The sequence below is a fragment of the Zootoca vivipara genome, chromosome 13 (genome assembly GCF_965207765.1).
Source record: "Zootoca vivipara chromosome 13, rZooViv2.hap1.1, whole genome shotgun sequence".
NCBI classification, from domain to species: domain Eukaryota; kingdom Metazoa; phylum Chordata; class Lepidosauria; order Squamata; family Lacertidae; genus Zootoca; species Zootoca vivipara.
In genome coordinates, this window is record NC_142596.1 from 11,674,678 (window position 1) to 11,963,035 (window position 288,358).

Genomic DNA, 288,358 nt, shown 5'->3' on the forward strand with positions numbered 1-288,358 from the left:
CTTGTAGATTGTACATGCTCTTCCTCAGTAGCATGTTGGACGCCTTCCGACCTGAGGGGCTCATCTTCCAGCGTCATAACTTTTATATGCCTGTTGTCTTTGTCCATGGAGTTTTCTTGGCAGGGATACTGGAGTGGCTTGCCAGTTCCTTCTCCAGGTGGATCACGTTTAGTCAAAACTCTCCACTATGACCTGTCCATCTTGGGTGGCCCTGCATGGCATAGCTCATAGCTTCTCTGAGTTATTCAAGCCCCTTCGCCACGACAAGGCATTGATCCATGAAGGGGGGAAAAGTCCTTACCACCTGCTTTTTCTTCAATATTTCCAGAGAGAGGTTTGAGAATGCACCCTCTTGGAATAGTGGTGTTGTCCGGAAGAAATCTCCACGCCCCTTCTCTCCCACTTCCTCACTCATCAACAGCACAACCCCCTCTATGGTTGCTGCTTAGGACCCTCTGTCTCCGAGCTCTTTGCTCTCTTACTTTTAAGGTTCACCGGGTTCTGGGAGATGGTGGGTCTGGAATGCTTTCTAGTGATAACATGTCAGCCAGCTGCTGCTCCGGCTCTGCCTCCTCCTCTCCCATTATTTCCCAACTTTCCCCCTCATCTTTCTCTGAGCTGTGACCTCCCTCCAACCCCTGTTGTAATTTGGAACTGTCTCCTTCTTCTCTGGGAGGGTTAGGCTGGGGAGGCAGTCTCCACCATTCCTCCTCTGCCCAGTCCCTGACACTCAATAGCTATGTTCTACCCTCACTGTCGGAGGTAGCATGCCTTTGAATAACAGTTGCCGGATATCACAAGTGGGGTAAGAGATGCTGCAATCAAGCTCTGCTTTTGGGCCTCCGATAGGCTTCAGGTTGGCTACTGTGAGTACAGGAAGCCGGACCAGGCAGGCCACTGGCCGAATCCAGCAGTCATGCTGCTTTCATACGCGCCAACACTCCTTGGATGAAAATAGGGACATGCACATCATGCTCTCACTACCTGATTCCAACTCTCTGACAATGCCCGAGTACAATGGCTGATGGGATTGCCAACTGCTGTTTCCCGCTCTCCCAACCCTTCTGGCATTTTTTTTCTGCTGTGCATTTTGATTCCCCCCAGGTTTCCCCAACATATTGATTTGTTTATCGCTCGCTCACATAAGGTTGCAATCGCGAAAGAGCAGTTCGGAGGATTCTTTCCCCAAAGAATCATGTGAATTGTAGTTTGTTAAGGGTGCTGGGGATGTAGCTCTTTGAGGGGATGGGAGTCTCCTCACAACTGTCGCCAACTCTTAACAAACTACAGTTCCCAGGAGTTTCTGGGAGAAGCCTCTATGTGGGGCTAGCTTTGAAGGTGACCCGGAAACTACAGCTAATCCAGAATGTGGCAGCTAGACTGGTGACTGGGAGTGGCCGCCGAGACCACATAACACTGGTCCTAAAAGACCTACATTGGCTCCCAGTATGTTTCCGAGCACAATTCAAAGTGTTGGTGCTGACCTTTAAAGCTCTAAATGGCCTCGGCCCAGTATACCTGAAGGAGCGTCTCCACCCCCATCGTTCAGCCCGGACACTGAGGTCCAGCGCCGAGGGCCTTCTGGCGGTTCCCTTGCTGCGAGAAGTGAGGTTACAGGGAACCAGGCAGAGGGCCTTCTCGGTAGTGGCACCCACCCTGTGGAACGCCCTCCCACCAGATGTCAAGGAAATAAACAACTATCTGACTTTTAGAAGACATCTGAAGGCAGCCCTGTTTAGGGAAGTTTTTAATGTTTGATGTTTTATCGTGTTTTTAATATTCTGTTGGGAGCTGCCCAGAGTGGCTGGGGAGGCCTGGCCAAATGAGCGAGGTATAAGTAATAAATAATAATAATAATAATAATAATAATTCCATGGCTGTTGACATGGTATAAGACTTTTTAAAATGTATGGTGTAGATATGCCCTAAATCATAGAGGAACCACCCCTGTGTCATGGAGGGTAATGTACCATGGGGGGTGGGAGAGCCAACACACTTGCTTCTTCCTCTCCCCACTCCTGTGATCTGTTACGGAATGTGCTCTCTGCTGCAATATGAGAGTTTGTATTGAAATTCCATCAGCTTCCAAAGATGCACCTGTTTGCACTAGCATTTCCTTGATCTCTCAACCTGCACCTCCTCTTCCGATTGCTGGGTTGCTTTCAACGGGATCATTTTCTTGCATATGTTAATTATGGATGCCTCTATTTTAACGTTTAATGGGTTCGCGATATTGCATATTTTAATCACGGAGGCTTAATGTCGTGCAATTGACAAATTAATGTTAAATAACCCATTTTCATAGGTTGGTAAACTTTAGAAGCCTATTTTGGCACGAAGCGTGATAATGATAGGTGCATGTATGTGTGTTTTAAATGTGGGGAAGCGGGTGGAAAAGGGGTCGTCCCTTAAGTGGTAGAGTCCAGAATTTCTTCCACCTCGTTCTGTGCAAAGTGTAGACAAGTGCTTGGATTCCATCTGTCACCCTCGCTTGGAAACAACGAGAAAGTATTGCATTTTCACGGGGCAGGTGACACCAGCATTCATTACGGTGACAACAATATTTCTTCAGAAATGCAGGTCTCACCAAATAAAGCAAAATAAGCCTTGCGTGGCAAGTACTACATTAATATGCCTGGAGAAAATTGAGTGTCGGTGCTGAAAATATTGTCACTTCTCTTGATTCTGAAAAAAAAAAAACACGAGGGAGAAAAGGAGAGAAGAGCGGAGAGTGATACAATGGTTTAATGATCTTATGTGGAGGTTGAGTGGCGCCTATTTCCAGATGTCTTAAACGTTCTATGGGAATATATTTACATGGTTTCGTAGCCCACCACATCCCAAAGCCTTGTGGTGGGCACCAATGGCAAAAAAACGTACAATGATTCCATGCAAGGGGTGAATGAATATCTATGCCAGGAATAATAATAATAATAATAATAATAATAATAATAATAATAATTTATTTGTACCCTGCCCATCTGGCTGGGTTTCCCCAGCCACTCTGGGCGGCTTCCAACAAAGATTAAAAATACATTAAAATGTCACACATTAAAAACTTCCCTAAACAGGGCTGCCTTCCGATGTCTTCTAAATGTCAGATAGTTCTTTATCTCTTTGACATCTGATGGGAGTGCGTTCCACAGGGCGGGTGCCACTACCGAGAAGGCCCTCTGACTGGTTCCCTGTAACCTCAATTTTCACAGTGAGGGAACTGCCAGAAGGCCCTCAGTGCTGGACCTCAGTATCCGGGCAGAATGATGGGGGTGGTGACACTCCTTCAGGTATACTGGGCCGAGGCCATTTAGGGCTTTAAAGGTCAGCACCAACACTTTGAATTGTGCTTGGAAACGTACTGGGAGCCAATGTAGGTCTTTCAAGACCAGTGTTATATGATCTTGGCGACCTTCCCCCGAACAAGGGGAGGAAGAAAGATCTAGATTGGGAACAAAGTGGGACAGGTGGGGAAGAAACCAGCAGTGCCTCCTAGTCATCGAGAGACTGCTGTAGAAGTGGCAGGGGGGGGGATTGCCAAGGAGGGGACATTTCCTGTCTCCAAGGAACGCACTGCAGCCGTCACTGCCACCATGGCAGCCGCAGTGGGCGATGCATCCCTAAGAGGCCAGATCTGCTGCCCCTGTGGATCCTGCTGTCTGAGGCAGTCACCTCACCTTGCCCCATGGGTTGTCCATATCTGGCCATCGCAGCTAGTAGCCATGGATAGCCTTTAGCTTCCATGCATTTGCTTAATCCTCTTTTAAAGCCATCCAAGTTGGCGGCCATTGCTGCTTTAAGGGTTGAACCCCATATAGTTTAACTCCCTTCCAACTCTCCTGCTCACGCATGCCGCCTTGCCCCCGCGATTGAGGGAGCCTCGGGCTGTGCGATGTCAGTGCGCCATGCACACACGCCCCATGGCGTGTACACATAACATCAGTGCACCCTGTGGCATGCACACATGACGCCAGCATGCTCCGTGGTGTGCTCGCACCATGTGGACACACTGTGGGGTGTTGTCAGGCTTCAGGGATTCAGATCCCTCCCCCGGTGGCAGTAAATAAGCAGAACCAAATGAAAGGAGCATTCTTACCAGTTAGTTCTTTAATAATCACAGTGAGAGACAAAGGAATGCATATCTCTGTAGAAATGGTGTTGCTCCCAGTAAAGGTTCACCCCCTCTGTTCCCATTAATCTACGTCATTCCTACATTGGGTAATCTGAGTTTGTTGCCTCTGCGCTTTCTGTTTTATCACTCTCAGAGCCTGTCTAGTCCTAGGCAAGGGGGGGAGGGTCAGGGATGCTGTCCGAGGACACTGAATCTGCCAGCTGTCTCTCTCCTGGTGTTCCCTCTTCTAGCTGTTCCTCACCCAGTATTTCCCAGCTTTTCCCCTCTGGACTATGCCCTTCTGCAAACCACTCTTCTAAATCAATACTGTCCTCCTGCTTTTGGGAAGGTTCAGCAGAAGGGGCGGCGGCTCCCACCATTCCTCTTCAGTCCAGCCTCTGACATGTGTCTGGATGTGACGCGCGGATGCCCCATGGCATGCATGCATGGCTGTCACAGAACTTTGGGGGGCTGACTCTTAGATTTGAAATTTTGGCACCCAGTACGATGTGGAGGCCCCATCCAATCAGTGTAGCTGAAGTCAGAGACCCTTCCAGATCTGATGAATATCACCAAGTAGATACTTGTCTACCTTCTCTCCATGGCTAGCAGAAAGTGTAAACTCACCGCAACTCATGTCAAAAAAGGCCTTGCTGTGCAGGATGCCTCCACGGTGCCACTGGGGTGTTCAGGTGTTTGGAATTACCTGAACACCTGACTGCTAGCACCAGCCACCTGTTGCTTGACGCAATCCGCACCATTGTGTGCATGTGTTAAAATAAAATATGGGTTGCCATTGGAAACCAAGGTCGGCACCTGGTCTCTGAGGGTATGTGTGTTCTCTGTGCAAGCTTTGCAGCCCATGCTAAGCTGGCGTGGGCTGCAAAACAAAGCACTCGGCTTGAGGGAGCTGAGATGTGGGGATCCCGTCGTCTGATGCCAGGCCTGTGTTTTCAGTGGAAACAAGCTTATATCCAAACAGCCAGAATGTAAGGGGATCCCGCCCACATCAGTGGCCACCCAAAGTTAATCGCAGTCTAGGACAAGCTGACCTGCTTCAGAACATAAGAAAAACCCTACAGGGTGAGGCCAGTGACTCATCTGGTCCAGCATCTTCCATCATGCAAAGCTCGCGAGCAGGTTATGAGTGTGACAGCACTCTGCTCACCTGTGATTCCCATCAAGTAGGTATTCTGAGGGATGCTGCCTTCTACAGAGATGGTAGAATGTAGAGATCATGGCTGGTAGCCATTGATAGTCTTATACTCCTTGAATTTGTCTAATCCTCTTTGAAAGCCATCTGTGTTGGTCACCACCACTGCTTGAGTTGCCACCTGTCCTGTACAATACAGGATTGTCCCGTATTTCAGTGTAAAATACTACATCCTGTATTGATACAGTTCTGTCCCATATTTCAGGTCTTCCCCCACTCTCTCTCTGCCAAGTTAAGGATCTGGCGGTCCCCTTACTGAGAGAAGTGAAGTTACAGGGAACCAGGCAGAGGGCCTTCTCAGTGGGGGCACCTTCCCTGTGGAATACCCTCCCTTCAGATGTCAAGGAGATCTACAACTTTTAGAAGACATCTGAAGGCAGATGTACCAGGAAGTTTTTAATGTTGGACATTTTATTATGTTTTTATATTTTGCTGGAGTGAGTGGGTATAAATAATAAAATTATGATTTATTATGATTTTTATTATTATTATTATTATTATTATTATTATTATTATTATTATTAGAGCCAGTGTGGTGTAGTTGTTAAGAGTGGTAGACTCGTAATCTGGGGAACCGGGTTCGCATCTCCGCTCTTCCACATGCAGCTGCTGGGTGACCTTGGGCTAGTCACACTTCTCTGAAGTCTCTCAGCCCCACTCACCGCACAGAGTGTTTGTTGTGGGGGAGGAAGGGAAAGGAGATTGTTAGCCGCTTTGAGACTCCTCGGGTAGTGATAAAGAGGGATATGAAATCCAAACTCTTCTTCTTCTCTCCAGATGCATGTGTTTGAAAGGGTGTGTGAAAGGTCATGTATTTAAGTTCTGGGTAGCCAAGCACAGACGGGTTTACAAATCCATGTGTGTGTTTGTGCATCTGTGACAAATTCCACAGGGGCCATCCTGTTAGGCTGCAATAGATTGTAATGGATTGAAGTCACTTCAGCAACAAGATGGCGGGGGGAATCGCCTCCCAATTGCCCCACCCCACCCCGTCCTGTATTTTGCCAGAAAAAAGGTGGAAACCCTAATCACTGCCTCCTATGGGAGTAAAAATAAAAAAATTCCTTCAGTAACACCTTAAAGACCAACTAAGTTTTTATTTTGGTATGAGCTTTCGTGTGCATGCACACTTCCTCAGATACACTTGAAACAGAAGCGTCAGACCCTTATGTATATACAGAGGGTGGGGGTGGGTGGGTGGGGAATGGGTGATGGGCTGATGGGAGTGGTAAACCTGTAGATGGCTGTTAACGACTGCTGCTAAAGAAAGCTTGATCATGCATAATGAGATAAGAATCCAATGTCTTTATTCATGCCAGGTAGCTCCATGGTTCCACACTGAGGAAGTGTGCATGCACACGAAAGCTCATACCAAAATAAAAACTTAGTTGGTCTTTAAGGTGCTACTGAAGGATTTTTTTTTTATTTTTGCTTCGACTCAGACCAACACGGCTACCTACCTGTAACTAGTCCTATGGGAGTGAATGACTAGCCCCAAAGGAAGCTTCCTTCATGGGTCTTATAGCAGGTTTGGGTGGGGATAAGGTTACCAGATTTTTTTTCAAAGAATCCGGGGACACTTTTTTTTTTTTGAAAAGAGGGAAAAAAGTTACCAAAAAAGGTTTTGTTTTTTAAAAAGAAGTAATATCTTCTCTTCTATGGTCTCCTCTGTTGCGCGGCCTTCCTCTGGGCCCCGGCCTGCTCTCTCAGAGTGCTAGCCACCATGGAGTAGGCATGGTTTGGGCCTGGGCTCTCCTTGGTCTCCTACCTTTTCTCAGTGGTGGAATCAAGGTCAGGGCTTTTTCTCCTTTCTCTTTCTCTCTCTTCCTTCTCCTTCTCCTCTCTTCCTTCTCCCTGCGTCGGCTCCAGGGTTTACCTGGCCCCGGAGCGCCGCTGGGCGGTTGTCCGGGTGGTCCCCATAGCTGCCAAGTACCCCGTTTTCCCTGGGAAACCCCCGTTTTTACTTACCTTTTCCCGGTGGTCCCCCGTATCACTTCGTCTCCTGTTTTTCTCCGTTATTTTCTCCTTCCGGCAGCCTTTTTTTTTCTGATTTGCCCTTCTATGGGCACAAAAAATGGCCGCCGCCGGCTTCAAAAGTTGCATCTACGCATGACCGGAAGTGTGTAGACTCGACTTCCAGTGTCGGCGGCGCCCATAGATAGGCGGGGCGACACCGGAAGTTGCGTCGACACACTTCCGGTCATGCGTAGAAGCTACTTTTGAAAGCGACACCGGAAGTTACGTCGACGCAACTTAGGGTGTCACATGGCTGCCGGTCCCGGATTCTGCAGTCCGGGACTTGGAAGGTAAGGTGGTCCCCATATGATGTGTCGTTGAACCAATCACGCAACATTCATTCCCTACTAATAAATCTATAACACTTAAAATATAAATCCGGGGACTGTCCCCAGGAAACGGGGACATCTGGTAACCATAGGTGAGAAACAGTTTTTATTAGGACCCCCCTCATCACATAGCCCCTTGATCATTACTGCCCAGGGACACAGATGCTATTTATATGAGAAAAATCAGAAACATGAAGTATACATGCTCAAAATTATCAACCAGTTTGGTTCTTAGGAAACTTTGGAAGGCTTCGCAAACCAAAAGAAAAGGGGGTGGGGGGACAACTCTTGTGGCCTCTTAATAGTTTTACTGGATGAAATCACCCTAAGGGAACGAAGAAGGACATTTTGTTTTATTTCTAATTTAGGCGCAAGCAAGTCTTTGTTAATGGGTCCAAGACTTAAGCATCCCTCATGCATGTGATTGCCTTTGTTTCGGACCGTTTAGGAAAGCTGTTTTCAATTAAAGATCAGAATAGGAAAACTGTCATCGAGTGTGGTGTCCATGCCAGTGTGGAGTTGCACCAGGAATAGCAAAACACGGGAAGGGAGCAGAATATTCAAGAATAAAAATGTGGCAAGCAGGATCCGCAACAAAAAGTTGCAGTGTGGAGCGCTCCAGTTTGTAATTTAAGTCCTTCTATTCCTGTTCCCCCACGCTTTTCTGTTTCTCCCTTTCCTCCAGAGAGTGTGTATTCTGCAGCAGCTGAGCATGCTCAGTGCTCATTAGACTTTGCTTTAGTGCAGGCATCCCCAAACTGCGGCCCTCCAGATGTTTTGGCCTACAACTCCCATGATTCCTAGCTAACAGGACCAGTGGCCAGGGATGATGGGAATTGTAGTCCAAAACATCTGGAGGGCCGAAGTTTGGGGATGCCTGCTTTTGTGTGTGTGTGTGTGTGTGTGTGTGTGTGTGTGTGTGTGTGTGTGTGTGTAGCTCCCCAATGGTCCACCTGCCCCAAATATTTTTTGTACTTCTGCAAACTTCAGGACCCCCGCAAAATCTCCTGATCGACAGCAGGTAAGTACTGCAGACCCCGTTTCTCAAAAACCAAGCCACCGACCCCTTACTTTTGAAAATTTGGATAGTTTTGTTGTGTGAAAGGTGCCACAGACTCCCTGGGTAGGTGACACAGCCGCCTGTAGTCCACAGACCACCAAATGGGAACCACTGGTCTAGAGAAATGACTATTCCTGGCGTTCTGAATTAAATGATGGGTGGGCCTGTTCAACCATTGACCTGGTGTTCAGGGGACCATGATCCAGGCCATGCACCTGTTTCCCATCCCATTGGCAGTTGGTGTGCCAATTCCAGTGGACGCTGGTCCACGAGGGAAAATGGGGCACTGCCTCACCAATTTTATTCTGACCGCTGCTATCCCTCTCTCCCTTCCTCCTGCCTGCCTACTTACAGCCAGTCCAGGGTGAGTCCCTAGCTTTCAACTGCCTTCTCCTTAGTCCCAGTGTTGCCCTTGTAGAACTCATTAGGAAGGAGGATGGGAACCAAACTAGAACTAGCTGGCTCTTCTTCTCATTGGTTTTGGCTCCACCTAAAATTTGCCTCCTTGTCTTTCGTCCTCCTGGTCCCAATAGACACAAGCCACCACTGGCCAGTCCCATGCACCATGGTTTATTACTACTGTATCACCATTAGGGGAGCGGGTGGCACTGTGGTCTAAACCACTGAGTCTCTTGGGCTTGCTATTCAGAAGGTCAGTGGTTTGAATCCCCGCGACGGAGTGAGCTCCCGTTGCTCTGTCCCAGCTCTTGCCAACCTAGCAGTTTGAAAGCACACCAGTTCAAGTAGATAAATAGGTAGCGCCGCGGCGGGAAGGTAAACAGCATTTCCATGCACTCTGACTTATGACATGGTGTTCCATTGCTCCAGAAGTGGTTTAGTCCTGCTGGCCACATGACCCAGAAATCTGTCTGTAGTCAAATGCCGGCACCCTCGCCCTGAAAGCGAGAGGAGCGCCACAACCCCATAGTCGCCTTTGACGGGAATTAACTGTCCAGGGGTCCTTTACCTTTACCTTTACCTTTTACCGTACTATCACCATGCTCTTGGGTCAGAATGAAGCTGAGCTACATGCATATGGCTTCAGAGCAAGTGCAGAGTTCCAGTTTCTTGGTAGCATTCCTTTGGGAGGGAGTTGCATGAGGTTAGGGTCAGGGTTGAGAAGGCATAGGGTTGTTGCCAACGTAGGTCTAAGTTAAAGTCACTTAGCAGCACATTTGTTCAGTGGGCAACATGCTTGGTGCCAGTGAGATGTTCTTGTGCAAGAGAATGCATAAGCAGGTTGCCGATAGCTTTGTTGTGAAATAGATTGCACAATCCATTGCACAAGAAGTATCTGCTAGCGCAAATGTTGCATTGTATTCCTCCAATGGATTCCTCCTCACAGGAGTCCTGGAGCTAGCAGATAGAGAGCACAGGATACAGCCTCCTATCCCTAGTACCTGGCAGTCTAATAATAATAATAATAATAATAATAATAATAATAATAATAATAATAATTCTTTAAAAATGTCTAGGGGTACTCTCATTTTGACTCAAGAAAATTATCATTTTATAGTTCGAACTGGGAAAAATAAATACTGTAAATGGACAAAAGTACAAAGATTCACAAAATGTTTAGGGGTATGCGTATCCCTGCGCCCCCTCAGATAAAAAGCACTGATAATAATAATAGACTGATCTTCAAGGTGGGAAACAAGCAGGTTCTCTGATGCTGATCTTAAAACACAGGCAGGTTCATATGGACACAGGTGGTCTTTTAAATGTGTAGGATTTTGTTTGCTTTACTCTGTTAGGATACTGTTCATCAGCTTTGAATCGAGGTGAAATAGGGAAGGTTTCTATGATTTCATTTTCATATAATGTAGAATGCATCATAAATTCCCTCTGTGCCCCCAGGTAATGCACTTATTTCCCTTGTCGTTTATTGCATTTGTTGATTGTGGAATACAATTTAAGAAGGATGAAATCAAATTTCCGTACAAACTACAAGTTAAAGGTAAACTTTATAAAGCACGGCATGAGGGGTGGGCAGTTGCCTCCCATTACAATTGGAGGCATTCATGCTGCTAAAACTCTGAGGTCTCGTTTCTCAGAGCCTGGCTGTGGAAGTGGACCCTGCAGACCTCATTTATCCTCTCTGCTGCCTTCCTGGCTAGGACGTCTTGATTCCCTGGCATGTTAGAATGATTGCCTTAAAGACTGCATATTGAATTTCAAATCTCTCTCTCTCTCTCTCTCTCTCTCTCTCTCTCTCTCTCTCTCTCTCTCTCTCTCTCTCTCACACACACACACACACACACACACACAGAGAGAGTTTTCAAAGACCTGAAAGCTCACCCACCCCTGTATTGACCTGTAAGTTCACACTTAGATCATCTGGGAAGAGATTTTATTCTTGCCACTGCACTGCTCAGAATATGATAGGTTTGTGTCTCCAAAATGGGAATTTCTCTCCATGGTCACCTGCACTCTGAAGCATTATCTATCTAAAGCTTCAGGCATCTAGTAAAGTCCTTTCTTTCTGCCCATCCTTTCTGTGATGCTACTCCTGATTTCTGTTTTTATAATATTGCTTTACTGTTCAGGGCCGTCTTAAGCGCCCCTGGCGCCATGGTGTGACAGATCCTTCCGGCGCCCTCCCGCCCCGTTTCCCAGTGCGGTGGGCGGGCGGGCGGGCGCAGCGCGGCTGCCACAGGCGCTGCTGCACGGCGGGCAGGCACAGCGCGGTTGCCGTGGGCGCTGCTGCGCGGCAGACCGGCCGGCCAGCGGGTGGGCGCAGCTCGCGGCGCCCTCCTGGCGGGCCGGCGCCGTGGTACCCTGCGCCACCCAGCCTGCACGTAGGGGCGGCCCTGTTACTGGTTTTTTTTTAATGTTGTACAGTTTTGTTTTTATCACATTGTTTATTTTCCTACACCACTTTAGAGATTTTTGAAATATTAAGTGGTTCGGATTTTTTTAATAAAAAAATTAAAAAGAGGTAATTCCTTCTTCCTGCCTTCCCTCCATTTACCTCCCACCCACAACCGTAACTCTAATGTTCTGTACTTAATCGATAAGCTCACACAATCTGGCTCATTTCTGCTTCCTTTAGACCAGATGTTTTCAGGGTGCAAGCTCTATCACTCCTCAGGGGCGTACCCAGGATCAAAACTAGGGGGGGGGGCAAGGGGGGCCCAAGGCACTGGAGAGGAGGGGCAAGGGGAGGGGCCAAGGCATGGGAGGGGAGGTGCCACAAAGTGGGGACATGGGCAGGGCTACAGAGCCCAGGTGAAACTGACTCCGGTCTAATGACACCAAAAGGGGGGGAAATCCAGGTAAATAATAAGGCGGATCAGAGAAAGGTCAGGACAAGCAGCTATAAAAAGGGACATTCTCAATGAGCCTGCTGAGGACCAGCTGTGGTTATGCAAGAGCAAGGACAAGGCATATCCCATACTACGCACATGGGCACTCATATTATGAATGAACAGCATCCTTCGCCAGCCTGGCACCTTCCACGTGCTTTGGACCACAATTGCGCTGCCAGAGGCATATGGGAGTTGTAGTCCAAAGCACACGGAGGGGAATCAGCTTAACAAAGCCTGCTGTACAGAAATAAAGTTTGCCTGCTTTTGCCTTATCCCATCTTTTGCCTTATCCCATTCTGGGCTGCATCAATAGGAGTATAGTATCTAGATCAAGGGAAGTAATAGTACCACTGTATTCTGCTCTGGTCAGACCTCACCTGGAGTACTGTGATTCTATGATTCTATAAAAAGTATTGAGGGAATGGGGGGGGGCAAACTGCAAGTTTTAATATTGTTCCATGCCACCCCAATATCCACAACAGTGAGATTCCATGGGCCCAGGCACTTACCCAGGGTTCATATTTCCACAGTGGAGACAGTGGTGTCTTTATGATGTATTGCTTATTTACACATATTTATAAGCTGAGCCTACAATACAGGCGCTACATAATTATACTTTGTCCACAATAATTTTCACACACCCATCTTAAATCAATCTATGCCTAGGTAAGCCTGTATAGGATACCAGCCTGAAGCACAGAAACTATCTACAGCCGCTCCTTTCACTTGAACCCCTCACAGAAATCCTGTAGAGCTGGCCTGAAAGGGACCCCCGGGATCATCTAGTCCAACCCACCCCGGCAATGCAGGAATCCTGCCCACAGCGAGACCAACCCCTTTCATACGTCTGGATTCCTATAAGCCTAGCAAGCCGAATACACCAAGGTCCGGACTCTTCTGCCCTGCAAAACACAACCCAATCGTCTGAATAGCGGACAATGTCAGCAAAACAAAAAGGCAAGTTTGAAGACATGGCAAACAGTGACAAAGTTCGTTATGAGAGGGAGATGGAAAGTTATATTCCTCCTAAAGGGGAGAAGAAGAAGTAAAAGGACACCAATTCCCCAAAAGCATTGCCCGAAGATAAAAAGCGACCACCCAGGTTTTTCTATTGGTGAGACAGCAAAGAAACTAAATACCGTAATACATAACAACATAAAAAATATCTGTTGCCAATGCCAACATACAATTGCTTCCAATGAAGCTACATGCAGACTCTTTATAGCAGGGGTGGCCAACTTCCAAGAGACTGCGATCTACTCACAGAGTTAAAAACTGGCAGTGATCTACCCCCTTTTCGGGGGTTCAGGTCGAGGTTGATGAGCTTTTTTTTTAAGGAAGGAAAGCCATCCATGTTTTAGGGGGTTCAGGTCAAAGTTGACCTTTTTTTTTAGGAAGGAAAGCCCTTTTTGGGGGGCTTCAGGGCAAAGATGTAGAGCTTTTTTTAGGGGAGCCAAAGTTGCTGAGCTTCTTTGGGGGGAGCCAGTGATCTACCACAGACGTCCAGTGATCTATTAGTAGAGCATGATCTACCTGTTGGACATGCCTGCTTTATAGCAATGAAGGGGTGCTGGCCCTTTAAGGCTGAAAGAGAAAACGGAGACATCCACCCTTCCTAACACACATCTATTAAGAGCACATCACACAGTGGCTGCCCAAACAGCTTGGATGATAAAAGACACAAAGGAGGGAGGACAATTGGGGAATATAACACCAGTGCCTTCCAAGCCTCCTTATGCAAAACACCCAGTTAAAACGGAACTGCTTTCACACCTCATTATCTCTGGAGGTTTCATTAAACTGATGAAGATCCCCACTCCCCAAGGACAAGAGTAAAAGCTGTGGTGCTGACCATTTGCTACCTGAAACAAGGAAACAAAGCACAGGAGCTTTGGAAGGCTCGCCCTGTCCAGCCTCCTCTGAGAGAGAGAGAGAGAGAGAGAGAGAGAGAGAGAGAGAGAGAGAGAGAGAGAGAGAGAGAGAGTGTCTCTGGGAAGGAGGGGAGGATGGGAAAAGAGGGAAAATGGAAAGGGGGCTTGGGAGAGAAATGGGATAGGCGGGGGTGGGGCAGAAAAGCAATTCTCTTCAATCCTTCAGCAGCCTCACGTTCTCTCTCTCTCTCTTGCCCCCTCCCACCGCGATCCCTGAGGGGAACATGAGAGTGGGTGTGGTGTTTTACAGTACTTTAATCCACACCCCAGCTCTTCCAATTCTGGTTCTCCATTGCCCCTTCCGTGTTTGCTCTAGGAAGAGCAGCAGCAGAATGAGCTGAACGAGCGAAGGCTGTGGGGAGGCAGCCCGGGCGGGTGTTGCGCTCTCTCCCCTCCTCTCCCTCGCAGCGTCCTTTTTTTTGCTTCTAGGGAGGGGCAGCTGCCCGCCCTGCCCCGTGCTGGGTACGCCCTAGTCACTCCTCACTGCTGACCATACCGGCTGTGGCTGATGAGTGTTGTTGTTCAAAGCACTCCAAAGGGAACAAGTTGGGGAAGTCTGTTTTAGAGCTCTTATCTCTTTTCCCGCAATAGAAGTGAGTGTTGCATATAAACAACAACAACTAAGAAATCTGTAGTTTCAGCAAAGCTGTGATTGGGCAACCGCACCCGTTCCTCACTCAAAAGAGATGTTGCTCTCTTTGGCATTCATTGTGAGCCTGGAAACTCCATCTGCAACCGATGGGGCGAGTTATTAAATAATTTCTTGCCTCTAGGGCACGGGTCAGCAAACTTTTTCAGCAGGGGGCCGGTCCACTGTCCCTTAGACCTTGTGGGGGGCTGGACTATATTTTGAAAAAAAAAATATATGAACGAATTCCTCTGCCCCACAAATAACCCAGAGATGCATTTAAAATAAAAGGACACATTCTACTCATGTAAAAACATGCTGATTCCCGGACCGTCCGCGGGCTGGATTTAGAAGGTGATTGGGCCGCATCCGGCCCCCGGGCCTTAGTTTGGGGACCACTGCTCTAGGGACTCAACTACCATTCACATCCCATAATTCCTTGAAGCTCACCAGTCCCTGCTTTTGAACAAATGCACATGTTTGTGTGTGTATACAACAGGCACACATAAACACACCTTTTCTTTGACTGCACAAATTTCCATATCTAGGGAAACCCCAAGTGTGTAGAAACACACCCACCAGTATTTATGGCCCGAGTTTCCATCCAAACATGGAAAAATAGCAAAAGCTCAGCTGAATTAGACCAAAAGCCTATGTCAGGGGTGACCAAACTTTTTTCAAAGAGGGCAAGATTTGATGAAGTGAACATGTGTGAGGGCCGACCAAAGTTGTTGGCCTTTTTATAGGATTGAGATTGTTCAGCTTTTTTTTACGATTGGAATTGTTAAGCTTTTAAAAGAATTTTACTCTAGGAATGGGATGCGGGTGGTGCTGTGGTCTAAACCACAGTCTAGGGCTTGCCGCTCAGAAGGTCGGCGGTTCGAATCCCCACGACAGGGTGAGCTCCCGTTGCTCGGTCCCAGCTCCTGCCAACCTAGCAGTTCGAAAGCACATCATAATGCAAGTAGATAAATAGGTACCGCTCCGGCGGGAGGGTAAACGGCGTTTCCGTGTGCTGCTCTGGTTCGCCAGAAGTGGCTTAGTCATGTTGGCCACATGACCTGGAAGCTGTACGCCGGCTCCCTCGGCCTGTAAAGCGAGATGAGCACCGCAACCCCAGAGTCGTCCGCAACTGGACCTAATGGTTAGGGGTCCCTTTACCTTTACCCTAGGAAATAAACTACCACAGCATTAAACCAACAGACTTTGGACCTTCCTGGCCTATGTAGTCCAGTATCCTCTCAGTAGCCAGTCAGTGGCTAGTCAACGTGGCAGCCTCCAGCCAGTGGTCAGGGCTGATGGGAACTGAAGTTCAGCATAACCTGGAGGGGATAAACTCTTTTGGATGGGAGGGATTGTGAATTCAGAAACAGCAGAGGGGGGACCTCCTAGCTGCTTCCTTCACCTCTCTGTAGAGTTCCAGATACAGCATTAACCCTGTCAAACATGGTGAGCAGAAGCAGGCAGGGCGGTGGATTCAGAGAGGCAAATCAAGTCGGGGGGTGGGTGGGTGGGTGGTGGGGAAGAATCAATCTAGAACTGGGCTAGAATTCTGAGAAAGAGAAGGTCCCAACCAGAGTGGAATGGCAAACTAAGTTGTTGGAGTAGGCAGAGATGGCGAAAATGACCGGGAAGATCAGAAATCAGGAAGACCAAGACTTCAATAAAGATTGGGGAAAATTTATATTATACTTGGGAGACTACTATAAACAATTGAACTCTTTAGCAGGATTCAAATAACACTTGTGATGTAACAAAGACTTTGGATGCAATGGATAATTAAACAATTAATAATATGTAGCAAAAAAGGTTAGCAAAGAACCCATGGGGGTGGGGTGGGGTGTGGAAGGAAGTCTAAAGATTTGGAAGAATCTTGGTTATTTGTTCTTATATGCAATTTTGAATGTAATTATCAATTTGTAAAACCAGATTATATATAATTCTGAGAAAGAATGCCCCTGAACATCAATGAACAGGTTTCTTTCTTCTTCCTCCCTCCTCCCCTTTCTTTCCTCTACTCACCTGACACCACAACATTCCATAAATCCAGGAAGCTCAGAAGTCCTTATCAAGTGGTGCCTTTAAAACAACAACAACAACCAACAACATCTTTCTTTACAGACATATATACTTCTGCATATGCAGGGAGTCCCACGAGCAAACAGAAACTGAGAGGTGCTCAAGCGCTCTTGTTTTGTTTGGCATTTGTTATTTTATTTGATTTTTTTATATTAAAGGGAATTAGGATGATGACATTTTCTGTGAGCGCCCTCTGCTGCCTGACATTCAGCACAGCACGTAAGCTGAGGACTCATCCTCACAGATAAACAACAGGTGACCCATAGATTTTGGTTTGCTTCTCTTCGCAAAGGAACACAATGAACTGTCTTGTACTGAGTCAAAACACTGGTACGTCCAGTTCAGTATTGCCTAAACTCGCTGGCAGCTGCTTTCCAGGATTCCTTCCAATCAAGAGATCTTCCTAGTCCTACCTAGAGATACCAAGGATCAAGTCTAGGACCTTCTGCATGCAAAGCAGATTCCTACCCCTGAATTGTCCTTCTGCCGTAAGGCAGCATATTAAAACCTCTGTACAAAAATTTTACAATACAATTTTACCTAAAAAATGCTAGCAGTTGACACGTTACAAAAGATAGCCCTCACATTGCTTACTTTCACCCTTTAAAATCAGTTTTTTTGGGGGGGGGGAGTCTTGGAAATTTTGCATTTCACCGAAACGAAAGAAAGAAAGAAAAATATTTGTCATGGCTTTAGGTGACTGAATTAGTGGGCGTTTCCCCCTTCTTAAAATTTTAAAGCAAGCTTTATATGAAAGCTTCCCCCAACTTTATGTTATGTTATGTTATTATTTATTAATTGTGCAACCCACCTCCCCGCCAAATGATGCTCAAGGTGGCTAACAGCAGTGGAATGCAAAGTATAGTACAAAATAGCAGTCAAAAACGTACAAACATCAATAAAAATCAATAAAGCCGATCGAAACAACAGCCAGTTGAACAAATTGCAACATATTAATTGTACCCATAACAAGTCAGAGCGTGACATTGAAGGCTTGTCTGAATAAACACATCTTTACATGCTGGTGGGAGGCCATTGGAGAAGGGGCTTAGATGGTCCTCCCTTGGCAAGGAATTGCCAAGCCTGGGTAGCAACACTGAGAAGTGCCTCTCCTGAGTTTTTACCAAATGCGCTTCAGATGTTGGCCAGACCAGAAGAAGGGTCTTTCCTGGAGATCTTAAAACCCAGGCAGGCTCATGTGGAAGAGTACAGCCATTCAGATAATCTCGGCTTGTATCCAGCTAAGTTCTCCTTAGAGAAGACCCACTGAAGTGAAGAGACCTAAGCTAGGCTGCTATCCTAATCATAAGCCCATCTGCCCTATACATTTAAAGTACAGTGGTGCCTCGCTAGACAAATTTAATTCGTTCCACGGGTCTATTCTTATAACGAAAAATTCGTCTAGCGAATCCCATAGGAATGCATTGAATTTTTTTTTTGCCCATAGGAACGCATTAATTGAATTTCAATGCATTCCTATGGGAAACCATGATTCGCTAGACGAATTTTTCGTAAAATGAATTCGTCTAGTGAGGCAACCTTCGCTAGAAAAATCCTTTCTTTAAGCGAAAATTTCGTCTTACAGGGCGTTCGTTAAGCGAGGCACCACTGTAGTTTCATTCCACTTTAAACAGTCATGGCACCCCACAAAGAATCCTGAAAACTGTACAGTCGTACCTTGGAAGTCGAATGGAATCCGTTCCGGAAGTCTGTTTGACTTCCAAAACGTTCGGAGACCAAAGTGCGGCTTCTGATTAGCTGCAGGAAGCTCCTACAGCCAATCGGAAGCCCCAGAAGCCCTATTGGACATTTGGCTTTAAAAAAAAGTTCGAAAACTGGAACACTCACTTCTGGGTTTTGATCATTTGGGAGCCGAAACATACGAGTACCAAGGCGTTCAACAACGAAGGTATGACTGTGGTTTGTTAAGAGCCCTGAGAGTTGCTAGGAGACCTCCTATTCCCCTCACAGAGCTACAAATCCCATAGTTCCTTGGGAAGAGGAGTTGATTATTAATCTGCTCTGGAAATGGTAGTTCTATGAGGGGAAGGGGGGGTCTTAGCAACTCTTGGCACCCTTAACAAACTACAGTTCCCAGGAGCCTTTGGGGGGATCCATGACTGCTTAAAGTGGAAGGATATAGCATTAAATATATTGGGCATGTGGGGCCCCTGTCTACTCAGATTAGTCCCATTGAATTAACAGTCAAGGCACACCTGCAATCCTAACCGAATTGACTTCCAGTTAAATCAGACTAGGATTGTAGTTTAGTCATATCCATTAATTTCAGTGGCTCTACTCTGAGTATGACAAGTATTTGATACCACCCCAATGTAACTAGTACCTTGAATGGTGCCCGCAAATGGACCAATAACCAGTGAAATTATTGTCACAGGGAAATCACATTCTCCTTATAACGAGCCCCAGATTGTATTAGAGTACCAATGAACAGCAACTGACTTTGAGCAGCCCTTTAGATCAGGCATCCCCAAACTGCAGCCCTCCAGATGTTTTGGCCTACAACTCCCATGATCCCTAGCTAAGAGGACCAGTGGTCAGGGATGATGGGAATTGTAGTCCAAAACATCTGGAGGGCCGAAGTTTGGGGGATGCCTGCTTTAGATACATTTCCCAAGCAACTTAACCACATCAAACCATAGCTGCCAAGTCTCCCGTATTCCCCAGGAAACCCCTGCTTTTCCAGCTGTTTATTCCTGCGCGGTGGCCATTTTGGAACTGGGCAGAGCATGCTCAGAAGTGACTTTGATGCTGCTCTGCCCAGTTCCAAAATGGCGGCAGCGCTACTTCCAGTCTGCTACTTCTGGTCCGATCCCTTATTTTTCAGGCAGGAACTTGGCAGGTATGCATCAAACGTGTCTATGTTTAGAAAATGCCCCCCCCCCCGCTTTGATCTGTGCAACAGCCACTGCACAACGAGATCATCCCCAAAATCAGCAAAACCTTTCACAGGAACTGATCACAACAAAGCAGTGCTTGAATCCAGGGCAAGAGCGTGAAATCATACGAACAGTCAGTTTAGGCATATATGTTTGCATGCAGAGTCAGGGGAAAAAACACACCACAATAATAAATCACAAGAACCAGAAATTAGTCCTGCAGAGCTTAGCAATAACTCTTTGAAATCAGTGTACTATCTGGTGTGGGTGTGTTTGGTCCAGTTCATCAACACAGAGCAAAAACTGCAGGGACCCACAGAAGTCAGTGCCAGTGATTGGCCAGGTGGGGTCACTAAAGGAATGATCAGGCAAAAACCAGCAAGTTCCGTTGCTGTCAAGGCTGATGGATAAAGCAGAGGGAGAGGTTCAACTCTTGAACCGAGCAACTTGTTGTTCCTTGAGCTTAGTCCTGGAAGAAGGAGGTAAGCTGAGTTAAGAATCAATGTGTGGAGAGAAAAGGGGAGACAGAGTTGAAGCCAAGAGTGAAGAGGCTGAGGCTTGAAGAGGGAACTCCTAGTTCTTCTCCCATTCTAAGGTATTCATGAACAGTGTCTTCTCAGTAGCGTGGAGATCCCTTTTGAATTTCATTTTAAATTTAAGACTGGAATGCCTTCAGCCCCCACCTTCCAGGAGCCCTGAATGGCTGCTGCTGGGAACGCAGCCCACGGGGGCACCATGTTGGCTAAGCTTGTCCGAAGGCAGTCATCACGAAAAGGTGGAAACTCTGAGCCAGGAATCAGACGTAGCGAATGCTTCTGTGAATGCCCAGAGAAGTCCCACCACAATCCAGAAACCTTCATAGTCCTTCCAGATGTGAGAGAGCCAATGGACAGCTGACCCAGAAATTGGAGTCCTGGGGAAATTTGCTGCCCAGGGAATTTTCCAGCTTGTCATTTCAGTGGTGGACCAGAACGGGCTGGAGAACATAGATCTGTGGCCTGCCAGTTAGCCCAGGAATTTGCTGAATGCCTATGCTGCAGAATGGGGCAGCATTTAGATTTTTGTGTCCCCCTCCCCCCCATTAGTCATGCCGCTTTTAAAAGAGCAGTGGCAAATAAAAGATGGCAGCCATATGCTTCGCTGCAAGCAGACACCCAGCTCGTATTCACCCAACTCATACTCTCAGCCTGGAAAAATAGTTGTGTGAAATTGACCCGAACCCCCACCCCGCACACATGCACCCCACAACATACAAAACAAATGGGAGAAAAGTCACCCATCAAGTCCGGAGAGAATATGTGTGCCCCTCTCTTTCAAATCAAACAGATGAAGAAAACCAGTGCTTTGCTGTACCCCAAAGTGAATCAGGATGACTTGCCATGATAAGACAGCAAGCACAGCCGTCAATGAAATCTTCATGACTCCGCAGTAGAGTTACATTGTTCTGTTGCTTTCAAAGAAGTCTTATCTGTGCATGGTGCAGCTCAAAATTTGACTCCTCCTTCTTAATCAACCGTGGTGCGAGAATCCAGCTGCTGCCTCTTGCATGATTCTTATCTCATCTCATCTCATCTCCATGGACCTACGTAAATGGGTTCTTCAGTGCTTCTTGCAGAACAGAATTTCCATCACATCACAGCTGCACAGAATAATTCGCAAAGATACTTGTAGGTCCTCCTTGCATGAATGTTTTTTATTTTTTTTTGTATACCCAAAAAATGGTGCTCCGTCCTGAACGGCAGCCAGAACCTGAGTTCTATCAAATGGCCACTTGCACCAGCAATCTATTCATTGGATGAGTGAATGGATGCTCCCCAGATGGATGAGAATTCTTCATTTGAGCAGAGTAGTCCAACCAATCAGTTTTCATTAGGGTAGCCCAAACAATCAGTGTTTGGAGACTTCGTGGGCTGTTTTATTCATCACGATGGTTGTTGCTGACGTTATTTCTTGGCACAAAAAGCATCTGCAGCAATGGCTGCCTTTCATCTGGATGCAAAGACAAGTCATTGTTTTTTGGAATGTGGTTAAGACCTTGGTCTTTTAGAGTCCGGATACTGCACCTTCTCAGGAGAGTCACCAGGATAGCCTTCATCATCACCATGGCAATAAACTTCCCAACACAACCACGGGGACCAAATCCAAAGGGTTGAAAGTAACGATGGGGGACCTACAAAAAAAATATTTCAAAGAAAACTCAGAATTTAAAAATTTCATAAACAGCACCCCAAAACACTACACACACACACACACACACACACACACACCAAGGGAGATCTGTTCATCCCTATTCCACAACTTTATTTTCCTTCCAGTTCACTCTTCCCTGAGTTCCACTCCAAAATTCTGGAGAAATTACCAAAAGCAATTCTGGAGCACAGTTTGCTGCAGTTTTTGTGTGACTCCCTCCTCATTACGAATCAGTTTCTATACACTGATAAAACACTACAGAAAAAGAAATCTTGTGTCAAAATTCTTTTTGGACAGTGTTTTACTGGTGGGGACACGTGCTCTTGTGGCAAGGTTGGATTTGAACTCATATCTAAGTCTGCCTTTACCTATTAGACTTAATTTTATCACCAAGAACTTCCCTGTCCTATATAAGACAGGATCCAGATCATATGTCAGTGGGGGGTCTTGGGGCCCTAGCAATTACTTGAAGAGACCAGATACTGATGCTAGTGAAGCAACAGCCTCAAACAATTAAAAACAAACAAACCCCAAACTTACGTTTTTCTCAAAATTGTCAAGTGAGAATTCATTTGGCTTTGGGAAGAACTCAAGCTTATGTATGCGCCCGATGTTCAGAATGATGTTGGTTCCTTTCTTGACAGGGTAGCCATCAATCACATCGTCTTGCAAGGCTTTGCGCATGACCAAGTCCACGACTGGCTGGTATCTCATGCTCTCGAGAATAAAATTTTCCACCACTTTTAGCTTTGGCATGTCCTCACTTTGGATATCTCTGTCACCTTTAGGAAGCATGTAAGATAAAGCAGCTGGTCTCTGATATCACCATTGAGAAAGAGCTGAAATGACGTTTCTGCACAGATTTGGAATATGGCAGAATTCATTTGTAAACTTCTAAAGCCAGCTTTTAAAGTTTGCTTCAGTATAAAAACCTAAAACGTGAGTCTTGCTGATCACTTCTGAGAAACAAGACTATCAAGACTACATCCTCGCTTGATGTCTCTGTTGTGGGACTGAATCACTTCAGATAGCAGGTGGGAGAATCATGTGAAAACAAAACAAAACCAACTCCCTGCACAGCCCAAACTAACAGAGCCATGCGTGGTGTGCTGAAGCCCTGAAGATAAGCTGGCTGTTGGGGTTTCAAAGACCCATACATATTTCTCTGCAAACAAACAATCAGCGATCCTGTAGAGAGACCCTTGAAATGATGATCAACTGGTGGTGGTTGCAGAGAGCAGCACAGAGCACTTTGAAGTTCCATCCGTCAGCTTACCGTATTGTCAGGGCTCCAAAGTGCTGTGCACCTCATGTGGCAAGAACTGATCACATGGGCGTACCCAGCACGGGGCAGGGGGAGCAGCTGCCCCCCCTAGAAGCAAAAAAGGGAGAGCACAGCACAACAGGCAGGGATGCTGCCAGCTGTGCTCCACCTCAGCCTGCTTGGCTGAAGCGAAACGGCAGCAGCGGCAGCGAAGCTGCCTCCGTCGAGGGGAACTTGGACCTGGGCTAACTTCAGCCCACACTACTTCAAGTTACAGCGAATGAAGTGCTGCAGAGCATTGTGGGGCAGCACTTTCTGTGCTGTGCTCACTGTGACTTGAAGGAGTGTGGGTTGAAGTTAGCCAAGGTCCAGGTCCAGGTTTCTCTCGACGGAGGCAACTTCGCTGCTGCTGCCTCGTTTTAGTCACCGCTGCCGGTAAAGGAGCGGGCAAGGCAGAAGCACAAGCGTGCCACTTCGGCAATGGCTGGAAAACGGCCCCTTTCCCTCTGGGGTGTGTGGACATTGACCACACCTCCTGGGGGGATCCTGGCCATGTCATTGCCAGCTAGCCAATCAGGTGGCTGGGGGTGGTGGCATGGCTGGTGTGCCCCCCTAGTTTTGATCCTGGGTACGCCCATGACTGATCACCCAATGTCGTGGTGATGTGAGGCCATCTACAGCTGTGTAGGAGACCATTCCCAGTTCCCCACTCCTGCTTTTGTTGGTTAGCAATAGGGCAGCAACATTTCACCCCAATGGAAGTTTCCCGAGTGCTTTGAATGCCACAGAGAGAGTATCACAATAAGTAATCCAGTCTAATTTTTGAACATCCAGCAGTTATCAAAGGCACAAGAGCCATTCTATTCCCTGCTGCCCAATTAAATCGGCAAGCCTAGTGTTCAGTGGGGCTTTACATAAAACTTTTGGATCATTTACTTCGGACCCTTCCTAGCTCAAAGTACATATTTGTTCATTAGAGAAATCACCCTTCTCTTCCATTGTCACTGAGTGCTTACCCATCACAGACTGTATTTCCTTCACCATCTCCTTTTCCACCTGAGGGTGTTCTGCAATCAGCACTAGCATGAAAAACAGAGTCACCGAGAGAGTATCCGGGGCAGCTATCAGCATCTCCAAGACACACTGGTTGACCATCTCACCAGTAAGGTCCCCACGGCTCTGAAAGATTGAATGGGCAGATGATGGCTGCTAGACTTGGTTGCCAACAACAGTGTTAAATTCTACTCAGACCAGTGAGCAGTGAGAGAATAAACTCAATAGGGTAGTGTGTCTAGGGCAGGCATCCCCAAACTGCGGCCCTCCAGATGTTTTGGCCTACAACTCCCATGATCCCTAGCTAACAGGACCATTGGTCGGGGAAGATGGGAATTGTAGTCCAAATCATCTGGAGGGCTGAAGTTTGAGGATGCCTGGTCTAGGGCAATGCATCAGAGGACCAACAGCTGGTTGTGTTTTGAAAATGTGCAAATCACTCAATTTTGGTTTCTCTCAGGTTCTCATTTCCCCCTCAATCTTCACTCTAGTTCCCTACATTTCCACAGCATGCATGTGGACGTTTTTTAAAAAACTCTGGTGGCAATTTACCTGTAATTATGTGCAAAGTTCTCCTAATATACATGTGGTGTGATGGTTAGAGTATCGGGAGAGTATGGTTAGAGTACCTGGGAGACCAGAGTTCGAATCCCCACTCAGCTATGAAGCTCACTGGGTGACCATGGACCAGTCACTGCCTCTCAGCCTAACCCTCAGCACAGGGTTGGTGTGAGGATGAAGAAACCAGAGGCCTTTTGGGGGGGAATAATAGGGGAAGAGATCCCCAAGAAGGATAGGACTACATTTCTGTATGCCACGACAGCAGCAAGAATATTGATAGCAAAGAACTGGAAGAACCAGGAGATACTGACAACAGAAGAATGGCAAATGAAAATGATAGACTTTATGGAACTTGCCGAGCTGACAGCGAGACTGCGAGATCAAAGGGAAGAAACAGTTCAGGAAGATTGGAAGAAATTTAAAAATTATTTTAAAAAATATTGTAAGATATAAGCTTTAGAAATCCTAGGGGAACATTTGTAGGTTTGGGGGGGTAAAGAGGGATCATATAAGTTAATAAGTTAGTTATATGTTTTATAGAAACAAAAGTTGATAATGTAGTAATAAGATTGGAATGGATAATACTGTACATGAAACCGTTAAAAGAATTGAAGAAATGAACCCAGAAGGGAGAGATTGGAGGAAGAAGTCACCCTAAAATGCAATTGAGACAATGTGAAAGATGAAAGATTTTTTTGTGTGTGTGTATGTTTGTATTTGTTTTGTATGTTTTCTATATCTTATAAAATGGATAAAAATATTTATATATATAAAAAATGGTTGGTGTGAGGATGAAATGGTGAGGTGGAGAACCATGTACACCACCTGAAGGTCCTTGGAAGAAAAAAGGTGGCATGTAAATGCCATAAAACAAACAAATAAACATTTCTAATATGCACACTCTTCCAAACCAACTTCCCCAAATATAATGCATTTTTGCATGCAATTTCTATGCACACTTTACCCTAGTATATGCATTTTTGTACACATTACTTGGCAGGAAAAAAGTGCAAATTTCGAAGGACGGCCGCGTTTCAGTTTGCATACTGTTTCAGAAAGTGTGGATTGGGCAGGTTCGCCGATTTCGCCGATGGAATCCCATCTCTCTCCCATCCCTACTGGGCTTGTGGTGGGAAAATCCAGGACTAAATGAAGCAATTTGCTCATCTGGGGGGGGGGAGAGGGGGGAGTCATAGGTCCATGGCAGAACACATCCTTTGCATGCAGAAAGTCCCAGGTTCCATTCTCTGGTGCTTCCAGGCATGGGCATAGCCAAGGGAGCAGGCCCCCCTAGATCCACAGAAATTACTGAAAAGCATGCCCCCCCCATGATCCCCACCCAAAGCTCACAACTTTGATGGATCTCCTAAAAAAAGCTCAACAACTACCACCCCCAACAAAAACCTTGGCTACGCCCATGTCTCCAGGTAGCAGATGAGGGGAAAGCTCAGTACTTTGAGTGCTGCTGTATGTCAGAAGACTTAATACAGAGCCACAGTCACACAAGATGACTGTGGAGGACCTGGCTATCATTGGCTACCAGCCATGGTGAGGAGCGGGACTCTTCATGGTCTCATCTAGCAGGACTCTCCTAAAGTTCTTAAGATACATGAGCTATCTGTTCTATTACAGTCATACCTCAACATCCGAATGCCTCGACTTTTAAGTCGACAACGCCCGGAAGTCTTTTCGCCCCGCGCGCCCGGCGTGCGTGTTCTGCGCCTGCGCAGAGCGGCGTGCGCGGTCGGTGCATGCGCCGAAGTGGCACTTCGGCATCCGAAAACCTCGACTTACGAAGACGGCCGCGGAACGGATCGTCTTCGTAAGTCGAGGTACCACTGTATTTAAAAAGGAACTTTCTATAAAAGCAGCATTTTTGGGTGCCCCAATGTGAGGTGATAAATTACAGTTCATGCATTATTGATTTTTTTAAAATAATCACCTGAGCAAAAATCAGCTGTGATGCAAAATCCATGTGGTCCTCCAGTTTCTCAAGTGTGAAGAGCTTTTGTCGTTTCTTCTCTATTAAGATTTCGATGACTTCTTTCAAATCCTTCCTAAAACAGAAGGAATCCAGTGTATCGCTTAGTACCTGCAATGCCTTGGTGCAAAAATCAGACAGCCCTGCATGTTTCAACCTACACTGCAGTTGAACAGGAAGTGACACTTGTGTACTGCAGACACAGACATGCACACCCAAACAGACACCCCACCCTCAACCTTTCACAACCTGTGGAGACCATACCCTCCAATTGCCCTGATTTTCCAGGGACAGTCCCGGAATTACAGAAGCCATCCTGGTTTCTGATTTGATCCCAGAATGTCCCACTTTCCCGGTGTGTGTGTGTAGATGCAAAAACAGAGTCCTGTTTCTGCTGGAAATAAAATACCTGCACTAAAGGAAAGAAATGATGACGCTGGCATTCGAAGCCTTTCCTATAATTTTGAAGGAAAAGGTCACCAATCCACTTTAAATTATTTAATTGCAATGCTTTCTTAGGAAACACGTGGAGTGTTTAGTCCTTGATTGTAAGTGGAGCCTTACACCGTCTACTCAGAAGTAAGTCCCGCTGTATTCAATTGAGCTTACTCCCAGGTAACTGTGTAAAGACTCTGCAGAATTACACTGCAATCCAAGCACTTTTTACTCCTCCCACAAACGAAGAGTCCAGAGCAGTTGTGTAGGCAAGGCAAGCAATCCTGGCCCACTCTCAGTAAAATTGCTACGGTTGCTGGTACTTACGCAGACTTTTCATATTTTTTATACAGCCAAGAAATCTTAAAGAAGATGTCAGGCTTCAGGAGCAGCGCTTGCCAAGCATCAAAGTAGTTTTGGATTTTAAGCACAACATCGTTTTCTGAAATTGAACACAAATGACAAGGGAGGAGACAGAAACATAAATGGAAAGAAACTCCAATACCGTGAACAGCAACCCCTTGATGGGGCCAACTAGAGCTATCTGGGCTAAGCATTGGAATAGGGGTTGCCTTATATACAAACCCTTCTGGAAAATTGTAAGGCTATGTTCTGATTCATGTACTGTATATTCCTGCATATAAGACTACTTTTTAACCCAGGAAAATCTTCTCAAAAGTCGGGGGTCGTCTTATATGCCAAGTCATCTTATTAATACAGTGAGTATATCCCAAACTCTATATTTTAACTGGAAAAGTTGGGGGTCGTCTTATACGCCTAGTTGTCTTATACGCTGGAATATACGGGTATTCTTTTTTCCAGAAAGTGTGGATTAGGGAAGTTCGGTGAGAACTGAATCTTAATTTCTAGACCATTCCAAGCAGGGAATTACATCCGGGTGACCGGGGGGGGGGGGGGGTCTCCTGTAACTATTGATTCAGTCACTTATTTAGGAAAATTACATTGCTTCCTATCAGTGGAGAAGGGGGAGGGGGGGCAGAAGTGGCAGCAATGAATAAAGCAAATGAAGGAAAAAGACTTCAACAGGCAACTGAAATGGTTAATTAGGAAGAAAAACTGAGACCCAACTCTTTTTGGTGGGTTCAGCCAGTCTAATACCAACCAGGTGATACGCTAAACCAGCTTTCCCCAACCTAGTTCCCTCCAAATATTTTGGACTACAATTCCCATCATCCTTAGCCAGCATGGCCCATTGCCAGGGATGATGTGAATTGGAACTCAAGACATCTACAGATTCCCAGGCTGTGGAAGTCTGTAGTAAACCCACAAGGACTAACTGACAATCTCACACATTAAGTGGGAAGCAAGACTGTGCCCACCCACCCCAAAGGAGACTATGGGTTGTAGTGAACAGTCCTACTCAGAGTACACCCATTGAAACCAATTAACCTAAGTCATGTCTATTAAGTTTAATGGGTCTACTCTGAGTACTACTTCCATTGTATTGGAAGGAGCAAAGATCACCAGTGTCAAAGCAATGATTCTTCAATCCTCAGCTTCCTTGGGATTGGTCATGTTGTTTAGATGCCTGATTATCATCTTCCAAAGCAACTACTCTATTCCAAACTGAAAAATGGAAAGCGTAAAGCTGGTGGTCAAAAAAGAGGTTTAAAGACCCTCTCAAGACAAATCTAAAAAACCAACAACTGGAAAACACTGGCCTGCGAATGCTCCAATTGGAGAACAACCTTTACCAAAGGTGTCATGAGTTTTGAAGATGCTCACGTTTGGCAAATCCACACCGTGATCAGCTCCCACCCAGAAACCTATGTCCCCACTGTGGAAGGACGTGTGGATCCAGAATTGGCCTCCACAGTCTCTTACGGACTCACCGTCAAAACCGTATTCATGGAAGACAATCTTACTCGGCCACAAGTGATCGCCAGAGAAGAAGAGACTTTGAGTAGGGCTTGCAGTGAATGGCTTAACTGGATACATTCATACACTATGTACATAGCTAGGCATCCCCTCCTCCCCCAAAAAGAGATTTTGTACTTCTGCCTGCCTTCCTTGGGGTTCCACCAAACCTCCCCAAATTTCCCTCTTATGTGCAGATAGTGATGATTTGGCTAAATAAGTATCCACACTCATCAGTGGACTTTGTAAATTGAGGGGATGATTATGGAATCATGGAGAAACCTAAGAAAGATAATTTCAGTACCGTCAAGAGGAATCCCAAGAAAAAGTCTGTTTGATGTGTCCAGCATGATACGTCTCATGAGATTCAGGCTGTTGATGTATTCAGGCTTGGGAGCCGCTTCCTTTAGCTGGTTCAAATGTTCAGCCGTTGAGTTAACACAAATAGATACCATCCGCACGAGACCCGGGCCAGAGAGAGCTGCAATTTCACAAATTTCCTTATTGTCTAGATAGTTTGGTACTGAACTATATAGCCCAAGGGGAAGTGCCCAAACGAGGAAGCGAGATGGAAGTCTCTAGGGCTAGCACTTGGCTTCAGTCAGCCTTTAATTAATATCACACACAATTTTATACCCCCTCATGTAATTTCTAAGCAGTCTCCAAGCAACCATATGAATGCAACTGTGGCCTTCAATTCACTTTCCTAAAAACTAGACAAAAACAAAGCACAACTGTCTATATTGAACTAAGCAACATGGGCAACAGGGGATTAAAAGTGAAGAGGCAAAGCCCAGGAAAAGTTTGGAATATATATACAATTTTTAATTACTATCTCCGCCTCATGAATTACCTAAGGGAGGGCAGGCCAGAGGGAGGATGCTAGTGCCAAGAAGGATGTCTTCTGGATCCTCACCGAGTGACACTAAACAAGTCTTGGACTGACCAGAAGGGTTTCATCAGAAGATCCTTAAAGATCAGCTTGGTCTGCACTAGGGGAGGCAGTCTGCTGGCTATGATGGTCCCAAGTTGTTTAGGGTGTCTAGTGTCAGACGAAAACCCCTCTGAATTTGGCTCAGTAGCTAGGAGGCAGCCAGAGCAGATCCTTCTGCACTGGTGTAGCATTTGTAAAGATGGGTGGCCCAATAAGCACCCTGGCAGCTGCATATGGAAGTCGCTGCATCTCCAGAACTTGGTGCAAAGGTGGACCCACACAGAGGACGTTGCAGTAGTCTAGCAGTGAGGTTATCAACACATGGGCCTCCATGGCAAGGCTATCCTGTGCACGAATGGGCATAGTTGGCACACAAACTAGAACGGGTAAAGGGTGCTCTGAGTCACTGAGGCACAGTGGCAGCAGGGGCATCTAGGACTTCCAGTTAGCCCCAGTGGTTTGACTGGGTTGGGCCAGTCAGTGACCTGGGCAGGTCGTCATTCATGTTGAACCCTGAGACCAGGCCTGGAAGTATCTTGCCGTTGCTTGAGTTTGAGCTATTCTTGCTTATTTGGCATGGCAGCCATCTTATCCCACTTATTTACAGTGGTACCTCACTAGACGAATGCCCTGCTAGACAATTCTTTCGCTAGACAAATGGGTTTTGCGATCGGAGGTTGCCTCGCAAGACGAATTCATTTTGTGAAAAATTCATCTAGCGAATCGTGGTTTCGCATAGGAATGCATTGACATTCAATTTATGCGTTCCTATGGGCAAAAAAATAAAAATAAAAATTCAATGCATTCCTATGGGATTCACAAGACGAATTTTTCGCAAAACAAATTGACTCAGAGAACGAATTAAATTTGTCTTGCGAGGCACCACTGCATTTAAATGACATAGACTGGCCGCACTTTCAAAACAGGAATAGATGCTGTGTCGCTGCAGGGAGAAGCGGAACTCCAGAGCTTACCTTTGGTGAAGAAGGGTCGTATTTCTTTCCAGAGTTCTGGGTTATTGTTAAATATGATCCCGTTCTCATGCATGCCGATGCACTTTAAGCCCAGCTTGCTCCCAAATCGAGAGGTGTAATGCCCATATTTCATTACGTGAAACATACCTGAAGATCTAGCAAGCAGAAGAAAGACTATTAAGACCACAAACACATGACACTTCATTCTGTTTTCTTGATGTTTCCCTAACTGTTAACTTTGGCATTGTGTTCAAGATTCCATACCATGTAAAATCCACTTCCGGAAAACAAATGGAATGTCACACACGTTTAGCACTCATTTCCGTGTTATTTGAATCCTGGAGAAAAACCACATTTGCAGCCCCCTTAACCCAGAAAATCACGGGAAGAAAATGACAAAATTTTAAACAGTATCCCAGCATGTTATTTCCTGCAGTTTTCATGGGGGAATCGTGGGGGAACAGAAGTGCATGTGTGCAGAAATGGTGGGGGAACAGCAACGTCGCTGAATCAGTCTAAAGGCACAACAGGTACTGCAGTGTGAAAGGAAGAGGAGCCCTAGGGTTATATTCTGGAAAACGAATGCAATATTCCCCATGTCAACAAACGCCCCCAATGTCAGCAAATTGCTTTCAGTCGGATCATCGCCACTGGCCAATCTCTTCCTCTGATGGAACAAAATAAAACCCACAGATTTTTTTATTTTATTTCTTAGCTCAGCACAGAAGAAGACATAACAAGTTGATTGGTGGAGTGTTTGACATTGTCTTTTATTATGATAGCTGTACACAACTCCTTCTGTGAGATTTTGGGTCGCTCTGCAGCACAGACACTATCTGCAAAGCTTTGCAGACCATCGCAGTCTTGCGAGATCCAAAACCAGAACAGATGCTGAAAGCTAGGCAGGCATGTTGAGGCTGAAGACATGGGTGGGTTTGAACCTCAGCAGTTGGCATCACCAGAGGCAATGGCCTGGTTTGTTCCCACCCCTCAAGGATATCCCAGAGGGTACCACTTGGCTTTCTCAAAGAAATGGCGAGCTGCTATTGGGACTACCTTCACCAGACATCTGCTGAGGCCTCTGCCCTGCAAGGGGCAGTTTCTGATTTTTCCAATCTGATGTTCAGTTTTACACACTTCCACATCCGTTTGCAATTTTTATTTTTTCAAGAGAAGACGTCAGGAAAATTCTTCAGCATTTTAGCACAAGTTTCTCCATGCACATTTCTGTAAAGCATTTTTCTTCAATACAATGCATTTCTGCACGTTCTTTTCACAAACATATGCACTTACATGCACACATTTCCCATAGTGTATACATGTTCTTTTTTTAAAAAAATTGAATTTAATTGTGACTACCAGGTTACAGAAAAAAGAAACGAAAGAAAAGTTAGTTTCAAAAAAGATAAGTTGCTGCAATTGCTAATAAAGAAAGAGCCCACATTTGAGAACATTTGTTGAAAGATGGTTCACAAATAAATCATGCTAATACCAGAAATAAATTAAAATGTATGATTCAGGTTTTCATCATTTTTCTGTTTGTGAGCTGCTGTGGTTTATCCTAAGACCAGCAACTGATGCTGAATGTCCTCAAGAGGGAGCTAAAAGCTAAAAAATATCAGAGTGGTGTCAACAGCAAAGCTCCACAGTGCAAGGAGTCACATGGGGAGGAAAATGCAACCAAGACAACACTCAACTTCTCGCCTGGCCTTCTCCCATCTCTTTACAGAGATGTGCTTTGCAGAAATTAGCGGGTGACTTTTTAATGGCACAAAACTACATAGGACATGAGTCAAGGCATTTGCTTCCGAAGGCTGGGTTTTTCTGATAGCCTTGATAGCTCAGTGGGCTAGAGCCTGGTGCTGATAATGCCAAGGTCGCAGGTTCAATCCCCGTTTGGGACAGCTGTATTTTCCTGCATTGCAGGGGGTTGGACTAGATGATCCTCAGGGTCCCTTTCAGCTCTACAATTCTATGATCTATGATGTGTTCTCTGACCTCTACAGACTAGCCAGCATCGGGGCTCCTAATCGTGATTCGTATCCTGGCATGTGGCGGGGGGGGGGGGCTTCAGTCCCCCCCCCCACTGAAGCCCTGATTCAGACTGGGCCCCTTACAACAAAAGCAGGCAGTGTTTTCTACTGCTCTTTCTGAGCCTGGTATTCTTTACACAGAGAAAGATTCCATTTCAAATTTTCCTCTTTAGATTCTCCTCTCACTGCCATGGAAAGCCAGCAGTAAAAAGAGTGCAGTCAGCTCCATAAAACTAGTGAAGAAGGATCGTGCCAGGGTTGTGCCAGAATTGGATTTAGGGTGGTGTAGGTGGTTCCCCCACGAAGGGCACTGAGCCAAGTGAGTGCAAGATTGAGAAGTGAGAAGATCCATAACTGAGAAGATCCATTTGGGGGTGCCAGATTTTGACCTCACCCAGGGCACCATATTAGAAAAATTGCCCAAGTCCACCCCTGGTTGTGCGCTAGCAATCAGACCTTGCTTAGAACATCATTGTAATTAATCAGTATATACGTTCTCTCAAAATACATAATAAATAAATTAGAGTAACCAGATGCGAACACTAAAAAGTCTCAAATGTCACGCCCTTTCCTCGTAGAAAACACTACATTATGTCAACCAGATCACCTCACGCTCTACAGTGGAACCTTGGTTTATGAACACCTCAGTTTATGAATTTTCGGTTTACGAATGCCGCGGACCCATCTGGAATGGATTAATTCACTTTCCATTACTTTCAATGGGAAAGTTTGCTTCAGTTTATGAACCCTTCAGTTTATGAACAGACTTCCGGAACCAATTACACCCATGCTTCGGGTTAAGTACGCTTCAGGTTGAGTACTCCACGGACCCGTCTGGAACGGATTAATCCACTTTCCATTACAGTGGTGCCTCGCTTAATGAATGCCCTGTAAGACGAAATTTTCGCTTAAAGAAAGGATTTTTCTAGCGGAGGTTGCCTCGCTAGACAAATTCGTTTTACGAAAAACTCGTCCAGCGAATCACGGTTTCCCATAGGAATGCGTTGAAATTCAATTAATGCGTTCCTATGGGCAATTTTAAAAAAAAAATCAATGCATTCCTATGGGATTCGCTAGGTGAATTTTTCATTATAAGAATAGACCCGTGGAACGAATTAAATTCGTCTAGCGAGCCACCACTGTACTTTCAATGGGAAAGTTCGCTTCAGTTTATGAACGCTTCAGTTTATGAACAGACCTCCGGAACCAATTGTGTTCATAAACCGAGGTACCACTGCACGCTGTTGACACTCTCAACAGACTCTGAAAAGTTCATGAGACAGGACTTGCAGAAGCCACACTGCCTGGCTCTGCTTCAGCAAGGCTTCTTCTTCTTCTACCTGCTTGGTTATTTTATCTTTAATGGTACTTCCCACCTGTTTTTTCAGGACAGATATCAAGAAATTTCCTCTTACATCTGGACACTCTAATAGCAATAGGTACTCTCCATCCAGATTTTCAGAAATCAAAGATTTACTTGCTAATAATGAGGGTCTCTTCTCCGTTGATCCAGACTCTCATAAATTCACCATACATCTTGTTGTAGTAGTTACAGGCACTGCCAACACCCATCCAGAGGAATCTCCAATGAGAAATAAGGGGACCAATCCCCATACAGTAGCCAGGGCCTAAAAGAAGAGGGCGGGGGAGAGATGGATTTTATCAGTAGCATCCATTCATATATAACAGGCACGTCCAACAGGTAGATTCTGATCTACCGGTAGATCACTGGACGTCTGTGGTAGATCACTGGTAAGCTACTGGCTCTCCCCAAAGAAGCTCAACAACTCTGGCTCCCCTAAAAAAAGCTCAGCATTTTTGCCCTGCTTTCCTCCCCCCCCAAGAAAGCTCAACAACTTTGACCTGAACCCCTAAAAAATGGGGCTTTCCTTCTCCTGAAAACCCCCCTGAAAGGGGGTAGATCACTGCCAGTTTTTAACTCTGAGAGTAGATCGCAGTCTCTTGGGAGTTGGCCACCCCTGATATATAATATTTTGTTTGTTACTATGTTGTGTATGTTTGTGACGTTATATTGTAAACCACCCTGTGATCCCTGGAATAATAAATAAATAGATAATTTGAACAATGCGGTGCTTCAAATATTCCCTTATTGTGAGGATAAAAATGGGGAAGGGAGAACCTTTTATGTTACACTGAGCTCTGGGGAGGGCGGGTGTAAAAGTGGCATACACAGGGCTTCCCCCCCGCTCCAAGCCAAAACTTGCTGGAACTCAGAACTCAGCTGGAACTCACAAGGCAGCTTGTCATGTACAATAGGAGTTGTAGTCCTGCAACATAGGTTCCCCAATCCTGATACTATCTGAAAGGCTGTTACAGTAATTGAAAGGATATGAGAGAGCTAGTTTAATCTAGCCTGGCATTTGCTTTACTACGTTGTTTATTTTGAGAGCATGCGGCAACCTTTTACGCCGAATGATCTCTCAAGGCTGCCCCAGTCATGTGCTCCAAAGGCGGTTTAAAACATCCAGGAAAATGCAGACAATGTTTTGAAAACAGAGCAAGGCAAATGTGTGGAGAAATTAAGATGTTGGCTCTTCTCCAGGATGTGGAGAATGGAAAGACCAAATGCATTTTAGCATGAAATTGCTCCACTGAGATCAATGAAGTGATGCTCTCACAAGAAATTCTACAGTGTCAAGGTTCCTGATTCCTCTTACTTTACATTTTTACAAGGCAGATTTAAAATAGCTTCTTGGCAAATACGTATGTTCTGAGTTCTTGATATATCCTGTGCTTCTTGTAGGTAGTTTTAATAAAGGATAACATCCCATCCTAAACATCCCATCCTAAACTTGCTTGCTTAGAAACAAGTGTTGGGATCACAACACTGGACTGGTATCTTAAGTCTTGTTTCCCTGAGAAATAAAAAGGTAAAGGGACCCCTGACCATTGGGTCCAGTCGTGGCCGACTCTGGGGTTGCACGCTCATCTCGCATTATTGGCCGAGGGAGCCGGCATATAGCTTCCAGGTCATGTGGCCAGCATGACAAAGCCGCTTCTGGCAAACCAGAGCAGCACATGGGAACGCCGTTTACCTTCCCGCTGTAGTGGTTCCTATTTATCTACTTGCATTTTGACGTGCTTTCGAACTGCTAGGTTGGCAGGAGCTGGGACCAAGCAACGGGAGCTCACCCCGTCACAGGGATTTGAACCGCCGACCTTCTGATCAGCAAGCCCTAGGCTCAGTGGTTTAACCCACCGCACCACCTGGGTCCCTAAATGCAGCTAATTTAGTCTGGCTCCCACCCAGAGTTTCCAGTAGGCAGAATCATCTTGCTGGATGGGACAGAGCTGGGAGCAATGCTATTTTTCTAGAAAAAGAGGTGCTGGAACTCACCATGAACACCTCCCTCGTTCTCTTCAAATGGCAATGGCACCCACCTGAGAGTTCTGGCTGAAAAAAAAGCCCTGGCTTGGAGGCAGTGACAGAGCCAAGGTCACCCAGTGATTTTCACTGGCTGAATAGGGCACCCATCCCTGGAATGACCAAGGTGTGTGTCGAGAACACAAGGGGCTAGCATAGTCCCCCTAGTCCACTGACTGCATGCCACTGGTGTTTAGCATTTCAAACTTGAAGGACCAGGCACTTTGAGAAAGGGGATTTTCCCCGTTGATGGGCTTACGGGAGATGAGAATCCAGCAACCCTGATTCATGGAATCCTCTGCTGCGAGGTCCCACTCACTTGTATGGCTTTCAGGGGGAGTTAAGCATCAAGTCAGAAGGGACCTCACAGGAACAAAGGATATGTGTTATGCAGTCACACCGTTAGGTCAATCTAGCTCAGGCATCCCCAAACTTTGGCCCTCCAGATGTTTTGGACTACAATTCCCATCATCCCTGACCACTGATCTTGTTAGCTAGGGATCATGGGAGTTGTAGGCCAAAACATCTGGAGGGCCGCAGTTTGGGGATGCCTGATGTAGTTCATGGCTGCCTATATCATGGGTAGGCAAACTAAGGCCTGGGGGCTGGATCCGGCCCAATCGCCTTCTCAATCCGGCCCGCGGACGGTCCGGGAATCAGCGTGTTTTTACATGAGTAGAATGTGTCCTTTTATTTAAAATGCATCTCTGGGTTATTTGTGGGGCTTGCCTGGTGTTTTTACATGAGTAGAATGTGTCCTTTTATTTAAAATGCATCTCTGGGTTATTTGTGGGGCCTGCCTGGTGTTTTTACATGAGTAGAATGTGTCCTTTTATTTAAAATGCACCTCTGGGTTATCTGTGGGGCATAGGAATTCGTTCTTTTTCTCTTCTTCAAAATATAGTCCGGCCCCCCACAACGTCTGAGGGGCAGTGGACGGGCCCCCTGGTGAAAAAGTTTGCTGACCCCTGGTCTATATTGACTGACAACACCTCATCAGGATTTCAGACAGGGGTCTGCCCAAGCTGTGTTTGGAGATGCTGAGGATTGAACCTGGCACCTTCTGAAAACAAAGAAGATATCGGAACTGACTTCCAGTGAGTTCCAACTGGGGAAAAAAATAAACCCTGGCTGGGGACAGTGACCGAGCCAAGGTCACCCAATGATTTTCATTGGCTGAATAGGGCATCGAACCATGCCGCTGACTGACTTTCTATGACCAGTTTATTCCGGTAGCTCTTAACCAGAAGGTTGGTGGTTCGAGCCCACTCAGGGGCAGCTTTGGGCAGGAACCCTGCATTTCAGGGTGTTGGACTAAATGACCCTCTGGATCCCTTCCAGCTCTACAATTCTGTGATTCTGTAATATGCAAAATCCTGTCTGAACATGGGAAACAAGCAAATAAGCAATTGAAGCAACACCAATGCCAATAGATATGTATTAGGAGCAAGGCACTAACAGCAGCATCCTACAGAGGTCTACTCGGAAATGAGACTGAGTTCATTGAGAGTTCAGGCTGCAGTCCTAACACTGAATGCAAGAGGAGACAAAGTTAGGATAGCACTCTGTTCATGCCTCAGATGAATGAATGGCAGGGACAAGTCACATGAGAAAGAGATTAGTTCTAATGGGATGAAGTGCGAAGGGGAAGATTCAAATTGCAATGAGCTTTCAGCTCCTGAGAGGGGCCATGCACTTTTTAAAATTGCAAATAAAATAAAAGGTAAAGGTAAAGGTAAATGCGGGTGGCGCTGCGGTCTAAGCCACAGAGCCTAGGGCTTGCCAATCAGAAGGTTGGCAGTTCGAATCCCCGCGACGGGGTGAGCTCCCGTTGCTCGGTCCCAGCTCCTGCCAACCTAGTAGTTTGAAAGCACGTCAAAGTGCAAGTAGATAAATAGGTACCACTCCAGCGGGAAGGTAAACGCCGTTTCCATGCGCTGCTCTGGGTCGTCAGAAGCTGCTTAGTCATGCTGGCCACATGACCTGAAAGCTGTACGCCAGTTCCCTCGGCCAGTAAAGCGAGATGAGCGCTGCAACCCCAGAGTCATCCGCGACTGGACCTAATGGTCAGGGGTCCCTTTACCTTTACCTTTAAAGGACCCCTGACAGTTAAGTCCAGTCGCGAACAACTCTGGGGTTATGGTGCTCGGTTATAATTTGATTGCTTTCATTTGCCATTTCTAATTCTCTTTGAAGCAGATGTTTTTCCCCCTGTCTTCTGCTTATATTTAAAAGTGGAAATTGTAGGCCATCTCATGCACAATGGGTTGTATTCAATGTTAGTCAGAGTAGTGTGACACAGCATGTTGGACTAAGACCTGGGAGACCTGGGCTCAAATCCCTACTTTATGCCCTTCACTAGGCTAGCCTACCTGCCAGGGTTGTTGTGAAGCTCATATGAAGAAAGGGAAGATCCATGGATAGAATATTGAGATCCTTAGAGGAAAGCCAGGGTATAAATGCAGTAACCAGTGAACGAATTGAAATTCATGGACATGACTAGGAACATAGGAGTCAGACCATGGTTCCATCTAGTTCAGTATTGTCTACACTGACTGCCAGCAACCCCCCCAGCATTTCAGGCTGTGGTCTCTCCCAACCCTACCTGGGGAAGATGAACCTGGGTTCTTTTGCATGCAAAGGAAATGGTCTGCCACTGAGCTTCAGCCCCTTCCCCAATTATCTCAGATCCTTTACTTGCAATGGGTCTTCTCTGAGTAAAAGTTTTGGATGCAACCCTCTGCTTTGAAAGAACTTACCTGGTATGGTGGTTGCTTCTTCACAAGTCCACATCAGGAACAGGAAGCCTATGAGGAGCAAGACAGGGACAGTGGCAACTGGCATCGTCTCTGAGACCACTCTGGTGATATTGTACTGCATTGGGTTGAAGGCTTCCATGATCATCTCTAGCCAATCGATAGTCCTACAAGAGCAAAATGAAAACCCAGCGTATTGGGAGAGCACTGACGAAACACTCTGGCACTTTGGGGTGTTGTCGTTCCTGCAACTGATGCCTTGCAACGCCCCCCTTCTCGATCCCGTAAAGTGAGAGAGCCTGTCCCACTATTAGCTTTGCTTTATAACAAGGCCGGTGGTTGAGATTAGACAACGGCAGCAGCAAGTCAAAACAAGAGAAGATACACTCTTTCTTTCGCCCCACCAAACAAAAGCGCCTCTGACCTTGGAATTGGAGCTCAGGTTTGCTGGCGACATGTTAAAGCCAAGAAAGTTACTATCTCCCAAGCTTCCCTCAAGTAAGCTGGTCGGTTGGTCAGGATGCAGACCCTGGGACCCTGTGCCAAATTTCTAATCAAAGGAAAAGGAAATTAAAAAACCCTCCGCTGTGAGCAGAGCACTGGAAAGCCTTTCATCCTCATCACCTTCCGACAACTGTTGCAAGGGGGTGACAGGAGCGACCTTGGGTTTCAAAGATGATTGAACATTTCCCCTGGCCATGCCGGGAAGGCTGGGCCATGCTCGTGAATGAAGAATTGGCAGGGTTTGCGGCTAGAATATCTTTGCGTGGATTGTGCAAAGCTTTCATTTGCAATGGTCATCCGTTCGGCTTCTCAAGGCTGGCCCAAGGAATTTTGCTGCCCGGGGCAAAGAACAAAATGGCGCCACACAAACACTCCTTCTGCGTAGAGTAGCCGACAGGACTGGCTGCTGAATCCTACTTCAGTACTGGCAACAGGGCACTGCCCAGCCACTGAGGGAGATTGTCAAGGCAGTTATAAAAATGGAGGGTAACACACAACACACAGCTCTCTTGTCCAACAGAAGGGCCTGCTTCAGGGAGACCAGGAGGAAGGGCTGAGGGTCAGTAAGACCTACATCAGCAGTTGATACTTCCAGGAGGCTGGGGAATATATGCTCCAAGTGTCCCGGTTTTCCATGGCCGCCGCTGCCAGCCTCTTCCCTTGGGCAGCTCATAGCAGCTGTTGGATAGTGGATGAGGAAGAGGGAGAGGGGGTCACCTCTGATGCCTAGCCCTGCATGGCACACCGGCTCTGGGGCCAGCCAGAGGGCAGGGCTGCCCTGAGAAGGAAGAAAGGAGGAGCAGAATGGAGCGCAAGGAGTCTTGGTTTATTTATTTATTTGAAAATGCTTTGTGCGTCTAATCTTGCCCCTTTCAAAAATGTATTTATTGGTGTGTGCTTTTCTTTTTGCAAACCTACCAGGGACCCAGGTGGCGCTGTGGGTTAAACCACAGAGCCTAGGGCTTGCTGACCAGAAGGTCGGCGGTTCGAATCCCTGCAACAGGGTGAGCTCCCGTTGCTCAGTCCCAGCTCCTGCCCACCTAGCAGTTCGAAAGCACATCAAAGTGCAAGTAGATAAATAGGGACCGCTCTGGCGGGAAGGTAAACGGCGTTTCCGTGCGCTGCTCTGGTTCGCCAGAAGCAGCTTTGTCATGCTGGCCACATGACCTGGAAGCTGTCTGCGGACAAACGCCGGCTCCCTCGGCCTATAGAGCGAGATGAGCGCCGCAACCCCAGAGTCGGACACGACTGGACCTGATGGTCAGGGGCCCCTTTACCTTTTTACCCGAGAAAAAAATAAAATGAAACCGGGATTGAAATATACTCGGAGTCGAGAGTGAATTTCATGCTCTTTATTCAGCTCATATTCATCAAGAAGAAGAAGAGAAGACGAATGGCTCTTTTCCCAAAACCATCTGCTTATATACATTATTTACACAATGGGCCTTGCGTGTTTGGCTACTTCAGGGCTACACCTGTGGGCCAATTATATTGTGGATTGACTTCTGCCTGCAGCCTGATTGGCTGCTCCTACAGGCCAATCAGGTAGCAGATTCACTTCTGCCAGCCGCCTGATTGGCTGCTCCAGCAGGCCAATCAGGTTGCGGATTCACTTCCACCTGGAGTTGGATTGGGTAGCTCCCGCTGATTCTGAATCCTATTGTTCTAGGATTCAGCTCAGTACATAACAGGGATCAAGGAGTTTTCTCAGGACGTTATAGGGCATGGCATGTGTACTGTGTCCTGTTGGGGGGTGGCGGGGGTGGCGGCAGGCACTCGCCCTTCCTCTCATAGGAAATGCTCTGCATGGGGGGGGGTTGAGGACAAAAAATAGGGGGGGGGTCAATCCAGTAGCAGGGAACTGAGAAATGTCCCTATTTTCTTCTGTGGAATGTTGGAGGGTATGTGGGAAGAGACTGACCATCACTGCCACTCCCACCATTTGCCTTTTGCTGTGGACAGCCTCCTCTGGAGCAAGGATATGAGTCCCTGCTATATTCCACCAAGCTTGGCAAGTGGACCCCTGCCCTCTGAGCTGTATTTCAGCCAGGATCCTTGCAAAGCAAGAAGACCAGTACCAGAAACTTTGGCTTTGCATTTATGTACTTAAACCGAGATCAGACATTTGTTTTTCGTTAGGTAATCATTGAAATTACCCTGTGATTGACATGCTCTATATTTCATATATTCTGATGTTTTGAATTTTTTGCTGTAAGATAAAGCACTTCAAACAAAAGAGTAGATAAGGACGGACGATTTTACTATTTTGTTGAGATACATCTGGCATGAAACCAGTGACAGAGTTTTGGTTAATGAGAATTGTTCCTGGGACAGAAAAAAAACACAGCACAATTTTTCCCGCGTTGCTGCAAGAACAGGGAAGAAGCAAGTTTCATCCTCTCCTGGGATAGATTGATCATTATCTGATTAAGTTTGGACAGACAGGAGCAAATGCTGGCTCCCTTGGTCTTTGAGGTGAGCACCGCAACCCCATAGTCGCCTTTGACTGGACCTAACCATCCAGGGGTCCTTTACCTTTACCTTTACCTTACCTGGGTGGGTTACTCTACGAACTACATACTGGGAACCAATGCCCTATAACATCCTTCCTGTGTGTTAATGCACATTTTTCTTAATCTCTGTCTTCCTTTGCTGTCTAAGATCAGGCAGCAATTCCGAGATGTTCCCTGTCCTTGAATCCGGGCCAGATGAGATTTTGCTGAGAAAGAATTGCGGAAAGTTTTCAGATATAGGGAGAATCCATTTATCCCTTAAGTGTCTGCGCAAATCACATTCCAGGACATAGTGTCCTACATTTCCAATGATAGAATACGAAGACTGACAAGCTCTGTATCTGTGGTCTATTAATTTACTTAAATGTGAACGGTGACAGGTAAATAACTATCAACTGAAACCCCCCTGCTCCTATTAGATACTGAAACCGACCTCTTATTGCTTCCAGGAATTGACTGAATGAAAGAACCATTCAGTTGCTACCTGTAAGCTATGTATTTGGGCTGGCCATGGATCTCGTGTTGAGACGGGGGAGAATTTTGACTCGGTTCACATTTAAAGGTGTACCTACCCAATTCACACTTCCTGAAGCAACTCAAGAACTGATCCACAGCCATCCTTTGAAATTTGCAAGGATCAGACTTTTGCGATGTAGTTCCCCAACTGAAACACATTTACAAAAAAATGGTATCTGTTCTTCTTGTTCGTAAATAGTGGGCAAGGTACCATACTCTATATCCCAGGTCTCTCAGGCTCCAATGTCAAAAGGGCACCACGGGGACTCACTGAAAGTGGGCCAATGCATGAGGCACAGGATCCACGCAATAATATGAATCTCTAAATGCATAGGAGCAGAGTGATCACAATTTTATGTTGGCAGATACTTTCCTTGATTTGCCTTGTACAAGCTTGATGGGAGGGCGTTCCACAGGGCGGGCGCCACTACCAAGAAGGCCCTCTGCCTGGTTCCCTGTAGCTTTGCTTCTCACAGTGAGGGAACCGCCAGAAGGCCCTCGGCGCTGGATCTCAGTATCTGGGCTGAACGATGGGGGTGGAGACACTCCTTCAGGTATACAGGACCGAGGCCGTTTAGGGCTTTAAAGGTCAGCACCAACACTTTGAATTGTGCTTGGAAACGTATTATTACCGGTATTATTATTATTCCTCCCCTCTTTCCTCCCTCCCGTTTTTTCTCTTTGACTTATTTTCTTGCAGCCATCACTTTTCCTTCCTGCCTCAGCAGAGGATTCAAAAGGTGCAGTTTGCAGACACTGCCTTACGTAGTAATTCTGCAGCAGCAGCAGCAACAGCAGCAACCCGGAGAGTAAGGTCAACGACTGGAGTCCCTTTCGCTCTCTTAGGTACCATTGTCCTCCCCCCCGTATTTCATTCAGCACACTGGACAAAATATTGGGCTGAGTCATACATTCAATTAGAATTTTAAAAAAGTGTGGCTTTTTACTATGTTTACCTTCAAAACACTCTCAGCAAAGTTCAAGCAACAAGTCTAACTGTACCTTGGACAGAGCTGCCCTGTGTCCCGATGGGGATTAATTTTTCCCTGCTGATATTTTTGAGGTTATGCGGAATAACCTGAAGTCACAAGGGTGAAGTCGTTCCCCACCCCACCCCCCACCCCGGGGGCTTGGCCCGTTTGAATGGGAGTTAAAATAGTTCAGACCGAACCTAATCTAGCTAACCCAAGGAGCGGCCAAAAAAAACGAAGGGGAAAGTTTGACATTATGAAGACAGAGAGGGAAAACAGGAAAAAATGTGGGTCTAAGTCCGCTGAATCAAACTTCTCCCCTTTCTCTAGCCCCGCTGCTCTGACCGCTACGGTTTCCAAACTTTTATGTATTATTTATTTATTCCATACAATTTATAGCCTGCTTGATTGTAAAAAGAAAAGGGGGGGGGGCTGGAAGCCCTCAAAACGGTTTCAAAAAAGAAAAAGGAGAAAGCAAGAAAATTATCAATAAGAAAAATTACCAACAACAATGTAAGACTTTCGAAAAGGTTAAATGGAACCATAGAACTGTGAAGGGACCCTGAGGATCGTCTACCCCCCTGCAATGAAGGGATATACATGCAGCTGCCCCCAAATGGGGATCGAACCTGCATCCTTGGCATTATCAGAACCACACTCTAACCAACTGAGCTATCCTAACATTACTCTAAAAACAGATTAAAACTCGTGTCAACTTTCTTAACATCTGGACAGGCTTGACTAAACAAACAAACAAACATTTTGCAGGTGCTAAAAAGTGTACAGTGATATCAATACAAAAATTTAAAAAATCCTTCAGTAGCACCTTAAAGACCAACTAAGTTTTTATTTTGGTATGAGCTTTCGTGTGCATGCACACTTCTTCAGACACGAAAGCTCATACCAAAATAAAAACTTAGTTGGTCTTTAAGGTGCTACTGAAGGATTTTTTTTATTTTTGCTTCGACTCAAACCAACACGGCTACCTACCTGTAACTAGTGATATCAATAGGCAGGGAGTTCCAAAGATACTGCCACACAAAACGATCAAGTTATTACAAATGTGGAACAACTATTTCAGTGGCACTTGTAGCAATGCCAGTTCTGCCAACCAAAGTTTTCCCTTTTCTCGCGAGGAAGCCTATTCAGCATAAGGGAATTTCCCTTTAAAAAGGGAGAACTTGACAGCTATGTTGAATGAGTGTATATCGACTAAGGCAGTCTCCATTCATACTTCTGTATATTGGCCTAGAATCTTTTGCTGAAAGTCTAGTTGAGAAGCATTTTAAAAAATAAAATAATAGGACTGCGTCCTAAGGACATATAGCTGGGCTACAGACAGGAAGGGATAGGGGTGGAGTATAAATTTTCAAGTAGCACCCAACAAGAATAGCTTAAGTGGCTATTATTTACAGAACACAGAGCTGTTAAGTGAGGGACACAACATGCCGCTCAGATACCTAGGATATAATAAAGGGGTAATTGCTTCCCCTTTAAAGGAGAATGGGGCAAAATGAGGATTTGCAGGATGTTCTGTCTTGAGTCTTTAATTCCGCTGTGATATATTTCTCCCTCTCCTCTCCAAAGCACATGCTATAATGCCAGCTTTGTTACTTTTCAGGGGGGAAAAGACCAAAAACAGCAATCATCAAAAGTAGCTTCCAGAATAGATGGTAATTTCACATTGCACCTTTCGCCCTCCATTCAACAGCTTTTTGAAGGAGAACAGTGGGGACATCAGCTCATAATAGCCATCAAAAGGAGAATCAGAGGAGCAATTGGTTCCCTGCATCTCTGTTTATTGTGGGGTGTTTTTTTTTTTTTTGGAGAGGGAGAAAATCTGTCCTTTGTGACCCTCCCTTTGCAAACTGTATCATTATTTTGCAAAATCCCATTCATCTCTGTTGCTTCCAAGGGCTGCCTTAAAAGTTAGAAAAGCAAAATAAAAATACACTTAAGTTTTCAAAGGTGCTTGGTGGGGTGGGGGTGGGGGTGGGGGTGAGGGAGAGAATGAAATATTTCATTAAATTTCGCTGAGGCTCAAGCTACACTTTCCATAGCATTGAATGGTCCTTTCCTTTGTTGGAATGCTGCGTGGAGGAAAAGGCTGGCTAACTCTCTGCTTTCTCTGCTCTAAGTCACCCTCCCAAATATCCTCTATCTCACGGTCCCAAATGACTGGTTAATCATGGGATCAGAGAGCTGGGAGGAACTTCAGAGGTCTTTTAGTCTAACCTTCGGTGCATGGAGGAAATCTACATGGAATCATAAAATTACAGAGTTGGAAAGGGTACCAAGGAAACCATTAATGGCTATGGGAAATCCTTGCCGCAGAAGGGTTTCCTGGCACGTGATGGCTGATGGAATATGAGAGCCATATGGAGAAAGTGAGGTCCCTCAAGCATGAGAGAGGGCAAGCCAGGTGTGTGTGTGTGTGTGTGTGTGTGTGTGTGTGTGAGAGAGAGAGAGAGAGAGAGAGAGAGAGAGAGAGAGAGAGAGAGAAGGAACTAAAGAAAAAGCAGGTTTTGAGACAGTGAGACAGAAAAACTAGTTTTGAGAGTAGGGGTGCTTGCAAACCGCTGCAATTTTCAGTGGGGGCGGGGGGGGGGATTTCATCCCATACTGCAAATCAAGGCTGTGCTGTTATAGCTGATTGTGCAACAAACTCACTCCACCCCCCTCCACCCAAAGGAATCAGAGTTTTTGCCTTAAGGATGGACACTGAAGTGTGTAGGATAACTGTTGGTTGTTGCAATGTCTCGCCTCCCTACAAAGAAATCAGAATGAATGTTCCATCACTAACCAATGCCATCTATTCTCCCAGCGAACAGACCTAGAGGAATGAACAACAAACAGTTCAACTGGAAGCAACTACAGAATCACCGAACTGTAGAGTTGGAAGGGGATCCAATGGCCATCTAGTCCAACCCCCTGCAATGCAGGAATCACAGCTATAAGAAAGAAAAAAACCCTTACAGGGATTTCAACCATTCAACCCATTAAAAAACCTTCAAAGAAGGAGAGTCCACTTCATTGAGAGTCTGCTTCCCAGGTTGACTCTCGAACAGCTCTAACAGAATGTCCTTTCTTGCAAACACAAGGAAGTTTGAGAGAGTGAGAGGATGCTGGGATTGAAAAACTATTTATATGCAAATCTCTCTCTCTCTCTCTCTCTCTCTCTTTCTGTCTGCCTGGGGTAGGGGTGGGCAACCTTCAGAGCTTGCCTGTTGAGGGCTGCATGATGCTGGTGTGCAGGGCAAGAGCTAATGATGGGCAGAAACAACAGAGTCCTGGATGAACTACTAGTCTGTTATAATGGCCAACTGCTAGTCCCTGTTCTCTGTGACTATCTGAAATTAGAATTCAAAATCCTATGCAGAAATGAGCCTTGTTGGGATTGCTGGGAGTAATCTCAAAATAAAAATTAAATGGACTTTTTTAAAAAAAACTACAGCAGACCCATGCAGCTGCTGTCCTGGAAACCGAGGGAAAGTAACTCCTTTCTGACTTTAGTGTGCTATACAGACACACTTGGTATAGAAGCCTACCAGTTTGTCCTCATGCAGCTGAGCAGTCTATTCCCCAAGCCATGCAACCAGAAAAGAAGGTTTTGTTTATGAAATGAATTAATCTTTGAAAGTACACAAGAAGATAAACACTTTTGAAAGCCAGGGAAAATAAGGAGGGAAGGAACTAGGGTGGAAGGGGAAAATGCGGCAACTTTGCGTAGTTCAGGGGTCACAAAAAATGAAGCGTTTCTTCTTCTTTTTTCTTTTGGCAAACCAAGGTTTCCTAATAAAATGCATTTTTAAATGTTACTTTCACAAATATATGCATTTTTGTGCACACAGACCCCAGTATACACATTCTTGTATACCGTACATTCCTTGGCTGGAGAACTGCATTGCAAAATTAGGAGAAGTGTGAGTTTTGAAGAGCGGCAGCATTTCGATTTGTGTACTGTTTTCGAAAATGAGAATGATGTACAGTAGGTTTGCCGTTAAATGCCACCTGAATTGAATTCGCCCCCCCGTCCCTCCCTGCACTCTAGGAAGTTATTGTGGGTCTGTTGATTTGCTGCTTCATAGGAAGTGTCACCCTCCACTTAGGCTCACCTTTATGCCTGTAAATAAAACTCACAGATTACAGAGATGCCTTAAGTCCACCTTAGAAGAAATCCTGGGAAGTGCTACCTCTCTAGACCATATCACTGGTCGGAGAAGTGGAGAAGAACACATTAACAATGCGGCATAGTTTATATCTCATGTACATGACTGGTTTTCCAAATAGCAAAAAATATTGCCAAGGCATTTAGTAATCCACAATGTGCACTCTCTCTCTCTCTCTCATATCCATCTGAATCTGGGTTCTGCTACTATATCCGAAAACTTCTTTTTCTTTCTCCAAAACAGATGATCATCACCATCCCTCCTTCCTTTCCCAAATAAACATAGAACAGTATCAACAGAATGCAAAGCAACTCAGGGATTGAATGCATTTTTTATTTTTATTTTTGCAACATTCTACGGAGCTGTTAGGCATTGTAGCCATTGACAGAATTACTTCTTTTAAAGGAATAACCTTTGGGAATGCCCCTTGATATTTAAATGAATATCTAGGGTGTGAAACCCATGGAAACATATGAAAACAAGGAGAGAGAACATACATTTCAGAACAAACTTATTTTTAAAACAATGGAAAGAGAAGAGCAAATTTAATTTTGGGGGCTGACTGGGGAATTTCTCTTTTCCAGTAAGCTGACTCAAATTGTTCAAAAAGAATATCAGATAAAAATAGGCTTGTAGGTCTTGCCAATGTCGTCAGTGGGGAATCACCAGATCATTCATTCCTCCAGTTCAGCTACAGGTAATTATTTTGCATGAAGGTCTTTTAAATTTATCAGTTTGGTCAATTAAGTTCTCCCCCCCCTCGGTCTAATTTGGGGTAACAAAATGCAACCCAAATTTCAACACTGTCAACAAAGAAAAGCTTCTTCCTTTTGGGTGATGGAAATAATGCAAAAAGTAATGGAGTAGAGAAGCAACTTTGCATTGTGTTGCTCTAGCATGCAACACCATTAAAAGTTACAGAAATAGCCTTCTTTTGCTGCTTCTTTCAGCTCAAGAAGATTTAAGCCCAAAGTAAGTTTGGAGGAAAATTCTGATCTTCCCTGAGTTACAATAACCACAGTTGTTCAGGCAGGGGGGAAAGGTATCCCCCCCCCAAAAAAACCCACCCCAGGATACATTGAGATGAAGGCAACTCAATAAATAACCCACAATCAAAACTCCAATACTTTTTCATATTAGTTTTTCATCCCACTATAACACATGTTAAAATAGAAAAGTTTAATAAAGTTACCTGGTTGTTTTCTCACTTCCGTTTTCTAGGTTCTGCTCTGGAAGTCAGTTAAATGGTTCTGCTCTGGAAGTCAGTTAAATGATGTGTGTGGTCTTTCTAAAGATCAGAAAAGATTTCCTGGTGATCACTCTTTATGTAGCATCTTTTCCTGTCTTTTCTTTTTAAACTAAAGGTACTCCTTGTTGCTAAGAGATTGGTTGCTAAGAGATTTTTGTGTATGAGGAGGTGGCAGGTCAGGGGGCTTTGCAACCCCAAAGAGAATTTTGTAAATTAACCTCTTTAGCAGAATGTACTTAAGCCCCCGTCCCAAAACCCACTGACGGTGGATTAAAAAAGGAATCAAATTGAAAAGAAATTAACCTGTTTGAATGCTCAGTGGCTTGACGAATGGGTGAGACAATTTGACGAAGAGCAATGATACGCTGTTAGTTAGGCAAAAACTTTGCTGTTAGGCATCACAATGTGAAGATGAAGGTGAAATGAGACGTTACGATGCACGTAGCAATTGCAAACTTGAATGTGGCAATCCTGGCCATCGCTCCCTGTCTGGTTATATAGCATGGAAGATGTGCTATCATTACTTAGGGCATTTCCTTGCCCTGTGAAGGAGAAATGGAATGGAGAGTAGCAGCCCAACACAATGGTGCTTTTGTTGTGTGCTCCATTTACCTAGACATTGCCCAGGGAGAGATGAAAAAGAGGACACACCTAAATTTTGGGGGGATTTTGGTGGCAGCTGCAATATCTAGTTTTATTTACCTGTTTGTCTGTCTGTTTTCTGAAAAGCATTTCCACCCTTCATCTCCATGGATAATAGGGCAGTATAGAAAGGCGTGAAAGAAGCCATTTAAGAAGGATGTTGACAAGCTGGAACATGTGCAGAGGAGGGCAACCAAGGCGATCAAGGGTCTGGAAACTGAGCCTTATGAGGAACGGTTGAGGGAGCTGGGCATGTTTAGCCTGGAAAAGAGGAGACCGGGAGGAGATTTGGTAGCCATCTTCGAATTCCTAAAGGGCTGTCACATGGAAGATGGAGCAAGCTTGTTTTCTCCTGCACTGGAGGGCAGGACTCAATCCAATGGCTTGAAGTTACAAGAAAGAAATTCCAAGTAACATCAGGAAGAACTTTCAGGAGGTTGTGAACTCTCCTTCCTTGGAGGTTTTAAGCAGAGTTTGGATGGTCATCTGTCATGGGTGCTTTAAATGAGACTTCTATGATTCTATGCAAAAAGGACAATGCAACAACAAAAATATAATCATTATGAATGTCAGGGAATTCTGATGGAAATGGGAGTGGATAGTATTTGCTCATTTGTCCCATGTTCATTGTTGCTTTCAGGATGCAGTAGATACATAGCTGATTATGCCCTCGCCCACTGCTCCCCCCCAAAATAATAATGTTTAGGGGTACTCTCATTTTGACTCAAGAAAATCACCATTTTATAGTTCAAATCGGGGGAAATAAATACAGTAAATGGACAAAAATACAAATATTCCGAAATGTTTAGGGGGCTGCGTACCCCTCTGACCCCCCCCCCGAAAAAACCACTGCCCCGCGCCAATTTAGATCTTCCTTTATGAATGGATTGGAATAAGGTGATGAGAATATAATTAAGTAAATTATGCAATTTTGTCACAGTGGGCAGTGAGTCTAATTGTGTAGGTTTTGTCTGAAGCCTAACAGTGGAAGGGAAAATGAAGCCTTCTCACTTCCCTAGTCATCATAAACATATTGAGGCAGATAAAACGAGAAGGGAAAACCATAACCCAGCTTCCAATAGTCCAAATCGGGCACTGAAATGATTGTAGGATTGAATCCAGTATTCAACGAGCATTTGACAACAAACCACAGAGCAATGGAAGCTTTAAACTCTTTAAGCTAGCTCATATTCTGTCTAGAAGAGCACCCCTATCTTTTGCATGTGTCAGGCAGACAAAACATAACTGCCGGCCCTAATGTGCATAATGCCAGGGCTGCTGTTTGTGTGGCCTGGGGGGGGGGGTCACAAGGGCCAGATGGAAAAGTACAAAGGGCCTGCACTAGACTCTCAATTGTTGTTGTTGTTTACAGGGCTGGCCCTATGGCAAGGCTGGGGGGTGCCAGGGCCCCGGGCTGCCAGGGGGGCGCCACGCTGTGCCCGCCAGACAGCCACGCTGGGAAACGCGGGGGGGGGGGAAGGATCTTTGCACCACGGCGCCAGGGCGCCAGATATGCTTAATATGGCCCTGGTTGTTTATACACTACTGGGAAGCAGGTGATGCTGTGGTCTAACCACTGAGCCTCTTGGGCTTGCTGATCGGAAGGTCACCGGTTTGAATCCTTGTGACAGGATGAGCTCCCGTTGCTCTGTCCCAGCTCCTGCCAACCTAGCAGTTCAAAAGCACGCCAGTGCAAGTAGATAAATAGGTACCGCTGCGGCCGGAAGGTAAGCAGCATTTCCGTGCACTCTGGCACTCATCACAATGTTCCATTATGCCAGAAGCGGTTTAGTCGTGCTGGCCCTATGACCCGGAAAGCTGTCTGTGGACAAACGCCGGCTCCCTCGGCCTGAAAGCGAAATGAGCGCCGCAACCCCATAGTCGCCTTTGACTGGACATAACCATCCAGGGGTCCTTTACCTTATACATTAGCACTCTGCATGCACAGTATACACACACCTGATGTGATCCAGGGCACGATCCTGCACTTTGGGATCGACCCCAACCCAGGCCAATCTGGGACCGACCTGACCTGCACCAGGGCCCTGAATAGATTTGGGGTCTGACCCTAATGCTAAATTAGGATTTAACCAAACATGCAGTCAGGAGATGGGAGGAGGGAGAGGGAGACGCTATGTTTCCTCTCCCCACCCATGGCTGCACTGCAGGGAACAGGATTGAATCTTCTGCTCACCAGCTGGTGAACGGAGAATTCAGTCCTGCCGAATTCCACTCTGCCAGGGAGTTCTCTGCTGGAAGTGAGCACTGCCTGCCTCTCCTTCTCCACCCCCTCCCTCCCTGACCACCCCACTTATCTGCCCCGAATCACTCTGAGTGGGCATTCTATCTCAATCTGATTTGGGTGAAGCCCGGTTCAGCCCAAACTGGTTTGGGATTCAGGCTTCGGATGATCTCCATGTACAGCCTACTATTATTTAACTGCGATTGCACAAATATTTGCAGAAGCACCTTCAGCAATCATTCCCGGGATCCACACAGCGGTAGCAGCCGAGACAAACTTTTTCTAAAAATAGGCAGCACGGCAGCTGTAGAAAAATTGTTTGGTGGCCCAGGGCAATTGTTGGTCTTGCATTCTCTTTGTAGAAGTTCTGCATTTACTTATCAATACAAATTCTTTTGCATTCGAACCGCTTGTGCCAAAATGAAAATGCAAATGTGTCTCGTAAGGTCAGCATCAAAGCGGTTAAATAATGCGAAACATTTTATTTCTTTATTTTTTGTAATGAAACTCGATTCAGTGAAGACTTCTTTCATGCCCAAAGAATTCCTGGAACTTCGTATAATGAAATTGGAATAACTGGCACTGTTGTTTGTGACAATGATCTCTAGGTTGGACGCTAAACATTCTTCGCCCTGTGTAGGCTTTTGAGTGAATTAACAAAGTTCTTTTTTATGCCATTTGAAATGAGGTAAGTCTTGTCGAAATTGACAATGGACCTTTGTGGAGGGAGGATGCAAAATGCTTTCTAGAACAGCAAGCAGAGTATTTTCCTTTTCCATGACACCCCACAGTTCTTTATAACAGCACCTAAAAATAAAACCTCTTTTTCTGCATGACTACTGCGGGGTGTATTGGTGTTAGGGGAGAGGTAGTACCTCTGGTGGGGGAGACGCCATACTCCTTTTGGGGTAGTTTATCCACCTTTGGTCCCCACCCTGCACTCAGCTCTCACCTGTGACTCCTAGAAGCTGTAGGCATGTGACAGAGGCCACAACCTGGGAAATGGCTTTGGCTGACTGGCTAAACCAGGTGAGGGTAGCCAATGTATCGCAAAACCTTTCAGTTAGGGACTTCGCTTGCATGTGAAGGCAGGCTCTGGTGAATTGAGTGGACAAGACCAATAGTGGACCCAACAGTCAAGAAGACGGTTTCTGCACATGCTGTAGAGGGAAGTGAGGGGCAGGTGGGGCTCGCCAACCTGGGAAGGTACCCCATCTAGGCGAAGGAAAACTCTTATCCTAAACCTCCACTGCCTTGAGGGTTATCTTCAGGGGACGAAACCCTACACAAATCCAGAACGGAGTCCCTAAGATGGTTGGGTGGCACCTTCCATGCCTAATTCCAGCAACTGCTGTAGCTAAACTGCTGCCAAACATATTGCTCTGCTTTCCTTTAGACCAGACCCCCCCCCCAGACTCCAGCCCTCCAGATGTTTTGGACTACAATTCCCATCATCCCTGACCACTGGTCCTCTTAGCTAGGAATCATGGGAGTTGTAGGCCAAAACATCTGGAGGGCCGCAGTTTGGGGATGCCTGCTTTAGACCATATCAGTGAGGCCGAGAGAGGGGTCTTGTCATCTGGGCAGCCCAGGATCTCCATGCACACTGCCCAGGTTTGCATCCTGGGGAGGTCACTTTGGTGCTGCTAACAGAAGCAGAGCGGGCTGGGAACGTGGCGTATTTTGCTTGTTTATCTACAAATCTACAAATAAAGCATGGAATCTCCACCTGCCCATCAGATGACATCACTGGGTACCATCCATCAGCCGATGGGCAGGATGGTGATATTCAACCCTGCTGGGTCCTGCTTTGCCAGTGTGTTTCCTGAGGGTGTTACTCTCATGTTGGCAGTTCCACTGTACTTAGAAGTTCTGATTGTGGTGATCTGGAAGAGGGCATTCTCTGTGACAGCCCCTGCCCCGTGACATTCCCTTCCCACTTTTATTATGGAGCTTCCATTACACGCTGAAGAGCCACCTCTTTACCCTGGCCTTTCACCCCTGAGATAGATGCTTTTAAGACCCGCTCTATGCTCTTGGGTGTAATTGAGTTTTAAACTTATTTTTTAATATCTTTAAGTTGTAGCTCACCTTGGGACCTCAGGGTAAATAGTGAGTAAGGAACTGAATCAATCACAACAGCAGCAACTTCAGCGGGATGCAATTGGCACCCATCAAAGTGGCCTGGCAAAGCTGGAGAGACGATTAATTTGTTTGGGACCCCCAAACTCCACCAAGGTAAGCCATACAAAAGTCCAGTGGGTTGATTTGAGTTCTCAAGCATGCATTTGCAATCCTGCTGCATGCCCTTCTCACACAGCTATGATTCTCATGCAACCAGAGCTAGGCTGAAGCCAAGGAGCTCACTCACTGTCACATTTTCATATCTCCTAGTAGGTTAAGCCAAGTGCAAAAGATTCCTTGAAAGATTCCATCAACGGTGTCTCCAAAAATGTTTACACATCACTTGGGAAGACAGGCGAACTAATACCAGTGTACTGGAAGAAGCAAAGATCACCAGTGTTGAAGCAATGATTCTTCAACATCAACTTTGCTGGACTGGTCATGTTGTGCGGATGTCTGATGATCGTCTTTCAAAGCAACTACTCTATTCCGAACTTAAAAATGGAAAGCGTAATGCTGGTGGTCAACAAAAGAGGTTCAAAGACTGTCTCATGGCAAATCTAAAAAAAATGTAGTATAAACACTGAAAACTGGGAAACACTGGCCTGCGAGCGCTCCAATTGGAGAACAGCCTTTACCAAAGGTGTCATGGGCATTGAAGATGCTCGAACTCAGGACACAAGGAAGAAACGTGCTAAGAGGAAGGCGCGCTTGGCAAATCCACACCATGATCAACTCCCGCCTGGAAACCAATGTCCCCACTGTGGAAGGATGTGTGGATCCAGAATTGGCCTCCACAGTCACTTACGGACCCATTGTTAAAACCGTGTTTATGGAAGACAATCTTACTCGGCTACGAGTGATCGCCAAAGAAGAAGAGGAAGAAAGAAGGGTTTGCAGCAGGAAAGCTGAAGATGGAACAGATGGAGTGAGAGTTCAAAGGCAATGCAGCCGAAACATCTGCTTTGGAAGCCTGCAAAAGAGCAGCTTAGGGCAAGGATGTGCAGAAGGAAACAGATGTGGTTTTCTAAAGCCAGGGACCAAGCAGGAGAAATCACAAACCAGGAATGTCTCAGGGCATACCTGCTCTACAATGTCTCCCAAAGAATATTGGAAAATGCAGCTTGGTGAAGGTGCTGAGATTTCTATTTGAGATGAGTTTCTCCACCTCCCATTTTTCAGAGCTACAGTTCCAAGATTTGATGGGGAAAAGAAAGTGTTATTAATCCTAGTCTAGGGATGGGAAGATCTGTCCGCCTGGGCTCTTCCTTACTTTCCCACTCATAAATTCAGTTCTCCACATTTCCACATTAGTGATCCCCTGCCCCCACTTTTTAAAAAGTAATCATGAAAATTCACCAGCATTTTAGTGTGAATTTCTCCAAACTTTCTCCTGATACTATTTTGTGCATGATTTTGCCTAATGTACACATATTTGCAAAGCAATTTATCCTAACGAAATGCATTCTTGTATGTCATTTTCACTAACATATGCATTTCGATGTGTGTTCTACTCTAGTAAATGTCTTTTTGTAAGCGTTGCTTGGCTGGAGAACCATATTGCAAAATTCAGAGGAGCAATTAATTTTGAAGAGGCAGCTGTGTTTCAGTTCACGTATTCTTTCAGTAAGTGTGAATTAGGCAAGTTCATCTTTAAATGCCAACTGAATCAAATTCCTCCCCCATCCCTGTCCTAATCTGATGAACAGATATACTTTGAGAATATATTTTGATTTCTTGGTTGAGGTTTTATAACTGCAGTTCCTGCTCTTGGCCATAGCTGTCAAGTTCTCCCTTTTTTAAAGGGAAATTCCCTTATACTGAATAGGCTTCCTCGCGAGAAAAGGGAAAACTTGACAGCTATGCTCTTGACTGAAGATCATGCCAAAAGGATGAGCTGAGAAACCAGCTGGTAACCTTTCCCTTCAACCCAGTAGTTTCACTGTGTAAGGGATGGAATTAAAATTGGCATTATTGCTTTCTCTTAAAAAGAGAGAGAGAAAAGAAACATGTTGTTCGGTTCAAGAGGCGTTCTCCAATGCCTTCAAGGCATAATAGGACCCCATCAGTGCTAGGAAAAGCGAATTGGGTTAAATTGGCCTCTTTTATGGCTTTCTTCCCTGTATCACAGTTAAATGCTTCCTTTCAGCAGAGAAGTTAATCTCTCACATCATTATGACATATTGTATTATTATGTACTCCCTGCACTCTCTGATGGACACCCAGGCCAACCTCATACTGAGTTAAAAAGTCTGTGCTTTCCGACCACAGGATCAAATGCTCCATACAATTTTTCCCTGCACCTAGAAAAGTAGGATATCAGGACCCAGACATGTGACACCCCCACACACTTGCAGATTAAATGTCAAATTAAATGTGACACAGAAAATATCTGTGACTTGATCCATGGTTGGATCTTCTGGGATCTTCCTTTTATAAGCTTAAAAGCTGCCATCTTTACATGCACTCGGAATGGGCTCAGTGCAGCAGCACAAGGGTTGGGGTGGGGTGGGGTGTTGTGGGGTGGGTGGAGAGTTTTTTAACCCTCTTCTCTTTCATTTTCCTGATAGGCAGCAGGTGCCTCCAGGTTGTCAGTATTTTGCAGGAGGGATTCAGGCACATTCCAGGAAGTTTAGGTCTGGGCAATTAAAATGGAAAAAGGCGCTCTGAGTGAAGCCACTTTAAAATAAGAAACAGACTGTCTGCAGTTAGGAAAGTGACAACTGAATGCATTGAAATACGAGTGTGGGATGAATCGAAAGTTCAACTGTATAAAAACCCCACAAGCAAATGCTCATTTGTCATCTAGCTTCCCTGCAAACAAAACAGAATAAATGCTCAATAAAAAACAGGAAAATTAATTATGAATATTTTTGGGTACAAGGGTAGGGAATATTGGGCAATAAAGGTAAAGAGAAGTATGAAGGGTAAACGGTTAAAAAGAAGTTGTAAATTGGAAGAAAGAAGGTAATCTTAGATTTGGAAACTGCAATAATTAGTGATTAATAAGGAACTCAAGAAGGGGAAATGAGGAAGTCCGAAATGTTTAGTTAGAAATTGGAAAATATGATTATGTCTTATGTCTTTTTATTTTTATTTTTTTCTATTTTTCCTCCACTCTTCTATACAAAATGAATAAGAATTATTTAAGAATAAGGTTATGAAATGGGAGATAAGACGTAATTTTATGATGTCTAGCTAAGATTTGGAAATGGTAAGAGTTAATTATCAATAAGGACTGTAAGAAGGGGAAGTGAAGAAGTTTGAAGAAATAAGATGTGATAATATTGTCATTTTTGTTTTTTGTATTTCTTTTTTAAATTTTTCTTTTTTCTTTTTCTTTTTTCTCTCTACATAAAATTAAAAAAAAATTATTCAAAACAACAACAACAACAAAACCAGGATCCTACCTGACTTGGGTAAGCAAATCAAGATGAATGCTCTTTAAAAACTTGATGTAATTTAGGCTCCACATAAGGTTTATGCAAATAAATCAGGACAAATGCTCAATAAATAGATTCTCTGGGGGAGCCTGTTATCTGTCCTCCATGAAACTGCTAATAGAAACTGCTTTAGACCACCAAGCTTCAGGTCCATCAAGATGAGACTGGCCGCAGCTCTCTAGGGTTTCAGATGAGAAGCAGCCACACTTCAAGATGCCTGCAGACCAAACCATTATGCTACTGCACGTCCCCTTTCATTAGAGACAGGACGGATAAAGTGATGGCCCTTCCTCCAGGATTTGCTGTTAGACTCCAGTTACCTTCAGTCTTAGTCCTCAAGCTCCCCGTCCCAGACTTGAAATTTCAAGCGGGGGTCTTTTACGCACCAGACCAGAGAGTCCAAGGATTGAGCCTGGAACCTTAAGCATATGCCTAGCAATAAGCAACCGCCTCTTTCCAATGTCAACTTCAAACAGCCACCAAGCCTTGTTAAGATTAACAGACAATGTGAGAGCCAGTGTGGTGTAGTGGTTAAGAGCGGTAGACTCCTAATCTTGGGAACCGGGTTCGCGTCTCCGCTGCTCCACATGCAGCTGCTGGGTGATCTTGGGCTAGTCACACTTCTTTGAAGTCTCTCAGCCCCACTCACCTCACAGAGGGTTTGTTGTGGGGGAGGAAGGGAAAGGAGAATGTTAGCCGCTTTGAGACTCCTTCGGGTAGTGATAAAGCGGGATATCAAATCCAAACTCTTCTTCTTCTTCTTCTTCTTCTTCTTCTTCTTCTTCTTCTTCTTCTTCTTCTTCTTCTTCTTCTTCTTCTTCTTCTTCTTCTTCTTCTTCTTCTTCTTCTTCTTTCCTCTCAGTTGGGCTAATAGCAGCTTTGGTGAGCATGTCTTTTGGTGTGTGATTTTGATGCAGAAAATACCGCTGCCCTGAACCAGTTAAGCTTTGAAAAACACAACACACATCCTTTGGTCAAATCTTAGACATGATGTACTCCATCAATGAGAACTCAGCCCTTGTCAAAAGAGAGAAGCAGATGGTCTGGACGACAGGTAATTGACATATAAGCAGCAGCCCTGCATCAGCTTCCCCCTGTGGTAGCCAACAGGGTGCCCTCCTGAGGTTATCAGACTACAATTCCCATCATTCCTGACCATTGCCCATGCTGGCTGGGGCTGATGGGAGTTGCAGTCCAATAACCTTGGGAGGGCACCACATTGGCAAACCCTGGTTTAGAAATAATAATAACAAGGGACGCAGGTGGCGCTGTGGTCTAAACCATTGGGCCTCTTGGGCTTGCCAATCAGAAGGTTGGCGGTTCGAATCTCCGCAATGGAGTGAGCTCCAGGTTGCTCTGTCCCAGCTCCTGCCAACCTAGCAATTCGAAAGCACACCAGTGCAAGCAGATAAATAGGTACCGCTGCAGCGGGAAGGTAAATGGAGTTTATGTGCGCTCTGGTTTGTGTCACGGTGTTCTGTTGCTCCAGAAGCGGTTTAGTCCTGCTGGCCACATGACCCGGAAAGCTGTCTGTGGACCAACGCCGGCTCCCTTGGCCTGAAAAGCAAGATGAGCGCCACAGTCCCATAGTCGCCTTTGACTGGACTTAACTGTCCAGGGGTCCTTCACCATTACCAATAAAACAAACAAACAAACAAACAAACTTCGTGTTGAGTTCCCCCACTTTTTTCTCTCCAGAAAGTAAGCACTGGTGATAAGCAATAATAATCATTCCTAGTCCTTACTGAGAGAGGGGATTCGGGGCTGTAGCTTTTGACAACAGCCACATATTATCTCTTTGAGTTGGTTCAGCCACAAAATATTTCTAGAATACTATTAATTCCTGTACACTTGAATATTTTGTGCACTTAAGAAAAAAAATCTGCATTAGGCTTGTTCCCTAATAAGAAGCCTAGAACTAGATTGGATATTTCTTGGGATTATTTATTAAAGAGGTCAAATATTTCTCAGGCAGAAGCAATTTTCTTCCTAGTATTGTGTGAACACCACTTGGAGAACAAGAAGGACCCTCTTTGAGATCTCAGCCAAATGCAGTTAGATCTAATGCACTCGCAGAGACTCCACTTGTACCAATCTGCCCCCTCTCCAATCAACAGTTGTAAGATTCAGACATACTTCATGTGACTTTTATGGTACCAAAATTCAGGAGTTCACACTCCTGAATATTTGGGCCTTAAGTGATTTTGTTCTTCTTGTTGTAAAAAAAGAACAACAGAAAACAAAACAGAACCAAACCACCGTCACCTCTCCTGTTCAATGTGCGTTTGAAGTTTCCACTGTTCAGCAATTGTTGTTTTCTCACTTTGCCCCCTTCTTGTTGCAAATTACTTCCAAGCTTTGTTGGCACAATGGAGGTCAAAATGACCCATGCCAAAACTTCATACTGAAGCACCAGGTGCATCTTATCCATTCTATTCCTCTCTTTATTATATGCATGGCTTCTTCTTTTTAATCCATTTCAAGCTCTGGTTTACTTCTATGGCCAATAGGTGGACTCAAGATTGGATCTCCTCCCTCTGGACTAATTGTACGTAATTTCTCCTGAAATTAACTCATACCAGGATCATTATTAGGCACTCAGTGGGATGAAATGAATTATCTAGACCAGGGAGGAGGAACCTTTGGCCCTCCAGGTGTAGCTGGACTCCAGCTCCCATCAGTCTCAGCCAGCATGGCCAATGTCCCATATTTGGAGAGCCAACAATATTAGCCACCCATGATCTCGACCACCGATGAACAGACTTGGAGGGTTCCATGGAGGTTGGCATCCGGTGGGACAGGCAGGGACCTTCGTGGTGTAATCATGTTAGTAGCCCTAGAGGTCCCATGATTCCAGAGGGTCCTCGTTGATGCTGTGGAGCATTCAGGAAGGTCTGCAGGAAGGTCACAAGCGGTGAAAATCTCTTGGCCAAATGCAGGTAAGAGATCATTTCTGCACCTATGATGTGGCAATGATAATGGCAGATGCCTCAATGGATCAACCTTAACTGATCATGTATACAATGTACTCTCACTGAGGGGTGTATGCCAACCTTGTAATGGTCATCAGAATGGTAAAATCTGGATTCTGAAAGGATAGAACTGCAAGATTTGCCATATATATCAGAGAGAGAGAGAGAGAGAGAGAGAGAGAGAGAGAGAGAGAGAGAGAGAGAGAGAGAGAGTGAGTGTTGAGAGAGAGAGAGTTAACTGGCAGCCTAGGAGATGAGGTTTTAGTAGTCAGCATTGATGAAAACGCACAAGGATGGATTACACTTCCTTGATTTTACATCCACTCCATTCTCGATCTCAGACACTCTGGCACAGAAAGACTCTGAGCGGTTCACAACATGAAATCACAAAATTTCACAGCAAAGAGATAGAGCCCTTTAGACAGGTGGGTTATCAGCTGGGTATATAAGAGGTGAGACCATATTTCATTCAGGTGTCCTGGTCGCAAGCAGTGTGGAGCTTTATGCACCAGAACCAGCAAGTTCAACTTGGCCCAGCAGCTAATTGGCAGCTAGTGCAATTCTTTCAGCAAGGATGTAATCTGACAGCAATACCAGGCCCTCCAAGTGTCCCTATTTTCCAGGGACAGTCCCGGATTTACAAAAGCCATTCCGATTTCTGATTTGATCCCAGAATGCCCCACTCTTCCTTACGACATCCCTATTTTCATTGAAGAAATGTTGGAAGGTATGGAGTTCTATAACCCCTGAGCCATCTGATGGCAGTCCTGTATAGGGAATTTTTTTTTAAAAAAAGATGTTAAATGTTTTATTATGTTTTTATATAAGTTGGAAGCCACACAGAGTGGCTGGGGCAACCCCGTTAGATGGGCAGGGTAAAGGTAAAGGTAAAGGTACCCCTGACCATTAGGTGCACTCGCGGACGACTCTGGGGTTGCATACTCATCTCGCTCTATAGGCTGAGGGAGCTGGCATTTGTCCGCAGACAGCTTCCAGGTCATGTGACCAGCATGACTAAGCCGCTTCTGGCAAACCAGAGGAGCGCACAGAAATGCCATTTACCTTCCCACTGGAGCGGTACCTATTTATTTACTCGCACTTGGATGTGCTTTCGAACTGCTAGGTTGGCAGGAGCAGGGACCGAACAATGGGAGCTCAGCCCGTCGCGGGGATTCGAACTGCCAACCTTCTGATCGACAAGCCCTAGGCTCTGTGGCTTATATATCCCTATATAAATAATTATAAAGATGATGATGATGATGATGATGGAATAGTAGGACTTCATCCCTATTTTCATCTGAGAAATGTTGGAGGGTATGCAGTATCTTGCCCCAGTGAGCAGTTGAGCTGCAACTTTCAGACCAACCTCAAAGGCAGTCCCACATCATGAATGCACATTAAAGAGGACAAGGGGCAGGGGAAGGCCCTCACAGTAAAAACTGTTGTGGCATCGACATCAAACAAAATTCTGATTTTTTTTGGGAGAATCCTGTCCCTGGGGTTGCGCTGCATCTTGCTTAACTGGATCGTGACCAATAGAAACCCCGTGCCTTTGATTTTGTGCCAGCTGAGGCACCTGCCTATTTGAAGCTCTGCTAAAATGCCTGGCTCCTTTCCCACAACTTGCCAAACAGTTGCATACCAGCAAGGCTATCTTGGTTCGAGCCCAAACTCACTATCTCATTGTCATCCCTTGGACATTCCCCACCATTGGTCTTCGCATGCAGGAATGTTGACATTTTGATTTCCGTCTCCTACTCCTGCCTCTTCCTTGCAGAACTGGCACACAAGAGGAAAATGCAATTTACAAGCTCCCTTTATCACCCTTTGCCTGCAGAGAAGGGGCTGCTGCTGTTAACTTTGCAGCTGCAAAGAATATCCTGGTTTGAGCCAAACAGCTGCAGAACCATCTGCAGAGCAAATAAGCGGTCCTTTCACAAGCTTCCTCTCTTCGGTACTCCCTCGCTGAACATTTCTTCGAAACATGTTCCAGTGGCATGGAAGAGGAAAGACAAGTGTCAGGCTTATCTCCTTGGGTACTGAGCAAACAACAAACGCGACCCGTCTCCATCTTCCCTGAATCCTTAATCTTGAGATGCAAACAAGACTTGAGTTTGTGTCATCCAGAGGAAGACGTTTGAACCACTTACAGAAAGATTTCTTAGAAAGTTTCTTTGAATGTCTACATTTCCAACCCCAAATGGGTGGACAGGAAGCAGGTGGGGGAAGGGACGGGGGGTGCCGTTTCAGGATCAACATGGCTACATCTGCGAAGGTGGTCCATGGAAAGGGTTTTCTAGCAGCACTTCAGAACTTTCCTGTCATTTCTCAAGGCAGACAGAAAAACACTTGGCTTTGCTTGTTTTTGTTTCCCGATGACTCTTCAAGCCGGCTAGCCAGGGCATTGCTGCGCAGATGGGAAAACTTCGCTCGATGCCGTCTCTTGCTCAAAAAGTTGGTGGTTGGCACATCAACCACAAATATAAGGGGAAGGAAGGAAGGAAGCAATTTCTACCCAACAGGTTGCTTCTGCCTTTTAGTGCTAAGGCACTGAGATATATCTACAAGCACTTGACTCTTATTTTCAAAGAGTATACAATTTTTAAAATAACATTTAATAAAATATAACTGCTATTTAACTGCTTGTGTTTAGGTTCTGGTGGTTCTACATTGATTCTTCTCCCACCTGGTGTATATTTCCTTTTTCCGTCCCCTCTCTGATTCTCTGATTGGCTGGGGCCAGGCCTGGACCTACATCTCCCCTGAAGCTTCTAGATCAGTTGTCCAAGGTCGCAAGTGAAATAAGTCAATTTCTCCCCTTTTACCCCTGAAAAGCAAACTTAAGGACACAATTATTTCTTCCTTGCCCCATGCAACTTGAAGCTGTTCACATGTAAGTACAAACTGATCTGATTTACACTTTCCAAAGTACTACTGCCCTTCAAAAACCCAATCTCCTTCAAATTTTGCAGTGCACTTCTCCAGCCAAGTAAAATACACGCACTAGGATATGCATTTGTATAATGTGTACATAAAGATGCATGCATGAGTGAAAATAACTGTAAGGGGGAGGGCTTATAGAGAACAGTCCCCCCCCCCAATCAGGTCGAGCTCTTCGCAGAGCAGCAAGTCCAGTAGCAGATCGGATTACAGGAATCAGGAAGTATAGAGGGAGGTGAGAGGCTCTGACAGCATGCGAAAGCCTCAGCACCGCGTCAAGAGGGAAGCAGCTGAGAAGGAAATGAGGGGATCGGCCAGTGGAGAACAGTCAGAAGGACGGCCCTTCTCCCCCGACGCCTGATTTGAGGCGCACAGCACCCCGTAGGGCAAGAGGGAGGCGCTTTGGGGTTCCCAAGCTGTTATGTTGGGCGCGAAACAGGAAGAAGCCATTGCGAGGTTTTGACTCAGACTAAGCAGACATGTTTTCCAGAATCTTTGCACTGTAAATAATATGCACAATAAAAACACCTTAAAGACAAGGCGGTGTGGAGCATCGTTACTCAAGAGTAGCCACAAAACCCTCTGACAATAACATACAAAAATCATTTTAATAGGGGATATTGCATTGAAGAATGGAAACATTGGGCAAAACTGCAAAGAGACATGTATATCTTAACAGGAATTGGCATGTTCCCCCATATGAACCCCCAACTAACTTCACAATATCCTGTTGGCAAAGATGGAGAAAGACGACACTCCTTGAGGAGATGGTGAGGGGAAACAATGCAAGTTGACAAAAAGTCCTCTGCTGAGAAGTGGTTTCCGCACTTCTGCCCATGGTTTCCCTGCTTCCTCCTGGCTTCTCATGGAGCAAGCAGGCTCTTGTCCGAAGACAGGGAAGCTTCTTCCTCTAATGCTTAGCAGTGACTCCAGGTTTTTCATGGCATCCTCATCCCCCTGTTTATTTTTTCCTTCTTCACACATAACAAGAGGCCACCCCATTTCATCTGCAAAGCAACCCTGTGGAGTGCATTCAAATGAATGGCTACCAACCAAAGACTGGAGCGAACTACATGGCTGAGGACTTGGAAACTAGAGCTCCCAACTCCAATAATTATTGTTGTTTAGTTGTTTGGTTGTGTTCGACTCTTCGTGACCCCATGGACCAGAGCACGCCAGGCACTCCTGTCTTCCACTGCCTCCCGCAGTTTGGTCAAACTCATGTTAGTAGCTTCGAGAACACTGTCCAACCATCTCGTCCTCTGTTGTCCCCTTCTCCTTGTGCCCTCCATCTTTCCCAACATCAGGGTCTTTTCCAGGGAGTCTTCTCTTCTCATGAGGTGGCCAAAGTATTGGAGCCTCAGCTTCAGGATCTGTCCTTCCAGTGAGCACTCAGGGCTGATTTCCTTCAGAATGGATAGGTTTGATATTCTTGCAGTCTTATGGGACTCTCAAGAGTCTCCTCCAGCACCATAATTCAAAAGCATCAATTCTTCAGCGATCAGGCCTATTTATGGTCCAGCTCTCACTTCCATACATCACTACTGGGAAAATAATAGCTTTAACTCTATGGACCTTTGTTGGCAAATGTGATGTCTCTGCTTTTTAAGATGCTGTTCAATAACTCCAATAATATAACACTCAAATTTCTACCTGTCATTGGCTGGCAAGTGGCTCTCTTCTTAGATTCCTTCCCTACTTGACAGATTGAGTGAACCATTCCACCTCACACCTCTGTTTCCACATGTGGGTTACAACCTTCATCACCTGAAGGGATATGACCATTTTGCCATGTATTCTGCCTCCCATCCTACCATACGTATGTTATGGAGGTTTCGCCACAATTTTTACCACATAATGTCGTCAACTTCTCCCTACAACAGAACTGGATCCGGTCAAAGAGCCAGATGCAGAATTGGCCCATCCTCTGTGGGGTATTTTGGCAGGTGATTCAAATGTCAAGTTGTGGGAGAATCTGGCAACCTAAAAGCAACACGACAGGCTAATAATTTGATTACAACACTTTATATAGCTACTAAATTGTATCTTCTGTGGGAAAAGGCAGAGTCCTCTAGTCTCTGATTTTAGTGCTGTGCTCCCACAGCTCTAAATTTGGAGATATTGTTGTTGTTTAGTCGTTTAGTCGTGTCCGACTCTTCGTGACCCCATGGACCATAGCACGCCAGGCACTCCTGTCTTCCATTGCCTCCCGCAGTTTGGTCAAACTCATGTTGGTAGCTTCGAGAACACTGTCCAACCATCTCGTCCTCTGTCGTCCCCTTCTCCTAGTGCCCTCAATCTTTCCCAACATCAGGGTCTTTTCCAGGGAGTCTTCTCTTCTCATGAGGTGGCCAAAGTATTGGAGCCTCAGCTTCACGATCTGTCCTTCCAGTGAGCACTCAGGGCTGATTTCCTTCAGGTTGGAGATATGCCTGACTCCAATCTTAGCCCTGTGGTGATTAGCATTACAGTTGAAGCATAGCTGCCAAGTTATCCCCCTTTTTTAAGGGATTTTCCCTTATGCTGAATAGGCTTCCTCGCGAGAAAAGGGAAAACTTGGCAGCTATGGTTGAAGAGAAGAGATACCTTATCTTTGATCCTGGATGGTGATAACAGTTCTTCATGCCTGACATCATATAACACCAGGTGACTGAAAGGTGGGTGTGGTTTGCCCCAAACAGGCCAAATTCAGAGGCCTAGCAGACTGGACATGCCCCACCACTACCCTGCAATTTCTCAGAATGGCCAAGTTACCCTCAATGAGATGAGATAATTTACCCCAGGCTAATTTGGTTATCTTTACGGACTCAAGACAAGAAGCTTACCAAGCGGCTGCATGCACACTACAGCGAGTCTCTCTTTGATAGCTGGTCATCTGTGCAAATCTAGCAGGGGAAACTTTTCCCCTCTGGATGCTGCTGAACTACATTTCTCATAATTCCTGGCCATTGGCCATGCTCACTAGAGCTGATGGGAGTTGTAGATAAAGAACATCTTGGTGTCAAAGGTGTCCCAGGCCTTATCCAGCCAGCAACCGAGAACTTTGTATGCAGTCCTCAGTTCAGTGGCCGACCACTGGATTTAATGGCGCTACTCTGGGGTAAGAGATTTCAGAATTGCAGTGCTAGTAATCATTCAGCAACGTACAGTTCAGCTTCTTAGGCTTATTTTCAGCGAGTACAGTATTGGAAGAGCTGTTGGCTTCCATTGCTCTTCATTTCAACAGCAATTTCGTCTCTTAGAGCTGTCAGCATTTGCTACTTGAGCACATTAGCGTCTGCTCAGGAAACATGAATGGGGCATGATGGACTTGCATGCATGAGAACCCGGGGCACAATTAGAAGCCATTGGACTTAATTCAAAGCCCATCCAAAATGATTGCAGACATTATCTCTCTCTGGAACGACTTTGCAGAATTGCTACTCGGGGAACTTTAGATTAGGGAGGCTTTTTCGTCTCCTTGAGAATTAGAAAGTGGAGTGTGAGCGTTGTGAAATGTAGCCCAGCCTCAGCAAACGGCGAGAAAGGATGGATGGAGTACCGAAAAGTGAAGCCTCCCAGATATTGAACAGCTCCTGAACTCTGTATGGGACTCACCCCCCATGCCATGACTATACCACTGCATGAGTACAGGGGAATCAGTCTCACAGTGGTCTTGGTGGCTGTTCCTGATTCTGTATTAGGGGCTTAAGTCAGATTCCAATATTTGTACCATCTGCCCTCGGTACAGATGCCAAGAGTCTAAGCCACTTCATCAGCACATCAGCCTGCAATATTGGATTGTACATTTGGAGGGGGGATCCTAGCATCTCAGAGGGTTGTTGGTGGGGAGCCTCCTCTGGTCTGAGGGCCTCATCATCATCATCATCATCATTTATACATACATACATACATACATACATACATACATACATACATACATACATTCCCCAGCCACTCTGGGCAGATCCCAACAGAATATTAAGGTAAAGATAAAGGGACCCCCGACTAGTAAGTCCAGTCGTGCACGACTTTGGGGTTGTGGTGCTCATCTTGCTTTACTGGCCGAGGGAGCCGGCGTACAGCTTCCGGGTCATGTGGCCATCATGACTAAGCCGCTTCCGGCGAACGAGAGCAGCGTACGGAAACGCCATTTACCTTCCTGCTGGAGAGGTACCTATCTAGCTACTTGCACTTTGACGTGCTTTCAAACTGCGAGGTTGGCAGGAGCTGGGACCGAACAACGGGAACTCACCCTGTCGCGGGGATTCGAACCGCTGACCTTCTGATTGGCAAACCCTAGGCTCTGTGGATTAGACCACAGCACCACCCACATCCCCTTAACAGAATATTAAAAACACAATAAAACATCAAACATTTAAAACTGTCCCGGTTTCTTATTTGATTCCAGAATGTCCCACTGTTCCTTAGGATGTATCTATTTTCACTGGAAATTTTTTGGAGGGTATGGAGTTATGTGACCCCTGAGCCAAGCAGATAAGTAACTATACAATCTTTAGAAGACATCTGAAGACCGCCCTGCATAGGGAAGTTTTTTAATGTTTAATGTTTTATTGTGTTTTTATATATGTTGGAAGCTGCCCAGAGTGACTGGGGCAACCCTGTCAGATGGGCGGGGTATTATTATTATTATTATTATTATTATTATTATTATTATTGAGTAGGGCACTCCTATTTTCATTGGAGAAATGTTGGAGGGTATGTTCTTATGCTTTTATTTTTGGAGGCTGAAATAATATTTACTGATATAGGAAAGCATCACATTAACAAGGGTGCATAGAACTGTTTTCTCATACAACCTAGCACACATTTCCTATTTTCCTAATTTATTTGTTTTAAAATTATACCCTACCCTCACCCTTCAGAAAAAAAAGCTCTTAGAGCAGGTGGCAACCAGTAACAACAAGGCAAAACCAATGAAAACACTAAAACAACCTCACATAATAAAAACAGCCACATTGATTAAAAACAGCAGGGGTTAAAGCATTGTCTCCCACACAGAAGGAGGAGGAGAAAATCAAGTGCAACAGATATTTTAAAGAAAAAGCATGGGAAACAAAAACATACCATTTTTTCCCGTGGTAAAAACTCTGGTGTGTGGTAAAATTGTCTATATTTGGCCAGATGATATTACCATTTTGTCACACATTCTGCGTGGCAAGACATTTTCTCCTGAAGGAGTGATAAAATTTGCAGGTGGCAGGGTACGTTGACCAGTTCACCTTGCATTTTACCACACAACTTCCCCTAACATGTGATAAAAGTCTCCTTAGACATTGACCGGATGAGGCGACCATTTCACTGCATGTTCTGCCTCATTTTATCACTCATCCTTCCTTCCTGACGAGATTAATATCTGAGCTGCGATGGTGGTGGTGGAATCCTTCCAGCATGGGCAAAAACTATTCATGAAGTCTGCCCAGCAAAACATTATTGCAAGTGGGGCTTAGCTGTCAGCATAATTCAAACAGAAATAACCTTCTTACCTGCTGTCTTCCAGTGTGAAAAAGAGAGAGTTATTTCAGCCAGAGATCAAGTGAAGAACTAGTATCCATCCAGCAAATTTCTGATGGATTAGTCAAACTGTGTTGTTGTCTTCCTGCCTTCCCCCCCTTTGCGTTAAATCTTCCTACTTGGCAGCCAGGGGATTAATGTCACTTAGGGACCAATATTCCCCAGCCACGGTTTATATATTACAAATATTAGTCCATTGCAAGTTGGAGGAAGCGGCTGAGAATTAACGGCCATCTCTGCACAGCCCTGTGGCTTCTTGGCTCCAGATCCAGAATTCACAACTTGGAGAAACCACTTTGCCGGCTGCTTGTCAAGTTTACCAATCCTTGCATAGTAGGTTGCTTGTCCGTGAATGCATTTGGATTGGATTGGGTTCAGCTAGCCTTACCCATTTAGCAACTTCATCTGCAAGGAATCTCACTGCAATCCAATGGAAGAAGGTGCCGTTCCAACGTAAGCAGAACCAGGCGGCTGCCTGCTGGAGTTCGAAGAGAATCTGGTAGTCGCTGGTAGGATCAGATTTGGTGGCACCGTTTGCCAATCTTCCTTTGGAAACAAAAACCCACACAAGTTTCCAGTTGTCTTGTTTGTCAATATTTAGTCAAAAACATGCAGTCACATTAGGGCAATTCAGCTGAAGTTGTCTTTCTGGTGTAACCCAGACATATTCCATTAAAACCAATGAGTCAGTCCATCTGAACGCCAGTTGCTGGAAATTGCATTTCGGGAGAGAGCACTTGAGTCTTGCTTGTAGGTTTCCCATAGGAATCTGGTTGGCCACTGGGAACAGGATACTAGACTATATGGATCTTTGGCAGGACTCATCTTATGTATTGTTACAAAAGTTGGGTGCCTGGCCTTCTATCTGCATCGACTGGCCGAGGAATTCCTCTCTGCAGCGTCTATTCTCTCTTCATATCCCAAATAATTAAAATCCTAGCAATTTTTAATTTCTAGGGTTTAGGAGTCCCCTCAATCTATAATGATATGTTCTTCTCTTTCCTTTCCTTTCCTCTTTTTGTAAAGGTTTCCTTCCTTAGTATGAAAAAAGTTTGAAAATAATGTAACAAATGAATACAATGAACACAGAAATGGATGCATTGAAATATGATCACAGAACCATAGAATTGTAGAGCTGGAAGGGACCACAATTCTACGCAGTGGTACCTCTACTTACGAATATAATGCGTTCCGAACGCACATTTGTAAGTCGAAAAAATTTGTAAGTCTAATCCCATAGGAATGCATTGGGAGAAAAAAATTCGTAAATAGAAGCAACCCTATCTAAACCGCATCCAAGATGGCGGACGGAGCTCTATTCATAAGTAGAAACATTCGTAAGTAGAGTTATTCGTAAGTAGAGGTACCACTGTGGTTCTGTGATCCCATCTTAGCAGATGGGAGCAGACCTAACCACCCGGATGGAGCAGACACTTGCAATATTGTGCAGCAAATCCACTAAAAAGAGAGAGAGACTTTTGTGATGTGGGAAAACATTGAAAACTATGGTGTGAACAAGCAAATTGTCAATGGGAAGATGTATAAACACCCCACGAGCAAATGAAGATCAATGCAGCCCCAGTGTTCATTACTGTATCACCTGGGGGACGCGGGTGGCGCTGTGACCTAAAACCACTGAGACTTATAGGATTGCCGATTGGAAGCTCAGCGGTTCGAATCCCCGCAACAGGATGAGCTCCCATTGCTCTGTCCCAGCTCCTGCCAACCTAGCACTTCAAAATCATGCAAGTGCAAGTAAATAAATACGTACTGCTGTGGTGGGAAGGTAAACAGTGTTTCTGTGCTCTCTGGTTTTCGTCACGGTGTTCCGTTGCACCAGAAGTGGTTTATTCCTGCTGACCACATGACCCAGAAAACTGTCTGTGGACAAACGCCGGCTTCCTTGGCCTGAAAGTGAGATGAGCGGCGCAACCCCATAGTTGCCTTTGACTGGACTTAACTGTCCAGGGGTCCTTTACCTTACTGTATCTCCTACCTGCAAACGAATCAGAACGAATGCACAGTAGAGAGGTAAGCTTTGTGCAAGTGAATCAGGAAGAATGCTCAATAAACAGATCATCTGGTAGAGCCCATAGTGTCTGTCCTTAACTAATACGGCCAACTAATACGGCCATTATTCTTGGGCAGGCTAATGATTCCCTCCTTTCGAGTCAGTACTTTGGAGAAGCAACTATGGAGGAAAAGAGGACTAGATTGCCTCTGCAAAATCAATTACCGTGGCCGCTGCACAGACTGTTCCGGCAGACAAATAACCTCCTCCCAAACCATGTCCCAAGTGAACTTAATATAAAAATTAGGCATAAGAATGCAAGAAGAATTATTGGGAATTATAGGGTCAGAACTACTGTTTAGAAATGTATTCATGTACTACAGCAGCAAGAATGTTACTTGCCCCAAAATGGAAAGAAGCAGAAATCCCAGCAAAGGAAGAATGGATACAGAAACTTATGGAATACGCAGAAATGGTGAAATTTACCAGAAGAATAAGAAATTAAGATAACAAACTTTTTATAATTGAATGGAAATGGTTTATTGAATATCTACTGATAAATTGTAAACAGATAAGATCATTGGCAGGATTATTGTAATAAACTAGTTTTATAAGAGTATACATTTAAAGTAGATGAACAAATGAGCAAATTACCGTACTTTTTTGTGTATAAGATTTGGTGTTTTGTTTTTTACTAAAAATAATGTTAAAGGGGGGGTAGTCTTATACATGGGGACAATCTCCCCTCCCCCCATTTTCTTAATTTTGAGTCCCCAAATAATCTTATACACTGGGGCATGTTATACATGGAAAAATACGGTAAGTTAATTTGGATTTGCAGAGGATATTAAAAATAAATTTAAGGAACCACAGAAAGAGATGGAAAGAAGTCAAATGTTGAAATGTTAAAATGATTGTAAAATTAGTGAAATGCATAAAACTAGTGAAATGTATAAACTTGAAAAGTATAAATAAAATTTGAAAAACTGAAAACAAAACAAAACGAAGACAAGAAGAGCCTGGCTGCAGGATCAGGCCAAAGTGCCTTTCTAGCCCAGCATCCTGTTCTCAGAGCAGGTTGGCCAGATGCATGTGGGAAGCTCAGAAGCAGAACCTGAGCACAACCGCTCTCTTCCCGCTTGCAATTCCCAATTTATCACAAAAGAAGGTCAGCATGCCAAACTATCATGGGATTCCTGAGATGGATTCCTGAGGTGGGAAGCCGAAAGCACGACACCCCACCCACATGGGATGCATACACTGCAAATGAGCTCATATAAGAATGGCTTAGGGAGCTGGGTATGTTTAGCCTGGAGAAGAGAAGGTTAAGGGGAGATATGATAGCCATGTTCAAATATATAAAAGGATGTCATATAGGGGAGGGAGAAAGGTTGTTTTCTGCTGCTCCAGAGAAGCAGACACGGAGCAATGGATTCAAACGACAAGAAAGAAGATTCTACCTAAACATTAGGAAGAACTTCCTGACAGTAAGAGCTGTTCGGCAGTGGAATTTGCTGCCAAGGAGTGTGGTGGAGCCTCCTTCTTTGGAGGTCTTTAAGCAGAGGCTTGACAGTGATATGTCAAGAATGCTTTGATGGTGTTTCCTGCTTGGCAGGGGGTTGGACTGGATGGCCCTTGTGGTCTCTTCCAACTCTATGATTCTATGAATATGTGAGGTTTTTGTGTCAGCGTCTCCTGGGTAGGTTCTCTTTCTATTCATTTATTCGTTTGCGTGTGGAGACCTTTTAACCAGCCCTAGAAATAAATTCAGACATGACTCAAATTTTGGTTTGGTTTTTGGAAGAATTTAGGCCAACTGAAGGCAACCAAACATGCCCTGGGCTCCCCACCCCACCCACAACCTCTCTCACTGCCAAGGAAAATTGGGTCCTCCCTAACAAGAGGGCACGTGTTGCGGTGGGACCTGGCATTCAGGCCTTGAGTTGTGGGTGGGAACATTGGAGCACCCACAACACCCTATTGGTGGCCCCTCGATCTTGGGAGCAATTGGGCGAGAGGGATGCCAATCAAAGCGATCGAGGGACCACTATATATCCAGATGCACATGTCCCTGAGCTTCCTCTTTCGGGCTCAGTGCATCGGAACACCCGCCCACCTCTCCCTATTTTTAGGGCTTGCGCTTGACCTTGCTATGCCATCATGTGTTGCCTGTTGTTGGGACAGGGGCACGGCAGGAATTTCCCCCACTTGGCTGATTGGCTGGTGCCATTTGGGTTTCGCCTGCCGCATAGCAAACCGTCACATCTTGTAAGGTTGTGGATAAGCTCTGGTTCAGGTGGATAGGGGTAGCAGGATGCTTAGCCATCCCTATGCGTTGGGTATTCCTTTAAGAAGGAATCCACGGACTCATGGTTGGTCTTCCCCGTGCAGGATTATGCTCTGAGCCTGAGTCCAGGGCTCATCAGGGTGGAGGTCTGGCGAACCCCCGCTTGCCTCTGTCCCAGGTGTTTACCCGAGGCTGACTTATGGTTGGTGCCCAGAGTCAGCGCTACCTGCAGGGCTGGAGGTAGCTAGTCGAACCAGAGCCTATGTGACCACTCACTTGATTTGTACATATGTATGAATATGTGCCTGTTGTCTTTGTCCATGGAGTTTTCTTGGCAGGGATACTGGAGTGGCTTGCCAGTTCCTTCTCCAGGTGGAAGGACAGATCGTGAAGCTGAGGCTCCAATACTTTGGCCACCTCATGAGAAGAGAAGAATCCTTGGAAAAGACCCTGATGTTGGGAAAGATTGAGGGCACTAGGAGAAGGGGACGTCAGAGGACGAGATGGTTGGACAGTGTTCTCGAAGCTACGAACATGAGTTTGACCAAACTGCGGGAGGCAGTGCAAGACAGGAGTGCCTGGCGTGCTCTGGTCCATGGGGTCACGAAGAGTCGGACACGACTAAACGACTAAACAACAACAATGAATATGTGAGGTTTTTGTGTCAGCCTCTCTTGGGTAGGTTCTCTTTCTATTCATTTCTTAGTTTGCGTGTGGAGACCTTTTAACCAGCCCTAGGAATAAATTCAGACATGACTCAAATTTTGGTTTGGTTTTTGGAAGAATTTAGGCCACAACTTTATTGATTACAAATCAAGCGAGCAGGAGCTGAGACAGAGCAATGGGAGCTCACCGCGTCGCCAGGGGCGTCACAATGGGGGCGGCGGTCCGCCCCAGGTTCCACTCTGGGGGGGTCCACTTGGTGCACCAGTTCAAAAGCACACCAGTGCAAGTAGATAAATAGGTACCGCTGCGGCAGGAAGGTAAATGGCATTTCCATGTGCTCTGGTTTCCGTCACGATGTCCTGTTGCGCCAGAAGTGGTTTAGTCCTGCTAGCCCCATGACCCGGAAAGCTGTCTGTGGACAAATGCTAGGCTCCTTCGGCCTGAAAGCAAGATGAGTGTCGCAACCCCATAGTTGCCTTTGACTGAACCATCCAGGGGTCATTTACCTTTTACCTTTACCTTATATTGTAAATATAAGTACTTTACCTGCATAGTTTTTACTGCTATGTTGCTGAGAACTAACACAAGACTATGAGTAAGTAAATAGTATTTTAAACTTACTTCTCAGTCTGTTGTCTGATTCTTTGTTAAGCAGGATAGAAAAGGGGGAATCAGCTTGTTTTACAGCTGGACTTAATTAAAATAAGGTGTCACAGGCTATTCCAATTCCTATATGCTCTCCATTTTTCTGCCAAGGATGAGACTTCAAACTCATCCAACCCCTTAAATTCAGAGTCTCCACATTTCAACACCTTGGGCATTTTTAGAACTTTTAGTGTCTGCCAAGCTGCTTGTAGTGACTTTTTCACCAAGCATGCCAGAAATGTTTTTGCAGGGCAGGGCGGGGAGATAACTTACATTTCACCCTTATAAAGCAGAAGTTAACTTACGCAAAAAGTAATCTCCAAGAAAAACCAACAGGGACAAACCTCCCAGAAATGTGGCATTTTAAGAAAAGTTTCTTCCAGCCGTTTGGCAAGCCATGTTGAACAGCAGGAGTTATTCCTGCCTCTTGCCATCTTTAGGTACCATCTCAGTGCCAAACTCCTTGAGACAGCTTTTTAAACAGTGGGTATTTCTGTTGGGGATCCAAATCAACAGACTTGGAAATGTGCTGTTAAAAGGCGAAAATTGTACCTTTTTAGAAATGAGGATAAGGAGATACTTCGTGCTGACTCCAAACCCAACGATCAACAGTAAGATGGTGCCTTGGGCATAGCTGTCAAGTTTTCCCTTTTCTCGCGAGGAAGCCTATTCAGCATAAGGGAAATTCCCTTTTAAAAAGGGGAGAACTTGACAGCTATGGCCTTGGGTAGAATTCGGGTGCAAGCTCCAAGCCACAAAGGCTATGGTTCTAAGGCAAGGGTGGCCAACGAGGTGCCCTTCAGATATTTCTGGACTCCAAGTTCCATCAGCCCCAGCCAGCATGGCTAATGGTCAGAGATGATGGGAATTCAATGAGCTCCATTGAAAATGACATCTCAGGAAAACCAGGCTTCTCAGGAAAACCAGGAAGTGACCTCTCCAGGCAATGGGATGGTTCCTCTTATCTCTGTGGTTTCAATCTCCTGGGTGATGTTAGGCAGTTGGATGTGCACGAGTACTCCATCCATTTCCCTCCTTCCCACCCATCCATTCATACAGCCCCTGCTGCTGGTAACCCATGCTATGCCACTGCTTCCTACACAGAGTAGGCTCACTAAAATGGATGCATTTAAGTTCCTGTATTTTTCCATGTATTAGACAAGGTTTTTTGACACTGCGGTCATCCAATACATGGATAGTGGCATAGGGAGGGGGGAGGTGCCGCTGCACGTGGGGAGCGATCTGAGGGCGCTGGCTTCTCCTGATGCCGCTGCGCGAGGAAAGCACTCCCTGGATTGTTTCCCATGAGCAGTGGCATGGGGGAAGGTGCCCTCCAGCCAACTGGCTGGCTGGCTGGAGCGCAACTTTCCTCTATGCTGTTGCACGTGGGAAACATCCTAGGGAGTGTTTCCTGCCCACAGCTGTGGGGGGGGGGAGAGGCTCAACAACTTTGGGGCATCTCCCCTAATTTTCTTAAACTTGAGTCTCCCCAAATAAGGGGTTGTCTTATATATGGGAGCGTCTAATAGATGGAAAAGTACAATAGTCCTTTCCAATAACTTCAGTGGGTGTGCTCTGCATAGAACTCGCCTTGGTGTCAAGGACTGGCCAGAGGAGGAATGGTGGAGACCGCCTCCCCATCCTGACCCTTCCATGGAGGAGGAAGAGGAAGACACTACAGATTTACAACAGGGGTTTGGGGAAGGACAAAGCTCAGAGGAAGATGAGGGGGAAAGCTTGGAAATCATGGGAGAGCCAGAACAACACCCAGCTGACATGTTGTCATTAGAAAGCATTCCAGACTCTCCATCTCCCAGAACACGGTGAGCCTTAAAAGTAGGAGAGCAAAGAGTTTAAAGACAGAGGGCACATAGCAGCAGCTGTAGAAGTGAAGAATGAGGAAGTGGGAGAGACGGGGGTGGAGATTCACTCGGGAAAACGCCATTATCCAAGAGGCTGGGTTGGGTTCTATAGCTTCTCTCTGTAAAGATTGAAATAAAAAAAGGACGGCAAGAAACTTTTCCTTGTCTTTATACAGTGGTACCTCAGATTACAAACACAATTGGTTCCAGAGGTCTGTACTTAACCTGAAGCGTACTTAACCTGAAGCAAACTTCCCCGTTGAAAGTAATGGAAAGTGGATTAATCCGTTCCAGACGGTCTGTGGAGTACTTAAGCTGAAGCGAACCTTCCCATTGAAAGTAATGGAAAGTGGATTAATCCGTTCCAGACAGGTCCGTGGAGTACTTAAACTGAAAATACTCAAACCGGGGCGTACTTAAACCGAGGTATGACTGTACTTTCCTGGGCAACCAGCCGGGAGCCACTGAAAGCATCCTGACAATTGGATACAACCCTAAAGCGGGAATTGTAAACACATTGAGTAGGGAATAAATCCTGTTGAACACTTTGGGACGTTTGTCTGAGAAAACATGCCTAGGAACGCACTCTGAATACACCTAATTATGCACCACAGCTGTGGCCAGCCCCGCCACTAGTGTCCGAGAGGAGTTGCAGATTCTGCCAAGAGTTCTCCCCCACCACCCTCCTTCTCCCCAGAAGTATGTAACAGCTGACTCCTACTTGCCATTTCCAAGCCTGCCCAGAAGTGAATACTTCCATATATTAAACGCACAGACAACTCTACCAGGAAGGCAAAGGAGGGACAGATCACTCTTACTGGAACAGCATGAGAAAGAAAAAGCAGCGACAGTGTGTGATTCAGCCCCAAAACTTTGTGTTAGCTAATCTCCCACTCACCATCTCTTTCTGTATTCATCTGTATATACAGATACGTCAAAGAATATTCACCAGGAAATAGCATCGATATTTTAACATCTTTTTATTGAAACTTTAGCAGAAATAAAAGAAATGCCAGCTCACATTGGCATCCGAATAATCCATCAATCCTATTTTAAACAGATATATTAATAGAGGCAGTCTATCTAGCCAAGTAGATGTCCAAGTGAAATGGATGGTTATGAGATATACCTTCGGACAGAGAAGGGGTGGCAAGATCTTCAGACCACTGAGGGATAGATGGATGATCTTTTATCCTCCCTACCTTGAAGTACAAGTCTCCTGGCAACCACAAGGATCCACATTTGTTGACTGTCTGCTAACCTCCACATCACATGACTATCATTTAAAAGCATGTGGAAATGTGCAAATATAGAGAATTTTTTCCAAAATAAAGTTATTATGAGCAGCAATTCCTGACCGCAAGGGAGAAACTCTTTTTTGAAATGCCAAAGACTATGTCTCAATAATTTCTTCATGAAGGCCAGTGCTTCAGTCTAAGCTTTTCCCAAGTCCAGCCCTACCATGAGACACACTGAGCCATTGGGTCCAGACAAAAGATTGGGACAGGTGGGAGAAAGCCAATTGGCCTATCCTTGCCTGTTGCTGTCTCTAACCATCTGGGAGAATTGGTGGCAGTGCTGGGCCCAGGCTCAGGCATTCCCTTCTGCTGCTGCTGCTGCTGCTGCTGCTGTCTCTCCCACACACCAAATTTGATTTTTATTAGGCAATTGTCTGGAGACAGTGATGGACTACTGGTTGGTTGATTTATTTAAAATACAATAATTGTTACTGGCTAGATCTGAGTGCTTGCATTGTTCTTATGCATTTGCAGCAGCAATAGTCCCAGCAAAGGAAGAATTGATACAAAAACTTCCGGAATATGCAGCAATGGCGAAACTTACCAGAAGAACAAGAAATCCAGACAACAAACTTTTTATAAAAAAACGGAAATTTATTTACAGATAAATTGCAAACAGATAAGAACGCTGGCAGGGTTATTGCAATCACCTGCAGTTTTATAAGAGTATACATTTAAAGTAGATGAATAAATGAGCAAATTAAGTTAATTTGGATATGAAGAAGATAGTAAAAATAAATTTAAGGAACCTCAGAAAGAGGGGGAAGGAAGTCAAGTTTTGAAATGTTAAAATGATTGTAAAATTAGTGAAATGTTTAAACCTGAAAAGCATAAATATTTTTTTTAAAAAAGCATTTGCAGCAACATATCTCATAACACCATTTTATAATGTTATATATTTCATCCCAGGGTTGCTATCCCCATTGATACACCCATCCCTAAATTCTGATATACAGTGGCACCTCGGTTTATGAACACCTCGGTTTACGAATTTTCGGTTTACGAACGCCGCGGACCCATCTGGAACGGATTAATTCACTTTCCATTACTTTCAATGGGAAAGTTCGCTTCAGTTTATGAACAGACTTCCGGAACCAATTGTGTTCATAAACCGAGGTACCACTGTACTGATTTTATGATGTGTTCAGAAGGGCTGCAGGTCAGGCTACAACCTACAAGTCATGCAGTATGCAAATAGTTAGCAGGTCACAGCCAGTATGAAGTAATGAGATACTAGTGGATGTAGCAACCTCGTATCAATTGCGTTCATTCAGGGTTGTTGTTGTTTAACAATCACTTTGATCTGTTGGTTTGGGTCATGAATGGGCTGTTATAACCACCCTCTTTCGGTTCCATTTGATTCATTCATTTGAATCATGTTCTTTGGTTTGGTTTGGTTTGGTTTGATTGCTCCCTCTGGACCGCTTTTCCTGTCTGATTCATCTTTCCCTTTGCAAACAAATATTTGATTGTACGAAGGAATTCCGGGGAAGTTTCTGGGAAAAGTGCCTCTTCGCTGCCAGTGAGTTTTTTAACCATCTCCTCATCGTGTCCACATTCCTGGTGTTTTCCCGGCATTTGTGTTGCTGAATAACTAGTCTACTTAGTGCTGGAGACAGATCCAAATAATTGCTGGCTTTTATTTTTCCAAAATAAAAAAGGATTGAAGGACAGCCGCTGTTGTTTCTTTTATTTGCCTTAGCGGGTGTTGATATGGCCTGAAATCTGTTTTGCACCAAGCATGATTTAATCAACAGAGGGGTCCTAACTATAGGAAGCCAACAGATCTTTCAGCAACTTCAGTGAAGCCACTGTAAGTGACCACTATCTCCAGCTTCATTCAGACATGGGACTACTTTCGGTTGAGCTGGCCCAAGCCAGGCAGAGGGAAAGCAAACATTTACAGTCATACCTTGGTTTAAGTACGCCTCGGTTTGAGTATTTTCAGTTTAAGTACTCCGCGGACCCATCTGGAATGGATTAATCCACTTTCCATTACTTTCAATGGGAAAGTTCGCTTCAGGTTAAGTACGGACTTCCGGAACCAATTACACTCATATTTCGGGTTAAGTACGCTTCAGGTTGAGAACTCCGCGTACCCGTCTGGAACAGATTAATCCGCTTTCCATTACTTTCAATGGGAAAGTTCGCTTCAGGTTAAGTACGCTACAGGTTAAGTACAGACTTCCGGAACCAAATGTGTTTGTAAACCAAGGTACCACTGTATATTAAACTCTGTATTATTGTTTTAAAGGTAAAGGGACCCCTGACCATTAGGTCCAGTCACAGACGACTCTGGGGTTGCGGTGCCCATCTCGCTTTACTGGCCAAGGGAGCAGTACAGCTTCCGGGTCATGTGGCCAGCATGACTAAGCCGCTTCTGGCAAACCAGAGCAGTGCACGGAAACGCCGTTTACCTTCCCACTGGAGCTGTACCTACTGGGTATTTATCTACTTGCACTTTGACGTGCTTTCGAACTGCTGGGTTGGCAGAAGCAGGGACCGAGCAACGGGAGCTCACCCCGTCGTGGGGATTCGAACCGCCAACCTTCTGATCGACAAGCCCTAGGCTCAGTGTAAACCCACAGCGCCACCCGCGTCCCTAGTGCCCCCTGCACCCCTCTATTATTGTCTTACTCTGCCCATTTGGCCAGGGCAAGTTCCACTGACATGCTAGGTCATGCAACCAAACTGAAAGGGGTTTACAATGGGTTACATCTGCCCTGCCCTGCCCTGCCCCTACGCCATAGCTGCCAAGTTATCCCTTTTTAAAAGGGATTTTCCCTTATGCTGAATAGGCTTCCTCGCGAGAAAAGGGAAAACTTGGCAGCTATGCCCTACGCCTGCCACAGCCCCAGAATGCCTCCTTTTCAGGACTTACCCTGGCCTCAGTCCAGCTGGATTTGGCTAATCAGGGATGAGGGACTTAATAATAATAATTAATAATAATAATAATTGTACTATTTATACCCCACCCATCTGGCTAGGCTGCCCCAGCCACTTTGGGTGGCTTCCAACACATATCACAATAGAACATCAAACATCATCATCATCACCTGGAAGTATGACATGTGAAAAGCATGGCACACAAATGAATACTTGCATAACCCGATACTTAGCAAGAGAAACAGCTGGAGCAAAACAGAGAAGAAAAAGGAGCTTAAGAGAGCTTAGAGCAGGGGTGTGGAATTGGATCTGGCTGGCAGGCTCCCCACAAGCCAGCTTTGACTGGTGGGTGAGGAGCACCCCTCACCCAACAACTCTTATGGCATCAGATGTTGGGCTGGTGGGCATGGCTTCAGGGAAATGGCATCCTGTGCCTCATTAGCCCTGCATGTCAGAGGTTCCCCACTGCTGGCTTAGATCAGGGGTGCCAACCTAAATAAAATATGGAGGGAACAGGTAATCCCCACCCTGTATAATCAATCACAAGACGTCCCACACAGAGACCATTTGAATAGCAATGCCCATCAACTTTGGGGCGGCGCGGCCCCCCTCATATATTTTATTGGAGGGGCAAAGGGATTGTGGCCCCCCAGGAGTTGGCTCCTATGGCTTAGAGCAGTGTTGGCCCTCCAGCTGTTTTGGGACTACAATTCCCATCATCCCTGACCACTGGTCCTGTTAGCTAGGGATGATGGGAGTTGTAGTCCCAAAACAGCTGGAGGGCCAAGTTTGGCGGAGGGCTTAGAGGAACCACCAGGATATTTCTTGACACCTGCTGACGCTGTTCTCAAAGTGCCAGGAGATACAGAGGCAGAACCTGCTTCCTCCCTGCCTTGTGAAAGCAAAGTTATTTCAATAAATAAAGTGCTTTTGCTGTGTCCAGCACTCATGGGTTGGGGGAGGGTTTTTTTTAAATTCATTCCCTCGTGTGGAACTTCTGGAGGCTCTGTGCCAATGATGATACACAGTAGGCTATATCCCAGCCTTGCAGAAACAACCCCACCTTCATCCTGGCCAGACAAGGAGGACTGGAGGAGCATATTTGGCCCCTGAGCCTGAGGTTCCCCAACATTTTTACCAAAACGTAGTTTGAAGATACAGTCATACCTCGGTTTAAGTACGCTTTGGTTTGAGTACTTTCAGTTTAAGTAGTCCGCGGACCCATCTGGAACGGATTAATCCACTTTCCATTACTTTCAATGGGAAATTTCGCTTCACGTTAAGTACGCTTCAGGTTAAGTACGGACTTCTGGAACCAATTGTGTATTTAAACCGAGGTACTACTATAATGGGGGACCCAGGTGGCGCTGTGGTTAAACCACTGAGCCTAGGGCTTGCTGATCAGAAGGTTGGCGGTTCGAATCCCTGTGACGGGGTGAGCTCCCGTTGCTTGGTCCCAGCTCCTGCCAATCTAGCAGTTCGAAAGCACGTCAAAATGGAAGTAGATAAATAGGAACCGCTACAGCGGGAAGGTAAACGGCGTTTCCATGTGCTGCTCTGGTTTGCCAGAAGCGGCTTTGTCATGCTGGCCACATGACCTGGATGCTATACACTGGCTCCCTCGGCCAATAATGCGAGATAAGCGCGCAACCCCAGAGTCGGTCACGACTGGACCTAATGGTCAGGGGTCCCTTTACCTTTACCTTTTTACCACTATAATGAAGAAGAGGTTGAGCTGGTGTCTTAGAATGTCTGTGCATAAAGGGTTCTAAAGCAATACTCTATTCTTATTATACTTCTAGTAAATAATGAAATAAGAACGACACATTTGAGAGAAGCCCAGATCTCCCACAAGGTTGCACAGATGGGGAGCTGAGCGCTAATATTCCCCTCCTGCTATGCTCCAAATGGTGGTTCAGAGTGATGATGATTCCTTTAATCTATCAATTTGTTTTGTAATGGATAATAAAAGACGGGGGTGGGGTGGGGATAATGATCAACCACACTTTTTTTATTCAAATGAATAACTCTATTTAAGACTAGCTCATGAACTGCTGTGATCTTAGTTGCCGCGACGTGTATTTTTATTATTATTATCATAGCTATGTTCTCTCTTTCTATGTATATGTGTGTATTAGTTTAGTAAACTGTCTTACGCATTATTTGGGGGTCTTGTTTGTTTGTTTTGCAAGGTTATGACCGTAAGTTGGGCTCAGGGTGACATTTTCAAATCAAGGGGTGATCTGTTGTGCAAATTAGATACATTTTAGCCGATCCTGCCATAATTCCCCCAAAATTCATGTATAGGTGAAGGTCACAACCGCACTAAACATAAGCTGTTTCCTAGTTCTGCTGGATCTCTCAGCGGCTTTTGACACCATCGACCATAACATCCTTCTGGACCGTCTAGAGGGGTTGGGAGCTGGGGGCACTGTTATACAGTGGTTCCGCTCCTTCCTCCTGGGCCGTGTCCAGAAAGTGGGGGGGGGGAATGAGTATTCAGACCCCTGGGCTTGTGGGGTGCCTCAGGGTTCTTTCCTCTCCCCCATGCTTTTCAACATCTACATGCAGCCACTGGGAGAGATCATCAGGGGGTTTGGGCTGGGTGTTCATCAGTATGCGGATGATACCCAGCTCTACTACCGGGGTATTCTTTTAAATCAGAACCAGTGAAGGCGGTGAAGGTCCTGTGTGAGTGTCTGGAGGCGGTTGGAGGATGGATGGCAGCTAACAGATTGAGGTTGAATCCTGACAAGACAGAAGTACTGTTTTTGGGGGACAGGAGGCGGGCAGGGGTGGAGCACTCCCTGGTCTTGAATGGGGTAACTGTGCCCCTGAAGGACCAGGTGCGCAGCCTGGGAGTCATTTTGGACTCACAGCTGTCCATGGAGGTGCAGGTTAATTCTGTGTCCAGGGCAGCTGTCTATCAGCTCCATCTGGCATGCAGGCTGAGACCCTACCTGCCCACAGACTGTCTCGCCAGAGTGGTGCATGCTCTGGTTATCTCCCGCTTAGACTACTGCAATGTGCTCTACGTGGGGCTACCTTTGAAGGTGACCCAGAAACTGCAACTAATCCAGAATGTGGCAGCTAGACTGGTGACTGGGAGAGGCCTCCGAGACCATATAACACTGATCCTGAAAGACCAACATTGGCTCCCAGTACATTTCCGAGCACAATTCAAAGTGTTGGTGCTGACCTTTAAAGCCCCAAATGACCTCCCACCCAGTATACCTGAAGAAATTGGGTATATTTAGCTTGGGAAAGAGGAGACTGAGAGGAGATATGACAGCCATCTTTGATCACTGATGCAGCAAGCTTGTTTTCCCCTGCTTTGGAGCTGATCAGAAGGTTGGCAGTTCGAATCCCGTGACGGGGTGAGCTCCCGTTGCTCTGTCCCAGCTTCTGCCAACCTAGCAATTCAAAAGTGTACCAGTGCAAGTAGATAAATAGGTACTGCTCCGGCGGGAAGTTAAATGGTGTTTCCGTGCACCCTGGTTTCCATCATTGTGTTCTGTTGTACCAGAAGCGGTTTAGTCCTGCTGGTCACATGACCCGGAAAGCTGTCTGTGGACAAAGGCAGGATTCCTCGGCCTGAAAGCGAGATGAGCGCCACAACCCCATAGTATGGATGTTAACCGTCCAGGGGTCCTTTACCTTTTACCTTTACCAATGGATTCAAGTTACAAGAAAGGAGATTCCAACTAAATATCAGGAAGAACTTTGTGGTGGTAAGAGCTGCTTAACAGTGGAACACATTTCCTTGGGAGGTGGCGGACTCTTCTTCCCTGGAGGTTTGCAAGAAGAGCTTGTATGGCTATCTGTCATGTAGAATCGAGTTGAGGTTCTTGCATTGCAGGGGTTTGGACTAGACGACCCGCAGGGTCCCTTCCAAAATCTATAGGGTTTAATAAAGCGCCCTGGGCTCGTCTGCTGGATTGGCCCGTGTCCCGGCCAGCCTCTCTCCGTCCCTCCCAGCGCCGGGGCGCCCGCCACTTGCAGCCCTTCCGCCCCCGACGGGGCGAGCGAGCCGCCCACGGGGCATAAGCGCCTCCCCGTCGCGGCCTAGCCCCCTGCCACCCCCCCTGCCGAGTTGTCCCAGCGAGGAGCGCCTCGTCCGTCGGGCATCGCGATGCAGGGCCAGGCAGCGGGCAGCCGGGCGCTGTGCTGTTCGCTGGCTGCCGTCGGGTTGCTGTCGGCGCTCAGCGCCGCGGGCACCGTCTTCTTGCTTGGCCAGTGGCGGGAGCTGAGCGCCACGCTGCAGGCGATCCAGGACGAGGTGTCGCAGCTGCGACAGTCCCAGGTTCCGCCGAGCGCGCTGCGGCACCTCCGCGACAGCGGCGCCCCGTCGGACGGCGGCCTCGCCCAAGCGCCCGGCGGCCGCGACAAGAGGAGCCAGCGGAGGCGCGCCCTCGCCAAGAGCCACATCCGCGCCGAGGACGAGGACATGCTCATGATGATGACCTACTCCATGGTGCCGGTAGGGGGCGCTCTGCCTGTCGAGGGGGACAGGGGTCGGGGTCCAGACTGGGTTCTTCCCTAGAGATCCAGGGAGAAATCTGCACTTTCCCTAGCAGATCCAAGGGCTGCTTGGAAAGCTCCAGTTACCTGCCCCCGAGGTCAGGCTTGCTACCCACCACTCCCCACTAGCAGAGCTCCAGCGGAAATCCAACAGGTGCAGCTCGCGCTATGGAGAGGGGCAGAAAGGTCCCCCCTCGTACCCTTTTAGGGTAAAAGAGTATTGGGAAATGATCAACAATGAACTGGGGGGAAAACAGACTCCTTTCTGTTGGGGATAATTCACACTGAAATTCTCAGGTGTCAGAAAAGGTTATTTATGTATCCTAGTATTGCGGTCCATGTTTTGTTAGCCCCAAAATGGAAAACGAGCGAGGTACCAACTAAAGAAGAATGGCAACTTAAGTTGACAGAATATGCACAACTCGCAGACTTAACATATAGAATAAAAGAACAAGAAGAACATACGTTTAGAGAAGATTGGAAAACGTTAATTGAATTCAATGGGAAATAACTGTACAGCTGAAAACGCTGGCCACATTAAGATAAATTCAACAGTGTAAATCAAGTTTTGATGGATGCAATAATGGAATACTGATTGGTATAGTTTTTGTAAAATTTGCAGGGATTTATGATATGTAAAATGAAGCATGGAAAGAGAAGAAGGGAAGTCACTGATATCTGGAGGATGTAAAAACCCTATTGATTTAAATAGCCAGAAATTCCCAGGTTCGATCTCTGACATCTCCAGGTCGGATAATGTACTCATGTTGAGTTGGAAGGGACCCAAGTGTCATCTAGCTCAACCCCTGCAATGCAGGACAGAGAAAGACTTCTATTCTGGAACAGCAAAGAGTCACTGCCAGTCAGTGTAGACACAATACCAAGCTAGATGGTCCAACTTAGTACAATGCAGCTTCCCATGTTCCTCTTTTTGTTATGCTGTGCCAGACCTCCAAGTGTGCTACACAGCAGGGGCTGGAGGAGAGGGCTAGGGAAGGGGGCAGGTTGCAGATGCTGAAACTCCCTCTCCCTAAGTTTAAATGGGTAGAGTCAATCTCCAGGTTGTGATCTTGGTGGCACTTTGGTATTTTGGACAGCTTGTTCTGCACGGCCAAGGTGAGCTAAAACATCAGCTGAACAGCAGTACTGTACTTAAAACAGCAACACCGCTTAATTTCTCTGTAAGGGACGTGGGTGGCGCTGTGGTCTGAACCACTGAGCCTCTTGGGCTTGCCAGTCAGATGGTCGGTGGTTCGAATCCCTGCGACGGGGTGAGCTCTGTCCCAGCTCCTGCCAACCTAGCAGTTCAAAAGCACGCTAGTGCAAGTAGATAAATAGGTACCACTGCAGCAGGAAGGTAAATGGCATTTCCATGTGCTCTAGCTTCAGTCATGGTGTTTCGTTGTGCCAGAAGTGGTATAGTCATGTTGGGCACATGACCTGGAAAGCTGTCTGTGAACAAACACCGGCTCCCTTGGGCTGAAAGCAAGATGAGTACCGCAACCTCATAGTCACCTTAGACTGGACTTAACCATCCAGGGGTCCTTTATGTTTACCTTTTTACTCAAAACGGCAACACGTCTTAACTTTTCTTTATAGCCCTGTAGCTTTAAGCACTTCCAAGCCCCCTGATTTGTTGGAGGAATCAGCAGCCTTAGAAAACTATCCGAAAGCCCACACTCTGCCTTTATACCCACTCTCATACATACTTCTGCTTGGCCTGTATTTCGATTGTATTGTGTACTGATTGATTCCAAGGGGTCCAATAACTTTTCTGGTTTTTCTGCAGCTGTGTCTTGCAAAACTCCAATCTTATCAATTGCGCAGAAAATTCAAAGAGAGATTTTGCTTTACCAAGCTTTGATTTGGTGGGTTAGATCGGATTTTCATGAGGCACAGCTGCAGATCCATGAGGAAAGCCCCGCCTGTATTGCAGGGGGTTGGAACAGTTTTGTGATTCCTTGATAACTTATGTGCATAGTCAAGGAGATGGCTCGACAGTGGTAGAATTTATGATCCGTTGGGTGTTTCCCCCATAAAATACTTTATGACTCCAGGAAATCTGTAGCATTAACAGTTATTGTGTGATATTTTGTATCCTAAGATAAAACCACAAGGTATGCAAATGCTATCAAATCCTAACCTGCACTGCAGTAAAAACAAAAACAGAACTTTCTTTCAATGCATATAACAGTTGTCTGAGCGATTATATAGTCATAACATGTCTACAGCTGACACTCAGTTTAGAGAGTTGTCAGCTGGCCCATGCTTCTGTGCCTTTAATGATCTGCAACACTTGGAAGCTTGCCATAAGAACATAGGAAGACAGTTTGGAAACTTCAGCTAGTGCAGAATTCAGCGGCCAGGTTGCTCACCGGAGCAAGACGGTTTGAGCATATGACACCGGTTGTGGTCCGACTGCACTGGCTACCAATTCGTTTCCGGGCCCAATTCAAAGTGCTGGTTTTGACCTATAAAGCCTTAAATGGCTCAGGACCACAATATCTCAAGGACCGCCTCTTTCCATATGAACTTACCCAGACCCCGAGATCACCTTCTGAGACCCTCCTTTGTGTGCCTCCTCCTCGAGAGGTCCGGAGGGTGGCAACACAAGAATGGGCCTTCTCTGTAGCGGCACCCTGTCTGTGGAATGCTCTCCCAAGGGAAGTTCACCGGGCACCTTCATTATACACCTTTTTAACCAGGCCTTTAGTTGACCAGATTGACATCCTATGCCCTTTTAAAATGTGGCTCTTTTGGGGTGGGGTAGGGTGGGGTGTGTTATTGGGTTATTGTGTTTGATTTTATATATTGTGATCTTCTCTGTTAACCGCCCTGAGACCTCCAGGTATAGGGCAGTGTATAAATTCAATAAATAATAAAAGGATAATAATAGGAGGAGCCTGAGTGCAGAATCAGGCCAAAGCCCCATCTGGTTCAGCATTCTGCTTTCACAGTGGCCAACCAGATGGCTATGGCGAGACCCAAGCAGAACAGCCGATGATGGGAAGTGTAGTCCGGCAATATCTCGGGAGCCACAGGCTTACCCCAACCCCAGTTGAAAAGGTACTGAAGTATCCGGTTCTCTTCTGCATCTAGACACACGACACATGTTTGCCTTTGGGAAACATTTTGAGTCTTTGTCTTTGGACAGGCTAGAGAAAAGAATGTGAGATAATTACCAAGCCCTATCTGGAACATGAGCAAACGCTGCTCAATGACATAATACAAATAAGGTTGATGAGCAAGGAATTTTGGACGCACATCAAAGCGCTCTTCTCACATTCCATGCAGCGCTTTTCACCGAACTGAGAATGAGTCATTTACTACAGATTTGGGCTTCATTGTTTTGCACTGTCGTCTAATCTATAGCCATGCCAAACTATCACGACTGCGTTCCAGATTCCTTGCTTATTTTGCTTTCATTTCAGTGGAGCTTCTTCACTGAAAACATTTCGTCAACTGGCATAATCATAGTGAGAGTCTATTAAGAGAGAGCGAGAGAGCGGGGTGGGGTGGGGTGGAGGAGGACGAATTTGTCCTGCAATTTGTTTTGACACAAAAGAATGAATCGAGGGGTGGAAAAATGGCCACTGATTTTTCGTTGTTGCAATACTTGTCTCTGGATCAGGAGCTACTGAAGACATAGGAATGCATCCAACCAAAAGGATGAGAGCCTCTTTCTTTTACCCATAAAATTTCCACACCACTGTTGCCAAGCAAAAGACTGTGGGATTTGGCAAAAAGGCGGAAGATTTATATGATCTGAAGAAAAACCAGAGTATGAGACAGAGGAAGGGAATAGGACAGGATAGAGGCCTGCAATGGACCCCCCCACACTCAGCCCACACCTACAGCATACATGTAAAGCACTATAATGGTACTTTTAAATAGCCATGGCTTCCCACAAAGAATTATGGGAGCTGTAGTTTGTTCAGGGGGCCAAGGGTTGTCAGGACACACACATTCCTACAATTCCTGGGAAGATGCTTTGATTGTGAAGCCACTCCAACAACTTAATATGTGTACACATAAACTGATTGAGATTTCCCACCCACTTCCAGGATCTACACCAAGTAGAACAATTCACTAGGAAAGAGCTTCAGGGGGACATAGTCGGCTGGCAGGAGAGCACTTAAAACCAAATCATCTTCTGTTTGTCCCCCCCCCCCCAATCCTTTCCATTTCTTACCTTTTGCAAGAACATCTACAGAACAGATGACGTTAGCTTTGCAATTCTGAGAGCTTGATCTGTTCTCTCGCTCTTGGTGAAAGAAGATGGAGCAAAAGCAGCGAAACGCACCGGCTCATTTGACAGCTTTCCCAAGTTACCCAAGAAATGTGCATGAGGAAACTGCCTTACATGGAACCAGGCTAGCTCATTGTTGTCTACACTGACTGACAGTGGCTTTTCCAGACTCCCTAGGACTTTCAAAACTGGGAAGGGATCACTGATGGCAGCAGGGAGGGGAAGAGGGATGCGAAAATGAACCTCAGGTGCTAGAAATGTACTTTATTGTTGGCCCAAAGTGTTTCGGGAAAATCCTTCTTCATGGGCACATTTTTAGAAGTGATCCTCATGTCCAAGGAACACTGTAATAAAGGGGTCCCCAGACTAAAGCCTGCAGGCCGCATATGGCCCGAAGGCCTCTTTTATCCGGCCTGTGACGACTGCGGCGACCCCCGCCACCTGTTCTTAGCGGCGTGGCTGCCCACTTCCAGGTTGCATGCACACCAGAAATAGCTTGCGCGCATGCGCTAGCGTCATTTCCGGTGCACCTCCGGGTCAGAGGACAATCGTGCGCATGCACACCAGCTATTCCCGGCGCTCCTCCCACCTGGAAGTGCGCCGGAAATGGTGTGCGCGCACACGTATGGGCATGCGCTCACGCGCGCTCCTCCAGCCCGAAGCCGGGTAAGTTGGGGACCCCTGCTGTAATAGCTCCTCCATGCAGTGGAGAGAGGAGATCTGAAGAGCACACTAGTGGCCAAAATTCTGGAAACCTTTTGGGAAAAGAGTATTTCTGAGGTTTGATGGCTCGTAACACCTGATTGGCTCTCTAAACACTTATGCTCATGGACTACATTCAGATGAAGGAAAGCTACTACATATCAACCTAAGCAAGTTGTGCTTCCTTTTTCTGGTTATTTGGCTATAACCTTTGATAGAATACAGATAACTGAACAAACTTCGTTGCATTACATTCTTCATTAAACTATCTTTCCAGTGATATGTAATTTTATGGTATTACTCCAAAGAAGAGTGGTGTTATGAGCCATCATACCTCAAAAATACACTTTTTCCAAAAGGATTCCACAATTTTGGCCACTAGTATAGAGCCCACCTGATAGTGTTATAAATCCTGCTTCTATGCACATAGATCAGGCTGTGGCTCAGTGGGAGAGCATCCACAGAAGGCCCCAAGTTCAATCCCCGGCATCTCCTGGTCAGGCTGGGAATGCTGTCCGCTGTCTGCAATACTGAACCTGGTGGACTCATGGTCTGGTTTGGTAGAAGGCAGCTTCCCAGGGCTCCCTACTTCAGACTCCCAGGGTACCCAACATTGGCCATGCTGGCTTGGACTGATGGGAGTTGGAGTCCAATAGCACCTACAGGACATTGTGTTGGCTTCCCCAGCTGAAGATTTCATACCCTCCAACATTTCTCTGATGAAAATAGGGATGTCCTATTCCATCATCATCACCATGAATATTATTATTATTATTTTATTTATACCCTGCCCATCTGACTGGGTTGCCCCGCCCCTCTAACGTATATAAAAATATTAAAAAACATCCCTATACAGGGCTGCCTTCAGATGTCTTCTAAAGGTTGTATAAATACTTATCTCCTTGGCTCGGAGGTTGCCTGACTCCATGCCCTCCAACATTTCTCCGAAGAAGATAGGGACGTCCTAAGGAGAAGCGGGACATTCTGGGATCAAATCAGAAATGCTGACCGCTTCTGTAAATCCGGGACTGTCCCTGGAAAACAGGGGCACTTGGAGGGTCTGAGATTTGCAGCAGCAAAGGAGGAGGGTTAGGATGAAGGGCACAGAGCCCCCTGCTCCCAGCCACAACACCACAAGTCATAACATTGGAGAGTTGCTGGGAGTTCACTCTGGTGCTTATATTTTGAATGAGAGGGAGCATGGTACCCAATTCTTCTGATGCTTGATTAAAAAACATAGACCCCCCCCCATGGCCTTAGCAGTTAAGGCCAATGTGTTCTTTCAAAAATGAGCTTAGGTTGCATTTTGACGCTTGTCCTAACTTTGCCCTCCTTTGGAACACTACATTCCCTGATTTGTCAGCAGTGATGTCTGTACAAAAAGTAACTAGCATTCTTCCCTTTAAATTATTTCCTTGGTGCAGTGGGCCACTACAACCCCCCTGCCCACACACACCAAGCTCTCTTCTGTCCTCCGTCCAGCTTACCAAAGTTCAAATACATTGGGAGTACAGCCTGGGAGGGGGTTCCAAGGGCCACATAGAAAGGACTGGAGGGCCTCGATTTGCCCGCAGTCCTGAGGTTTATCACCACCGCTGTAGAAAATAAGTCACGAATTAATAGTTAATAAAAGTTCACAGACCCACTTCAAATTGGAAACTGGATTTTTATTCCTGTTAGGTTTTCAAGTAGAGGCTGGTTTGCCACCTAAGAGGGATGCTGTTTCAGTGGATCACGGGCAGGGGTTGGGCTAGAGAGCCTTTGAGATCCCTTCCAGTGTGGTGTAGTGGTTAAGAGCGGTAGACTCGTAATCTGGGGAACTGGGTTCGCGTCTCCGCTCCTCCACATGCAGCTGCTGGGTGACCTTGGGCTAGTCACACTTCTCTGAAGTCTCTCAGCCCCACTCACCTCACAGAGTGTTTGTTGTGGGGGAGGAAGGGAAAGGAGATTGTTAGCCGCTTTGAGACTCCTTCGGGTAGTGATAAAGCGGGATATCAAATCCAAACTCTTCTTCTTCTTCCAACCCTATGTTTACTATATAATTGCAAGTGGAGGGTACTCATACACTCAAAAATGTTTGGTCTGGCACACTTTCTTTAAGACTGTATTTGGGCCTCAAGTTATAAAGGACAACTTGCCTTTGGTGGCCCCTTCACGCTTGCTGGGCTTCAGCATGAGTTGCAGATCTAGACTAGTCTCCTGATTGGCAGGCTTACCTTGAACAGTGACTCGAGCAGAGACACAACAGGGATCTTACAGCAAGGATGTAGAATTACTCTGTATCTCTTCATTAGGTGTGATTGGATTATTGTAACACTTAAGACACAGAGTTACAGCAGAACCATCTCCTCCTGCAGCAGCAGAAGCTGGTTGGAAGGTAGCAAAGTTGGGCTTTTTGACATGCAGAGAGGCAATGGGCAGCCACCTCTGAAGATCATGCTTAGTCTATGCCTTGGGAGTGGTCGAGTGACCATTCATTCCTGATGCAGAAGGATACTGAATTCTCCAACATTCTGCCCCAGGAAATAATGATCAGAAGAACTCAGAGTATTTAAGCATGCAGAGATGCAGCGGGCAACCTCTTAGGAACATAAGTCGAGTTTTGTTGGATCACACCAAAGGCCTGTCTAACCTCTGGATTCCTACGGGAACAAGCCAAGTATGTAGACATTCAGATTGCCTCTCACCCTGGAAACGTCATAAATCTATTCTGACCAGCAGCAACTGATAGAGCTGGGCTCCATGGATTTGTGCTTTGGAGTTGAGGGCAGCCTTTCTGCGTTTAATTGATTTATTTATCTCGAGTCGTGGTAGAATGGTAGGAAGCTGTCCAAATCTCACATTCTGCACCCTGCCATAAAAATACCATGTTTTGTGATTTCAGGTCCGGGTGATGATCGAGATCTGCAACAGCACAAAGGGAGTGTGCTTGACAGGTATGCTGGAGAATTTGTGATGGGGCAAACTGGGGACTTTTTTCCTGTCTGTGCCTATTTTATTGTTGCTACACCTTTGAGTGAAATTTGCCATCAGTATCGCCCAAAGCTGCTCTAAACCAGGATCTTCTAGGAGTATGTCTAAGTGTGGAAATACAGCTGTTTTATATCTATCATCTATCTATCTATCTATCTATCTATCATCTATCTATCTATCTCATGGCTTTTACATGGTCAGAGGAAGAGGAAGTGTTTTCCTGCTCCATTTCTGAATGCCTTGCTGCAGCCTGCTTGCATTGGCATGCTTAACCCAGCTTTCTGCAACCTATTCTTACTGGACTGCAAAACCCATTATCTCCAACCATTGGCTATGCTGGCTGGGGCTTATGGGAATTAGAGTCCAAAACACCTCAAGGCCAGCAAGTTGGGGAAAGGAGCTGCTAACTTAACTGAGTTTGTGATATTTCAGCTTGATCCTGATAAAGAAGTGGCACTACTGGTACTTTTGGGTTGCTTTCCTAATGGCTTCCATTAGCTTTGGCTTCCATGTTCTTCATTTATTCTTGGTCTCCCAATAGTCAAGGGTAATGGGAGCTGCAATCCAGTGTACAGTCCATCAAGTGCATTTTTGGCCTCAGGGATAAACAATGACTTGACGTCCATTTTTCTAGATCAGGTCTGGGGAACCGTTGTCCTTCCAGATGTTGCTGAACCAGCATGGTGAATAGCGAGGGATGATGGGAGTTGTAGTTCAGCAGCATCTGGAAGTTCCAATTTCTCATACCTGGACTAGATACAATGGGGACAAGTCGCTGCTATGTAATTCTACACTGATGAATTTGCACAAGGACTTAAAAAAACCAACAACCCACAAACTGATTTGGAGATGTGAAAAATTGAATTTAAGATTGGACGAAATGAGAAACAGTTAGAAACAGAAATTGATCAGTTTGCCCATTGCTAGTTTCAGGTTCCCAACAGTAAAGCGGGGATGAGGAAGCCTTGAAGCAGGATCTTCACCACCATTTAATCCAGCTCCATTGTTTTGTTTTGGCACGGCCTTCAGATTTCATGTGCCATTTTCATGTGCGCTGCAAACCGAGATGCTGAGAGCTTCTTGGGAGGCACCAAAAAATACGAAGGTGTAAAGGACTGGATTATGTTGGTTGGCAGGAGTGAAAAAGCGAGTAAACCACAGCCTGCTGCAATGAGACTACCCTGAGGAATGCATGTTTTGTCAAAAGAGCAATTGGCTGAAATTTAAGCGGGTGCTGGGCTTGGAACAGAGAAGGAGGTTTGTTTGCTTGTTTTGAAAGATTAGCCATCAGTGAACTGAATTGGGTGGTGATAGAGGGAAGGATTATGTTTCTGTATTTTTCAAAGTACTGTATTATGTTGTGCGTATTGTGAGCAGTTTCCCACAAAAATACAGCAGCAACCAATGCTTCCTTCTTGAGTAGGAGGGGCAAACATTTTTCGCAAGGTTAATCCGCCATTTTCATTTAACCTTTGAGCACATTTTTTTATATTTGCACCCTGCTCTTCGGGCTGCCAACCTCCCATCTTATGTTCAGCCAATCTACATGTGTAAACTCATGGGGCAGATGTAGCAGAATTGTGGAGGAAGGTGTGGACTGGTGGCTAAAACCTGTGACTCTCCACCAGTGGTACCTCGGTTCAAGAACAGCCGTGTTTAAGAACTAATCGGTTTACGAACTTCGCCAAACTGGAAGTAGTGTACCGGTTTGGGAACTTTACCTTGGTCTAAGAACGGAATCCGAATGGCGGAAGGGCACCAGCGGTGGGAGGCCTCATTAGGGAAAGCACGCCTCAGTTTAAGAACCGTTTCGGTTTAAGAACGGACTTCTGGAACGGATTAAGTTTGTAAACCGAGGTACCACTCTACTGGCCTATTCATTGGAGTGTTATTTCCAGTTTTGGAACTGAGTTTGGAATGCACTGACTATTCTCTCTGTGTCTCTTTCTCTGTGTGTGTCTAGGACCGCCAGGATTGCCAGGTAATATCCCTTCTCCTGTATGTTCCCATAGCACAATGCAACGGAGCCTGCCTCTAAGCTTAAGCACTAGCTGAGATAGCTGCTTTCATTGTCCTTCCCTGTTTATCTCCTGCCTCCCCTTCCCCCTGTTTGTATACTACTGTAGACTAAAAATTGTATACTAGCACATGCAGGGGCGTAGGAAGATAGGGGTGGTGGGGGCGGGCCGCCCCAAGCGGCGGGCTCCAAGGGGCGCCATCGCAGGCGCCCATTCCACCCCCAAAATGCATCCCCCGCCCCTGGAACACATGCTATGCCCCTCCGGGAGGCACGGCACGCCCCTAGAACGCGCGCCACAGCCCTCCAGGAGGCGCATCCCACCCCCGGAACGTGCACCACGCCCCTGGGAGGTGCGCCACGGTCCTCTTGGAGGCACGCCCCGTCCCCAGAATGAGCGCCAGCCCCGCCCCCCGGTGCCGGAGCATGAAGCTCCGCCACTGAGCACATGGATCTTAAACATAGCCCTGTAGGAGAACGTCAATCAGTGCAGCGCTTTCATCCGTGCTGTAATATGCTTTTGGGAGGCAGCCTGGCTGCCACATTTTGCCCTAGCTGCACCTTCTGGATCAACCCTAACGATCGCGGTGGCAACTGTATCTTCTCCTTCTCTAGCAGGTCCCAGGGCTGGCTAAAGCAACATAAAACCCAGCATTAAAAACAGTTGAAACAAATCGCCATCACAGAAATGGGCTAGGTTGTAAAAAAAAAAAAAGGTAAAGGTAAAGGACCCCTGGACAGTTAAGTCCAGTCAAAGGCGACTATGGGGTTGCGGTGCTCATCTCGCAAGCCAGAGTTTGTCCACAGACAGCTTTCCGGGTCATGTGGGCAACAGGGCTAAACCGCTTCTGGCACAACAGGACACCTTGATGGAAACATCGTTTACCTTCCTGCCACAGTGGTCCCTATTTATCTACTTGCACTGGTGTACTTTTGAACTGCTCGGTTGGCAGGAGCTGGGACAGAGCTATGAGAGCTCACCCCGTAGCACAGATTTAAACCGCTGACTTTCCGATTGGCAAGCCCAAGAGGCTCAGTGGTTAAGACCACAGCGCCACCCACTGGGTTTGTAAAAGCACACATCTCAAGGGTCAAAGGCCACTTCTGTGGGGAGGGAGTTCCACAATGTAGGAATAAGTCTCGGCAGGCTTCTGAGGTCTCCTCCAGGAGTCTATGTGCTGAAGCAGATGCTGACAACCTCCAGAAAACCCGGACAGACGACTGTGTGAGAATGCGGCAGAGGCAGTAGGGGAATTATGTTCCCTCCAGTCTTGTGCAATGAGAGTCAACAGGCTCCAATTTCCATTTAAATCAGTGGGGGCTTCTTCCAAATAAACAGGCGTTGTGCTGATCTGTACAACCTTTTGTCTCAGTTGCAGTCAAGAGGTTCGGCCTTCCCTCTTGCTAAAGGACCACGGCTATCTTTGTGAACAAATAGCACAAGTCTATGCAGGTTTGCTCAGCACTGAAGCCCCACTGTGTTCCGTGGGTCTTGCTCCCTTGTGGATTACAGAAACCTTTAAGTTTTCCATAGGAACCTCCCAAATTTGGTATCGGTTCAACTTATTTCTGGAATGTTGTTGTCAGCATCTCAATATTCTCTTCCGCCAGCTGCATTATTGCACCATCAAAAACTGCTAACTTTCCTTGTTCCAAGCCATTGGGAGGCAAACACAATGACTTAGGCCTGGTTTTAATTTCTAGTCCATAGTGTCTTTTCCCCCTTCCATATGTTCCATATGTTATCAGTTAAATTTCTGGATATTATGAAACCGATGACACAGTTGTCATTATGCTGTAGAAGAAAGTAGCGTTTTCGTCTGTGTTTCTTACGAGACTGTTGTTTTAACTTAAAAATAAAGCTTTGCCAATTAAAAAGGGAGAGGAAAGAATGAGGGGGTACACATGGTGCTAATTTATCTTCAGATGTACTTCTAATGTTTTTTTTAAAAAAAAAACAAGACAATTTATTAAATTTTCCAATTAAACACATTTAAACAAAAACAAGACATACAACCACAAACACAACAACACATAATAAACACAAAATTTTTCTTCTTAACCTCTTATTAATTATTATAATTTTCTTTGCTCTGCCGAGCTTTGACTTCCCTCCTTCCCCCCAATCGGTTTTCTTATCCATTCCTATCTCGCAGTTCCTTTATTCCTTCTACTTAAAGTCAATTCGTAGGATTTATTTCAATCCTGCAAGTGTCTTTAAACTTCTTCAGTTCTTCTCCAAATAGTCCACAAATTTACTCCAATCCTTTTGGAACTTTGACTCTCCCTGGTTTCGGATCCTGCTAGTCAGTCTTCCTAATTCCGCATAGTCCATCATTTTCGTCTGCCACTCTTCAATCGTCGGTAACACCTGAGTTTTCCATTTTTGGGCTAACAAAGTCCTAGCCGCAGCTATCGCATACATAAATAATACTTGATCTCCTTTCACTATCTCCTGTCCTATAAGTCCTAATAAAAAGCTTCCAGTTTTTTGGGAAAGGTGTATTTAAAAATCTTTTTCAGTTCGTTATATATCATTTCCCAAAATCTTTTGATTTTTTCACATGTCCACCACATATGATACAATTCACCATCCTTCTCCTTACATTTCCAGCATGTTTGCTACTCATCCTAAACATCTTAGGCAATTTTACTGGTGTTAAATACCATCTATACATCATCTTCAAAACATTCTCTTTCAGGGCAGTACATGCAGTAAATTTTAATGTTTGATTCCACAATTTCAACCACGCAAGATGTACTTCTAATGTTTATTTGGCATGAGATGTCCTTTGTTTATTTACCACTGAGGAACCTTTCCTTGAATGTTACTTTAAAAAATGGAGGCGGGATGCAATTAATTCCCTTTATAAATCTATAAATCCAGAAATTCTGCAGCTCAGCAGGTCTGGGAAGAAGGGTGAGAGGTAAATGCAATTTTAAAAGTATTGGAATAAATACTTTTTGATGGTAAGTAATATCCTATGCAGGGGATGGGACTCCCTGAAATGTATTTCTTTGACTTTGTCAGGTCCTCCAGGGCTTGATGGACTGCCTGGTTTTAATGGATCAAATGGCGATTCTGGCATCCCTGGTCAGAAGGGAGAAATTGGAAAAAGAGGGAAACCAGGTATATTTTTGGACTTGAGAATGATATATGCAGCTGACCTTTCCCCTTTTATTGTATCTTCTCTCCCCACCTCGATCCTTGGAGGCTGTTCTGAAGTCTGAAGTACAGACAAATCATGTGGTGCTGTCCTCTTGCGGTGACTGTACCACTTCAAACTGGAGGTGGGAAACTGCATGTCTGAACACTGACTCACTTCAAAATCCCCCTCCATGTGGGAGATACAGTGGTACCTCGACTTACGAGTAACTCGACTTCCGAAGGTTTCGAGTTACAAAGAGAGTTCCATCCGCCATTTTGGATGCGGTTCAGATAGGATTTTTTCGACTTCCGATTTTTAATCCCCCCCCATTGGCTTCTACTTACGATTTTTTCGACTTACGAAGGTCCGTTCGGAACGGATTAACTTCATAAGTCAAGGGACCACTGTAGCTAGGTCTGTAGCACAAGGGCTGCAAGAATGGCAAATTTTTGTTGTTGTTTGTTGTTATTCAAAAAAGAAGCAAACAACTTCTCCATGTCTTTAAAAGTAATCAAAAATCTTTGATTGGGCCTGGCCCTCACCACAGATTTACCAATATCCCTCCCACTTTGTTGTTGTTGTTGTTGTTTACTTATTTATTTACTTTTGAAAGGGGTTAAAGGGTCTCCAAAAATGAGGTGTGTGTGTGTGTACATGTATGTGGTCCACCCTGAAGTGAGTTTAGGGATTTGTTGCCCCTGTCAGGAATCAGATCTAGAACGTCTGAGGTAAACCTGGTTACCTCATGCTTTCTGAACATGCCCATTGTGCATTTCCTTCTTCACTGGACGTAAAGCTCAAGGCAGAGCTGAGCCCCACAATATTTCTTTTGAGAAAATTACTTCAAATAAGCTCAAACGCACCTGGGAAAACATGATGGATTGAACTTGGAAAAAAACAAAGCATTGTTCTGGAATGTCCACAGAGGGCACTTGATTCTACGACATTCCCTTCTGGATGTAGTTAATCAAGAATGGTATTGAATGTTCCCTCTTTTTTTTACCAGGATTGAAAGGAGAACCTGGAGAGAGAGGCGAAAAAGGGGACCCTGGCGAAATTGGCTTGCCTGGGAAAGAGGGAGAGCGAGGAGAAAAGGGATCGAGGGGTCCCAAGGGGGACAAAGGTGATGCAAACAATGAACTCATGGCAGAAGGTGAGCTAACAGGCGCTCTAAGAATGTATAACTCATAGAAAAACATCATATCAACGAACTCCCATAGAGTGATCTTTGCGTTACTTGAAGCAATGGCCACAACCACACCATAAACATTTAAAGCACACTGAAATTGTACGGTTTTTCACAAAAAGAATCTTTGGAACTCTAGTTTTTTAAGGGTCCTGGGAATTGTTGCTCTGCGAGGAGTTCCAAGGATTCCTGAGGGGAAAGCATGTGTTTTAAAATGTGCTTTAAAGCGGTGTGATCAAGTGCTCTCATTGGCAAGGTTTTCTTCCTATATACATAGAAATGTAAGACTGTTGTCACGCAGCTCCACTGGATGATTCGTTGTGCCGTTTCACCGGTGGCTTTCTAGTTGGGTGAAAGGGGTGCTTAGCTGCAGCAACGTTTTAAGAGGAGGAAGATGCAAGAGGTTACCATGGGGGTGGCTTGTGTGCAAGGGGGGGCGTCGCACAAAAGGAGACGGGGGAGGCATGGACACAGCGGTGAAAGTGAAAATGGGTGCAAAGTGGAGCTGCGGAATTGAAGATCCTCAATTAGCTGGTTAAGATCAGTCGTTCTGAAAACTAGCCTCCCTGCAGCCTGGCGCCACCTCCCTGTAGATGTTGTTGGACTCCCATCACCCAATCATTGGCCATGCTAGCTGAGGCTGATGGGAGCTGGAATCCAACAACATCTGGAGGGCACCAGGTTAGGGAGAGCTGCTGCAAGCAATGCTGTTCCTCAGATTATGGTGTTAGGCAGGCATCCCCACACTTGGCCCTCCAGATGTTTTGGGACTACAATTCCCAAACCTGACCACTGGTATTGTTAGCTAAGGATGATGGGAGTTGTAGTCCCAAAACATCTGGAGGGCCGAGTTTGGGGGTGCCCCGTGTTGGGCATCCCAAAATAGGACATGGTGGTATTTAAATTTGGACCTTGGGGCAGGAAAGATAACCTTCCGTCCTCCTGTGAATCTACTTGATAGCATCTCTCAAAGGGATATGTGCCAAACTTGTAAATGTACAGTGGTACCTCGACTTACGAATGACTCGACTTACGAATGTTTCGAGTTATGAACAGAGTTCCGTCTGCCATTTTGGATGCCGTTTAGATAGGATTTTTTTGACTTACGAATTTTTAGATAGGATTTTTTTGACTTACGAATTTTTTTAAAAAAAATTCCCCATTGGCTTCGACTTATGAATTTTTCGACTTACGAATGTCTGTTCGGAACGGATTAAATTCATAAGTTGAGGTACCACTGTACTGGCAAAAGGTAACTCCTCTGCTTTGATGTTATCTTAGGTGCGAAAGGTGAGCCAGGGCCTCCAGGGCCCTCCGGTCCTCCAGGGCCTCCAGGACCTCCAGGGCCACCTGGGAAGCGCAAAGCCAAAGCCCAAGTTCAGGAGAAAATGTTCAGTTCAGAGTGTACAGGTGAGTGCTTCGTGATGCTGTAGTATATTGAGCTAAAATGTTGAGCTGCGGATCGGGGAGTCCTCAGTTCGAATCCCACCTTTGCCATGAACTCACGAGGCGGCCTTAAGCATCCCCCTTCCTCTCAGCCTCGGTGCCCCCATCTGCATTATAGGGGACAATAACAGTAGCTTACCTTACAGGGTTGTGCTAAAGGTAACATAATGCACGAGAATCGCTTCGAACCCTCGGAACTGCAATAGAAATGTTCATTATTTTTATTAACAATATGCTATTTCCATCTTTACTATGGGCAGACTTTGGGTTTAAAGGGTCTACTTTTCCATCTCCGCCGCATTAAGCAGTTGGTCCCCTACCTTTCTCAGCCTGACCTGGCCACAGTGATCCATGCGATGGTCACCTCTAGGCTTGATTATTGTAACTCGCTCTACGCGGGGCTGCCCTTGAAACTGACCCAGAAACTCCAGCGGGTGCAGAATGCCGCGGCGAGACTCCTTACGGGGTCCTCGCCGCGGGATCACATTCATCCAGTGCTTTACCAGCTGCACTGGCTCCCGGTGGAGTACAGGGTCAGGTTTAAGGTGCTGGTTTTGACCTTTAAAGCCTTATGCGGCTTAGGACCCTCGTACCTGCGGGACCGCCTCTCCCGGTATGCCCCGCAGAGGACATTAAGTTCCACAAATAATAACATACTGGAGATCCCGAGTCGCAAGGTGATTAGACTGGCCTCGACCAGGACCAGGGCCTTCTCAGTACTAGCCCCGACCTGGTGGAACGCTATCTCTCAGGAGACTAGGGCCCAGCAGGAGTTGTCGTCTTTTCGTAGGGCCTGCAAGACAGAGCTGTTCCACTTGGCCTTTGGACTGACTCGAAGCGTTCGCATCCAGAAGCGCCGCATCTGTGCACGCGCACGGCACGATTTAGCGCTTCTGCGCATGCACGAGCGGCGAAACCCGGAAGTAACCTGTTCCGATACTTCCGGTTCGCCGCGGGACGCAAGGATCACTTTGAACAATGATGGCTTCCCCCAAAGAATGATGAGAGCTGTGGATTTTTAAGGGTGCTGCTGATTGCTAGGAGAACCCCCTACACCCCTCTTTGAGCTACAGTTCCCAAAGCTCACTAGGAAGAGGGGGTGATGGTTAAAGAGCTCTGCAAATTGTATGTCAGTAAGGGAAACAGAAGTCCTCTCCTTTGGCTGAGATTCCTGCATTGCAGGGGCTGGACTAGATGACCCTTGGGGGTGAACCCTCCCAATTTTCCAATTCTATGATTCTAGGACTGTTCAATGTGGCATGATGCTGCTTTTAAGCATTCAGTGCCGATTGAGACGGTGGCTTCTCTGAAGATGAAAAGATCTGGCAAAGGGTTATTGACTGTTTTTCATTTCCCTCCTCCTCCTCTACTCCTTCAACCTGGAATCCCGTTAGTGTGGCTGAAGTGAGCTTGTCGGAGGCAAGGGCCAATCCTGTGGACATACTTGGAGAGATAAGGGAGGAAGGGCAGATAATGCTGCCTTATCCGGAAAAAGAAGCCTTTGAAAGTGAATTTTTGCTTTCATTATTGCAATGAGAGACCTGGAATCGCCAAGGTTGCATTTAAATTAAAAACTCCGTTGGTGGTCCCGGGAAAGCTTGGCCTCACTAATGTGATGCTATTATCTTGCCTTCTGATGGAAACAGAGCCCTGTTGCTCCATTTACCGTAGGTGGCAGTGATGGAGTCCTGCTCATTTTGCTGAGCGGGGTCCCTGACCTCAAAGTCCTGCCCTGGCGCTTTCCCAGCTTCACGGACTTTCAGCTCATTCTCTTGGACCACAAGCCATTTTGAACAACCTAGCCATTTGGTCTAGCCATCATTTTTTATTTTATTTTCTCTCTCACCCTGATGAGTTCTCCCCAGTACATTAGTTTGTTGTGTTGCTTCTTCCCTCCTCTGTTTCTGGATTGGAGTCATCAAGGCTTGGTGAGTAAGAGGTGGCATGAGAGAAGTTTATAATAGTGAATTTTGGACGTGATGGAGATGTAAAAGATTTGGATTATTATAAAAGATGCGGGAGGAAATGACAAACAATAGGACCCTCAAAGGGGAGGAGGGAAGTCCAGGAGATTCTTTGGAATCTTGTTTTTATGTTGTATGTTGGATATGTGATTGCAAAAGTTTAATCTGAAAAAAACAACCAAATAATTATTTTTAAAGAGAAGTTTATAAGATTAGGCATGGCATGGAGAAATTAGTATACAACCCTATACCCTCAAGTCTCAGGGTGGCAGCAACATAAAATCACAATATAAAATCACAAAACACATAATAAGAAAAGCAACACGATAACCCCCCGCTCCCCGACACATTTAAAAAGGGCATTGGATGTCTGTCAGCCAAAGCAGATAGAGAAAAGTTTCCCTCCTTCTCTCATAACTCTAGAATTTGTGGGCACCCAATGAAGCTGAGTGCTGGAAGATTCAGGACGGGGAAAAGAAAATGCCGTATTTTCCCGTGTATAAGACTAGGTTGTTGTTGTTTTTTTAACCAAATAAATTAGGTTTAAAATTGGGGCTCATCTGATACACGGGTAGTGTGAGGGTGTTTTCTTAATTTGGAGCCCCCCAAAATAGGGGTGTCTTATACACGGAAAAATACGGCGCTACGTCATGCAATGCACCCTGGTCAGATGCTTCTAAAAAGCAGCTGCTGGGAACCACAGGAAGGGAGAAGGCTCCTGAGCTCGGGTCCTGCTTGCCGGTTTGCTCTAGGCAGCTGGTTGGATCCTGGACTAGATGGCCCATTGGCCTGATCCAAGGAGCTCTTCTTATGTCCCTACATTCTTCTCAAGCAATGCCTGCAAAGCCGGCACCCCTAAAGAACCTATTTCTTATCGTGCTATTTCTGGCGTGTCTCACCTTTCCTTTTGAAATGGACCCTCGTAATGAGCCTGTGAAGTGGGAACGTGGCCCTCCTCCAGTCCTCGGAACAGGATGTGCCACTTCAAGGATGGCAGAGGAGAACATTGCTCTTGCCCTCTCCTCTTTGTACTATTTTGGGGCCTGCTTGATTAGCTCACGCTAGGAACCGGCACCCCACAGATTCCATCCCATGCTGTGTCTAGCTTCTGTCTTATCTGGAACAAGAAGCAGGAGGGGGGGAGGGGAGAAAGGGAGATAATTAGTGGTAGGGATATGAGCAGCTGTTTGCAAGGTAAGCCTTGGCATGTGGGTGGGGGGCCTCCAGCGAAGCCACGCTGATGCCTAAATCCATCCATTTCTCCATTTCTCTCCTTGCTGTGATTCTGCTGGCGAGGCTAGAGTTGGCGTGGGATACAGCTAATGGCCCAGAAGCCTCTGCTTAAATATCCCCAGCGAAGCAAAACTCCCCTCTTCCTCAGTCAGGATTGTTCTTCTGCAATCAGCTCTCGGGCATATATACTCCTGATTTTCAGACAGTTGCCATCTATCTATAGGTCTCCAGGCCTTGGGTGAACTGGAAACACAGTTGTCCTTAGACTTTCTTGTTTCCTTTCGTCAAACGTTGTTCCCAAACGCAAATCCTCCTCTTGGCTCATTGGGAATGCCAGCCCTGGGCCTTGACTGTTCTACCCAAAAAGATAAAACACTGTTTCAGGATGTTATGGGGGCCTTGTTGAGAATGTGAGCTGGGGAAAATGGATAGAGAAAGGGGACATTCTCTCCTCTCCCCCATAACCCTGGACATTTATGAACGTCAGTGTTGCAGAAGCATAGACTTCCAAGGAACATCTAGTCCACCCTTCCCAGTTGTTGCACGCTATGGAACGCAGGACACAGCTACGGCACCAATGAGAGATGGGCATCCAGCCATATCCAGTCGGCAGTCTGTTTCAGGATAGGCAAAAAGAACTACCATGAAACACACAGGATAGGACCATCACTGGCTCCTAGCCACAATGGCTATGTTGTTACTCCAACAAATGGGGTTTCCCATTGGGGCACCTGGCTGGCCACTGTGAGAATAGGATGCTGCGCCAAAGTGCCAAAATTCTGACACACTTTTTCCATGCAAAAGGTGGCAATCACATAACATCAGCACTTGAAGTGTTTAAAGCTAAACCCCTAGCACAGTTATTATATGGGGCTCAGATTAGGCAGGCACTCACCTTGGATTTACAGAAGCTGTTCAATCTAATTACAGGTAGGTCAAAACAAAATAAAAAAATTCCTTCCAGTAGCACCTTAGAGACCAACTAAGTTTGTCATTGGTATGAGCTTTCGTGTGCATGCATTTTCCCCCCTGTTCCATCCTGTGTTCCAAATGCTTCATTGCACTTAGAGGCTAACCTCCCCTATGTTGAATTACAGATTTGGCGTAGGACATTTAATTATTGGCTTTGCCTAAATTCACACCCCACTGGTCTACTACCTTTAGTGTTGCAAGATTGTCACGAGAGCACTTGGACAAAAATGGTCAACCCAAAGCTTTACTTTTCTGGTTTATCACCACAACAGCTATTAACACGGGGATTCAGTAAAGCATAAAATTTAATTAGACAGCGCCTATATGATATCGAAAGACAGAATAATCTGGCCACAGTAAGGAAATTTTGTCCTTGGTGTGATTATTTCCCACCTAGTCATTTTGACACTTTGTCACATGCTATTTGGAAAATTTAGCTATTCCAAAATACAGACACGCTTTCACTTTTGCAAGATTGAATATACCACTGCCTTCGGCTGTACTTGAGGGCCGATTTCAAAAAACTCCACTGGGAAAACGGCTATGTCCCTGTGGAGATGGCAATATTGAGTCAGTGGCTCATGTGCTTCTGGCTTGCACTCTTTATAAAGATTTGAGGAGCGAGGTTATTAGCACTCTATTATTGTCCATGCAAGGTTGCTCAACCATTCCTAATGTGTCCTTTCTTTTAGCAGATCAAGATGATCAGGTGCAGGGCCATCTTAAGCATATCTGGCGCCCCTCCCCCCATTTCCTAGAGCTGTTGACTTGTCAACCTTTTCCCAAGCCTCTGCGGGGATCGCTCTCCTCCCGTGGAGGCTTGGGAAGGAAGCTGCACGGCCGCCAACCATATAGTTGGCAGTGCACAGCTTCCATCCTAAGCCTCTGCAGGGATTGCTCTCCTCCCGTGGAGGCTTGGGAGGCAAGCTGCATGCTGGCCAGCCATATGGTTGGTGGGACACAGCTGGTGGGCATGCAGCTTGCCTCCCAAGCCTCCACGGGAGGAGAGCGATCCCTACAGAGGCTTAGGATGGAAGGGGAGGCCACCGGCAAAGTTGCCCCACTCGCTGGGGCCAGGGCTGTCTTAAGCACCTCTGGCGCCCTGGCGCTGTGGTGCGGTGGATCCCTCCAGCGCCCCCCCCCCGCTGCCCCGTTTTCCAGCGCAATGGACTTAGCGCATAGCACTGCTGCTGAGGGCGCTGCTGTGCGACGGAGCGGCCAGCGGGCGGGCGCAGCTGTGTGGTGCCCCCCCTGGCGGGCCGGCCCTGTGGCACCCTGCGCCACCCAGCCTGGCCGTAGGGCCGGCCCTGGCTGGGGCGCCCCTGAGAGGCCAGTACCCTGGTGAAATGCACCAGTAAACCCAATAGGAAAGACAGCACTGATCAGGTGACAGCAAAAACTGCAAGGTTTTTAGCCGGGGCAATTAGAATAATATCTATTATTTGATTATTGATGTAAACCCCCAAGATGTGTTTTCTATAGTTAGGTTTTTACCTCTATCCTCAGTACATTTTACTTTATTGCTATGGATAGTGGCTGATGCAAATAAAGATTCTTCTGATTCTCTGATGCTGGGCTAGTTGGCCCCCTTTGGCCTGATCCAGAAGGGCCTTTCTTATATTCTTAGGATGAGTAAATTTATTTTTGGCATTTTCTGGCACCTCTTTGCTCAGGTGGCTTTGGAGGGGGGTTAGTTTGGAAAATTGCCGTAGTTGGAAAGTGGACACATGGTTAGATCAATGAGAGACACACATGAACCAAGCGGCTTTTTATGTACTAATGCATGTCTTGATTTCACAAACATCTTGGAGAGATGATGAATTTATTCCCATCTTTGGCAGCCCTGAAAATATGGAAGTCATAACAAAACCCCAGCAGAAGCAAAACAATGTTTTGAAAACCCATTGGAAATAACGACTTTCCCTTATCTATTCTTCCACTTAACTCTTGTTTTTGTTGTTGTGTAGATGGGACTTGTCTCCAACTAAGGAGGCCCGCTGTAAAATAGTCGTGTCCATTCACTTCAGATGGTCTACTCTTGAGTAGGACTGGTATTGGATGCAACCCAAGAATAGTTCACGCAACGTTAGATTGCGTGTCAAAATAATAACAGACCTCTCTGTGTGTTCCTCTCGTTCTCTGCACTGTTTAGGGGAGACCTGTGCTATTCCAAATGACGATACCCTGGTAGAGAAAGGAAAAGAGAAAGGACACCTTCGTCAGCACAGAAAACCAGGTAGCCTGTGCTAAAAATGATCACTTGGCTTACTAAAGGCTGGCCAGTGGTGCTGACTTTGCTTCTCTGCCCCTCCCCATCAGAATGCACCATTAAATCAATCGGAAACCCAGCTGAGATTATACAATTAAGGCAGAGCTACGGAGCGTGGATGATGGATCTTGCCAACAGAAGCGATGAAAAAATCTGGATCGCTGAACATTTTACAGGTGAGGGTAGGGTCCAAATCCTCACTCAGCAATGCAGCAGGATGGGTGACCGTGGGCTGCTTACACACACACTCTCAATCTAACCCATCTATACCTGAAGGAGCATCTCCACCCCCATCGTCCAGCCCGGACACTGAGGTCCAGCTCCGAGGGCCTTCTGGTGGTTCCCTCCCTATGAGAAGTGAAGTTACAGGGAACCAGGCAGAGGGCCTTCTCGGTAGTGGCACCCAGATGTCAAGGAAATAAACAACTATCTGACTTTCCGAAGGCATCTGAAGGCAGCCCCGTTTAAGGGAGATTTAATGTTTGGTGTTTTATCATGTTTTTAATATTCTGTTGGGAGCTGCCCAGAGTGGCTAGGGCAACCCAGCCAGATGGGTGGGGTGTGAATTATTATTATTATTATTATTATTATTATTATTATTATTATTATTATTATATCTTGCAGGATTTTGGGGGGATAAAATGAGTTGGGAGGGTGGAGGAGCCATGTACACCACTGTGAGCTCCTTGGAGGGAGGGATAGGATTAAAATGTAGTAGGGGCTGTAACAGTTCTCTGCTTGTAGCTGTTTGGAAAACCTTTCTTAAGAGCAAGCATCCCAAAGTGTTATAAAGCGCCCTGCAGCGTGTTGCTAGATTCCTCCTCCTGCAAGCCCATTCGGCCCCTGCTGTCGCTGGTTTATTCTTTGAAGCACAGGAAGGAGATGGTTTTTGCTTGGAGGGGTTCCAAATCGATCAGAATTGAACCGGCAGGTGGGAGCATCTGATGGCAGTGGCAGAGCAAATCCCAAAATTATTTGGTTTGGCTTATCCTAAGTCACTGTCCCTTGTGGTTTCAGGAACGAGCTTGCAAAAAGAAGATGAAAGGCACTTGGGATGGGGTAGAAACTGGCAAACGCCTGCTGTGGCAGAACAGTAACTGGGAGAAAGCGTCCCGGCTTCAGGTGCAATTGCGTTGCATACATAGAATCAAAGGATTTTAGACTTGGAAGAGCTGAGCTGCCCCGGGCTCTGCTGACTCTGGTTGATCCCTGCCAAGGAGACTGCAGTGCTCTCGCCCATTGGCTCCATAGTGGTGTCCATGTAGCACTTTTAAGCTCACCACTGGCTGTTATTCTGCATTGCCTTGTAGTCAAGCCTGGGCTAGCTCAGTTGGTAGAGCACGAGACTCTTAACCTCAGGGTCGTGGGTTCAAGCTCCACATTGGGGAAAGAGATTCCTGCATTGCAGGAGGATGGACTCTTGTGGTCCCTTCCAACTCTACGGTTCTGTGAGTCTGTGAAAGCTGCAAGGTAACAGGGCAGGTGAAGAGGAAGTCAAGTGTGTGGTGCCATTTGTTGCCAAGGATTTCTGGCTGCACATGCAGATCTGTGTACATTTCCAGGTCTGTGCACGCCACCTTGAGCACCTTGGAAGAAAGGTGGTGTATATTCTTATTCTTATTATTATTTATTGAATTGATAAGCCGCCCTATACCCGGAGGTCTCATTTTTGCCTGGAGCTTAAAGGTGTGTAATGAAGGCGCCAGGCGAACTTCCCCAGGGACAGCATTCCACAGATGGGGAGCCACTACAGAGAAGGCCCCGTTCTCGTGTTGCCACCCTCTGGACCTCTTGAGGAGGAGGCACGCAAAGAAGGGCCTCAGAAGGTGATCTCAGGGTCTGGGTAGGTTCATATGGAAGCGGCGGTCCTTGAGGTATTGTGGTTCTGAGCCATTTAAGGCTTTATAGGTCAAAACCAGCATTTTGAATTGGGCCTGGAAACGACTTGGTAGCCAGTGCAGTCGGACCAGGATTGCTTAAACCGTCTTGCTCCGGTGAGCAACCTGGCCGCTGAATTCTGCACTGGCTGAAGTTTCCAAACCGTCTTCAGAGGCAGCCCTGCATATAGAGCATTGCAGTAATCTTGTAATTGCAGTATTGCAGTCTACATGTAATAAACAAACCAGCTTCTTCCATGCCTTCCTCCCCTCAACAGGCCACATGATTAAAGAATACGAGGACATCTCTGCGCTGTGGAACAACAGCTACAGCACCATCGAGCTCCCTTGGCAATATTACGGCTGTGGGCATGCCATTTATAACAACACCTTGTACTATCAGCGTGTTGGACGCAACATTATTGTGAAGTAAGTAGCTGAGGGGGCAGCAAAGGGGCTTCTGCTACTGCGCTGCACCACGTCAGGGAAAGGGAAACTGGCAGTAAGGTACCTCAGTGGTAGAGGATCCTCCTTGAGTGGAGATGGCCCCTCATTCGATCCCCAGCATCTCCCAAGTCTGGAGCCCTGGAGAGCCACTGCCAGGCATCGCAGACGACACTGGGCTCCACGGACCAATGGGGCGAGTCTCTGTAAGGCCGTTTCCTTTGTTTCTCGTTGCTGCCATTCCACGAAGACTCACTTTGAACGACTTGCTTCGCCCAGGGCTTAGCTTATGGTATGAGTGTGTATGCTGAGGCTCCGTTGTGTGGGAGCTGGGATTGCAGCCTTGGTGTTATTTGGGTGGCTGGAAGCTATTTCAAGAGTGAGCGAAAGATCCCCTCTGCTCTTTTGCCCTTTCCAGCATCGCCCTTGATGCCGATGCCAGCAACAACATTCGCCTTTGAGAAGCAGGTGTGAGCGTCTCCTTGGCCTTCCTCCCTAGGGAAGCAGGCAGAGAAATGAGAGAGGTTCCTGGGATTGTAATTTGCTCTGTCGAAACACTCCCGGTTTCTTGGCAAGGGGGTTTAGAGACGCCAGGCCTCTTCCAACAATGGCCTTTCATCTCAGCACTGGAAGCGGCTGAAGAGGGAGGGATATAATGTCTCAACTGTCCATGATTAGCACTCAGAGGGAGATTGATGTTGCTAGCAGCCATTTGAAGGTTTTGGGGAGTTTGGTTCCTCTAACAAAAGACTTGTAAACCAGGCAGGAGACAGATTGCAGACCTGATAGCATCAGGCAGTATCTTATGTTCCAGGACATGTGCAATAAAGCTTTCATGCTTGGTAGTGGCACCCAGACTGCAGAATTCCTGCCCCCCCCCAAAAAAGTGGTTTGGTTGCCCCATCTCTCTCGAGTTTTAGGAGGCATGTATTTTCCTCTTCGGCTGTGCCTTTGATCTGTTTTGCCTTCCTGCTTTGGCAATGTATTTTGAAACTGACCTTTGGTGCAATTCTATGACATGTGTGCGTATAATCAAATACAGTTCATCCACGCCATAGTTTGATCTGGCAGACTCTTGTTCTGTCCATTTCTGGGATTCAACTTTTTTAAACTGTTTCCCTCCCACTGAGAACAATGGCTTGTGGGAGAACAAGACTTCTTCAAACATTCATTTATGGTCCTGTCTTGCTGTCCCTATGGGACTCGGGTGGCGCTGTGGTCTAAACCACTGAGCCTCTTGGGCTTGCTGATCAGAAGGTCGGCGGTTCGAATATGCACAAGAGGATGAGCTCCCGTTGCTCTGTCCCAGCTCCTGCCAACCTAGCAGTTTGAAAGCATGCCAGTGCAAGAAGAGAAATAGGTACCGCTGCGGGAAGGTAAACGGCGTTTCCGTGCGCTCTGGTTTCCATCACAGTGTCCCGTTGTGCTAGAAGCGGTTTAGTCCTGCTGGCCACATGACCTGGAAAGCTGTCTATGGACAAGCACTGGCTCCCTCGGCCTGAAAGCGAGATGAGCGCCACAAACCCAGTTGCCTTTGACTGGACTTAACCGTCCAGGGCTCCTTTAACTTTACCTTCTTACCTTGTTTCCCTAAACCATGGTTAACACTAAACCCAGGTTTGGTTCAGTGATGGTTAATTGAAAACAGAAGTGAAACTTTGTAGCCTTGTTGTGGCTGTACCAGAGGAGAACCAGAAACTGAGCAGACTGCACTCCCATGATCCTTCTGCAGTTCCAAACTGTAGTTTGGTGTTAGATGCGAACACAACCATTGGCTCTCTTGGGGGCAATGATAAGAGAGACAGGTGCATTCTGCTATTCCCTCTTAACTCTTAAGTGGCATGTTCTGTACTTTGAGGAACAAAAGGGAACATCATTTTAAAGAGCTTCTTTGCCTTGCTTGCGTTGAATGCTGAACTGTCCTCAGAATGACCCTTTCCTCCAGCAAACTTTGTGGCAGACTTGCTTCTCAGCCGTGTGGTCCCAATCTTAGGGTGCGTGCACATCATTCTGGACCCCTTCAACCACATTCAAAGCTTCTTTCCCTCAAATAAATCTGGGCACGGTGGTTGACTCCCCGCAGAGTTTTAATTCTCAGCAATTCTTAATAAACTACAGTTCCCAGAATTCTTTGAGGGGAAAGCTTGCCATGAATGTGCTTTAAAGGTATCGCATATGCAGCCTGTGGGAAGCATTATTAAGGGAGAGCTCATTTCCTTTGGGATGTGTCTTGCAGTCAACTCAACTTTTGGAAGATACAAACTATATTAGCCAGTGGGAAATGCCTGCTGGGTGCTTTTAAAATTACGTTTCAGGGCTTCCTAATCTCTGTGGCTCAGTTATCCAAAAAATTCCAATATTTTTTTAAAAAAGAAACACCAATGCTTTTGTGCTTCAGAGAGATGCTCATCCCGACTCTGGGAAGGCAAGAACAAGGCCAGAATGCTTGCTCAATCTCCTTGCTTGGAAACAAATTTTGTTTTTATTTCCTGGTCCCAGTTTATTTGATTGGATTTCAGATTTTGCCACCCAAGTCATTAGAACATAAGAAGATTCCCAATGGCCCATCTAGGCTGTCATCCTGTTTAAGGAAGTTTTAAATGTTTGATGTTTTATCATGTTTTTAATATTCTGTTGGGAGCCGCCCAGAGTGGCTGGGAAACTAAGCCAGATGGGCAGGGTATAACTACCAGTAATTAAAAGTTGTTGTTGTTGTTGTTGTTGTTATCACAGCAACCAACCAGATGCTTGTGGGAAGCCCAGAAGCAAGACACGAGTGCAAATCTCCACTTGTGATTCCCAGAAAGCACATTCAGAGACATGTTCCAGTTTAGCCATTGATTTCCATGGAAATCAGTCCAGTCTTCTGCTACCTGTAAATTGGACATTTGCCATCCAAATAGCATCTAATTTACTGGCATTCTTCTAATCCCTCAGGACATAAAACCTACTGGAATTTTGACAGATTGAACAAAGGACTCCATTTTTATTGTTAACTGAAATGACACACACATGGACCCAAACTTCTATGAGCTTTCCAATCTGCCTGTTTCAATGTGCTCTCCTCCTCTTCTCCCCAGAAAACTTTTTTTGTGTGTGTGATCTCTACAGAGGCCCCATCCGCACTATGTATTTAAAGCAGTACCACCCCACTTTAAACTACAGTTTTCTGGGAAGGGTAGTTTATTAAGGGTGCTGTGTGTGGTTCAGAGACTCCGATTCCCATCACAGAGCTACAATCCCTCTTCCCAGGGAACTCTGGAAATTGTTGCAGTACGAGGGGAAGTAGGGTATGCATGGAGGTGTAAAAACTAGTCTGCTTTGGTAAAAAATTATATTCATTGCTTCCTCCTGTTTTCCCCCTGACCCAGTCCACCACTGGGATGGGGTAGGGTTCAGCAACATATGGTTTTCAACACTGTGATATATCACCAGCTGAACCACAATATACCAATATATCACGATGTCTGAAATAAGGATGGAGCTATGTAGAGGCATCGGCTGACTTCATGGTTTCTCCTGCATTGTGATTTTTGCCGGCGCCTGCTCTTGTGATTCACTGCCCTTTGCAGATGGCAGGGGAGAATTGAGCCCGCCGAGTTAAAAGGGGCTGCAGGAATCGAGAGAATCATTGGCTGGCTTCACGGTTTTTCTGCAACGTGGTTTTTGCATAGCGCACACACACAAAAACCTTGATTCGCAATCTATTACCAGGTCCAAAATGTTAATATGTAATGGGGAAAATTCATAACTTTTCTTAAAGACCATTGTAAACAACTCAAATCGTTAGTAGGATTGGAATAGCACTTGTAGTTTAAGGTTGATTCTGGACATAATGGAAGAGGTAAAGGGTTTGTATTAGCATAAAAGATGCGGGAGGAATTAATAATAGGACCCACAAAGGGGAGGATGGAAGTCCAGGAGATTCCTTGGAATCTTGTTTTTATGATTTATGTTTGATATAGCTCTGTAAAATTTTAAGTTGAAAAACCAAATAAATAAAATTTAAAAATATCTATTATGAAACCAATATCATGATATGGACTTCGGTTTTGGATGATATATTGATATATCACCCAGCTCTAGCCTCTGGTAGGTTACCCAGAATGGAATGTGGACTTGGACTAAAAGAGGTTTCCAACCTGGATTCATGTGCTTTCATTCCTTTCAATATAAAACGCACGGAAGCAAATAGGGTGTGTTAATTTTGTTTTACAAACCCCTGCCCTCCTGCCGCTTGAGCTTCTCTGAAGTATTTTGCTTCAAACCCTCTTCGCAGGTACGACTTCGCGACGCGGTCCTCGCAGACGCTCTCCATCAAAAACGCCTGGTACTTTGAGCGCAAGTACCTCTTCGGCGCTTCCAAATCCTACTTCAGCGTCGCCGTGGACGAGAACGGGCTCTGGGTGCTCTACCTCTCGAGGCCAGATGAGCACATCATGGTGGCACACATAGACGAGGACACCTTCTCGGTGCTGCGGCACATCAACACCACGTACCCGCAGTCCAAAGCCGGCAACGCGTTCGTCGCCTGCGGGGTGCTGTACATCACCGACAAGAACCACACGCACGTCGCCTTTGCTTATGATCTCTGGAGGGAAAGGCAGCTAGACACCAGCTTTGAGCTGAAACTGTCGCTATCTGATACAGGCTTTGCTTCCAAAGTGTCCCCAACCAAGCAGGACGATTCATCGTTTGTGCCCGTCCTGGCCATGCTTTCCTATAATCAAGGGGACAAGCGCCTCTACACATGGGAGCATGGCTTCCTGATGCAATACCCTGTCCATTTTGTTGGCTGAATGCACTCGGTACACCAATCCATGGTGGCCCTCTTTGCCTGTCGTCCATATTGGAGATTCGGCACTCCAAACCTTTCGACGTAAACAATAGCACATCTCCCATTTGAGGAGAGTCACAAAGCAATGTGCGTACAGACGGAGCGGCTTCTTCTTGTCTTCCTTTGTGTCCCCAGTGTAGATGTCTAGATTATGTAGGCTTCTATGGCTTTGCAGAACAAAGGCCGCTCGATGTCGTAGCGAGTGGTGCATGCCAGCAGAACCCCAATGAGGCTTTTGTTTTGCAGGGAGGCTGAGAAAGGAACGCCCTTCCGAATGCCATGCGCTTCGAGCACCAACGGAGGCATGTGGCATCTCTCGTCAAAGGACCCCATGAACGCGTCTAAAAGCCTGCAGCTCCCATGCAGCGCTCCTTCTCATGACCTGGGTCACAATGGCACCATACATTTAAGGCATGCTCAGACCACTTTCGCATTGAAACGGTAGTTTTTGTTAAGGGTCCTGTGGATCGGAGGTCTTGGGTTGTCTTCTAGCAGCCCCTGACACCCTTTAACCGACTGCAGTTGCCGGATTTAATTTGGGGGAAGCCAGAGCTGTAAAAGTGGCACAAGTGTCCTTTTAAATGTATGGCTGGGGTCCACGCCAGCCATTTTTAAATTTGCGAGGGCTGTGCCCTCTGCCCACTAGCACAAGGCTTTTGTACCAGCAGGTAGGAGATTTTAAATCAAATCAATAACCTTTATTAGGCATGACAAATTCAGAAGCTTCAGAACAAAGTTATGAATAAAACATTCGCATTATAAACTTCATGAAATAAAATACATATTAATTGAATTAATATTTTAGGACAATATATCAATTTTCAATTAGCACCCCCTGGTCTCTCCACAGTGGCCCAATCTCTCTGCGTAAACCGAGCACAAAAACTCAGCCACCACTAAAGTAACTCCATCATTATTATCTGACAATAACCCCTGAATAGTTGGCATTGCTGCGATCGATGCATCCACCTGCAAAGCATCCAGCAATCGTCTTCTCGCATTAATACCGTAATTACAGGAAAAGAAAATGTGGTCCAATGTATCTGGTTCATTCTTCCCGCATTTACATAAACGTTCGGCTTTTGGGAGAGCTAGATATCTTCCTTCTGTCTCCATAGAGGGGAACACGTTGAATCTAGCCAACATGAAGAGCCTGCACCCTTCCTGACCCTTCAAGTTTGCCATATATCCCCCTTTAAAGTCTCTACACATTGGGAGGTTCAGGGAGATTTTAAAGTCGTGGAATAGTGGCATCCAATGCAACAGAAACTTGTTGCACAGCAGCGGCCCACCTGCTTGTGGGTTATCTCAGGCAATGAAGCCCTCCTGCTGCAAAGCACCTTGCCAGCAGAAGAAGTATACCACTAAGTGACAAACGTCAGGATGCAACCGTCGGTTTATTGGTCTGTTGGTTGCGTGTGGCTGCTTAGGTGGTCATGCGTATTGCTCTAAATGCTCTTATGGGCCCTGATCTCATTCTAGGAATCTTGCAACCCCCACAGCAGGCATGCGGCAGCTTTGGCCCTCCAGAAGTTGCCAGGCGACAACTCCCGTCATTCCTAGCTTCCTGAGGCTGATAGGGGCTGTTGTTCCGGGACATATGGAGGGCCGGAGGTTCATCACACCTGCCTTACAGCTTCTGCTTGAATATCTCCAGTGACAAAGAGGCCACGGTTGCCCTGAAGCAGCCTCTTCTCCTGTCAAAACAGCTATTTGCATGACGTTTTGCCGGAATCACATTTTGCAATTTCAACTGGCTGTTGTTTTATGCTCTGGAGCAAAAGAGGGAGATGTATATGGAACATACTGGGGGGGGGGAATGCTTCTTTAAAAACAAAACAAAAAAACCCTTCAGCTGTCTTGTAACATGATAGTCTCCAGCCCTGCTCCATCCACTGAAATGTGTCCTTGAATCCGAGATATCATTTCAATTCTCCGTTGCAGTGTCACCCCCCCCCCCCAGCACCTTTTAGCTGTAATCTTGGCTGAATGTCTCACTCTCTGTGTGTATATATTTCTCAACTGGGGCATAAAGATGCATGTCTAACAATCCTGGCAAATAAAGGGGACATTGGCCCAACTGGCCTGGACTTCCTGGCTCCTGTTGCAGCCAAACACAGCTGTTTTGGAAAGATGCGTCAAACGGCGATGGGTACGGCGGTGCTTATTGACGGCAGAGAAATGTTTCTCAAAGTGGGAAGTCTGCAAAAGTAATCCGTCAGAGGGCAACCTCTGGGAATGATCTGGTGTAAAACAGGTGCCAGAAACAGAGGAACACCTACAAAACTAACTTTATATGTATCCTTGCAAGGCTTTTATTTTTAAAAGAACTTAAAATAGCATTAGCAGGTATGTGTGTGAAAGAGAAATGTACTCTGTGGGAGAATGTAAGCCTTCCCTTTCATTTTTTGACACTGCTCCTGAGGAAAACCTCTCTTCAAAGAATGGGGAAAAAACCAAATGGAAGATGTAGACCACCCTTTTTTTACACACACAGATTTGTGTGCAAGGAATAGGAGCCCGGCATTGGTGCAAGACGACTGTGTGCAAGACATGGGATCTGGGGAGTGGGGCATTATTACGATGATGATGATGATGACGCCTCTGCAGTAGATTGGAGGGGCATGAAAAGAGAGCAAGGTGTGTCCTCTCCGTGTTCTAGGACGCACTTGAAAGTTCATACATTATAAAAATCTAAAATAGCACTTTTTTCTTCATGAAGCTTATAAGAGCACCATGGGATGCGGGTGGTGCTGTGGTCTAAACCACTGAGCCTCTTGGGCTTGCTGATCATCGTTAAGGTCGGCGGTTTGGAACCCCGTGATGGGGGTGAATTCCTGCTGCTCCGTCCCAGCTCCTGCCAAGCTAGCAGTTCGAAAGCACGCCAGTGCAAGTAGATAAATAAGCACCACTGCAGCGGGAAGGTAAACTGTGTTTCTATGCGCTCTGGTTTCCGTCACGGTGTTCCGTTGCACCAGAAGCGGTTTAGTCCTGCTGGCCCCATGACCTGGAAAGCTATCTGCGGACAAACGCCGGCTCCCTTGGCCTGAAAGGGAGATGAGCGCCACAAACCCCATAGTCACCTTTAACCATCCAGGGGTCCCTTACCTTTTTAAAATAAGAACATCAAGCTTTAGAACAGAGATGGGGAAATGCAGCCGCAGGGGCCTCTTTCTCTGGCCCTTGGGTCTCTTTGTGGACCACACCCACTTCTCACCAGACCCCGCTTTATACCCCCCCTTGAGTAATTTCCCTGGTTGTAAGGTGCCCTTGAACTCATCCTTGCCTGGATGGAAAGTATAGAGAGGGGTGCATGAACTAACTAACCTACTGTATTGTGCTACCCACTTTTGCCTCTGGCCCCTACCATCACTGGCATGTGGCCCCTGGAAAGTTACCCCAAAGAGTAAGCAGCCCTCTGGATGAAAGGTTCATCAGCTGAGCTGGGATAGCTCAGCTGGTAGAGCATAAGACTCTTAATCTCAGGGTCGTGGGTTGGAGCCCCACATTGGGCAAAAGATTCCTGTGTTGCATGGGGTTGGACTAGATGACCCTTGGGGTCCCTTCAAACTCTACAATTGAAAGTGCTGGTTTTGACCTATAAAGCCTTAAATGGCTCAGGACCGCAATAACTCAAGGACTGCCTCTTTCCATATGAACCTACCTGGACACTGAGATCATCTTTGGAGGCCCTTCTTTATGTGCCTCCTCCTCGAGAGGTCCAGAGGCTGGCAACACGAGAACGGGGCCTTCTCTGCAGTGGCTCCCCGTCTGTGAAATGCTGTCCTCAGGAAATTCGCCTGGCGCCTTCATTATATACCTTTAGGCGCTAGGTAAAAACGTTCCTTTTTAACCAGTTTTTTGGTAGTCCTGATGAGCATCCCATACCCATTTTAAAATGTGGCTTTTGGGGGGGGTATTATTGGGTTATTGATTTTATTTTTATTTTATATACTGTGATTTTTTTATGTGAAACCACCCTGAGACCTCATATATTCCAGCTGCTGTCTCCTTAAACAGCTGGGGGAAACTGTTGCTATCAAGCCTTGCAAAGTCCCACGCTACCACAACGACAAGGACTGTAGGGCATTCCGTGAAATAAAAGGAATTTATTTAACTTAAAAAGATAAAACTAACAAAGGACATTTACTTTCTTTTCATATATATATATACTTTGCAGCTTGCACTTAAAATTGCCTTTAGACAAAGGTGCATTTTACTCCATCTCATTCATATATATATATATATATATTTCTCATATATATATATATATATATATATATATATATATATATATATATATATTTCTGATTTAGAATACAGCACAGAAACATAAATTCTCACTGGAGGGGGGGAAAATACAGTTTGTTAAACATTTAAATACACAGACATCAGCTCCATTATATCTTCGTAAAGAACGTGTCTCGACAGAGAAAAATACATCTAGGTATGACAAACAATAGCTGGTATATTACAAGCAAACAATATTGACCTCTGCATAGTTTATACAATATGCCGCGGAAACAGTTCAAGATTACCAATTTTTTCAACTATTTACTAGCTGGCCACATGTAAGCCTGACATTCATCTGAAATGTGGCATGGGTCTATATCAGTAGTTTCTTCTACAGCTTCACTTTAAGAAAGATCAATCTGTTTGGTTTTTCCCCCTTCCTTCTCTCGTGTTTTTTTCCCCCTACGTAAAAATAAAACTCAGAACTCAAAAAGATGACTAGAAAGAGGTTTCCTCTTCACAACAAACACTTAGTGCTCACAAATTACATTCCTAACGCAAAAGGCAGGACTCGAAATAATGGTGGGGGGGGGGAGGAGGAATAAGGAGTCCAAAGGTGGAATCTGATATGAGGAAAATCGCGGCGCCTCGGATGAAAACAGAGACCTGTGTTGCATTCTCTCCCACCCTCACCTCTCAGTAGTGACTTGAACTGATGTCATAACGTGGCTTGGTTTTCTGCCCTGTCTGGCCAATGGTATGGATTGAAATGTGGAGAAATGCGCCAAATAATATCGGGACAGTGCTCAGCTGTACCAAACGTTAGGAAAGGGAGAGGGGAGAATGCCACAGGGCCTCCGTTTTGGTGAGCGTCCCGGTTTGTTTCAAAACGTCTTCAGCGCAAACGACACAGAAAATCAAAAGTGGCATACAATTCCAAGGAAAATCCCACAGGTTCCGAGAAATGTTATTCTGTGCAATTTACAGTGCTCCAACGGTGCATTGATGCTAATTTGGGAAGGGGGAAATATAATAGGGGAGTCTCAGCGTCAAATAATATACACATCAGCCCACAGTACATTCCCCATTGCACACAGCTTCACGGATTGTGTGGTAGTCATTTTCATAGTGGCATGACCCAAAATAATAATAATAAATAATAATAATAATAATAATAATAATAATAATTAATAACAACGACATCAACAATGTAAAATCACGCTCACTTCGAATACCCTTCATTATAGCAAATCATTTTCAAAATTGGAGGGAGGGGGGGTCGCAGACATGCTTCAACTTAGCGGCAACGATTTGGAAGAGAATATCCTGAAAAGTACATCAAAAATAGCTGACTTTTAGGGATTTTGCTGCAACTGCAGGAGAATAAGCATCTTTTTGCTTACTTTAAGTAAACAAGGCTGATGGGTCAACAGAGCACAAGCCCATCGGTCACTGTGCAAGGGACGTCGGCGCCCATACAGTGCATGCATTTCCACCCCATCAATTCATAAACGCAGTGCTTTAAACGAGGGGGGGGGGAGAATAAAGGTGGAGGGTCGAAACATCGCTCTTCCTCTTAACTCAACTGTATAGCAACTAAAGGCTGCAATAATTAACTTTCGATTATGAAGTGTGGCGACACCCCTTCTCAAATGCTCGCTACACCACAGTACCCGGTCCCAGCCACGTTTCTCGGAAAGGGAGCGTCGGCAAAGTCTACAGAACGTCGCAGAGGCCCGACGGGATGCTGAAAGCATTGGGTAGAACTCGCATCTTCAGGGTACCATCCGCTCCACAGGAGAAGATGCGGTTGCCTTGCGCCATTTCAATCTGCATGACTCCAGTGCTGAGGTTTCGAAAGATGGACTGCTTGGCATGTTCGTGCTTAAAGGAGTGGATCAGACCGTAGCCTGCCAGCCTCCACACCTGCAGGAAGAGGGGGGGGGGGACAAGGACCTTGTCAGTCGATTTTGGGGACCCAGGTGATCGCATTTTCCACCTCTAACGGTGGCAGAGCTCGTGTTTCATATGCAGGTCAAATACCAGGTAAAAGGTGATGGTAAAGGTATGTCTCCCTGAGACCTTGGAAAGGTAAAGGTCCCCTAGATGGTTTAAGTCCAGTCAAAGGTGACTATGGGATTGCGGCACTCATCTCGCTTTCAGGCCAAGGGAGCCGGTGTTTGTCCACAGACAGCTTTTGGGTCATGTGGCCAGCATGACTAAACCACGCATGGCGCAATGGGACACTGTGCCACAGCGCTACCTATTTATCTACTTGCAGTGGCGTGCTTTCGAACTGCTAGGTTGGCAGGAGCTGGGACAGAGCAACGGGAGCTCACCCCGTCGCAGGGATTCGAACCACTGACCTTCTGATCGGCAAGCCCAAGAGGCCCAGTGGTTTAGACCACAGCTGCTAGGTAAGAGAGACAATATTGGGCCTGGGTGTACAAATGCTCTAGACCAGGTTTAAGTCAGTTTTCTAGGCTCGAATCCTAGGACCAGATCCTCAGAAGGTCCCTATCCTAGGACTGAACCCTTATAATGTGGGGCAAGACCCCCGGGATAGGGGCATGTTCAAGCACACATAAATGCTGGGTCTTAGACAGCACATAAGCACAGCAGAGCCATCATGGCTGGTAGGCACGGACAGGCTTGGCCTCCATGAATTTGCCTAATCCTCTTTCTTACTTTTTAATTTTATTTACTGGTATACTTTTCAGGTTATAAAATTCCACTAATTTCACAATCATTTTAACCTTTCAAAACTTGTCTTCCTTCCCCTCTTTCTGCGGTTCCTTACATTTATTTTTAATATCTTCTGGATATCCAAATTAACTTAATGTGCTCATTTATTCATCTCCTTTAAATATATACTCTTAAAAAATTGCAGGTTATTACAATAATCCTGCCAATGTTCTTATCTGCATACAATTGATCTTTAAATTTTCAATAAACTATTTCCATTCTTTTAATAAATAAGTTTGTTATCTTGATTTCTTATTCTTCCGGTAAGTTACCTGCCTAATCCTCTTTCAAAGTCTCCGAGTTGGTGGCCGACCCTGCTTCTGTGGCAGTGAGTTCCATAGTTTAACTATGCACTGCGTGAAGAAGTACTTCTTTTTGTCTGACCAGAGTATTCATAGTATCGTAGAGTTTGAAAGGGACTCCAAGGATCATCTAGTCCAACCCCTGCAATACAGGAATCTTTTCGCCTAGTGTGGGGCTCCAATGCACGACCCTGAGATTACGAGTCTCATGTTCTACCGACAGAGCTATCCGGGTGAAGGTGGTGGATGGAAGTCACTGCATGCAGCTCAATTTTGAGGAGCGGAGCAGTCAGCCCTGCAGAGTGGGACAACACCTGGACCATTTTTCTACGCAGTGTGCACAATATGTCTTTTGCCAGCCTGTATCAGAGGTTACAGAGCACAAGTTCACCTGAACTTCCGCTTACCTTCACATTGCCTTCTGCGGAGCCCGTGCAAAAGCACTCTTCGGAAGAGTCGAGGCGAGCGCCTTGATCGAAGAGTCATGGGCTTGGAAGGTGTGCAGGGCCTGCCTCTGCCGGATGTCGAAGATGGAGATGTGGCCTTTCTGCCTCCCGAAATCAGCAGCTGGTGCTTGGGTGCGTACTGTAGCACGGTAGCACCGTGATCGTGACAAGTGAAGGCTGAGCGAGGAAACAAACGACCAAGCAAGTTTTAAGTAAATGGTTATTATAACCTCATGCTATAGGATATACAGGTATGACAGCTGGCAAGCGGTGGCTGGTAGAGGGCAGCTGCGATTGGTGGGGCAGTGCCCCATTTGCCTTAATGGACCAGCCTCCACTGCTGTACCTGGCATGACTGGCAGCAGCAAACATCTGGGCACATCCAACAAAAATATGAGCTTGTGGAGCACATGATCACTAGCAAAAGGGCAGTGCGCACCACCGTCCACAAGGACTAAGCAGAGACTCCTAACCATAACTTCCAGGAATACAGGAACGCATCTCAAATCACTTGCACATCACAGAGTTAATACAAAGATGTATTGCAATGAACCTACCATGTATGAGGCTGTTGGACGGTGACACTAAGGTGTCCCACAAACACACGTTTCTGGAAAGAAGAAAAGACACGCAAAAATAAAATTAATATTGCTTATTCTCCAAGTGTACCGATCACTCTTCCTCCCATTTTTTGGCCTTTGGACAGACCTGTTGTCATGGACTGCCCAGAGGTGGCTACTAGACTCGAAGAGGTAATGAATGCGAAGTCACTTGTGGTTTTGCCGTGGCACTGCCAGCTCTGAAAAAGAAAACAGAAGGGACACAGAAATGAGGGTTCTGCAACATCATCATCACAAGCAAAACAGTCGGGAACACAAACGTTATAGCTACAGATTAACAGCCTAATGGCAGCTTGAAAACGAACAGGAAAGGGAACTAAGCAAGCAATTAACCCTCTCATTTATAACTGCCATTTCTCTTTCTGCAATTGCTGAGAAGATGATTAAACAGTAATGAAAATGTGAAAGTCTTAAAGGACATTGCACTCATAAATTAAGGTTTCCTGTGCCTTCCAAAGTTCAAAAAACCAAACCATGCTTAACCATCTAGTACAGGCGGGGCCACATCCCAAGAAACGTGGGTTTGCTTGTTTGTTTGAAACACTTTGAAACCACTGTCAGGGTTGTTACGACTACTCCTGAGTAACGACCTTCCACATGCTTGTCTTTCAAAAGTCTTTATTGGTGCACATTATTTACAGTGTAACGAGCTGCTGGGTTCATGTCTCCTTAATCAGAATCCCGGCACTGCCCCTTTTCGCGACTTTGACCAACATAAAAGACTCGGGACAGTGAATCTCCTCCCCCTTTCTCCTCCTCCTCAATTGGGGGGAAGGGTCTACGGTCTGCCTTCTGCCTGTCCACCCTTCCGCCTCTCTCTCTTCCTGCCTGTGGAGCAGTGGCTCTCCAATGCTGCCAGAGCCCTGGCACTCCTTCCTCGTCTCCTGACTCACCCCTTCAGACCCCGCGCTTTCATGACTGCTTGGAGACGGGCTGCTTCTGATGAGGGGGGGGGGGTTTCTCTGTAACCTCTCCCCCTTACAACCACCATTCATCGTGATGGATTCTAGGGCGATGTACAACAATATAAATAGAACAGAATATAACATCACAACTGGCATGCTTCCTTAAGAGAGTAAAATGGAGGGCCAACAGAACACTTAAACTGTAAAACCTATGAAGTGAGAGGCACCAGAAGAGAAATATAAACACTGGGCGAATACAAATGTCTTGATCCGATACTGTAAATGTCGTTTCTTTGGGAGGGTGTTCCAAAGAGTGCGAGCGCACCCGCACCCAAAAGGCTTCCCTCTTTCTATTTGCTCTATATTTATAGTTGCTCTATATAATTTTATATTTTAACATTTCTTTAAGGAGCTCAAGGTGTACAGAGTTCCCCTTGTCCCCATTTTATCCTCACAACAACAACACCCGGAAGAATCTGAAGAAGTGTGCATGCACACGGAAAGCTCATACCAATGACAAACTTAGTTGGTCTCCTAGGTGCTACTGGACATTGTTTTAAAATTTTTAAAATATATTTTGCCTGCACCAGACCAACATGGCTACCTACCTGAATCTATTCCCTTAGGAAGGTCCATGTCACCTCTGGGAATCAGAGCTCAAAAATCAAGTTTAAATCTGCATGCATTTCACACTGCCCTTTACAGAGGTTGCTCTCCAGGTGCTGCAGGACTTGCAACTTCCACCAGCCCCAGACGATGGTCAGGAATGAAACGATCCAACATTTGGAGGCCACTAGGTTGGGGAAAGACTGCTGACGCTACACCGAAGAGCCAATTCAAAACTTGCAACCAAACTGACTTCTTGGATTTCCTAGTTTGGAGTTTTCCTAAAACTGGGGAGTGGGACCAGAAATGAGGTCGCTCAAAATAAAAAATTGACTTGATTTACTTACCAGATAAGGTTTAGGATTAGTTGCAGTTTGGTTTACTTGCCAGATACTAAGAATCCCCTCCATCAGCACACACACACTGCAAGAGACAGATGCCACTCATTTCATAACTGTCTTCATGATTTTTATGAAAACGTGTCAAGAGCAGCTATTTTCCAGTAACCAGGGCCTAATCTTGCTACTGTTCTTCCAGGCTACTGTCATGGAGTAGTTGGGCGCAGAGGAATGGTGGGAGGAGCCAGCTGGGGAACCACCAAGGGAAGAAGGCTCAGAGACTGAGGAGTGGTGGTAGGACAGCAATGAGTGGTCAGAGGGAGAAGACTGGGAAGAGGAGGTGTTGGAAGCTGAAGGGTAACAGGGCTTAGTGAGCGGGGGGAGCCTGTGGCAGAGAGAAGCTGAAGCCGGAGAGGAGGGAGGCCAACAGGCAGAGACGATTCAGATTTGTGAAGTGTCACAGGTGTCTCCCTGTCCTACCTGCGACAAACTCCCCTCCCCACTTGTCTCCCAGAACCAGAAGAGCATAAAAAGGGCAGAGGAGAGGTTGACTTCGTGCAGATGCAGTCTCTGATTGATTGGAGGAATCCCTGGAAAGAGGGGATTTAGGCAGATGTGGGGAGGTGGGGCCCTTCAGTCTCAGAACTGATCCATGGGGCAAGACCTACTGGGGCTGAGGTGCTGTGCTCATTGGGGCCTGACACTCCGCCCATCTGTGCAGATCTATTTTTGCTAATAAAGAGTTATGCACAGTGTGATTCGCTGCTGGCTCACTTTGGACAGCTATGCACTTAACGTTTTGTTAAATTTCAGTGGCAACTTTTTGCAGCTTTTATATGGGATAGTTTATTAGAAACCAGGAACCATCACTCTAAGCCAGAGATGGGGACACCTGTGGCCCTTCGGGTGTTGGTGAGACTACAACTCCCAGCATCCAATGACATTGGATGGCCAGAGATGCCTCATCCCATAGAGTCTGAGCTTGCAGAAGGCAGTTCCCTATTTCCTTTGATCATAGCTCTGTGGTCAGCACATTTTGTGCTCGTTCTCTTCTTTAGAAAATGCTTGTGACCAAAGTTTTGCAATGCAGTTTTCAAGAATGCTCGCATAAACTCTTAACACAGCTTGTTGCTGTATTTATGCTTCTTCCATTTGACATATTTTACCTCTACTGGTGTGACTGGTCCTATTCTAATGACTGCAGAACGCTGTCATTTAATAAAAGGATCTGCAGAACAATAAACAGTCCAGTCCTGCGAAGCCCCAGGGAGTTCAATGGGCCTTAATCCCAGGTAAGCAGGCATAGGCCAGAAGAAGCCTGTGTGCTGATTCAGAAGTACAGATGGGACCACTCACCTTATTGCCCTGAGAATTAAAATACAATCTAGTAACCCGTGCATTGCCTGCTTGTCGGAAGCACACCAACTGTTGCGGCCTTGTCCATTCAAACATCCGGACGCTACCATCCTGGGCTCCTGTAAGGTCTGAGAAACACACCCACAAGAGACCAAGTTAACACTTCACTAAATGAAAGAAGAAAATGTGATAGTTTGCAATTAGGTAAAGGGGCCCCTGACCATCAGGTCCAGTCGTGTCCGACTCTGGGGTTGCGGCGCTCATCTCGCTCTATAGGCCGAGGGAGCTGGCGTTTGTCCGCAGACAGCTTCCGGGTCATGTGGCCAGCATGACAAAGCTGCTTCTGGCAAACCAGAGCAGCGCACGGAAACGCCGTTTACCTTCCCGCCGGAGCAGTCCCTATTTATCTACTTGCACTTTGATGTGCTTTCGAACTGCTAGGTGGGCAGGAGCTGGGACCGAGCAACGGGAACTCACCCCGTTGCAGGGATTCGAACCGCCGACCTTCTGATCAGCAAGCCCTAGGCTCAGTGGTTACCCCACAGAGCCACCTGGGTCCCTTAGTTTGCAATTACTATACCCCTATTTCCTGCTCCTATAAAATCTGCTCCAACTACTTGCTTTCAGTTTCATACTTTTTATCCCCAACCTTCAATTTGCTTTAAAAAAAAAAGTCAGCAGGAAATATCATATGCATTTCTGCACACAATTCTCCTAAGAAATCCATTTTTTGGTAAGCAAATCTGCCAAATATTCATGGTTTTGAAAGCAATTAACCCTAAAATACAAAAATACCGTATCTTACTTTTGATGATATACACATTTTTGTGTATACTTTGCCCCCCACCTGCACAACTTTTGTATTCCTTTTTCGGCTGGAGAACTGCGCAGCAAGATTGGGGGAAGGAAATCAAAAGATGGCTGCCTCTCAGTTTGTTTGCTGGTCCAGGAATTGCAGATTAGTTAAGGCTCCCACGGAAATGCAAACATATTACATTTCTCCTCCACCCCTGCTATTTCTCCCGCAGTTAGAACTGCTGCACAGAAATTACTCACAATACTGATGGAATGGATGGGAGGTCATTCTCTTAACGTTATTCAAATTCCGCTTGATGAGCTTCATGCAAAAGAAATTGAAATCATAATCAATCCACTTTTTCTACAAGTCTGGACAATAAAACATAGGCAAGAGTAAGAGATTGTATGGGTTCTGGCATCTTTTCCTATTCAGGTGTCCTAACCCTCCCTGCACTTATTTGGAAACATGTCTCAGTGAACTTGGTGCAATTTATATCTGAGTGGATAAGATTGGGCTCTGTGAACCAGCGCATCAGAGCAAAATCTCACATTTGAGCTTGTAGGCTGTATGTTTCTGCATGTTATGGGTGCAGGTTCAAAACTACCATAAAGGTAAAGGTAAAGGGACCCCTGACCAAATAGGTCCAGTCATGACCGACTCTGGGGTTGCGCGCTCATCTCGCGTTATTGGCCGAGGGAGCCGGCGTACAGCTTCCAGGTCATGTGGCCAGCATGACAAAGCCACTTCTGGCGAACCAGAGCAGCACACGGAAATGCCGTTTACCTTCCCGCTTGGAGCGGTACCTATTTATCTACTTGCACTTTGACGTGCTTTCAAACTGCTAGGTTGGCAGGAGCTGGGACCAAGCAATGGGAGCTCACCCCGTCGCAGGGATTCGAACCGCCGACCTTCTGATCAGCAAGCCCTAGGCTCAGTGGTTTAGCCCATAGCACCACCTGCACCCCATTCCATGTGTGTCAGCTATTGCCATGTAGTCATCCCTTTATGCATGAGAGCTTATCATGTGGATAAAGCTGTTTTATTTGTGTCATCTCGGAAATGTAAAGAGAAAGAAGGTTCTTTTTATCATATGTGGTGGTCCTGTAGTAAGCTTAAAACTTACTGGGAAATTATATATAATGAACTGAAAAGATTGTTCAAAATAACCTTTGTAAAAAAAAAAAATCAGCAGCTTTTCTTTTGGGAATTATAGGGACAGAACTACCTAAACTATATAGAAATTTATTTATGTATGCTACTACAGCAGCAAGAATGCTACTCTCCCCAAAATGGAAAGAAGCAGAAGTCCCAGCAGTGGAAGAATGGATACAAAAACTTGTGGAATATGCAGAAATGGCAAAACTTACCGGAAGAATAAGAAAGCAAGATAACAAACTTTTTATAAAAGAATGGAAATGGTATATTGAATATTTACAGATAAATTGTAGACAGATAAAAACATTGGCATGATTACTGTAATAACCTGCAGTTTCATAAGAGTATATATTTAAAGTAGATTACTAAATGAATTTGGATATGCAGAAGATATTAAAAAACAAATTTAAGGAACCGCAGAGAGGGGGAAGGAAGTCAAACTTTGAATTGTTAAAATGATTGTAAAACTAATGAAATGCATAAGCCTGAAAAGTATAAATAAAAACTTTTTTTTAAAAAATGTTCCACCTCATATCTTTTTTATTTTTTTTGGCGGCGGGGGATGTCTGTGTGTGTGTGTTGGGGGGGGGGAGGGGGCATTTGCAGTGTTGTGAAGAAAGCTGCTTGACCAAAAGCTGAGTTGCTGCACATGGTTATTTTGACAAAGGGAGCAATTTCCAAGCAGCCTTCGTGCCCTGGTTGTGCAAAGCATGGTTCGTCGGCCCTAACTTCTTAGCAGCAAAGGTCTTAAAAATAAAATAAAATAACACGCTGTACATTTTAGCCTGCGCACAGTGGTGCAGTTCCACCTCCAAACATTATTGGCACATTCTGCTATGGGAAAGAAAATGCAAACTGCATTAAGCATCCTGGTGGTAAAATAGCACGTGGTTATTCTGTGATCGGGACAGCCTTTATGATGGGGTAAAACTTGCAATTATTTTGGCATTTGTTGCCATCTAGTGGCCATTGCACCATCTCATCTTTTACGGAAATCAGAGGGGGACGATGACGACAAAGGGCTGTATCCAAAGCTCCCTGTCTGCTACCACACTAGGAGACAGATAGAATAATAGAACTGTAGAACTGGAAGGTACACCGAGGGTCATCTAGTCCAACCCCCTGTAATACAGGAATCTCAACTAATCATCCATGACAGGTGGCCATGACAAGTGAGTTTTAATTGTTGAGCAACAGAGAAATCCAGTGCAGAAACTCAGGCAACAGATTGCACTACTATTGTGCAAACAAATTATCAGCTACCTGCTTAGGTAGGTAAAAAGTCAAATGACCCCTCGACGGTTCAGCCCAGTCAAAGGCGACAATGGGGTTGCTGCGCTCATCTCACTTTCAGGCCGAGGGAGCTGGCGTTTGTCCACAGACAGCTTTCCGGGTCATGTGGCCAGCAGGACTAAACCACTTCTGGCGAAACCAGAGCAGCGCACGGAAACGCCGTTTACCTTCCCACCGGTGCGGTACCTATTTATCTGCTTGCACTTTGACGCCCTTTCGAACTGCTAGGTTGGCAGGAGCTGGGACAGAGCAACGGGAGCTCACGCTGTTGCTGGGATTCAAACTTCCGACCTTCCGATCAGCAAGCCCAAGAGGCTCAGTGGTTCAGACCACAGCGCCACCCGTGTCTCTACCTGCTTATGCCAGAGCAAAGTTCCACAATGGTTGCTATGCATGGTGACTATGCTTTGCCTCCCCTGTTGGAGGCTGAATGCAGGGAGGGGAGAGGGCTCTTGTGTTTGTGTCCTTCTTGCAGGTTTCCCCACAGGAACCTGCTTAGCCACTGTCCAAACAGGATGCTGGACTAGACTGGCCACTGGCCTGACCCGGCAGTCTCTTCTCACGTTCTTAAACTGGCTTTAACTTAGAGCTGCAATGAGTGCAACCCAGGCTTGTTTGAAAACCTGTGGTGTGGCGGATCAGACCAGCCACGTGGAGATGCAGTCACTTACCACGCCAGCTCCAGTACTTGTTTGCCCGCTGCCCAACCATGGCATAGACGCAGCTGACGAAGAAGAAGAGGCAGGCTGCATCTGAGCCACCGCAAAGGACGCCGTGCTCGACTGCGTGAGTGTCGTGGTGGAGCCACGGAAGTCAAGGTCATCCGAACTGAAAAGGTGGAAAAACAGAGCATTAAGATCTAGCTACTTTGTCTGCAGAGAAATTTGTGCGACATTGGCCGCCGCGCCTACGCTTTTCACAACGGATAATGCTGTATATCTGCGGGGCAATCCTACCATTCATTCACAGTCGGGGTTGGGAGCGGGGAGATGCACAGGCAGAACAACTGCCATAGGCAGTTACTACAGGCAAGACAGTAGGTAGTGTTGGAAAGGTTCTTCCTTCTTCCTCCCATTATCAGTATGAAGTAATCTAGGAAGCTTACTTATGCAATAGCTCTGTATTACCCACACTAATTGACAGCAGTTTTCCAGGGTTTCAGACTAGGGACATTTCCACCGCTAATGGGAGATGGTGGGTATTGAACCTGAGACCTGAGCATTCAGACTCCAGATTCAGATCTTACGGCGAAGTAGAGCTGCCTGTCATCAGTGTACTCGGTGACTATCCCAAAACGCCTTATGACTGCTCCCCATAGCTGCCAAGTTTTCCCTTTTCTCGCGAGGAAGCCTATTCAGCATAAGGGAAAATCCCTTAAAAAAAGGGATAACTTGGCAGCTATGCTGCTCCCAATGGTTTCATATAAATGTTAAATAGCACTAGGGAGAGGATAATATGCTGAGGAATCCCATAGAACAGGGGTGTCCAACAGGTCGATCGCGATCTACTGGTAGATCATGGTCGATCTCTGGCTCCCTTTCCTGAGCGTCACTAAAACTGACTCCTGCCTCACCCCCTCACCCCACCCTCCATTGTTGTATGACCTCTGGATGGGAAGACGGAGCTTTCTCTGTGCTGCTGTTTAGATCCATAGCGATCTTTTTGTGAGTGATGTTACCCTTTTGTCCCTTGCTTTTCACCCCCCCCCAAAAAAAACCGGAACTCCCCCCCAAAGCTTTTTTTTTAACCCCCTAAAAAAGTGGCTTTTCTCCTCCTCCCTAAGCTCAACCAGTGTCACACAGTGCCTCTAATTGTCAACCCAATTTGTAGTGGATCTAGAGAATCTGTCTCTTCCAGGAACACCTGAAGTTGCCTGTAACCAAATAAAACGCTGGAGGATACAGGCAGGGTACGGAAGAGACGCACTGCTTGTGTGCCTTCCTAATCCTAACCCCCATCAACTGCTTTTGATCAGGAAAACGAAAGATCAGGAGTAGCTGGGCCTATAGATCAGGGTCGTGGAGGCACACAGGTCACATGGAAACCTGCTCATCCACAGAAGTTCAAAATACAGTATATACAGTCCGCTCTCAAGTTATGCAGAACAACAGGAGGCATCGCCGCCCCCCCCCCCGCCAAAGCGGGTCCATAAAGAGCCTCTGTGAATAATGCAGTCTTGCCAGTGCATTCGGCACCAGCTACCACTTCAGTATCAGACACAACAGCATATTTAAGGTATTTATTATGCATTCAACTCTCCAGTTAAATAGAGCTGCAAGGCATGAGTAGCCAACCTTTTAGATTCTCGGTCAAACTCCTCTCCAATCCATATGTAAGACTGAGCAGCCAGGAGGGCTGTGACATCAAGTTCCTGAACGTCGTGCGTAGAAGCTAACACTATCTCGTTGATGTTTGCCTGCACAGCACCAAAGAGAAAAGTGAGAGGCTTTAAGTCCCAGGCCCTGCGGCAAGCTTCACAAGGACATTTGACAAGCAGTAACTTTACTTAATTACGTTTATTTGTTGCACTTGCATCCCACATACTTGGTTCTTCACCCACATCGGCACCCAATTAATCCCCACAATAACCCTGCCAGGTAGGTTAGGCTAAGAGGCGATGACCCCTGTGAGCTTCATGGCCAAATGGGGATTTGAACCCTGGTCTCCCAGGTCTTAGTCTGACACTGAACCACTACACCACACTGTGACATATAATTCTTATTATTCAAAAAGTGAACTATTCACATGGAGGAATTAACTTGATCTAAACAAGTTTCCAAAGAACATGTTTTTATTACCAAAAACCGATATTAGTCAGGTTCAGAGCAGGTAGTAGCCCAAAACACCATCCCGAAAAATCGCAACCACTCCGAGCAGCTACTGAGCAGTCGCATTCAGGGAGAAATTCCACAACTGTTGACTGAGCACTACCCAGTGTATTTTCTGTTTAGATAAACTTTCCTGTTTAGATAACCTCTCTATTGTCACCAGCTGACCATGTACATTCTGATTTTAATTTCAAAAATGTGTATGTCACAATATATATTTATATATTGTATATGAGGCCCCTAGAACCATAAGAAATGCAAAAAATTAACTGTTGAATAACTCATTATTGAATTGCCCCCCCCCCAAAAAATCAAATTGCCCCCTTGTGGGGCGTGTGCCCCACGTTGGGAACCATGGTTTTAAAGGGAGGTCAGGAGAGGAAAGCTTTACCTTATTGACTGCAAAGGCCATGATCATATCCGACTCCTTGTGTATAATTTTTGCTCTTCCTCCAGGGTAGCCGAGCTCTGCTTCGACCTACGAAACATTAAAGTGGGTTTTTTTAAAAAAAACAAACAGGTTCACTGAACTGTTTTGCAGTGGTATGAATCAACTGAATAGACAAGACGCAAAAGAAGCATGCAGAAGAAGTTGAATAGCTGTGTGGTTTTGGCAAAAACTCGTCTTTGGACTTCCATGTACTCTCCAGAGCATTCCAGGAGCCAAAAGATGTTATGTTTCCAATCCTGACACACAAAACCGGCGTGCAAGTGAGTGACCCAAGGTGTTATGCAGCATATCTCAGCATTAGTACACAGGTTTGGGTCCCGACAGAGAGATTGCACAGATCTGTGTTGTTATTGTCACTTTAGCAAGTGGGAGTAAGGAAAGGCAGCCCCAGAGAAGCTTCAAAAGTGCAGCGAAAGGTTCGGGAGGTGGGATACTACTACCTTGTGTTTGCAACCGTCCGCTACGCTGTGGTGAATGACCTGCTTCTCGCGATCTTCTACAGACTACACGGCACCACACAGTCACAAACACAAAACACATGCACAAACAAATACAAAAAAGGAGAAGAATGAAAACGTTCCAAGCTGGTGTTTTAAAACGATGCCAGCTAACCATTACACAAATGCTTTTAAGGGCCCGGGAGGGGGGGGCAAAACAAATTCACTTGGTAAGTGAATGCAAACACATATGGCATAGTAAGCAAATAACGATGAAATGAAATAAATGCGCGCGCACATAAGCTTCTCACTTGCAAGATTTTCTTACTAGCAAGAAGTTTTGTGGGAAAGAGGGAGGGAGGCAGACTTAACACAAGAAGCAGGGTGGGCTTGGTCCAGGTGAAATGTACCTGATTATTAAACCATAGCTTGGCAGCAGGGAATACTATGGGCTTGCACAATCCTTCTCCTCCACCCCCCCCCCACCTCAGAGAGACATTCTCCCTCTCCTCCTTCAGGCTTTGCAGCAAATGATCACACCTGCACTGACGTTTCCATTTATCAGGTGGCCTCAGTGGCCTGGAGATGCCTTGCATCAGCTTCGGCTGATGGTCCAGCTACGCCCCTATCTGGACAGGGATAGCCTAACTACTATTGTCTATAGCAAAATAAGAAAATTCCTTCAGTAGCACCTTAAAGACCAACTAAGTTTATATTTTGGTATGAGCTTTCGTGTGCATGCACACTTCTTCAGATACCTGGTATCTGAAGAAGTGTGCATGCACACGAAAGCTCATACCAAAATATAAACTTAGTTGGTCTTTAAGGTGCTACTGAAGGAATTTTCTTATTTTGCTTCGACTCAGACCAACACGGCTACCTACCTGTAAACAGTACTATTGTCTATACTCTGGTAACCTCAAGGTTAGATTACTCCAATGCGTTATATGTAGGGCTGCCTCTGAAGGAGGTTCAGAAACTTCAGCTGGTGCGGAATTCACCGGAGCAAGACGGTTTGAGCATATTGCTCCCATGGTATTTTGCGTTCTATCGCATTTGTACTTATTGATGTACAATGACGTGATATGATTTATATGAACGGGCAATACAAATATATATATATATATATATATATATATATATATATATATATATATATATATATGTCTCTCTCTGTGTGTATTTATGAATGAAAAATGAAAAACACAGTGCATAGTCAGGCTCACTTTAACACACCGCTAAAGCTAATTGAGGACAAAAAAACCCCAGTCATTATAACAAACATCAAACCAGCAAATGATTTCAAGGCAGAAGAAAACTCTTATAACTTCAATGAGTATCATTTGAGTCTTTCTTCTTTTGCATTACCTCACTTTGCTTTCTTTTCTTGGTGAACGTGTATCGGAGGAAAGTATCTTGCAGTAATTCCTGCTTCACCAGAAAATTCCACAGCCTTTTGGCTGGCTGTGCTGAATAATCTTTTGATCTGGGGGGAATGGGGGGGAGAAGGGTGTTACTGTAGAATTCTTTTTCTTTAAAAGAAAAAATGCAAGGAAGGATAAAACTGGAAGAAGATAAAAAGAGCCAAATAAAATACTAGAGGATACAGGAATGGTTTGGGAGAAACACATTGCTTCTGTGCCGTTCTAATCCTAAGGACCCACCAACTGCGTTTGATCTGGAAAATGAAAGATAGGGAGTGTCTTGGCCTATAGATTAGGTTCATGAAGGAACGCTGGTCACATGGAAAGCCTGCTCATTCACAAAAAGATCAAAGTGTATACAGTCTGTTCTCAAGTTTTGCAGAACACAAGAGGCATCTCCCCAAAGCGGGTCCACAAAGAGCCTCTGTGAATAATGCATTCTATGGATTCTTATCCCATTAAAAGCCCACGCAAAACCATAACAGAGGAAACTGCTGAAAGCAGGAAAGAAATCAACAAAGCACCACCATATACCACAACGTAAATAAAAAATAAAGGTCACAGACATTTCGAGCTTTATTCCATAATGGCTTTGGGGATTGCTATCGTCTAAGGAGAAATAAATAAGTACAACATCTGGAGGGCTATGAGTTCCCTATCCCTAATTGAGATTATCATGTCTGTTAATAAAACTGGTTCACTTTCTACTAGAGCCCACAGCACTACTTCCATGGGGGTGGGGGACCTACTTGAATGGTGTGTTTTCAGGGTCAACCATTGCTTTTATTCGGGCGGCAGCTGCTCCTGGTCCTATTCCCACTTCAGTGAAACAGGTATTGATATAATTGGGTGGTGGGCCTTCAAACTGGTCCATTCTTTCTTGAAGGATTTGTTCCCAATTTTCCAAATTTTTAATCACAGCGATACCCAGCGGCGAGGTGACTGGAAGATCTAAAACAGCAATGTAAAATTCAGCAACTATCCACAGAAAATTGTATGCATTGGCAACAACAACAACACCCACCCCCCCACCCCTCAGAAGGACTCGGGACAAAGGCCCGTGCACAGACCTGAATAAGACTTTGCATAAAACTTCCCTTGTCCTTGGATCTGGAAGCTGCTGTTAGTGCAGAATGTTGTAGCATGAGTGCTGTCAGGAGCGAGACCTTGTCAGCATGCAAGACCTGTGCTCAGCGATCTGTTCTGGCTGCTACCAGGTCAAGTTCAAGGTGTTACTGTAGTATATAAAGCCCTTAAGAACTTGGGAACAGCTTACCTTACCCCCATATATGCCCACCTGGGCGCTTCGATCGGCAGAAGTGCCACATAAAACCTGTTCTGCATTTGTAAGAACTTCATCTTATACTTTGGAACTCCCCGCCTACTGACATCAGGCAGGGTTCCTTCACTGCACTCCCTTTTGGCACCTGCTAAAAATATTCTTGTGTAGACCAGCCTACCCAGAAACGTAGAATGATTTTTTTATAAAAAAGTTATCTTGCTTGATGTTCTTCCTTTGCAATGACTCTTCAGGTGCCTTGCATGCCATTCATAGAAGAAAGGTGGTGCAGTCAAACCTCGGTTCTCAAACGGCTCCGTTTTCAAACCTTTTGGCTCCCGAACGCTTAAAAACCTGGAAGTAAATGCTCCGGGTTTTGAACATTCTTCGGAAGCCGAACGTCCAACATGGCTTCCGTTGGGAGTGCAAGAAGCTCTTGCAACCAGTCGGAAGCCGCACCTTGGTTGTCGAATGTTTAGGAAGCCGAACGGGCTTCCAGAACAGATTACGTTTGACTACTGAAGTTTGACTGTATATAAATGTTTTAATAAGTGAATACATCTGAAGTCAGCCCTGTTTAGGGAAGCTTTTGATATTTAATAGACTACTGTATTTTAATATTTTGTTGGAGGCTGCCCAGAGTGGCTGGGGAAACCCAGCCAGATGGGTGGGGTATAAATAACAAATTATTATTATTATTATTATTATTATTATTATTATTATTATTACAGTGGTGCCTCTCTAGACGAATTTAATTCGTTCCACGGATCTTTTCTTATAACGAAAAATTCGTCTAGCGAATCCCATAGGAATGCATTGAATTTTTTTTTTAATTTTTTTTTGCCCATAGGAACGCATTAATTGAATTTCAATGCATTCCTATGGGAAACCGCGATTCGCTAGACGAATATTTCATAAAACGAATTTGTCTAGCGAGGCAACCTCCACTAGAAAAAACCTTTCGTTAAGTGGAAATTTCGTTAAGCAGGGCATTCATTAAGCGAGGCACCACTGTATTATTATTATTATTATTATTATTATTATTATTATTATTATTATTACTATTATTATTATTATTATTACCACCACTGAATTCAATCACATTTAATTTTGAGTAAACGTGCTTCAGCTTGGACTTAGGATTTGCTTCTTCACGTAGAATTGTTTTCACAAAGCATGGAGCAACTCACCAGGTATTTCTAAACCAGCAATGGGGAAAAAGTTCTTAATATTGTTCAGAGCAAGTTTTACCATCGCCAAATGGATAAGGGCCCAGCTGCAGGGGGAAAAGGGAACAATTGTAATGTTATCAAGTGCAACACAAACTCTCTCTCTCTTTACAACAGCTGGTGTTTAGCACCACCCCTTCAACTGCATTTTAAATGTGTTCCACCAAAGAAGCTGGATCTGAAGGTGCTCAAGAACTGAGTGCTCAATTGCCAGAACATGGGGTTGCAGGATATTAAGTCAGATTTGGAATAGACCCACTGAAATGAATGAACCTAAGTTTGTTATGTGACATAATGTCAATGGGCCTACTCTCTGTAGGATTAGCACTGGATAGAACACATTGTTATATTTTAAGGTTCGCTTTTAACAAGCAAATCAAAGGTGATATCCAGCATTAATAATACTCAGAACATTCTACTCAGTTCAATGAGTCTACTCTAAAGTGCGATTAATATTGGACATCACCCTAAGCTAGAAAACTGTTTAATATAGTTTTAAAAAAATGTTTTATAAAAGCATGAAAACAACATCTGCTTTTGATACATCTCGGCAACTAAAACAAAAGAAAACCAGATTTTTAAAGAAACCAAGTTCCCCCCTTCTGGCACCACACCTAGAAATGAAGGCAGATTACCGATACACGCAATATAATATAACCCTTCAGATGTCTATCCCTTCAATAAATATGTCGCCACCCTGATAGATACAGTCGTATTTATGCTACCCTTTCTGCAGTTCCACCTTAGCATCTGATGAAGTGGATTGTTGACTAGAATACCGTATGCTCTTTTGTAAGAAAGTGCTTCTAAAATGTTAGTCCCTTTATTAAAATATAAATTAGTAAAAGGGACCCCCAGGAAATTTAGTTTATACCCAGTGCTTTTTTCTGGGGGGGATGCAGGGGTACGCATACCCCTAAACATTTTGTGAATTTAACGGGAGAAGAAACTACAATTTTTAAAATCTTTAGTTTCTTCTCTAGCACGGTGAATCGTCAGTTTCGTTGCTACCCCCGATGGCGGCCTCATTTCCTGTCACGTTGTTTCCTGAATCTCAGACGGAAGCGAGCATTTAATGTGTGAAGTAGGAGTTGGAATCTAGAATGGTGATTGGTCAGTTTTGTTGTTACAACCTCCAATGATGGCTTCCTTTCCTTTCCCGGTGTTTCCGGGAGGAATCGGAAAGATGTTAGCGCACACAACCTCATGCCAATGTCGAAGTTATTGTGAGCTGTCAGGTGTGCAATAGGAGGTAATGCACGTTCTTTGTACTTTTGTCCATTTGCTGCATTTATTTCTCCCAATTTGAGCTGTAAAATGGTGATTTTTCTAAGCCTTTTTTTAAAAAAGAAAAAGAAAAAAAGCACTGTTTTTATCAGAAGAGAAGCTGAAGATTCTGCCTGCATCCATTTCAGCCCCTGATGCTGCCTACCTGTAGGAGCTGGCATCCTTGTGCTCCAGGATTTGCATATCGGAGAGGAAAGCATCCTCATCCTCGTCTTCGCTGTGGATGCTCTCATCAGAATCATACATCACACCACTGTCTGAAAAAGGAAGGAATGGCTGTAAAGAGAGGACAAAGCGAGATATCAAGACATGTTTTACACGGCATCATTTTTTTCCACAGATGTTACTTCGATTCATAGGTGCAGGAAGAAGGCACAATCTTCATTATAGGAATCACGGGCCACAATGCTGAACTCGGAAGGAAGCATGCAGAGTGGACGTCATTGTGAATACCCCCCCCCCCAATCTACCACCAAGGGATGGCAGAGGATTGTGATCCAGGCTAGATTCTATGGCGAAACTGTTAGCATTCCGTAGCCGGGGGGGGGGGGGGCAGATGTGAGTCTGCCCCACGCAGCTAACAGAAGCCAGAGCACACCTGGACCTGTGAGTCCGGGAGTGCAGCAAATTGTGATTGCCTTCAGCTTGAAGAACAACACACAGGCAACAATAAGTAGTGTCTAACTACTTTATTATAGATGGCGAACCTATGACTCGTGTGTCAGACGTGACACGCAGAGCCCTCACTGCTGGCACGCGCCCCATTGGCCCATTCATGCTGTTGTTGTTGTTTCCCTCCCCCCATTTGTTCTCCCGCTCCTCCTACAGCTTATCTCCTGCTGTTAAAATCCGGATCCTTTTTTGTTGTTGTTGCTGGTAGCCAGAGATTGGTTTTTTAACCCTTTCTGTGCTGTTTTTTCTGGCACTTTGGCAGACTATGATTGGATGTAACAGCGTTCGTTTTTAACCCGTTCTGTGCTGGGGTTTTTTGGCGCTTTGGCAGGCTATGTCAGTGCTGCGTGTTAGTTCCAGCGAAGGTATTATTCGTCATTTATTTCTGTTCTCTTCCCCCCCAAAAAAGCGCAGCGGCTTTGGGGCATTCCCCCACCCCAAAAGCAAAGCAACTTTTGCATCCCCCCAAAAAACTCCAAAACTTTGGTCAGCAGCTCCCCCCAAAAAGCTCAACAACTCTGGGCACTTTGTGATAACTAAGGGGTTTTTGGTTTGGTTTGGTTAAATAATTAGTTTTTGGTTTATTAAATACAGTTATATATTACAATTATACATTTTTGTTATTGAAAGTATAAATATCGCGAAATTATGGTTTTTTTCTCGAAGTGACACACCACTTGAGTTATGCTCGGTTTTTTGGCGAATTTTGACACACCAAGCTCAAAAGGGTGCCCATCACTGTTATAGAGAGAGATGCAGCGTAGCGTCTGGCATCTTGCACAGCTGAAAGAGAAAGTGTACAGAGGACAGTGAAAAACATCACGTGAGCATAAGGAGATAAGGACTTCCTTTCTCCTGGGAACATACCCAGTAACATCATTAGCCTGGCTCAAACTGTGTAGCTCGCCAGTGTATAGTAATCCCAACAGAAACACCCCCCCCCAATCTGTCCTACCAAACCAGTCCTAGGGAGCAGGACATAGATCTGTGGTTCAGTCCACAGATCTATGAACCTTCCTGGGCTGGTTCCCCCCAAATGAGGAGACTGCTAAGAAGGAAGTTGAAAGGGAATGTTAAGAGGGGCAAATCCCCCCCCCCAAAAAAACCACAACGTTAGAAGCACGGATAGAAAGTGCAGTATGGATCAAGGAAGGTACCACCAGGGCCAAAAGGATCCCTGCACACTTCACACACGGTTACTGCTTCCTCCAGTAGTGCCCCCCCCCCCGGTTCTCATTTTTCAATGTTCCAGAAGGCCTCCCCGTTCTCCAGATAAACCTTCTGGGTACTCAGTTATCTACTGTGCAGTTAAGAGGGGACATGAAACCACACCTCAGTGAACTTCCCTGCGTTAACTTATCTTAATCCAAGCTAACGTGACCAAAGGAAGACGATGAGGGCCTCGGAGACCAAGAACAATGGGGAAAGTTTACATGTGTTCAACTTTGAAAGGTCCGGAGGGTGGCAACACAAGAGTGGGGCCTTCTCTGCAGTGGCTCCCAGTCTGTGGACTATTCTCTCAAGGGAAGTTCACCTGGTGCCTTCGTTATATTTTATTTTTATTATGTACCTTGTGGTTTTATATCTTTATTTTATTCTGTGAACTGCCCTGAGACCCCCAGGTATAGGGTGGTATGTAAATTAAATGAATGAATGAATGAATGTGTTGGGAATGTTTAACCTGGAGAAGAGGGAATTGAGAAGCAGTCTGATGGCAACCTTCATATATCTGAAGGACCATGAGGTACCTGATGTTGCCAACTGTTTTTCCTGTTGCTCTGGAGGGCAGGACACGAACCAGTGGGACTGAAGCAAATGAAATAAGTTCCTGACGGTTTACATTAATCATCAGTGAAACAGGCTGCCAGGGAAGGTGATGAATACTCCTTTGTTAAAAGATTTCCAAACAGAAGCTGGATGGCTACCTAGCAGGGGATGCCATAGGATGCTGGGTCTTCTGCATCGGTAGTGGGTTCAACTAGATGACCATTGAGGTACCTTCCTACTCTAGGACTCTGTAACCCCTGCTCCCCTTCAATTATTATTATTATTATTATTATTATTATTATTATTATTATTATTATTATTATTATTCCGCCCTATACTCAGAGGTCTCAGGGCAGTTCACAGAACAAAATTAAAATATAAAGTCACGAAATATATAATCAAAATAAAAACAACCCACTAACCAAAACCCCACATTTTAAAAGGGCATAGGGTTGTCAATCAAATATACATATACAGTTGTACCTCAGAAGTCAAATGGAATCTGTTCCGGAAGTCCATTTGACTTTCAAAAGGTTTGAAAACCGAAGAGTGGCTTCCGATTGGCTGCAGGAAGCTCCTGCAGCCAATTGGAAGCCGCGTCGAACGTTTGGGTTCCAAAGAACATTGGCAAACTGGAACACTCACTTCTGGGTTTGCGGCATTCGGAAGCCAAAATGTTCATCTCACAAGGCGTTCAACTTCCGAGGTACGACTGTATACACACACACATACATACATTTCACATATGGTTGCCATCAGAAATGATCCAAACCCCAGCAAATCAGATTTTCCAGCTGTTTGCAAGGAGCAAAGTTGCATAAATTATACTTTAGTTTAACTTCTTAAAGGTGATTATGGGCACTGCATATGAAATGGTGGCTTCATTTAAAGGGAAGGAGGGGAATTAGGCAATCTTAAGATAAATACAAATAATTACCTTTGCGACAAAATAGTCTAACATGCTGAGTTCCGGAGGGATGAATTTTTCTTTGTAGGACGGTCTTTCTGCAGGCACAGGTGGAGGGACAGCACTGTCTTTGACTGGCCTTCCCGGCACTAACATTCTCATGTTGAACCTGCGGCGATGCTTGTCCATTTCTTCCGAAGGAACTGGAGGGGCTGAACACAGAGGGTTTTTAATAGCTACAACTGTGGCCACGAACCGGCACTTTTAATCATGATGTGGGTGTGCATTTCAATCCTAATCAAAAGTGCACAAGTAATCAGAGTTGTTAGACTGAAAATATAAAACAAACGGTGATAAAGCTATTTGGTACCAAGACCATATCTTTAAAAAGGGGTGGGTGGGGTGGAGATAACTGTAATCTTCAGACAGATCCTATGCAAGTAGAAAACTACTTCATATGTGATGAGTAAAAATAGCAATGCATAAATTAATTCGATCAGAGGAGCCTCCTAGTTTTAGAACTGCATTTCCTTACAATGCTGCTTAGGTATTTGTTCAATGTTAACGTCATGCAGATAAAACTGGATTATTTTCCCCTCTCCAAAACCCTGGTCAAGCTGTACTGAAGATTACACTTATTTTCGAAATGAAGTGTGCTCACATTTTAAAAGTACAGATCTTCTCTCTAACACAGGTGGGGCTAGGAATTAAGACAGCTGGAAAATAGTCAACAGGCTGACTCATCTAACACTGGTCAAATATTGTCAAACATCAGTCAATTATTTTTTATTTTTTTTTAAATCAGCTTATCAGGAAAAGTACCAAAAAAAGGTTTACATCCTCAACGGTTTAGACATCTACTCTGATTACAAAAAATAAAATAAAAAAATGAAAGGGGGTGGGGAAGCATGTTACTGTGAAACATAAGGACAGATAATTTTGTTTTTAAAAATAATTCAATGGTTCATATTTGTGTGCTAACAAAAGTTTCTCTTCTATAGTGGTATTAAAGTCTAGGAACCTGCAGTGTTGTGGCAAACAGTTATAACATAGTTAAAGATGAAGTTACATTGAAATTAGCATAGCAATTGCAAAAGGAAAGGAAAAAAGTCAATAAAAAAGGTAAAAGGTAAAGGAACCCTGGATGGTTTAGTTCAGTCAAAGGGGACTATGGGGTGCAGAGCTCATCTTGCTTTTTAGGGAGCCAGCATTTGTCCACAGACAGCTTTCCGGGTCATGAGGCCAAATGCCAGAACGCACAGAAAGGCCGTTTACCTTCCCGCCACAGTGGTACCTATTTATCTACTTGCACTGGTGTGCTTTTGAACTGCTAGGTTGGCAAGAGCTGGGACAGGGCGATGGGAGCTCACCCTGTTGCGGGGATTCAAACCGCCGACCTTCTGATCGGCAAGCCCAAGAGCCTCAGTGGTTTAGACCACAGCGCCACCAGCATCCCTTCTGAATGCAATTAGGTAAGTAGCAAAGTCAATGCTTCTGCGACTCACCTATTCTGCCAAATTTACACTACTCTGTTCCATTTGAGACTTACATCTACCTGGATTTACAACTGACAGTCAATAGCTAAGGCTTACTTTGCCGCTTGGCCACAAGGCAATTCTTAAGATTCATTGAATATCTGACAATATTTGACCATGATGAAATAACGGGCAATCACTTGACTACCCATTCCTACACACAAGTAACGTCTGGCTACAGTGCACATCTTTACAGACCTTCATTAATGTCCTTTGTATCATCAGAAACTGGATCAGCTACTAGATTTAAAGAAATTTGTCTTCATTAGAAGGGAAAAGGGCATTGTGGAATGAGACAGGGAGGAGGATTGAAGAAATTAACTCTACAACCAGTTGTTTAAAATTAAATATATAGAGAGGGAAAGGGAGAGAGGGAGGAGAGAAGTCAACTAAAACAAAAGAAGTAGTTAGAGCTGAAATTTTCCAAGATCTGAAAATCTTCTAAAATAAAAATATAACACACACAAACAACATAATATATACACCCATTTCCGATTTCATAGCTACTTCCTTATTAATATTTTTAATAAATATTTTCATTTTTGTCAGGGTAGGAGTCAAACTATAATAGAAGTGGGAGGCCCGTTTTAAATAAAAATGTTCTAAAAGTATATATTCATTTTGAATACATCCCTCTTTAATGAATATTTCATATCATTTTTGTGAACTGCTCAGATATGTTTATTTTATTAAGTGGCATACAAATATTGGTAAATAAAGTAAGAGCTTGCAAGAGCAATAATAATAATAATAATAATATATTATTATTATTATTATTATTATTTATACCCCGCCCCAAATAAATTACAGTAATCTATTAAAGATTAAAAGCCTCCCTAAACAGGGCTGCCTTCAGATGTCTTCTAAAAGTCTGGTAGTTGTTTTCCTTTTCGACATCTGTTGGGAGGGCGTTCCACAGGGCAGGCGCCACCACCGAGAAGGCCCTCTGCCTGGTTCCCTGCAACTTGGCTTCTCGCAACGAGGGAACCGCCAGAAGGCCCTCGGTGCTGGACCTCAGTATCCGGGCAGAATGATGGGAGTGGAGATGCTCCTTCAGGTATAAAGGGTTTGTTGTCAAACTGCAAGCATAACTACTGCAGAAGCATGATCACAATGGGACAAATGAGAAATAAAAAAATAAGATCATGCATATAGAATCATAGAATCATAGAGTTGGAAGAGACCACAAGGGCCATCCAGTCCAACCCCCTGCCAAGCAGGAAACACCATCAAAGCATTCTTGACATATGCCTGTCAAGCCTCTGCTTAAAGACCTCCAAAGAAGGAGACTCCACCACACTCCTTGGTAGCAAATTCCACTGCCGAACAGCTCTTACTGTCATATAAACTTCACAACTCGCTCACTGCAGACACAGAAGTTAGGCATTGTGGTTTATCTGAATTTAACAGATTAGGAGACAGATTACTTTATTGGCAACCAAAGAGAGCAGGGGAGATAGCCCTTAGTATTTAAGTATAAAAAGAACTTGCATGTAACAGGCAGCACACCAAAAACTGATCCAAAACTAAGAAACACAGTTCAAATATTGGTCTCCATTATGATAAACCTGTATCATAAATCCCCAGTTATGAAGAAAAGAGGATAAAGGAGGAGAGCATCTTCCAAAAACAGGAAAGCGAAAAACAAAAATCCATGCCAAAAATATCCAGTTTGGAACATGTTTCTAATGGAAAACAAAACACGCACAACAATCAGCACCCAGATTTCTCTCACCATCCTTCTGGCATAGACGCTCTGAGTCACAGCCAGAAGCCATTTCATTGCTATTTGATAAAGCAACCTGGTGCGATGACTGGAGACTTTTTAAGGACACTACATTTTCTACGTTGGTGGTTAAGGACTGTGGTTTATCTGAATTGAACAGATTAGGAGACTGATTACTTGATTGTCTGCGGCAGCTTAGAGACTCAGAAGCGGTAAACAAATTGGAAAAGCATCTGCGTATATTCTGATAGCATATAAAACATGGATGTATATATCAATCACTAAACCAGCTCTTGCAAGAACATATATACTATATTTTTGCATGCAATTTGTCCCGTTTCCGTCAGGGAGAAAAACGGGCAAGGAGACAGACCAAAAGCTCACCCCCTGGAATCCTTACTTAGCATCTCCTGAGATTTTACCACTGGTTGCCCACGGACAGTCAAGCCTTTCCTTGTGGCCATAAGGACTATCGTAGCTGTCAACTTTCGGATTTGAAAATAAGGGATTAGCAGCAGCCTCACCTGTCCCGGGGACAGTCTACGGCAGGCATCCCCAAACTTCGGCCCTCCAGATGTTTTGGCCTACAACTCCCATGATCCCTAGCTAACAGGACCAGTGGTCAGGGAAGATGGGGAAGATGGGAATTGTAGCCCAAAACATCTGGAGGGCCGAAGTTTGGGGATGCCAGGTCTCTGGTATATCTAACAATCCAGGATAGCAGCGGGAAACGGCGCTGGAATAAGGGAATTTCCAGCCACAAAAGGGAGGGCCAAAACAAAAAACCAGAACCCTTCTGCACACAGGGCTGAGCTGAGAATAACTGCTGTCAAAGTGGGTTAAATGAAGTGAAAAATATATTGGGAAATGCTTATTTTACAGGAGTTTACATTTGATGAGTTACTGGTAGCTTGGCAGGTATTGTCAGTTTCTTCCCCCTAGAGCAGGCATGTCCAACAGGTAGCTCGTGATCTACCAGTAGATCATTGGACGTCTGCGGTAGATCACTGTTAGATCATTGGCTCCTCCCAAAGAAGCTGAACTACTGTGACTCCCCTAAAAAAAGCTCAACATTTTACCTCCTCCCTGAAAAAAACTCAACAACTTTGACCCGAACCCCCCCCCCCCAAAATGGGCCTTCCTCCTTCCTAATAAAAACTTCAACAACTTTGACCTGCCAGATCACTGCCAGTTTTTAACTCTGTGAGTAGATTGCAGTCTCTTGGGAGTTGGCCACCCCTGCCCTAGAGGATGCCAGCTAGTAAAATGGTATTAGATCACACTTTCTTATTTGGGATGCAACAGGAAACAGCAGCTTAAGTTAATCAGGATCAGAACGCTGAAACCAACATGCAAAGGGTATATCGGCAGGGCAAAGGTGGAATGTGCAGGCTTGGTGCTCATTCCTGCCTTGTTAAGCTTTAGTTCAGCAAGCCAGGAAGGTAGCATCCAAAGTGAGCTTGTGGAGCAGCCCCCTTTTCACAAATAAAGAAATGTATACAATCGACCCAGAAAACCATGCAGTCAAGGGGTCTCTGAAGCCCTTTCCCCATCATACTGGAAAGGGATGAGAAACCTGTGGCCCTCCTGATGTTCCTGGATTACAGCTCCCACCAACCCCAGTCAATGGCCATGCTGGCAGGGGTTGATGGGAGTTGGAGTCCTGCAAATATCCAGAGAGCTACACATTCTCCATCTCTGATGCAGGAGGATGCTTCAAGAACAGGCATCCCCAAACTGCGGCCCTCCAGATGTTTTGGCCTACAACTCCCATGATCCCTAGCTAACAGGATCAGTGGTCAGGGATGATGGGAATTGTAGACCAAAACATCTGGAGGGCCAGAGTTTGGGGATGCCTGTTCAAGAACATCAAATGCTTCCACAGTGACGTGAAGGAGCAAAATAGCCCCAAGATTAAAAGGAGTATAAGTAAAGTGTTTCAGATTCCAGGATCGCGCTTTGAGGTTTGTATTGTAACTCACAAAATTCTCATTCCCAACGCCCCCCCCCCCCCCCGGGCGATGTTTACAGTCTTCTAGGAGACACACTACCTGGAATATTTTCCGATTGCCGCCTTGGTTTGATCACAAGCTTTACTCCTCCTCCAAAGACAGCAGCCCACATTCGGTTATTCAAGGGATGGGCTGCTAGTCGAAACAATTCGTTGCAAGCGTTGGTAGCCAGAGCGTGTATCAGCAGGCTCAGGTAGACTGCTACAACAGCTTCACAAAGCAAGACATTTAGCTTTGGATGGTCCTCATCCTGGGCTGTATTTAAGAGGTTAATGAGTGAGCTCACACCTGCAAAAACAAAGATGAGAAGAGATGATGGGCACATTAGATTATGATGTGTGTGTCCATTCTCCCCGCTAAAATATGAGAAGCACCATCAGTATTGGCACACCACCGGCTCTTGAAGGCACACCTGTTTAGACAAGCTCCCTTCTGGTCTCCTGACTGGAATCTCCTGTTTTAACTACTTGCTTAATTATACATTTGAATAGTGGGTGCTTATTTTAATGTTTTGATTAAATTGTTATAGTGTGTTTTAATTATACATGCTTTTTGTAAGTGGTCAACACTTGTGAACCGCTTAGACGTCACCCAGGCACTTAACTGGTATATAAATAATTGGGGGGGGGGGTAGATAACAGCAATAAGAATAATAGAACTATCTCCACTTAATGCACTGAGATATGATCACGCAAACATGAACCCAAAGTGGTCGAGACGACAGAATGAGTATTGAGCAGTACTTTCTCAGGTCTCCTTCCAAATTACATTTTAGAGACAAATTGATAAACCCATTTTATATATGTGCCAAATTATGAAGATACCCAATAACTACCGTACTGTTCTCTGGGTTTTCTATAAAAGGAAAACAGTTACATTAAAACAATACAAAACCACTACCTCCACCCCATTTATAAAAGAAGCATCACAATAAACTGGAGCTAAAAACTATTACCAAGCAGCAATCAGATATCAAATCTGTCTCCTGAGGAAAGCACATGCTTTCGAGATCATGCTTCCTAGTTTTGCCAAGGAAGTGTCTTCACTTGGACAGTGAAAAACAGTTGAGGGTGAGACGGGAGGGAAGTTCTACCTCAAAGAAGCTTTCCAAATCCCCTCATTACTCGGACACTGACGGCATTAGCAAATTCAACAGGATATCCTTGTAAACTGGGCAAATCGTGCAACTGGTTTGTTTCATCCAAGCAGCGTTTCAGTAATCACATAAGCCCCGGGCAGACAGACAGTTAACAAAACTGTGCTTGCGTGAGAGATCAGGATTGTGCCTGACATCTCCAATTCTGCAAGTTCCATGCACGTAGGCTCTGTACGCATGATTTGCAGGGTTTCCATCGAGCTGAAGTGAGCCTATATGCAGAGGCACTGCTTGCTACTGAAAAGGTGCCCTTGCCCATCACATAAATCTGCACACAACTTGCATACAGGGGAAGAGTTGTAGCTCAGCAGTCGTTTCCAGTTCAATTCCGGGCATCTCCAGATACGTCTGGGAAAAACTCTTGCCTGAAAACCTGGAGAGCCACTGCCCATCAGTGCAGGCAATGCACTCAGTATAAGGTAACTTCTTACATACCTGTGCTAATTTATACGAATCAAATCTTAGCCCTCCCCTAATTATTATACAATTTAAGTTTATTGTTCTAGCCAAAGACCATGACAAACCTGCAGCAACAGTACCAATAAAAGATCATACATCCATAATATGAGCCAACATCCATGATGTAAGAGAGATTGCCAGAGACACCAACAAACTCAAATCCAGCTTGATTTCAAATTAAACCTCAGAATCATCCGAATTTACAGTGATTTTATCTCCGAACCATCACAACAATTTATAGTGATTTTATCTAACTCCTTTTTCCGTATATCTATATGGTTCCCAGATGATCTACAGGTGGTCATTCATAACTGGCCAGTGAAGAAATCCAGTGGAAGAATGAAAACAGAATCTTAACTACATGCAGGAATACAAGCCACATGGCCAATCACTGCCAACAGTATATGCAAACAAACAATGGCTTGTAGATGCAGGCATTGTGCCAAACAGTAGTTAAGCTTCCTCAGCTTCATGGTTTGGCTTGGTTTTTGAATCGAGCCTATACAGTTGTACCTTGGATCAAGCCTTGTGACTTGAATGTTTTGGCTCCCAAATCCCACAATCCCAGAAGTAGGTGTTCCGGTTTGTGAATGTTCTTTGGAAACCGAACGTCTGGCGGTTTCCGATTGTGTGCAGGAAGCTCCTGCAGCCAATCGGAAGCCGCACCTTGGTTGTCGAACATTATCGGAAGTCAAGCAGACTTCGGGAACGGATTCTGTTCGACAACCAAGGTATGACTGTACACCTATTGAAGCACTTGCATGATATTGTCAGGGAAGGTGAGTTGTCTTACCAGGCCACTGTGCAGGCAATGAATTTGGCGTAGCGTGCTCTTCAATGCTCTCTGTCCTCAGTCTGCGACGGTCACTCAAAAGCAGTCCTTGATAAACCATTCCTGTAAACTGATTTGTTTCTGTCTGACTGCTAAAATAAGTTTGATTTTGATGTTGTTAATATGACAAAAAATGGCAATTGAGTCTTAATTTCCATTTCAATATTTTGCACGTAAAGGGTGGGCTCCAATTGGCCCATTTGGACTCACTGAATATGATCCTAAGGTAAGAAACTTAAGGCGGTTCACCAAAGGAAAGTTTCATGTCTTTTTCTGTCTGCATCACTTCCCATGCTCTTTGGCCTCTTTAGAGAGTGAGGGTTGCTGGGAGAAGAAGGAGTCAGCCCCAAACTGGGCATGGCTCTAAAGGTAAGTGAACTTAAGCAAGCTTCTATCCTTTTCCTTCTCCAGCAGCCACCACCCACCCAGTCTATATTGTTCAGAAAAGCCCCCCAACTCCAACTCCCCACAGTGGGTGGCTGAAGAGACAGAAGGGGGAGGCAAACTTTCCTCCCATGAACTTGCTTAACCTACCTTAGAATCCAAGTGACAAAAAGGCTTTTGATCCAGTGGAGTGTCTGCTAATGGAAGGAGAAGGGAGGTGGTTTTTGCCAATTACCCCTTCTCCCTGCATCCCCCCAGATCAGCTCCAGACAGTGAGGCAACCCTTCAGAAAAGTTGGTGGAGGGACTGCTGGAGAAACAGGCAAAAATATCTTCCCTTCCTCTTCCATTAGTGGACACCTCTTCCAGATCAAAACACTTTCCATGAGCACCAACCAGGTTTCATCCAAAGATTCCTGTTTACAATTAGGCAGAAAGATTCTTTATTCTTCTGACCAGTGTCTATGTGATTATTCTCTTCATTACAAAATAAATTGATACGAGGGCTCTTTGCTCTACCACACTAGCTGGGAGGAGCAGCCTTTTTAAAAATGCTGATTCCACTAAGAGCTTAGTGCCTTAAAACCACTGTCAACATTCAGAACAACCGTCACAAACATGCAAGATGAGACTATATAAAGCAAGTGACTACACAGTTTATGACTACTCTGGACTACAATTTACAATCTCACTTTTTAATTTTAGAATTATTAGACTGTCCCTGATCAGAAGCAGAGAGTCCTCAAACAACCTACTAAGCACAGAAAAGAGATTACCTGTAGCTGTGGCTGTCACACAAGGCTTGGTAAATAGATGCAGAAAGGGAAGCGGCTAATGAATAGAGGGTATCCACCTAAAAGAGGAAAAATGCAGCATTTATTTTACAGGGGTGTAAATAATATATGCTTTTGCAAACTAGCACGGCGCTGAACTTTTGGGCAAACTGATTTTCCATGAAAAGTTGCTGTTTTGGAGGTGTGGCTGTGCATGGGAGGCACAAAGTGTCCATGAAAGAAAGGTAAGTGGCGTTTCCATGTGCTCTGGCACTCATCACAATGTCCCATTGCGCCAGAAGCAGTTTAGTCCTGCTGGCCACATGACCCAGAAAGCTGTCTGCAGACAAATGCCATCTCTCTTTGGCCTGAAAAGTGAGATGAGCACCGCATTCCAGAGTCACCTTTGACTGGACTTAACTGCCCAGGGGTCCTTTACCTTTTTACCCATAAAAAAAAGACCCACAGTCTTTTAAGCCTTTTGCAGGTTCAGAGTAACTAAAGATGCACCCCTTTCAGCAGATCTTGCAAGTAGAACAGAACTGCTGCTCTTATGTGGGGTTCAGCGGTTTGTTGTTCTTTAGTATTCAGTCTGAGTCCTGCACAAAGCAAGGTTTTGCTTTGCCTTATGACACATGCAAATGTCAGGCAGGTACAGTCCTACTCTGTTCAAGCAGAGGGCTTAGACCATAAAGCCCCTGTGTGTATACGACTCTTTTCTCCTTTATTTATTTTTCATTTATATCTTGCTTTCCACCAAGGAGCTCAAGGTGGCATACATAGTTCACCTCTCCTCTCCATGGTTTTCTTTTTTCTTTTCTTTTTTAAAGGACTCCTGGATGGTTAAGTCCAGTCAAAGGCGACTATGGGGTTGTAGCGCTCATCTCACTTCCAGGCCGAGGGAGCCAGCGTTTGTCCACGGACAGATTTCTGGGTTATGTGGAGAGCAGGACTAAACCGCTTCTGGTGCAATGGGATACCTTGATGGAAGCCAGAGCGCACAGAAATGCTGTTTACTTTTCTGCCACCTATTTATCTACCTTCACCAGTGTGCTTTCAAACTGCTAGGTTGGCAGGAGCTGGGACAGAGCAACGGGAGCTCACCCCACTGCAGGGATTCAAACCGCCTACCTTCTGATCAACAAGTCCAAGAGGCTCAGTGGTTTAGACCACAGTGCTCCCATGCCCACAATACAGTGTGATAACCACTCTATGACCATGACAAGCTACCCGGGTTCTTGCTACAACACGCACCAAACCGCACTCTTCACATTCTAAAAGCTCATTTCCCCGTTTGTTACCTTTACGTCTTCAACATTAGGATGGGGTGGCGTTTTCATCTGCACAATAGTATGAAGGATATCATGGATGTGGTTGTTTAAATACAGCACAGGGTTGGCTATAACCGTCTTTGTTGAAGCAATGCTTGCTGACAGTAACGGTAGCGTGGTGGGCAATGGGAGGGGCGACTGGAGTTGCTTGACTGTCGTTTCCTAGTGGAACAAAAACACAGCCCAAAAAAGTGTCACATGACTACGAGCATCGCAGCGCTCTGAGATCACACATGTCCCATCAGCCCCAGCCAGCATAGCCAATGCTCAAGGATGATGGGAGTTGTAGTCCAGCTAGTATGTAGAGGGCTACAGTTTCTCCCCAGCTTATATAATATGAATGGAATTGATTGAGAAATGGCATTGCTTCTAAAACTGCGACAGAAGTAGAACCACCAAGAGAAAGGCTGTGCAAAAGGAAAGGAAACTGGCCTTACCATGGAGACAATGCTACTGGAGACAATGGAGATAAGAGGAGTATTTAGAAGAGGGATAAAGGCAATTTATGAAAATCAAAAAGGGAAACTTATCATAAACAGTGAAATCTCAAATATGTTTCCAATAAGTAAGGGAACAAGACAAGGGTGTCCCCTTTCTCCACTACTATTTATTATGGTACTAGAAACTTTACTGATAGCTCTAAGAAATGAATCAGAAATAAAAGGTATAACGTTAGGTAACAAGTCCTTCAAAGTGAAGGCTTTTGCTGATGACCTAGTCATTCTAACAGAAAACCCAATAGAATGTATTGTTAAAACGTCGAGAAAATATATGAATTTGGTGAAGTTTCAGGTTTCAAATCAAATAAGAAATAAAAACCAAAGCTCTTGGTTAAAAATATGAATGAACAAGGAAAGCAAGAATTACAAAAAAGGTCGGGTCTGATGATAACAAAAAAAGTAAAGTATCTGGGTATTTGGCAAACCTCAAAAATATTAATTTATATAACAATAACTACAATAAAATTTGGAAATAAATTAAGATATGGAGACCTGGAGTAGGTTACAATTGTCATTATGAGGCAGAATTTCAGCCATAAAAATGAATGTGTTGCCCAAAATGCTATTTCTTTTTCAAACAATACCAATTGGAGTAGGACAAGCTCGCTTTAAAGATTGGCAAAAAGAACTGTCTAAATTTATCTGGCAGGGGGAAAATACCACGAATAAAATATAAATTACTGGTGGAAGCAAAGGAGAGGGGTGGTTTTGCCATGCCAGACTTAAAGTTGTACTTTGAAGCCGCATGTCTGTGCTGGATTAAAGAATGGATGGCACTGAATAATACTGATACAGTATACTGGATCTCAAAGGTTGGGACAACCGTTATGGTTACGGTTGGCACACGTATCTATGCTATAACAAGGTAAAAGTTCACAGAGGATTCTTAACTCATATAATACGAAAACCCCTATTCAAAGTTTGGGAAAGATATAAAAATCTCTTGGAACCTAAAACACCATGGTGGCTCTCACCGTGGGCCTTACCTGCTGCGATTCTTGCAGCAGAAACTTCAGCTCCATTCTCACAGAGGCAAGACCACCGCCCTGTGCCCCATGTAGGCTGCAGTAGCTTAGGAAAACCCTTAGGAGAGCTTGGTTCTTCTGCAGCCACCACTTTCGCCGCTCTGCGTGCTCACGCTTCGCTTGCAGTCTACGCCGCTCGATCTGGTGCCGCTCGTACGAGCCGATGTCCCCCTTGCCCCCCACTTCTTCGCGGTCAAGGAGGTCTCCGTTTATCTGGGCGACCACTTCGCCCTCGCCTTTCCCGCGCGCTTCGTGGTTGCAGATGTCGTGCAGAGCGGCAATTTCCTTCTCCAGCCAGTTGTAAAGCTGGAAGCGGAGCTTCCCTCCGTCGACTTCGTAGCCGGTGGCCAACGTTCTGAGCTCCGTCATGAGGATTTTTAGGCACGCTCTGAACTTCAGCTGCTCAGCGATCACGTCAACTTCAATGTCGTCTATATACACATCATCGCCCGGGCTTCCCCCGGCCTGCTTTGCACTTTCTGGTTCCTGTTTTGAGCCCTTCATTTGCAAACCGTTCTCGTCCTCCTCCTCTTCCTGCGAACTGCTTTTGTCTTCCCCCCAGTCCAGTTTCAGAGGCTCATCCTCAAATGTTGTTGCTGGCTTACTCCAGTCAACGAGAGTTGCGGACTCCATTTGACTCATCAAATCTGCTGAGCTCTCTCCAGGCAGCGACCAGTCTGTAGCACTGCCTTTACCTGACACCTTTGGTTCCAATTTCACACCATTCTGCATAGCAGGAATCTCGCTGGCTTCTTCCGTCTTGATGAAGATATTGGATTTGCTGCTTATTTGGGGGAGTTTAGAAAGGACTTCGAGAGCTAGCACAGGACAACCCACTTTAAAATGAGCATTTGCAGTAGTGAAAAAGAGCTTTCTCTCAATAAGATTGATTCTGTCGATCAAGCTTTTCTCGGCTTGCAATCCTAAAGTGGCAAAGGCCCCATCGGGCAGGCAAAAATTTCTTCGGATGAGCAAGGGGTGAGTGCGAAGGTAGTTGTAGAAACTGAAGACCACAGGATTGCACGATTTGACAATGACTAGAGAAATCAGAGATTAGTGACACATCAGAAATAGCCATAATGGCTATGGTAATTGAAAGCAGCTCTGGGAAGCCTTTGGGGTTAATGGAGGGGAGGATACATACATGTAAATCAGGGGTGACTATCCTGTGGCTTGCATCTGTGCACCCCATTTCTTTGCCAACCCCAAGACCTCCTAAATTTGTCATTGAAAAAATTGTTTTAAAGTTGAAAAAGTTTTAATGACTGGTTCAATGATCTCCCCTCTTGAATTATTGGGATACCGAAAGGACTTTTCCCCCTTGTCAAAAAACAAAACAAAACAAAAAACATTTCTTATAATTATTATTTTTAAAAAAACACACACAAAAAACCCACCCCTGCTTACTGACTGGTTCCACTGTGAACTGTGTCAACATGTTTTTGTGTGCCCACAATTAGCTTTTAAAATGGTTTTCTATTTTAATATTCCTTTTTTAAAAAACATGGGTCCGTGCTGTTAGTCTTCTGACGCCAAAAAGGTTTTGTGACTCCCTTGCTGTAAACAAGCAGAGAAACTGCTTCACAAAATCAGGGCTCATTAGGTTGCAAAAAGTGACAATGGCCAGAACATCAGAAATGGGAGGTTCAGAATATAGTCTGACAGGCAGAGATCTATGGATACTCCACAATATTATGGCCCATTATTTGATTCTTAATTTTTTCTTTTGTAGCTTTGGAGCTATCTATTGGCTTTTCTCTTTCTAACGGCGATTATTACTACTACTTAGCAATACATTATATATAATTTATTAATTATATTTATATAACAGTGATAACTGCCAATGTTGTAGGGCTGCTGGGACTTTAATTTTTGTTTGTTTGCTTTGTATTGAGTGCCTGGTTGTTTTATTGTTCCTTGCCATTTGTTTCTATTTTATTTGTGTTACATTTTTTGCTGCAAGTTGCCTTGAGCGTCTTTTTGGCACAGGGCAATGAAAAAAAACCAACCAACCAAGTGCCTTAAAGAAGTAAATGAAATGAAGCAACATTCCTTCCAAGACTGAGGCTTTCCTAACAATCTGAAACAGTGGCGTTGTGTCCTTTGCTGTGCACAGGGTGTGGTGCAGAGGGTGAACATAAAACCCGCTGCGTCAACCCAGCCTTTGCTGCCAACACTGCCGGGCAAGTGTGGGGCACGGAGGGTTTGCAGGGCCACGATGTACCACTTGCGCGCCTGCCCATGGGGAAGTCAAACTGGCCAACACAGCCCTTGGCGGGTGCATCTGTTGCATTTTTTGAATAGTCAATTTACTTTAGAGCCGGTCTAATGTAAATACTGTCTGTTTAAGAGAAACAGGTGCAGGTGATTTCTGTTAATTGCCCACAGGCGTGGGCTCTGCTCCTTGTATATAAGGCTCTGCCAGAAAGCCTTCTGTATCTCTTAGTTAGATCTTTCAGTTTGATTCATCTCTCAGTTGTTCTCAGTTTAAGAGATTCCCAGTTGAATCTTAGTATAAGAGTTGCTTAGTTATAAAGCTAGTTTGCTGTTAATTCTTGGGTAGTTTAATGGGAGTTATGTGGGAGTTTGTGGGAGGTTTGGAATGGGTTGAAGGTTGGAATGTTACTAAGAGAGAAAGCATTTATCTTTAGTTTAAAGTCTCTTTAGAGTCAGTTTGTATTTCAGTTAAAGAAACCCAACCATTTATATTTTCATGCAGCTAGTAAGGGGTTTCATATAAGGGAGATAATTCCCTACGCTCTTGGTGGTGTTTTCTTAGCCGGGTCAACTTCTGACTGCATATACTCTGTGTGATGCGTACTTTGAAGGGCTGCTGTAAAACTGAGATATATGATTTAGGTTAAGCAGGTTTCAATATCCAGTTTTCTCCAATATTATTCTTATCATATATATATTATTTCTCAATAGCATCCTCTCAATGTTGGCTGGGCAGCCATTCAGTGAAGGGGCCGGGGATGCAGCAGCAAGGCCAGGCCAGGCTCCAGGGCCCAGACAAGGTGGGCAAGGCATTGTGTGCCCGGGACTCAGCCTAGCTGTACCCCCCCCCCCCGGCACGCTGATCTGAAACAGTCTTTACCTGGGTTTTCATCATCTTCCTTTGGTGTTTGTTCCAGTAAAGTGTCTAGTGCTCTAGTGTACTCTTTCATTACCCAGTAGGAAAGACTTCGCAGGAAAGGGTCCGGGTGGAGTTTTGCGCAGCTGAATCCATTTCCATCTTTCTCACAGCCCAGTATCTTCTCATAAAGGATGGCAGTATAGGTAGAGGAGATCTCAAATTCGGATTCATACAGACGAGCGATAACCATAGCTAGCTGGATGTCTTCCATCTTTTCAAGACACACCTAGGGAGAAAATAAACATAAAGGCTGATTTCCTTCAGAATGGATAGGTTTGATCTTCTTGCAGTCCATGGGACTCTCAAGAGTCTCCTCCAGCACCATAATTCAAAAGCATCTAGTCTTCGGCAATCAGCCTTCTTTATGGTCCAGCTCTCACCTCCATACATCACTACTGGGAAAACCATAGCTTCAACTATACGGACCTTTGTCGGCAAGGTGACGTCTCTGCTTTTTAAGATGCTGTCTAGGTTTGTCATTACCCAAACTAGTATTACACAGTATACAAACCAGCATCACACAATAGACAAAGTGAGGATAAGAGTTCAAAAAGCAAATTCTCCATTTGAACTTGGCTGAAGAACCGCACTAAAAAAATCTGGAGAAGCGCGATTTTCAAAGGATGGATGCACTTCCTTTCCTCTCATTTCAGAATGTGCAAATTGGGTTAGCCTTTAAAATGCGAATGGAATCAAATTTCTCCCTCATTTATATAATTTTTATTAAGGTTTACAAATATACATTTCCGCCAACAGCACCCTGCATTATAACAATATATTAAATGACTTCCCTTCTTTCCCTTTCATGGTTTTTAATTTTCCCGCACTTCCTGCATATTTTTATATGCCCATTTAATTCAGCTCCCCCCCCTATCTTCCCTTTCTAATATAGGTTATAGTGCTGAATTTACCTTAATCCTGTCAAGTGTTTTTACCTGTGTACAATTATTTCCATTCCTCTTTATATTCTTGCTCTCTTAATCTACTTCTTAGCCCTGCTAATTCAGTATATTTTACCATCTCAAGTTGCCAATCCTCCTAAGTGAACTCGCTCACTCGCCATTTTGGGACTAACAAGATCCAAGCTGCTGTTGTTGCATACATAAATTTCTCTAACACCTGGGTACCTCCGTCTGACCTATTCCAACAGGAATACCTGTTTTTTTTGGGGGGGGGGGATGTTTCCTTAAACATTGTTTTTATCTCATTATAGATCATTATAGGTTCCTTCTACTTCTTTACACACATCTGATTCAGATTTATACATCTAAGCTAATCTACTTGGTGTTAGGCACCATCTATGTATCATTTTCATATAGTTTTCCTTCAATGTACAGCATGCAGTAAATTTTAAATCTTTCTTCCAGAATTTCTCCCACGTCCTTACTCATCAGGGTGAATGGTTTTGTTACAACAGCAAAGCACGAGCACGCGCACACACACACAGACAAAGATATACTTTTTCAAAAAAATCAAGAGGCACGTTGGATTGGTATCCTTCTAATGTTACAGAGACTACTACAAAAATGGAAAGAAGCAGAAGTCCCAGCAAAAGAAGAATGGATACAAAAACTTATGGAATATGTAGGAATGGCGAAACTCACCAGAAGAATAAGAAATCAAGATAACAAATAAATAAACAAACAAATAAATAAATTATAAACAGATAAAAACATTGGCAGGATTATTGTAACAACCTGTAGTTTTATAAGAGTATATATTTAAAGAAGATGAATAAACGAACAAATTAAGTTAACTTGGATATGGAGAATATATTAAAAACAGATTTAAGGAACTGCAGAAAGAGGGGGATGGAAGTCAAGTTTTGAAATGTCAATATAAATGTAAAATCAGTTAAATGTATAAAACGAGTGAAATGTATATACTTGAAAAGTATAAATAAATAAATAAAATTTGGGGGAGGGGAAGAGATTACAGTCATACCTTGGAAGTCGAACGGAATCTGTTCCGGAAGTCCGTTCCGACTTCCAAAACGTTCAGAAACCAAAGTACGGCTTCAGATTGGCTGCAGGAAGCTCCTGCAGCCAATCGGAAGACACGTTGGACATTCAGCTTCCAAAAACAGGTCGCAAACTGAAACACTCACTTCCGAGTTTGTGGCGTTCGGGAGCCAAAACGTTTGAGAACTAAGCTGTTCGATAACCAAGGTACGACTGTACTACAGATATATGAATGAATAGAAGAGCATATAAACCACCACAACAAAAGCACCTGTGTATTTGGGGCAACAATACCTCAATAGCATCCTTCAGTGACCCAGCCAACAAGAAAAAGGCAGCCGACTGCTCAAAGCGCTGTTTTCCCAGCAAAGCAAAAGCATTTTTCAAAGCTGCTTTGCGCCATCTATCTTCACTGAAATTATGGCTGAAGAACTGTGTCATTTTCTCATCATGCTGAGACCTGTGTTGGAAAACAAAGGGGGAGAGAGAGATTTCCATTAGGGCTGCACCTTCTATGCACATTCACCCAGAAGTAAGGCCCCTCAAACTCAGTGGGATTCACTGCTGAGTCAACATGAAGAACGAAGCAGAGTAGCAACTAGAAAGGTGGCACGAGTGCCCATAATTTTGTACAAGCTTTCCCCTATATCCTAACTCGTTGTTTTTTGGAGGGAAGGTAAAATAAAGGTGAAGGACCCCTGGACAGTTAAACCCAGTTGCAGACGACTCGGGGGTTGGGGCACTCATCTCGCTTTCAGGCTGAGGGGGCTGGCATTTGTCCAGAATGTGGCCAGGAGGACTAAACCGCTTCTGGCGCAACGGAACACCGTGATGGAAACCAGAGCGCACAAAAACATAGTTTACCTTCCTGCCGCAGTGGTACTTATTTATCTATTTGCACTGGTGTGCTTTCTGACTGCTAGGTTGGCAGGAGCTGAGACAGAGCAACGGGAGCACACCCCGTCGTGGGGATTTGAACCGCCAACCTTCTGATCGGCAAGCCCAAGAGGCTCAGTGGTTTAGACCACAAGGGAAGAAGGAAAGGCGAAGTTAATGGGACTTACCGAAACAGACCCCACACCACTGCTTTTTTCTTCATCGCAAGGTAAAATAGTGCAGCATCCAAAGCATCGTTGTTCCTCTGAAATGCTGCTTTTGCAACCTGTTGTGTTGAGGAGAAAAAGAAAAAGTCCACAGTATCACAGAGAGTAAGGGCTGCAAGCCGACTAAATGACACAAATTGCAGGTGAGCTGCAGATCTGCCTCTGGCCTTTCACCCAACCAACCTACCTTCAACTGCTTTCCCTAGGCAGCAAAAGGGTATATTCCCATCTTTGTTTTGCCTTCTTTCCTAGACGCAAAAAGGCATGGTGCCATCGCTGGTGCCACTACCTCTATCGTATCTGCTTTTCTCAAGCTCCTAAATGAAATAGCCAACTAATAAAATGCTTCAATTTTTGCCAATAATAGTATCCTGCTCTCTCCTGCTCCCCACCCAAAAGCCTTTCTGCAAAAGGAAAGAAGTGTATCAGGGTAGGTAGGTAAACAAGAATTGATTGATTGGCAGCAATATTGATCCTATGCATGCTTTTCTGAATACAGAGATAGTAATTTAAATATAGAAATTGATATAACTCAGTGTTGGAAAAAATAATACCGTAATATGCAACATTTCTAAGCGTATTGGATAAGCTCGATGAAAATGTCGACCCAATGTGTGGCGGCCATGAAAAAGGCAAATTTCATGTAAGGGATAGTTTGAAAAGCAATTAAAAATAAAACTGCCAGTATCATAATGCCATTACACAAACCTATGGCGTGACCACATTCAGAATACCGTGTTGAGTTCTGGTCACCTCATCCCAAAAAAACCTATTACATATAGTGCTGGAAAAGGTTCAGAAAACGGTAACCAAGATGATCAAGGGGATGGAAAGACACAGCCATTGTGGCTAGTAGCCACTCAGAGACCCATCCTTCATGAGGGGATGCAGGTGGCGCTGTGGTCTAAACCACTGAGCCTTTTGGGCTTGCTGATCAGAAGGTCGTCGGTTCAAATCCCCGCGACGGGGCTCCAGTTGCTCTGTCCCAGCTCCTGCCAACCTAGCAGTTCAAAAGCATACCTGCACAAATAAATAAATAGGTACTGCTGCAGCGGGAAGGTAAATGGCGTTTCCATGCACTCTGGATTCTGTCACGGTGTTCCATTGCACCAGAAGCGGTTTAGTCATGCTGGCCACATGACCCGGAAAGTTGTCTGGGGACAAATGCAAATTCCCTTGGGCTAAAAAGCAATATGAGCACCACAACCCCATAGTCACCTTTGATTGAACTTAAATGTTTAGGAGTGCTTTACTTTTTTTTTTACCATCCTTCATTAATTTGTCTAATTCTCTCTTAAAGCAATTCAATGGTGGTCATTTCTAAATCTTGTGGGAACAAGTTCAATGTGGGAACTATCCACTGTGCAAATAAATGCTCTCTTTTGCGCTACCTGAGTCTTCCAATATTCAGCTTTATTGGACGCCCACGAGTTCTAGTATTATAAGGGAGGAAAACTCTCTATCCACTTCATCTGCACCAGGAATAGTTTTAAACACCTCTGCCATGTTCCCCACTGCCCAAACACCATTGCCTTTTTGGGGGCAAAGAATAGCCCCAAATGTTGTAATGTTTCCTCAAAGGGGAGCTGCTACAGCTTTATTATTATTATTATTTATTGAATATATATACCGCCCTACACCCTGAGGTCTCGGGGCAGTTCACGGAATAATATATTTGGTCTTGTGTTTTGAACAATTCCGTACCAGCTCAAACTTGCTTCGGGGAAGATCTTTGGAGCTTTATGATTGTAACCCCAACAGGAAATCGATTTAGGCTCAGAATAGTCAAAGGACATATTGCAACTTAACCACAGTTCTACAGCCAATCTCTTCAAATGGCAGCCTGTGACCATGTCTTGCATGCCTGCATTTAAGCTGAGAATAAAAGAGGTGAAGTCCATTTTGACACATTCTTTAAGAGTTCTCTTCCCATTCTCGCACACTCCCATTAGCTTAATCTACTTCTGCCAAACTACAAGAGCCTCGGGGATGCAAGTTTCCTAAGCTCCTATATAAGCGTTGCCATAAGCTTTGCCATTTTGTTTGCCCCTTTACTGCTCTACGATAACCTTTTTGAGGTGAAACAACCTAAACAATGCCCAGTACGCCAAGTGAGGTCGCACCATAGATTTGTATAATGGCAGGATGAGATGCCTCACCACGATATAACTTGGAACAAGGCAGGTTCAAAGGCTCGTGACCTTCCAGTTATCACCAAGAATGGCTCAAATTATTACCTTCTCCATGCACCTTCGGAGTGTGTTGATGTTTCTGACCCACCAGCCTATACCCATAGTTCTTAGTTCGGACCACTGGGGGTCTCCTCTTTGAATTGCAGGGATCATGTTGATTAACTCTTCCTCTGCCTCCGAATGAAAAGCCCAGGCAAAGTGGCATGTGGAAACACCTAAATCATGGCACAGGGAAATGACAGGCACAAGGCAATTACAACATGGTGAATTAGATCAGAAATAATAGCCTAGGGGCAGGTGGGGGGCAGCTTTGAATTAGTGGATTTAAAGCCACTGGGGACATACGTTCATAATTTGTTAAGAATGATGCAAAAAATTCATTTTATGCAAATTTTGGAACAAGCGTGCATTCAGGGCTTTAGAATTCAGAAAATTAACTCAAGAAAAACAGAGTGTGGCCACCTCCAATTACACCAATATAGTGAATAAAACTGTCATCGTAACACTAGTATATCTTCTCCTTTTCCTTGCCCAAGGAGGCCAGGGCAATAAATAAATAAAAAGGTTAAAGCAACATAACTAAAAATAAAATACAATGTATTTAAAATATTTTAAAACAATTATAAACATCTAAATACCAATTCCATAGCCTCACTACTAATAATTCAAAGTTCCTAGTATCTTTCAGCCACTAAATACCTTTTAAGCAGCAATGTTTCTAACTTCCCCCCGAACTTGAATATTAAAGGAGGCACCTCACCACAAACAGAGAGCCATCACCAAGAAGACCCTGCCATGGGTCAACACCTAACGGCTCACACAGTCACTAGATACCCTATTCTTCCCATTGCTTGTTGCTTCTTAGAGTGATTCGCATCAGGCAGTTCGCACAAAAGAATTACAGTACCTTGATGAAGTAGCTGAACACGATATAAAGGTGGGAGTGATGTCAGAAGGCATGTATGCAAACGCATAGCTAGCACGTACCGCAGGCCGCATTCATCTAAAGTTTCTCTCCCTGTGAAAACGCACCAAGCGGTTAAAACGCAATACATGCAGGTGTCCATGTTGCTTAGTTACAATATTCATACAAAGCCTTTTCAAATAAAAGATTCTCAAAACAACTTGCATATGCAGGGCGCAGCAGAATATCTACATGCACACGACCACAGTGTGACCTTATAACCCTCGATAGCTTCACCCTTGTCTTTTTAATTATTCCAGTTACTTTAAATGTTTTAGTCTGTGATGCCAATAAAGGTATTTGATTGATTGATTGCAGGCGGGATGTGTGGGTGGGCCCAAGCCGGATATATTTATGAAATATATTTATTTAAAACAAATCACAGAGGTCAACAAGAACTCGGACACTAAAAGCGTCTTGCGTCACTTCCTAAATGTCGCATCTTCCCCTCAAGAACCATTCCATGAGAAAGTGGGAAAGTTGTTTACCTGAGTAATGCTTATCTCTGTTTTCATCAAGCTCGGTGCTTGTGGTAGCAACAGTGTCTGCCAAAGCGACCAAGAACATCTGCTCGAGGCGAGTAAGTCCCGGTAAACTTGAGTGCATTAAATGGCTCGAGAGGACGCTGGCATGCTCTCTCCCAAAGTAAGTTGGCCCGTATTGAGACAGGTTGATGACTTTGGATTTATGCTCTTTCCTTTCTGGCTCAAAATCAATGAAGTCGTCCGTTGTCACCTGCTGAACCTGGAACAGATCTGAGTAGTGATCCTCTGGCTTCCTTTTGGCATGGTCTTCTGAGCCTTGGGGCCTTTTAGTCGCTTCCTCCGTCTTGTACGTGGAATCCTGGTCTGCCGAAAGCAGCGCGTACAAGGGCAGCGGAGGGATAGAGTCGATCTCTGTATAGTCCCGCGTCCCCTCTTTCCCCGTACTGACCGCGTCCTTTGCGGTGCTTCCACTTACACTGATGGTGCGAGAGAGGTGCCGCTTAGAGCCGCCGTCGGCTGACTCAGGGTCTTTCACAATGGCAACTTCTCCCGCAATGCATTTCACCAAATGCGAAAGAATGGCTTTTGCTCTGCGGACTTTGCCCAGGTCCATCAGCTCCAAGAGCTGGGTTGGGTGGTACTGCGGGAGGGTAGGAGAAAGGACGTGGGCGGCTTCAAAAAGCCCGCCATCTTGAATCACTGTGGGGGTTCCGAAAACATCGTCCACAATGCCCGCTCCGTCGATGATGCTGGTTTTTTTGGCCATCCAACTGGTCTTCAATGGATCTTGCGTGGGGGAGTCTTCGCCGAGGAAACAGTCGCTCTCGCTGGCCCCCGATTTCATGGCATGCTTCCACTGTGCATAGACGTGCATTTCACAGTCCATTCCCACGACCAGTATCCCATCTCTTACCCAAGACAGAGAGACTGGCAATGAAGGGGTGCCATCTACAGAAGACACCAAGTCTATGGATCTCAGCAGCACCCATTTGGACCTTATGCCTTGCTTTATGCTACCACCTAGTGGTAAAGTAATGACGGCGACACCCTCTTTGCTGCTGGTTTGCTCAGTCACAATTCCCGAAAGTCGGCCGTACATGAATATATTTGCACCCATGCCGACCGTCAGAATATGTGAGCCGTCTTCTTTCGAAACCCAGTCCAAGTGGACCAAATGCTTGGTGTTTGGCATCAGGTGCCGGTCCTTGTTCAAAAATACATCCATTTTACTATATACAAATAAATTACTGTCCACGCTCACTCTCGAGTCAAGAACACTCCCAACTTCCACTAGATCGTCCAGGTGAATCGTCTGCTCCAAGACCCATTCCGACCCTCCGGTGGATTCGCATTCAAATATACATACGTGCATAGAAAATTCTTTGGAAACAAAACCGTTGTGTTGCAAGGGTTGTTTATATGCCACAGCCAAGCGCCCTGTATAGGAACAGCTGACAGCAACAGGCCTTCCCAAAATGCTCACTGTGCTGCTGTCATCATCTTTTGCATCGTTCATTAAAGGCCACTTCTTCCAGTGGTAGGTTTCCTTCGTTTCATTTCTGCTGTTCACCATCGTCTCTACAGAGCACCTCCAGAACCGGACTCTGTCATCCGAACAGGAAGTAACTAGCAAGTAAGGTGCGAGGCAGACTGGATAAATTGATGAAGAGCTCAGGTGTCCTAAATGAATCAGAGATTATTATTATTATCATTATTAAAAATTGTATACCGTCTTTCATTTGAAGATCTCAGGGTGGTTCACAAGGTGAAACAGCATTTACATGACACAAACACAGCCTCCTAAGAGAGCCCACAAAAAGTTACTAGCCTGCTGATTTGCAGCAGGTCTGTGGTCCAAAAGAGTGAAACTTACACCCACTTGAAATTTTAAAAGATTTTCCCATCTAGGAAATGTCTGCAGGCAAAACAGATAGTTCTGTTTCGATTTCTTAGCAGTATCGAACAGTTAAGTCTCCAATCCATTTTGTTTCTAATTCATGTTTCTAATTCACAATATACAAGAGTGAAAACGACATCCCAACAATTATTTTGCATCTATAGGGTTATAGCAGACCAACGATGCAGAATTTGCCAAAAGTCTCAGATTGGTAACCAAAGTTATAGAAACCAATGTAACAAAGTATTGAATCATTGTTTTACCTGCAGAAGGAGTAGCTCGTACAACTTCTACACCAACTGGAATATCCAATGGGCAACTGTAGACCAGGCTAGAACTCAAAATAAGTTTACTAGCTGTCTGAAGATTAGCGACAGATGAAGAACGGGGCATTGGTGCTGCACTTGGTGAGGTATCTGGAGATGAGTCGAGAGTCTGTTGCCCAGGTATGCCCAGCTGGTTTCCTGATGGTTGAACTTCAACAGACTTTGCTTTAAAGATGCATTATTACAAAATAAAAATAAAAAAAATTCAGTGTGTAACAAGGACATACTTCCCATTTAAAACATAGGCAAAGATTTGTTTAGATATAGCATGCAGGGTGAAAAGCTTTAAAAGAGGAAGACAACACCTTCAATGGCCACTAACCCTGATATATGTTTTTTTGCCTCCAATGTTGGAGGCATAGTATGTCTTTGAACAGCAGCTGCTAGCAATCTCAAGTGGACAGAATTTCCCTGCTTTTGGGGGGGGGGTTCAGTCTGCGCACAGAGCCGTGGACTTGCATGCAAAACAACCCAAGTTGGGAGAACCGCCAGAACATATTTAAAGGGCCTTTACAGGAGGAGGAGAGGAAGGGAAAGTTCTGTTGCGTAGGCAGAAATGCCTGCAATGATGGAACACTGCTCTTAGTGTTCCATGCAACCACTGGCCCAATGAGTTCATTATTATCTATGCTGAATTTCCAGGATGAGAGCGGCTCTCTGGGATTTCAGACATAGAACGTTCCCGGCTCCACCTGGAGACTGAACCTGGGACCTTTTGCATAAAAGGCAAATGATCCACCATTCTGTAGCCCTGCTTGTCTGGAGGCTTGGCTTGAGTGGTATTTGCAAATTCTGGTATTGAATTGTTACAGGATTTTATACACTGTCTTATTAGCTATCTTAAGCAGCCTTGTGTGTTTTCCCCCAGCTGCAAGGCAGGATTTTTTTTTAAAAAAAAAATGCCTTAAATCAGCCAGTGCATGATTAGAGTAAAAATACATGTTCATCTGGAAATTTCTTCACTTACCTACACATGCTTGAACAGATTTAAGATGCAGATGCCACATATGAAGTATGGAACATCCATTTGTGTCTTTTTCAATTACAACTAGATAAAACTTTTCGGAGAAGGGTGGTGGCCGATAACCTGTCCAAAATGAAAACCAAATATTAATGTCAAGCTGGCATTTCAATGTAAGTGATATTTATAAACAAAGAAACAAACCTATAGCCTAACCTCCCTCCCAAAGATGCCCAGGGTAGCAATGACATTTTATGAAAAATGAACCATGTTGTAAGGATCACATTTAAAAAATACCACTTTCTGCTGCATTTTAAATACTGTAAATCATTAATATGTTCATGGTGCATAAACCTAAAAGTGTATGCAAGAAAGAAAAGTTAAACCAATCTGATTTAAAAAACAAACAAAAACCCTGCTAATATTAGGCCAAAATTAAGTCACAAAAACTCAGAAAACCTTCTGACTTCATTGTTCCAAATTTGAGGGCACACTTTCAAATTCCATTTTATATTTTGGAAGTGAAGTCTCATCTGAAAGTTGAGTGTTTTAGGCTTGTTGAAAACTTGTGTGTTATTTTAGCACATATCAGTACGAAATGTTGTAGTGCGTGAATTGTCAGAAACCGCTCAATGTCAAATACTGTTACAAGTTTTCTACCAAAAGCCGCCAGATACTAAATACTGCATTGCCAACTAGCAAAGGATGTCAAATAGGAAATATACTGGAAATATATGGAGAATGTCCTATGAATAGCGCCAGCAGCTGCCAAGCCCTCAGTGCAGACACCTTTTGGGGAATTTTGGCTCTACTTCCTATTCATTCTTCAAACGGGCTACAATTCTCGGAGCAGTTTAACAGTCAATTCCTCTTCCCAGGGAACTCTGCAAATTGTAGCTCCATGATGGTGTGTGTGTGGGGGGGGGGGTCCTCCTAACAACTCTCAGCACCATCAACAAACAGCAGCTCCCAAGATTCTCTGGAAGAAGCCATGGGTGTTTAAAGTGTTATGATAATGCTTAGAAAAAAAGCCAAGTAAGTGGGAACGTGATAAAAATGTATAAAATGATGCATAGGCTGGGGGTGGAGAAATGTATTTATCTCTCCCCCCCCAATAATATTAGAACCCAGAACCACTCAATGAACAAGGGAAAGTAGACAGTACTTAGTTCAACTATGGAATTTGCTACCACAAGATGTAGTTTCATAACAGCCACCAACTTGGAGAGCTTTAAAAGAAGATTAGACAAATCTAAGGATAAGGCTATCCAAGACTACCACCCCACCCCCCCAATGGCCAGGTCCTGGCTGCTGGGGCACATGAACAGAAGAGGAGGAAGATGGCGGTCATGTTTGGCTTGGGGGGGGGATCTGGTTGACCTCTGTGGGGAAAGGATGCTGGATTAGTCCAGTGTTTCCCAACCAGTGTGCCTCCAGATGTTTTGGGACTACAACTCCCATCATTCCTGACCACTGGTCTTGCTAGCTAGGGATGATGGGAGTTGTAGTCCCAAAACATCTGGAGGCACACTGGTTGGGAAACACTGGATTAGTCGATCCCACCCAGCAGGAGATCTTCTGCTGCCTCCCAAGTGCACCACAACACTCCGTAAAGATTCCTTGCTTATGGATAAGAGTAGACTACAAGTGCTTCACTATACCTTTGGAGGGCTGGAAAAATATCTCGGTTTCTTTCAGCTCCGCCTCCTCTTTATGCGGTTTGTATCCCAAAATGAAGTCCTCTTGGAAAACGTGAAGCAATTGCGTGTTTGACCCACACTAGAAACAGCGTTAGACAGAAATCAACAGCCAAATCCAATAAAAAAAATATTATTTTTTTTTAAAAAAAAACCCAGCTTGCCCCACATAGTTATGCACAATAAGGTTCAAGGTATCCAATCATATTCTATGCGGGTTGTTATCTCAGGTGTGGGGCAGCTTTGGCTTGCCCACTGCTTGCTGAACTATAGTTCCCATCAGCCCCAGCGATCATGGCTGATGGGAGTTGTAGCTCAGCAACATCTTGAGGACCAAAGGTTTCCCATCCCTTGATCTACATAGAAGGCATTTCTGGGTTCCATCCAGAACAGCCGCCACATGGTACTTGGTGCCTTCAGTACTGTTCCAGCTCCTCATTCCTGGGATTTTCACTTTGTTTTTCTAAACGCACAGCAGTCTTTAGGCCAGTCTTCATCAAGAAACTGCCCGCACTCTGACTCCTATCAGCTCCAGCCTGGTCCTTGGCAGGATGTCCCAGATCTCCAGAGTAGAAAGGGCAGGATCATTTCCATTACCATTAGCAAAAGCTTGGGGAGTCATGCATTTCAGCCCGACATAGGGAATAAAAAATGCTCAAAAATCTGTGGCAGGCTTGCTACAGAAGCGGAGTGAGCTCAAAGCTTTCTTTGATTAATTACGCAAGACGTGTTCCGTTGATTAATTTAACACAGTAGGGAACAAAATTAATAGTAAATCCCATCGGAGCTAGACAAAAAACCTAATGCACTAAGGACTTCCTTTTGGAGGGTTTGGTTTGAGGATTAATAAAGGAGCATACTATTCTGCCAAAGCCTAAAATTTATAAGTTGGCTATAATGCTGCTAAAATCCTAGGGGAATCCCAACCCCTCTCCCTGAAAACTCCTATGCGTATTTATTCTAAACATGCAGGTCCCAAACAAGGCACATAACGAAACAATAATATTTTTTTCTGGGAAATGCAGGATAGCAATTATTTAAACGTTTGTAACAAAGAGTTTCCCATGGCAATGCCATTTTGTAAACAGACACAAAATGCAGAGAGACCAACAGCTCATTCAAACTAAATAAATAAATATTCTGCTGGAAAACAGCAGAACAGAAAGTTGTCATGACTCTGTGTGCAATCTGGGAGTAGGTCCCATTTAGCCCAATGGTGTTTATTTCAGAGTAGACATGTGCAGGACTGCACTGTTATTGGACATAATCATCTGTAGCAGCTAGCAGATGGTGGCCATTATCATGTAATTTGAGGGTGGATTGAGGTGAATGTACGTATGAGTGAGAGTAAGGCTCCATGTGCACTATACATTTAAAGCAGATTCATAGCACTTCAAACAACCATGGCTTTTCCCAAAGAATCCTGGGAACTGTAGTCTGCTAAGGGTGCTGAAAAGTTTTCAGGCGAACTCTATTCCCCTCCAAGAGCCACAATTCTCAGTGGTTTAATAACCAATCTCTCTTCCCAGGGCACTATGGGAATTGTAGCTCTGGGAGGGGAATAGCAGCGCCCTAAAGATAAAGGTGGTGCTTTACCTTGATTTACCGTGGGTGGCGCTGTGGGTTAAACCAGAGCCTAGGGCTTGCCGATCAGAAGGTTGGCGGTTTGAATCCCCGCGACGGGGTGAGCTCCCGTTGCTCAGTCCCAGCTCCTGCCAACCTAGCAGTTTGAAAGCACGTCAAAGTGTAAGTAGATAAATAGGTACTGCTCCGGCGGGAAGGTAAACAGGGTTTCCGTGTGCTGCTCTGGTTCTTAAACCACTTAGTCATGCTGGTCACATGACCCAGAAGCTGTACGCCGGCTCCCTCGGCCAGTAAAGCAAGATGAGCGCTGCAACCCCAGAGTCGTCCACGACTGGACCTAACGGTGAGGGGTCCCTTTACCTTTACCTAAAGGACCCCTGGACAGTTAAGTTCAGTCAAAGGTGACTATGGGGTTGCAGAGCTCATCTCGCTTTCAGGCCAAGGGAGCTGGCGTTTGTCCATAGACAGCTTTCCAGGTCATGTGGCCAGCATGACTAAACCGCTTCTGGCACAACGGAACACCATGATGGAAACCAGAGCGCACGGAAACGCCGTTTACCTTCCCGCCGGAGCAGTACCTATTTATCTACTTGCACTGGTGTGCTTTTGAACTGCTAGGTTGGCAGAAGCTGGGACAGAGCAACGGGAGCTCACCCCAGCGCAGGGATTCGAACCGCCAACCTTCTGATCGGCAAGCACAAGAGGCTAAGCGGTTTAGACCACAGTGCCACCAGCACCCTTAACAAACTACAGTTCCCAGGTTTTTTTTATTTCATTTTGGCGGGGAGCCATGATTGTAACATGAATGTTGCTTTAGATGTAAGGTGTGGATGTGTTCTAAGTAAGGAAGCCTCTGAATTTTGTGTGGCTGATATGTAGCATACTGTGCAAAAGTCTGTTACATCTATTTCTCTGGCCCATTCCCCCCCTGGCCCAGGCCACCACCAACACATGCCCCCACTCTCTACCCTCACAAGCTGAGAAAGGTTGCCCATCCCTACCGTCAGCATGGATTTCTGGCTTTTAATCACAGTCTCCCCACTCCTGGTCTTTAATCAACAAACAAACAAGCACCTGGCATGGTTAAATGACCCATTAGAGGCTTAACTAATTTTTTACCTGGTCGGTTATAGCATCTAGTTCAATAATGCATCCTGGCCGAGCTGTTGATTGCTGGCTCACAATGTTAAAAACTTCACCGATGAGTTTCTGAAATAGAGGGGAAGTTGGGAGAGTATTTGAATTTCGAGCTAATAGCCGCAGCTGAGGTTCTGTTGATACCAATAGCATCTGGCTATTGGTAGCCACTTTGTGCTGTTGGACTCCAAGCCAGCATGGGGGTTTGGCTGACCTTGCTCTAGATCAGGCATCCCCAAACTGCGGCCCTCCAGATGGTTTGGCCTACAACGCCCATGACCCCTAGCTAACAGGACCAGTGGTCAGGCATGATGGGAATTGTAGTCCAAAACATCTGGAGGGCCGAAGTTTGGGGATGCCTGCTCTAGATCATCATGGTTTTAGTTTGTGTGTGGTCTGATGTTTAGAAAATAATGCAGCCACTAGTGTGAATTCTCACTCTCTTTGCAACCTGATCGTACAGACTGCACTCCCCTTTTAAGTTCTATCCTTAGCTTATGAATACCTGTCCTCTATTCGGTATTTGTAATTTGACAGAAAAGTCACTGAGCAGGGACGGAGGTTTCCAGCCAAAATAGTTGCCCAAGATGCCTCTGTCGTCCTCTTTGGGAAGCATATTAACAATGCTCTCCCAGGGCAACTCATCTGGCACCTTCATTTTTTAAAAAAATATATATACGGTATACAGGTATTCAAAAGTTACAATACAATACATTTTCAATCAATATATCCTCTCCACAGACACCTCTGTGATGATGGTGGCATTAAAAAATCCTGTGCATATATTTACAGGATAAGGGGGGGAGGTTTTTCTTTTTTTAGCTCTTGTTATTATATTATGTATTTTTGTGTTTTTATACTGGAAACTGCCCTGTGATCTTAGAATGAAAGGCGGTATATAAATTTAACAAACCATAATAAAAATAAATGACAACAACAACTTCTTACAGAGGATCCTGGGTCGCTCAGCTCATCCAAAAGTTTCCTTGCATCCACTACAGCTTGGTATAGCCTCAGGTTTCTGCCATCCGATGCCACAAAACAAGCACTCGCAGAATTGCAGTAGGTACCTAATTTAAAGGCAGGCGTCAGTTTTTGACATTTAATGTAAGCTATATGTTTTAGCAGTTATGGTTGGAGAGGCATTAAGCAGTTTCGTTATATTCCACCAATGCAACAAATCAAAGAATGTTGCTACAGTCTCGCAACTTCTAGCTGAGTTTGAAATAAGGCTGTTTTCCAGGAAGTGCTTGTCTACGGCTCTTCCAACATTTAACAGATGAAAATGGGGAAACTGTTGTAAAACCTCCATCTCTTACCAAAAATCAGGGCCCCGGTTTGGAATATCCCTACCCTGAAACCCTGTTACGTACTGCAGCACCCTGCCTGTCGCATGCTGCATTCATTTCTTCTGCAATAGTCTGCAGAAATCCAAGCTGGTGTGTGTTATTTCAGTTACAGATATATTGGGGGGGGGAAGGGGGGAGAACTCATAATGGTCTAAAAATAGGCTGCCACAGTTCAGAATACACCTTGCCATTTGCAGTGTGCGAAATGGCAGGCTGAGTGCTTCTGCAGCCTATGCTTGTCTGTACATAAGTAAAACCCACTGGCTCTTTTCACATGACACACTACCAGGAGTCAGCAAACTTTTTCAGCAGGGGGCCGGTCCACTGTTCCTCAGACCTTGTAGGGGGCCGGACTATATTTTGAGGGGGGAAATGAACAAATTCCTGTGCCCCACAAATAACCCAGAGATGCATTTTAAATAAAAGGACACATTCTACTCATGTAAAAACACGCTGGTTCCTGGAACCTACGTGGGCCAGATTTAGAAGGTGATTGGACCGGATCCGGCCCCCAGGCCTTAGTTTGCCTACTCATGTTGGACTCTCAACTCCCCTCAGCCCCAGCCAGCATGACCATGCTGGTGGTGTAGGGAAGTTATATGAAAAGGTAAACTCTTCTAGTTGAGATGTCAAGTTTTATTACAGTGGTACCTCAGGTTAAGAACTTAATTCGTTCTGGAGATCCGTTCTTAACTTGAAACTGTTCTTAACCTGAAGCACCACTTTAGCTAATGGGGCCTCCCGCTGCTGCTGCGCAATTTCTGTTCTCATCCGGAAGCAAACTTCTTAGCCCAAGGTACTATTTCTGGGTTAGCGGAGTCTGTAACCTGAAGCGTCCGTAACCTGGGGTACCACTGTATATACAACAACAGGACTCACCGAGACAATAGCTAGGAATAAGAGTTGGGAGCCAGGCCACATTGGAGAAGGCAGAGGTATGGAGAGAATTAATACGAGCCAATTCCGATACTCCACCCGTGTGTGACAAAGGTCCAATGGGGTCCACACGCCACAGAATCAGCTCGCTGTAGATGGCGTTTGGATCATGGAATGTAAGCGTCGCTGCGTTCCTAAACTGCTGCCTGGAAGAGCCTTTCAGGTGCTTCATAGGATCCATCATTTTGTCCAAGCCCTCAGAGTCCCACGGCTGATCGGCCTCCGGGGTCCGCAGGGTGTTGTGATGGGAAGACGTCAACAGGAGCGGAAGCACCGAGTGGCAAGCAAGGTCATTGAGATGAAACCGGTGCCCGCAGTACCTAAACTTGTGGGTGACTGTGTGCACCGTCGTGAAAGCAGACTTGTCTGCAAAAGAAACCGCCCACTGGTTGAGCGAGCCGTCTATGTGCTTAGAAACCATCATGACTGTGGGCACCGTGATGTTCGCGTTGAAGCTGCCCTGGGAGCATCCCGGCCTCCATCCAGACAGGCTGTCGGAAATGCTAGTTCTCTTCTGGAGCAGTGCCTCGCTGATTTCTCTCGCAGACGTAGTGCAGGCATACATCATGATGTTTTTGCTAAGGGAGCTGGCGTCGCCGGATGGAAACGCAACGGGGATCTGAGAAGAAAATGAAACCTAGAGGAAAGGGAAGGAAATACGGCGAATGTGTTAAGGCAAATAGTAACATTTTTAATAGAAAAAGTCCCAATTCCCACCTGCCCCAAGTATATGTATATACAGTGGTACCTCGGTTGTCGAACGTAATCCGGTCTGGAAAACCATTCGACTTCCGAAACGTTCGACAACCGAGGCGCAAAAGGCCACCTGCTGCTTCCATTGAGAAAACTGGAAAAACATGCCATGGAAGCCGTTCGACTTCCGAGGCGCATTCGAAAACAGAAGCAATTACTTCCAGGTTTTTGGCATTTGGAAACCGAAACGTTCGGCTTCCGAGATGCTCAAAAACAGAGCTAACGCTGTATTTGTATATATATACAGTATTTCAAAAAGGCTGTGGATTAGGAAGTATTATGCGCAAACAAGACATGATGATAAAAGTATATTTGCATTTAGCATGTGGCGTGTTTTTTCCCCTTCCCCCTAATGCAAATTGCATCCACAGGGGAGGGAAGCCGGTCACTATTGGGGTGGCAATAGCTGGGGAGGAGAAACTTATGCTTTTTCTCCCCTGCTGCAGTCCTGAGGAAAAACCCTTCCCTGAAGCTGGCATAGCATTGCAAGGCAACGCCATATTAGTTGCAACACTGGAGGAGGGGTTTTCCTCAGGATCTTAAGCTTGACTCTTTGCCATTAACCAAGCAATTCTAAAAGGATAGTAAGGGAGGTGGAGATTTTACTGCAACAACTCCATGGTTGACGTAGCTTTGGAGCCGTTTGGGGGGCACGCCAGGGAATGAAGTGACTTAAGATCCTATAGGCCAGGCACAGGCAAACTCGGCCCTCCAGGTGTTCTGGGACTACAATTCCCATCACCCCTGACTACTGGTCCTGGTAGCTAGTGATCATGGAAGTTGTAGTCCCAAAACATCTGGAGGGCCGAGGTTGCTTATGCCTGCTATAGGCCTACTGCTTTCCCTAACACCCCCCCAAAAAAACACCACTTCATTTTTGCAGCATACGAGCCACGATGGCTATGTATCCTTTTTAATTCTCTTATTTTTGTTATTTTTAAAGTTTATATTCCTCCTTTCCTCTGAGTAGCTGAGCAACACAGTCCTCTCCATAGCTGTCAAGTTCTCCCTTTTTTTAAAGGAAATCCCCTTATGCTGAAAAGGCTTCCTCTCTCTCCTCAGTTAAACCCTTCAAAAGGCATGTGAGGCAGGTTAGGCTGAAGGGCACTGGCTGGCCCTAGGCCACAGACTGAGCTTCATGGCTGAGTAGGGATTTGAACTCTGGTCTCCCAGATCCTAGTCCAACACGCTGACCGCTACACCACACTGGCTCCCCTGCCTGACCTCCAGTTGCTGGGAATCACACGTGGGGAGAGTGATCTTGTGCTCAGGGCCTGCCTGCAGCCTGCCCATGGGAATCTAGTTGGCCACGGTGAGAATAAAGAGCTGGGGTATTTGGATATTTGGTGCAATGCAGTGGGGCTCTTTTTATGTTCTCAGCGCCCCACTTTCTGCCCCACCACTGACAGCAAAGCAACAGTCTTGGCACACAGCAAAGGGGCTCTGGTCCTCCTTCCCCGAAAGCAGAAAGGGAGCTCTGCAGCATCATATGAGACCTTAGTTACCCTTTCCAGCAAGCACAGGAGCACTTAACATTCAGCTGGACTACAAACACTTTATTGGGTCTATATAAAAATAAGATATATACTGAGCTCTCAAAGGGACAGAATGCATATTAAAATAAAAGAACAGGATGCTTTCTTTTCTGTTTCTTCAGACACACTATACCTGAACTTGCCGAAAGATCCCTGGATGATACTCATCCAAATACTTCACGTGCCACACTAGGAAGGTGCCGTCCACGGGATGGATGGTAAAGAGCATGTCTGGGTTCTTGTTCCATTCCTTAAGGAGCAATTCGATTTTCCTATCTAACAAGACAGTGGGAAGCGGCATGGGCGAGGCAGCTGGTGAAAGAATTTTGGGGCTCCCTTCTCTTTCCCCATCTTCATGTTCTGAGGATCCTGTGCCAGTCCCCGTCTCAGACTCTCTATCTAGAGACAGTTCTGGGATCAAAGGTAAAATACATGAAACAGATGCATTGGACCAGTTTGCACATCAACGTATTTTCTTACCCTCCAAGGTAATTTGTTTTTCATGTTTGTGCTTTGTTAGAGACTGTCTACTGTACATTTTAGACCAGGGTTTCCCAAACTTGCGTCTCCAGCTGTTGTTGGACTACAACTCCCATCATCCCTAGCTAGCAGGACCAGTGGTCTGGGATGATGGGAATTGTAATCCCCCCCAAAATAGCTGGAGGCCCAAGTTTGGGAAATCCCATTTTAGACTGCTTACTGTAAACCACGTAATGATTTTTTTGTTGTTGTAATAAGTATACAAATAAAACAACTGTATACAGACAAACAGTATGCAAATAAAACAGGGGTAGGGAGCCTGTGGCCCTCTAGACGCTGCTGGACTCCAAATGTGTTCTATGCCACTTGAAGACCTCTAGGTCACGAGCAACTAGCAGGTCTAATAAAAAAACAGCAACTGCAGTCTGCCCGGCCAACGGACAGGGATGATGGGAGCTGCTGTTCAACAGCAACCAGAGAGCCATAGGTTTCTCATCCCTGGTTTAAAAACAAACCATGTTTTAGCGTGAAGAAGTAGCGGGCTTGTGCTCACTGTTCAGAAGTTCTCAACGCCCTCCAAACCTGCTGCTGCCACAGGCAAAACAAGCCAGAGCCTGGCTTGTTGTGTCATCTGAACCTGGGTTGATGGCTTGTTTTATTCAAACCATGAGTGGTAAGCCAAACCCTGGAGAGTTGCTGCTAGTCAATGATACTGAGATAGATGGGTCAGTGGCCTGACTCAGTATAAGAAAGCTTCCTGTGCTCCTTGGCAACCTTTGGTGGCCCCTAGTTCCTTCCCTTGCCAACTATGAGCTGGGGATAGTTAACAGTTGCAGAACTACCTGGTCTAGCTGCTCATGTGCTGCTACGGTACCTACAAATTGGGAAGTCTTTCTCTTTTGGAGGAAGATATTCTGTATAGATTGTACCAAGCTACCCCTCTGACAACAAAACAGCATGCATGAGGCTCAATACAGTGGAACCTAGGTTCTCAAATGCTTTTGTACTCAAACATTTCGGCTCCCGAATGCTGAAAACCCAGAAGTACGTGTTCCGGTTTCCAAACGTTTTTCAGAAGCCAAACGTCTGACGCGGCTGTCGGTTATTGTTTCTGGGGGGCCTGCACCAATCGGAAGCCACGGCTTGGTTTTCGAACGTTTCGGAAGTCGAACGGACTTCCGGAGCAGATTAAGTTCGAGAACCAAGGTACCACTGTACATCATTCTGAAAGGAAGAAAATAGTCTTTGTTACATCTCTCAAGTCCTTTACAAGAATCGCTATAGGATGTTAATAGAAACATCCCACAAGTTGTAGCAATGACTACCAGTTTGGACACTTATAAAAGAGGATTGGATAAATTTGTAGAGGATTAGGCTATCCCTGGCTACTAGCCACAAAGGCTATTTTCCAACGCCATTGTCGGAGGTCATACATCTGTGAATACCAGTTGCTTGAAATCACGTGGGCAGAGTGCTGTTGCATTGAGATCCGGCTTGCGGGTTTACAATAGGCATGTCTGGTGAGACTTGGCATATAGATTAAAAAAAAAAACACCAGCTCCAATTTTCACCCACCCCCATTCTAAATACTCATCAAGTGGAGACACCAGGGGAAAGGAAGCTATGCTACTAACCGTGATCAAGTTTCATCAGCAAACCTCTCTCCCTCTCCGTCTCCCTTTCCCTCTCCCTCTCTTCTTCTCCTTCCTCCTCGTCGTCAGCATCTTCTTCTGCTTGTTTCATCTGTTGATCTGTAAGATCTCGTAGGTGTTGCATAAAAATTTCAGTCGAGGACGTAAAATGGAATTCTTTGTTATTTAGCCAGTGAACCACAAAGCCTTCGTTTCCTTCATCCAAGGGAAAAGCCGTCTTGAGCAAAGCTGGCGGAATGTCTGGGGAAACAAAGGAAAGGAGTCTAAGATATTTAAGATATAATTTATATAATTTATATTTCTGCAGGAAAGCGGTCTTGCATAGAAGACTGTCAACTTGAGTGCTATATAAGATGGAACTAAACCATAGCAAGGGGGGTCATTCAGGAACTGTGGGCTTGGCAACTCTCTCTTGGCTTCATTTTCAGTTTTCAATGTAATAGGTAAATATAGTTAATAATTGGTAAATAAATGTTTTATTTGCATCTGCTCTCTAAACCAGAATCTAGAAATCCTCTTCAAATGTATGAATTTCTATTCTGGTTTGGAAGGAAAATAGAAACCAGAGTTTCCTGACAAACTATGTGATGGGGAGCCAAGGAAGCATGCAAGCTTCCATCTGGAAGAATAAACTGAAGAGCCAATATTTCAGGACCCATCCTATTCCTGTATTGTCATTTGTTTCAGCTGTTTTTAATTCTGAATTTTAAATTGTTGCAACCCACCCCAGAACCAGCTGGCGAAGGACTGGTAATAATGCTTAATTTTAATAATAATAATAATAATAATAATGTTAACACAGAAATAACTGCACAGATGTAAACTGCACAAAGGGTCCCTTAAATAAGCCGTGTTTCTAATGTGCACCACAGAAAGGAAATCCAAATATACATATGACAAAACATTTAGAACAGGCCAAGATAACATTTGCTAATATGGGGGGAACGTGCTTTCCGAGAAATACAATTAACAATGTCACCATAAACACTGTTTTCTTTAATAATGCACAAGCCTCAGGCAAGGAGCCCAAACACACATCATCTTACTTGGCATTTTCACACAGGACAATAGGGATGAAATAATTAATCTAATTCTGTCTAAGAACACTTTGCTCCATTTCCACATTTAATTCATATAACTTATTTTTAGCTCTCCTCAGCCAACTCTCAAACTTACATTCTAGCAGACACAACACATAAGGAAAATGAATCTTTTGTTTACTTTAAGCTAAGAGCCACACCTCAACTTTCAGGTGAGTGTGCTAAATGAAGTACAGGTGCACTCCAAATCACACATTAGTCAAGCATGGGATAAATTCCAAACTGCACATTAGTTTAGGACAGCCTTCTCCAACCTGGTGAGCAGCTCCAAGGCCACAGATTCCTGGATTCCATCCCTACACCACCAGTATGGTCATGCTGGCTGGGGCTGAGGGGAGTTGAGAGTCCAACATGAGTAGGCAAACTAAGGCCCGGGGGCTGGATCCGGCCCAATCGCCTTCTCAAACCGGCCCGCAGACAGTCCGGGAATCAGCTTGTTTTTCCATGAGTAGAATGTGTCCTTTTATTTAAAATGCATCTCTGGGTTATTTGTGGGGCCTGCCTGGTGTATTTACATGAGTAGAATGTGTGCTTTTATTTAAAATACATCTCTGGGTTATTTATGGGGCATAGGAATTCGTTCATTATTTTCCCCAAAAAAATATAGTCCGGCCCCCGACAAGGTCTGAGGGACAGTGGACCGGCCCCCTGCTGGAAAAGTTTGCTGACCCCTGGGTCCAATAGGTAAAAGGCAAAGGACCCCTGGACGGTTAAGTCCAGTCAAAAGTGACTATGGGGTTACGGTGCTCACCTTGCTTTCAGGCTGTGGGATCCAGCATTTGTCCACAGGCAGCTTGGCCACAGGTCATGTGGCCAGCATGACTAAACCGCTTCTGGAGCAACGGGACACCGTGACAGAAACCAGAGTGCACGGAAACGCCATTTACCTTCCCACCGCTGCGGTGCCTATTTATCTACTTGCACTGGCGTGCTTTCGAACTGCTAGGTTGGCAGGAGCTGGGACAGAGCAACGGGAGCTCACTCCGCCGCAGGGATTCAAACCGCCAACCTGGATTATTATGAACTTGGAGGACGATTTGAACTTTAGAAAAAAGACGGCAGTGGACAGTTGCGAGGAATTCCCAATTTCTTGAAGCATGGGAACCCAAATAAAAAATTCTTTAGATGATTTGGCATAACATTCGGTTTGATTGATATATATATGTGTATAATTTGAAATATTGAATGTGATATAATTGGTTTTAATTGGAAAATTAATAAAAATATTTTTTTTAAAAAAAACAAACCGCCAACCTTCTGATCGGCAAGCCCAATAGGCTCAGTGGTTTAGACCACAGAGCCACCCGCGTTCAGAGAGAGTCCAGTAACCTCTGGGCCACTCCACACTGGCGATGCCTAGTTAACCCTGCCCAAGGAGGTGCAGATCGGGTGAGTTTGCATTAGAATTTGGAAAGGTTCCCCTCCTCAAGCTCTCCCTAGGACAACCTGTGAACCAACCTGTGGACTCTTCTTACCTGTGTTTGGGTTGATGCTTGCAGTTATGTGGAAATGGCAGAGCGCGTTAGCGTGGTGGGAAATGTGCCGCTGAACCTCGTGTGTTCCCAACTGATCAGGTAGATCTTCGGTGTGAGTGATCAGTACGGAGGACCTTCGCTGACCCTTTCGCATGTTTTTCAAGTGATGAATTGTCTGAGGGCAGGGGAGAGAGGGAAAGGGAGAAAAAGAGAAAGAGAGAGAGAGCACACACATAAGGCTGGCCTATTATGAGGAGAACTCAACCCTGCAAAACACAAATAGTTTCTCTTTCTAAAATTGGGCAGAACTAGCAATAAATCCCTCACACTTCATTTCCTCTTCTAGTAGAAGAAACCTTTAAAAGCTTGGTACATGACTCATTTTTATTTTATTTTAAATATATATATATATATCTTTTAAAATCTGTCTAATGAGATCTGTTCCATATGGTATTGAAATTAGGCCTTTAGTGTTCTGGCACCTACTTTGGAACTACTTTCAGATACCTAATGTCTTTAGAGTGTGATTTCATTGTAATATTAGCTATAGATGACCAACAATGAGGTCAAAAGGCAGTATATAGTTTTTTTTTATTTGTAAGTAAACAAACTTAAACCTATGCTAAAAATAGAATGCAGTCATTCCCCTTTAGGGTCTTGTCTGCGTCTTGTCTGCACTGTGCACTTAAAGCAGTACCATACTACTCAAGGTATCCCCCCCCCCAAAGAATTCTGGGAAGTGTAGTTTGCTAAGAGTGCTGAGAGTGGCTAGGACTTCCCCATCCCCCTCAGAGCTACAATTTGCAGAGTGGTTTACCATCCATTCCCTCTTCCCTGGGAAGCTCTATGAGGAGAACAGGGGTTTCCTAACAACTTTCAGCATGCTTAGCAAACTACACTTCCCAGAATTCTTTGGGAGAGGCCATCACTGTTTAAAGTGGCTTGATATTGCTTTAAATGTATAGTGCAGATGAGGCCTAAGATTCACATCCAGTTCTGTACTGATTTCTACTTTATAGGCCAATAAGAGCAGGCAGGAGTAGCTTTGTTGTTCTTTTGAGAGTGGCGTGCAGGTATACAGAAGCACTGCTTTGTCTCACAGCCACATATTTGTCGACTTTAACAGACCTAGCTCTCCAATGCTTTTACGGCAGGAGTGGGGAAACTTTTTCAGCCCTAGTGATCATACTTCGTCATAGGCAACCTTCCAGGGGCCACATGGCGCTGGGGGCGGGGCCAGAGCCAAAGTGGGTGGAGCAACAGGTGTGGCCTTTTCACAGTAAGCTCATTCCAAGCATCCCAGGCAAGCAAATGCACTTGAGGAGGGGGCTTGGCCTGAGGAGAGAGGGCCAGACAGCGAGCCCTGCAGTGCCTGCATTTTGTGGGGAAAGGATGCTCCAGTCAAAATATAAAATTCCACGTTTGCTAGGTAAAAAAAGGGTTAAGGCACATGGAGTTCCCCGTAAATTCCTAGAAGGGACTCTTGTGAGGTCATAGCCTCTGCTTACCCTGCTGGAAAGGGTAACAATAAGAAGATAATCCTTATCACTTCCTCCCACCTGGTTCTCATCATGCAGCTATAGGAATTGAATGCCGGGTCTGCGTGTTCCTGAGCACAGGCACCATCTTTGATCTAAACCAGAGATGTCCAACTCCCAAGAGACTGTGATCTACTCCCGGGGAGGGGGGAAAAACTGGCAGTTGGGGAGCGGGGAGTTCAGAGTTGTTGAGCTTTTTTTAGTGGGGCAGGTCAAAGTTGTTGATAAGGATCCCGCGTTTGAGCACGATCATCTGGGGATCGACCTGTCAATTGTGGTCAACCGATTGGACACCCCTAATCTAAACCATGTACTTTGTAACTTAGAAGTATATTTTGCCTGATGTATTTCAGTTTCCTTAAAAATAATGTTTATTTGCTTTTCTGTTTTATCGTATCAATATATACTGTGTCACAGTCAAACACATGGTAATGAGAAAGAAAAAAAGAAAAGAAAAAGTTTGCATAAAAATAAAATATACGTAGATGAATTCTAAAGCTCAAGACATAAAAACGAGACTGGGGAAACGGGCTGCTTAGTTCTCCCTACCTCTAAAGCGTGCTGGATGTTGTCCTTGTGCCTTCCGGAGCGGGAGAAGCTGCGGCTGCTGCTAATGCTGGAAGTGGTGGTCTCACAAATCTGCTCCCCCAGAAGGCTGTCTTCGGGTAACAAGGTCTCTGCCCACAGCCGGCAAATACCATCAAGGCAGGAAGTAAGCAGCACGTTGCAAACAGACCCCCTAAAGGCAATGCAAAAAGGGATATTGGCACTTGTAGCTTAAAGGTTCATAAAACTGGGGGAAGTGTGGAATGTAAGATGGCAGTTTGAAACAAGACATGAGGCCTGCAGCAAAAGGTTGCAGCATAGCCCTCCCCTCTTAAAAGTTGCTCTCCCCACCCACACTGTTAAATCTCCATTTCCTGCCTACTGAGCATGTGCAATCCTTATTGGATATGGGGCTGGTTTCTGGGTTCCCCTGAGCGTGACATCACCTTTCTTGCTCCTTAGAGCAGGCATAGGCCAACTCGGCCCTCCAGATGTTTTGGGACTACAACTCCCATCATCCCTGACCACTGGTCCTGTTAGCTAGGGATGATGGGTGTTGTAGTCCCAAAACATCTGGAGGGCCAAGTTTGCCTATGCCTGCCTTAGAGGCTCCAATCCTGTCGGCATTCACCAGCTGTGTTTGCTATTAGAAGTGATGCTTCATAATAGCTTCCCAGTGTCCCAATCGTGCTTAGATCTAACCACCGATAAATTATTGCAAAAATGCAAAGAACAGTGGAGCTCATTTCACTCATTTCTTCTCCCTTCCAGTCCAAACTACCACTCTCTACCCGCCCCTGCCCCCCAAAACAAAACCCAACAGCAGCAGCCAACTCAGGGAAAGCTACTTCTGAAACAGAAGGAAGTTTTCAAAAGCACTCTCTGGTGCTACATGAGGACCAGCCATCAAGAAATATACACAGTTCAGTCACTCTTACTTGCGAAGCCATTTATAAATTTGCATATAAAAAGTAGAATTGCTTTTTTAAAAAATGCAACTGGGCTTCCACAAATCCCTTGCCTGTGGCTAAGGATGCAATCCTTGCACCCTTTCCCGTGAGTAAACGCCAAGTGAGACTAATTTCTGAGTAAACATGAATAGGATCTGTAAGGAAGCTCATTGGGCCCTGGCCTGGGACTCTCTGCATTACCTGCCTAACCTTTACAAGATACAGCGGAACCTCGGTTTTCGAACGTAATCCGTTCTGGAAGACCGTCCGACTTCCGAAACGTTAAAAAAACCAAGGATAAATGGGCTGGCTGCAAAGTCAATGGGAAAGAAAGGAAAAACTCACCTTGGAAGCCGTTCGACTTCTGAGACGCGTTCGAAAATGGAAGCAATTACTTCCAGGTTTTCAGCATTTGTGTTCCGAATTGTTCGGCTCCCGAGACGCTCGAAAACCGAGGTTCCACTGTAATTCCCTTGCACGGACTCCCTAATTTATAGCATGCAAACTGTAAAATTAATGTTTTTGCACTCAAGTTTGAACCTTTTTTTAGAAGTGGGGAAGGAGGAGCGATTTCAAACCTGGGCATAAACTTGCTTGTGTTTCTCCATGAAAATCCTGTCACCGATCGAGGATGTGCCAGATACACAAAGGCGAAATGAACAGGCGTGGAGGTCCTTCTCGGTTCCTCACTCTCTTGGGGGAGAAGAGAGGATTTCCAACCAGTCATCGGATACCAGACTTTTAAGAGACAATCATCCTAGACAAACCAACACATAGCAAATTGACAGTGTACATGCATAATTACAGTTGTGGTTTTTTTATAAAAAAAAACAGCTGGAGGAAAACAGAAATTAGATTGGGGCTGTAGTGATGTGGGAGGAAGGAAGGGCCCAGATAGGACTAGGAGAAACTTGCCTGAAACCCTCAAGAGCTGCTTCCCATCGGTGTAGGTATTGCTTCCTACATGGTGGGCCCATAGCTCAATGCTTCTCCCCCATACTGTTGTCTCAATTGAGATACAACACCAAAATGACAATTAGCCATACAGAAGAATATGAATATATATATATATAATATCCCCAGTTCTGCCTTGGTTTTGCAGCAGACAAAATGGTCTTCTGAAGACCATTGTTTGCGTTACTTAAGACTATTATCGTTACCTATGGAATATACTTTAACACTGAACTATCCACAGTAGTGTGTTTGCCAATGTTGCACTTAAAATGGTTTGGATAACTAATATAAGGTGATGAACACATTAAATGAAACGTTAATTACTTAACTATTTGTTTGGGCGAGATTGAAACCACAGATTACATTGTTCAACACAAGAGGCACAAGGGACTGGTGGTCTTTCTCAACTCTCTTTTTTTCTAGCCATGAAGAACCAATAAACCTTGAAGGATCAATGAGAGACAATGAGAATGGGCCTCACTACACCTTGTACTTAACTACCTTAACCTGAGTCAGACCAAAGGTCCACCTTGCTCACCAATTTACACCAGGGTGACCAAAATGAATACATATAAGGCTACTGGGTGGTGCTTGCTGAGACTGTTGGGAATTGTAGTTTAGCCATGTTTGGAAGAGCCACGCTCCCCATCCCTAGTCTATACTGGCAGGCCAGTGGGTCTCTGGGATTCCAGCTAGGAGTCTCTCCCAGGCCTTCCTACCATGTTTCTCCAAAAATAAGACACCGTCTTATATTTATTTTTCCTAAAAAAACAAAAAAAACCCACTATGGCTTATTTTCAGGGGATGTCTTATTTTTTTCCTCCTCCTCCTCCTCCTCCTGCCATGGCCGGCATTGCTGCTGTGCCTGTCACTATGTCTTATTTTCGGGGTAGGGCTTATATTCCTTGAATGCCTAAAAATCCTGCTACGGCTTATGTTATGGCTACGTCTTATTTTCGGAGAAACAGGGTGGATAGGCCAGGGACTGCATCTAGAGGTGCAAACTGTTGTTATAAGAATTCTAAGGTCCCAAATATTAAAGAAACATTCATAAATTTACAAGGCAAACACATACGCAAGTGTGTCTAAAATAGTACAGGAGAACAATCCTGAAGTCATTTTGACTCTCCCAGTGCCCTCAAATATTTCTTTGCAAGGAGGAAGGAAATGGGAAAGCCTCTCCATTGTCTATTGCTTACCTGTCTTAAGGGCATACTTGTGTGGGTGAACAGGGTGAGCCTGTGAGCTGGATTCAGGAATTAAAGTATTTACCATCACAAAAGAATGGCCGGGTTGGCCAGGTGAAGCAATCAAGTGACCATTATCAGTATCCTGCCAGAAAGGTGCCTTCCATAGTTCTAGTTACAGGTAGGTAGCCGTGTTGGTCTGAGTCGAAGCAAAATAAAAAAATTCCTTCAGTAGCACCTTAAAGACCAACTAAGTTTATATTTTGGTATGAGCTTCCGTGTGCATGCACACTTCTTCAGATACACTAGAAACAGAAAGTTTCTAGTGTATCTAGTGTTCTGTTTCTAGTGTATCTGAAGAAGTGTTTGATCTTCTTGCAGTCCATGGGACTCTCAAGAGTCTCCTCCAGCACCATAATTCAAAAGCATCAATTCTTCGGCGATCAGCCTTCTTTATGGTCCAGCTCTCACTTCCATACATCACTACTGGGAAAACCATAGCTTTCACTATACGGACCTTTGTAGGCAAGGTGATGTCTCTGCATTTTAAGATGCTGTCTAGGATTGTCATTGCTTTTCTCCCAAGAAGCAGGCGTCTTTTAATTTCGTGACTGCTGTCACCATCTGCAGTGATCAAGGAGCCCAAGAAAGTAAAATCTCTCACTGCCTCCATTTCATCCCCTTCTATTTGCCAGGAGGTGATGGGACCAGTGGCCATGATTTTGGTTTTTTTGATGTTGAGCTTCAGACCATATTTTGCGCTCTCCTCTTTCACCTTCATTAAAAGGTTATGATGCCAAGTATTAAATGATACAAATATTTATAAACTACATCTAAAAAGGCACCTTTCTGTAAAAAAACAAAACAAAAAAAACACACCACGGCCTCGGTCCAGTATACCTGAAGGAGCGTCTCCACCCCCCATCGTTCAGCCCAGGCACTGAGGTCCAGCGCCAAGGGCCTTCTGGCTGTTTCCTCACTGCGAGAAGTCAAGGGAACCAGGCAGAGGGCCTTCTCGGTAGTGGCGGCGACCCTGTGGAATGCCCTCCCATCAGATGTCAAAGAGAAAAACATCTACCAGACTTTTAGAAGACATCTGAAGGCAGCCCTGTTTAGGGAGGCTTTTAATGTTTGATGTTTTATTATATTTTTAATATTTGTTGGAAGCTGCCCAGAGTGGGTGGGGTTATTATTATTATTATTATTATTATTATTAATTACAGAGAAATCACAGCATGATTCAAGAGAGGTATCTCTATTTTTAGCAACATTAACTAAAAAGAGGGGGAGATGCATTCCCCGCACTTGTGTGGCCAGATTAGTTTAGCAGGAGGCAATAAAAGAACACAATTCTGAGCTGGAGGCCCAAGAGTTCCTTTGTTTCTTAAAAGTGCATTTAAGAGGTGCACATCAGCCTTTTTTGGATCTGGAGAACCCCAGTATTCTGGCCCACCTCACCTGCTGGCAAGCAACTCACCTGAGGTCAGCACCTTCATGGGTGTCACTCAAAGGTGTAGCTTAGGGGCTGGGGGGGGGAGCTTTGGGCTAGCTAGGGTTTTCTCCATAGGTGAAGCTTCTGGAGGGGGCCATTGAGGCTTCCAGCCTGCCCACCAGTTGCTCTTCGGGCTCTTTCTTCAGAGAGAAACAGAGGGGAAAGCGAACAGTGTTTGCCAGCATAGCCTAGCCTTATTGGTTCTTCCTCTCAGCTCCTATTTTTCTCGGAGAAAAGGTATTTTCATGTAATAATACAATAAAGCACCAAGAAAGGCCTCTAGGTGGACAAACAGGTTTTTTAAAAAAATGCCTAGAGGCGGCAAATGTGGGTGAGCACCCAGGCAGAGAGAGAAGGTGGTTCCGTAATACAATGAAGCCCCCCCCCCAAAAAAATCTTTAAAAGAACATTCGACCCACTGGAACATATGATACACCATGACCAAATGATGGACCACTAGCCAACCAATTCATGGGCAAACAGGTGGGTTTAAAGGAGGTGCCAGAAACTGGACCACAGTCATGGCCTGCCTTATTTCCTTCGATTCTCCAGAGGGGTTGCAAAGTTGGGAGGATTTAGGGGAGCTCTAAGGGGAGCCTAGAACCAGCTGCCTGAGCCTTCTACTTGAGGGTAAATGCAGGGGTGGGTCAGATGCTTGGCAGCTGCCTGAAGTTGCCCAGTGGTGCCATGGGCCTGGCAGAGAGAGTGTTCCTGGAGCCCAGAGCCCATTGGCTCCAGTCCTTGGCCAGGCTCTGACCTCACAACCACCTGTGGAATCCTGCGGAATGTTTTGTTTCCTAGGAGACCAGGTGAGTTGTTTAAAAGGATCCCTGGCTGAGCTGAAAGCCTAGTCAGTTGGAGCAGTTAGCAGCCATTCAGATGACCTCTTCTGTTCTTGTCTTGAAAGCTGTTCAGATGGATTGACTGACTTTCTGGACATCTTCGGTTTTCTACCCCCATGGAAGAATGTGCCGCTGGTTGCGCAGAAGGTAAAGTCATGGGAAAGAGGGGAGATATCCTGTAGATTCATTCCCCCACCACATGCCCAGTTTTTAAAGATGTTCCTTGGTTATTTCACCTTTCTAAATCGCATGCTGGGTGTTACGCGAGCCAACGATTTTCCCAGGGAGTTTTCTGATGAATTTTCTGAGTTTCCATTTTTGTCACCATCCAAATTGCAGTAGAATTACCACCACCCCATCCCAAATATTCAGGAGAATGCCCACCCCACCTCCAATCTCACTGCCCACAAATAGGAGATCATTTTTCACTCAACCCTAAAATACACACCCCACCTCTGTAGGGATCCCACCTGCACCCTTGGGTGCTTTCTTCGTCAGATACATTTCCAGGGTCTTGAATTAGTTTCCCAAGTCCCATCAGCCCCAGACAGCAGGTCCAGGGGGGCAGGGAGAGGGAGAGGGGGAGGAGGGGAGCTGGAGTCCTATAGCAACATCTGGAGGGCGCCAGGTTTGGGGAGGCTTGATGTAGAAACATCAGGGTAATTCAGCATCATAACGCTGGGTGACTGGCCAGGAGTTTATTTTGGCCCTGATCAGTAGCAGCCAGAATTAGCTACTTGCTGCCCAGTGTTAAAAATGGAGCAAATGACCTTGCTAGTCATCCTCAGGAGAGCAGCCCTGGGGATCAGCTCTGCACTCTTTGCAAAAGGAGAAATGGGTTATGAAACATGCTTGATGAAATGGTGCATGCTCTGGTTCTCTCTCTCGCTTGGACTACTGCAATGCGCTCTACGTGGGACTACCTTTGAAGGTGACCTGGAAACTGCAACCCAGAATGCGGCAGCTAGACTAGTGACTGGGAGTGGCTGCCGAGACCACAGATCACCAGTCCTGAAAGACCTACATTGGCTCCCAGTACGTTTCCGAGCGCAATTCTAAGTGTTGGTGCTGACCTTTAAAGCCCCAAAGGGCCACGGCCCAGTATACCTGAAAGAGCGTTTCCACCCCCATCGTTCAGCCCGGACACTGAGATCCATCTCTGAGGGCCTTGTGGCATTCCCCTGATTGTGAGAAGTGAAGTTACAGAGAACCAGGCAGAGGGCCTTCTCGGTAGTGGCGCCCACCCTGTGGTACGCCCTCCCATCAGATGTCAAGGAAATAAGCAACTATCTGACTTTTAGAAGACATCTCAAGGCAGCCCTGTTTAGGGAAGTTTTTAATGTTTGGTGTTTTATCGCATTTTCAATATTCTTTTGGGAAACCCAGCCAGATGGGTGGGGTATAAATAATAAATTATTATTATTATTAAAATAAAACACATTTACACTAGAGAGACTATTAACCTCTGTATGGAGTTTAACCATGATCATGAGTCAGTGACAATGAGTTCTTTATGAACTACCTTCAATATAACATGCTACCCTTGTAGTGTATAATTTGGCCCCAAGAATGAGTTCGCTATGAAGGTTTTATTTCTTCTATTATTTAAAAGGCTGCTGGCTCTTAAAGGCTAGAAAAACAAGAGCGAGGGATACAGGCAACCTCCATTGCACTGACCCGCATTAAAAGCAAGGCACAACTATGCTGCCTAAGTGAAATCACACTTATTCTGGTGTAGAAGTGGGTGGGAGAAGAGAAGTACAGCCTACTCCAACTCCCATGAGCCTCAGCCAGCAGAGCCAATGGTCAGGGGTGCTGGGAGCTGTAGTTCACCAATCTGGAGGGCTGCAGGTTCCCTAGACTTGAAGTAGCCAGAATAGAACACACTCCAAGTTGCTGTTTGTTAACAGTTATAATGTTTACTTATGATCTGTATACAAGTACAAGCAAATAAATACTCCAGCAAAACATACATCATGTGAAAATGGGGAAGAGCATCTCTAGAAATAGAACATAAATATATTTCAGTCGCATTTTAGTTAACGGCCAGCCTGCTTAGTACACACACAGAACTGATATGACGTCTGGCAATAGAAAAGCCATTTTGAAGTCATAAACTACAAATCATAGATTTACATCCACAACTGATCTGGCACGAATAGCACCTTAGGGATCGCTTTAGCTGCCCGCCCACCCCTCAAGAAACAAACTAATTTTGCAGCTAAGGTTAGGAATCGCCGAGAAGATGGGAGTTAAGGTAATTATGTTGGTCATATGAAATGATTATTAGATTGCACTTGCCAAAGAGATATTTAGTGCCCTTTGATACATCAAGTCACTTTCTTCTGAAATACAGGTGCTCAGGGGTCTAGTGTCCCCCCCCTTTAATCCATCTTCCCACCCCATCTTCTGCATTCCATATTCAGGCCCCAAGCCCACTGAGCCACAATGCAAGAACTAAAATGGCAACCATCTCTGGCATAGGCAGAAAATGGCTTCCAAGACCATCAGCTTCAGTTATTTCGTCACAGACCTCTCTGGTGCTGCACACAACGGGGCACAACAGATGGAGATCAATGGAAATGAAAGAGCCTTTGACAACCTCCTGCTACATCACTTACTATTAAAAATTCTTAATTAAATGTAATATTGAGAACATAAGAGGTGGCTACCGGATCAGGCCAGTGGTCCATTTTGTTCAGCATCCTGTTCTCACAATGGCCGACAGATCCCTCTGACAAGCCTGCTAAGGGAACCGTTTTGTCTTAATGGACACGTCTAATGTAGGCCTATTAATTTCAGTGGGTCGACTCTGTATAGGGGTCCCATCTTCAGTATACATATAAAGCAGTACCGTACCACCCTAAATGCTCATGGCTTCCCTCAGAGTCCATGACGCTGGACAAAACCCATGCCTCAGGTGGCAGAACTGCAAGAGGCCAAAGTATGCCAAATTTTCATTTTGCCTCAGGTGGCGAGCCTTGTAAGGAGACCCCCTATCCCCCCCTCCGAGCTACAATTTCCAGACTGGATTAACAATCAACTCCTCTTTCCAGGAAACTCTGGGAACTAACTCCATGAGGGATGTCCAAACATCACCTTTAAAAAACTACAGTGGTACCTCGGTTTACAAACACAATTGGTTCCGGAAGTCTGTACTTAACCTGAAGCATACTTAACCTGAAGCGAACTTTCCCATTGAAAGTAATGGAAAGTGGATTAATCTGTTCCAGACGGGTCCGCGGAGTACTCAACCTGAAGCCTACTTAACCCGAGGTATGAGTGTAATTGGTTCCGGAAGTCCGTACTTAACCTGAAGCATACTTAACCTGAAGCGAACTTTCCCATTGAAAGTAATGGAAAGTGGATTAATCCATTCCAGACAGGTCCGTGGAGTACTTAAACTGAAAATACTCAAACCGAGGCATACTTAAGTACATGGGATGGTAGAAAGCTCAGTGGCATCTACTGGCAGATAACTGGATTTGCAGTAGATCAGGATGCAAAGGGCTTTTAGAATCCTGCATCTGTGTAGTAACCAATATACAGTAAAGGCACAGCTTATCCAGGTCAGCTAGTGTATTGCTTGTGGATGCTGTAAGCAAATGGATCTGAAAAGTCACTGGCCATTATTTGGTTCCCGTCGGTAGTCCTTGTTGTTCTAATAAAAATCAAAACCCAGCCCCACAAACCTGAAGCCTGTGGATTTAAAACAACCAGCTGCAGCAAATTATTTAATCCTGGGGAGAAACTGCTAAGATAGAATCACGTCGAATGACAACAAAAGACAAGAAGCTAAAAATAAAATGAAAATCCAGGGATCCAAAGCTTTGAATGAATAATCCACTATACGTTTGAAAATTCTTTTAATCATGATTAAATCACCCAACATGGAGAGAATGGTGAGGTCAGAATAATGGTTTAAACTGGTATCCACCCCAAGCTTTTCAGACCCAAAGGCCACCTGTAGTCACAACCTGGACTATGGAAGCTGCTTAAGTATGGAGATTTTATATATATATATATATATATATATATATATATATATATATATATATATATATATATATATATATGGTACAAATGCAACTTCATCTCCTCCCTTTCCCCATAGCTGCCAAGTTTTCAATTTTCTCATGAGGAAGCCTATTCAGCATAAGGGAATTTCCCTTAAAAAAAGGGATAACTTGGCAGCTATGCCTTTCCCATTCCACTATCTTTCTCAGCATGGTCCTGAGGTCAGTGACAGAATGGAAAATATGTTTTGCATCCAGAAGATCCTAAGTTCATCTCCCTGGCATCTCAAATCAAAAGGAGCAGATATGCCATGTATATTTATGGTGATCAACAGATAAATAAATGGAAAGGCAAAGGCCTGAGACCAAGGAGACCCATTAAAGTAGCCAATACTGAGCCAGGTAGACAAATAATCTAACCGAGCATATGACAGCTTTCTATGTTTCTCTTCCTTCCCTGGGGTTAGGGCCCTTCGGCTCCATCCGAGTTTGGCATGGTATGGCAGCCTCAGACACAAGAAGGAGAAGGAACAGATTGGGGAACTAGAAGGTGGGCCCCCAGGGATGGACCAGGACTTGTTGCTGAGAACCAGGTGCTGGGTTCATAGGTGGGATCAGATGCACCTGTCCAGAAGGAGCGTAGGTGTGCAGAACTATGAGGAGACAGTCTCGTGTTTGAGCTTGCCCTGCCTCGTCATTCAAAACTGGGCAGGAGAGTAGGGTTAAGTGTCAGGACACCGTCCTCTCTTCCTTTGGATTATGAACCTCTTGCCTTGCTCACGCACCTTGGTATTCTGACTTCTGGACCTTATGCTTGCTGATAAGCCTGTACTAATATGAGTCTGAAGGAATAGATCTTCCTCGCTAGCAAGTAAGAGTCCCTGGGTTTGGGATGGGAGCCTGACAAGTCTCTTAAAAGACAGTAAGTCTAAGACAAAGGACAGCAAAGGCATTTTGCTACCCCTGGTGCGGCATTCCTTAGGCTGCAGCTAGACCCAATTTTGGGTCCTGACTCACCAGCTGAAGACCAGCGCATGAGATGTTAAGTGGCTATTCCGTGTTAGATATGCGAGGAAACAATTCTATTTTACTGAGCAGAGTTAATACAATTCCTGGCATACTCCAGAAGTGCAATTCACTCTCCTTCTCATCCTTACCTTTCCAGCTGTGGCAAAATATTCACCATCTGGGGACCATTCCATCAGATGTACAGACACGGCCGTTCTAAAGAGCAAAACAAGAGAAAAGAATGCATTTCTCCACTGAAGGGGAAATTACTTTTTTATGGATGCAGCTATGGCAGCCTAAGGTTATTCTGACCATTGACATCTCATTGCACATACAGGAGAAGTTAGCTAAAAATACTTTAATTGCCGTATGCTGTCGAACTACAATTTCCACCATACCTGATCACAGACTATTCTGGCTGGGACTGATGGGAGCTGGAGCCCACCAACATCTGGAGGACCACAGACAACCACAGGCAACATCTGTCGCACATCTCTGCTGCATGGCATTACTAACTTTAAAAGCCAATTGTATTATTGAAGCAGGATCAAGTATTGTGGCACTCTCAGTGAAGCAATGAAATGGTGCTCCCTTTAGCAACCCAGAGGCCTCATGACCCATATTTTTAGTGTTGGAATAAAGTAGTGCAAATCTGCGACTGTTGTCGCATTCTCTGTAAAAAAGAATCATCTCATGTCAGCATTCAGTATGAGCTGCTTGAGCCAAATATGCTTGCACCCTGGACTTTGCAGCAACATGAAGCCAACTCCCAGATACACAAAAGAGGCACAATATTTTCTGGCTCTATACCAGTTTTGTTAGGCACAGCATTGTGAGCACTGTTTGAAATGAAACGAAGACTGTATCTTAAGGGGAAATGACTACTGACTATAACAAAACTCAGTGGCTAGGCAAAACACTTTGGAACAGAAGTAATCAGCTGACAGAGGATTGTTTTGAACCAAGTTCTTCTCAGAGTAGACCCACTGAAATCAATGAAGCTAAGCTAACTCTGAGGACTAGTGTTGAATACTCCTAAGAACCTCATTTTATATGATCCTATAGACCAGAAACAAATTGTGGGTTTTCAGCCCCTTGCCTCCCCCCACCTTTCCCCCCCTCCCTTGAGAAGCATCGCTTCCAGTTTAGCATAAGCCACAGTTTGACAACCAGCCAATTTGAGCATGACAGCACTTATCCCACCCCAAAATTAGAAATCCACTTCAACCTGTGGTTTCTAATTCCAGTTTGGAGGGCATAGTTTGTTGATTCAGACGTCCCTGTAAACAATGGTTTGCGCTAAGCAAAAGACTGGAAGGGAATCTGCATCCATTAGGAAGAAGAGGAAGCATGCAAGCCCACAGCTCAAATCCAATCCCCAGTTGTCTGAACCAACTAGGGATTTGTTGTGTTCAGTTATGCTTCCTTGGAAGAAGAAGTCAATATGGTTTGGAATGCACTGGAGACTTTGCACCTAACAAATGTGCATATATACAGAGAAGCTTGTTGCTATTCTGTACTGGGCTTTCAAGTAGTATACGTAGAGCATAAAGAACATGCAGCTCATTTAAAAGCGTATATGGCTTCTTAAGGAGCTGCATATGTAAAAAATAATTTCAGGTTCTAAGAGTGATTAGGGATGGGACTGTAATATATCCCTGCCTTTCCTCCATAACCATACTCTTGCACAAACTTACCTGCAATGCCAGACACATTTCCAGTCGCTTAGAACAGGATGGATTTTATCATCTTTGAGCTCCAAGTCAGGATCATCTTCCTCCTCTTCTTCTAGGATATCACCAGATGGAGGGGCCCATAACTGCAAATAATCTGTTGCAGTCAGTAGCCGGTTACCTAGAAGCAATGGATATTTAAGCAAAGTAGACAGCAATATTTGGCCTACATGCATTTTACCTTCTACTGCCTCTTCCAACATTTGTGAATGAAAATATGGGCTGGGGAATCGTGGAGGACAGAATTCTCCTCCACAAAGACTATTGCACTAACATAAGAATCTTCTTTTGTTACTGTCAGTATAATTATATTCAAGACAGTTCCATGTGCTAGGGCTGTTTGTGAGCTGACACCCCCCCCCCAAAAAAAGACACTTAAGAACGTAAGTCAAGTCTGAAGAATGAAGAGACGAGACACTCTTTAGACTATAAGCAGGGCCGGCTCTAGGTAGACCCCCGGTGGCGCAGGGCACCACGGCGCCGGCCCACCAGGAGGGCGCCGCGAGCTGTGCCCGCCCGGTCCACCAACTGCGCTGCGCCCGCCCGCCCACCGTGCTGGGAAACGGGGCGGGGCAGCGCCGGAGGGATCCGTCGCTCCACAGCGCCAGAGGCGCTTAAGACGGCCCTGACTATAAGGGTGGTGGGCAGGGGAAGCTTGGCTTTGTTTTTCGCAGTCTTCAGATGAGAACTAGACCATGTGAAAAATGAACTTAAGATTTTTAGCTGCAGTTCATTTTCAGCTTTGTATTTTTGTTATAAAAAAGTGTGCCTATACATTCTGTTGTTGGCCCATAACCTAGGTTTAAGGTGCTATTTAGCTCCTGGTTTTCATATCTTGGTTTCTATATTTGGCATGCCTCTAAACTAAAAAGTCCCAAATGTTGCAAACTATTTTCGTGGGGAATCACTCCATTCCCTGGATCAATCTTGCTGCTCTTTTCTAAACTTTTTCCAGCTCTACAATATCTGCTTCAAAGTGAAGCGACTGTGCAAAGTATTCCAAATGCAGTCTTACTGTTGTTTTGTATGACAGCATTGTGATATTGGCACTTTTATTTTCAACTTCTTTCCTAACAAACGGAATAACACAATGGAGGGAGGCAAAAGTACCTTGATAATATTAGAGGAAATCACAAAAGATTCCCCCTGAAGATCCCTCACAGTAACATGCTGCATAGCCACAAACCGTATTAGGAAGTGGGAACTGACTTAACGTCGACTTCGTATTACCTTGAGGATCCCATGCTAGGTTGAAGGTCATAGAACTGAGGAAAAACTGCCCTGTCTTCAGCCATTGACACTTCAGTTGCTGCAGCGCAAACATTACAGAGTTAATTCTTAGGGGGCAAAAAAACACACCATGTAGGACAGGAGCAATCATTTCTTCACATAGCTATAAACTGACATTTCATGGGTTGTTGTTTTTTTAAAAAAAATTCATTTGACGTGATTAAGCAGGTATTTTTGCTGTCAAACAGCATTCTTCAAGGGTGACAATTAAAACCAATAACGCCCCAAATTATGCACTTTTCAAATAACAGATCACAGCTATGGCTGTGGCAGAAAGCCAGGCGACAAATTTGCTTGCACTCCTGCTGTTCTGCATGAATAGCTGATTCATTAAAGGAGAGGAGGGAAGTCATTTTGTGTGCCATGCCTTCATGATGACAAAGAGCAAAACTGAAGATCTGCAACAGGGAAAGGGGTTCTTCTCATGTACTGTACAAAACAATATATTTCTTTTTAAAATAAATAAATAAATAATCATAAATACATTCTATCTATTCAATGAGGAGACATGTTAAGACCACCAAACAATGGAAATAAAACTTTATACATCCTTTACAGCAGTGTTTCCCAACCAGTGTGCCTCCAGATGTTTTGGGACTACAACTCCCATCATCCCTAGCTAGCAAGACCAGTGGTCAGGAATGATGGGAGTTGTAGTCCCAAAACATCTGGAGGCACACTGGTTGGGAAACACTGCTTTACAGCACAAGTGGGGAACCTCCTGTCTGCGGGTTAATCGTGCCCCCGGGGGGCGAAGTCCAATTTGGCCCGTGGCACCATTTTCCTCCGACCATGCCCACATTTCTAGGTGAAACTGCCAGAGACTATGACATGATGGTAGAGAGAGGAAGGGCTGGGGAGGCTTGCCTATCAGTTCCAGGAGACGGCTATGGAGGCTGCCCCACCAAATTCAGTCTGCCCTCAACCAGCCCTCACCTGCCTGTCTCCTTCCTTCCTTGTAGCCAGCCCATGGTGTTCCCCTGCCTGTCAGCTTCCTCCTCCTCCTTAGTCTCAGCCATGGGTAGGCAAACTAAGGCCCAGCACCCTCCTTACTGAACTCAGCAGAGATGTAGGATAGGTGCAAAACTAGCATTCATTGGCTCTGACTCCACCACCTACGGTTGGCCTCCCTGTCTTCTGCTAACTGCTAGGAATGATGTTACCTGCTGCAAGATAAACAAACAAAAAATGTGGATTTTATATCACATAATAAATACTTACACAATTTCTCTTATGAGAATTCACCCCAAGGGGCTCAAAAATGCACACGGCATTTCCATAAGAGGCTGCAATCTAGAACAGATTGAGTTAAGAAGTTAGTCTTAAAAAAAATTGCTGTGAATACTTTTCTATTTATAGATAGCAATGCATTCATCAGAGTGTTATGTACAAGGAGAGATTCAGAGAAAAAGTAAATTTATACGAACATCGCTTAGCTGTTGTACCAGACACTAGATTTCAAGGGATATGCTACAATGAACCACATTCTGTGCATTCAAAAAGAAAGGAAGGAAGAAAGAGCAACAATTCTTTACATGTGTAATTTCCAGAATGACTGCCAGTAGCATATCATAAAAAGCCAAATTGTGCTCAATTCATAAAGCGGAGTAATTTATTTAACTGTTAATTAATTCATTAATTGGCACCCTGCCAATTAAAACTTCTTAAGGCAGGGTGCAGCCTTAAAGTTTTAATTCCTGTATTTAAAATGATTTCTTTCTTTCTTAAAAAAAAGAACACTTTCCTGTCTCCCACTGCTCAAAAGTTCTAAAAACCAGGGATTCCCAAACTCTGGTCTATGGACCACCCAGAGTCTGCGAGCTACATTCAGGTGGTCTGCAGCATAGAATTTCATAGAATTCTTTGGAATTCAAATTGCAATGCAATCAAATAACATACAAGGGGAAAAAATAAGCAACAAAGCTACTGTTAAAAGCATCCAGCATCCAGCACAGTGAATTAAAATTGCTACAAGAGGCAGAGAAAAATCATAAAGTGGTCTGCCAAGATCCTCAGCAGTTTTCAAGGGTCCCATGGGCGGAATGTTTGAGAACCAGTGCTCTGAAATCCTTACCCTTCCTTGCTGGGAGCACTCCACGCAGCTGACTTGTATGTTTCCATGCTTAGCACCAGGAATAATTTGCACACATTCAAAGTCATTTGCCAGGATAACAATATCGCATCCGGAGCCGTATGCCTAAAAAGAAATGTGTCAAAAAGGATTCCATTATTTTTAATTTTTCAAGTACTGCACTCGACACATGTGTATTTTCTTTTCAACCTGGTTCCAACCTCCCCGCCCCAAATCATCACTAGAAATAGAAATATCAACAAGACTATTGTTTCAACACAGCCATTAATTTATGTTTCAGTACTGTAACCTGGTGCATGTATGTCAGTCTGCTGCACCAAAAAAAAAAAAAACCAACAACAAAAACAACCCACAGACTGATGGTTCCTTTAAAGGCTAACAAATTAATTGCAGTGGTACCTCAACTTACGAACGACTCGACAACCGAATTTTCAACTTACGAATGGGGCAAATGGCCGCACGCTTATGAATTTCTCGACATCCAAATGGAAACCGTGGCGGTTTTAGATAGGGTTTTTTCGACTTATGAATTTTTAGATTGGGGTTGCTTTAACTTACGAAGTTAAAAGCAAAAAGGAAATGTTAAACAAACAGCAATAGACCATTGTCTGTGTTCGGGGGGTGTTGTACTCTAAATTGCTTGCATAGGTTCGGTGGCATTTAAAAGTTGGCACAGAAGGTGTCTGCTAAATCTCTTTTGGCAAGGTGTTCCACAGGCCTGGGCTAATGGCTCTGAAGGTTCGGTTTGCAATTATAAACCTAAACATCAACTACTTCGTAAATTATTTTGGGTGATATTCAAATACTGGTTCCATCAGTGGAACTCCCCCTCCCTCACCAGATCTGCTCTGAAAGTTGGGGGGAACCCCAGAATAGATTTAGGGAACACAAAGGGGGAGGAGAGGTGGAGAAGTTCAACGGCACAAGTGGAATGTGCATAAAGGAATGAGTTTGCTGGATAGCGCCCTTTGCATGTTATTTTGATTAGCAACAGAACCCTCCTTTCTCTGTTGAGGATCTTTCTCTTCCCATCTACCAAACTATCGTTGCAGAGTTTCAGAAGGAATTGTATCCAACATTGCGACTTGACATGCATCTACTGGAATCCAGCAAATCTGCGGTGAGGCACACCAGGGGCACCTGGCAACAGATAGTCAGCACCCTCAACCCTGAAGGAGCAACCATACAGCCCAGGGGTAGGAAACCTTTATGAGCCCAAGGGCCTCATTTCCCCATAGGCAATCTTCTGGGGGTAACATGGCAGTGGCAACTGCGGGTGGAGCAACAGTTCTGCCTCTTATCATTGTACGGTAGACAACATTTAAGTGATAGAAAAGTCTGAGTTTTTATCACTTACCTACATGCCACAAGTCTCTCCATTCTCCATCCAGGGGAGCGAGAGGTGTGTGACATCAAGATGCATGCCAGCTGGGCAAAAAACCTTGGGGAGGGTGCAAAGCAGGGCCATTGAGGGGCATAGCTTACAGATAATGCTTGGAATTTCCAGACCCAAGCTCCAAATTTAAACGGCCAAGTTCTAGTTTTGTGATACCCAACACCACAATCTGAGGATCTGCAGAGTCTGAACAGCATCGCTTACAGCAGCTCCCCCTAACCTGGTGCCCTCTGGATGTTGTTAGACTCCAACTCCCATCAGCCTCAGCTAGCATGGCCAATGATCAGGTGATGCATTCAATCTCTGGGTTTGAGGTCCCTCATCACTGATACTATGCCCAATGATATCTGGCTACAACTTACTTGCTCTTCTTTGCAGCCCCACCCCATAAATAAGCCACTGGTGAACATTTCAGGAAAAAAGCAGTTGCTCATTTGAATGTACAGTGGTACCTCTGGTTAAGAACTTAATTCATTCCGGAGGTCCGTTCTTAACCTTAAACCGTTCTTAACCTGAGGCACCATTTTAGCTAATGGGGCCTCCTGCTGCCGCCACCGCGCAATTTCTGTTCTCATCCTGAGGTAAAATTCTTAACCTGAGGTACTATTTCTGGGTTAGCGGAGTCTGTAATCCAAAGTGTTTGTAACCTGAAGTGTTTGTAACCCGAGGTACCACTGAAAAGCAATGCCGCACACTGATCCGTATGCAAAAGTCTGGCTTGTACATATTCTACTGCCTCCATTTTCTCCATGAAGATAATTTATCACCTGTGAATTAATAAAATATTTTATGGAGAGAGGAGCCCTGCTTCCACGATTCCCAAAGGTTTGCTGCTGCAAATACAGGATGATGGACTAGATGGGCCTTTGGTCTAATCCAGCAGGACTCTTCTTATGTATAACTTGGGTCTTATTAAACTACAGCATTGTTATTTTCAGTATATGAGAAAAGTCTGTTTCCACTGACGTTCTTCCACTACATGTTCTTTTCCAAGTTATTACGTATATTATCTTTAATATACAACTTACCTGCAGCGACCATATTTCTGGGTAAATCTCATTACAGTAAAGATGTTTCTAAAGAAAAGGAGATAAGATGCTACAAACGTCTAAGCTCCTGACCATCAGAGCTAAACAATGATATCCTTTCCCAGTTGCAATATCCTCTCTTTGGGAAGTTCAGAGAGTAAAAAGGTAAACAAAAAGAAAAGAAAAGAAGAACTGTTGTATGATGAATTGCTTTTTATTTTTATTTTTTAAAAGAAGCCATAGATTTTGAGCACACTGCTTCACTGATGCGTGATATTAAAACAAGATGAGCAAGTAGGTTAACACCCCTTTCATACTTTTATCTCTCAAAGGCACTAGCAAAGGTGTTGCTAGATAGCCAGCACATCCCATTCCAGGGGTCCCCAAACTAAGGCCCGGGGGCCGGATGCGGCCCAATCGCCTTCTAAATCCGGCCCCCGGACAGTCCGGGAATCAGCATGTTTTTACATTCGTAGAAGGTGTCCTTTTATTTAAAAGCATCTTTGGGTTCTTTGTGGGGCCTGTCTGGTGTTTTTACATGAGTAGAATGTGTCCTTTTATTTAAAATGTGTATCTGAGTTATTTGTGGGGCATAGGAATTCGTTCATTTCCCCCCCCAAAAAAATATAGTCCGGCCCCCCACAAGGTCTGAGGGACAGTGGACCGGCCCCCTGCTGAAAAAGTTTGCTGACCCCTGTCCCATTCTAACAATCATTCATCAACCTTGAAATTAAGCTCTTGCCTGTGGCCCTCCATTTGAGGGTTAAAGCATCCCACTGCTCCCCCAATGGCTAAGACGGAAGAGCAGCACATAGTAGCCGTAACAGTGCAATGCTGTTTCCAGCATATTTATCCGGGAGAACTGTATACTAAGGTAGCACAACAGTTCTGTCTTTGGAGCCAACAGCCTAGAGCTCTCAAAAGGAAGAAGGATTGCAGAACTACCCTGGCAGAACATCTATGTGCACAAGGGCAACATTACCACTATTTCCACCTTAGGTTGCAGCGCTCTATGGATTAAAACCAGAGCAGTGTGGTTGTTTCAATTTATAGGCCACTTACCATCTGAAAGATCTCAAAGTGGTTTGCAATAGATAAATACAGGTATGTGTCACACACACACACACACACACACACACACACACACACACAGCACAATAAAAGCATGTCAAATAATTCACATAGCAAAATGCATACAAGTTATCCATACACCTATTATAAAAATATGTAAAATCAGAGCTCACTGCAAGGCAGTGTAATATAACATTTCAGACAGTGCAACGTACATCCCATCTCACTCAACAACCATTTCACACAACTATTCTCTGCCTGAAACATTACCAACCACTCAGGCAAAAACCACTCACACTGAACAATATTGGAACTTCCATACAAAGTGTCATTTCCAAACATACAGATGGAAGATACTCTCCTAATCTCAGAAGCACTAATGGCCTCATGCCCCCATCCCCACAGTACCAGCTAATGCTCCTCTCACATCTCTCACGTGAGAGGGGCTCAGATCTATACCAAAGCAGGCTCCCACCCTGGAGGGTAATAACATTCCTTCCATCTGCTCATTCCCAACTACAGAATTATAACATGCACGGTACGGCACAACCTCAACATCTGAAACAGCACCGGTAGCCAACGCACACTGCTTTCTCCAATAGTACCATAGCTATGAAGAGATGACAATGTGGGTATTTGAAAAACAAAGCCCATAATCCTGTGTTAAATGCTTAAATAGGAGCTGTCTTACACTGAGTCAAACCACTGGTCTGTGTACTGTCTACACTGACTGCCAGTGCCTCTCCGGGATTCCGGATGGGGGTCTCTCCCAGTCTTACCCAGAGATGGCAGGGATTGAAGCAGGGACCTTTCTGCATGCAACTTGTGTGCTCTACCACTGAGTTACAGCCATTCTCTTTCAATCATATATTGTGCAAAGTTCAGTGGACCAAAAGATCGACAACAGTAAAAGAAAAGAACAGAACAGGAGTTTGGCCATGATCCAGTTGTTCTAGCTGCCGAAACACGTATCCTGTCAAGCTACCATCCTCAAGTTTGGAGTTGGGATGGGGAAGCTGGCCAAGACTGAGGCTACTGGGAAGAGCTCCTGACACTGAGCCTAAGCCCACTCAGCCAAAGGCAGAAACCTCTCAGTTTCTGAGGCCAAAGAGCCAGGCTCCCCCCCACAGAAACCCACGCCAGGCACTGAAGCACTTGAAAGCAGTGTTAGAAACTCAGATATATAAGCTAGGTGTCAAGTGGCTCCTTAAACTAGGGTTACAGTTGCCAAAACGGAATGTCTAGTTGCCATCTGGGGGCCAGGTGGCTCGAAAGTCGTAATTTTCAATGTGACTTTTTGGTTTCTGAAATTTGTTCTGGTTGTGGAGATGAAATATAACGGATAGAATTCTACAGGGTGTGCTGTTAGTGTGTGAAAACAGGCCAGATTCAAGGATCCCCAGGCATGCACCTCCAGATGGAGGAGATGTCAGGCGCCATCCTGGCACCTTCACTTGGAAGGCTTTCTAAAAAAGATCAGACAAATTCGTGGAGGATAAAGCTATCAAAGCCTACTAGCCACAATGGCTCCGTCCCCCCTCCACCTTTGGAAGCAGTATGTCTCTGAATGCCAGTACTGTACCTGGGAGTTACAAGTGATGGAGAGTGTTGCACTCAGCTCCTGCTTTCATGTTCCCCGCCAGTATCTGGCTGGCCACTGTGAGAGCAAGATGCTAGACTAGATGGGCCTTTGGCCTGATCCAGTAGGCTCTTCTTATACTGTTATGCGGTGCCTGCCTCTGGAGTTTCCATTGTTGGGGTGGAGACTGGGAGAGTGAATTGCATACAGAGGCTCATAAGGCTTCGGTATACCTCTGAGCGGCTCAGTGGGAGCTATCCATGGTGCTGCAGGCTCCAGCATCAACCCATCCTGCCTTGTGAGCTCCTTGCCAGGCAAAGAGAAAAATGCTTCTCACTTGTGTACAGAAATTTGAACTACAGGATCAGAATCTTTTCCACATGCATAAAGCTATTTTACATGCCTTACTGTCCCTCTATGCACTTGATGGCTCCTGTGCAACTTCCTTTCACTCCTCCACTCTCATGTTTCAGTTTTTGGAAATAGCTATGGTTAGCTTGACATATGCACTGGCACAATCAGGAAAAAGCCAGTTTGGAAACCTGGTTTGTAAACTGTGATTTTGTATTAACCATGGTTAGTGAAAACACACAATGCTCACCGTGGCTATCTTTGAAAGCAAAAGGGAAATGCATATGCAACTCTCTGGTTTAGCCACTGAGTTGATGCATACAGTTGATGTATAAGGGTAAGGAGGGGCAAGATGGCGCTGAGGTAAGACGTACTTATCAGAGCTCCACGTATTCCCTTTCAATAACATGATGGGGGTTTGCTTTGCTAGCTTCTCTCCCCCTCTTTTGTTCTTTTAAAATTTCCTCTTATTGAAGGCAATGTTTTATGTGTTCCAGCGACCCTAGGAATTTGCACCATAGAATTTTGTGAAGCTAGCATCGTAAATTTGTTTTAACAAAGCCTAACAGCCTTGCAGCCACCGTCCTGGTTTCCTGTCAGCTATATCTCCACATTTTAAAACTTTTTAAAAAGCTTTTTAATTACTTGTAACCTTCAAAACCTTTTAATCTCTTAAAACCCTTTTTTATTTCCTTTGAACCCCTATATTTTAAACAAACTGAATTGCACACAGTGCATTTTCACTGTCAACGAGAGAAGGTATATCTACCGAGGTTTGCATACAGTTTTCTAGTATCTCAAAAGGATCTTTTTGTGCCTTATCACATATCCTTTACGTAAGCAGAGACAGCCAATACAGTACCCTCCAGACATTGTTGGACTACAACTTCCACAGTCCCTGACTACCAGCTACGCTGGCTGGTGCTAAGTAGAGATGGAGTCCAATAACCTCTGAAGGGCAATGTGTTAGCTACCCTTAATCTAGAGTGACCACATTTGGGACCTGGTCCATGTTGACTCATGCATTAGAAACCAGTGATCAGGCTTTCTTAAAATACAAGGCAAATGTTCATTTCCCGGTATCCTGAATGTCTTGAGGACTGCGGTGCAGCAAACCAGGCTTGGGGGAAAAACCACTTGCTTAGTCCTCCATGATGACCATAAATTACCTTCAAGCAACCAGGCTTTACATAAGAAGTTAAGATTGCAAGCAAATTGCACAAGCATGCACAAAGTCTATTAAAAATGCATGGACTAGTATTTTTTTTCCTGGAATTATTTGTAAGGCTGCAAAAATTATAAGCATTCAGGAACATTGGCTTTTGCTTTTAAAATCATGCCAAAAAGCACTGTACCCTGTTAATATTCAATTACATCTTGGAGTGTTTTGGAAGGGTAGAAGGAAGCAAACAAGCTTGAGATGGTTCCCCAAACACAGAAATGCTGAGGGGAAGCTGGGTAGAGCCTTCTGCAGCAATTAGGATAGCAGCGCATGAGTTCTGCAGATTTAAAGCCCTGACAAAGGCAAGGAGCACGAAGCAAGCTTAAGTACCACCCACACACAGAGTCTGCTCTGCTTTAGTCACTCTGCTACCTGCAAGAGAAAACTAGATGGGAGTTCGCAAGCTGCCAGAGGAGCTGGAATGACTTGCAGGATTCTCAAAATGTAAGAAAAACTGCACTTCTTTTTTTGCCAAAGCTTGCATTAAGATGAAGCCCGTTGGCCTGATCCAAGGCAGTGACAAAGATCTAGCTGCATTCAGTAGGCAGACCCAGATAAGCAAAGGCAGAGAGAGAATCAATAAATAAAAGGGCTGAGAAGTGTTGCATCTTAAATAGCTCACAGGCATGTACCATAATTTCCCACTTGCCAGAAGCAGGTAGACTGCCTTCAGATAAGCTCCACAGTGACAAATCAGTCTGTGCTCTAGCAGCCAAGCTATGCACGTCAAGCACTACCAATGGCTGCACATCCATCTTGAAAAAAACTGAAGGTGCCCAGCCAGTGTTTATTAATTTATTTTTTGTTTATTTCATTTATAAAATTTCTATCCTGCCCTTCCTCTCAAAGGAGCACAGTGTTCTGAGAATCCATAGTCTGCTTGTAAATATGCCCATGAGAGTGGCTAGCCTACAGAAATGCTTACCAGTCTGTGAAGGCTCACATAGGAGGGACCGAGAGTTACATCCCTCTTTCAGCAGCCCTCTGAGTATATTACCAGCTGGTCTTCTACCAGCACACTTGTTTTGCATGCTGGACATGGAGGAGGGGGCTTGACTCTTCTGCCAGCACACTTTGTTTCTATGTAGGGCACAGACAGAATCCTCCCATTCCTTTTCCAGCAGCTGATTCACTTGCCAATATGCAGCTACTGGACATACTTCTGCTTCGACTATGGCTAGTAGGTTAGTGCTGAAATATGAGGCAGCTCTATGGACAAATTTAACAGTGGCTGGTTTCCAATCCTGCCTAGCTTATTTAAAGACTAATAGCCAACCTTTTGATCAAATGATGCTCAGTAAAAGAGTTCAAAAATTCAATACGCAGCACTCAGTGCCAATAGAAAGTGAACTCTTCCTAGCTCTCTGGAACTTCTGCCACTGCTATTCTATGTGGTGAAAATACCCTTGATCTCCCCAACCCATCTCCAAAAGCAAAACAAATATGCTGCCAAATATGCTGGGCGTTAACTAAATGACTCATACAAGGGGTCTCCTCTGTTTGGATCCAGATTTTCCAAGGTTCACCCTCTCGTCAAAAATAAGAAAATACTACGGAAATATCCAGAGCCAACCACATGACACCTCCCACCTCACCTCCTCTCTCTCATACTCTGCCACCACTGCAAGCCATGTCCGCAACCTCCAGCCCACAAAGCTTTACCCTTTCCTTTAAAGGGGTGGGGGAGAGAGTTTGGAAGGGTTATGGTAGCAGCAATATCATCCCGCCATGCACTGCAGTGCATCAAGACTGAGAAAGGTAGACCTTGGGAACTGGGGCTTTCACAAATTAATGGAGCTTCTTCTTCCACAGGTGAAATACTTCTCTTGGTGGTGGGTAGCTAAAGGACATTCAGGGGTGTGGGACATATTAAAGCCTCTCCCAAGGGTCTTTTTTAATATTCCTGGGCAGGAGTAAGGAGAGAAGCTGCATGTAAATGGAAGCCCTCCTCCAAACTTGGATAAACTGTGCATCCTGGACTCCCCTGCATTATGGGAACGATCCAGGTACAGGGTGCTTCAATCCCATTGATATCAAATAAATACAAACACATACCTAAGTGTTTAAGATCCATTGAGTCCAGCAATGTCACTGTGCTTTTCAACAATCATCTCCACAGCAGTGTGCAATGCACATTACTAGCATAAGTTATCAACTAAAACTTCTGAAAAGAAGTATTAATTCAGAACTGTGCAGCAAGATTACCTCCCCAAATGTCCAATGTAAGAAGACCATTTCAGTTTGCTTACGAAACACTATGTAAATCGGAACTCAATGAGGAAGTAAGTTCCACAGGTCCAGGGCAACTGTAGAAAAGGTTGTGTTATATCTGGTATTCACAGAAGTTGACTCTTGCAAGAGAGCCTCTTAGCGTACCTAAAATCTAGAAAGGGTTCATGTCGGTGGAGGTACACCCCAACACTGTAAAGCTGATGTTTTTTAGATACTTGTAACTGAGTATTTGGTGTGAATGGACTTTACAAAGCACTGATGGAGAGAATTTGGGATACTTCCAGCAGAACTTCCACCTGTTCTGTGCTACAAAGTGCTAAACCAGTCTGCAGTAGTTAGAATTTTTTTAAGAACACAAAGTAATTGACCAAACCAACTATACACTGAATTAAGCAAAATCTATATAATTCTGGAACATGCAAGTATACAAAATAGGGACAACTTAACAGCATGTTCTTTTTTATCCTGCAGAACAGAACACTGCATTATTAAATTACACCAGCAACAGCATCATTTATGTTGGTTCTTTATTCAAGAACACCATGACTAACCAATTTCTAATGAAATGCACAATTGCACTTTCCAATTGTCTTTCCATGCTATTAAATCATTCTCTTCAGACAGTTTTCAGCACTGGAGCTGTCCAAAAAGGAATAAGTGTTTTTTACAGAGGTAGCAGATTGTTGACACAGGTCTGCCAAAAGTAATGCTAATTTAAAGGATTCATCTATCGCCCGTCCCCATCCCAACTTACGGTATATTCGGGATATTAATTTAAAAATAGGAATTCAATGATAGAAATATATTAAAAAGAGAACATTTAACAATACTTATAAAATTGTTGTGAACTGCCCTGAGATCTACGGCTGAAGGGTGCTATACAAACTTAATAAATAAAAAATCAAGCTATATTCGCCATTAAATAAACAGCATTAAGCATGTGACATCTAGCAAAAGGGTCTGGTGCATATGTAAAAATTCTATACCTGTCAACTACTGTTATGAGACTAAGAATATCCTCTAACTCACACAATATCTTTCAGTGTTAACCAAAGTTTCATTATGTCTACACTAACATTAACTATGTTTGGCCAATTTGCATTAATCTCAGAGCAGATGTAATGCCATGCCATCTACAGTATAACACAGAAAAGGGAAGAGGGTGATTTGTTCAAGAGAGAAAAGAGGATGGGCAACACAATTCTGTAAGACACTTCTGGTTTCTTCACCACAATTAAAAGCTTGGAAAACAGTATGTCTGAACAGGACTACAAAGGCTAATGAAGGCGTGAAATTTCGCTAACTGCAGGTACATCATCATATTGTTCCTATATAAAACATATCCAAGCCTATTAACATATAAAAAAGCAAAACAATACATTTTTAAGGCCACAGCTGCAAAAGGCCCTCTAAAATTCACAATACAGAAAGAGAAGGAAACGTGACAACAGTAAGTAGCTACATCAACTATTAAAGGCGTTGGACAGTGATTTTTTAAAAAAGTTGCTGCAAGCCAAATTTGCCTGGTAGGAGCATTCGATAGTGGGGTGCCTTAAAGCCAAATACAGTGGTACCTCGGTTTATGAACACAATTGGTTCCGGAAGTCTGTTCATAAACTGAAGCGTTCATAAACTGAAGCGAACTTTCCCATTGAAAGTAATGGAAAGTGGATTAATCCGTTCCAGACGGTCCGCGGAGTAACCGTTCATAAACTGAAGCAAACTTTTCCATTGAAAGTAATGGAAAGTGGATTAATCCGTTCCAGACGGGTCTGCGAAGTACTTAAACTGAAGCGTTCATAAACTGAAACATGGGTGTAATTGGTTCCGGAAGTCTGTTCATAAACTGAAGCGTTCATAAACTGAAGCAAACTTTCCCATTAAAAGTAATGGAAAGTGAATTAATCCGTTCCAGATGGGTCCGCGGCGTTCATAAACTGAAAATTCATAAACTGAGGTGTTCATAAACCGAGGTTCCACTGTATATTGTAGCACTAGCTATGACACATTGCATTTCACGATTCCATACTCTCCTGTTCTGCCCTGCCCACTCTTCCTACCTTTTCCTCAATCTTAATCCACCTGATTAGTTTTTGACTAGCTCATCTTCAGACAAAGATGTTGTGGCTGTCCTGATTTAGCTGTCCTGATATTCTAGCAGGGTATGGGGAGCCTTGGACCTGAAAGCTGAGTACTAAAGAACTCGGGAGACCAGAGTTCTAAAGTCTGTGAATGATTTTCAATAAATTAAACTGTCTGCAGTACCTGGACACTTCAGTCTTTGAGTGACACCTTGTTGGCAAAGACTGCGTCAATGGTTTTGGAGCCTTTGGATGAAAGCTACAGAAGCACCTGTTGCTTATAGGTAATGAAGTTGAGTTGGCAGGAGACTGAATCATCAGATGTACTTACTGCACAACCACTCCTATATCTTGCTATGTAACGCCAGGCAGGCTTATGCTACCTGCCCATAATGTTGTTGTTGTTTAGTCGTTTAGTCGTGTCCGACTCTTCGTGACCCCATGGACCAGAGCACACCAGGCACTCCTGTCTTCCACTGCCTCCCGCAGTTTGGTCAGACTCATGTTGGTAGCTTTGAGAACACTGTCCAACCATCTCGTCTTCTGTTGTCCCCTTCTCCTTGTGCCCTCAATCTTTCCCAACATGAGGGTCTTTTCCAGGGAGTCTTCTCTTCTCATGAGGTGGCCAAAGTATTGGAGCCTCAGCTTCAGGATCTGTCCTTTCAGAAACCCAGAAGCGCAGTTAATGTAAATCCAATAATTTAAAAACCTTATGAGCTCTGTAATCCACATATTAGCAACGTTACATATTTTAGCGGTCATTTGTTTTGCACCATTTCCCATGCAAGTATTTGTTCTGTCCAAATTCCACAAGAACAGGGAAAAGCCATAGCTCATAGTGTGCATGTGTTGCATGCAACAGGTCTCAAGCTCAGTCCCTAAGCACTTCCAAACAGAGTTAGGAAAGACACCCATTTGAAACCCTGCCAGTCAGTGTAGACTATACTGAGCATGATGGTCCAATGGTCCGACTTGGTAAAAGGCAGCTTCCTTTGTCAATCACTAAAAGCTCTTTATTTCCAACAGGTTCAGACGTAATAATCCTGGTCTGATAAGCTGTGCTGCATTGACCTCAGAACAAGCTTGCCCAGCTTCAGTGACACTATCTTAGTTTCTTAAACCAGTTTCCCAATTCACATGGCACAGGAAACTGTGGTTTAAGAAACTAAGAGACCTTTGCTTAAGGCTTAAGCTGAGTGCGCCAAGGAAGAAGGGAAGCAGAGAGACAAGGTCTCAGTATAAGGGCAGACAACTCCTTCACAGGTTAATAAAACTTGGTTTATCAGACTGGGATCGTTACATGTAAACTGGGACACTGTTTTGCAAATGGCTGGCAGAAACGATATTCTTGCAGTAGAATATATTTCAAGACCCAAATACAGATTTCACACAGAGTCACTGGAAAAGGTGCAAAAAGCTTTGGTCAAAGTAACGATAGCTTCTTGTTCCTTGGCTAAATGGACAACACATTAAAGAAAACTGCCCTGAGTAATTCCCAATGTCTGCAAGAGACAAAATTCCTATGGTTTCACTTAGCACTAGGGTAATGGGTTTTCTAATGCAGAGGTGGGGAAGCTCTGGACCTCCAGAGATTATTGGACTACAACTCCCACAATCCTTTACCATTAGCCATGCTGGCTGGGGTTTATAAAAACTGGGAGTTCAACAACATCAGGAGGGTCATTGGGCCTCACTATGAATCTAAACAAGAATGAAGACAATCACAGGGATGACTAGACTATTCACAAAACGCTCATTTCTGTCAGGTTGCACAGGACAGAGATGGTGAAAGTTAAGGACTCCCAAGTCATGCACAGAGATGGAAGGTGGAAGCTGACTTGTTTTAAAAACAGTAACTGGCACAGCTTGTACCACCAATATGATGTCCAAACAACAGGTGAATGATAGACCTGGGAAGTCTAGCCATCTTAGGATCAGTTGCAGCATGACTTTTTGATGTTTTTAATACCCTCACAAAGTAGCATCATCATTCTGCTCATGCTACTGTTTGACGGAGGAATTAATATCCCTAAACTACCAGATATCAGCATTCTACACTGTTCTGCTGAAGGGGACGCTTGCTACCTTTGCAAAAATCCCACCCACTCCGTTGCAAAGTCAGCAGGATCGACTGTCCTCGGTGGGATAGGAGAAATTCCAGGTCCACAGCACAGAACTTGGGGCTGCCTGCAGCTACCTTTCCTCCACCTCTTTATTTGTGTGGTGGTTCCAGTCGGTACCTAGCAAGCAGATCCCCAGGCTTATTGGGGAAGACGTACACAAAGAACTCGACATCAGTAAGCCCATATTGACAAAGGAAATGTCCTGGGTGGGAGAATAAAATATGGGGCAAATGTCAAAGCACCTCTCAGTAGAGATGAAGATTTACTTACTGTAAGTTGTTTCCCCTTCATCCAACTGCAGCCATGTAGCACTCCGATTCCACTCTTGTTGCTCTGACCTTGCAACTCCCCTCCTAAAATCCCTTCCAGGGCTTCCTTGTCCACTCCCTGATCCTGTGCAATCTTCCTCATCTTTAACCACCCCCCTTGCATGGCCTTCCTTATCTATCTTCACTTATTTCCCAACACATCCCTTCCAGTGACCTTTGCCCACACAGCTCTACCTGAAATGATTTCTTCTTGCTGCCCCTTAAGGATGGAACCACCACCGTTGTGTGATCACCTCTCTTATTTCCTTTAAACGTCACCTCAAAACAGGAAGGTATTGAGAACTTTCCCAGGAGTCCCTTTACCTCATTTACCTAATTGTAACTCTAGGTTCTTTGTAAAGCATCATGTATATAGATGGGGCTGCACAGATTAATAATAATAATGAAGCCAACAGAATAGCATCTTGTAGGATAGAGGAGCCTGGGGCAGGTAAACCTGGATACAGTGGTACCTCAGGTTACAAACGCTTCAGGTTACAAACACTTCAGGTTACAAACTCCGCTAACCCAGAAAGAGTACCTCTGGTTAAGAACTTTGCATCAGGATGAGAATAGAAATCGTGCTCCGGCGGCACGGCGACAGCAGGAGGCCCCATTAGCTAAAGTGGTGCTTCAGGTTAAGAAAAGTTTCAGCTTCAGAACGGACCTCCGGAACGAATTAAGTTCTTAACCAGAGGTACCACTGTATTACGAAAAGGTGAGGGTTGGTGCATTTGTTTTTTTCTGGTTTAATAGGGAAGAGAGACAGGGATTGTGATTAAAAAGGGGCAATTCCTTAATTATAAGGATCTCTATTTGCTGCAATCATTCATATGGTGACTGCCAATGTCTTGCCTTCTTTCTAATTGCTTGTAGACACAATATATAATTTAAACGCTGAGAGTCTGATAGTTCAGACTACCAGAAAACTAAGTCTCTGTGGCATGAGATAGCTTACTACATTCAAACAATAAAGCCACTTGACAAACATTGGCTATTTTTTTAAAAAAGATCATTTTTAGGAGAATCACAGCAAAGAAAGACCTTGAGGCATTGTCATTTACAACCTGGGCTGGTGTAGATTACAACTCACACATCTAATACAATTATTTTACACTTTCAAATCATGATTTCAGGACCCCCCCCCTCCCAGTTCATTAAGCGGAACATACATATAAGAAAACCAGCAATGCCAAGAATGATCTATGAAATACAATCCATCTCTCCTCTCCTTCAGCCTCAAGGTATCTGGCCTGCTTCAGTGCTGTTAGCAAACTGACATTAAAACAGTACCCCACAGATCTGCAGTAAGAGTCTGCTCATTTTTATAACGATCAAAATTTGGAGAAAGCACTCAGACAAAAATGGCTACACAATATGCAGCCCACATATTATTAGCTGAACTTGAATTCCACTGTGATGAAAGAAATACTACGGAGTACGGTTTTTATGAATGTCACAGGAAGCAGTGGCTGTGCAGTGTCCTTAGACGTCAGTAGAGCTGCATAGCAGCAGAAAAGAGAAAATACTCTGGAGTGAATAACTATACTTTCTTTTCTTGGCAGAATTGTTATTAAAAGGGCAAAACTGTGTGAAACCATTTCTGCATAGAAAGGTTTTTCAACAGGACCCCAAAGTGTCTGAGAAATAGATGCTATATTCAGAATAATTTTGACAAAAATTACTTCAGGCTTGTATATGTCACAAAGATTAACATGCCCAGTCTCCTCTCCTCCAAACACTAATTATTATTATTGTTGTTGTTGTTGTTTTTACTGCTCAAAAACTCCTAAAAAGCAACACTTTTTTTGCACAAGCTGTTAGGTGCTAGATCCCTCCCACATTCATTTATTATTAGCAGAGGAAGTTATATTCCATTCAACTGCAGATCTCATCCACAGCTAGCTCAGGTAAGGAGCCTTCGGCCAGCTAGGTGTTGCTTGATTACAGCTCCCATAATTGCTGGTCGTCAGCCATGCTGGCTGGGGCTGAGTTGGAGTCCGGCAACACCTGAAGGGCCACAGGTCTCCTATCCCTGATTTAAGCAGGCTGTTGCAACCACATTCCTTTCCATTACAAGATGGACCGAGGTATTTTCAGCATTACACCATTTTCTCACTTAAAAGACTGATAAGAGTTTTAATGTGCATCCACCGATTGCATCAAGAAAGTAAGACTATGCGCATTGCCCCCACCATTCTCTCCCAGGGCCCTCTGGGGAAAGAAATCCACCCAAAATCTTTGCCACTCAACCACCAGCAGGACTAAGGACACTATTACATCAAAAACAAACACAAAGGAGTGAAGAGATTATGCAGCTCATGCTAGAAGGTCAGCAAGGTCTGACCAACAACACGACCTATTTCCACAGGCCTTTACTTTAGAAGTTACAACCCCTGCCTTCCCATGTCTAAAGACAGGCATCAACACCATTGGTGGGAAAGGAGAAAATATATTACCAACCCCCCACCACCACCACCACCACCACTGTAAGACTGCCAAGTTTTCAAGCAGGCCTGTTAACAGCAGTCACGAAGCAGTTGCATGATTCAGTTGTTGATTTCTGTGGATCAAAGCTAAGCTATTGTAAAGGGAAGGGGGCAGGCCAGAGCGGTTTAATGACCACTGGGCAATGCTGCTAAACCCCCCCCAACACACACACACACCAACCATCCTATAATTCCCTCACCCTGTTGGGAAACACCTGCCAGCTCTCTCACTACTATTCACCTTGCCACTAAAGCCACAAACATATAGTGCTGTTTTAAAAAGGAAATAAATATGATACACACACACACACACACACACACACACACACACACACAGAGAGAGAGAGAGAGAGAGAGAGAGAGAGAGAGAGAGAGAGAGAGAGAGAGAGAGAGAGAGAGACTGTTTGAGTTAGCAAGGGCAGGTCATAGAATCTTAGAACCATAGAGGCGGAAGGGACCAAATGGGTCATCTAGCCCAACCCCCTGCAATGCAGGAACTTTCTACCCAAATGTGGGGCTCGAACCTATGACCCTGAAATTAAGAATCTCATACTCTACCGGCTGGACAATGCATGCCTCCCTGATCCGATACACACCTTAGATAAATATATAGATACATCCATTATTATGGCATATAAATAGAGACTCGGTACTTCAGACATGTCAGAGCCGTGGTTCCCAACGTGGGGCAGACGCCCCCCAGGGAGGCAATTTGAGAATAAGTTATTAACAGTGAATTGCCTTTTAGGCTTCCACCACATGAATAGTTCACTTTTTGAATAAAAAGAATTATATGTCATCGGGGGGGGGGGGACAGGATTTTAGAGATGCTTAGGTGAGGCATGGCCAAAAAAAGGTTGGGAACCACTGCGTCAGAGGGATATCCACGTTGGGTTGCATCCAACTAAGTCAGAGTGGATATGTTAGGTGTGCATTAATTTCAGTTGGCCTCCTTTGGGTTGGACTAGCACCGAATATTACCCAGGTATATTATACATTACATTACATTACATACAGTACAGTATAGTATAAAGATTCAAAACCTTTTGGGTCATGGTCCAGCCGAATTTAGTGGACAAGTACGCAGACAGCATAGCATGACATTACAGTACATTATATTATAGTATATTACAGTATATTATAGTATAAATATTCAAAATCTTTTGGGACAAGATCCAGCCTAATTTTGCAGACTGCTCGGTGAAATTAATTTGATATAGCATATATAAGCGTACACACACACACACACCAGGGCACGAAAATCAGACCAAAAATAGCTGGCGGGGGGGGGGGAGAATATAAATTTTCAGTGCCCCACCCAGACCCAGAAGGCAGAAAGCCTGGCAAGACGAAGAGGGTGCCTTCTTCTGCATCTCCTTGGGTGCCACCCTCTCTCTCCTCGCATTCCCTCCCTTGACCCTCCGCCTCAGGACGGATCCGTCCCGGCCGCGCCGCCCTCACCGTGAACGGGATGTCCTCGACGCTGCCCACCGAGTAGCAGTTGTCGCCCGGGTTGACGGCGCCGGTGAGCACCTGGTGCAGATGCATCGCTGCTGCGGCCTCCGACGGCCGCCCGCCCACCCAACCGGCTGGGATTCCCTCTCCCCTCCGCCGGGGAGAGGGCGAGGGCGAGCGCGGAGATGCGCAGAGAGACCCGGATGGCTTCCGCTCCTTTCCTCCGCCTGAGGCCCCCTCCCTCCTCCTCCCTTCTCGCGCAGAGGGGAAAAAAAGAAAAGAAGGGGGAAGCTTCGCTCTCGCAACCAGGGCGCGCAGACGGGCGCGCGCTCAGCGGCAGCCGCGGCGGCGGCGGTAGGCGGGCAGGTCAAAGAGAGTGATGGGACGGAAGCGTCGTACGCATGCGCGGGAGGGGAAAAGATGCCGGCTGAGGGACCACCTCCGTCCGAGGGAGGGAGGGGCTCCAGACAGGTGAGTCCGGGGGGGGAGGGGGACCCGCCAGGTAGGGAGACACGCACTGTGTGCGAAGGGGAAAAGGGGGCCGGGTGGGTGGGATTTACAACAACAACAACAACAACAACAACAACAACAACAACAACAACAACAACAACAACAACAACAACAACAACAGGGATGGCCGCCTCTTCGCCAAGCAGGAGTTTGTTCCCTGAGGGCGCGGTCACACACCCGGCGTTTGCAGCGCTACGGTGCCGCTTTAAAACAGCCGCGGCTCTTTTTCCTCTCCAACCCCGCCCAAAGGGTTCTGGGAGTTGTAGTTTCGTTAAGCGTTCTGCGAGTTATGGTTCGTTGAGGGTGCTGGGAGTTGTTAAGGAGACACGCACACACATTTTCTATTTTAAAAATGTATTTTTTTTTTATTATTATTATTATTATTATTATTATTATCATTATCATAATACAAATTATTCTGTTAAAATCATTATTAAAAATCATCTATACAGAAAAAACGGTTAGGCACAGGAACAGTTTTTTCCCTTGTGCCATCAAATTGTTAAATTCGTAGCTGTGTAGCGGAAGACGAATCCAGTTATGGGTGGGGTTCCTTTGCTGTGCTATTGGTATTGTGTGTGGGAAAGTGTTTGTATAAGGTACGTTTACATTGCAATGTAACCGAAGCAAAATTCCAAGTATCTTGGTACTTGGCCAATAAATAAATTATTGGGGTGGGGAGGGGGTATCACTCAGAAGGGTGGTGGAAGTGGGTGATTGACTGACTGGAAAGAGAAGTTGCTGAATTACAACTTATCACCAAGCTCAAAACCATGGAGGGACCTGGTTTGAACAGAGACATAGGATTCTTATCTCATTATACATGATAAAGCGATCTTCAGCCATCTCAACCCTTGCTTTTTCATGCAAAACCATTCAACAACTTCTCTTTCCAGTCAGTCAATCACCCACTTCCACCACCCTTCTGAGTGATACCCCCTCCCCACCCCACCCCCTCCCCACCCCTTCTCCACATAAGCGCCTGGGGACTCCTATTTCAGTGTATCTGAAGAAGTGTGCATGCACACGAAAGCTCATACCAAAATAAAAACTTAGTTGGTCTTTAAGGTGCTACTGAAGGAATTTTTTTAACATTTTGTGAATCTTTGTACTTTTGTCCATTTACTGTACAGTGGACCCTCCAGATATGAACTTAATTCGTCCCAGGGGTCCTACTTACTCCAAAATGTCCGTATCCAGGGGTGCTGCTTCTGCGCAAGCATGCAGTGCGATAGAGCGCTTCTGCGCATGTGCGCGTGGCGAAACACTTCTGGTTTTGCCAAATTTGTAACCCAAAATTACGTTACCCGAAGGTAACCCGAGGTACCACTGTATTTACCCCCCCCCCCGATTTGAACTATAAAATGGTGATTTTCTTGAGTCAAAATGAGAGTACCCCTAAACATTTTTAGAAAAAGCACTATTATTATTATTATTATTATTATTATTTTGACAAAGTAATAAGAATAAATAAGAATAAGAATGTGCACCCCACCACCAAGACCATTCCATTGTAACCATCCAACCTCCCAAAGTTTCAACACCTCTTGCAATGGTTTGATCCCTTTCCTTTTAACAGTACAAATTCTACAAACACCTTCCGTATCTCCTCAAAATCATTTCTCCTGCATATTCCCTGTCTTACCTTAACGGCACACGTTAATTTATCATTAATAGCTATATCCCACACCTCTTTATACTATTCTTCCATTTTATATTTTGCTTGCCCCTTCCGCTTCCTAGCTATCATAATTCGTGCAGCTGTCGATAAATTTGCTCACACATTTTCTTTCTTGCTTGGAGGAATGGGTGAAAAGCTTGTCTGTGGTTCGGCCTTGGTAGGAAATAGTGGTAAGAGCAATGTGACAAGAGGCTGGCTTTGTGTTGTTGTGTGCTGTGGCTGATAGTCTCCCTCTCTCTCTCATATATGTGTGTGGGGGGGGAGGATGTTCAGTTCAGTTGGGTAACTCTTTTAACAGCCAAGTCAGTTATGTAATAGCCGTAACCAACTTTTCCAAAAAAGCGTATAATGTTGGAGGGGACGGATGGACAAACGCAAACAAATAACAAACACTGGGCACGGATGAAAACTTACACAATATTCATCAGGCTTGGTGCCATATAACAACAACAACAACAACAACAACAGAAAAATCTCCGTTTAATATTACAGATTCAAGAAAAGGGAGACGACACATAAGGAAAGAAAAATAACAACTCAAGATACTTTAACCAGATCCTTTTAGACACAAACGGCGGAGATCGATCATGTTCTTGGATGTTGACAAACCAAACAAAAACAAACTTATCTGTTCTGCACTGACCTCTGAGTACTTTTGATTCAAATGTTAACTTCTCCATACCAATATATAGTTCAGCTCCATCTATCTTGTGACTGATACTGATGGAAGTTTGTGTCATCTGAACTTTGGTCTGGATTTATTTGATTAGTGGCAAGGAGGGTCCAGAGTCCATCTCTGCAGTGAGCCCTACAAGATCTGCTCCCAGCTTTGCTGCTCTTATTTCCACCTGCCCAGGATGAAACCCTGACTGACTCAAACTACAAAAGCTGCTCCTCCTGCAGAAGGGGCCAAGTGCCATCTTACCTGTGAAACGTGCAAAATCTTCTGTTCAGGATGCCTAGAGGTTATTGAGGTGGGGCATTGCTTAGGAGTTTTTGTTTGGGTCAATATTTAATTTTGGAGGTGCTTGATTTTTGCTGTTACTGGGGTCATCTTATTGTATCTTTATCATTAGACCTTATTGTGTATCATGTGGGGATTGTTTAATTTTACTGAATGCTTATTGAGATATTTCCATTTATTGTTTACATCTACGTAAATTTTGCTGTAATTTTGTAATTTTGTCAATCCTTTGTTGTTGTAAGTTGCCTTGAGTGTGGTTTAACTAAGGAAGGGTGACATACAAATAAATGCCAATGGTGAGGTGTGTTGCTGGCTCCCACAGATCACATTAGACTTGTAGATTGCTCAAACTCTTTTGAAGTTGTGAGTACAGTAAATTAAAAGCTGTCAGAGGGTCGTCGTGGCTACTCTAGAGTAACTCCGCCTGGGTCCAATTTGTCTTCAAAGACATTTATTGTGCTATTTATTTACAGTGTAGAGACAGCTTAAAACATGACCTCTCATTCCGAATCAGAATCCGTCAATGGCATACATCTGTTCTTACACCAGCAAAGTAGTTGGGGCACCCCAAAACGCCTCCCCCTTGACCTGCGTTGCAGCGCTCTCCTTACTTCTTGCGCCGGAAGGTGTGATGCCCTTTCAGCTTCCTCCCTAAGCGGTCGGTGCCCTGGCTCTGCAACATCCCTGAGCATCTGCCTGCATCCCTCCGCCCCCGAGCTTTCCCATTGTTCCTCCCTCTGATTTCTCTCCTTCTCCGAGTCTCTCCCTCCCCCTCTGGCTGCTTCAGAACCACTGGTGCTCTCTGTACTTGATGAGGTGGACGTCAGGATGATGGGGGCTGGCTCCCTGTAGGGAGTAGCAAATTGAAGCCTGTATATTTTCTTCCTTTCAAGCTCTGGAAGACTCAAGCCCCAAGGATAATAAACATTTATGGAATTGGTTCCTGGGTGGCAGTAGCTGGCTTAAGGATAAAACAAATGTTGTGTTTGTTTATAAAGGACTTTAGCATATTAGCTTTTAAAGTTGAAAACTAATGACCTCCAGACTAATGACCTCCAGAGCCAGTGTGGTGTAGTGGTAGAGCTGTAGACTCATAATCTGGTGAACCGGGTTCGCGTCTCCGCTCCTCCACATGCAGCTGCTGGGTGACCTTGGGCTAGTCACACTTCTCTGAAGTCTCTCAACCCCACTCACCTCACAGAGTGTTTGTTGTGGGGGAGGAAGGGAAAGGAGATTGTGAGCCGCTTTGAGACTCCTTCAGGTAGTGATAAAGCGGGATATCAAATCCAAACGCCTCCTCCTCCAGACTTTGAGAATGACGAATCAAGTTAAAAATCACAGTGTCAAGGGGAGAATTCCCTAGGTGAAAAATAACTTTGCAATGCAGTAGCTATTTATCATAACTTCAAAGTGAAGTTTTTGGATTTTGATTTGAGTTCTCAAAACCTTTTTTTTAAATAAGCCGCTAATCTAGGAATATCTTTCTAGCATGGCGGGGTATAAGTAATAAATTATTATTATTATTATTATTATTACTACGACTACGACTTGATAAGCCTTTGTCAGCAAAATTTAGGAATGATTACAGCCAGCTAAGAAAACAAAGCACCATAATGCCACTCCTCTAAACAGACCTGGGAGAGGGCATTCTCGGTGGCAGCCGCCAAGTTGTGGAATTCTCTACAAAGGTGTGTTTTGCTTCTTCATTAAAAAAGCTCTCAGGGAATTCTGAAAACAGGCCTCTTTACTCTGGCCTTTGACCCACGACACCCCCCAAGATGTATGTTTTCAGGGCCTATCTGATTTCTGTGGCCATAATCTCTTTTAACTGTTTTTAATTATGAAGTGGAAATAGTTGTAACCCTGCAAACTGCTGGTGAAGGCTGTGCAATATTAATAATATCATGGAGTAAAAAAAAATGCCCAAGGTGATTGAAAAGAAAGCAATAAAATATAGACATCATCAAACAAGACACAGGAGAAAAAAAAACAGGAACTCGTGCTGCCCATTGAAATGAGCTAAATTAAATCAGACCAACATTAAAACACTTAAATTATTTTTTTCCCTTTTCGTTTTTTAAAGTGAGCTATCCTGCCTGTAGCCAATGGAGTGGGCTGGTGAGCATCCCACACAAAGCATATGGCTCTATAGCTCCACAGATAATGTGCCCTACTGGTCCAAGCCTTGAAGCTATTGAGTTGAGAAATCATTTGAAGATCAAAGAACATAAGAGCCTGTTGCATCAGGCCAATGTCTCTTTTAGTCCAGCATCCTGTTCTCTCTCTCTGTGGCCAACCAGATGCCTGTGGGAAGCCTGCAAGAAGGACCAGAGCACAACATTGCTCTCCCTTTCTGGCAAGTTGCAGCAACTGGTATTCAGAAGTTTTACTGCCTCCCAAGAGTGCAGGCGAGGGATAGCCAGCCATGATGGCTAGTGACCATTGAGAGCCTTATCCTCCGTCCGTCTTTGTCTAATCCTCTTAAAGCCACCAAAGAGAGAGGGACAAAGAGCACTGAGGATCTAGTGCCTGGAATAGATCTTTCCAAAAAGCAAATTTCTATGGTAGCAAATAAAGGGCAGTTCAGCGCACAGGTTTGTCACACAATGAGTGTAGTGGTAAAGCAATGACTCACATTTGTGAATCACCAGGGACCCATTGTGGCGATTAGCCCAGAGCTAGGCCCCACACAAGTAAGGGTTAGATTTTGTGGCAGTTAGAACCAAAAGGGGAGGGCTCAGCCATGGTATAAAAACCCCTCCCTGTGGGCAGTAGGGGAGAGTGTTTTAGAGTTATTGGAGAGGAGAGTTGGTCGCGGATAGTCAGAGCTAAGAGTCAGGAGTGAGAGCTGGGTCTGGGAGTCTGAGGTATAGCATTGGTGGTAGTTAGCAGACAGGATAACCAGTTATTTTGAAACAAAATAAAAAAAATTCCTTCAGTAGCACCTTAAAGACCAACTAAGTTTTTATTTTGGTATGAGCTTTCGTGTGCATGCACACAAAAGCTAATACCAAGATAAAAACTTAGTTGGTCTTTAAGGTGCTACTGAAGGAATTTTTTTTATTTTGTTTCGACTCAGACCAACACGGCTACCTACCTGTAACCAGTTATTTTGCGACTATTTGTTATTATTAATTAGTTGATTTTAGAGGTATTAGGCCAGTAACATCTAGCGGTAATAGGTCATCTATTATAAGTTTATTGAACACCGTTTAATATCAGAAACCACAAGCCTTTGTACACAATAAAGCAACTTGTTTATTCACATTATCCTCGTCTGTGGTAACTAAAACACGCAGGTACCAGTTAGCAGTCTGGTGGGTTGCAGCTGGGGTACCATTGGTCATTGGTGCAGTACTCATAGACCGTGAAACGTCCGGGGGTGCTGCACAGGTCTGCAGGGACCGTGACACCCATCACTTCCATTCATCTGTTGCTAGCTCAGAAAGACAATACTATTGAATGGAAATAGCTCACAGCCTTTAGATACAGGTCTGTGTGTGATTTCTAGTGATTCATGGTGCCGTTCTTGGATCATAGAATCATAAGAGTTGGAAGGCACCTTGGGGGTTGTCTAGTCCAACCGTCTGCACTGCAGGAATCTCAGCTAGATCTCCAAAGAAGGAGAGTCCACCACCTCTCATGGGATGGATGCTGAAAGTGGACTATGGGGTGGGGAGGGTCGGGTCACCACAGCCTTAGATAATGCCCTGGAGCAGATGTAGGGAACTTTATTCAGCCTGGAGGGCCTCATACCCTTCTGCAAAAGTGGGCAGACCAACAAATGTTGATTTTGCCTTTCTATGGAAGGTTTGTTCCTGTATTATCCATCAGGCAAGCAAGGAGCATCACTAGAGTTCAAAGACACACACTAGCAAGGCAAAACCACCCAAAGCAGGGTTGGTGAGGTGTGGGGGGATCCTAAGGACCAGACTGAGGGCCAGATTCATCCATTGGGTCTGAGTTTTTCCCAGTCTGGCCCTAGAAGTTGGAACCCATAAATATGTTCCAAGCAAAGCAAAATGATTTGCAAACCTCTCACCTAAACATTGTTTTCTACTTAGTTAGCAAAAAGTGCTCTTAGTAATGAATTGTGATGGTTGGTTTTTTTGCCTCTCCACCTTTTGGCTCATGAGCTTTCCATTAGCAAGGGCACCCAATAGATTTAGTCACAGTATCCTGCCCGCGTGGGCACAGTAAGGATGTTGGGGCGGAGCCCAGTCTTCTGTTACTAAATGATGCTCAGGCTTGCCAGGAATTCTCATTTCTGTGGCAGTCATAAGATAATTGCTGCAACTTCCACTCTTGGCAAAGTCTTTGAGAAGAAAGACTCCCTGAGATACCTGTTCTTTGGGCACGGGGTCCACCATTTTGAGCTGACCTTGATGCAAAAAACGGGGGTCACCTGCTAGAGATGGGCAGATCTGTCGATTTCTTTTTCTCTTAGTTTCTCATTTTTCCGATCTAAAATTCAGTTTTCCACATTTCCACCTGAGCTTGAGGTTTGTTTGTTTCCAGAGTCCTCATGAAAATGCACCAGGATTTTAGTGTGAATGTTCTATAAAATGCACATTTTGTATGTGGTTTTGCTCAATTTACATATTTTTGCAAAGAGCATTTCCCCTAATATTTCTGCTTCGCCTAACATAATGCATTTCTGCACATCATTTTCACCAACATATGCATTTCTATGCACACTTTACCCTAGCTTAGTGTATGCATTCTTGTACCCTCTGCTGGATTGCATTGCAAGAGTTTGATGAATGCAACTTTCCATGGATGGCTGTGTTTCAAGCTTGTGTATTATTTCAAGAAGTACAAATTAAATAGGTTTGTCTTTAAATGAAAACTGGATCAAATTTCTCCCCCATCCCTGTTCAAGAGAGCTATACATTAAACAAACATACGAGGCCACAAAGCAACTCACAAGGTCAGCCCTACCACAAATTTCTCCTAATATACAAGCATCTGTGTGCAATTTTGTCTAAGATGTTTTTGCAATGCAAAGCAGTTTCCCCACAATGTAATGCATTGTTTTAATGCTTTTTTTGGTCTAAGGTATGCATTTTATAGATGTTCTACTCAAGTTAATGCACTTTGTACACATCACTCGCATACCCTCCAACATTTCTTTGATGAAAATAGGGAGGTGCTATTCAAAAATAATAATAAATTTAAAAAATCCTTCCAGTAGCACCTTAGAGACCAACTAAGTTTGTTATTGGAAAGATTTGTTTTTATTTTGTTTCGACTACGGCAGACCAACACAGCTACCTCCCTGTAATTATTATTATTATTATTATTATTATTATTATTATTATTATTATTATTCTCTTATTTATACCCCACCTGTCTGACTGGGTTGCATCAATCACTGGGTGGCTTCTAACATATATAAAAACATAATAAAACATTAAACATTTAAAAAAACCTCCCCTATACAGGTCTGCCTTCAGATGTCTTCTAAAGGTTGTATAGTTACTTCTCTCCTTGGCTCAGGGGTCACATAACTCCATACCCTCCAACATTTATTTGGCAAAAATAGGGACATCCTAAGGAAAAGTAGGACGTTCGAGGATCAGATTAAGAAACTGGGAAGGCTGTAAAATAGGGGCACTTGGAGGGCCTGTTATCTCGGCTGGTGAACTGCGTTGCAATTATTTTAAAGTTTGCAGTGCTTCGGTTTGATGTGGCTTTGGAGGGGTGAATTAAGCAATTCACCTTTAAATCTGAACTGAAGCAAATTTATCCTCTATCCCTGTCTCCTGCTCCTCGCATGACCCTGATGGCAGCCGGATTTTTATACAGGCCCAGGGTCATTACAGCGTAGTTGTATACACGCCTCCACAAACAAACACGATCCACTTCCATGTGACCTACTCCTCGTAGTGTGGTTACTTTTGCAGCTTTTGTAATGCTGTACAGTTGTACCTTGGATCTCGAATGTGTTGGCTCTCAAACAAATCAGGTCCCAAACAATTGAAACCCAAAAGTGATTATTCCGGTTTCCGAGCGTTCTTTTGGAAGCCAAACATCCGACATGGCTTCCGCAGCTTCCGATTGGCTGCAGGGAGTTCCTGCAGTTGTGCTTTAGTTTTTGAACATTTTGGAAGTTGAACGGACTTCCGGAACAGATTCCGTTAGACTTCCAAGGTACTTAGGATGTGGCTCTAATTCGGGGATGGAAAACCTGTGGCCCTCCAGAATCCAACTCCCATCAGCCTCAACCGGCATGGACAATGGTCAGGGATGATAGTTGTAGTCCAGTAACGTCAAAATCTCTTCTAAAAATCTGGTTTTCATTTTGCAAATCGCCCCAGGAATTTGTGTAAAAAGGGTAGAGTAAAAACAAAAACAGAGGCAGGGAAACATCAGTTCTCGTTTTGTGAGGGGTTTTGATATTGGTGAACTTAAAATATTAAGTAAGCACAGTTATTTTGCTGTGAGGATTTGCGCTCTACAGTACATCTGCGAAAGGCAGGCGTTTTCTGTCCTTAAGGAGATAAAGAAAGCTGCAGCAAAGGTGTATTTATAGCTCAGACTGTCCTCCAGGAAGTGAAAGAGAAGGAAAGTCACTTCCTTGCTGTCAGTTTCAGATGACATAACTTCAAAGCTTAAAGTTCCAGCAGTAATTCCCCTATTTAAGCCATATGCCTTACATGTAACTGCAACTGGCACACAGCTGTTCAAATGCTTGCTTTACCAAATAAGAGATTTTACGCCAGGATTGTTTCTGATTAATACTTTGAGCTAACTCCTCCCACCCTCCAGCTGAAAAACAACCCTGTTACTTAAAAGGAGTGTGTGTTTGGGTGAAATCATCACTTTCTCTTTTTGATTTTTTTTTAAAAACAACAACTTTAAACTAACTATGGAATTAGATGCTCAATGAGTATCCAAATCCATATCATTGCAATATAATCTTATTAGAAGTTGTAGTAAATTTTATACCACTGAAGAAGAGATCAGAACAGCCCGATTTATTGTTTGGTGACGTCTTATACTTGTCTGTACGATTGGTCATGTGGAAGAAAACCCAAGGATGTTTTATGGAGAAGAAAATGGGATTCATTGTTGCTAAGTAAGAGCAGAAACAGCAAGCTCATCCAATTGTGGAGCCCAGAGCAAACCAGATATACCTGTGGGATCCCAGCACAAGAGAACTCTTCCCTCCTGCAGTTTCCAACAACTGTCCCTGTATTCCGAAGCCTTACTGCCTACCCAGCGTGACCACATAGCCAACCGGGGGGATGTGGGTGGTGCTGTGGTCTAAACCCCTGAGCCTGGAAAGCTGTCTGTGGTCAAACGCCAGCTCCCTCGGCCTGAAAGCGAGATGAGCACCGCACCCCATAGTTTCCTTTGACTGGACTTAACCGTCAGCAGACAGAAAAAGTCTCTGAAAATTTTACATTTATATATAAATATATAGAGAGAGAGGTCTTAGAATGAATTTTAGCAAATAATAATGTAAAAAATCAGGTGGAAAGTATCCACACTTCTGACAATAACTGAATTTCCACTCCCGCAGGTTGTCCCCATCCCCACTTTATTAGGGATGGAAGGGTCTGTCAGTTTTAGTTTTCTCAGCCAAGAGAATGAGTCAAATCTGAGTTTGGGCAGTGCTTTCTCATTCCTGCCATCACTCTGACGTCATGTGGATAACAAGAAATAAGGGAGAGAGGGAGAACTGGAACATACAAAGTCCATGCTTCGCTGGCAGTGACTTTCCAGGGTTTCAGAGACTGGAAATTCGCAGCCCTACCTGGAGGCACTAGGGATTACCTGGGACCTCCTGCCGGCAGGGCAGGTGGTTTGCCACTTAGCTATTGCAGAGGATGGCAGAGGGAGTCTGGTTTCTACCCCCAGGAGCACAAGGAGATGAAAAATACGAGCAAACATGAGGTTTCCCCAACACATTGCATGAAACAGTTCCCCACAGCCGGCCATTTCAGCATTTTCAACAGGCGTTAGGTCTGTCTCCATTTCCCACATCGGTTTTGAATTTGGTGGCAGTGCCTGTTTGAAATGCATCTCCGTTGCAATCTTCAAGCGGTTTTATTGGGACGAGAACAAGCAGCTCTGTTAACGCCTGCCTTGCAATGCTGCAAGCTGTTCCCCTGTTACTATATATAAATGTCGAAGACGCACGGGAAGTTTCCACTTCAGTTGGAAAGGGAAGCGGGCAGCACGGGAGGTGTTTCAAAATGGGGAAGCTGTAGCTCAGGGACAAAGAAGCTACTCTACAGGCAGAAGAACTCTACAGGTTCAATCCCCATCATTTCCCACATAGGGCTTGGATGGACTCCTGTCTGAAACCCTGGAGGAAGAATAAAATGGGTTTGGAAGACCGGTTGTCAGTTTTTACCCCTGGAGAGTTGCTGTCCATCAAATTAAAAGGTAAAAGGTAAAGGATCCCCTAGATGTCAACAGTCATTTACCTTCAGTACCTATTTATCTACTTGCACTGGCATGCTTTCGAACTGCTAGGTTGGCAGGAGCTGGGACAGAGCAATGGGAGCCCACCCCATCACGGGGATTCGAACCACCGACCTTCCAATCGGCAAGCCCAAGACGCTTAGTGCTTTAGAGTGTACACACAGTTTCTGCCATTGCAAAGTTTTAGTGTGGATGCAAACCTTACACCGTAATTATATATATAATTTTAAATGTTTCAAACTTTTTTTTCATAAATCTATATTGAATATAAATAGCAGGATAATAAACACATTGTTTATAAACATTGCCTCAAAATCTATAATGAATGAATATTCAATGTAATAAACAATATTTACAAAAGATTTACAGGCTGGAGTTCAACTAGCGTAGGCCCACTGAGATAAATGGACTTCTGAGCAATACTTTGTAAAACTCATTTTCAGGGGCTGCCTCAAAACTGCCAAGACGTGACAACAATCCATGCTCTAAAAACCTACAGGCAATATGGGTACAAACACAGATATTGTGTATATACGTGTCTGTTGACTGGCAGCACTGAAAATCTGGTTGGCCGTGCCTAAACCACCTGGGTACTTGCTGTTTCTTTGGACTTACGGTTTAAAAGGTCATTTTTATTGCCATCTCTGAAAAACCGACCCATCAGATAACATGGTGGTAGGGGCAATATGGACCCATCTGTTTGGGGGTTCTTTGTGATTTATAAGTCCAAAGAATTTCTTGGCTGGCACATTCCTACTAAATACGATTTGATCTGGAAAGGTTTATGAATATATATTATGCATAAATATGAATCTCATACCCCACCCATACCTGCCAAGTCTCCCGCTGAAAAATGTGGGATCAGCAGCGGCGCGGCACCGGAGGTTGCGTAGAAGCAGCTTCCGGGCCGTTCTTCCCATGTGTGGGCCCCGGAAATTGGGCAGAGTAGTCGCTTCTACGTATGGCCGGCGGCCATCTTGGTGATGGCCGCATGCCCGCCGGCCATCTTGGTGGTGGCCGCATGCCCGCCGGCCATCTTGGTGGTGACCACATGCCCGCCGGCCATCTTGGTGGCCGCATGCCCAGAGGCCATCTTGGTGGTGGCCACATGCCCGGAGGCCATGACAGCTGCTGCCATGCGGCCACCACCAAGATGGCCATTGGGCATGCGTAGAAGCGACTTCCGGTGCCGCTCTGCCCGATTTCCGGTGCCCACACATGGGAAAATCAGCACCCAAAATGGAGGCTCCCTGGCAGGTAGGAAATCCGGGGGATTTCCCAAATTTTTCTCTATTCGGGAGAACAGCGGGAAACGGGTTAAAATCCGGGGGGGGTTCCCGCGGAAAACGGGATACTTGGCAGCTAAGATCCCACCATGGAATGTATTTTGTGCTAATTATTTTTTTTCTGCCTCTTATTGTAAAATATTGTATTTATATTCTCCTTGCTTTAATAGCTGTTTTTCTACTGTCATTTAGTTTGTTGTTTCATTTATTGTATTTGCAAAAAAAATCAGCCAAGATATTTGCATTGTTCATCCTGGCCTCAGCAGCCAAGCAGCTCATCAGTCATCATAGCTTGGAGCAGGATACGGAAACCCTGTCCTCTTCTTTGCCCATGTTTTCTGCCATCTGCTCCACAAAGATCTGCAGAAATCTAAAAGAGCAGCCAGCAGTGTACAATGGAAATTTTAAGCAAAATTCCGCAGAGACTTAACAGTGCTATCCTAGGAATATCTACTCAGAAATAAGTCCTATTGAATTCAAAAGGGCTCACTCTTGGGAAAGCGTGTTTAGGATTTGCCATCTCAACATCAAGCCAGTTTTATTTCTGCATTTGAGATGCCCAGTGATATAGTCATCCTGTTGAATCCCATCCATAGCTGCCAAGTTTTCCCTTTTCTCGCGAGGAAGCCTATTCAGCATAATGGAAAATCCCTTTAAAAAAGGGATAACTTGGCAGCTATGATCCCATCCCCAGAAGGGCTTCCCAGAGTTCTCTGGGAAGATAGGTTAATTGTTAAACCACTCTGGGAACTGTAGAGGGATGATACTGTTTTAGATGCCTAGTGATGGGACCTGGTTATTTTGGAGTCAACCTGGGAGGAAGCAGCCATCCACCTCTCAAGGAAACAGCAAGCAATTTTAGGAATATGCAGGGATGTTTTATTTATATTTTTTTAAAAAAACATTTAGGGGGAACTTCTTACACAGCAGTGTTCGAAAACCAATTAAGAACAAGACATGTGCAACATAGATTCTTGCTAGCTAAATGGCCTTTGGTCCTCCTCCATCTCTCTGACATCTGCCAAGCTTGATAAAATGGTCACTGATTGCATTACCTGGGTAGCCTGGCCATTCTTTTGTGATGCTTAATACTGCAGTTCCTGAATCCAGGTCACAGGCTCACCCTATTCATACACAAATATGCTCTTAAGACAGGATTTGAAAGCGAAAAGACAATGGGAAGGCTTTCCCCATTTGCCTCCCTTACTGCAGAGGAAAATTTGACCTCATTGGGAGACTCAAAATGGCTTCAGGATTGCTCTCCTGTACTATTTCAGACACACGGCTTATACTTATTTAGATATGTGTACATTTACGTAAGGACCCAGGTGGCACTGTGGGTTAAACCACTGAGTCTAGGGCTTGCTGATCAGAAGGTCGGCGGTTCGAATCCCTGCAACGGGGTGAGCTCCTGTTGCTCGGTCCCAGCTCCTGCCCACCTAGCAGTTCGAAAGCACGTCAACATGCAAGTAGATAAATAGGGACCGCTCCGGTGGGAGGGTAAACGGCGTTTCCGTGCACTGCTCTGGTTCACCAGAAGCAGCTTTGTCATGCTGGCCACATGACCCGGAAGCTGTCTGTGGACAAACGCTGGCTCCCTCGGCCTATAGAGCGAGATGAGCGCCGCAACCCCAGAGTCGGACACGACTGGACCCTTTACCTTTACCTTACATTTATGAATTCTGTATTTATTCTACATTTGAGACCTCAAAATTCTTATAACACAAGGAAGCAGTACCTTCTCAGTGGCATCCCCATGGGGACTCTGCAAGGAAATCTGTACGGCATTGTCTCTGTTGATTTTAAAGAAAACCCTCTAAACTTTTATTATGATTATGATAATCATTCCAGTCTGTGTTCGGTTAAGGACTGTGCAGAAAGAACAGTTAGCTGCCGCAGGAATTAGCTTAATGGAATGGCTTGTAGCCAAGGCAGTGCTAAGCAACTTGTTCCACAAGCACAAAGATTTATGCTTGCGCAATGAAACTTTCCTCCTCCTACCATGTGTCCCCTAAATCTGTTATGAAGGTTGCCCCAACTCTCGGGAGCAGATCTGGGGAGGGAGCACGGACTGAGGAATTCTGTTGCAAAACGTAAATCCTTGCACGAACAGAGCAAGTGTATCAGATACTACCCAGTGATTCAAATTAGTGGGATATTGCTTTTTGATGTTTGCAAATTGCCTTGTGTCCTGAAAGGTGTGTCAGAAATCCTTTAAATCGGGGACAGGTAGCTGGGGAGACTTCTACCAATTTTTGTACTCCAACTCCCAGCAGCCCCAGACAACATGTCCAGAGCAGCGGCAGAGCAAGCTGATTGGGCACCTGGGGCGGCACGCGTGCCCTTTGCCCAGGGGCGGGGCCATCCATCCATGGGGCTGGGGCCAGCTGTCCATGGGGCAGGGCGAGCCGGGGCAGGACACTCCACGGGGCCTCCAAGGAGTCTTCTTGCCTCCTCCCACTCAGCCACCCTACAACTGAGGGGGAGGCAGTGGGCGGACTGTTTGGGACATGCAGAGCCTGCGAGTGCCCAATCCACCGTGTCACTCCCAGGAGAGACATTGGCTCAGCTGCGCTGCAGGCCCCACGGTGAGTGCCACCTGACATTTTATCACCCCCCGCAGTGGTGACACCCGGGCCAAACTGCCCCCACCGTACCCCCTTCCTCCGCCCCTGGTCCAGAGGTCAAGAAGACTGAGCTTTGGAGTCCCACAGCACCTGGAAGGCTGAAGTTCCCTTATCCCTGCTTTAAAGAAAACATAGGAATGTATTTCCGTTCCCCCCTGGACAGTGGTGAGAAACGGCAATTTTGGAAATGGAGATTGGTGAGTGATTTGTCTGGTCTTCAGCTCTCTCTCAAGCACTCTGCAGCACAATGCTCCTGGCTCATGGATTTTGTATAATCTCTGCCTTGCCAAGTGATGCCTGATGATTGCCTGGCAGTTGCAAGGAGAACATCTGGGGATGTCCATGTGCGATGCTCCGCACTGGCATGCATGCCACATGGGATTGAATGCTGAAAATAGGTCACTGCGCCATTGGAGGAGGCAGAAGGAAACAGTGGGTCTATTTATTATACATGAGTGGGCATAAATACGGAAGGAAAAGAGGCTCCATCCTGTTGTAGGCAATGTGTTTCAGTGGGTTACGGACAGGATAACATGTGACTCAGGACAGGAGAGACTCACCGGTGTCTACAATGCAAACCAAACAGCAAGTGTGGTGTAGTCGACCTGGGAGACCACAGTTCAAATCCTGACTCAGCCACGAGGTTGGCCATTCACTCACACTCACACTTAACCTACCTCACAGGGCTGTTGTGGGGATTAAACGAAGAGGGGGAGAATCATGTAAGCCACCTTGAGCTACAGGAAGAGGCTGGGAATTGAACCTGGGACCTTCTGATTGCTTAGCCCTAATTCAAGTGAACTGACTTCATTTGTACCTCCCAGACTAAGGGATCATCCACACCAGGGGTCAGCAAACTTTTTCAGCAGGGGGCCGGTCCACTGTTCCTCAGACCTTGTGGGGGGCCGGACTATATTTTGAAAAAAATATGAATGAATTCCTATGCCCCACAAATAACCCAGAGATGCATTTTAAATAAAAGGACACATTCTACTCATGTAAAAACATGCTGATTCCCAGACCGTCTGCAGGCCGGATTTAGAAGGCAATTGGGCCGCATCTGGCCCCCGGGCTTTAGTTTGGGGACCCCTGATCCACACTTTATCTTTTGCCCTGCATTTCTAGGTGAAGGTCCACACTTTAAAACTCCAGGTCAGAGCACTCTTTGTTTTCAATGCCCCAGTGCTTTCCCTGCGAGAACCCACTCTTTAACACTGTTATAGGAATTCTAAGGTCTTAAATAGAGAATAAATGTTGATGATTGCACAAGGTAGACACATACATACTGTGTTTCTCTGAAAATAAGACACCGTCTTATATTTATTTTTCCTCAAATAAACACACTATGGCCTGCGCCTATCACTATGTCTTATTTTCAGGTTATGGCTTATATCCCTTGAATGTGTCAAAATCCTGCGACGGCTTATTTTATGGCTACGTCTTATTTTCGGAGAAACAGGGTACCACATGTCAAAAATAGTACAGGGCAGCAATCCAAAAGCCATATTGGCTCACCTAAAGACTCTCAATACTGTATTTCCTCTGCCTCCTTAATCCCCCTTGCCTGAGAACAGGTAGGCAGGTAGCAATCAGGGGAAGTTACTGAAGGGATTCCTCTCTATATCTATGAACCTCCTTTGTGTATTAATTGTCACTGTTTGCCCAGATGCTCTGCATTGAGGGATGTCTGACAGGCATCCTGATGGCCTTATCAAATGCTAACGTTTTGTGTAGACTGTGTCTGGAACTATGTAAAACTTGCTAAATCTTCAGGAATATCACACCTTGGCCTGCCTGAGCCACAGTAACCCCACTTTAGGTGTGGTGCAATTTCTGCCTGTTTGTAGAGGGGATGTCCTTCTTCTCTACGCCAAAACGAAAACCCTTAAAAGAGATGTTTCATCTTGGTTCTGGGTCTCTCCTGCCTCCTTGCTAGGAGGGGCGGGAACTGTTGCAACAGAAAAATAAATATCTGCCTTGCTTTCACTGCTTCCTGCCTCCATCCATCTCTGATCAATCCTGGACTTAGGGGCCTCAGTCCCTTGGGTAGTTGGGCAGCAAAAGCACAACTACCCCTATTTTTCTATATCAACACTAAATCACAACAAATGGCAATCCGGGTTTTCTGTGTACTAGCGAGCTACAGAGCTGCAGTGCATCATTCGCACCAATTCATTGTTAAAGAGAGGGGTTTGTGGGGAAAGCGCTGGGGCAAAACAAGCAAGCACTTGCGACACAACACTTTAAAGTGCAGACCTGTGCTTAGAAACACAGAACAAAAGAAAGTCTTTTCAATGACCTCTGTGTCTTAACACAGATCCGAACGTAATTATCCTTTAGATTTTGCATTTCTCTGAATTTCATATTACAGCTCTTGGCTCAAATAGCATACCAAAATGCATTTTAAAATGTATTCTGTAATCAAAGATGTTTAGACATGTTTATGTTGAGATAAAATGCATGTTTATGTTTGTGAAAAGAAGGCGTTTAAGCAGGTATTTAAAGATGCATTTTTGTACAGGGACTGATGCAAAAACAGAACAGGATGGAACTACAAATGATCCATACAATAGCTGAAAGGAGGGATGCCCACTGCAGCGTCTCTTGCCAAAATGAAGCAAGCAGCCTCCTCCAAGAAATGAGTCATTCTTCTGCATTTCCGGGTCTTGTGTGATTGGATCACTCCATCAGCTCTGACACAGCAGACTGACTGTGCTACAGATTTTAAATAAAGCCCCAGTACGGGTTGTGTGAATTGGGTCTCATTAAAAAGCTTCCAAAGCAGGTAAAGAATCCACCCTTCCTCGTGATGTATACCCCCTGCTAACCGTAATGCCCAGGTTGGTTGGTTGCAAGGCCTTCAAGCATTTGGGTTCCAAGCATTTATGGCTTTAGATATTCATAGTCATTTAAGGCTTTGGATGCCACATTGAATTGGGGCTCTGTAGCTCACCAGCAGCTGGTGCAGTGCTTTCAGAATTGGGATAATATGCTGCTACTGTGAACAAATGAACAGCTATGTTCAAGGGAAGTGATGGTACCATTCGGTTCTGCTTTTGTCTCACCAGGGCCATCTTAAGCCCATCCGGCGCCGTGGTGCAAAGGTCTCTCCGGAGCCCCCCCCCTAGAGTTACTGACCCTTACTGAGCAGCACTTTGCCCAGCGCGGCATGGCGGAGGCACCCTCCAGGCATTGCTGCTCCGTGCCGCCTTGCTGCTGGGGGAACCGCTGCTGCCACTGCTGCCCAGGGCGGGCGCGGGGTCCTGGCCACCGGATGCCGCAGAGGCAGAGGATGACAGCGGCCTCAGGACCCCCTGAGCTGGGAGCGCTTCCCTGCCCCACAGCACGGCCAGCAGGAGGAGGAGCAGCCCCGGCCACAGCCGCCGCATCGGCACCTGAAGTGACCTGGAGAGGGTGCATGGCCCTTGAGCTTCCTCTCCTCTCCTCCTCTTGAAGCAGAATCAGCGAGACTCCTGCCTAGAGTGGCTCAAGGGCCGTGCGCTACTGCCGCCGTGGGGGGGCGGCGCCAGCAGCAGCTGCTCCCAGACACCAGCCGTTCGGCGCCCCTTCCGCGCCCCTGGTGGACAGGCGCCCTGGCGCCTTGCGCCACCTGGCCCGGGCCTAGAGACGGCCCTGTGTCTGACCCACCTGGAGTCTTGTGTCCAGTTCTGGGCACTAAAATGGAAGGATATTGACAAGTTGGAACATGTGCAGAGGAGGGTGACCAAGATGGTAAAGGATTTGGAAACCGAGCCTTATGAGGAATGGTTGAAGGAGCTGGGTATGCTTAGCCTGGAGAAGAGAAGACTGGGAGGTGATACAATAGCCAACTTGAAATATTTCAAGGAAGAGGGAGCAAGCTTGTTTTCTCCTGCTCTGGAGAGTGGGGCTCAAACCGATGGTTTGAAATGACAAGAAAGGAGATTCTGACTAAACATCAGGAGGAACTTTCTGACAGTAAGAGCTGTTTAACAGTGGAACAGGCTCCCTCAAAAGGTTGTGGACTCCCCTTCTTTGGAGGTTTCTAAGCATCTCAACTAAAGCATGAATGTTTTAGTTAAGATTCCTGCATTGCAGGGGGTTGGACTAGATGATGCTCATGGTGCCTTCCAACTTTACAATTCTATGACTCACAGGTAGGTAGCTATAGGATTGCAGCTTATGCTCTGTAGTAGGCGAACCCTGCAAAGAAGGATTTTTTCTTACATCTGCCTTAAAATCTTCAGCTTGTCACTAACATGGTCTTCAACCAGGTAGACCACTCTTAATGATGTGAGTGGAAGATGCAGGCATTGCCAACAATAATGTCAGATAGCAGCAGCAGCAGAGCTAGCCGCTAGGTGCCGGGTGCAGCACACACGTTCTGCAGCCGGGGGTGGGGCGAGCCACCCATGGGGCCGGGTGAGCTGCCCATGGGGCAAGGAGCGCTGCATGGAGCCTCTCCGCTGCCTCCCCCTCAGCTGTAGGGCGGCTGAGGGAGAGGCGGAGGGCAGACACAAGTCCCACGCTGCCGCTTCAGGCAGCGCGGAGTCTGCAGGTGCCTAAGCCACCATGTCACTGCCAGGAGAGAGACGTGGCTCAGGTATGCTGCAGGCCCCGTGGTAAGTGCCGGCTCCCGCAGTGTGGCGCCCAGTGCCAGCCATGTTTCGTTATGTTTCTTGACTGAACTAAAAAGTTTCGTGAGCCCAATTTTTTCCAAACTCATATTTTTGTCGTTTTGTCACACACACACGCTCCTCAGTGATGACACCTGGGGAGGACTGCAACCCCACAACCCCTTCCTCCACCATTGGATAGCAAAGATGATGGTTCCTGTGGCACCCTATGCAGTTTGTAAATGTGGCTGGAGTCGCTGTATTTCATGCTACAGTGGTACCTCGGGTTACAGACGCTTCAGGTTACAGACTCCGCTAACCCAGAAATAGGACCTCGGGTTAAGAACTTTGCTTCAGGATGAGAACAGAAATCACGTGGCGGTGGCACAGCAGCAGCGGGAGGCCTCATCAGCTAAAGCATAGCTGCCAAGTCTCCCGTTTTCCCCAGGAAATCCCCATTTTTTCCAGCTGTTCCTAGCTGAAAAAACAGATTTTTTTGTTTTCCCCCGGTTTATTCTGGCGCGGTGGCCATTTTGGAACTGGGCGGAGCATGCTCAGAAGCGACTTTTGATGCTGCTCTGCCCAGTTCCAAAATGGCTGCAGTGCGACTTCTGGGGCGACGGCCATTTTGGAACTGGGCAAAGCAACATCAATAGTCACTTCTGAGCATGCTCCGCCCAGTTCCAAAATGGCGGCAGCGCTACTTCCGGTCTGCTATTTCCGGCCCGGTCCCTTATTTCTCTGACAGCAACTTGGCAGGTATGCTAAAGTGGTACCTCAAGTTAAGAACAGTTTCAGGTTAAGAAGTTCGGACCTCTGGAACGAATTAAGTTATTAACGTGAAATACCATTGTAATTGCTAGCAAAACTGACTTCCACCAAAGGCTGAAAATTTGGCTTTCCCAAGCTGCAGATGCACCACAGCTCTCTATAAACATCTCTTTTTGGAAAGCTTACTCAGGTGGCAGCTTCTGCTTTGCGTGCCTGCCTGCATCTCTCCACAGTTAAGCAATCATTTAAGCAATCTGTAATAGGATGTGAAAGCAGCCTCTTTCAGTAACGCTTTGAGTGCATTCCAAGTTGAAGATGTCAGAGGTCAGGCGGCCACATGTTCTCTGCAGCTTCCAAATATGCAGAGCTCACATCTCACAGAGCCTAAGAGGCTGAGCTGTGACTCGGGTTCAGCTCTCACCCTTGGCATGGACCGACAAGGAGGCCTTAGCCTAGAAGTGGGGAAACGTAGGCCTGGGAGGCAACTGCATACCCTCCAACATTTCTCTGATTAAAATAGGGACATCCTAAGGAAGAGCGGGACATTCTGGGATCAAATCAGAAATTAGGATGGCTTCTATAAATGTGGGATTGTCCTTGGAAAATAAGGACACTTGGAGGGTCTGCAACCACAGTCCTCTAGGCTTATCTATCTGGCCCTTGGGACTTTCCCCAGGTCACACCTCTCACAACCAGTATCTCTTATTCCTCTCACTTTATGCCTTTGACCCCAAGCATGACTGACATGTGGCCCCTGCAGGATGCCCGGGAAGGAAATGGTTTCCTACCCTTGCTTTTAGCAAACCCCCATTCTTGGTCTCAGGGCACGAACAAAGACAGAGGCCTACCTTGCAAGTTTGTTGTAAAATAAAAGCACTTGTTGGTGGTCTTGTTAGTAAGGCTAAGGCTTACTGGGAAATGATATACAATGAAATGAAAAGGATGTTTAAAATAACGTTTGTAAAAAACAACAACCCAGAAGCCTTTCTCATTGGAAATAGAGGGATAGAACTACCTACATTGTATAGAAATTTATTCATGTATGCGACTACAGCGGCAAGAATGTTACTTGCCCAAAAATGGAAAGAGGAAGAAGTCTCAGCAAAGGAAGAATGGATACAAAAACTTATGGAATATACAGAAATGGCAAAAATAAGTAATCAAGATAACAAACTTTTTATAAAAGAATGGAAATGGCTTATTAGCTTATTGAATATTTACAGGCAAATTGTAAACAGATAAAAACACTGGCAGGATTATTGTAATAACCTGCAGTCTTCTCCCTCTAAAGGTAAAGACCCCAGGATGGTTGAGCCCAGTCAAAGGTGACTATGGGGTGGCGGCGCTCATCTCAGGCCGAGGGAGCTGGCATTTATCTGCAGTTAGCTTTCCGGGTCATGCAGCCAGCAGGACTAAACCACTTCTGGCACAACGGAACATTGTGACGGAAACCAGAGCGCACGGAAACCCTCCCACCGCAGCAGTACCTATTTATCTACTTGCACTGGCATGCTTTCAAAGTGCTAGGTTGGCAGGAGCTGGGACAGAGCAATGGGAGCTCACCCCATCATGGGGATTTGAACTGCCAACCCTCTGATCAGCAAGCCCGTGAGGCTCAGTGGTTTAGACCACAGCGCCACCCTCTGACTATGCATCGGCACCCCACCACCAAATCCCTGGCTTTGGGCCTTTTTCCCCTGGGGGTTCTCTCAGGGGTTCCTCAACTGGTACCTCCTGCCCCTTCTCTGCATCCAGCCCATCCATGCCAATGCTTTAACTTGTATGCACTAAAAATCTCTCAGTGAGAAGCATTCTCTAAAATATGCTTCATGTTTTTTCTCTCTCTCTCTCTCATGGACGAACAGTGACATCCAGTGGCTGTATTGATATATTTTCAGACAACAAACTTTGCAGAAAGAAAACTGTTCCCCTTCTGATATAACCACTAACCTTTAAAAGTCGATTGGGCAAATTCATGAAGAAAGACCATGAAACTAAACAAGCTATAGCTATAGCTTGTTTAGTTGAAACTAAACAAGCTATAGCTATAGCTTGTTTAGTTTATACATAAATCCGGCACTGCATCCAACTATGATAGGATGTTTCTTCATTTAAAAAAGAAGTTCTCAGCAGATGATGGAGAAAACAATATTTTCAATATGATTTGTACTAATTTGCTTATATAATCATTGGTTAATATTTTCTGTTTACACCTAGCAGTTCGAAAGCACGGCAAAATGCAAGTAGATAAATAGGAACCGCTACAGCGGGAAGGTAAACGGCGTTTCCATGTGCTGCTCTGGTTTGCCAGAAGCGGCTTTGTCATGCTGGCCACATGACCTGGAAGCTATACGCCGGCTCCCTCGGCCAATCATGCGAGATGAGCGCTGCAACCCCAGAGTCGGTCACGACTGGACCTAATGGTCAGGGGTCCCTTTACCTTTACCTAATATTTTCTGTTTTCTTTCACTTTCTTCTTTTTGCGTTGCTATTTGTTATATTTCTTTTTGTATTTGTTTTGCGAAATTGAAATAAAGATTATTTTTTAACAGCAAAAAGAAAAAGAAGAAAGAAAACAATATTTTAATAAAAGTGTACCATCTCTCTCTCTCTCTCATACACACACACACTTATTTATTTATTTATTTGGTTTTTCTGATTAAAGTTTTACAATCACATATCCAACGTACGATATAGAAACAAGATTCCAAGGAATCTCCTGGACTTCCACCTTCCCCTTTGTAGGTCCTATTACTAATCATTTCCTCCTGCATCTTTTACGATGATCCAAATCTTTTACATCTCCATTATATCCAAAATTCACCCTTAAACTACAAGTGATATTCCAATCCTACTAACGATTTTAACTGTTTACAATGGCCTTTAAGATAAATTATAAATTTTCCCCATTCCTTATTAAAATTTTGGTCTTCCTCATTTGTGCTTCTCCCAGTCATTTTGGCCATTTTGGCATAATCCATCAACTTAATCTGCCATTCTTCTCTGGCAGGGACTTTATCTTTTTTCCATTCCCTCCAACACTTCTCTGATGAAAATAGGGGCATTGTATTCTATTATTATTATTATTATTATTATTATTATTATTATTATTATTATACCCCTCCCATCTGACTGGGTTGCCCCAGCCACTTTGGGCAGCTTCTAACATATATTAAAACATAGTGAAATATCAAACATTTAAGAACTTCCCTATACAGGTATATAGGGATGTCTTCTAAAGGTTGAATAGTTACTTATCTCGTTTGGCTCAGAGATCGCATAATTCCATACTCGTCAACATTTCTCCCATGAAAACTATTCTAAAGGTTGAATAGTTACTTATCTCGTTTGGCTCAGAGATCGCATAGTTCCATACTCATCAACATTTATCCTATGAAAATAGGGATATCCTAAGGAAAAGCAGGATTTGGGGGGGATCAAATCAGAAACTGGGATGGCTTCTGTAAATCTGGGACTATCCCTGGAAAATAGGGACACTTGGAGCATCTGTTTGATGATTCAATTTTCTTTTTCTTTCTTTTTTTACGGTTTAAAAAGACTTTATTCAATTTCCTTTTAAAAGATACAGAAAAGAAGAAAGAATAAAGAAAAAAAATACAGAAACAAATATAAGCCACCCAACTTAGAATAATATACATAAATCAAATTATATACATAAATCAAATTATTCAAATCTAATTATTCAAATCTAATCTAATCTAATACACAAATTAAACTATAAATTAAACATTAAACAAACAATATATCAAACCAAATCCCCAAACAAATGATAAAATATTTATATAAAATATATATAAAATCCACTTCCGAACGATAATATATCGCTTCCCTTAATATCTATTCATTACTTGCATTATTTTTAATGACTTCCATTTATGAATTTAGTCAGATTATTAATTCTTTCAATTCTTCTATCTATAGGTATTCCCCTGTGTTTTCTTAATCAAAACAGATCGCTAACTCCACTTTTATACCTTTTCCTCTAAAATAATCTTCACCATATTCCCATTCAATTTTAGGCCTTTGTTTTGATATATACCTAATTGCCCCTGTCATCCTTGCCAGATTCATAAATTCTATTAATTTTACTTGCCACTCCTGGATTGTTGGTACCTCCTCCTTTTTCCATTTTTGGCCTATAAGTAATCTCGCCGCTGCGCATGCATACAAATCCCCCCCCCTATTTTCAGGCATATTTTCTGGGATCAGACTTAATAAAAAATACTCTGGCTTCTTCCCAAATGTAATTTTTAACATCTTTTTCAATTCCTCATATATTTCCCCCCCCCAAATTTATGAATTTTTGTACATCTCCACCAGCAATGAAAATAATTACCCACCTTCTCCTGACACTTCCAGCATATTGATTCAATTTTCTTTTGAGCCTATGGCCTAGCTAAACTGGAAAGACCTGGGTCCGCCTACCTTTTACAGTACAAAACTATATGTTTTTAGCAGGGCAGTCTTGAGCAGGTCGGGCGCCCTGGTGCTGAGGGGCGGAGATCGCTCCAGCGCCCCCACCCTCGCAGGGCGCAGCAGCTTTGCCGCGCAGCGCCCCACCTACCAGCCCGGCGCCCTGGCACACCAAGCCACCGGGGCTCTACCTAGAGCCGGCCCTGGTTTTTAGGTACTTTATGTAACAAATGGTCATTGGGGATCACTGAAAAGAATGAATTGTTAGAACCTACGGTGGCCATGGTAATGCATGCAAAGAGAACCAGCAAAGGCATGTCAGTTGTGATTAATCTTCAATTGTTTTGTAGACGGATGAAAGAGGATATTGGAAAGCATTCAATGAATAGGAAAATTAGTCAAAGTCTTAATGAAGAAAGACATTGAAAATTATTATATGGCAGTCACATGATATTATGGTTAGAGCTGATCTGAAGATCCAAATGATTTTGATTGGTTCAGGATGACATAGCTGCCAAGTCTCCCGTATTCCCCGGGAAACCCCCGTTTTTCCAGCCGTTCCCAGCTGGAAAAAGATTTTTTTGTTTCCCCCGGTTTACTTACCGGCTGGGGGAGGCTCCTTCTGCGCATGTCTGGAGTCTCTGGACATGCGCAGAAGGGGTTTCTGGCGCGGTGGCCATTTTGGAACTGGGCGGAGCATGCTCAGAAGCGACTTTCAATGCTGCTCTGCCCAGTTCCAAAATGGCCGCAGCACAACTTCTGGAGCGGAGGCCATTTTGGAACTGGGGAGAGCATGCTCAGAAGGGACTTCCAGTGCTGCTCTACCCAGTTCCAAAATGGCGGCAGCACTACGTCCGGTCTGCCGATCCCTTATTTTTCCGGCAGGAACTTGGCAGGTATGGGATGATGACATTGGGTTGCAATTGTTAAGACTGCCGTGATCCTTTGATTGGTGGATAGAAACTACACATGTAATCTGGAAGTGTATTAAAATATTGCTTTGGATATGGTTCTTTGCAGCCTCCTTATCTTCTTTTCTTCTGGGCTTCTGGGCAGGATACCTCCACTCAGGGCCAGATTTAGGTTTGATGAGGCCCTAAGCTACTGAAGGTACTGGGACCCTTTATACATTATGTCCAGCTGTCCTTTGTCAACAACAAATTGCCGCTGTATTTTGTGTTGAGTATATGCTATATGGTCATTTATGGACCTAGTGGGTATCTAAAGCCATTTGCACATAACAAATAGCTTTAGCATCTCAGTGAAGTCTAGGCTTAGTTCTACAGTGAAATATGTTGGTTTAGCTCTTCTTTCTATATATATTCTATAATATCAATAGGGTCTGTAGAGGAAAGGCTCCTTAATGGCTAGGAATAGGGGAGACATTTAAAGCTGAACTTGCCTAATTTGCACTTCAGTAAGCGAAACCAAACACACTCATTCTTTCAAATTTGCAATTCTCTGTATTTTACATTTTTTCCTCGAGCCAAGTCATGTGTACAAAGATATATAGGCATATAATAGAGTAAAGCACGGGTGTCAAACACAAGGCCCGGGGGCCAAATCCGGCCCGCCAGACCTCGTCATGTGGCCCGCCGAGCGCCCCAGCCAGCGGGACCCAGCAGTGGGACCTTGCTGCTGAAGCGCCGCGCCAACAAAGCGCCGACAAACAGCTGGGGCCGGGGAAATGCTTTTTGCCCCTGGGTCCCTTCGCGCTCTTTTCTGGCGCTGAATCAAGGCGGCGACCCCCCTTTCCCTTTCTTTCTTCCTCTCTCTCGTTCTTATTCTTTCTTTCCCTCTCCTTCCTTCCTTCTTTATCTCTGTCTTTTCTCCCTTTCTTTTTCTTTCCTTCTTTATTCCTTCTTTCCTACTCTTCTTTCTCTCACCTCTTTCCTTCCTCTCTCCCTCCTACTCCCTCTTTTCTTTCTTTCTTTCTTTCTTTCTTTCTTTCTTTCTTTCTTTCTTTCTTTCTTTCTTTCTTTCTTCCTTACTTCCTTCCTTTCTTCCTTCCGTCCTTCCCAACTTTCTTCCTCTCCCTCATTCTTATTCTTTCTTTCCCTCTACTTCCTTCCTTCTTTCTCCCTTTCCGTCTTCTCTCCCTCTTTCTTTTTCTTTCCTTCTTTATTCTCTTCCTTATTTCCTACTCTTCTTTCTCTCCCCTCTTTCCTTCCTTCCTTCCTCTCTCCCTCCCACTCCCTCTTTTCTTCCTTCCTTCCTTCCTTCCTTCCCTCCCTCCCCTCCCTCTCCCTCTCCCTCTCCCTCTCCCTCTCCCTCTCCCTCTCCCTCTCCCTCTCCCTCTCCCTCTCCTCAGAAACATAGGATGCTGCTTTATACTTCTGGCCCTTAAACCCTGGAACCAGGAGAGCAGCTTCAGTGAGTCAACCTCAGCCAGTCCCTTTGGTGAAGGGTGGTGGCTCACTGGCAGAACATCTGTCCTGCATGCAGAAGGACCCCAGCATCTCCAGGTACTAGTAGCTCTGCAAAGGTCCTGCATGAAACCCTAGCGAGCCTCCACCACCCAGTGCAGTTACCAAAAATCATTTTTCAATAAATTGTACAATAATTGTACATTTGAATATCTACTTGCCATTATTCTGACTATGTTTCTGCTTTCAGAGCTAGTTATTGCTTACATTATTACAAAAAACAGTAATAATTGAATGCAGTGACAATAATTTATGATAATAAAGAGTGGGCACATAGTCCTACAGATACAACCGGCCCTTTGAGGGTGACCAAACTGCTGATGCGGCCCCCGATGAATTTGAGTTTGACACCCCTGGAGTAAAGTGTGCATAAAACAGCATATATTAGTGAAAATAACATACACAGATACATCATTTAAGGGGAAATTGCTTGCACATATGTGTTTATTAGTCAGAACTACATAGAAAATTGTGTTTATCTGAATATATTTGCACTGAGAGGCTGACAAATTTTCATGAAGATTTTTCTTTGCAAATTGCTGTAGAAATGCGGAGTACTGAATTTAAGGGTAGAAAAACTGAGAGAACCAAAATTGACAGATCCATTCCTCCCTATTAGTGGCACAATCCTCTAAGGACTGAATAAACAAGCAAAGACTTGTGCTAGAAGTAGGATATTCTCACGATTAGTTGTCATGATAAAATTCCATCCACCAGATGGTGCACAGACACTCTCGCATCCGTTGAGTGCTCCATTTCCTTTTGCTCTTGCTATTTATGTATTTATTGCATCCGTGGCGCCACTTTTCCAAACCTCAAAATGGTTTGCATAAAAGCGTATCCTTTTCTTAACGAAAGAAAAATCACGCAAAATCTTAAAAAAGCGACACAGTAATGAAAAACCATTTAATTACAACCAAAGCACAACCAATGAAAAATGGCAGCCACAAAAATAAAATAAGTTTTAAATAAATAAGTTTTGGAGCCACTCTGGATTGCCAGAGATTCGAGAAGCCATTGCTCAATGGTCCAGCCCTTACCTGGCATGCCAAAAGTCCCATATTCAACCCCCAGGCAGATATGGGAAAGACCCCAGTCCTAAACTCTGTCCTGTAGACTAGAGGTGGGGAATCTCAGACCTGGGGATGAAATGTGACCCTCTAAGCCAGCGGTCGGCAAGGCTTACTGGGCATGGGCCGGATCACTCCTGCGGAGATCCACCATGGGCTGGACTGGCACAGCACGATGCCGGAAATTGCGTCTGTGCTTGTCCGCAGTGCTGGAAATCGCTTTTGTGCATGCCCAGACGCTGAAAATCGCACCTGTGCAAGAGTGATTTCCAATGTCTGGGCATGCAGAGAAGCGTTTTCCGGAGCTATGGAAGAGAGTCTCCGTGCTGCGCTGCGCTGGTTTAGCACAGCGCGCAGGGACTCGCCGAGTGGGCAGCGTAGTTCGGGGACGGTTAAATGGCCTCCGTGGGCTGTTTCCAGCCCAGGGTCTTAGGTTGCTGACCCCTGCTCTAAGCCTCTCTTCTAGCTCTCAGGACTCCCCCCCCCCGACTACCCTCCTTCCCCACCACAGCACATTGTGGATTTTTGAAGTGATAGTTGCACCCTCAAGAATTTTTAGTTGACTGGAATATGTCATTGAGCTCTGAATATTAACCACCACAAGGGTTCGTTTTCTCCTTCTCTCAGAACACTAGAACCCAGTGTTTCCATTCAGGCTTACATTGAGTTTTATTGCAAAAAGAGAATTCACAAGAACAAAATGAAGGTGGCGCGGGGCTGATGTTTTCTTCTGCCCCTCGCCACCATCACTTTGAATTGATAAGAACGAACTCAGCTATTCAGATGCCTCTTTTGTTCCGTGCACTCCTTATAACTACTGGAATACGTTTATCGTGTTTCCAAGGGAAATGTGCAACACCACAAGGAGATATTTAATCGAGACTGTGGAGATCGCACTGCTGATTGCCAGGCTCAGGCAGTGTGACAGTCAATATCAAATATGAGCATATCGCAAAAGTAAAACATACTCTGCATTTTGAAAGAATTACATTAAGGTGAGCATGTCTGGAGTGATGCATCAAGAGTTACTCTCATTAACTTGGCTCAGGAGATGAAATTATGCTGCATATTGCTTTATGATGGCAAATGATCTCTCAATGGATATGATCAATCAGCATACTCGGGGTGGAAGGCTATTCGTTTAAAGAGGGTTTGTCACTTGCCTCAATGACGATATTGCTCATGATCATTTTTGCAATGCTGTAATTTCCCCCCTCCCCTTATTGTTTTTTTTATGACTTGGTTATTGTTATGCAGTTTGAACATCTCGGACACTTTCAGCAGAGATGCCATTAATAAATATGGATCCAGGTGGGAATCCTAAATGCACTTAACATTGAGCTCGAATGGGTGATATCCAATGGAGCCTTTCTGTGACTGGAGCAGACTTGGGCAACGGCACTTTCTTCTCCCTCTCCCTGCAGCCCATGGCGTACCCCTCCTGATCTGCTCTGGAGAGTTGGGGGACAACATATCATGGTGACTGTCAGGAATTAGCCAGCTCCAAGTGAAGATTTACAGCCAACTGCAGTAAGCAGCCAGGAACAGAGGGACTCAGGTGTTAGGCAGGGGAGAGCCAGCAGCTGCAGATTTTGGCTCTTCCTGACCTTGATGAACCAGCTGATAAGGCAGTAGCTGAGAGCAGGCAGGAACACAGCCAAAGCTCGCAGGAAGCACAAATAGCTACGAATAGACAGCCTCTCATCACAGGAAGAGGTTGGAGCTGATCCACTAAGTCCGAGGAGTCGGTGAATAGGAGGGCTTCTAGATAGGAAGCAAAACAAGAGACGTATGAGTCATAAGTTCAATATCTTCTGTCGCAGCCGGAAGGAGTCTTCAGAAGGGTCATCTTGAGTAATGATGCCGGAGGCTTTGCCAGAGCCGTCTGGAGCTATCTGTTTTTTGTTTTTTTTTGCAATAAATGCCTTTTAATTACCTACGCTTATTGTGTTACCAAGCTGGGAACCTGGACTTCTGATAGTGACACATGGAAGATGTGGCACAGTGACAAGTTACAAGTGTGAGGCTCTACGATCGATACAGCTTCTGATAAGGTAGAGTGCTTAGTGCGTGTTGGGTGCCCAGTTTGAACCCTAGTGACTACCTGGGGTTCTGAATGATGTCAGTATTAATTCTCAGTCTGTGAGATGAGAAGGCAGTGGGGCTGAGATAGGCCTGTGGCGCTCTTAATGTGGCTGCGTTCCAGTTCCTATTAACTCCAGCCAGCATGATCTAGAGGACCAGAACAGGAATGTGACCCTAGGTTTATCTTGGGAGAAGCTCCAATGAACTCAGCTGGGTTGTCACCCCCGCCCAGAGAAGGACTGCAGACCTAGTGGTTTGGAGCCTATCCTGCATGTTAAGATAGCTTCCTTTCATTTAGAGGTTCTTTTGAAAAATCTCAGTACAACCTGGAACGATGTGGAAAGTTCTGGAGATGTAGGTAAAAATACAGGGTTGCCAGAGGAGCTGGCTGTATGAAATAATGGGCCTGGAATGGAAATCCTCAGGGATTCAAGTTGCTCTGCTTTAATGCTGGGTGACATTCATTTGCATTCTCAAATCTTGCTCAGGTCACCCATTTTCCTGACCTTTTTTTCTATTCACCAGTCACAACCACTCCAAGAAGCAGAGTTGAGTTTTGATGTCTCTTTGCACTATGGCTGCTATTTGCTAAGCGCGCGCGCACACACACACCCCTTCCATTTTTAAAAATTCTGAAAGATATACAGGAGGGAATAGTTATGCTTAAAAATCTTTTATGCTTCTGTTCATTTCCCTCTTCCTTTTTGTCCCTGTTTAAATGGCAATACATGTGGACCGTCAAGAGTGGTCACATTTTAGAATAATGAGGAAAGACTGGGCACCTGTCACAAAATGGCTGCCATACAGATAAAGAGGCAGGCCAACAAAATGACACAGGCATCCCCCCCCCCACTGCAATGAGCTTCTTCTTCTTCTTCTTCTTCTTCTTCTTCTTCTTCTTCTTCTTCTTCTTCTTCTTCTTCTTCTTCTCCCCCTCCTCTGGATCTATGCGTCCTTCCACAGTGGGGATGTAGGGGATGTAGGTTTCCGGGTGGGAGTTGATCACGATGAGGGTTTGCATAGCATGCCTTCCTCTTAGCACGTTTCTCCCTTTCATCCTGAGTTCAAGCATCTTCAAAACCCATGACACCTTTGATAAAGGCTGTTCTCCAACTGGAGCAGTCACAGGCCAGTGTTTACCAGTTGTTGATGTTTATACATTTTTTGAGATTTGTCTTGAGAGAGTCTTTAAACCTCTTTTGTTGACCACCAGCATTACGCTTTCCATTTTTAAGTTGGGAATAGAGGAGTTGCTTTGGAAGACGATAATCAGGCATCTGCACAACATGACCAGCCCAATGAAGGTGATGTTGAAGAATCATTGCTTCTTCATTGGCCCAATTAGCAATCACATAAGTGACAGAAAAGTCACCCACACCAGTCCCTACTGCACTCATTCACAGGCAGAAACCCTTTGCGTGTTTCATTCACATTTAGGTTTGGCAGGCTTTCAGGTCTCACCTAAAGTCTCCAGGTTTACTGGGCCCCGTCCAAGTGGCAGGTGAGGAGCTTGAATCTCCAGGTAGGTGAGAGTACCAACCACTACCACCACCACCACAATACTATTGTGCATGCAGCTTGCAAGCTTCCCCCGACAGTAAAGGGACCCCTGACCATTAGGTCCAGTCATGACCGACTCCGGGGTTGCGCGCTCATCTCGCATTATTGGCCGAGGGAGCCAGCGTACAGCTTCCAGGTCATGTGGCCAGCATGACAAAGCCACTTCTGGCAAACCAGAGCAGCGCACGGAAACACCATTTACCTTCCTGCTGTAAAGGTAAAGGGGCCCTTGACCATCAGGTCCAGTCGTGTCCGACTCTGGGGTTGCGGCACTCATCTCGCTCTATAGGCCGAGGGAGCCGGCGTTTGTCCGCAGACAGCTTGCGGGTCATGTGGCCAGCATGACAAAGCTGCTTCTGGCGAACCAGAGCAGCGCACGGAAATGCCGTTTACCTTCCCGCAGGAGCTGTCCCTATTTATCTACTTGCACTTTGATGTGCTTTCGAACTGCTTGGTGGGCAGGAGCTGGGACCAAGCAACGGGAGCTCACCCTGTTGCAGGGATTTGAACCGCCGACCTTCTGATCAGCAAGCCCTAGACTCTGTGGTTTAACCCACAGCGCCACCCGCGTCCCCCGACAGTAGTTGAATGCAAATCATCGCATAGACACTATGGGGGATCTGGCCGCCTCTGCTCCCCTCTCCCAATTAACCTCCATCTCCATGGCTCACCCCATCACATCACCAGAAACCTCAATCACCAGGAGGCCCCAACTAGCACTGAGGTTTGAGCCCTGAAATCTCAGGGTCCGGGATGCTCTTGACCTGGCAACCCTATGCACAATGGATAGGAGAGTGTGTGTTGAATCCTGCAACCCAAGGACATGACATGTGTCTGTGTGAGCTAGCACAAATGGGAACTGCGCAGGAAGAGCAGACAATCTCTTGTGCATTGTAGATCTTCAAAGGGATATTTGCATTCACAAGACTCCTGGGAACAGCAGTTTTCAAATTTATTTACAGTGGTACATTGGTCTATGAACTTAATCCGTTCCGGAAGTCCATTCTTAAACCAAAGCATTCTCAAACTGAGGCACGCTTTCCCTACTGAGGCCTCCCGCTGCCGGTGCCCTTCCACTGTTCAGCTCCCATTTGTCTTCCGAGGCAAAGTTCGCTAGCCGGAACACCTACTTCCGGTTTTGCGGAATTCATTGCCTGAATAGTTCGTTAACAGGACTGTTCGTAATAATAATAATAATTTAATAATAATTTATTATTTATACCCTGCCGATCATAGACCGAGGTACCACTGTATTTGGTTTCTCAGATTAAAATTTTACAATCATATATCCAACATCCAACATAGAAACAAGATTCCAAGGAATCTCCTGGACTCTCCTCCTCCCCTTTGTGGGTCCTATTATTAATCATTTCCTCCTGCATCTTTTGCGATGATCCAAATCTTTTTACATCTCCATTATATCCAAAATTCACCCTTAAACGACAGGTGATATTCCAATGCTACCGTACTAACAGTTTTAACTGTTTACAATGGCTTTTTAAGAAAAGTTATACATTTCCCTCATTCCTTATTAAAATTTTGGTCTTCCTGATTTTTGATTCTTCTGGTCATTTTAGCCATTTCGACATAGTCCATCAACTTCATCTGCCATTCTTCTCTGGTAGGGACTTTCCAGATATGGAAAGAAAGAAAGAAAGAAAGAAAGAAAGAAAGAAAGAAAGAAAGAAAGAAAGAAAGAAAGAAAGGGAACTGCAGTTTTTAAAGGATGCTGAACATTGCTAGTAGGCCCCTATTCCCCCTGCAGAGCTACAATTGCCAGAGTTCCCTGGGAAGAGGGATTAACCCTTAAACCACTCTTGGAATTATAGGTCTGTAAGGGGCAAGGTGGCCTCCTAGCAACTCTCAACCCTTAACAAACAATAAATCTCAGGATTCTTTGGGGAAAACCATGGTTGTAAAAGTGGAATGATGCTGCTTCAAATGGCTATTGCAGATGGGGCCATTGTTGTGTGGGAGGTCAAGTTGGAGACATGGTGACGTGTCGTCTGAAAAGGTCCCTCCTGTGCTTTTGTTAGGAAATGCTAGAAGTTAAGATATATTTCATCAAATGCCCAGCTGAACAAGTTTTTGATAAAACAGCAAAGGCGGGGGACGGGTTGACTGGAATTGGGGTCTAACTAATGTAAAGATTATTCGTGCATGCAGAATCCCCTGCTGGAATTAATAATTATGTAGAGTCCTGCTGTGGCAGTATATGCTCTGTGCATCATTTGGGGAAAAAATATGCATAAATGATTTAGACAGGTGGATGCTTAGAGGCTTAGGCAGGATGAGTGAGAGGAAGATGAGTAGGGACCGGATCTATATGTGGATTCTTTTTCCACCCCAAATTTCAAAATAATGATGTAGAAACCATGCAGTGATGAATTAATGCAACACTTACCATATTAATGCAATGATGTCATTGATTCTATGCCGCCTTATGACATAATGCTTCAGTGAGTGGGGTTATAATAGCTGATAAAAGGCCGATGTCTTCCATGCGGTGCCTATTTATCTACTTGCACTGCCATGCTTTTGAACTGCTAGATTGGCAGGAGCTGGGACAGAGCAATGGGAGCTCACCCTGTTGCGGGGATTCGAACCACCGGCCTTCTGATTGGCAAGCCCAAGAGGCTCAGTGGTTTAGTCCACAGCGCCACTTGTGTCCCTGTTGCCGAGCAGTAGACCAGACAGACACAGAGGGAGGAGCCCACCCACACGTCCCAGTCTCTGTCTGTTGGGGAGGGGTCCAGAGGGACAGGGGAAGAGGAAGAGGGGTGCGGTGGGTGCGGTCCATCCCAGGTGTCACCACTGAGGGGGGGGTGACAAAATGTTGGGCACTACTTACTGTGGGCCCTGCAGCATGCCGGAGCCACACATCTCTCCTGGGAGAGACACGGTGACTTGGGCGCGCGCAGGCTCCGCGCTGCCCAAATGGTCTGCCTGCTGCCTCTCCCCCCAGCTGCAGGGCAGCTGAGTGGGAGGAGGCAGGCAGACTGCAGAGGCTCCGTGGTGCGCCCTGCTCCCTTGGGTGGCTTGCCTCACCCCTGGGCATGCCGCCCCAGGCGACCAAGCAGCTTCCTCCGCCTCTGCAGAGGGAGAGGCTAGAGGGGAATGGCGGGGCCAGAGCTCGGCTTCTTGCAACTTCTCAAGCTGAGACCTCGCTGTGTTACTTTCTGTGAATAAAAAGTCCACTGCGGTCCAAGCCTCTGGCCCTTTCTGGACCTGTGGCAGCCCAGCATCTCCGTGTCAGCCCTTGTGACATCAGGAGGGATGAAGAGCCTCTGGCCTGGGGGGCCCCTTGAAGCCCTCTCTTTGTGGCCCTTGTGCCTTTCCCCAAGCCACAGCCTTTGCTGACCCCCCTTGAGCGTTTTTGCCTGGCTGGACTAAGCCCTTGAACTCTGATGAGGTTTTTTGCATGCCTGGCTGGAGGATAGAGTGTGCAAACAAACTGTCTTGTGCAAAGGGGAATTGGCCCCGCCCACTTCCACCTTTGGCCCCACCCACCACCGACACATGTTTCTCATAAAGGAATACAGCCCTTGGAGATAGGTATTATTTGTGTCCGGTGGGCAATGCAGATTTTCTCCTTGCGTTCCGGAACACCAGTGCGATCATCTCCCTCTTTGAAAGGCTAATGCACAATGCTTCGGCAACAGGGATCCTAGCGGGAGTGCATAGCAATTAATCATGGCTCATGTTCGCGGAAACGGAGAGCGGCGACTGTCATTGCATGCAAACGAGGCCTTTTTCTTCCCTGCCACTGGAGCAAAGCTCCTTCCTGGGTTTCCTCATTGCTCCATTTGCATTCAAGCCACTGATATCCTAGGAGTCCCTAATGCCCAGCACCGAGGTATTTAAAAATGTTTAATGAGTTTGGATTCCCAATTTGACTTTTAGCTTGAATGAAAATGCATTGCTTCTTTTAATAGCTTGTTGTGAGTGTGTTTCATGGGGGCGGGGCGGGGTGAGTTTAGTAACTGCTATTTCCAGTCGCGGCACTGGGAGGCAGTAATTAGTCAATCTTAAATGTTCTTATTTTGGGGGGTATTACAAATAACTTTAAATATGTTAAGATGTTCTACTTGGAGAAGAGCCATTGAAATGAATGGGGCACAACTAACAGCCATTAATTTCAATAGGTCTACTCTGAGTATGACTTAAGTCCCATCCACACCATACACATAATAATAATAATAATAATAATAATAATAATAATAATAATAATAATAATACCCCACCCATCTGTTTGGGTTGCCCCAGCCACTCTGTAAGATGAAAACAACCTTACATCACTTTGGGAACTGTAGTTTGTTACGGGTGATGAGAGTTTTAAGGAAAAACTCTTAACAAACAATGGTTTCTGGGATTATTTGGTGGATGCCATGACAATTTGAGCAGTGTAAGGTTGCTTTAAATGGATGGTGTGGTTGTGATGTTGGTTGGATACAACCCATTATATGAAACGTTTCTGGTGGTTGGACATCAGCCATGTTGCTTCCCATCAAGCTTGTTGGATTGCAATTTTCTTTCGCGCTGACCATGCAGCTGACCACAGAAACATGAATGGCGCCAAGCTTCTGATTGACTATTCCTGCCTTGTCTTGTCTTCTCTAAGGCCATTTCTGTCGATGGCAACCCCATTATACATGTAATTTTCTCATCTTCTGCATCATTTAAGTTTCTGCAAAGGCAAACTAGGGATTTTTTAAATTTATTTTTTTGCTGGATAAGGTAAATCTGTAGGAATCCATTCCCCCCCCCCTCAATCATTAAGAAGTGAAGGCTGCCTGGACTTCAATAGCATTCAACTTCATTGTTTTCAAGTTTTTCTCTAGGTTAAGTGGGGAATGAAAGAGACTGTGAAACATTAGGGAGAACTTTCTGAAGGTAAAAGCTGTTTAACAGTGGACCAGGCTTCTTATTTAGGTGATGGACTTTCCTTCATTAGAGGTTTTAAACATTAGAGGTTTTAAGACAGATGGATGACCATCTGTCTGAGAGTCTTTAGTTATGATTCCTGCATTGCAGGGGGTTGAGCTAGGTGATGACGTTGATGATGATGATGATGATGATATATTTATATGCTGTCCATCTAACTGGGCTATCCCAGCCTGGTACCTGAAAACAGTTCCTTGTAGAGCACACCCTTGGGGGTCCTGCCTTCTTCCATTCTGTGGGCACGAACAAGTCAGTGTCATGGGAAACGGGGCTTGGAAGAGCACATCTTTGTTTGATATTCTGTCTTACCGTAGTTCTAGTTACAGGTAGGTAACCATGTCGGTCTGCCGTAGCAAAAAAAATACACCGAAACAGATGTCACCAGATATATATATAAGGGTTTGGTGACTTCTGTTCAGGCCCGGCTCTAGGTGCAGTCCCGATGGCACGGGGCGCCAGGGCGCCGGGCCGGCAGGGGGGGGGGGCGCTGCGCGGCAAAGCCACGCAGAAGCCGTGCTGCTCGCTGCGAGGGCGCCGGAGCAATCTCCGCGCCTCAGCGCCAGGGCGCCCAACCTGCTCGAGACAGCCCTGCTTCTGTTTCAGTGTATCTGAAGAAGTGTGCATGCACACGAAAGCTCATACCTATGACAAACTTAGTTGGTCTCTAAGGTGCTACTGGAAATAATTTTTTTTTTAATGCTTAATGTTTCATTATGTTTTTATATATGTTGGAAGCCACCCAAAGTGCCTGGGGGAACCCAGTCACATGGGCGAGGTGTAAATAATACAGTTGTTGTTGTTGTTGTTGTTGTTGTTGAATAGGACATCCCTACTTTCATTTAATCTGTGATTGGGTTTTTTTCTTCTATGCTTTTAGCTGTTCCTATTTTATCTTTAAGCCACCTTGAGTATTCAAGGTTTAGTCTGGTGACTTCTGTTTCAGTGTATCTGAAGAAGTGTGCATGCACACGAAAGCTCATACCAATGACAAACTTAGTTGGTCTCTAAGATGCTACTGGAAGGAATTTTTTAATTTTGTGTTGCCATGTGATACCCAAAATCCTCCTGATGCAGTGCATGTGGAAGATGTTGGGGTGTTGCTCCTTTCTTAAAGCATCATGCTCAGCACAGGAGCCTGCTAGACCTTCATCTTGGTTTTGAATGCTAGAATCACATTCCCCCAAGCCCTTTTGAAGAGGCAAGTCATTGTCATAGCTGCCTTGGTTAGACCATTATAATAATGGGTAGTTGACTATACCTTTCTTTGCTGGTCTTTGACTAAAGTTTTACGTACTTACTATACCTTTGTACATTCCAGCCAGGGAAAGCACTTCTGGTCTTCTCACATACTGCCTGATCATGTATGTTCCAACTGCATCCCCACTCATTCACAGAGTGTTTGTTGTGGGAGAGGAAGGGAAAGGAGATTGTGAGCCGCTTTGAGACTCCTTAAGGGGAGTGAAAGGCAGGATATCAAGTCCAAACTACTCTTCTTCTTCTTCTTCTTCTTCTTCTTCTTCTTCTTCTTCTTCTTCTTCTTCTTCTTCTTCTTCTTCTTCTTCTTCTTCTTCTTCTTCCCTCCCCTTTCTGACCACAGACAGTCCTTATTATCTAGTACCTGCTCCAGGCAAACCATCACCCCTATTTCTAACATGCTGCCTTGAGAGAGAATGCTAGATTTGCCTTGAGAGAGAATGTAAACCTCTTTTGTTGACCAACAGCGTTACGCTTTCCATTTTTAAGTTTGTAATAGAGTAGTTGCTTTGGAAGACAATAATCAGGCATCCGCACAAGATGACCAGTCCAACAAAGTTGATGTTGAAGATCATTGCTTCAACACTCGTGATATTTGCTTCTTCCAGTACACTGGCATTAAAATCATAGAATCATAGAGTTGGAAGAGACCACAAGGGCCATCCAGTCCAACCCCCTTCCAAGCAGGAAACACCATCAAAGCATTCCTGACAGATGGCCGTCAAGCCTCCGCTTAAAGACCTCCAAAGAAGGAGACTTCACCACACTCCTTGGCAGCAAATTCCACTGTCGAACAGCTCTTACTATCAGGAATTTCTTCCTAATGTTTAGGTGGAATCTTCTTTCTTGTAGCTTGAATCCATTGCTCCGTGTCCGCTTCTCTGGAGCAGCAGAAAACAACCTTTCTCCCTCCTCTATATGGCATCCTTTAATATATTTGAAATATAGATATTTAATATATATAATATATATGTTAGTTCACCTGTCTTCCCAAGAGATGCGTAAGAATTTTTCGGAGACACAGTTGATGGAATCTTTCAAGGAGTTGGAGATGGCGTTTATAAGTGGTCCATGTTTCACAAGCATACAGTAAGTTGGGTAGCATTTTGGTTTCCCTGCGAATTTCCCAGTCCTCAAACACTCTGCCCTTCAATCAGGAGAAAGCTGCACTCGCAGAGCTCAGGTGACGCTGGATTTCGGCATCAATGTCATCCCTTGTGGAAAGATAACTGCCCAGGTAGGAGAAGTGATTGACACTTTCCAATGTTACACCATTGAGCTGGATCTGTGGTGCTGCAGAGGGATTGTTTTGTGCTTGTTGGTGCAGCACTTAGGTTTTTAGGATGTTGAGCAGTAGGCCAAGCTTTCCGTAAGCTTCATATTTAGGGTGGTTTGGAGGTCATCCTCTGAGTGTACACACACTACGTCGTCATCAGCATACTGAAGCTCTATGACGGAAGTTATGGTAACCTTACTCTTTGCTTTCAGCCTACTCAGATTAAAGAGCTTTCTATCTGTTTGATTTCTACCATGGTAGGGAGTTTCCCTTTGACAATGTGAAGGGCATTGGATGTCAACCAGCCAAAGGCCTGGTTAGAGAGGAATGTTTTTGCCTGGTGCCTAAAGGAGTATAATGAAGGCGCCAGGTGAACTTCCCTGGGGAGAGCATTCCACACACAGGGAGCCACTGCAGAAAAGGCCCCTTCTTGTGTTGCCACCCTCCGGACCTCTCATGGAGGAGACACATGAAGAAGGACCTCAGAAGACGATCTCGGGGTCCAGGTAGGTTCAGCCCTTTCCAGTAATGATGGAACTCTTCTAACAGCTGAAGAGCTGTGTGGCGAGTTACACCGGTAAAGGGTCCCCGGACGTTTGACGGTCTATTGACCCAATACCTCCCTCGCCGGACGTTTGACGGTCTATTGACCCAATACCTCCCTCGCCTATTTCTTCCCTTTGCTGCCACCAACCAGTATATCTGTGTACTGGTACACAATTGATTTGAACTCAGTCAGTTGAACAGTGAACAAAACAATTAAGTTTATTTATTGTGCAGATCTTACAAGCATATCAATTCTTATTGGTTTCTCAGTTATGTTTACTTTAAGCTTAACCGTTAGTCTTAGTTCTCCCCCCTGTTCTCCCTGACTGAAATCCTCTTCTTAACTCTTATAGATTCTGCCCCGCCGCTCACCTTACTAGCTTCTCTAACCCTCTATTTCAAAATCCTCTCTACCTCTCTCATCAAATCCACCTCAACTCAACTCCTTTACCCCCCCCCTCCTGTCTGCCTGCTTCCCCTTATATACCCCTGCTTCTGCCTGGAGAGCTCCCATTGGCCGTTTACCTCCCTGGCAACTTAACTCTTTCTAGACCCCTAGAGGTGAAACGCCACAAGCTGCCACATTGTTGTTGTTGTTGTTGTTTAGTTGTTTAGTCGTGTCCGACTCTTCGTGACCCCATGGACCATAGCACGCCAGGCACTCCTGTCTTGTACTGCCTCCCGCAGTTTGGTCAAACTCATGTTCGTAGCTTCGAGAACACTGTCCAACCATCTCGTCCTCTGTCGTCCCCTTCTCCTAGTGCCCTCAATCTTTCCCAACATCAGGGTCTTTCCCAAGGATTCTTCTCTTCTCATGAGGTGGCCAAAGTATTGGAGCCTGAGCTTCACGATCTGTCCTTCCAGGGAGCACTCAGGGCTGATTTCCTTAAGAATGGATAGGTCTGATCTTCTTGCAGTCCACGGGACTCTCAAGAGTCTCCTCCAGCACCATAATTCAAAAGCATCAATTCTTCGGCGATCAGCCTTCTTTATGGTCCAGCTCTCACTTCCATACATCACTACTGGGAAAACCATAGCTTTAACTATACGGACCTTTGTCGGCAAGGTGATGTCTCTGCTTTTTAAGATGCTGTCTAGGTTTGTCATTGCTTTTCTCCCAAGAAGCAGGCGTCTTTTAATTTCGTCACTGCTGTCACCATCTGCAGTGATCAAGGAGCCCAAGAAGGTGAAATCTCTCAGCTGCCACATAGAAGAGGGCAAAGTCTTGCTCTGTGAGGACTGACGGGGCAGGATTAGATCTAATTGGCTTTAGTGATAGGAGGGCTGAACATTTGATGAAACCTTTTGGTGGTAAAAGCAGTTTGACCATGGAAGCAGTGGCCTAGAGAGGTGGTGGGCTCTTCCTGAATGGATGCCTTCAAGTAGGGGCTTGCCATGCAATGGTGCCTTCAAGTAGGGGCTTGGGGGATTCTCGTTCTCTGAATTGTCTGCATCTAGCAGGCTATACTCTACATGTTTAACTGGTGGTATGTCCCCAAGCACGATGACGCTCATTTCTGAGGAAGCGTGCACAGGAGTGCACTGCAAACAAGTGAAACAAACAACTTAAAAACTCCAAGCTAAGGCTATCGTGCTGCCATTAGCTCCTTGAGAGCCGAGGGATTCCGAGATCCTTTTAATTGCTTTCTTATTAAAGTGGAAAATCTGTGGCTCTCTGGAGGAAATGTGATTGAATCATGCAAATTTAAAAACGGACCTTTTGGAAAAGTTAGCCTCATTTGAGAATTTCTGACGTGGAACCGTTTACAATCCCCGGGCCTCAGCTTGTGAGGAATGTGCGGAAATAAGGCTTCAGCCCAAAGGGAAGTTTAATTAACTGGCAAGACCATGCAACATTCATTAGAAAAGCATTCAGCTGCAGCTAGGGTTAAAAAGTCACGACCTTAGACAGTAAGAGGCGTCAGTGAAGTGTGTTATACTCATACTTCATCATCCTTATGCGTTTTAGAATTGTGGCAGGCAATCTCACTAGAGGGAAAATGTACTCGAAGTTACTTGAGCGAAAATGTTGTAATGCGTCTATGTGATGGTTTGGCCCAGTTGAGATGTAACAATAAACTATGGTTTGTTACAATATGAAGCTAGTATGAGCCTCGGGTTTTTATGCTCCCCTTTCTTTTATGTGAAGAGATTAATTTCAATTCCCCATGTTCTAAAGTAGATCAGATAAAATGAAAAAACAACAACCCTGAAGTTTGGGAACAAACCCAAAATGGAAGCTTTAATCTTTAAATCTTCTTCCCTTATATACAAAAGAGCGAAGGCTTGTATTGTTAACAGCAAACCAATACTTGTTATGTCTGAAAAATAAGGCTATTAATTCCTTGAGGAATTTTTGCTTTGCAGATTCCAATAAACTTGTGTGCATTAAAGGTAAAGGTAAAGGCCCCCTGGGTGGTTAAGTCCAGTCTAAGGCGACTATGGGGTTGCAGCACTCATCTCACTTTCAGGCCGAGGAAGCCGGCATTTGTCCACAGACAGCTTTCTGGGTCATGTGGCCAGCAGAACTAAACCGCTTCTGGCACAACGGAACACCGTGACGGAAACCAGAGCGCACGGAAACGCCATTTACTTTCTTGCCACAGCGGTACCTATTTATCTACTTCCACTTTGACGTGCTTTCAAACTGCTAGGTTGGCAGGAGCTGGGACTGAGCAACGGGGGCTCACCCCATCATGGGGATTCAAACCGCTGACCACCTGATCGGCAAGCCCAAGAGGCTCAGTGGTTTACACCACAGCACCACCCGTGTCCCTGTGACTAATATGTATGAACTGAAATGAAAATAACCTTTCACTTTTCCTAATTTTGCAACACAGCTTGTAACACGTAAGTGTGTGTAAGTGCATATATACAAAATACATCTAAACACGCACATCTTAGGATAAAAATATGTTTAGAAATGTGCAGCACCCTGTAACTGGTATTCAGAAGCATTACTGCCTCCCCCTGTGGAGGCAAAGCATAGCCATCATCGCCAGCAACCATTGATAGTCTTATTCTCCACGAATTTGTCTAATCCTCTTTAAAAGGTTGACCATCACTGCCTCCTGTGGGAGGAGGTTCCATAGGTTGGCTATGCTGCATTAAAAAGCACTTTAAAAAAATCTGTTCTGAATCTTCCTATATTCAGCTTCATCCACAAGTTTTAGTGCAGGCATCCCCAAACTTTGGCCCTCCAGATGTTTTGGGACTTCAATTCCCATCTGGCCCCAACTTGGTGGAACGCTCTTTCCCAGGAGACCAGGGCCCTGCGGGATTTGTCATCTTTCCGCCTGGCCTGCAAGACAGAGCTGTTCTGCCTGGCCTTTGGGTTAGACTCAGCCTGACCCCTGTGTTTTCCTCCCTCATGGCTTGGATTTATGGACTACTTGAAATGAAGCTGCACTTTAAATTTTAATACTGTATTTTAATCTGTATTTTAATTAATTGTTTTTATGTTTTGTTGTGGTTCTGTTGGTGTGAGCTGCCCTGAGCCCGGATTTTGACTGGGGAGGGCGGGGTATAAATAAATAAATAATAATAATAATAATAATAATAATAATAATAATAATAATAATTATCATTATTATCCCTGACCACTGGTCCTGTTAGCTAGGGTTCATGGGAGTTGTAGGCCAAAACATCTGGAGGGCTGCAGTTTGGGGATGCCTGTTTTAGTGTTAGTTGAGAGGGAGAAAAACTTTTTTTCTATCCACTTTTTCCTTGCCATGCATAATTCTATAAACTCCTGCCCGCCCACCCCCCACTTTTTACTCACTTTTTCTTTCAACTCAAAGGTCCCCAAGGCTGCAGCCTTTTTCTCATCGGGGAGTTCTCCATCCCCTTGATCATTTTGCAGAATGATACATGCAAAACAGATGGGAAACATCTCTCTATTCTAATGCCTTAACTTACAACACCTGACCTCAAGATATGGCGACGCTCTGCCATCTCTGCTGTCAGCAATTTTCACATTATAGCTATTTGGATAATGGAGAGGAGGGACCTTAATCAAATGACTGGGAGCATGTTTGATAGTTCTCTTCAAATTCATAATAATCAGGTCTAATGAGAAGCACTCTTCCTCTGATTGCCGGGACAGGTTTTTTTTTCCTTTCTTCCTTTAATTCATAATGAAGCTACAAAGAAAGGATGTTTTAAGGGAAAGCCGACTCTAGAAACAATACGTGTCCTGCTGTTGTCGAATGAAAATGGCAAAAGGGAAAGTTACTTTTTGTAGAGTCTGGTTTGCTGGGGACAGGTCTCTTCTCATAGCTGCCAAGTACCCCGTTTTCCCCGGGAAACCCCCGTTTTTACTTACCTTTTCCCGGTGGTCCCCCATATCACTTCGTCTCCCGTTTTTCTCCGTTATTTTCTCCTGCCGGCGGCCATTTTTTTTCTTTCCAATTTGCCCTTGTATGGGCACCAAAAATGGCCACCGGCGGCTTCAAAAGTCGCATCTACGCATGTCCGGAAGTGCATAGACGTGACTTCCGGTGTTGGCGACGGCCATTTTTGGTGCCCATAGATGGGCAGAGCGAAACTGGAAGTTGCGTCGACGCACTTCCTGACATGCGTACAAGTGACTTTCGAAGCTGGCGGCGGCCATTTTTTTGTGCCCATAGAAGGGCAAAGCGACACTGGAAGTTACGTCGACGCAACTTCCGGTGTCACACGGCTGCCGGTCCCGGATTCTGCAGTCTGGGACTTGGAAGGTAAGTCTCATCTCAAGATGCAAGCAGGGCTGTGTTGACTCCAAAGAACTTTGCCTCGAGGGACAGCCACAAATGTGACGATGGCATTCACGGCCAATCTCTCTAATTATTAGCTGTGCAATAGCACTAATGATTATTAAGCTCCAAAGTAGTAATTTCTCCAGGAAATTAGAAAACTGACAACCATAGAAAGCACATTTGTAAGAAACCATCAGAGAGGTGAGGAAGTTAGGACATCATGGATTTTCACATTTTTCTCTACTTATTTGTGCTAAGGCTATTAACTTGGGTCAAGATCAAATACGCCTGTATGAATGCAGTTACCGTGCAGACATCTATTTTGGCATTAAAGGTAAAGGTAAAGGGACCCCTGACCACCAGGTCCAGTTGTGACCAACTCTGGGGTTGCGCGCTCATCTCGCATTATTGGCCGAGGGAGCCAGCGTATAGCTTCCAGGTCATGTGGCCAGCATGACAAAGCCGCCTCTGACGAACCAGAGCAGCACATGGAAACGCCGTTTACCTTCCCGCTGTAGCGGTTCCTATTTATCTACTTGCATTTTGACGTGCTTTCGAACTGCTAGGTTGGCAGGAGCTGGGACCAAGCAACGAGAGCTCACCCCGTCACAGGGATTCGAACCGCCGACCTTCTGATCAGCAAGCCCTAGGCTCAGTGGTTTAACCCACAGCGCCACCTGGCTGTACATAAATTATTATTAGATGTCTAGGGTAGTGCTGGATTTACGTATATAAGCTAAACAAGCTATAGCTTAGGGCCCCACTCTCTTGCCCCCCCCCCAAAAAAAAATTAAAGGAAAAAAAGCTGGATGTACATTTCCAAAATATAAGATAAAAAACAAATAAAATAAAACCTACATACAGCAACGGTGCTTTGTGTGGTGTAGGCTCCTATGATGTAAGTTATGGGCCCCGCTGCTAGCCTGCTCCCTAAAATATCACTGGTTTGCTCATTTCTATATACTGGGTGCCTACATTCTGCATGTGCAAATGGCTTTAAATGCCTATTAGGTCCATAAATCACCATATATAGCAGGGGTCAGCAAACATTTTCAGCAGGGGGGCGATCCACTGTCCCTCAGACCTTGTGGGGGGGGCGGACTATTTTTTTGGGGGGAAAATATGAACGAATTCCTATGCCCCACAAATAAGCCAGAGATGCATTTTAAATAAAAGCACACATTCTACTCATGTAAAAACACGCTGATTCCTGGACCGTCCACGGGCCGGATTTAGAACGTGATTGGGCCGGATCATGCCTCCGGGCCTTAGTTTGCCTACCCATGATATATACAGTATAGCATATATTCAACACACAAAAAAGCGACAATTTGTTGTTGACAAAGGACAGCTGGACATAGAGAGGACCCCATTACCTTCAGTAGCTTAGGGCCTCATCAAACCTAATTCCAGCCCTGGTCTAGGGTTTCCCATGCCTCACACACTTGTTATCCATGGAATGATGTGCCTTCCCCCTGGGACCATAGCTGCCAAGTCTCCTGTATTCCCCGGGAAACCCCTGTTTTTCCAGCCGTTTCCCGCTGGCAGCCCGGATTAAAAAAAAACCCCGTAAATTCCCCAAATTCTTACCGACCCGGGGAGGCTCCTTCTGCGCATGTCTGGAGTATCTGGACATGCGCAGAAGCGATTTCTGGCGCTGCGGCCATTTTGGAAATGGACAGAGCATGCGTAGAAGAGACTTCTGGTGCCGCTCTGCCCAGTTCCAAAATGGCCGCAGCGCGACTTTCGGTGCCGCACCACTGCCGATCCCGGATTTTTCAATCTGGGAGTTGGCACCTATGCCTGGGACTCATAGTCCAAAGAGGAGAAGATGTTCTGCTGCAGGCGGTGGGTGGCTCCAATGGAGTGCACCTCAAGGGGTGAAGTCAAACCAGCACTGCCTCAGCCTTCCACCTTGTCAGAAGGTGCATTGATCATAAGGCCTCGTGCTTATAATTTGTCACTGCAGTGCATGTCCTCTCCTTGGCAGGCAGGGTGTGTTTTGGCAATGCTACCTGGATTGCCTCTGGGGCCCAGTTAGCCTGTAATATCCCCCCATGCAGTTAGTCTCAATTGCTGAGCAGTGACACTTATAACAAGGACAAAGAATCTGGTTCCTTCACAATTATTATTTTCAAATTGGCTTAATTTCTGCTGCTTAGAGCGAAACGGGCTTCTATAAATGGTAAAAATGCCCATTTCACGCCACTTTCCCCTCAAGGGTGCTCTTTTGTAAAGAACAAAATACATATAATTTGCATATGTGGCATGATCAGTTTTCTTGTAAAGACCTGTTGTTTCTTTTTTCTTTTCTTTTTAATTTTATTTCTGCTTTTCAGGTTTATACATTTCACTAATTTTACAATCATTTTGACATTTCAAAATTTGACTTCCTTTCCCCTCTTTCTGCGGTGCCTTAAATTTATTTTTTAATATCTTCTGCATATCCAAATTAACTTAATTTGCTCATTTATTCATCTACTTTAAATATGTACTCTTATGAAGCTGCAGGCCATTACAATCATCCTGCCAATGTTTTTATCTGTTTGCAATTTATATGGAAATATTCAATAAACCATTTCCAGTCTTTGATAAAAAGTTTGTTATCTTGATTTCTTATTCTTCAGGTAAAATTTGTGTATTTTCTTTAGCAATATTTATATACAGCTTGCTTGTAGTAAAACCTCTAAGTGGTTTGCAGTTGTTGTTCATTGTTTGTTTGTTTGTTTGTTTGTTTGTTTAATATCTAGCTTATTTCCTTGACAGGGAACCAAGGCATCTTACACATAAAATAAGAACAGCTAAAAACATAAACTCACCCCCCAAATTAAACACATTCTACCTGAAGAAGTGTGCACGAAAGCTCATACCAAAATAAAAACTTAGTTGGTCTTTAAGGTGCTACTGAAGGAATTTTTTTATTACATTCTATCAAAATTATCAATGGAAAGTTAAACACAGATATTAGAAACACTTGCGATATAATTAATACCAACAACATACTAAAAAGATTTAAACATGTCAACATCTACCATAAAGTGTTTTAAGCAGACGCCCAAAGCAGTAGAGCAAAGGCGCCTGCCTTTTGTCAACAGGCAGGGAGTTCCATAGTGTTAAGGATTCATCCCCTTTATAATAGTTTTGGGGTGAGAACTTTTAGGAAAAAAATGTTTTAACACATTTAAAACTTTTACTTTCGTATATATGTTAGTTTTATTACAATTGTAGGTCCTATTATGTAGTAAACAGCTAACAAATGGGCTCGTTTGGGAGGAAAAGCAGGATATAAATTGTAATATGATGATGATGATGATGATGATGATACGATTTCCTACTTCTTATCTAGGGACCCAGGTGGCGCTGTGGGTTAAATCACTGAGCCTAGGGCTTGCTGATCAGAAGGTCGGTGGTTCGAATCCCTGTGACGGGGTGAGCTCCCGTTGCTTGGTCCCAGCTCCTGCCAACCTAGCAGTTCGAAAGCACGTCAAAATGTGAGTAGATAAATAGGAACCGCTACAGTGGGAAGGTAAACGGCGTTTCCATGTGCTGCTCTGGTTTGCCAGAAGCGGCTTTGTCATGCTGGCCACATGACCTGGAAGCTATACACCGGCTCCCTCGCCCAATAATGTGAAATGAGCGTGCAACCCCAGAGTCGGTCACGACTGGACCTAATGGTCCGGGGTCCCTTTACCTTTACCTTACTTCTTATCTAGATAAGCATTTTGCATCCAAGAACCAGAAACGCTTTCATTTTATTCTACTATAGAATAAATTCTTCCCTTCAAATATGTACGTAAACTGAAGGTAGTTAAAGGGTTCTTTCAGGCCTAATGGAAAATGCTAAAAAAGAGCAAAGAAATAGCATATAACTGATGCATGTTGATCAAGCCAATGTAATCTCTAAGTAATTGCTCAGTTTACTGGCAGTACGTCAAGCAACTCCGTAGAAAACTCATTTTGTTTTCTGCAGAAATGTCTGTCAAGTAGGCTTTTTTGTGTGACTATTCTTTAGATATCTGGTAGTTTTCCTTCTCCTTGATTGCTGGACAATAATAATAAAGGGACTTTTCTTGGAATAAATTAGTAGTTATTTCCTGGGCTTTCTTCCAGGAAAAAACCAAGTTTTCAGTTTTTGGATTTGACTTTACTTTCCAGAGCCAAACGCAGATGATTCTTGTTTTACATTTAATAGCTTCATTTCTTGATGAGTTTTGTATTTAAAAACAGCAACGTTTTGGCTATTGTAATTAGCTCTCCCACTGAGATTCTTTCCCCCTCGTTATTCAAGTTGGGAATTTTATTTACTTTAGAAACACTTTAGACATTGGGGCTCTAACAAGAGTTCACAAAAATAAAATGTAACAGCTACAGTATATTTGTTTGCCACCTTAATATAAAGTTCTCCATCGTGGGGATTCGAACCGCCGACCTTCTGATCGGCAAGCCCTAGGCTCTGTGGTTTAGACCACAGCGCCACCCGCGTCCCTGAGTAACCTACAATAAGTAAAAAAGAAAGAGAAAGAAGTTGAATACAAAATAATACATAAAATCAAAAGTGGCAAAAATACAATTGCTGTCAGGCTTCAGGGAATCAGCTTCCTCCCCGCTTTGGCAGTAGATAAGCAGAACAAAGGAAAAGGAGTCTTCTTACCAGTTAGAAACTTTAATGATCACAGCGAGAGAACAAAGAATTCATTTTCTAGGAATGAAGATGATCCCAATTAAGGGTTCCACCAACTTCCTCCTTGGTCTGTTGGCGATTCATTCCCCGTGTTTGCATTCATGGGATTGTTGTCTATCACATGATGGTGTATGTTTTCATTCCACAGAGTCGGACGTGACAGAAACAGGATGTTTGTGTTACTGTGTTTCCTGAAGTGGGACTGTTGTCCTTTGTTCATTCTGTTTGCTATCTGTTGCTAGAGAGAGAGGGAGCCATGTTGCAGTGCTCCGTTTGTGTTTATATGTAAATAAACGTAGATTAGCCAAATGCTGTGCTACTGAGTTCTGTTATGCAATTGCGCAAACTCTGCGGATCCATAAGTGTGCTGATGTCAGTTGGCATTAGTCGCTGTGATGTTCAGGCTGAAGAAATCTCATGAAGCTCCCAAACGATCGACCAGGAGGGAGAGAGCATGCCAGTCGGGCATGTGTCTCTGCCAGGGTCCTACTTGTGAGTAAGATATCCTAACATAGTCACCCCCCATCACTACCGCATCTTGTAACCTGATCTCACAACCACTGTGCTTTATGTGCTGCCACCTTACCTGCTCTTCTTGACCTTGGGCTGAGCAGATGGACGCTTTCCAGAGGCAGTGAATCTGTTAACTCTCTCTCTCCCCCCCACCCCGGTGCTTCTTCTCCATCCAGTATTTCCCAGCTTCTGCTTTCTGAACCATGTCCCTCTGCAAACCACTGTTTCAAATCTATGCTGTCCTCCTGCTCCTGGGAAGATTCAGGATCAAGGGAAGAGGGTGGCTCCCACAATTCCTCCTCAGTGCAGCCCCCCCCCCGGCACGGTCCCTGACAGCTGCCATTAAAATAAGGACTACAGTGTTGCTCTCTGTGTTTTAAATTGTGGGATGTTAACTCTATAATTCTATTATTCCTTTCACCTTCAGCAGACACTTGTCTTTAGCATTCTCCCTACTCCTGGTGTCTGGATTTGGTTCAGGGCTTCCTGCTTCACCTCTGACATGCCCCAAATCCCTCTCTGCCTCTTCACCTTGGGATTCCTCCTCATCTGGGCGCATGCTCCTCTGCAAAAGCACATCCACATGTTGAATTTCTTTGGAAGAGGTGTCAACAAGCAAAACAGTAGGTTGATAACCAATCCTATTAAGATAATAAGAACAATACACAATTAACAAACAGAGAAGGACCAGATGGTCAACCGGATTCCATGCCAAGCCCAGCAAATGCATCAGCCTGGAGAGGATGTGGGGGGCTGAGGCTGGGATTTAAAAGCCAGATAAACCTTAAACTGCGAGTAAAACATAAAAATGCACACGAACAAGAATGATGGGGATAGCTTAAAGCAACTGGAACACTACCAAGCCTCTGTCATATAAGGCTCACAGCTCTGAGGAAACTCACATTATTTTCTTTCTGTTTGGGGCTGGGGGACAATTAATAAAAGACCCCCAGGCCCCATGATCTACAGCAGCTTCCACAATGTGTTGCCTTCCAGATGCCATGGCACTTTATTTCCTATCAGCCACAGCCACCATGGCAAAAAGTTATTGACAGGCGTGAGCCAGCAGTATATCACACCGAGCAATTAACTCTTTATTAGCAAATCAGGATCTGCACAGGAGTGTCATGCCAAATGAGCACAGAAATCAATCAATCAATCAATTTTATTTACAACCCGTCCATCTGGCTAGGTTTCGCCAGCCACTCTGGGCAGCTCCCAACATAATATTAAAAACACGATAAAACATCAAACATTAAAAACTTCCCTACACAGGGCTGCCTTCAGATGTCTTCTAAAAAGTCAGGCAGTTGTTTATTTCCTTGGCATCTGATGGGAGGGCGTTCCACAGGGCGGGTGCCACTACCGAGAAGGCCCTCTGCCTGGTTCCCTGTAACTTCGCTTCTTGCAGTGAGGGAACCGCCAGAAGCCCTCGGAGCTGGACCTCAATGTCCAGGCTAAATAATGGGGGTAGAGACACTCCTTCAGGTATACTCGGCCGAAGCCGTTTAGGGATTTAAAGGTCAGCACCAACACTGGGGGTCTTGCCCCCAGGAAGCAGTTGCCATGACTAAAGGTCCCTTCCTCCCCACAGCTAGCTACATTGCCTCTTCTCCAGGGTGTTTTCCAAGCAACTGGAGACTGCCTGTGTGCCTGTCCTTGCTCCTCCTGCTTCATGCCTCTCTCGGTTGTGGGAGATCAAGGAGGTGGGGAGCTTGTCACAGCAGGCCTGGCCAGGACAATCTTCCTGTTATATCCTCTGGGCTTTACGAGGCACCTGGCCCTCACCTGAGCCTATTCCAGTTCAGGCATCACACACCTGCTTCCCAAGCTACAGAGCTCCACCTGGGCTATTTCACTACAGTCATACCTCCGTTTACGACCACAATTGGTTCCGGAGAGCCAGTCGCTCCCCAAGTTCGTCGCTCCCCGAGGCATGCTTCTGCGCATGCGCGAGCTGCGCAGATCGCTTCTGCGCACCCGAGCGCTGCGGAACCCGGATGTAAACACTTCCGGGTCTGCGGTGGTCAGAAACCAAAGCGGTCGCAAATGGAGGTTTGACTGTATTCAAGTCAACTTTGCAAGTTTCATTTCCTTTACTCTCACCAAACCTTTTTTGGCAGGTTTGCTATCATCCTGATTCTGGAGCAAAGCACATAAGCGCCACCCCCATCAGGTCCATTATTTTCAAAATCTTGTGCATACAAAAGACCATCTTTGGCAACTGGACATTTGTTGTGATTCAAATTTACATAAAAAACATGCTTGGTCAGGGTTGGTGCACTCAGCAAACTGTCTGTTAATTCGGGCAAGTAAACTACATGTCTCAGTTCATTACAAACAGTTTTTCTACTTGCAACACACTTGAGCGAATCCGTTCCTTTTCCTTGCGCAGATATTTTGTGGCCATTTGCAACTGTAACTGTCTCTGATGCGTTTTAACTTAACTCTGACGTCATCCGATTCACTCCAAAGCGGCTGCAAATCTCGGCACGAGTCGCACTGCAACATTTGGCAGTTAAAGAGTTGTTTATTTCCTTGAAGAAAAGTCTGAATCACAACAGTTTATTGTACAAGGGAATCTCCATGTAAATTGTTGTTGTTGTTTAGTTGTTTAGTCATGCCCGACTCGTCGTAACCCCATGGACCAGAGCATGCCAGGCACTCCTGTCTTCCACTGCCTCCCGCAGTTTGGTCAGACTCATGTTGGTAGTTTCAAGAACACTGTCCAACCATCTCATCCTCTGTCATCCCCTTCTCCTTGTGCCCTTAATCTTTCCCAGCATCAGGGTCTTTTCCAGGGAGTCTTCTGTTCTCATGAGGTGGCCAAAGTATTGGAGCCTAAGCTTCAGGATCTTCCAGTGAGCACTCAGGGCTGATTTCCTTCAGAATGGAAAGGTTTGATCTTCTTGCAGTCCATGGGACTCTCAAGAGTCTCCTCCAGCACCATAATTCAAAAGCATCAATTCTTTGGCGATCAGCCTTCTTTATGGTCCAGCTCTCACTTCCATACATCACCACTGGGAAAACCATAGCTTTAACTATACGGACCTTTGTAGGCAAGGTGATGTCCCTGCTTTTTAAGATGCTGTCTAGGTTTGTCATTGCTTTTCTCCCAAGAAGCAGGCGTCTTTTAATTTCGTGACTGCTGTCACCATCTGCAGTGATCATGGAACCCAAGAAAGTAAAATCTCTCACTGCCTCCATTTCTTCCCCTTCTATTTGCCAGGAGGTGATGGGACCAGTGGCCATGATCTTGGTTTTTTTTGATGTTGAGCTTCAGACCATATTTTGCGCTCTCCTCTTTCACCCTCATTAAAAGGTTCTTTCATTCCTCTTCACTTTCTGCCATCAAGGTTGTGTCATCTGCATACCTGAGGTTGTTGATATTTCTTCCGGCAATCTTAATTCTGGCATGGGATTCATCCAGTCCAGCCTTTAACATCTCATTTTTGACCACATCCAGCTTACCATTGTACATGGATCTTACATTCCAGGTTCCTGTGTGTCAGGGGGACTCCTTACAGGGACCCTCCCCTAGTCATCCTGACCAGTACTTCGCCCAGTGACAGCGCTAGCAGCGGGTCAGGAGGAGGGAATGAGGAATGGAGAGAGGACTCTCAGACGTGTCACAGCCTAGACACCGACCCAGCTGGTCAGTGGAGGAAGGACAGCGCAGCGAGGTGCCGGAGCCTCTGCAATGCTCCAGCCAAAGGATGGGAGAAGGAACACAACCCTTCCCGGCACCCGAATTGAGGCGCGTGCCCACACGCAGGGCTAGGGGGAGGCGCTTTGGGGTGCCCAGGCTTTTATGCTGGTCCAAGACACGGTGAAAGCCATTGCCGGGTTCTGAATAGGACTAGGCAGTCATGTTTTCTGATATCTCTGCACTGTAAATAATATGGACCGTCTTTACTCAAGAGTAGCCGCAACAATCCCGTGACACTATGCAATATTTTTCTTTACAGCATTGGACATTCCTTTCACTTCCAGGCACATCTGCAACTGAGCGACCTTTCGGCTTTGGCCCAGCCACTTCATCAGCTCTGAATCTACTTGTACTTGTCCTCCGCTCTTCCTCAGTAGCATGTTGGACGCCTTCCGACCTGAGGGGCTCATCTTCCAGCGTCATAACTTTTATATGCCTGTTGTCTTTGTCCATGGAGTTTTCTTGGCAGGGATACTGGAGTGGCTTGCCAGTTCCTTCTCCAGGTGGATCATGTTTAGTCAAAACTCTCCACTATGACCTGCCCATCTTGGGTGGCCCTGCATGGCATAGCTCATAGCTTCTCTGACTTATTCAAGCCCCTTCGCCACGACAAGGCAGTGATCCATGAAGGAGTCCATGTAAATAGTGGTGGGTTAATTTTTAAAATAAAGCTCTCCACCCAAACTTCCCCAAGTTTGAAAATAAGCTTAAATGCAGAGAAAGTCATATGCACGAGGAACAACAACATCAAAAATAACCCAGAAGAAATGAAGGATAAAGGTGAGGTATAGGTAACTTATATTATTACTGATAGTGCCTGTTGTGTGTCTGTTCTGGCTATTATTTTCAAACAAGATTTTTTTTTTGTTGTTGTTATTTAATTAAAAAAACATGAAAAAGAGTATGTTTCTGGCACCTCTTTAGTCCGGCCCCTAACTGTGTCTGAGGGACAGTGAATTGGCCCCCTGTTTAAAAAGTTTGAGGACTCCTGGTGTAAATGATAATGGTAAGGATAATGATGATAATAATATTTATACATTGCCTGTCTGGCTGGGTTTTCCCAGCCACTCTGGGTGGCTTACATCACATATAAAACATAGTATTATGATCATGTTCCATCATCACTGTTTCATTTGTATGCAGCCTTTCCAAAGTTAAAACTATGCTCAAAGCAGCTTACAACATGTAAAAGAAATACATAACTACAAACATAACAAAAGTAGTCATAAAAAATAAACAAAACATTTAAAAAGTACACAGCCAATTTGAACCATTTCTGCATACATCGTAAGATCCAAAATAAAAATAACAAAAATTCTGCGGCACCCCTGTATTATTATTATTATTATTATTATTATTATTATTATTATTATTATATAGGGCGTCCTTATTCTCACCGGAGAAATGTTGGAGGGTATGAACCACCTGTGTGCTCACATAGACATGGATCAATACAGTGTGTGGATACTGCCTTTCTCTGAGATGGCCATTTGGAAAAGAAGACGAGCCGCTTCAAGGACAGGATATTAAGATGTGGTGCTCAGTAAGTCTGGGTGGGTGGGGGAAGTAAGGAAGAAGTCATCAAGGAGAGAAGCGATCATTCAGCAAGGCAGGAAGCCATCAGATGCTGAAGACATGTTTACTGTAACAAAGCAATTTCCTTTGCACTCTTGCTGTTGTCTCGGCTTTCTGGCCTCCGTCTTCTTGTCTGATCTCGTTAATCACGGGGCGGCTGCTTCCCATGTGCATAACTGCCTCATCAAAGACCGAAGGGAGAGTTTCGAGTGTCCCTCGCTCGCTGACCTGGGGAAGAGTTACTTTCGTCAGACAGTAAATTAGCCGAGGTGGCAACGACCCCTCTCGCTAATTGGCACAGAGAATTATCTGCATGTTCGGGGATAGATGGGCCACAGATGAGGCGAAAGCTCTTCAAGTCAAGAGGCGTTTCTAATGATCAGAGGCTAGACCCAGAGCTAATGTCGGAGACAAGCGCTGTCTGTCACACAGATGGAAATTTCTCCATGACGGATGGGTGCTTTCTCTCCTCCAGCGAGCGGGTGCCTTTGCCTCACTTGCGACTCGCTCCGTGTTAAGGTTACTGGGTGACAAGGATGGGCTGCGTCCGACCACTGTGGCCTCTGCAGATGTTCACGCATAAGTATGTCTTTGCATTAATCTATAGTGATTAATTTAACAATTCGCAAAGAAACTCAAGGTTAGATTGCTGCACTGCTCTATATGTAGGGCTGCCTCTGAAGACGGTTCAGAAACTTCAGCTGGTGCAGAATTCAGCAGCCAGGTTGCTCACCAGAGCAAGACGGTTTGAGCATATGACACCGATCCTGGTCCAACTGCACTGGCTACCAATTATTTTCCGGGCCCAATTCAAAGTGCTGCTTTTGACCTATAAAGCCTTAAACAGCTGAGGACCACAATACCTCAAGGACTGCCTCTTTCCATATGAACCCTGAGATCATCTTCTGGGGCCTTTCTTTGTGTGCCTCCTCCTCAAGAGGTCTGGAGGGTGGCAACATGAGAACGGGACTTTTTTGCAGCGGCTCCCCGTCTGTGGAATGCTCTCCCTGGGGAAGTTTGCCTGGTGCCTTCATTTTACACCTTTAGGCACCAGGCAAAAAACGTTCCTTTTTTAACCAGGACTTTGGTTGATTTGATTGATATCCTATGCCTTTAAAAATGTTGTTCTTTTTTGGGGTGGGGGTGGGGGATGTTACACACACACACACACACACACACACACACACACACACACACACATCTGGGTATAGAGTGGTATATAAATTCAATAAATAAATAATAACATAAATAAAATTCACATTCAGATATGTATCTAAACAGATGGGTCTGGTATTTTGCTGTCTGAGGCAAAGGACAAAGCCACACCCTCCCGTACTGTCAGGTTGCCAGGCAAGGCTTACGTTCCCCCTTTCTGTAGGTAACAGCACGGAGTGAAACCAGTCTTTTGGCAGCAACAGAGAGGTTTATTGAACATAGCACAAACATTCAGCGCCCATTCTCCCAGCTGAGTTCCTCCCACTTCCCTCTAGTTACTTCCGTCTTCCTGTCTCCTCACCATGTGATCCCTCCACCACTGAGCCTTCTGAGAGGCGACCCTATCCAGACTTCTGGCTCTAGGGCTCATGGGCTGCACATTTTCTAGTGAGGGAGATTCAACCAGCGCTCTCTCTTCCCATTCCTCTCCCCTTGGTTGCTCCCAGGTCAGCCCAACTGTCAGTTTCTGAACTGTGTCCTTCCGCGAACCATTGCTCTAGGTTGATACTATCCTCCTGCTCCAGAGGAGCTTCAGGATCAGGCCCTTATGCAGAGGGAGAGGGGGGCTCCCAACCATTCTTCCTCAGAGCAATACCCTTCAGTCTGGTTCCTGGCACATACAGAAGCTAGCTGGACAGGTAGTTGAATCTTACTCCAATACTAGAGAAACGACAGCGTCTTCCACTGTACTTGAGGGCAGCAGGCTAGTGTAGGGGGTTGAAACATACCTGCTTACCCTCCAACATTTCTCTGATGAAAATAAGTATGTCCTATTCCATCATCATCAACAACAACATCATTGTTTTATTATTTATACCCCACCCATCCGACTGGGTTGCCCCACCCACTCTGGGTGGCTTCCAACATATATACAAACATAATAAAACATTAAACATTAAAAAAAAAACACTTCCCTCTATAGCTTGGGTAGGCAAACTAAGGCCCTGGGGCTGGATCCGGCCCAATCACCTTTTAAATCCGGCACCGCGGACAGTCCGGGAATCAGCGTGTTTTTACATGAGTAGAATGTATCCTTTTATTTAAAATGCATCCCTGGGTTACTTGTGGGGCATAGGAATTCGTTCATTTTTTCTTCTTCAAAATATAGTCTGGTCCCTCACAAGGTCTGAGGGACAGTGGACCGGCCCCCTGCTTATAAAGTTTGCTGACCCTTGCTCTACAGGGTTGTCTTCAGATGTCTTCTAAAGGTTGTGTAGTTACTTATCTCACTGGCTTGGCGTGTGTGTGTGTGTGTGTGTGTGTGTGTGTGTGTGTGTCTCACACATAATTCCCTGCCCTGCAACATACCTGCAATGAAAATAGGGGTGTCCTAAGGGAAAGTGTGACATTCCAGGATTAAATCAGAAACCGGGACGGCTTCTGTAAATCTGGGGCTGTCCCTGGAAAACAGGGGCACTTGGAGGGTCTGTACCTGGTCTGTATTTCTTCCCTGAATGGCTTTGCTACATAAAGTGAGTTTGGAGTTTGGATACCTGACAGGTCGGTGTGAGGTAGCGCCATCACAAGAAGGCACCTCTCCCTAGAAGCCCTCCACAACCTGCGTGTCATCGTCTCCAACATCAGCCTAGGTATAACTTGACATTTGGTGTTGCTTTACACTCTTTGCGCTAATCTTGTGCTTGCCTGCATCACAGTCGTATTGATCTTCCCAACCGCTCGATGCTATCTCCAGACTGAATTCTCTGCTGTTGCTGATGCTGTTTCCTTCTGAAGTGGCTTGCTTGCGTGCCAAGGCACCCGAGCCACAAAGTTCCCAGAAGAACAATAAAACACACTGACACAAAGTATTTTGGTTTATGGGTTCAAGTAGGCCACGACTTTATTGGTTACAGATGTGAGCGGTTTGGCTTAGACATTGGAGTGAAGCCAGGCTATATCTTGACTCTTGCCCATCTGCAGGGAGTCCACTTAAGGGTAAACCACCAATAGGGGGAGCCCTGTGACATACATCAAATAGGGGCACCCCAAGGGGTCACTGTAGGGGCTGAGACATGGCCCTACCCTACGCCCAGGCTTCGGATTCACACGCCAGATCCCTTTAACAGGATACCCTTACTGAGGAGGGGCAGGAAAAGGCAGCAACCTCCCCTCCAACCAACCAAAGGCTTTCCCAATGCCTAACCTTACCAAGTTGTGACGACTGCTACTAGGTAGGCGATAACCAAATGGCCGGTGACAATTTGCCAAGTGGAAAAAAATTCCTACCTATTGCCATAGGAAGGTCATATCAGAGCAAAGCATGAAAAGAGGGTGGGTGGGTATGGTGATCCGGCGAAGGGGCGAGAAAGAGGGGGCCCGGCTGGCTGTGCCACCATTAAATTGCCCGTGGCCACACCCACCCTGCCAGCTGATTGGCTGGGGCTGTCCGACAGAGGGCAGAACCCCTAGCAACGATGACGCGGGCGGCATGACGTAGGAGAGAGGCGGCGTCCCTCCGCCCCTTTGAGACCCAGCTGGCTGGCCGCAACGCCACCCACCTGGTAAAAGGTGAGCAGACTTATTTATTTATTTAAACATTTGTTTGTTTGTTTAAACAAAGTCTTTGTGAACTTGCCCTTCCTGTTTACGGCACTGGTAGTTAAAGAAAGCGACATTCGCTCTTTCATTTTTCGTTTGTGGGCAAGTCAAGTTGCCGGTGGTCTTTTTGATCACCTCAATCAATGGAGAGTCTGCAACAATAACCCCCACATTTATTTCCAGGTGGAAACGAGTCCCTTACTCCCTACCCCTAAAGAGCTCGTATATGACTTGGAGATTTATTTATTTTTGACAAAACAGTCTACACATTGTTGAAATAAATAAATAAAATTTTTTTTGGGGGGGACGGGGGCAACCAGACACCTGCTGCCAAAATCTGATCTAGAAATAATCCATAGTTAACAAATTTTCTGAACAGCCTCTTGAACTTGGGTTGCCATATTTCAAAAAGTGAAAATCCGGACAGAAAAGTTGCTGAGCTTTTTGGGGCAAAGTTGCTCAGCTTTGTGTGTGTGTGTGTGTGTGTGTGTGTGTGTGTGTGTGTGCAAAAATTCAAAAAAAGAGAGAAATTTTTGAGCTATTTTAAAGGAAAATTGCCAAAAACGACACTGCCGACATGGGTTGCCATACGTCTGGATTCCCCCGGACATTCAAACTACCGACAAGGGTTGCCATATGTCCGGATTTTCCTGGACATTCAATGATTTCCCGTCCAGACACTGCTTCCAGCTGTGCCCAGGAAATTCAGCTGCAGATGGCTCTTGTAGCGTCCCTGTCAGGGGCTGGACTGAGGAGGAAAGGTGGGAGCCCCCCCTTTTCCTGAAAGGGCAGGGGGACAGTACTGATTTCGAACAGTGGTTTGCAGAGGGGCATAGTCCAGAGGGGAAAAGCTGGAAAATACTGGGTGAGGAACAGCTAGAAGAGGGAACACCAGGAGAGAGACAGCTGGCAGATTAGCTGGCAGATTCAGTGTCCTTGGACAGCATTCCTGACCCCTCTTCACCTAAGACTAGACCGGCTTTGAGAGTGATAGAATAGAAAGCGCAAAGGCAACAAGATCAGATTAGATGTAGGAGTGACGTAGATTAATGGGGATGGAGGGGGTGAACCTTTACTGGGAGCAACACCATTTCTAGAGACATATGCATCCCTTTGTCTCTCACTGTGATTATTAAAGAAACTGACTGGTAAGAAAGCTCCTTTTGTTTGATCTGCTTATTTAGTGCCACCGGGAGAGGGATCCGAACCGCCAAAGCCTCACATCCCCCAACTTCCTCCTCCTTTTTGCATGTAGATCACCTTACACATGTAGAGCTACCTTACACTGAATCAGTCCCAGGTAACGCTCCCGCCCACTCTCACTTAAATATATTCCCCCCACCTCACTGAACCACCTTTTACCGAAAAGCTTAAATAAAACAAAACCTAACTATCCCAGGGTATCTTGTGGGGGATCTTTGTGAGGGGGAATAACCAATAAGTTAGAGTCTCAAGAGGGTGTTCTTTAAATAAACAATATTTATTTTTCAAACAAGGTAATATAATACAAGTGGATAAACTTAGGTTACTTCAATAATAATATGCTAGTTCACTTCAAGTCGTTTTCAGAGGTTTTGCTTTATAGTTTGGTTCCTTTCCAAGGTGGTACTTTCCTTCAGTTACCCATCCCTTTAACAACTCCAGCTCCTCAGGTACTTTCAGTAATACAGTAGTCTTAAGGACTCACCACACACCCCGTCCTTCACTGGGTTTTGGGAGTCTCTTCTTTCCTGTGGAATGCCCTCCCATCAGATTGCAAGGAAATAAGCAGCTACAGTGGAACCTTGAACCTTGGTTTATGAACACCCCGGTTTACGAATTTTCGGTTTACGAACGCCACGGATCCATCTGGAATGGATTAATTCACTTTCCATTACTTTCAATGGGAAAGTTCGCATCAGTTTATGAACGCTTCAGTTTACGAACAGACTTCCGGAACCAATTACACCCATGCTTCAGGTTAAGTACGCTTCAGGTTGAGTACTCCGCGGACCCGTCTGGAACGGATTAATCCACTTTCCATTACTTTCAATAGGAAAGTTCGCTTCAGTTTATGAACGCTTCAGTTTAAGTACTCTGTGGACCCGTCTGGAACAGATTAATCCACTTTCCATTACTTTCAATAGGAAAGTTCGCTTCAGTTTATGAGTGCTTCAGTTTATGAACAGACTTCTGGAACCAATTGTGTTCATAAACCGAGGTACCACTGTATACTACTTTTAAAAGACACCTGAAGGCAGCTCTGTTTAGGGAAGTTTTTACTGTTTAATGCTGTATTGTGCTTTTAATATTCGATTGGGAGCTGCCCAGAGTGGCTGGGGAAACCCAGCCAGATGGGCGGGGTATAAATAATAAATTATTATTATTATTATTATTGGTCCATCTAGCCCAGTACTGCCCACACTGACTGGCAACAAGTTTCCAGGTGTTTCAGTCAGAGATCTTTCCTAGGTCTATCCAGAGATTGAGCCTGGAATCTTCCACAAGCTCTGCCCTTCAGCTGTGGTCCTTCCCATAATCTTCCCCTAAATCTTTTAAAGGGCATTTTTCTTTGTTTTATCACTTGGGCACCTTTGGGAGAATGACTGGGGTATACATTTAATAAAGAAATATTGAATAAAAATAAAGACATACTCAGCTTTATTTGAGATTATTATTGTTATTATTATTAATCACATGCACCTTTTTGGAGTGGGGCTGACATTTTTCAACATCTGTCCATCCTCATGCTGGCTTTTCTTTTAGTTCACAACTGTTTTTTCTTTTAAGGTATGAATAATTCCCAGCATGCTTTGACAAATGCAATCTTGTCACCCAGCCTGTTACTTTAAGAAAAAGGAAGCTCAGGCTCCAATTGATATCCAACATTCCTTTCATCATGGCTGTCCTTGGCTGATGGCAGGAACAAATTGTCCGCAGCCGGTCCTTTAATCTGCGCCTCATCACCCCCTCTTGCTGACCCACCCCAAGATTTGTGGCAAAGATCTGCCAGTCGGCAGAGGCAGGCAGCGTTAAGGGTGCTCAGATTTATTGCTTCGTATCTAGACGCAGTAGGATCCGTCCCTCCCTTCTTCTGCTAGGGCAGCAACATCCCCAAATGAACTCAAGGCTACTCAGTTCCTGACTCGAAGGCAAGTGCCTTGCCTCTGTCTGTCAGGCTGACAAACATTTCTGTGCCTGCCAGAGACAAGCACTGAGGCATGTCTGGAAAACAGATACAGTATGTCTGTGACCTGTTCTTTAAAAGGACCCTAGCCGTGAGGGAGCTTCTCGGTTTGAGTCTACACTGTAGATCAAAATGCATTTTCCCTTGGCTGACATTCAGTAGCTCTTTCTGTCTCGCCACTTTAGAAATAGGGGGAGGGGGGAGAGAGAGAAAGGCTCTCGAGAAGTGGTTGGGGGGTGTCATGGGGGGTCCTTAGGTTTTCCACACTCTCTAGACCAGAGATGACTCTTCAGGTAAAGGCGACATTCAGCCGAGCAAAACGCAGTTCCCATTCTGCTTCTCTGAATTTCTCATCATGGATTTCAGAGTTGTCTGGCCCTGTTTCTATGAGGAAGCGGCTGCGTTAGGAATTCCCCATCCATTTTTTAAATTTTATTTCATTTTTAAAAGTTGGATGTCATACATGCAGTTTGCCCCAGGCCATTAACACCTCCACCATTTTATTCCAGCTGTTTAGGTACCATGTGGACCACAATTAAAGTACAATGATATCGCTTTAAACACTCAGGGCTTCCCCCAGAGTATTCTGGGACCTGTAGTTTGTAAAGGGTGCTGAGAGTGGTTTGGAGGCCTCCACTCATGGAATTCCAATTTCCAGAGTGGTTTAACAGTGAACCAGTCTTCCCATAAAAGGATGTCATATAGAGGAGGGAGAAAGGTTGTTTTCTGCTGCTCCAGAGAAGCGGACACGGAGTAATGGATTCAAACTATAAGAAAGAAGATTCCACCTAAACATTAGGAAGAACTTCCTGACAGTAAGAGCTGTTTGGCAGTGGAATTTGCTACCAAGGAGTGTGGTGGAGTCTCCTTCTTTGGAGGTCTTTAAGCAGAAGCTTGACAGGCATATGTCAAGAATGCTTTGATGGTGTTTCCTGCTCGGCAGAGGGTTGGACTGGATGGCCCTTGTGGTCCTTATGATTCTAAGACTCTATGATTCTATGATTCCAACTCTATGATTCTAAGAACAGACTTCTAAGAACAGGGCATTCTGGGAACTGGAGCTCTGTGTGTGTGTGGGGAGAATGAGGGTCCCTTAACAATTCTCAGCATGTGGCCCTAGTCACCAAATTTTCCAAGCATAGCCAGTGGTGGACCTTGGGGTCTCACATTTCAGCGGCACCCTGTGCAATGCCCAAATCCTGCCCCTGTATCTCACCTTCCTTACTGCGTCATATTTGTGATGCCCCCTGCGGCACCCCCGAGGCTCCGCACCCAGTGTGACTAAACCGGCCATGCTACGCTAAATCCACCTCTCACACAGCAATGTGCATTTCATAACATAGATCCCCCCTCTCACATAGGAACAGTATTTTCAGCATATTTATGGAGTTTACATTCAGTATTTGCTCAGTGATCCATCCAGGTCTAAGAGGAGACAACTGGGGATACATTTGTTAGCGAAACGAAAAAGATCTCAGTGGCAAAATACCAGAGCATCGCTAAATGTCTGAACAGCAGTACATGAATGATGTCAGTGCAATGTTCGGCAGTGGGGTTTGCGGTGGGGAAGAAATGCCCTCAGGTGATGCTTATTTATTTATTACATTTCTATTCCCACCAGGTGCCTCCAGGCTGTCAGCATTTCATGAGGGAGATGGAGGCACACACTGGGAGATGTAGGTTTGCACACTTAAAGCGAGCGAAAGCACCCTGTTCCGTAATGCGGCAGATCCACTCTTAAAAGCAACACCGAGACTTTTTGCTGCTAGGAAAGTGACTGGGAAATGCAACAAAGAGGGTGGGGTGAACGAATGACTCACTGGGAAGAAACAAACCGATCAGAATGGTGCTCACCAACAGGGGCACTGACTTGGGGCCCAGATTATGGGTGCCCAACAGGCTCCATAACGTAACATGATATCATGACATCACGTTACACTGCATGGTCGGAAATCACATCTGAGGCCTCGCGGGGCCTCGGAGGTCGCTTCTGAGGCCTTCTCCCATGAGGCCTTGAACGTGACTTCCGGGGCCTTACGTAGCACCAGAAGTCACCTCGGAGACCCTGCAGTGTGGGTGCAGACTACCCACAATCTTGTGGGTGTGAGTGCTCAGGCACCCAGGGCACTCTATAGTTGGCATCAGTGCTCAGTAGAACTAGACCGGGCTGCATGCTTCCCTTATATTTAAAGCACATTGCTTCTTCCAAAGAAATTTGGGAACTGTACAATCCCCATACCCCTTAGCAAACTATGGTTCCCGGGAATCTTTGGGGGAATGGCATGTGCTTTAAATGTGCTTTACATGCATAGCTGCCAAGACCCGGCCTGAGAAATAAGGGACTGGACCGGAAGTAGCAGACCGGAAGTAGCGCTGCCGCCATTTTGGAACTGGGCGGAGCTGTTACACTTGCTAACCACAGTGTAAGCAAGCAAATCTGGAGGACTGCTGAACTGTTTATCTATTATTATTATTATTTTTAAAAAAATACTTTTCAGGTTTATACATTTCACTGACCCTACAGTCATTTTGACATTTTAAAACTTGACCTCCTTACCCCTCTTTCTGCGGTTCCTTACATTTATTTTTAATATCTTCTGCATATCCAAATTAACTTAACTTACACTTTTTTATCTTCTTTAAATATATACTCTTACATAGCTGCAGGTTATTACAATTATCCTGCCAGTGTTTTTATCTCTTTACAATTTTCTGTATATATTCAATAAACCGTTTCCATTCCTTTATAAAAAGTTTGCTATCTTGATTTCTTATTCTTCTGGTAAGTTTCGCCATTCCTGCATATTCCATAAGTTTTTGTATCCATCTTTCCTTTGCTAGGTCTTCTTCTTCTTTCCGTTTTTGGGCAAGTAACATTCTTGCCGCTGTAGTTGCATACATGAATAAGTTTCTACACAGTTTAGGTAGTTCTGTCCCTACAATTCCCAATCAAACATTTTATCTAGAGAAGTTTGTTGTGAGTCAACAGGGTGATGCAGCAGCAAAAAATAATAATCTAAGCCTATTTAGGCTGACCAGAAGGCGGTGGTCTCTCCTTCACTGGAAGTTTTAAAGCAGAGGTTGGATGGTCATCTGTCATGGATGCTTTAGCTGAGATTCCTGCATTGCAGGGGGTTGGACTAGATTACCCTTGGGGGTCCCTTCCAACTCTACAGTTCTATGATTCTGTGATCGTTCCTGCAGACAATGCTAAATTAGAAGGATCAATGATCTGACTCAGTAGAAGGAAGGTTCCTACGTTTAGGGTTGCCAGACTCAATAGTGGGCAGGGCTTCTGTGCCTTTAATTGCCCTGCTCTCTTTTGAGTCTGGAAACCTTAAAGAGAAACCAGCAGACCCTTTGTTTAATTTCCAAGCAAAGGGTCTGCTGGTTTCTCTTTAAGGTTTCCAGACTCAAAAGAGAGCAGGGCAATTAAAGGCACAGAAGTCCTGTCCTTCTGACAACCCTACCTATGTTCCTGTGTTGGGTCAAGGCAAGAGAATTCCCCCCAGTGCCTTTCCCTGTCACAAAAAGCCTGTGCAACCTGAATTTGCTGGAATGTGAATGATTCCCATCCAGAAACAGTGACAGCCTAGAAGCGTCTTGTGGCATTTGAAAGGATTGAACTGTTCTTTTCTATTTATTCCCATTCTAAATTTAAGAATGGTCCATTGTCATTTGTTTCCTGTGGGTCTCTCTCTCTCTCTCTCTCTCTCTTTCTCTCTCTCTCTCTCTCTCCCTCCCTCTCTCCCTCTCTCCCTCATTTCCAATCCCATAACCCACAATGTATTGGACTCCGATAAACAAAGAACTAAATTAAAGCTGTCATTTCAGCTTATAAATAACAGGTGTTGCATTGGTTTAATTATTTATAACTTTGAATCTTTTGTGCACACGCACACACACACACACACACACACCAGCCCAAAATGAGAATCCACATTTTGAATGTAATTTGATGCTGCCTGGGCGGTAAGATACTCAGATAACCCTGGTGCACAAACATGAAAAAGATAATAATAAAAAGAACAACTTTGACTGACTTGCTTATCTTCTGCGGCTGTGTTTCTGTTCCCTGGTGATTTTTTTAAAAAATTAAAATTTAAGTGAAATCTAATCACAACAAAATGATGTTCATACGCTCACGTTAATAATTTATCTCCCGGAGATCACAGAGCAGGTAATGTGGACATTGGAGACTTGTTCTTTCCATCTGGGGAAGGGGGAAAAAAATCAATGCGTTTTCTTATCTGTTTTTGGTTGGATTCATCTTTTCATCTCACAAGTGCAGCATTTGGACAGACCACAACAAGCCTGAAATATTAATGCTGTAAGAAATTGACAGCAACTCTGCCAATATTAAAAAGCAAAAAGCAAAAAAACTCCCAAACCCCCACAACTCACCCCACTTTCCTCAGATGCTGATAAAATCCTGTCACCGGGCTTAATGACTTACTCTCCTTCTATAAGCTCGGTCAATCTAATGAAAATTGGAATTAGTTGCATAAAAGATTCATCGATGCAGTCAACAAAAGCAGCAAATACCTACAGGGTGTTCTTAATCCGATATTTAATGGGAAAATGCTCTCACACATAAATCAAAGAGTTGCTTCGCTTAAAAGTTATTACTAAAGGGCTAGTGTTAGCCTCTTGTATAAGTCTTGCTACGCTGAGAGTCCTGATTTGATCCGGCAAAGTTGAGGAGCAGCTTTAACAAATGAAAGCAACAATCCCATATTCTGTCTGAGGACTAGTTCAGAGGAGAATAAGCGTGTGCGGTTTATTTATTTCTTAATCTGTTCCCTGGGAAGAGGGATTGACAGCTAAACCATTCCAGGCATGGTAGCAGTGGCAGGGGAATTGGGTCACCCGACAATTCTCAGCACCAAAGTACAACTCCCATAATTCTTTGGGAGAAGCCACAACTGTTTAAAGTGGTATCATGATGCTTTAAAAAGCATGGTGTGGATGCCGCCTTTGCTTTTCGGCCTGGTGTAAAATGTAAGACGGATGAATTCATCAAGTTTCCAATTTCAGCATCACTTCGTGTTTTTGTTTTTAAAAGGTTGTCACAAAAACTAATTCGTTCATTTAAATATTTATAAACCACACCTTCATATAAAAATACTGTATACAAGCTAAAAAACAGCATTGCAAAAAATAAATAAATCAAAAATCAATGTTGTTTGGCAAAAAAGCTCAGGTTTGAAAGTCTTGTCTGAGTAAACACAGTAGTTTTGTCTGCATTTCTCCTAACACATCTACATTTCGGTACGCAATTTTGCCTGATGTACACATTCTTGCAAGCGATTAAAATGCATTTCTGCTCATTATGGTTTTTTTAAAAATATTTCACACACTTCCCCCTAACGTATTGCATGTTATTTTTGATTGGAGTATTGCACAGCAAAAATCACAGAAGTATGAATTTCAAAAGAAAGCTGTGTTGTTTGCATATTCTTTTGTAAGTGCAAACTAGGTAGGTTCGCATTAAAATGTGAACACTTGGGGGGGGGGGCTGTGGCAAGGTTTGCCCATCCCTGCTAAATATGTACAGTATTGCTGTTTGAAAATGTATCTGTGCTTTCAGATATTTTGCGGGGTTTCGTTAAACGCTACAGATCGAGGATTCTATCACTCTGGAGTGTGGTGGAACTTTATTCCCTCTACAAATGCACCAGAAAACTTCATCCCTAGGGTTTGCGCTAATATATGGATTTTATGGTAACCATTTTAAAAAATCATTCTTTTATTCTTTTTCTTTCTATTTAAAGAATCAGCTTCCATTGTTATGTGGGAATTGTCATTAGTCTAAGGGTGTAGGTCCCACCAGAGCGGGGGATTGGTTTTGTTCACTTTCATTATACATTTTTTTTAAAAAAAAGGAAAAGAAAGTTTGTGCGGACAGAGGATCAAACATCAGGGTTAGAGAAACACTGTGAAGATGAAAGAGTTAAGAGAGATGAAAACATTGACTAGCGCTGAAAGGAGAAGTGGAAGAAAAGAGTGGAAGTGTTGTAGTGCACATTAAGAGTGGAATGTAACCTGTAGTCTGGATTAGCGATGAGAGAGAAGAAGTGATAAAAGTGAGATCTAGTCAAGGAATCAAAGGGGGGTGGGGAAAGGTAGAAAGTCTGAGGAATACAGAAAGGAAAGTAAATGTATATTTGTTTAATTTAATGTATTTATATATCACTTAATGCCCAAGTAGGCTTCTAAGATGAAGGGTTGTATCCGACCCTCGTCCAACTCAGCAAACCTACCAAAGTTAATGGACATGACTAAAGGTAAAGGGGCCCCTGACCATCAGGTCCAGTCGTGCCCGACTCTGGGGTTGCGGCGCTCATCTCGCTCTATAGGCCGAGGGAGTCGGCGTTTGTCTGCAGACAGCTTCCGGGTCATGTGGCCAGCATGACAAAGCTGCTTCTGGCGAACCAGAGCAGCGCACGGAAACGCCGTTTACCTTCCTGCCGGAGCGGTCCCTATTTATCTACTTGCACTTTGATGTGCTTTCGAACTGCTAGGTGGGCAGGAGCTGGGACCGAACAACAGGAGCTCACCCCGTTGCAGGGATTCGAACCGCCGACCTTCTGATCAGCAAGCCCTAGACTCTGTGGTTTAACCCACAGCGCCACCTGGGTCCCTAATGGACATGACTAACCTAGGTTATTTCATTTCCACAGGTCTGCTCTGAATAGGATTTGTTGTTGTTGTTGTTGTTGTTGTTGTTTAGTCATGTCCGACTTTTTGTGACCCCATGGACCAGAGCACGCCAGGCACTCCTGTCTTCCACTGCCTCCCGCAATTTGGTCAAACTCATGTTCGTAGCTTCGAGAACACTGCCCAACCATCTCATCCTCTGTCATTCCCTTCTCCTTGTGCCCTCCATCTTTCCCAGCATCAGGGTCTTTTCCAGGGAGTCTTCTCTTCTCATGAGGTGGCCAAAGTATTGGAGCCTCAACTTCAGGATCTGTCCTTCCAGTGAGCACTCAGGGCTGATTTCCTTCAGTGAGGATTTAGCTGAATGCAATCCGTATAAATTAATGTATTTGTTAGTCATTTCTAATAACTTCAATGGTTCTACTCTTTGTAGGAGTAGGATCGGATACAACCAAAGTATAAAATCCCATTGCACAATGGTCTCAAGACAAATGCTTATAATTACTCGATAAAACAAAAGCCATTGAAACTTATAAAAATATATTTTAAAAATCTACCATTAACATAGGCACTAAAATAATCCCACTCAAACAATACGGTAGTTGAAATGGGAGAATGAGGTTGAGAGATCAAGGGAATGTCTCTGTAAGTAGCTGCATCTTCAGAAGACGGTGGAATGCCAATGCAGATGGGACTTCTCTCATATTTCAGCAGGGAGGATAGTCCATAAAGCTGGTGCCACCAGCAGAAAATCCTGTTTCTGTGCCACCACAAACTGGTGGTCATTAGGCCATTGCAAAAATAACTGAATCACTTTGGTTTGTCTTAATATCCCTCCCAGGTAATGGAGGTGATAATGAAAACGTTTAAGCTGAAGTTGATTGGACAACGCAAGTATTGTGAAGGGGCAGGACGCTGACAGTGGTGGCCTTATTGATCTGTGCATTGTGTGCCCAGGTGCAGATCCTGGGCCCTTCGGGAGTCAGTCCAAGAGCAATGACACACGACAACGTATCATGGGATTAAAATGGCCACAACTTTATTAACAATTTCAGATGTAGGCAACCTTTGCTTAGGCATTGGGCATGTATTCCTCTCATTCCCCCATGCCTGGGCACTGAGACACAGCAGGGTTAATCGGACCGGGGGGGGGGGAGGGCACTGCAAAACATGTGTTTACACAGCTAGCCCCACCCCTTCTGCACTGCTAAGGGGAGTTCACTGACTACCTTTCAACATTTGGCCAGTGACTCCCCTCGTAACTCTCCCTTTAACAGGGAACCCCGAAGCCGCCGCTGCAGGGGGAGGTGAGTCACCATTTCACACCCCCCCTTCTTTGAAAGGATTCCACCCAAGACCTAAAACCGCCTAGGTTGTGACAATTGCTACGGGGAGGGCACAACCTGCAGAGCAGGGAAAATTCCTTCCCAGCTCTTAAACAGCAAACATCATATGACCGTAGCAGCTAGAAAGGAGAAGGGTTAACCTGCAAGAAAAACGTGATCAAAAGGAGGGTTGGGTGGGTGAAGCTCTGGAGCAGAATGCCCCCCCCCCGTGCTGGCTCTGCCCTCCTTTTAAGGCCTCAGAGCAGACCCTGGCCCCGCCCCCCCAGCCTCATATTGGTCTGTTTGAACTGGGGTTCAGGTGGGCACCCCAACGCTCTGCGGCACTGGGGGAAGGCAGGGCCAGCTCCAACAACCTGGCATGTATCACCGAGGGCCGGGGGTGCTGCGTGCCGGGCCACAAAATTCCAGCGACTGTCGGATGGGCGAGTGGGCATTTCCCTTGTATATTTCTTATTGAAGACCTTCTCTTGAATGAATCCAGGCTGAGACTGCAAGGAGACTCCAGTGCGTGCTGTTGGTGGAACAACGTGAAGATTCAAAGCGCGCTGATTTGGGAGGGTAGCAACGGATCTTCCACAATTTGATTTGCAGGTGGAAACTCTGATTTGGAAACAAGAATTCAAGTTTCCATAGCTGAAGATATGGTAAGTAAGATGATGATATTTAAACAACCCCGCTTATGGCCATGATGGTGTCCTTTTAATGATGTTTCTCAGCATTGCAGAGTTACAGGTGGCAGCATCCCCCCCCCCCGGTCCCCTCCAGATCCTGCCCTTTGCAAACTTCCTCAGAAATAGTTTCCATCATTGTGACATTTCATTTAAAATGAAATATAGAAGATATTCATGTCCGTGACAGGTATTATTTGTTTGACTTTGAAATATACAGCAAATGCGCCTTAATGCGCTGCGACTGAAGTGTTGCAGGCGGTGTGAGCCTGCATATTCATGGAGCGCCGCTGCTTCAGTCCACGCAAGGCACAGCCACGGCATCAGGAAAGGAGTGACCTTTTTTTGTGTAATGCTAAAAATCCGTCTGTGTTTGCATGCACGGCAGTGAATAATTTAACCAAGGGACAGTAGGAACAACCTCCGCTCTGGTTATGACTTCTCCCCTTCAAGCAAACAGAAGCGAAATATTGCGACTTCCCTCCCTTGTCGGTTCTGAAGGCCTTTGCTGACATGCAGGAGCACCTGCTGTGGTGAAATGATTAAAGTGTCAGACTAGGACCTAGGAGACCCGGGTTCAAATCCCCACGAATGAAGGTCACTGGGTGACCCTGGGTCAGCCACCGCCTCTCAGCCTAACCTACCTCCCAGGGTTGTTGTTATGGGGATTAAATGACGATGGACACCTTGAGGTCTTTGGAATATAAACAACACAATAAACAATTAAATAAGATGGTTCCTATGCACATGATATATAATATCTTCTCCAAGAGAGAGAGAGAGAGAGAGAGAGAGAGAGAGAGAGAGAGAGAGAGAGAGAGAGATTTTATCAAGCTTCCGAAAAACATTTGCAAACCGGAACACTTGGTTTGCAGCGTCTGGGAGCCGATTTGTTCGGGACCAAGGTACCTTTAAAGCCCTATGCGGCTTGGGACCCTCGAACCTACGGGACCGCCTCTCCTGGTATGCCCCATGGAGGACCTTAAGGTCCACAAACAACAATATTCTGGAGATCCCGAGCCATAAGGTGGCTAGATTGGCCTCAACTAGGGCCAGGGCCTTTTCAGTATTGGCCCCAACTTGGTGGAACGCTCTTTCACAGGAGACCAGGGCCCTGCGGGATTTGTCATCTTTCCACAGGGCCTGCAAGACAGAGCTGTTCCGCCTGGCCTTTGGCTTGGAATCAGTCTGACCCCTGTGTTTTCCTCCCTCGTGGCTTGGATTTATGGACTACTTGAAATGAGACTGCATTTTAAATTTTAATAATTGTATTTTAATCTGTATTTTAATTAATTGTTTTCTTTTCTTTTATGTCTTATTGTAATTTTATTGGTGTTAGCCGCCCTGAGCCCGGTTTTGACTGGGGAGGGCGGGGTATAAATAAAAATTTATTATTATTGTTATATTATTACCACTGTAGTACTAACATTTTGAATTGGGGCTGGCAGCTCATTGAATTGATTTCTTCTTCTTTTTCACTGCAAACCCCTGTCAAACACACTTCACACACAAAAACCAAAACACACACACAGAGAGAAATGTCAGATCATGCAGGTCTTTGGTCCATCTAGTTTAGTATTGTCTACACCAGGGGTCAGCAAATGTTTTCAACAGGGGGCCTCAGACCTTGGGGGGGACCAGACTATATTTTGAAAAACATCATGGGCAAACAATAAATTATGGGACAAACAAAGAAATTGTGGGACAAACAGCAGTGTGGATGAGCGCTATGCCTCAGTTTAATTTACCTCACAGTTTTGTTTGAAGGTAAAAATGGGGGAGAACCATCACTTAATGCAGGGGTCAGCAAACTTTTTCAGCAGGGGGCCGGTCCACTGTCCCTCAGACCTTGTGGGAGGCCAGATAATATTTTGGGGAAAAAATAATGAACGAATTCCTATGCCCCACAAATAACCCAGAGATGCATTTTAAAGAAAAGGACACATTCTACTCATGTAAAAACACCAGGCAGTACCCCAAAATAACCCAGAGATGCATCTATATAAATAAAAATGTAAAATGCCAGGTTGTTTGTGCTCAGCTTGCTCCGAAACCGCTTGACCGAATGAGTTGAAATTTTGACACAAGGTTGCAGTCCAATACGGGAGTGTTTGTATAAACTTAGATTGTACAGATGTCACACCTATCACAGGTAAAAACATGCCTTTTGGATTTTTTTTGGAAAAACCAGAAAAACAGGAACAGGAGAGGTTGCAAAATATCGCCCTCTAGTGGCGACACCACTGGTACTGCAGCTAGAAAAGCT

General features: G+C 45.0%; 3 protein-coding genes and 1 long non-coding RNA gene across 4 annotated transcripts; 2 read left to right on the forward strand and 2 right to left on the reverse strand.

Moving 5' to 3' along the window:
• Positions 1-21,481: 21,481 nt before the first annotated feature.
• On the reverse strand, positions 21,482-39,158 carry CYP19A1 (cytochrome P450 family 19 subfamily A member 1). Its single transcript, XM_035130480.1, has 9 exons — positions 39,014-39,158; positions 34,347-34,497; positions 30,837-30,991; positions 29,233-29,409; positions 27,378-27,492; positions 26,577-26,691; positions 24,037-24,199; positions 22,297-22,538; positions 21,482-21,736 (listed from the first exon to the last, which is right to left on the reverse strand). Exons 1-9 carry the CDS (start codon positions 39,156-39,158, stop codon positions 21,482-21,484), a joined length of 1,518 nt encoding a protein of 505 aa, XP_034986371.1.
• A 45,018-nt stretch (positions 39,159-84,176) lies between these two features.
• GLDN (gliomedin) lies at positions 84,177-117,364 on the forward strand. Its single transcript, XM_035130479.3, has 10 exons — positions 84,177-84,944; positions 92,821-92,872; positions 94,873-94,890; positions 97,958-98,056; positions 99,082-99,228; positions 100,543-100,671; positions 107,029-107,112; positions 107,196-107,321; positions 109,301-109,451; positions 113,746-117,364. Exons 1-10 carry the CDS (start codon positions 84,597-84,599, stop codon positions 114,263-114,265), a joined length of 1,674 nt encoding a protein of 557 aa, XP_034986370.3. The 5' UTR covers positions 84,177-84,596; the 3' UTR covers positions 114,266-117,364.
• Positions 117,365-118,570: 1,206 nt separating this feature from the next.
• Positions 118,571-215,099, reverse strand: DMXL2 (Dmx like 2). The gene is given in 49 exon segments (XM_088656789.1): positions 118,571-120,462; positions 121,991-122,046; positions 122,049-122,123; positions 122,126-122,206; positions 122,587-122,639; positions 122,738-122,747; positions 122,750-122,828; positions 124,508-124,602; positions 125,848-125,982; positions 126,911-126,971; positions 129,773-129,929; positions 131,396-131,517; positions 132,321-132,407; positions 132,821-132,883; positions 134,186-134,303; positions 134,991-135,192; positions 136,711-136,796; positions 138,182-138,312; positions 141,413-141,594; positions 143,116-143,157; positions 144,653-144,790; positions 146,695-146,943; positions 149,064-149,194; positions 150,262-150,338; positions 151,560-151,751; positions 153,076-154,151; positions 156,212-156,476; positions 158,506-158,671; positions 159,276-159,373; positions 161,552-161,721; positions 162,414-162,524; positions 162,959-164,635; positions 165,116-165,343; positions 166,146-166,265; positions 167,801-167,918; positions 170,540-170,629; positions 171,506-171,627; positions 172,786-173,479; positions 175,264-175,541; positions 177,245-177,502; positions 179,838-180,012; positions 181,925-182,114; positions 183,450-183,628; positions 192,520-192,586; positions 194,068-194,224; positions 195,334-195,412; positions 196,615-196,686; positions 197,468-197,590; positions 214,827-215,099. Coding segments are annotated over 49 exon segments (9,432 nt in total). The 5' UTR covers positions 214,914-215,099; the 3' UTR covers positions 118,571-120,252.
• On the forward strand, positions 214,996-218,303 carry LOC148683632 (uncharacterized). The gene is made up of 2 exons (XR_015946813.1): positions 214,996-215,291; positions 217,504-218,303. It is a non-coding gene; the product is annotated as an uncharacterized LOC148683632 (long non-coding RNA).
• Positions 218,304-288,358: the final 70,055 nt, after the last annotated feature.

Bases quoted from the DNA above. Each gene is read 5' to 3' on its own strand.
- GLDN (XM_035130479.3), top strand. From the start codon at position 84,597: ATGCAGGGCCAGGCAGCGGGCAGCCGGGCGCTGTGCTGTTCGCTGGCT. The intron at 99,229-100,542 runs GTGAGCTAACAG...ATGTTATCTTAG, and splicing joins CAATGAACTCATGGCAGAAG to GTGCGAAAGGTGAGCCAGGG. The intron at 107,113-107,195 runs GTAGCCTGTGCT...CCTCCCCATCAG, and splicing joins TCGTCAGCACAGAAAACCAG to AATGCACCATTAAATCAATC.
- CYP19A1 (XM_035130480.1), bottom strand. From the start codon at position 39,158: ATGATCATGGAAGCCTTCAACCCAATGCAGTACAATATCACCAGAGTG. The intron at 24,200-26,576 runs GTGATTATTTTA...TCAATCTTTCAG, and splicing joins CACAGCTGATTTTTGCTCAG to AGCCGTGGGGACCTTACTGG. The intron at 21,737-22,296 runs GTAAGTTTGGGG...TTTTTTTTGTAG, and splicing joins TTGACAATTTTGAGAAAAAC to GTCCCCCATCGTTACTTTCA.